The 288358-nt window shown below is 44.9% G+C and overlaps 1 protein-coding gene across 1 annotated transcript; it reads left to right on the forward strand.

Moving 5' to 3' along the window:
* The first annotated feature begins 31825 nt into the window (after positions 1-31825).
* Positions 31826-229351, forward strand: MAN2A1 (mannosidase alpha class 2A member 1). The gene is made up of 22 exons (XM_068979768.1): positions 31826-32047; positions 71030-71287; positions 78581-78725; positions 97511-97682; positions 114493-114620; positions 124739-124912; positions 127512-127698; positions 132548-132725; positions 140067-140269; positions 143014-143196; positions 147524-147638; positions 148753-148820; positions 177099-177264; positions 178676-178894; positions 179583-179705; positions 182703-182817; positions 200827-200960; positions 203766-203907; positions 206380-206513; positions 215620-215814; positions 226462-226572; positions 228341-229351. The coding sequence occupies exons 1-22, from the start codon at positions 31913-31915 to the stop codon at positions 228491-228493; spliced, it is 3438 nt and encodes a 1145-aa protein (XP_068835869.1). The 5' UTR covers positions 31826-31912; the 3' UTR covers positions 228494-229351.
* Positions 229352-288358: the final 59007 nt, after the last annotated feature.

Here is a 288358-nt window from a genome sequence, read left to right on the forward strand (position 1 = left end):
GTATAATTTTTTAGATTTCACAAATAAGAGACATCATATTTGTCTTTCTCTGTCTGACTTACTTTACTTAGTATGATAATCTCCAGGTCTATCCATGTTGCTACAAATGGCATTATTTCATTCTTTATTTCTGAGTAGCAGACATCTTCTTTGTCCATTCATCTGTTGGTAGACATCTAGATTGCTTCCATATCTTGGCTATTGTAAACAGTGCTGCTATGGACACTGGAGTACACGTATCTTTTCAAATTAATTTTCTCCAGATATATGCCCAGGAGTGGGATTGTTAGATCATATGGTAACTCTATTTTTTAAGTTTTAAAAATGTTTTTATTTTTTTGAGGAACCCCCAAACTATTTCCCATAGTGGCTACACCAATTTATATTCCCACCCACAGTGTAGGAGGGGTTGCCTTTTCTCCACACTCTCTCCAGCATTTATTATTTGGAGACTTTTTGATAACAGCCATTCTGACTGCTGTGAGGTGGTACCTCACTGTAGTTTTGATCTGCATTTCTCTAATGCTGAGCATCCTTTCACATATCTGTTGGCCATCTGCATACTTTCTTTGAAGGAATGTCAATTTAGGTCTCCTGACCACTTTTTGACTGGGTTTGTTTTTGTTATTGAGTTGTATGAGCTGTTTGTATATGTTGGAAATTAAGCCCCCGTTGGTTGCATCATTTGCAAATATATTCTCCTAGTCTGTAGGTTTCCCTTTCATTTTGTTTATTGTTTCCTTTGCTATGCAAAAGGTTATAAGTTTGATTAGATTCCATTTTCTTATTTTTTCAACTGCCTTGGGAGATGGACCTAAGAAAATACTCCTGCAACATACGTCAGAGAATGTTCTGCTAGTGTTCTCTTCTATGGCATCATAGTTAAGTCTCTAAGCCACTTGAGTTTGTTTTTGTGTATGATATGAGGGAGTGTTCTAACTTCATCCATTTATATGTGGCTGTCCAGCTTTCCCAACACCACTTGCTAACAATATTTGTCTTTTCTCTATTGTATGTTCTTGCCTCCTTTGTCAAAGATTAATTGATGTTAGGTGTGTGGATTTATTTCTGGGCCATCTATTCTGTGCCATTGATCCATAAGTCTGATTTTGTGCCAATATCATGCTGCTTTGATTACTGTAGCTTTGTAATCTTGTCTGAAGTCTGGGAGGGTTATGCCCCCAGGGTTGTTCTTTTTCCTCAGGATTGGCTTGATGGTTCTGAGTCTTTCATGATTCCATATAAATTTTGCAATCATTTGTTCTAACTCTGTGAAAAATGTCATGGATAATTTGATAGGGATCGTATTAAATTCATAGATTGCTTTGAGAGTCTGGCTATTTTAACAATATTAATTCTTCCAATCCAAAGCATGGGATATGCTAGATTACTTCTAATAAAATGATGGATATCAATTAAACTATCCATCCTGGATGGCGTAATGGAGTAATTGAGTAATGGTTATCAATTGACCAGAGGAGAGACTTGAAATTCACCAATATCCAACCCACGCCAGCCTCTGTCCCAATAACAATCCATACTCTGCTTCTCTGGCAGTGCTTGGTAAGCCAGTTAACTAAAACAACAGCCTTCTGAGCACCACTACTCTTGTCAGTGAAACGTACTTATGCTTTTGTTTCTAGGTGAGAGTTTGCTATGATTCAGGAAAACTGATTATTTTGATGGCCATTAGATAATTTTCTTTTTGATGACAATGAATGCTTACCAGAAAGGCCGTGGCTCAGTAAGATCTCAGCTTAGCCTGTGTACATTGCATAACTGTCTGTGTGATTCCCATACGAAATGCAATAATAGCAGCGAGATAATTCAAAGTGAAAAAGAGGATTCAAAAAATCTCCAACAAAATGCTCCAAATGCCTCCCACTTATCTCATTTATTTTTGTAGAGTTTTTGGGTTTTGTTGCTTTTGAGTGTTATACAATTTTTTAAAATGGTAATTGACTTCTTACCTTTCTATTAATGGATAGATTTCTCATTTTTGGTTGGCATTCCCTTATTTTGTGGTATTTACTAGCATAAAACTAATAGTGAATAGGAACAATTTTATCTTTAGGTTTTCATCTCTTTCATTTTGTTAGTGGTGTCGATCTCATAAACAGTCTCTTTTCATTCTTTTATTGACTGCTTTATTTCTTGAGTCATCCCTATTGCAGATACCCCAAGATACATGTGTTACATGAACTTATTTTCACCTTTTCTGTTACGTAAATAATTCCCAGTGCAGGACATTCCTGTGCCTCTTAGAATGGACTCAGCTGTCACACAGCGATGGAGCAGGCCATTCTGCAGCCACTTCTCTATTTTACTACCAGCTCTGAGATCAGCATTATCTTCAGCTTCTTGACTTTTCCTCCATTCCTCTGTGGCAATACGTGAGAACTATTATGCTTCAGAAAAAATACAAACCAGAATAAAAACCAATATTTTAATTAGATTGGCTATCAATTTTCAAGGTGTATTCTTCTTCGTGTTCTCAGCACCTTAGAACAGTGGCACTTTGTAGGTGGTTGGTAACTGCCTGTCAGGGGATTTATTTGCTTTTTTGAATGGATCCCAGCTGCTATATGTGCAACTGCAAAATTGTGCTTGATGACGGACAAATTTGAAAAAGAACGTAGAAAAATAATGACTGATTTGTTAGGGTGAGGAGGAGCAGCAGGTACTTTGCTACCCTTTTTCACTAGGCATGACTGTACTACTGACCGAATGGTAAAAGTTCTGTCAGAGTTCAACTGGCACAGGCCTGTGCCCAAACTCAGAACTGCCTCTTCTTATACCAACAGCCTACTCCTTGGAAGACGCTTACTCCCTGGAAGAAAAGTTATGACCAACCTAGACAGCATATTAAAAAGCAGAGACATTACTTTGCCAACAAAGGTCCATCTAGTCAAGGCTATGGTTTTTCTGGTAGTCATGTATGGATATGAGAGTTGGACTATAAAGAAAGCTGAGCGCCGAAGAATTGATGCTTTTGAACTGTGGAGAAGACCCTTGAGAGTCCCTTGGACTGCAAGGAGATCCAACCAGTCCATCCTAAAGGAAATCAGTCCTGAATATTCATTGGAAGGACTGATGTTGAAGCTGAAGCTCCAGTACTTTGGACACCTGATGTGAAGAACTGACTCATTGGAAAAGACCCCGATGCTGGGAAAGATTGAAGGTGGGAGGAGAAGGGGACGACAGAGGATGAGATGGCTGGATGGCATCACCGACTCAATGGACATGAGTTTGAGTGATCTCCGGGAGTTGGCGACAGACAGGGAGGCCTGGTTGCTGCAGTCCATGGGGTCGCAGAGTCGGACACAACTGAGCAGCTGCACCGCACCGCACTGCACTAACAGCAGAGTGTTTTGTGGTCTTCCTCCGACTTACCTCAAACACTTTTTGACACAGTAAAATTCAACTGAAAAGAGCATTAAGATCAGCATGAAGGAAAATGATTAAAAATTAAAGCCCAGGTTGCTCATCCACAGTATTTAGCACCTTGCTGTAGCACCACATTTAACCCTCCTGACATCATCAGGAGGTAGGATTACTATTGTTTCCATTTAGAGATGAGGAATCAAACACTCTGAGAAGTTAAATAACTTATTTGGGAAGGCCCACTAGCTGGAGTGTGCCTCCCAAGTCCTTACAGTAACCATACCGGAGCCTGGATACGCAGTTCAGAATGGGGAGCTGGCAGGTACATCTGTTTTGTTCCAACAGGATTAATGAGCGGATTGACTATTATTCTTTGTTCAAGGGTTGTCACTGTTGCCTCAGCTTTGTTTACCCAAGACTTAGATAAATCAGAATATAACTGAAGAACAAATAGGGTGGATCCATCAGGGGAATTATTTGTATGAAAGATAAAGACATAGGCTGTGGAAGGGAAAAAAAATAGGGACAGCAACAATAAAAACCATGTTCTCATTCTTCATAATGAAACAGTCAAGACTGCAGGTCTGATCTAAGGCTAATCACTCAGGACCAGAGAAGGCATCTATTCAGACCCATAACAATCCCTGGGTCTGGGGCCAAAGGTGTTTAAGCAAGATAACCAAGGGGCTGTTTCTTACTGTCTCTCTGAGGCTTTGGGACCACCGCTTTCTAAGCCACACACGGACCAAGGGGTAGCGTGTGGGATGAGACACTTTACAGTGCAGCCTCAAGAGCCTTGGGTGCAGGAAGCCGCAGCAAACAAATAAACAAACAAAAACCCCAGAAGCGACTCTCCTCATGAGCTCACGTGAAACAGCCCTCACGTCTGTCTTTGGCTCATCGGAACCTTCTTTCATCCCTGGCCTTTGGACTGCTCCCACAAGTCAAGCCCCACTGGCTAAAGGTCATCAGTACCAGAATTTACTAGGAGAGTTTACCAGGGAGAACAATCTTGTGTCATTTTTGTTATCAAATACTGTTGTTCCAAGAAGGTAGTGAGCCCTTCAAGGGCAAAGATGACACTGTTTTTGCCACTCTAGTAGGACTCAGGACGATGCTGGGCATAGCACAGGCCAAGTGGATAATTCCTCATCAGCCTGACACGACTTTATTTAACGAGTTTGATCTTACTGTTAGCAACTCAGAAGACGGTACAAAGGTTGCTGAAAGGTATCAGTGAGAAGCACCCCTCCTTCCTGGCTATCACCCAGGACAGCACTGCGTGGAGAGGATTGAAATGCTTTCTGTCTCTACCTACCAACTCCCTGGGAAGCCAAGCCGAGCCTGGAACGCTGCTTAACAATGTTAATGTGCGTCTGTAGGCGGACAGGCAACTCGGCGGCTTGCTTTCCACCTTCCCCCACTTCCTTAGATAGAACTCTTCTGATTTTCAGACAGCGAGGGAGACTCAGGGCTGGGGGCTGGAGAACAGAGAGACGTATTTACAGTGACGCAGACTCCACTTGGTGTACACATATCCTACAGGACTGTAGAAAGCACTGAACTTTGTAACAAGACAAAGTTCTTTGCTTAACCCTGTCCACCACATCAGAGTAAACTTGGAGCCAAGAACCGAGAAGAGACGGGACGCTGTAGGCAATTTAAAGGCCTTCTCACTGAAGCCAGTAAGGTTTCATTATCAAAAATAGCCACAGCCTCTAGCTCTCAGTGACTATGGGAAAAATAAAATACCTCAACATGCCTGACAGATTAGTCTTTCAGCTCTGCTGCTTATTTATACTTCACCACATACTTTCTTGACTAATAGACCCTGTTTCTCTAAGAAAAATTTTATTTCCAGACTTTACCCACTGCCAGATTTTTCTGGTGATGACTAGGTGTTTATGAATTTGCTTGCCCTCTGACAGAAATTAAGTGGTGGGATGCCTTGTGGTTACAACTAAGTCTGATAAAGCATACTTATCCAATGCAGTCAAGAACCAACACTGGTGCAGGAATCAATAACTTTTAGCTTAATTCCTTACTGAACCTCCGCGAGAATCTCATCTCTTTGAGCCCCATTTTATTCTTATAAATGAGCAGGTTGGACTAGCTGCTTTAAAGGATCCTCCGCCACCCTCATGTTTTATGCTCTCATCTAGGAGAGAGCGCTGTACGACAGAGAGGTCCAACTGCAAACCAGAGACACGGCTTAAGGTCTCCACCTCACCATTTAACTACTCATCAAACTTTTCTGAGCCTTGACTTCTTTCATCTATAAGATCCATTCAAGTTCTAAATTCTATATTTTATGACATTACTTACTGAGTCTGAAAATATCACAAACATAAGGTCTCAGAAATTACCTTTATGATTGTCATACTACACAGATTGCATCCCATAAACAATCCAATTTGATAACCAACCACCAGCATTTATTGTGCAAGCAAATCACTTATCTGCACAACTGTGCAGGGATGGGAGGATGCATATTTTGCAAACATCACTCAGCAGTGATGATTTTATTTGCCTGATCTTAACTGAATTTTAGGTCACTTAATATTCAGCACTAACGACCACCCATGATTGGAGGCTCCTCCAGTATTCGTGCCTGGAGGAGCCTGTGGACAGTGGAGCCTGGTAGGCTATACAGTTCATAGTGTTGCAAGGAGTCAGACACAACTGAAGCGACTTAGCATGCACGCGTGCACCACCCATGATGCGTGGTTTTCATGAGGTTAAGCACGGTGTCAAATCTGAATTCTATATTTTCAACAGCCTAGGTTGTCTGCTTTCTACAGAATGGTGCCACTGGAACATGGCTGAACAAGCCCTGACTGGAACCCTCACCCAATTGGCCACTGGGAAACTGCATTCTGAGGTGCTCATGTGGCCTGCTTCCTATAGTAGCTTCCACTTCATGGTTTGGCCAGTCAACTCCTTCCTTGCTTAGGGAATAAAGTGCCGCTTTTGTACCAGCTTGATTGGGAGTAGGCTGTTGTCTAAGCTCTGGGAGGGCACGGAGCAAAGAGTGGTTGTTTCTGAAGACAGAACCTGTCAGGCGTGGAGGCAGCGTGCACTACTCTGGGGGGCTGACTGTGTGCTCATCATTGTCTGGTCTGTCTGGCTGGCTTTCCTCTAAATGAAAGAACAGAAGTGCTGGCTGCCGTGGATGGTCTCAATCCTTGTCTGGCAGCTGCCACAGAGGGAAGAAAGAGGCGGGAAATAGCATTCACTGAGCACCTCTTGGGTTGGCAGACACGGCTTACCTCATGCAATGCTCACGAGCTGGCATCAGACGTGAAGCAGCCCTGGGGCCCCACAGTGAGGGCAGGCCTCGGTCTCCGTGCCCCAGCTCTGCTTTTCTTCCCTGACTGTCCCCATAGAGGCTCTTCTCACTCGGCAGCAAGATGATACCAGCACCACCCTCACGTCCTCCTGGCTTAGTGAGCCCACGGAGGGAAGACTTCTCCTTCCCATGTGTACATAGCAATCCCAAGGAAGGTTCAGTTTGGGACACACTCCATATGTCACATGTTTATGACTGAACCAGCTTCCCACTCCCCTTACCCAGGCACGGCGAGCGTGTGCAAGAGTCAGGGTGGCACAGTCCCAGTATGGAGGGGGCGGGAAAGTTTCTTTAAAAAACCAAAGAAGGGGGCCACCCTTGCTAGAGAGACAAAACCTCTGTCTGTCCAAATGGCCACCTCAGTTCAATGCAATGAGCTCCTTAAAAATAACGCTGATTTGAGATGTCAGTTTGGATGTTTCCTCAAGCAGAATGGAATTGAGAATGTGAAAGGGAAAGTTAAGGGCAGTTTACCAAATATTAATGGACATATATATTAACATACATTTATCAGACAAGCAACAACATAAATCTGTCTTCTTTCTTCTTTTGATGAGTCTTGTGCAGAAATGGCAGCTAGCTTTCTCTTGGATACATATGCAGTCATCTAGATTTAAAGGCATATGGTCTATCTTGGATCGCTTACAGATTGCAAGATGGCTCTGAAGCCAAACTTGCTGCTTATTTCATGCCCTGCACATTTAATTACTGCTTGATGTGAATGAAGCATTTTATCCGAAGACATGCGCTGCTGAAATTTTAGCTGGGTTGAGTCATAATACAGTTTTCAACAGATTGAGGCAATCTTAGAGGGAAGTTTGTGAAGAAAGTTGGCTTGAACTATCTCACTGTAAGTCATAAATGTTTTGAGTCAGTCTGAAGATTGCTGGATAAGACTACAAATACAAGTGTTCCTAGTTTAAGGCTTTTCTGGAATATTTTAAAAACCACAACTCTTCTATTGGGGTTAATCAGTATTGGTAACTGGCTAATCATTATTAGGAGTTAGTTCTGAAAGAGAGAGGGAGTTTCCCCTAGTCACGTGTTTCTTTCCGGGTTTGGTAGGGAGGGGTTGTTCTTTACTTTTAGTTTGGTGCAAACTAATTTCTCTGCAGCAGAGGTTTTCTTGCTTTCACCTTGGCTCAGCCTCCGTGCCTTCACGTCAGTTCAATCCTTCCTCTAGCTGGTCATCTCAGGGGTGTACCAGCCTGGGGCAGGGAAGAGGCAGGAACTGGGGAGCCTGTGCAGCCTGGTATCTCAGCAAATAAATAAACAGCTTATGAGTCCTGCTGTTCTGTCTCATGGGTTGCTCTACCAATTTCAAATTATGTAAATGAAGTAAACAGTTCGGCTTAGGATGAGGAGTGAGGAAACAATGCTAGCGAACTGCCCGGCGTGGTGCCTGGCACATGGCCCTCACCGAGAGCGCCCGGCTGTGGTTCTCATCGCCAGGCTCCGCCCACACCTGCTTCTCACACGGGGAGCGCCTCAGCCCTGGTGGAGGTGGGAGAGCTCCTCCTCACCCCTGGCCCTGCAAGGCTGCTCTAAGCTGCCCCTTGCCTTTTCTTTCTTTGCTGCCCTCCTTTGTGCCAAACAACTGACTCTGCGAAAAGACATTTTTTTTCTTCTTTCTTTAATTCAAGCTCTGATCCTGAGAGACAGAATAGAGAAAGCAATTTTACCGACTTGTTTAAACTCCTCCAGAGCATGGCACCCTCTCTCCCCGTCAAGAGTCTTCACACAGGCTGTTCCTTTGGTCTTTTCCTCTTGTATTTGTGCCTTCAGCTTGCTCACAATCAAGGCCTTAGTTTCGACTCCTGTCTCCTCCAGAAAGCCTTCCCTGACCCTTGACCCCACATCTCCTGGGTTTTCTATGTCTCCTGGCACATCAGACCTTCCCTCTCACCGCAGGGCTCATCCCGGTGCCTGGCTCAGACAGACTGTGAGTTCCAGACGGGGCAGAGACCGTGTTTGCCTCATCGGTCTGTATGGATCATTGCGCCCTCAGCATCTAGCACGCAGCAGGCACTTGATAAATGTGCTTCCTTGGAAACACACGTCAGTTCCTTTTCTAGAAGGGCCCCAAGGATCATTTACTCTTTTGTGTCTCCTCAATTATCTGTCTCCTGGGGCAGTACTGCTCTGATGGTGGAAACGTCCCAGAGCTGCGCTGGCTCGCAGAGCAGACACTAGACGTGTGCCGCTATTGAGCCTTTGAAATGAGGCTGGTGCAACTAGGGGCCTTACGTTAATCTGAATTCAATGTTAATAGCCACTTGCTATCACATTGGCTGGCACAGTCCAAGAGTGTGAGGTTTAGAAGTTTGTTTCGAGGAGCTGTGCTTCTCAGAAATTTCACTTTTCCTGGGGATAGAATTATCACAAAATTTGTAAGTCTGGCAGTAACACCCAAGTTTAGTTAACGTTTGGAAGTGAGTTCCCAAAGAACACACACAGTGCATCATTTTGGGGGGCTGTGTGGAGCGTCTCAGTTTTAGGCAACGGAGCACTGTGTTTGGGTAGTGTGCCTGCGCTGATACCTTCTGCTGTGTGACCCTGAGCAAGTCACTTAGCTTCTCTGTGTCTCAGCCTCCTTACCGAGAAAATGGAGCCAACAGTATCTACCTCAAATTGTGTTAAATGAGAATGTGCTGCTGCTGCTGCTGCTGTTGCTGCTGCTAAGTCGCTTCAGTTGTGTCCAACTCTTCGCGACCCCATAGACGGCAGCCCACCAGGCTCCCCATCCCTGGGATTCTCCAGGCAAGAACGCTGGAGTGGGTTGCCATTTCCTTCTCCAATGCCTGAAAGTGAAATGTGAAAGTGAAGTCGCTCAGTCCTGTCTGACTCTTAGCTACCCCATGAACTGCAGCCCGCCAGGCTCCTCCATCCATAGGATTTTCCAGGCAAGAGTACTGGAGTGGGGTGCCACTGCCTTCTTCGAATGAGAATGTGAGTGTGTGTTTATGTGTGTGTGTGTGAATGAGAGAGAACAGTCCCTGGCTCATATCATATTCTCAGAAATGCTAATCACTATAGTTATTTCATTCTTCCATGTTTCTGAATCAACATGGCATTTGGATATATATGTGTGTGTGTGTGTGTGTGTGTGTGTGTGTGTGTGTGTGTGTGTGTGTGTGTGTGTGTGTGTGTGTATACACACACATCCCAACAGATCCGCTAAACCTGCTTCACAATTTTTGGTCAGGCAGAACAAGAATGTGAGTGGAAAGTGCTATGTGAGGGTTAGAGGACAGATATATCAGAATGTTACACTGGATCATTATTAGGAAAGGCAACTCATTTTGGAAGGGTAAAATATCTTCAAATGTTATTTTAAAAGAGCAATAGTATTCCAAGTAGGGAGGAGAATTTTGGCTCACAGGAAGATTTCTGCAAACATTTCTATTTTCTTCTCCACTGCTGTCACCTGACAGGTTGCCCTTTTGCCATCCTCTCAACAGGCAAATTGTTCAGCGGGTGGCTGCCATGTACCATGTGCCAAGAGGACGGAAATGAGCTGATGCAGTGAGTCGAACATCCACCCATTCAAGTTTTACTATTCGAATCAGTGTGCTCTACAAAGTCTGTATATCCTCTGTGGCCCCGAAGCCCCATTAGAAACTGTGTGAGCAAGGGCAGGAGACAGGGAGATGGTTCCCGGGGTCAGTAGCTGATTTGCAAGCCTTAGGAGTCTGCATGAGAGGCAGCAGTAAAAGTCAGTCATCGGCCCTGATATTTACAGTGAGAGGGGAGAAAGGAAGACGAGAAAGCCACGACATGTCATTAGGAAGTCAGGCAAGTAGAGAGAGCCACTCAGTATAACTCGTACCTTATTACCAGTTCTTTGTTTTTTATGTAAAGTTTTTTATGTGTGACGCATGTGTGGGGTCTTTTTTAAGAAACAGAAACAAGAATCTTCCTCCCTCTGGTCAATGCTGTATGATAAGCTACTATGTTCTTTCACACAAGAAATGGAAATGAACTAACTACAAATGCAGGAAGATAAGGTCTAAAAAAGCAATATAAAGTTTTCTTTATTTCCTCTGCTTTTCTTTATGTTAGATACTGGGGAATCATTCTGAATTTCAAATAATCTGCCTGGTCCCAATACCAAACTGTTGCATATTTTTGCAAACTTAGATGCATTTAAAAAACGTTTTGTAAAATAAATCTTATATAGGGAAAAAAAACATATAAGAAGTAATTCTCACATGGTATTAGAATATCCAGTGAATTGTAAATAAGGAAGCATTAATTTTATTGTCAATACAAATAAATACAGAGCAATAATAGGGAGTCTCAGATGCTTTGAACACTGCTGGAACGACTGAAATGACGCAAATTAGAGTTTTAACATGCCCTTATGAACTGTCACTATTTTAAGTGCAGAAATATCTGGACTCATTGCTTGTTTTTGTATCTTTGATTTATTATTATCCTGGGGAGATTAGACTATGGTGCTTGGAATTCTAATTGACCCTCCATACTTGAAATTATTCCCTTCTACTACCTAGCAACTAGAAAATAGGCAAGCATTTAAGGGGAAAATATGCTCAAATATACAGTAAACTGAAAAACACACGTGTAGGAGTGAGACACGACTTAGTGAGTGAACAACAGCAACCCTTTCTTTAAATGTCTTCCTGGGCCTTTGAAAAGCATTCATTTTAGCACAAAATTGCTTCTTGGATTAGAATTAGGACCCTTTGGGAAGGCTCATAAAAGCACTCACTTTTGGAAGGCTACTGGGTTTCCAGGGTGATGAGTGAACCAGATCAGCAGTAACCATAAAATGTTAGGTTCTGAGGTCAGAGAAGCTCTGTCTGCCCCTTATTTTGTATGTGAGAAGGCTGAAATCACAGAGGCTGATGGCCTTGCCCAGGCCACACATGTCAGGGTAAGGCTATTTCTAGAATGGCACCTCTTGACCTCATCTGGTTGCTCCTTTGACCACAGCACGCACCCTGGAATTCAATAGCACCCAGCATCCCCTCCAATGCCTGGCAGTTAGTGGACTCACAGTAAATGTGTACTGACTGGGAGGCCTAAGAGCCTCAATAATTTAAAATGCCATTTAAAATTAGTTACAAACACTGAAATTTTCAGACAGGCTAGCCAACTGCAACAAGATCATTTTGAACAAGAAGAGGGACTGCTGAATCATATAAACGGGAGGACAGAATCCAACCATAGCTCGTGGTAACCAGCTAAAATGTCCCGTAACGAGGGGCTGGAAGAGCTGGTCACCTGCGACCGTATGAGCAGCATGAGGGCACCCTTGGCGATAATGCGCTAAACACAGACTGAGACTCCTTTGCTCCCTGCAGCTGTCCAAGCAGCAGGCCAATGTGCAGAACGGTTCCTTTGGAGAAAACAGGGTGAAATTTTGACATCCAGAGGTCTCGAGATAAGCACAGTAATGAGAATGACCACTGAGGGAAGACCATCCTTCTCTTACACTGAGTTAGAATATAGCTATTTTGAGCATTTTTATTCAAAAAAATGGAAATTTTGCTTAATTTCCATTTATCCTATTCTAAGTCTACCAACCTTGCAAAGCAGAGGCATGATTGATCTTAAAATGTCAATCTTGCACCTAAGGAGAGGAAGAAAAGATTTATTTAAAGAATAAAATGTCATAGGGGTTCTTGAGAGAAAAGCTCCTGGGTTTGGGTTTTCTTTGACAGCCAAGCTTCCAAATGAGTAATTTCCCCCCTCTATACATTTCGTAGCAGATCCCCAGATGGCTATGAGTGAAGACCTGTGGACTGGCAAAGGCTTCCATGTTTTAAAGTCCTGTTTGGCAATTAATCTACTGGGGTGCTGACTTTCAGTAAAGAGTTCTTGGGACTGAAAGAAAATCTCTTCAGGACTTTGGGGTGATGATAAAATTCTATGCCTGGACACACTCATCCCAATGAAAATGCATCCACCAGGCTGGGGTTGGCAGTGAAACAGCTGGTATTTAATGCTTTTGGTTTAGTCCTAGGGGTTCAGGGAGGCAAGTGAAACCCACAATTTGGATAGCTCACCTGACTCCATTTTAAAGTATGAGTGGGTACAGAAAAATGTGAATGGATTCATCAGAGAGCCTGAAGAATTCTCAGCACCTATACACAGTCTTCACACTGAAGATTCAATATGCACATTATTCTATATTTCCAGCACCTATAACAGTGTCTGCCTAGCACGAAGTAGGCATTTGATGATTATTTGTGAAAATGTTTCAGTGTTAAAATTAGAGGAAATCCCCCACTGTTTAGATGCAGACAGAAATTTATATTATTTATGAAAATTATTTATGAAAATTATTTTATGACCTTTTCAGTTAAAAAAAATGAGTTTAAAGACACCTCGGATTTTACCTAAATTGGCCTCATGTTTCAGAAAGAATCCTCCTCAAATCACGCTGGACTAATGAATTCTATTCCTAAAGACATTTAGGTGGAGAATGGCTACATATAAAGCCCAGGGACTGCCATACTGGCTTTCTTTGTGTGAGGATGAATACTTCCTCTTCTCCAGGTATTCTTTACTTTCCAGAGGGTGGGCAAGATTAACGGTGCCTGCTGCCACTGCTCTGAGCTAGCTGGAAAGACCCCTAGCCATCCTGACAGTCTGGAAAGCCAGGCCCCTCTTTTTACCCTTGCAGTCGTTACAGAGGGGCAGAAGGACAAGAGGAGAACCACTGTCGCTGCCGAGCGCTGGACCAAGGAAGAACCACTCCAGAGGCAGGGGTGTGCGACCCGCTCTCACTCCTGGGGAGCCCGAGCAGGGAGCCCGTCTCTCCTTGGACCAGCAGGCCGCCAGTGCTGAAGAACCTGCCCTGTCTTCCTAGTGGAGGGACAGGGCAGAGGTGTGAACACAGCTGTAGCTGGCCTCAGCGACTGCTTCAGAGCATGGCCCCAGAGAGAGAAGGGAGGGGCTGTAATGGCCTGAGCATGTCACTGCAACACAATTTATATTTTTATATCCTAACCCTTATGGCAGAAAATGAAGAACTGAAGAGCCTCTTGATGAAAGTGAAAGAGGAAAGTGAAAAAGTTAGCTTAAAGCTCAACATTCAGAAAACTAAGATCATGGCATCCAGTCCCATCACTTCATGGGAAATAGATGGGAAAACAATGGAAAAAGTGGCTGACTTTATTTTATTTGGCTCCAAAATCACTGCAGATGGTGAGTGCAGCCATGAAATTAAAAGTCGCTTACTCCTTGGAAGGAAAGTTATGACCAAGCTAGACAGCATATTCAAAAGCAGAGACATTACTTTGCCAACAAAAGTCCATCTAGTCAAGGTTATGGTTTTTCCAGTGGTCATGTATGGATCTGAGAGTTGGACTACAAAGAAAGCTGAGTGCCAAAGAATTGATGCTTTTGAACTGTAGTATTGGAGAAGACTCTTGAGAGTCCCTTGGACTGAGAGGAGAGCCAACCAGTCCATCCTAAAGGAGATCAGTCCTGGGTGTTCATTGGAAGGACTGATGTTGAGGCTGAAACTCCAATACTTTGGCCACTTGATGTGGAGAGCTGACTCATTTGAAAAGACCCTGATGCTCGGAAAGATTGAAGGTAGGAGGAAAAGGGGACAACAGAGGAAGAGATGGTTGGATGGCATCACGGACTCTTGATGTTGGATGGACATCATGGACACGGGTGGACTCTGGGAGTTGGTGATGGACAGGGAGGCCTGGTGTGCTGTGGTTCATGGGGTCACAGAGAGTTGGACAAAACTGAGTGACTGAACTGAACTGAACCCCCCAAAGGTGACGGACTAGGAACTGGGCCTTTGGAAGGTGCTTGAGTTATGAGGTTTGAGCCTTCAAGAACAGGAATAGGGCTCCAAGGAAAGAGATCTCACAGAGTTCCCTAGCCTCTTCTGACACTCAGGGCCTCAGAGAGAAGCTTGCCTCCTGGACAAAGGCCCTCACCCGATCATGCTGAGCTCAGATCTCCAGCCTCCAAATCTGTGAGCGATAGATTCTGCTGTTTATAAGCTACCTAGTCTCTATTGTTATAGACACTTGAACTGACTAGGACAAGACCAAACCGAGAATGTCATTATTGTTGCTTAGTCGCTCAGTCGTGTCTGACTCTTTGTGACCCCATGGACTGTACCCCGCCAGGCTCCTCTGTCCATGGGATTCTCCAGGCCAGAATACCGCAGTTTTTGGGTAGCCGTTCCCTTCTCCAAGGGATCTTCCCAACCCAGGGATTGAACCTGGGTCTCTCGCACTGCAGGCAGATTCTTTACCATCTGAGCCACCAGGGAAGCCAAACTAAGAATGTTCCCAGTAAATTTTCTAAAAAAATGAATCCACCAGGAAGCTACCTAGTCCTGGTTTCCAGATAATACAAAGTTTGTTCATTTATTTATTCATTCAACAAATAGAGCATCTCAGACCAATATTATGGATTGGCTTAGTAAATATCTCTGCTTTTTGGCAGAGAATCAAGCAAGAAACTTACATGTGACTTTGGAGTATCCTTCTAAATAATTTCTATAGGTTACATAGTTACATGCATATGGTCAAACATACCAAGGATAAAGGGAATATTATCAAAATAAGATCACCCTTCAAAAATTGCTTTAAAGGTCTGAAAAATTTTAAATTGAAGAGATAGCCACATGAAGTCAGGGTCTGAACGTTCAGACCCTGTTGAACCAGCAGCACCAGAACTGCTATATCTTAGCAAATTTCACCCTGAGGGGTAGTATAATATATGAAACCAAAAATGCACAGGTATTTGGTTTCCCAGTGGCTGTAGGGTAATATTCTCATTTATTTGGAATCTGTCAAGGAAACAGTTTACCCTCTCATTTATGTCTCAATTTATGTTTTTGAATTTTTAATAAGTTTTATTGATTTTTCTTGACCATTTTTCTATGACACACTGAGGAAAGTAAATGAAGTGTTTTAGAATATTCTCTCTAAATGCCTTCCATAAAACATAATCATATTGCTTTTTGTTTGAAGAGATCTTGGATTTTCTCCCCCGCCTTGTGTCAATGATAACATCATGGGAAGAAAAGCGTTCCTACCCGTTCCTGACTTGGTATCTACATGGCTATGAGTGAAGACATGGGCTTTACCCACAAACTGCTAGGGTCAGATTGCTGCCGACATGAATTAATAACTGCAGAACCAATATACGGCTGTTACCAGGAACCAGAGAGTTAAATCCAGGATCCAAGACAATACCTTGAACCAAAAGTGGCAGGGATTTGTATTTGAGTCATGGTGGGGTTCTGAGGTGTAAGAGGGCGGGTGAGATGGAGAGATGCAGAAAGCCTCATCACAGCACGCAGTGGTTTCTCGTTAGGAGAGCCTGGTGGCTCATTGTGCCTGTCAAGTAGGCTAATGTGCCTGTAAATTTCCTCTGACAAAAAACACATCACAGCAGCAGCAGTACCAGAAAACAACACAACCAAACTGTGGAAGACTGAAAGCCCAGCGCTTTCCAGGCTGATCAGAATGTAGCAGAGTTAAAAAAACACAAGGCCCTGAAAATAAACAAAGAAAGGCTGGGAAGAAATGAGGTCACTTTCTAAGAAAAAAGCATTTATCATTGATAGGCCAAAGGAAATGCTTCTTCCACAGCCATTTTCTTTTTAGATATACTTGGCAGTCTCAGTTCAAGGTCAAAAAATATCAGAGGGCAAAAGGAATATGACTCAAGATTTAAGATTTGTCGTGACTGGCTTTGTAATTGCATAAATATTAAATATGTAGAAATAATTGTATGCACATTATCTCCACATTTCCACACGTTGCTTTAATTTTTAATGTAATCTTTTATCCGCCTTTTCCTGAGCTGGCTGTGGGTCTGTGATTTGCATAGCTAGAATGATCTGGTGCCATCAATTTAGTAATGAAGTTACTCATTGAACAGAAGAGGCTTCTAAAGGATTACATAAAGCTGCAGGAAAGAAGACTGTGGAAATGGAATTTTATATTTCAGGTAAATGGGAAGTTTATTTTACAGCACATTTTCCCATTATAAATTTAATATGGCTACTTTAGAGTAAAATTGGAAAACAGAGAAGAGAGGCAAACACCTGCATTTTTGTCATCCTAACAGTGTCATATGCTCTGGTCTTTCTGCGTATTTTTAACACGGATGCAATTGTGTTCTGTGTGTGTGTGCATGCGTGTGTACAATTCTGCACCTATATTTTTTCTCTTATCAATATGATTTTCATAACTGTAACTTTTATGCCTGTAAAATAATAACAATAAAGGGGTCCATAATTAGACTCGCCCATCAGATTTCTATGGCTAGCAGTAGCAGAGTAGTGGAGTGTCTGAGACTGGGGCCTGGTGAGTCAAGCACCAGCTCTGCCCCCAACTTTGTGGGTTTGGACACATTAGGAAGGACTGGACTCAGTTTCCTCAGATATAAAATGGGCATAATGATAGTGCCTCTACTAGAGTGTTCTTGTGAGAGGTAAATGAAATAATCTGTGGAAAGCACTTAGACTGCCTCTTTCATACAGTAAGTAGTAAAACTAAGTGTTATTAAAGGCAAAAAAGTCAAAAAACATTACACTGGGGTTTAAAAAAACTTAAATTCTACAAAACTGAGTTTCCTGAGACATTGTCAACACCCTAGAAATCTCCACGTGCGTTTTTCCAGTAACAACTCCCCACCTGCACCACTAATCAGACACGATGATTGACGCTTGCTTTGCCTCATATTTAAACATCTAAGTATACTTCCCTAAGAGTACAGCTTCATTTTGCCTGTATCAAACTTGATATAAATGGAATCCCTCTCTCTTTCTACCTGCACCGTCCCCTTAAATACCATTGTATTTAAGAAGCACACAGAGACTGCCCTGGTGCTCAAGTGGCTAAGAGTCTGGGCTCCCAATGCAGAGGGCCGGGTTCCATCCCACCCACATCAGGGAGCCCCATCCCACATGCCACAGCTACGAGCTTGCATGCCGCAACTAAAGATCCCGCATGCTGCAAATGAGATCTGGCAGAGTCAAATAAATAAACAGTAAAAAAAAAAAAAAAAAAGGCACACCATCTAAGGCTTGGTTAGATTGTGATTAAAAAAAAGCTTTGGACAGGGAGCCAGAGAACTTGGCTTCTGGTCTAGTTTCCATAAGATCCTGGGCACATTTTTTTGCTTCTCTGGGGCCTCCATGTAAAAATGTTTGGATGTGCTAAGAGTCTTTGAAGATTTAGAGTACTAAACTGCTAAGCCCTTCCTCTTTGAGTATTGTGTTGGCATATGAGAAGTCAGAGCCAGGAAGAATCCAGAGAAAGGCCTGGGGCTTGCTGGAAATAAGCCTCCTCTTCTCAAAATTCAAACCAATAACAGTGCCAGCAAACAAAGGGCTATAGAAAAATGAAAGTGATGATCCCACATCGCAAATAATTTTCTCATCTCTGATACGTGTACATTTGGATATGTAATTGGCCTTAACGGGCACAGGGACTATTTTCCCAGGATAAATCATAGTCACTAAGAGCGCGTTAGGAGTTTGGAGTTCAAATAAATAATCCCGTCATATAAGCTTTCCAGGCCAGAGACAGCTTTGAAGATTTTTAACCCATTCTCCCTGTGGAAGTATTCTCACTTCTCCAGATGCTGCCTGGGGTAAGGACTGCAGGCTGGCTCAGTCAGAATCTGGTCGACTGTCCTCCTACGGCGGCTTTCGTAATGCAGAGACTGGAAGCTTAAAACACATCCTAGACTTTTGTACCAAGAGCTATGGATATGAATTAGGTCTGTCAGTTAAATATACTTATGCAAGATTTAGAAAACACAAGGGAAGTTGAGGTAAGACTCCTGACCACTTATGACTGTATTCCTCTGATAATTAGGTTAATGGAAACATTCTTCTAGAGCAATGTTCCATAGTTCATCACTCAACCTCCCAGCCTCCTGGAAGGTAAGAAGCAGTTTACGGCAGCTATGAGGGCAGTAGCTTTTTGACTCCACTTCTATCACAGGGTGACGCTCTTGAACCCCATGCCCCAATCCTTCTCAGCAGTAATAGCTCCACTGACAGGTCAGCTCTGTATGTGCTGGAGTTGTTTATTCTTACAGGCCTCGCCTGTTAACTCCCTTTTCCAACCCTGGCATGGATGTTTGTGAGCACCCTTTATTAAATACCTCCCTGCTTAAAACATTTAGCATTGTATCTGCTTGCACCAAACCCTGACTGATACACATCCTAGACATCATTCTGGAAAATCTACTCACTGTAATACAAGATGCAAAGTGGTATAACTTTATATAATACTACAGCAAATAGGGGAGGGGTTTTGAAACCAGAAAAAAGAAAAGCTATACCATTTAGTAGCTAACTATCCTAAAGGAAGTTATATAACTTTTTTTGTATCTAAGTTCCTATATATTCATATATACACACACACATATACATATATATATATATCAGAATACTAACCTTGTAGAGTTATGAGAATTAAATGAAGCAACAGAAGCAAAGTCTCTATGACCTTAGTACCTAGCATGGAATTGTCACTCACCTTGTAGAGTTCATTTCTTTTTTTCCCCATGTTGGATGTCCTTTAGTGATTGAGGTGATTATAAAATAATTTGAGGGGCAATTCCTTTTAAAGGACTTTTTAGAAAACCTTGTAGGAACAGAGATTTGGCACTGATTCACAGAGGCAAGATGAATAGGTTTAAACTTAGCTCAAGAGCACACTTCTATTATGAGTACTACTGATTCACCCCTACTGGTGGCTCAGGGCTCAGATAACTGGCTAATTATTTCAACAAATACTAGTCAAGCCTCAACATTCCAAGACATCACCCATTAAGGTACAGTGGTAAATCAAAAGATTCCTGAATCTCAAGAGCTTGCATTCTACTGGGAGAGATGGACACAAAACAACTCAATATATAATTTCAAGCAATGAGAAGGACTATGAAAAACAGGCATTCTTTCTTTAACTCTCTTTCCCTTACCTTCTCAGAAGTTTATCGTTACTTGACTCATCCCTTCTTTCAGCTCCCTTCCGTGAGAGGGAAGGCACAGGGAGGCGGAGTTATGCCAATAACGCTGAGATTCTTGGATAGGTGAGTAGGGTCAGGACACGTGAAGGGACTGGAGCCTGTCCCTCTTTCACGGACGCCAACAGAGAATAGAATATGCCTGTGTGAGAGACAAAGGAGCGCGTCAAAGCGGCCTCAGCACGCTGACCCAAACCCCGCGCGGTCTAAGGGGAGGAGCCAGCTGGGTGCTGCAGATACCGCGGTTTTCTGTCACAACCAAGAAGATTGAACTGCTTTCATAGTGTCTGGTAAGCAATCCAGCTCCTTGTTTGGGAGATGTTCCTCGGTTGCTCAGTGCTGCTCGCTGCAAATCCAGCTCTGAAATTGACCCAAGTGAAGGCTGGTTTGGCCCCACACCCTTGGTGTGCCCAGGAACAGTGTGTAGAGACGCTCAGGACTCTCTGCAGGTTGCTTTTCTCAATAGGCAGAGGGAGTACAATAGTGGGTTCCTGCATGCTTTACACTTTTGTGCAATCATTAATATTTTCTAAGGTTCTAGAACTTTGTTCATGGGAGGGCAGAAGGAGAAGAGGGTGTCATTGGGTAAGATGACTGGATGGCATCACCGATGCAATGGACGTGAACTTAGGCAAGCTTTGGGAGATGGTGGGGGACAGGAAGGCCTGGCGTCCTGCAGTCCAGGGGTTGTGAACAGTCGGACACGATGGGGCAACTGAACAAAGGCAAAGAAGTTGGTTTCTACTCGCTTCCAAACTTTCTCCCCAGATGTGATGTATTTAGGCAACTGAAGACCTCAGACAGATTACAGAAGCAGTTGACAGAGTGCGAAAGATACTTTCCAGTCACTACCGAAAGTAGCCTGAGGCTTCTGTTCGGATATACAGCCTCTCGCTTCCAGAAGCACGGTGTTAGACCTTCTTGAAACCTCACCCGGTATCTTTTCCTATTCAAGATGCCATTGAGTGTTCGTTTTAACAAACCTCCACTGCAAACATATATAAGGGCAGAACATATGTTCACAGCCCCAGGCAACAGCCTTCATGACCATTGTGCTTGAATCCCGGGAGAAAGGGTCATTTGCATATCCTTCTCAGGGTCCACTTTCTTTCAGCATCAAGCCAGGGGGAGAAAATTGTAGACTTGCTCCACAACAAACCAATGTTGTCCACTGATCTACGTGGACTCCACTCTCCACCTCCCATGGTGGTGAATTCAGACATTCTCTACCCTATTCACCCCTTATGGAATCCATTTTCCCCTTTCCCAGAGAAGGCAAAGCCATCTGGGGAATGTTCTCCTAACACGTCATGTGCTCTCTCTTGAGTCCTGCAGCAAACACTGAAAAATAGCTATTATTATCTCAATGTGATACATTAGAAAATGGTGTTTTGGAGAATTTATGTAACTTTCTCCAAGTGACGAAAGCTGTGTGTCCTGGAGAAGGAATCAGAAGAAGCCTCTGTGACATGGGACCTTCCTCATGTAGGCTTCTGGAAACAGGAGAAGCTCAGTTGGTAAAGAATCTGCCTGCAGTGCAGGAGACCCGGGTTTGATCCCTGGGTCATGAAGATCCCCTGGAGAAGGAAATGGCAACCCACTCCAGTATCCTTGCCTGGAAAATCCCATGGACGGAGGAGCCTGGTGGGCTCCAGTCCATGGGATAGCAAAGATTTGGGCACGACTGAACGACTAACACACACACATTTTAAATTTTTTTGTTTTCCTATGAGGTTCCAGCCTCCTAAGCCATAGAAATGTATGCAGTATAGAGACTATTTTCTTTCTTTCACTTTTTCTAGATACATTCTCATACTATAAGGGTTAGATCTGTAGCTGCCTCTTTTTCTAATGATAGACTAACTGCTATAATCCAAGGGTTAATAAAACCTCTCTTATCTTCCCCAAAGCAAAAAATTATATCCTGGGAAAGGACCCTAGCCTGGTTCTGAAGGTGCTGGGGAGCCTGGAGGGTCATCTCTCTAGTTATTTAAATGTCAGTTAGAATGAGGCCCTGGGGCTGAAGACATCTGGACTAAGAAGGAGACCCTCTCAGGAAAAGGAGGGGGACAGCTAAGCCCCTTACCTTCATAAGCAGATAAAAACGACTTTTCCCTGTCTCTTGTCTACAGAGTATCTGGCCACTTACGAAAGAAAATCTCCATTGGCTTCCTTCCCTTTGTCCCTGGGCAAGGCCCAGAGCAAGCTGGGAAAGGGCAGCATGCAGCTCTTCCTCACTGTGTGGTAATAAGGAATCTGCCTCTGGTCCAGAACACCTCGTGTGCTCACTCGGGGTCAAATGAATAAAGATGGATATGAAAAACCCACCACTAGAGAACTCAGAGGGGGGATAAGAATGCACATATTTCCAGACCATGAGATGAGTAGCTACTAAAAAATACCTGGCCATAGTTGAAGAGATAGAGAGATAGTGTTTGAGTTTCCTTACATAGCATGAGTAGGAATTTGCCGGTGGACAAGACGGCTGAAAGACGTTCTAAACAAAAAGAATTAAGACAAGGATTTGAGGCACACCTTTGTTCAAGTTTTTATAAAACCGACCCTTTCTTCAAGGTGGTGCTTAACTTCTGTTTGTCACAAAATTGTCATATTAACTTTAATAGAATAAGACAGCTTACTGCCATCTTCCAGAAAACAGTTCTAATAACTATACATGTTGACAATATTAGTCGTATGGATGGCACTTCTTGGAAATGTTAAATGTGTGGTATGTACAGCCATACATAGTAGACCATTTGCCTGGCCCATTAGAGACAAGTTGTTCAACATAACTCGAGTGAAGACTGTATGTGAAAGTATGATAGGAGATAAGCTGGATGGAAAGGCAGAGGTCAGACTCCTGGGCTTATATCCAAAAAACCCCAAAACACTAATTCTAAAAGAAATGCGCATAGCAGCATTATTTACAATAGCCAAGGCATGGAAGTAACCTAAATGTCTACCAACAGATGAATGGATAAAGAAGATGTCTTACGCACGCACACACACACACACACACACAGACACACACAGTGAAACAGTACTCAGCCATAAAAAAGAATGAAAATTTGCCATTTGCAGCAACATGCATGGATTTGGAGGGCACTGTGCTAAGTGAAATAAATCAGACAGAGAAAGACAATTACCATATGACATCATTCATATGTGGAATCTAAAAAATACAACATACTAGTGAGAAAAACAGAAAAGAGGATACAGAGAACAAACTAATGGTTATCCATGGGTGCGGGGGAGTAAGAGGTGTAAGATGAGCTCCAGGAGGCAGTGCACAACACCGAGAATACACGCAGTATTTTGAAGTAACTGTAAATGGAAAGCAACCTTTTAAAATAGCATTCATTAAAAAAAAAAATAAACAAAGGCACAGGTCAGAACTTGAAGGAACCTAGGGTCCATACTACTGTGATCAGCATCAACTGTGATGGTACTGGGAAACTACTGATGGATTTTAGGAAATAGTATGAGATTGGAATTTTAAAAGTTTCACAAACAGGGGATATTGGAAAAGTCATGCTAGTAAGAGAAGGCAGGAGACCTGGTAAGAGATGGGCGGGAAGACAGCAGGGGTGCATGATAGAAAAGGACGGGGAGGAGGCTTCCTGGGTGGCTTCCTGTTGGGAGTGAGCCTCTCAACCAGCCCTACCAGTGATCCCCATCCCTGTATCTTCTTCTCTATTATCTCGATATTTTACTTAACTCTTCTTTTTCCTGTGTCTTCAGTCTCTATCCACTTCACCCCTACTGCTTTCAGTTGCCCCAATGTATCAAAGACTTGCTTCTGCTCACTCCTACTTTTTCACATGAGTATTTTCCCCAGTCATAGTGGCTTAATTCCCTCTTCGGACTGGGGAAATCCTACCCTTCTAAGTAACAGTGGCTGAGCCACTCCTAAGTAACACTGCGATAGCTAACAGAGCCACGAGGGTCACAACCGAAGCTTCTAGGTTGGCTTACCACACTTTGAGAGATGCAGCCATTAATGTGACCACAGGCTAAACTGGATTCAGACAATTTATTACTTGCACAGCAAAAACAATGTCAATGTGGCGCCATCTCCGCACATCTCTAGTCCCACTGAAGGACACTGGACTGGAGGGACCCAGTGATGGAGACAGGAGCGGTGGTTGATCTGCTACTGAGAAGCCATCTCAACCATAGCTGGGCAGTTTCTAGACCTACACAGCTTAGAGCTGTATTTGCAGGAAGGTGCAATTAAATGGAATCAAAGTAATCAACTGAAATGAGGGAGATGGACGAGAAACGGTTTAACGGCAGCTCCTCACAAGAAGCTTAACCACCCTGGCCGAGAAGGAACTGCAGGGCGTTCCACCAAGACTCTGGTCAGACTCGGCTGTCTGGTCTACGTAAAGCTATGTAACGTCAAGTGGTAGCAGAGCTGTCTTTTAGTAACTACAACCCTGACTTTTCATGCATCCAAGAAAGAATTATTTATTATTTTCAGGAATTTAGGCCACCCATTAGATTACCTAACTAACTCTACTGATTAACTGTAGGGGCTTGAACCAAACATTTTCTATTTGTCTTAGACTACTTCAGATGAGAGTGACCAAGACTTTGACTCCTGGCAGGATAAGCAGACCAACTTGAAAGCTAAATGGCAAACAGACTCCCAACCAGAGCTAAGCCAGCTAAGCCCATCTCAGTACTACTGAGACAGACCTTGCGTGCATGCTCAGTCACTTCGGTCGTGTCTGACGCTCTGTGACCTTATGGACCGGCTCCTCTGTCCACGAATACTGGAGTGGGTTGCTATTCTCTCTCCTCCGGGGAATCTTCCTGATCCAGGGATCAAACTTGTGCCTGTGTCTCCTGCATTAGCAGACAGAATCTTTGCTCACTGAGTCACCTGGGAAGCCCCAGACAGACCTTAGAGAGCCACTATAATGCAGAAGATACATCGCTCCACCTGCCCTGACTTATTCATCTCAGCGCAGCAACGGTGCTGGCATTTGAATGTACTTCACTCTGATTGGTCAGGAGTGATGTGATTGTCTATAAGCAGTTGCATTACATAGTTCATACTGGTTCTTGTCAGGCAAGTATAAGTCTGATGTCCACATTGAGAAGTAGTGCCCTGAGTGCATGCGTGCTAAGTCACTTCAGTCATGCCCGACTCTTTGTGACTCTACGGACTGCAGCCTGCCACGCTCCTCGTCCTTGGGATACTCCAGTCAAGAACACTGGAGTGGGCTGCCATGCCTCCCCTACTAGGGGCATAAACTGTATTAGGAGTGTTTTCTAGTCATTTATCAGGGCAAGCCAATTTTGTGTCCCTTGTGATGGACAAACCCCTTGGTTAAACCTAAATTATTCCTGCAGAGCAGGGTGCAGTGCTTCTGAGGAGAACAATCTGCCTATCACAGCCAGCCAGCCTAGCCTTTACAGTAAGAACTGCTCCAGGTAAACTAGATTCTGCTAATAGGTTTGTAGTCCAGCAACAAGGTTTTGTTGACATGGAGGTCAAGGTTTGATTTTTCAGTGTCCAGAGGAACATCTGTTGTTTTTGGCAGTAGGGTCAGGAGACAGTGATAGATATAACAGTCAAATTCAGAGCAGTAGCTACAGTCTGGGGAAGTATAGAGAGAATTTTCTCTTAGCTAGTAACAGAGAGCACATGGGACTGAATAATCTCAGGCTGGGGCAACCATATTAATGTCCAGAAAATTAATCTTGTTCTGTCATCGTTGGTGGAAGTCATCCATCCAAAAGGTCAACAGTCTTGAGTGTAAGATCTAAAGACCAAGAAGCCGTGTCCTAAGGTCTAAGGGTCTAGGATCTAAGTTAAGAATGGGTATCCAGCTGCCAAAGCATCCTGAGACACCAGGCCAGGTATTCTGCAGGTAAGAGTTGGGAGGTCAACGAGGCTTCCCCCAGTCCTCAACTTCCTGGGGCTCCAGGCGCTCCTCCCCTCCCAGCTGTGCTGTTGCCTTCCTTCCACGGCCACATCAGCGGCACAATCCGAGTCTGCGGCACCCACTTCCCTGGTTTTTCCAATCCTATAATTTCTAACCAACATCATCTGCTTGAATTTATCTCTCAATGTCTTTTTCCTAGTATAGCTTATACCATCCTAGAAGCTATCCCACCCCTGAAGTGTGGGTCTTGGCAGGAACATTTTGGAGTTGCTCTCTCTTGTTCTGAACTATCCGATGCCCTCTAGTTCAAATAGATCTTATGAAGGTGTGTTAAATACTTGCTGCTTCCTGCTTATTATCTCCAATCAGCCTACTGTTGTCATTATGAACAACCAAAACGAACCTGTGTGATATTCCGTGGAATGTCAAGATGATCAACGTTTCTGTAGGCTATCGTAAGGAGAATGGAGAGGTATACTTGTAATAGGGAAGAAGCAATCTGGCTCATAGTTCATCTGTTTCTTTTACTTTAACCTTTGTATTCTATTGCTTTTGCTATGAGAATGATGCCCATAGCCTGAAATAAACAAGACAGTCCATTCTCAAAACTCTCATCTTTAACAGTGTAACACTTTTCCATTCACATAGAAATAAAAAGTTGCAGAACAAAGAATAACATTTTCTTCTTGGGTGTTTATAAGAATATTGTGATAGGATCCACATGGACAGCTGTAAGAACAAAGGATTCTAGCAACAAGAAGTCTGCCTAACCAACCACACCTCCCTTTTAGTATGAAAGAAGCCTGAATTCTAGAGAAAGATGGTTCTTTGGAACGCTAATCCACCATCTTCTAAATCTGCTGGCTTTTTCTAATAATTTATCTCTTGATTTATTGGCCTATTGCAGTGAGCAGTTCAAGCCTGGACTCAGTAAAACGCTGTTGGCCTTGACTGGTAAAAGCCAGCTTTTGGTGGTTTTTACAAATAAGTATAGAGAAGACAGCTTTAGTCACATCAGTAGCTATACCAAGTGCCAGGTCCTGTGCTGATTTGCTCCAGTGAAAATACTGCACCTGAGGATAGCAGCCACAGTTAGAATTACCTCCTGGCTAAGTTTATAATAGTCCACAGTTGATTTTTAAGATCTGCTCCTGCACTGGCCAAACTGCTGAGGTAAATGAGAATAAGATAGGTATCAGCACTTGTGCTTTTTTTCAAGTCTTTTATGGTGACACTGAACAGGGAAGAACAAAGCTGACTCTATACTGGGTCCATTTCTTTTACTTTAACCCTTGTATTCTATTACTTTCGCTGTAGGTTAACTACTTAAGGGATGTTGCCTATAGCTTAAAGTATACATAATGGCCCATCTCAGGGAGCCCAGCCTCCCTTGACTGATCTTAAGCTAAAACACCTTTTTTAGCTCATAAGAAACATCCTGACCAGGCTCACCTGTAAAGATCTGCAGGAAAGAAGAAATTAAAATATCTCCTCCAGAGTCTGGCCAGAACTCAGAAATATTTGCAAAAACGTATCCTCCATTTTTACTCTATCTCCTCATCTCCTCCTCTTGCTCTGTCAAAGAGACTAGCATCCAAATCCAGGCAAGACAGTTCACTGGGACACTAATCCACCATTCTCTAGGTCTGCTGGCTTTCTGATAAAGTCACTATTCCTTGTCCCAACACACTGTCTCTTGATTTATTGGCTTGTCGTGAAGCAAGCAGCATGAACTTGGGCCTGGTTAACAATATTAATTGCTTTAGTGTCTTGGAAGAGAGTGAAATTTCCAGGGGCATCCACTTAGCTCTTCCTACTCTAATGGCCCTCATCCCAGGGATAAGAAAGCCAAAATGGGGATATGATCTGTTCTAGACCTCAGAAAATAATTACACAGTTGGTTGGTGTGTGGATCAAGTGACCTAATGACCAACTGTGAGCTGGACGTGAGCTAAGGCTTCATCCGTCAACGGACCAAGATAAATTCCAGCTTTAGTTGAAGTGTCACAGTGGTGTTGTGTGTCCCCAGGAATTAGCATCAATTCAGATCCAAGATCCAGAAAACCTCAGAAGATCTATTTCCTTTTTTCCATTGTACAACCACTCTAGCATATGGCCACACATTTTGGGGGGACAAGGTTGAGGGATCATTTACAACATGCATTGTGGCAATGAAAGTGAAGTCCCGTTCAACTCTTTGCGACCCCTTGGACTATAGCCCACCAGGCTCCACCATCCATGTGATTTTCCAGGCAAGGATACTGGAGTGTGTTGCTATTTCCTTCTCCAAGAGATTTTCCCAACACAGGGATTGAACCCCGGTCTCCCGCATTGCAGGCAGACTCTTTACCGTCTGAGCCACCGTGGCAATGGTGCAAGGTAATTCCTAAAGAGTACACAGACTCTCCTTCAATCAAGGGGTTCTGGGTCTGTGAATTGATACAGGTCTAAAAACTGAGAGAATCCACTGTGGTGAATCAGATTGGATTTTGGCCACCTGCTTTAGAGCTTTTCTTGTTAATAAATATCAAGTAGTATTCTCTTAGGGGGTTTCCCTGAGGACTCAGGTGGTAAAGAATCCAAATGCGCAATGCAGAAGGTTCAATCCCTGGATTGGGAAGGTCCCCTGGAGGAGGGTATGGAAACCCACTCCAGTATTCTTGCCTGGGAAATTCCACGGACAGAGGAGCCTGGTGGGCTACAATCGATGGGGTTGCAGAGTCGGACACCACTGAAGCAACTGAGCACACAGCGTTCTATTAGGTTGCCTTTCTTTTTCCAAGGGCCTCTCTGTGGGCAAAGGCATTCTGATTGCCTGCACACACCTGCTGCCCTTTCATAAGGCAGATGTAGTCACATCATCGGTATAGTCTGCAATTTGGGGTTTTGTTAACCCCATCATTATCAATGAGTCCATTATCATCAATGAGCCATTATCAATGAGCCATTATTAATAGTGGCATCATCGACAGTCATACATGGCCTACAGAGGGAAACATCCACAGAAAATTTCAGAGATGCATGTCTTCCTCTCACGAATGTATTTCTCAATTCTTCAGTGAGGGGAGTGTCTTCTGGGCCTTTGGAAGATGGGTATGGAGATTACATGCAGTAAGTCTAGGGTAACATTTCCCTCAACTTTGGATTCCCCACTGCACATTATGCCAGGGAAGCTCAGCATTTCAACCTCACAAACTTCAGGCAACCAATGAGTCTAAGTTTCCATCAATCAACCAAGTAAAGTACTAGAACATCTTTAGCTACATGAGTTAACACATATAATAAAAAGCATATTAATAAACTTGGCTCAGTACACGATTATATTCCATCATCCATGGTCTAACACCTCAGAATCCATACAAACACATGTTCTCCAGGTTTCTGCCTATGTATTAGAAAAGTCTTATCATTCCTTTGCATGTAAGTTACTTCTTCCTCCATCACAGTGTGCACCTATATCCCCAGGAACTTGCTGTAAATTGATTTTAGTTGTGACAACACTGGTAGGAGAAGGAGATTATCATGGTTTTTGAGGAGAATGAGAATTTCCTCTCAAGGCATCTGCCCCAGGTGAATTTTCAAGCCTACCTCTGAAGAGGAAGCGTACCTCCTCAGAAACTGGAGGGCAACCTACTTCCACTAGTGAGAGGGGCTCAGAGTGACACGTGGGTGCAAGATTGTCCGTTTTCTCTGGGTCTAACACACTCCAAGTTTGGGGATCCTGTTATTTAATAGCACTCTAACTTTTACATTAGAAACTTAGCATATCTGTGAATTTGACAGAAGTTGTAATGCAGCAACATGAAAACAAAAATGTGTTTGATTTTCAGCAATATCGTTTTGCCACTACAATCAATGAGCTTCCTTTAGAATTGTACACAATCTCTCTGGTTCTGTTACCGTAATTTGGAACTGTGCTTATTATTTCTCTTTTTCAGCATTCAAAGGAACTCAAAAGAATACATCTTACACCACAGTCCTTACAGTTACTTCACAGCCATAACAGTCCAGTGTAACTGCCACTTGGGGCCCCAAGGAACTTGGTAGTCCGTCACATTCAGCCACAGGTGGCTGGTTAATCAAGGTGCCCCCGGCACCACAAAGTCCTAGCCTCTTAATTCTGTAAAGGAACTCAGCACCCAACTCAAGCCCACGTGTCCAATCAAACTGAACTATCTCTTGGGACTATAAAAAAAGCTTAATAAAAAGAATTATTAACCACCACAGGGTTTTGGACTAATGAGAGATTCACTACTAAGATGAGTGAAGATACAGAAATAGCCGCTATACGGAGTCAGTCTTATCAATAGCCCTGGGGTTAGGAGACGGAGTTGTTAAAGACGAGCTCCCCCTGTCCTTCCCAGGGCTAAGACAGAGGGCACGGCCAGGCCCACTGAATGGCAGAGACACCACTGTGGCGGCATTCCTCGTGAAAAATCCGCCCTCTGGAGCTTGCTATGAATCTTGCCTCCAGGGTGCTCAGAAAGTTATTCAGGAGGTCGAGTCTGTTTTTAGCCCCTCTACTACGAAAATGGGTGGAAGGCGTCACTGACTAGATAGATAGACATGAGTTTGAGTAAACTCTCGGAGTTGGTGATGGAGAGGGAGGCCTGGCGAGCTGCAGTCCATGGGGTCGCAGAGTCGGACACGAGTGAGCGACTGAACTGCCTTAACTACAAAAACAGAGTTGTTGAAGCGCGCGCATACTGTTGGCCCCTGAGCAACACCGGAGCGCGGCACGGGGGGAGCCAGGAATGCCGCCGGAGCCTGCCTGCCCATATACCAAACCCGGCAGAAAACGCAATTCAGCCTTCTCCACGGACAAGGCTTCCGCCTCTGCCGTCAGAGGAACGCTCACTTCACAAGGCCCAGATCCATTTCCCAGTGCAGCCAAAAAGGGTGAGCTGGGCCGAGCCGCAATGGAGACACCGCCGGCAGGCCGGTTTCCCTCAGGTTTTGTGGCCTGGTGCCTATACCTGTCGGGGGGCTCCTGCCCTCAGGTTTGACCAGAAGTCAGGTAGGCAACGGAGGCAAGGGTGAGTCTGAGCACAACGCGCAGCCCCTTTCTCCTCACGAGTTTCTGCCCACGGCCCCTCAGGCCTGGGCCTCGAGGTCAGGAGACCCGGGCGACGAAAGGAAGGCGGGGAGAGAGCGCGGCGGAGCCGGGGCCTCGGCGTCGGCACTCCCGCGCGGCCGCCCTCCCGCCGCGGCGCTCCCGAGGCCGGCGCGGGGCGGGCCCTGCGGGCGGCGCTCGCTGATTGGCCGCCGGGGCGCCCGCCCCCCGCCCGCGCGTCGGGGGGCGGGGCCTGACGCCGCCTCGGTGCCGGGGCCGCGGGCGCCCACTGACCGCGCGGCGCTGCTCCGCCGCTGTCTCCGCGGGCTCGCGGCGGCCGGCGCGCGGGCGCCGAGGGGCGCTGCAGAGCCGGCGTTGCCTTTCGCGGCCGCCGCCGCCATCGCCGTGCGTGCGGGGCGGGCGGGCGGAGACTCGCGGCTGCGGCTGGAGCGGGCTTCTCCAGGGGAGGCTCCCCTCCTGGCCCCGTCGTCCTCCCCCGCGCGCCGCCGCCGCCCGCCCCCTGCGCCCCCGGCGCTGCCCTGTCCCCGAGAGCCCGGAGCCCGGAGGCCGGGGCGGCGGGGACGGGAGGCCGGCCGGCGGGCGCGCACTCTGAGGAAAGTCCTGTCAGAGCCGGGCGCGCCCCGGCCCGGCGGCGGCGGCGGCGGCGGCGGCGGCGGCAGGAAGGGGCTCCGCCGGCGGGCGGGGGCGGCGCCTCGGGGCGGGCCCGGCCGTCCCGGCGCTAAGTTGTGGGGCCCGGCCCCTCCCGCCTGATTTCCTTCCCCGCGGCTCCGCGGACCTGGTCTCTCGGCGCGGAGCTGCCGCGCCCGCACTCCTGGGCGGAGAGAACGCGCCGGCCCGGCTCGAGAAAACTTTTCCTGCCGACCCGGTGCTCGCGACGGCGGCAGCAAGTCCGCGCGGCGACCCTGCCTGCGCCTGCCCCGCGCGCCCCGCCGGCGGCCGGCGCGGAGATCCGCGGCCAGCGCGAGCGGGCCCCTTCCGGGCGTGAGGCGTCCCGCCCCGGGGAGGGCGGCGGGCCGGGCCGAGGGCCGAGGGCGCGTGGGGGCGCCGGAGACGAGGTGAGGAGCGCCGCCCGGACCCGCGCCCGCGGCGGAGAGGAGCGCGCACAGGGCGAAAGCCCAGGAGCCGGGAGCCTCCGGCCGCCGCTTCCTGGAGTCCGCGCTCCGCCGGCTCCGAGCGGGCAGCGTGCTCGGGAGCCGGGTCTATCGAGGAAACATGAAGTTGAGCCGGCAGTTCACCGTTTTCGGCAGCGCTGTCTTCTGCGTGGTGATCTTCTCGCTCTACCTGATGCTGGACCGGGGTCACTTGGACTACCCGAAGAGCCCGCGCCGCGAGGGCTCCTTCCCGCAGGTGAGCCCCGGGGAGTGGGTCGCGGGGCTCCGGGAGGGTGCGGGCGGAGCCGGTAGTTACCCGCTGCTCCGCCGAGGCTCCGCGCTCGGGCAGGGCGAGGCCCAACTGGACGGGGGAGGCTCGGATCCTCCTCCCACCCGGGCGCCGCGGCGTTCGGACGGCGGTGGCCGCGGCCGGGGGAGCCGCCGCCTCCCGGGGCGCGCGGAGTTAGCAAAGTGCCGGGCGGCCTGCGGTGGCGGGATCACGCCCCGGGGCCCGGGCCTGCGGGGGCGCTCACCTGCTGGCCGGGGCGCCGGCGCGTTGTGCGGCTCGCTCGCGCGCAGCGCCCCCTGACAGCTGTTTGGGGAGTCCCCGGCCCGCACAGGGTTAAGCCGCCGCAGACCCCCTGCGCGACCTCGGTCGCGGAAACCGATCGAGCAGACCCCATCTGGGTGTTTTATTTGTTTTCTAACTCCACTGTCTCCGGAGACGTAGAAGTTTATGTGGTGTTGCAGACCTCCAGGACGGAAATCTGTAGGGTTGATTTTGGTGTCGTCATTCTTCAGCTGTTACCTCGGGTTTGTTGGGCGCAGTCGGGAGAACCTGGGGAATCGCGTGTCATTCTCCAGCCGGAAGCTGTGGGGCGCTCCGTCCCGGGCCACGGTCACACTGTCAAAGGAACTGGGAAAACGACCCATCTTCAGTCTTTTATTTAAAGTTACTAAAAATAAGCGAACGGAACAATCGGTTCCTATTTGGGAAGATACCGCGCCGCCTGTGCGATTTGTTTCGTTATTTGCCAATGATCTGTAAGATCTAGAAATTTTAGTAAAACTGGGTAACGTGTAGTATCCCCTGCAATGAATGAACCTGAAGAACCCCAAACCCCGACAAGCTGATAAATCAGCTCCTTAACAGCAGAGAAACGTAGGACGTGAACAAGTTGGCGTTTTTTGTTTTGTTTTTTATCTTTTGGGTGACAGTGTAAATAACCAAAGAATATTTTTTGCCTTTTGTTCCGGTGATACACTGGGACAAAAAGCTTAAATTTAATGAAATTAGAGTGATTTTACCTGATTTATGAAAGTGAAGACCACGTGACACCATTGTGAATGGTGCCATCAGTACAGTGCACTCAAAATGATTTGCAGATGAAAGATATTAATAATCTGATGGTAAACAGATCTATCAAAAAATTTAAAAGCTTTTGCTTTTGTTATTGAAAATGCAGGTTGTGTGTCTGATGCACAGTGAGGCCAAACAACACTAAAATATTGGGGTTTGGAACAGAGGCAGGTTTATTGAGGGTCATACAAGGAAATGGGTGGCTCATGTCTTAAGAGCCGCAAATTTACTCAAAGCTTTCACGAAAGCCCTTTTAAAAGCAAAAGGTGAGGGAGGGGCATGGTTAGTTGTTGCAGACTTCTTGGTGTCAAACCCTTTATTCTTGACGTCAAGCCATGGTAAGGTAAGGATGTTCCTGTAAATCTCTATGTAATGAATCTTATTCTCTGTCCTGACAAAAAAAGGGCGAGATCCCAAGGCACAACTTTCCCCACCGAGGTGCAGGTCCCGGCTAAGAAGTGGCAGTCTCAGCTGCGGCTCCCTCAGGGCCAGGGCCCCAGACCCTGCCCCGGCCATCGCTGAGGAGCCTGGCCCGGAACCCAGCTGGCCGGCAGGCTCCTCAGGCTCTGGCCGGCGGGCCCAGGGGCCCAGGCTGTGTCGGCGCAGATGGCTACTGCCATCAGGTCGCAGAGGCAGGGATGGAGGAGAGGGTCACCGGCAACTCCAGGCCTGGGCCAAGGGTCGCTGTGCTGGGCTTAGTCGCTCAGTCATGTCCAACACCCTGTGACCGACTGGGCTGTAGCCCGCCAGGCTCCTGTGTCCGTGGGGATTCCCCAGGCAGGAACACTGGTTGCCAGGCCCTCCTCCAGGGGATCTTCCCCACCCAGGGATCAAACCCAGGGCTCCTGCATTGCAGGCGGATTCTTGACTGCCAGAGCCACCAGAGAAGCCCAAGAATACGAAAGCGGGTACCTGTCCCATCTCCAGGGGGACTTCCCCACTCAGGAACCGAACCGGGGTCTCCTGCACTGCAGGCGGGTTCTTTACCAGCTGAGCTGCCCGGGAAGCCCTGGCCAAGGCTAGCGGTGACTTTGGGGAGGGCTCTGGAGCCCGGCAGGACACGGCCCTCAGCCTGTTCCCTGCAACCCGCAGCTCATCCACTTGCCCAAGGCCAGAGAACAGGCTGGAGGGGTGGGGGGAGGTCAGGATCCGCCTCTTGCCTCACTCTCCACCTGGTGACCTCCACCCTATAACTCTAGGCCGAAACCCCCATTGACCTTTGGTTGCCAGTGGGCGGGGCCCACTGCGGTGCCATCCAATGGCTGAGCAGGACCACTAACGGTCTCTTATTGATTGTTGGTTGCCAGTGGGCGGTGCTGACCAATGGCTGAGCAGGACCTGTTACCTGGTAATGGTGTAGTGATGCGCAGCAATGGCTCTGTTCTGAGGGCTGCAAGTCGCCTTGCTCTCCTCACTTTAAGGTCGTATTATAGAGAAAATACGGTGGGATGAGCACTATGGGGTATCGTTAAATATGGAGTTGAGAGTGTGTCCAGTGCTTGTTGATGAGATTGGATAAAACAGTTTAAAAAAAGTGGGGGGAGGGGTGACACCCTGGGGTTTTAAGCCTTTCTAAAATATGATGTGTAATTTGGGGGCTTTAACTTGTGATTTTCCTCCCAGTAGTCCCACTTTCAGAATTTTCTCCATTACAGGAAAAACCATAAAAACTGATCTTACTCAGAATGTTATCTTGAGTAATATCCTTTGGGTTTGACTTGACGATCACTTGGAAATGATTTATGCAAACATCTGAGGTTGGGTTCTCTGGCAACCTTGACATTTGACTATTTCTAAAGAATAGTGAGTGACTCATTTGGTCTCTGGAAAGTCTTAGGTGAAGTTAATTCCAATATTTTAGCATCCAGCCCTAGTTCTCATCAAGGGACTGAAGTTCTGCTTAGAACATAAAGCATTTAATGGAAAGTGACAGTAGCTGCTGGAAGAGAAGGCCTTCTGTGTATTTTGTTTTAGGACACGACTAAGCAATTTCACTTTCACTTTCATGCATTGGAGGAGGAAATGGCAACCCATTCCAGTATTCTTGCCTGGAGAATCCCAGAGACGGTGGAGCCTGGTGGACTGCCGTCTATGGGGACGCACAGAGTTGGACACGATTGAAGCTACTTAGCAGCAGCAAGGGGAGAGGGTTTGGAAAGTGGAACTTTTTATACTTAAGTTTGTCTTTCTGAGATTTTCATACTGGATTTTCAGTGCAAAAGACACCTTTGCTGATTTAGTTTTGAAGAGCCACTGAATCCCCAGGCAGATGGACTGGATAAATATTCTTACACCCTTGTATGTCTGATACTAGCCGATGTGTTTTAGTCTTGATAAGCTGCGTTCACCCAGTCACCACCTAGTAGGTGAGGAAGCTCAGGCATGAAGAGAGTAACTTGCCCAAAGTCACACAGCTAAAAGCTGAGATTTCAACAGGCAGCCTTTGGAGTCTAAGCTCTCAGCCACTATGCTGTACTGCCCCTAGTGATCCTTTGCCTACTGTTTAGGCCCCAGCTTCCTTGTAGGAAAAAAGAGCACGTTGCTCTGTGGCTTCTTAGCGTGTGACTTTTTTTAAAGGAATTTTTAATATGAAGCCCTAATGAACATGCTTCTTCTTTTTTTTTCTCCTTTGATGCTTTTAAAAAACGTCAGTTTGGAAATAATTAGGGGGTCACATGCAAGTATAAGTAATAATACAAAGAGATAACATGTATCCTTTAACAGTTTCCCCCAGTGGTAACATCTTCCCAACTGTAGGGTAACATCTTGAGATAATGAAGATACAGAATATTCCCATTGCCAGGAGTACCCCTTACATTGCCCTTTTATAGCCATGACCACTTCCTTCCTATCCCTTCCCCTTCTAGCCCCTGGCAACTACTCATCTGTTCCTCAATTTCAATAATTTTGTCATTTCAAGAATGACAAGTGAAATCACATAGTGTGCAACCTTTGGGGATTGGCTTTTTCCACTCAGTGTAAATCTCTGGAGAGACATCCAGGTTGTTACAAGTTTGTTCCTTATTATTTTTCATTGATGTTGTTATCTTTTCATTTTTATTTTGTTCCTTATTTTCAGTGAGTATTCCATAGACAGAGCATAGTTTGTTTAACCATTCACCCAGTTGAAAGACATCTGGATTGTTTCCAGTTTGGGATAGTTTATTTTGGATAAAGCTGCTATGGACATTACAGTCATTCACATACAGTTTTTCTGTGAACACATGTCCTGATTTCTCTGTGAAAAATGCCCAGAAATACAATTGCTGTGCATACAATACAATGCCTGTGCATAGAGTTTCCCAGATAGTTCAATGGGTAAGAATCCGCCTGCCAGTGCAGGAGCTGCAGGTTCAATCCCTGGGTCAGAAAGAGCCCCTGGAAGAGGAAATGGCAACCCACTCCAGTATTCTTGCCCGGAGAATCCCCATGGGAGGAGGAGCCTGGCGGGCTACAGTCCACTCGCAAAGAGCTGGACTCGACTGAGCACGCACACGCATGCTGCACACAGGAACACATGCGTGCTGTGCAGGCATACCTCAGGGACCCCTGCGTGTGCTCCTTTTTAGGAACCGTTTCATGCTGGAGATTGTATCTCTACCACAGCATCTTCCAGCTCACTGGAGAGCTAAGTGTTACAGTGGAAACCATTGTGCAGCATAGCATCCCAGCATTTGAGTTGATTTTTATTTTTTTCACTCCTTCTAACGCCTGTGTAAACCTTAATCTGATGAGAACACCAAACAGTGAAACTAGGTGGCACTAAATTATATTTCTTTATGAGTTTGGGTATTAAATTCTTTAAGGTAGTCAGTCAGTCACTGTAAACCACTTTTGGTGTCTAGTGAAATGGTTTTTCTAGAAAGGGGTTGATTTGCTCTGAATTGTCCATTTTAGTTTCTTCCAGTTAACATGGAACCTTACATGGTCCATCATGTAAACAAGATATGTTTAAAACTGTCTTCAGTTGAGAGCAGTCTATTTGCTTTCGTTCTTTTTCCCTCCCCCCATCAGGTCTGTGTTTTCCATGGCCTGGCCAGACTCGGGTGGAAGTAAGCCCAACTCTGGGTGCTCCACTTTCTCCACCCTGCATATAGTCCTTAGAAGGCTTTCCTCTCTGTTTCTTGGAGGAATTCCTTTGAAGCCTTGAGGCAACAGTGGCTTTTGTGTGTCTATTTCAGGGTTAATAAATCTCAGCTAGAAAAATTAATAGAAATTCCACTCTGAATGAGAGGTTGACCAGGGCCTAATGCCCTGAAGATGCTTTGAGGTAATGTAAGAATTCAAGCAAATGGAAAGGAGAGACATTGTTAAGGTGTTCCCGAAATTCTTCATCACTTTCCACAAGCAGATTTCACACGTTGCTTACTGTCTACATTGTGTTTAAGCAGATGGCGTGTTAATGTCTTATGTTTGGATCTGGAGAATTAATGACTCAGGTTGTGTATAACAAATTATCGATCTTTAGTATAGCATGTGATATAGGGATTAATTTTAGTTCTTGAAAGTTCAGAGATTGAGATTGATGGCAAATGTAAAATTGAAGTTCAGATTTTATCTTTGTGCCCAGATAACATTTATCAAGTGGCAGAGTGTGAATGTCTGTAAGTGGCTGATGGAAAGCCGCTGGTAGAGGGAGACGTTTCTGCCCTTTTGTTTTTTTGTCTTTGACTGTGAAAATTAATACACCTATAAAAATATGCTAGAACACTTTGCATCTCTACTATTTTCTTAAGAGTTAACATAGTATATGTTTAATAAAAGTTGACCTTAGTTCCCCACTTGTGTTTTCTTGGTTTTAAAATCTGTGACTCTTAAGAGTAATAAATAGAAAAATGTGGTCTTTTCTGCTTCCCCACACTTCAGTGCACTCCATTTATAAATTGGAGCACTTGTTGCTGGGGTTTGTGCAGGTGTGTATCAGAGAGTTTGTTTCATTTCTTGAGGTCTGCTGTTGGAGATCTGTGACTTCTGAGAAGTGATGGAACTTTGACCATGGTGGCGTCCAGGGATTTCAGAGAAATGAGTAACACAGCAGGAAAGTCCTGAAGAGAGTTTGTTTCCTCTTCCTCCTCCCGAGTCCAGCAGTCTTTTGGCACTCCTTGTACCTGCATGTTCCACTAAGACTCAAGGGGCTTCCTAGAGGCAGACACTCAGGATTGCACCTGGTTTGAAGGTTTAAATTGATTAATTTTTAAGTTGAATTCAATGTTTTATTTCCAGATCAGCGCTGCTATTAGGACTTAACCAAATACTTTTGCTTGGGAGATGTTCCAATCCTGTTTATCTAAAGGAGATTTTCTCTGTGACTCATTAATTAGCATTAAGGGATATCTGGGCTGTGGATAAAACACATTAAAATTACCACTTTTACTTGTTTTTTTAAGTCAGCTATTGCTGTTGGTGATAGCTGTTAAAAGTTTGGCTTTTTTTTTTTTTTTTTTAGCAGACTGGACTAAGTGTTGAGACTTCCTAAAAGGAGTAGTCCAGCAGCTGCAGCTGACTCCCTGCTTTGCTTAGTTTTCCGTGTCCCCTCGTTTCCGTGGCGGTCTTTAAGAAAACAGGAGGATATTCAGCAACTAGGATACAGTCTCCAGCTGCTGGATTGGATCTTCTGTCCCGGTAGCATCATCTCTTACAGTGAATGGAAAGCTCAGGAGAGGAGGAGGAACTCTAAAGAGCAAATTTTGCTTCTGTCCATAGTTGTGATTAGTAGGTTGATCAGGAGAGGAGGTAGACCATTTTAGCTAAAACGGGTTTCTGTTTCAGTAATAGGTGTTAATAGCAAAACTGCTATTTTTAAGGTCGAAACCATGCTTAGGTTCAAACAGGTTTGAGGGTCGATTGTACTGGAATGGAATTCAGACCTACTGCTGGTATTGCTAAGCTTGCTTTATGATAGGGAAGAATTAAATAATTTGAACTGAGTAAATTCAGTCTCTTGAGGTTACAATGTCGTTTTTCTGTGAGACAGTGTATTTAAGTTTAAGGTAATGTTATTTATACTTGTATGCCAACCAGTGCATAGTTGGTAGCCGGTAAATATTTTATGTTAAATTAACTATTTCTAAAGAAGGAGACCCCCCGGCGCACCCTGGTTTAGACATGTGCGCGCTCCTCCTCTGGCGCCTCGCTGCCTTTGCTGATGGCGTCTGTGGCTGCGGTCTGCAGGGTGGGGAGCTGTCCCAGGATCCGTACGCACCCTAGGATGTGTGGCAGCATCCCTGGTCTTTACCACGGGATGCCAGAAATGCCTTTGTCTGACTGGGAGCTACCAAAAATGTCTCTAGACATCGCTTAATGGCCTCCTGAGGAAAAATCAACCCTTTGAAAACCTCTTTGACTTCACTCTTGCCAAAGATGTGTTCTTTATGCTGATCACACTATGTTGGAATTTTGCATTTTAGGAAAAAATGATTAAAAGGCCCAATTCTTCTCTATTTTTTAATTAGAGTTGATCTACAACGTTACGCTAGTTTCTGGGCAAGAGCAAAGTCTGTCTGGTTACACATGCGTGTGTGTGTGCTTTCACGCATTCTCTTCCATTGCAGTTTATTACAGGATATCGAGTATAGTTCCCTGGGCTGTGCACTAGGACTCTGTTGTTTATCCATTCTCTATGCATAGCTTGCGTCTGCTGGTCCCAGTCCACCCCTGCCCCCTGGCCCCTTGGAAGCGACAGGCCTCCTCTGTGTCTGTGAGTCCGTTTCTGTCTCACGGTGAGCTTATGTGTGTCGTGCTTTAGACCGCACGTACGCGTGATATCATACAGTGTTTGCTTTCTGTTTCTGACTCACTCTGTCTAGTATGACAGTCTCTAGGTCTGTCCATGTAGCTTCGGATGGCATTATCCCGTTCTGTTCTTTTATTTCTGAGTAATACTCCGTTACGTGTGTGTGTGTGAGTATGGCACGTCTTCTTTACCTGTTCGTCTGTGGAGGGACATTTAGATTTTCCCTCTGTCTTAGCTATTGTAAATAGTGCTGCTGTGAACATAGGGGGCTACCCTGGTGGCTCAGTGGTAAAGAATCTGCCTGCAGTGCAGGAGACCCAGGTTGGATCCCTGGGTCAGGAAGATCCCCTGGAGAAGGGAATGGCAACCCAGTCCAGTATTCTTGCTTGGAGAATTTCATGCACAGAGGAGCCTGGCAGGCTACCCTCCATGGCGTTGCAAAGAGTTGGACGTGACTGAGCAACTCACTTAGTATGAAGATAGGGGTACATGTATCTTTTCGGATTATAGTTTTGACTGAATATATACCCAGGAATGGGATTTCAGGATCACATGGCCACTCTGTTTTTAGTTGTTTGAGACCCTACCTCCTGTTCTCCATCGGGGGTGCATCAATTTTCATTTCCAACAGCAGTGTAGAAGGGTTCGCTTCTTTTCACACTCCGTCCGGCATTTCTCGTTTGGAGACTTTTTGACGATGGCCATTTTGGCCGGTGTGAGGTGCTGCCTCTTGCGGTCCTGCTTGGCATTTCTCTGGCATTAGAGGAGCTGAGCGGCCCTCCTCAGGTGCCTGTTGGCCGGCTGGGTGTCTTCTTGGAAGAAATTTTCTGACTGTGTTGTTTGTGGTGTGAACTGTCTGTATATTTTGGAAGTCCAGCCCTGTCGGCCTCATTGTTTGGGAATCATCTCTCCCAGTCTGTCGGTTGTCTTTTTGTGTATGGTTTTCTTTGTTGTGCAAAAGCTTGTAAGTTTGAGTAGGTCCATTTGTGCGTTTTTGCTTGTATTTCTACTGCCTTGGGAAACTAAGAAAACACTGGTGCAGTTTATGTCACAGTATGTTTTGCCTGTGTTCTCTTCTGGGAGTTTTATGGTGTCCTGTCGTATATTTAAATCAAAAGGCTTAATTCTAATACTCAGGGATAACTAGCTTTTTTTTGTTTTTCATGACTGAAATGTGTCCTTTAACTAGATGCCCAAAATTCACTTACATTTTTAGGATTCCTCATTACAATATGTTACAGAAAATACAAGAGTAGATTATGTTCATATGGAAGTTAAAAATGGAATATTATTATAATGAGACAAAAAAAAATTGGGCGAGCGTGAGAAAAGCATTTGATCAAATGATAGTAAATAAGCCACCTTTTCGTTTATGCAACTTAGGTAAAGGTTTAGATTTATTCCCCTTGCCTTTTAGCACAGGAAGGCATGTTGGATAGTAAGAAGGAAGTACGAAAGGCATATGCCAACACAACTTGAGAGATCTGAAACTTTCTCAGGCAAGCTGTTTACTTTCTTCAGAGTATTACTTGTTTTATTTCTTCTAATTCTGATGACTTTGGTTACTGCATTTTTTATTCCTTCTTGAGGTCAGAAAAATCTGGGAAGGAAACTAGAAAGTCGCTGATGGAGACTTCCTTCCTGTTCATTTCATTCTGTCCTAACTAGGCCTTTTCAAGAAGGGGGTGGAGACGGGTGGGACAAGAGTGCCAAAAGCTCCAGGCAAGTGCTCTCCTTCCTTGCATTCTTTCAGGCCTCTGGGCTTGAACTCTGAAGTCAGGTAACTCAGCCGGGTCGGGCCTGCCGCCTGTTGTTGGAGGACCACAGTGGGAGACTGGAGGTTACATTTTTAAATGGTTAAATAGTTCACGATGTGGTCACGCTTGTTCCTTTGTGAATCGAATGTCTCTGACTGTTTTTGTGTTATAAGAGCAGAGATGAGTAGTTGGGACAAAAGCAGCATGGCCCTCAAAGCCTAAGTTACTGTCTGGCCCTTTGCAGAAGTTCGCCAACCCTTGCTTTAAACTGTATTTCTCTGTTATTAACATTGGAAGCAAACAGTGGGGTTAGATCTGTTGAAGCAGACGTGGGCTAATTAAAAACAAACAAAATTCTTCTAAGCTGGTCATTAGGTTAGCATTACTCAGACTCAGTTTGTGTTTTAAGCGTATTGTTTAAAACTCCTGTTGTCTGCATGTTTCATAGATTTTTTCAGCTGTCCTTGGGGAACTTCTGGGTTATAGCACTGATATATGCTTGACGTGCTTAATTTGTTTCTCTTCTCCCACCTAAAGATTTCTTACTGTGGGACTGCTCTGGGATGGAGGGTTCTGGGGCATGAACTATGCAAAGTTGATCCATAGTCTTGAGATGCAAACTGTGACTTTGCTGCATTTTAGATTTGTTGTAATTCTCAGGCGGGCTGAATCCTGAGTCTGATCTGACTGCTTGGATTGCCCAAGCCCAGGTATCTTCTTCATAAGCCAGAGATCCAGGCCAGAACTCAGCAGTCATCTCTGGGACCCCGAGGACTGGTCAGCTTGGAGGTGAAGAACTGACTTCTAGGGCGTCGGCAGGGCCCTGTGCTAGTCTGTCTATCTAGGAGTAATTAATTCCCGTTAGTTTCCAACCTTCTTCATGCTTCTTGAAGATGATGTGTGATTTTCATCGTTCCTTGTGGCACAGGCCACTCTCCCGTTTGCATCCTCAGAGACTTCGCTGTCACCATTAAAATGGAGTACATTTCACATGAACAAAACGGGTGTAATGCATCTCTTTGAGTGATGCAACTTTAAAGTTTTTTTCCCTCATTTTAAAATACATTCATATTTCATATGTAAACAGATTTCCACACTTGCTTCCTTTGCGTGTCGTCGCCTTCAGAAGTCTGCTGCTAAGTCACTTCAGTCGTGTCCGACTCTGTGCGACCCCATAGACGGCAGCCCACCAGGCTCCCCCGTCCCTGGGATTCTCCAGGCAAGAACACTGAAGTGGGTTGCCATTTCCTTCTCCAGTGCATGAAAGTGAAACGTGAAAGTGAAGTCGCTCAGTTGTGTCCAACCCTCAGCGACCCCATGGACTGCAGCCCACCAGGCTCCCCCGTCCATGGGATTTTCAAGGCAAGAGGACTGGAGTGGGGTGCCATTGCCTTCTCCGCTTCAGAAGTCTAGAGAAATGAAATGCCTTTTGGAGAGTCAGAGCAGGTCTCAAGTGAGGCCTGATCCTACCAGTGAACCTCACTGTCCTGAATCAGGGGTCTGGAGAGCCAGAGGACCTGCCGATGGTCGTTTTCTTCTAAATACATGTTTTGTCCAGATCTGCCGGTGTTTAGTTTTGTGGTGGGAGGCGGGGAGCTCTTTCTCCCCAGGGTGAAGCTGTGCTTTGGGCTGATGGTGTACTTTGCAGCGTTTGCGCTCTCTTCCCTGCTACAGGTGAGGAGGAACATGGACTCTATGGTCTTGGCCTTTGTGGCAACATTTTTACCCTTGGAGCATTAGAGGATAGAAACCTGACAGTATGAATCATTCTCAGAATTCTTTTCTGCATAAAATAATCCTGAATGTGCATTTTTTAAAATCCATTGAGGTGGTCATTCTCTTAGCAGTCATCAGAATCCCAGAAAAGTCATATGAAAACTTCACGGAAGTTTTGGAGCTGGGCAGGCCCTTCCAGGGTTGGTAATTTAATGTTTGATTTTTCAGGTAAGGACGCAGACGTGAACTGGGCCTCAGCGGTCATTTTTTTGGTCTGCGTCCCGTTCCTTGTCGCGGCCTTCTTGGGGCATGCTCGCTGTCCCGTAACTCAGGGAGCTTCCTGTTGCACCGTCGCCAGCATCATTTGCTGACGCACCGTGTGCTGGGTCCTGTGCAAATTGTGACCGACATACCACAAATGAGCCTTGCTTTGGTAGAGCTTCTTGGTTGTGGAGACACAGCTGCCATTTGTGAGACAGCTAGAGACAGTTGAGCATTTAGTTATTCTTTAAAAGAGTTAATTTTGAGAAGTTAGAAGACTTCCTGGCACATAGCAAATGCTCAGTAAATGCTGGCTGTTACTGATGAACAGCTTTAAATAGTACATGCCAGGTGCCAGGCACTGTTGTAGGTTCTGGGAGCATAGGAACTAAGAGTGAAACAGGAGTCCAAGGTCTTAATGTGTATTTTTAGTATAAGGGCAAGGGCCTTAGGATTTAGAACTAAGTTCATGTAGTGGCCTAGCGCAAACAGCATTAGACACAGGACAGGGCCAGGCTTCCTGGTCGGGTGGGACTTTGAAGGGAGAAAGAACATTCCTGTGTGAAGCAGGACACCCCGACGGCTTGGAGTCCCTGGCCGCGTGACGAGGGGTGAGGGATTGGTTTCATTTATGACCTTTGAACTTGTAGAGTGGCTGGGGAAAACACAGTCGGTCGTTTGGGACCTATTTGTGAATTGCCCTGCAAGGCAGTGCGGGGAATTATGGGGGCGAACCATTCAGAATTGTTGAGTGTGTCAGGAAGCTGCTTGAGAGAACCAGTGTTGGAGAATTAATTTCATAGAAAATTTTAGACCTGGAAGGGAGCTAAGAGAATATTCAGTCTGAATTATTCTGGTAACAGTGTGTAGGAAGACTCAGAAGCAGGAAGGCAGCTGAGAATCTGTTTGAGGTAATACAGACATAAGGGAGTAAATCCCTGTACCAGTATTGAATTGGCTGGAATCAAGAGGCAGAGGGGCAATGTGGAGACGTTTTGTGAAAAGAAGTATCCGGGCTTCCTCACAGATTTGATAAAGGGTAAGGATAGGTGGCTTGAGCTAAAACAAGTTCTCCCACCTTTGTCCTTTGGGGTGTTTGGAGACTGCTTGCTGTGCTGTTTGCAGAAGGGGGGAGTTGGAAGGATAAGCTGGTTTGGGAAGCCAAGTTCAGTTTGCTTTGTGATGAGGTGGTTGTGCGTGGAAATAGCCAAGTGTGCTGGCTTGCCAGAGGGAGAGAAGGGGAGGGAGACGCGGGTAAGGAGCCTCGCACGGGCGGATGGGGCGCGCACTTGGGACTTGGCTTTGTGAACGGAGAGCCATGCGCCAAGCAACGTTCCTTATGGCCAGAACCCACGCGTCTTAGGTTGAGAGTACTGTGTAGCAGATGTTAATAAAAGGCAGCAGCTTGTATTCAAATTTTCAGAAACCAGCTTATTGATGAGCGTATCTCAGAACAGATAATGCTATCATAAAGAAGGATTTCAAAGAAGCATTTTGGTAGGAAATGAAAAAAGACCCATCTCATCTTTGGCCCAAATTCTGGTCCGGAATTATTTCTTCTAGGTTATAAGAACGAAAATAGATTACGTGTGCAGGTTTGTGTTGGAGGCTGGAGGAGGGAGAGGGAGAGAGAGAGGAGATTAAAGGGCCTCACAGCTCAAGGTCGGTCTGAAGATCTCAGACGTCTGCGAACACCCCCAACTACCTTTTGTTCATAATAAAGGAGAGCCTCTCCTATCTGACTGGTGACTGGCCCCCACACCACTCTCACCCCAAACTGAAGAACTGTTTTGGTCCTTAGGGCAATTCTTGATAATTTTTAGGGCCAAATGATAGCACTCAAGATGCAAGATACTTCTTGTGACTTTCCGGGGAGATTAAACTAGTAATTGTTAAAAAAAAAAAAGAAGAACCCAAGAATGTACATCTCTAGCTCTTTGGTAGCCGACAGTATGGTATTTAGCAGGCTGCTGTGTTGTGTTTCTGCGTGTGAAATGCCGCACTCCTCACTGTCACACTTGTTGCACCCACGCGGGCACCATGCCCCTCTGCACCCTGTAGAGCAGCTGGTTCAGACCCTTTTTTAAAAAACAATTATCTTATTGGGGTATAGTTGATATACAGTGTTGTGTTAATTGCTGCTGTACAGCTAAGTGCTTCAGTTATACATATCTATAATATCTGCACATTATTTTTCATGTGTTTTCCGTGATGGCTTGTCTCAGGATGTTGAGTATAGTTCTCTACACTATGCAGTGGACCTTTTTGTTTATGTGTAATAATTTGCATCTGCTAATCCCAAACTCCTCATCCATCCTCCACCCCTTGGCAGCCACAAGTCTGTTCACTATCATACTGATTTTTACAGTCACGAGGAAAGGATCAGTGGCCCCCGCTCAAGTGCTCTTGCCTGAGAAATCCCACGGACGGAGGAGCCTGGTGGGCTGCAGTCCATGGGGTCGCAAAGAGCCAGACACGACTGGGCGACTTCGCTTTCCCTTTTCACTTTCATGCGTTGGAGAAGGAAGTGGCCACCCACTCCAGTGTTCTTGCCTGGAGAATCCCAGGGACGGGGGAGCCTGTGGGCTGCCGTCTGTGGGGTCGCACAGAGTCCGACGTGACTGAAGCGACGCAGCAGCACCAGCAGCAGGAGAGGACTGGTGAACTCTAGAATATTTGACGCTTGTAAATAAAAGTAAGGGAATTCGGAATTTATAATAATCAAGGTGGGGTTTGTCTAAACACCTGACTTTTGTGAGTAGGGAATAGAGGGGCTAATTCAGGAAGTGGTTAGCATAAATGAGACTGAAGGTAGGCTGATTACCTGCCCACTACAGTCCTGCCTTCAGGAGGTTCCTCTGAACAATTTCTCTGTGAAAAACTGTCTTAGATATGACAGTTGCCTTTATTTTAATAGGCTAATGCTGTTTAGGTTGATTTGCTTTTTCCATTATTGGCGGTTACTCTCTTTTTACATTAAAATCGTGTTTCTCAAGACTACTTGTGTAAAATTATGTCGATAGAACTTTTATTAGGAGAACCTAAAATATAATATATGCCTTTCCTTCGTGGAAAATGAGTTTAGGTAGTATAAATAGATCATGCATAATAACCCTGTGTACAAAGACAGGCATATGTCAAAAAATACGAGACATAGACCAGAAGTCTTTGATGAGATAAACATATGACGTATAACCCTGGTTCTCTGGGAATTTTTGCATTCTGAAAGTTTGTCTCATGAACTTTTATGCAGGTTCTTGGGTGGGATACAATGTTGACATATTATTTCAGAGTGCTATATTTAAGAATAGAAATTCCATTAAAATATGAAATGTTTTAGAAGAAAAATCAGTGTGTTTTTTTTTTTTAAATGTTGCAAAATATAAAGAAAAGTAATGTTCCTTAGAACAGTTTGCAAAGCGTGGAATTAAAGAATTCTGTTAGTCAACACCTAATATGCTAGTGTCGATTGTAGTTATTAAATGTATTTGAAAGTAATAAAATTGCACTGTATGAAAATATTTGACAGCTGAAACATTTTGTGCTGTCTACAAGTCCCCGTTCTCATCATCATTGTTAAACAGAGGCCCGTTTTGCAGGGCTTCACTCTGTGCGGCGCCTGTGTGCCAGTAGGTTGCCCCACCAGGAGGTGGCTTCCGAGGAGCTGCACTGGGTCAGTGCGGTGGGCACGGCTGGGCTCTGGCCTCAGGGAGCGCTGGGCGCCCGCAGCGGGGCAGGCAGGGGCCGCTGGCGTTCTCATCGTCATTGTTAAACGGAGGCCCGTTCTGCAGGGCTTCACTCCGTGCGGCGCCTGTGTGCCTGTAGGCTGCCCTACCACGGAGCTGCGCTGGGTCGGTGCGGTGGGCGCGGCTGGGTTCTGGCCTCAATGAGCGCTGGGCGCCCACAGCTGTAGGTTGCCCCACCAGGAGGTGGCTTCCGAGGAGCTGTGCTGGGTCAGTGCGGTGGGCACAGCTGGGCTCTGACCTCAGTGAGCGCTGGGCGCCCACAGCGGGGCAGGGGAGCCAGCAGGGGCTGCTGGCAGCGGCAGTGCTGGCCGCGCTTCGGGATGTGGGCAGGATGCGATCACGAGGATGGGGCCTGCTGGTTTTCTGGGTCTGGGTTGGACCCTTTGCGGGGATTCCAGCAGCTGCAGGGTGGTTGTCCATGTGTGGCCGTGGCTCTTTTGGGCCTCCTGCAGGAAGTAAGGGTGGATGTGGAGTCCCAGATCGCCCCTCCAGAGCGACTTGGCTCTCCGCCACGCTGCCTTTGTGACTGTCGCGCCTCGCGGGTGCGTGATCTATGAGGGACGATTTCTGGGGCCGAGAGTGCCTTGGCCCCTGTGTTCTGACAGGGTGGTATGTAACCGTTAAAAAGAATTCATTTGAATCAGTTCTGATGAGATGGATGAAACTGGAGCCGATTATACAGAGTGAAGTAAGCCAGAAAGAAAAACACTAATACAGTATACTAACACATATATATGGAATTTAGAAAGATGGCAATGACAACCCTGTATGCAAGACAGGAAAAAAGATACAGCTGTGTATAGCGGACTTTTGGACTCAGAGGGAGAGGGAGAGGGTGGGATGATTTGGGAGAATGGCATTCTATCATGTATACTATCATGTAAGAATTGAATCGCCAGTCTATGTCTGACGCAGGATACAGCATGCTTGGGGCTGGTGCATGGGGATGACCCACAGAGATGTTATGGGGAGGGAGGTGGGAGGGGGGTTCGTGTTTGGGAACACATGTAAGAATTAAAGATTTTAAAATTTAAAAAAAAATAAATTAATTAAAAAAATAAATAAATTTAATTTTAAAGAAAAAAAAAAAAAAAGAATTCTTGGTGCTCACATCATGAGGGCCTTTATTTCCTTGGATGGACAGTAGGAGCACAAAGACAGTACCCTGGAAGAGCTTCAGGCACGATAAGCACAGGTTTGGGAGATCATGCAGCGTTCCTTAGTAATGGGTTTGTGGCTCGTTGATGGAGTTACATGCATAACTGTGGCCACAGCCTTAGTTCACATGCTTTATGGCCTCAGCAGTGCACATCTTAAGGGGTGCGTGGTCACTTGGGTGACTTGTCATTCAATCAGACCAAAATGCTTCCTGTTAAGAGCCTGAGAGCTGACTAAATAGGAGGGTTTCTCTGAATGGTTGAACAGCAGCTGACTGCCGGGGCTGCGGTGGTACCGGTGACGCCCCTGCTGGAAGCGCAGACTCGCTTTACCAAATCAGTGCTCCCACACTGAGCTTTAATGCAGTGGCTCTTAGCTGGGGATGAGTGAGAACCGCCTGGGGAGCCCTTTAAAACATGACACAAGGCAGGTGATCCCGTTTGTCCCCACTGCCTCAAGTCCCCAGTGGTACTGACCACTCGAGTTTGCGCGTTCTCCTGCCGTTCAGACGTGCCCGTCTGTGTGACCCCACCGCTGAGCTGTCTGATGGCCCCAGGACAGAACCTTTGCCCCTCTCGGTTCCTCCCCACGTGTCCTGTTATCTCAGGATGCCACCCCACCCTCTCAGTTCCCCAGCGACCTGAGCAAAACTCAGGGGCCGCTTTTCTCTCTTTCCTGGTGCCCCCCCACTGCCCCGGCTCTTTTGTCCTGGCAGAGCCTCTCACATTCCTCCCCCTTGGCCTCCTTGGCCCTGGTTACCCTGGTATTTACCTGGCAAACTGCAGCCACCTCTTAGGCCACTGCTGCGCTCCAGTTCCAGAGGAGCTTTAAAATGCTCCTTGTTCTTTGATCCCAAAGCGTCCACGGTGATGATATGGGTGTTTCTTTCCTGGTAAAATATGTGTAACCATGTCTTTTCCCGCCTCCTTTATGTAAAGATAATAGACAATCTTGTTAGGTCACAGCACCCCTGGGAAAGTAGCGGATAGAGTCACATGGTCTAACCTTCCTTGCTCCACGGTATGAGCTCCCAGCTCCTCAGGCTCGCAGCCCCCCACCCCTTCTGCGCACATTTGGACAGACTTCCTTCCGCTGCAAGGGTGAGGGTGCTGGCTGAGCTCCATGTAGGTCGGCTCTGCCCGCTGTCTTGTTGTTCAGTCGCTCAGTTGTGTCTGACTCTTTGTGACCCCATGGACTGCAGCACGCCAGGCCTCCCTGTCCATCACCCACTCCCCGAGTTTACTCAAACTCTTGTCCATTGAGTCGGTGATGCCATCCAACCATCTCAAACTCTATTGTCCCCTTCTCCTCCTGCCCCCAATCCCTCCCAGCATCAGGGTCTTTTCAAATGAGTCAGCTCTTCGCATCAGGTGGCCAAAGTATTGGAGTTTCAGCTTCAACATCAGTCTCTCCAATGAACACCCAGGACTAACCTCCATTAGGATGGATTGGTTGTATCTCCTTGCAGTCCAAGGGACCCTCGAGAGTCTTCTTGAGCACCACATTTCAAAAGCATCAGTTCTTTGGTCCTCAGCCTTTATAGTCCACCTCTCATATCTGTACATGACTACTGGAAAAGCCATAGCTTTGACTATATGAAAGCTTTGACTATATAGACTTTTGTAGGCAAAGTAATGTCTCTGCTTTTTAATTTGCTGTCTAGGTTTGTCATTGCTTTTCTTCTAAGGAGAAAATGTCTTTTAGTTTCATGGCTGCAGTCACCATCTGCAGTGATTTTGGAGCCCAAGAAAATAAAGTCTGTCACTGGTTTCCATTGTTTCCCCATCTATTTCCCATGAAGTGATGGAACCGGATGCCATGATCTTAGTTTTCTGAATGTTGAGATTTAAGCCAACTTTTTCACTCTCCTCTTTCACTTTCATCAGGAGGCTCTTTAGTTCCTCTTCACTTTCTGCCATAAATGTGGTGTCATCTGCATATCCAAGGTTATTGATATTTCTTCCGGCAGTCTTGATTCCAGCTTCTGGTTCCTCCAGCCCAGCGTTTCTCATGATGTACTCTGCATATAAGTTAAATAAGCAGGGTGACAATATACAGCCTTGACGTACTCCTTTTCCCATTTGGAACCAGTCTGTTGTTCCGTGTCCAGTTCTAACTGTTGCTTCCTGACCTGCACACAGGTTTCTTGGGAGGCAGCTATGGGTCTGGTATTCCCATCTCTTTCAGAATTTTCCACATTTTTTTTGTGATCCTCAGTCAAAGGCTTTAGTGTAGTCAATGAAGGTGTATTCGTTTCCTAATAAATCACAATAAACAGTGGCTTATACAAGAAAAAATGTATTATCCTATAGTTCTTCAGGTCAGAAGTTTGAAATAGGTCTTACTTGACTAAAATCAAGATGATGGCAGGGCTGCCTCTTTCTGGAGGCTTCATGAGTGGGTATTTCCTCCCCTCTCAGCCTCTGGAGCCTGCGAGTGTTCCCTGGCTCTGAGGCCCGCTTGCAGCTCCGCGTCACTCAGGCTTCCTGCTCTGTCTCTGTGTCTCCTCTGATTCTGATGCATCTGCCACCTTCTTTTCCATTATATGTGATTATGTTTGGACTTCCTGAATATTCTAGGAAGTCTCCCCATCTCAGAAATCTTCGTTAATCACATGAGCAAAGTCCTTTTTGCCATGTAAAGTAATAGACTCACAGATGTCAGGGGTTAGGGCGTGGACATCTTTGAGGGCCATTCTGCTGCCACACCTGGCGCTGTCTAACCTGGTTTGCGTGTGAAAGCTGACTTAACACTCATAAGTGTCCTATGAATTAGTTCTTACCTGTGATCCCTGCTTTACAGATGAGGAGACTCAAGCAGAGAAGTTATGTAATTTACACGAGGTTATAGAGCCATTTATAGTGGAACCATAATTCAAATTTGGCTTGGCTTTATTTTTATCCTGTTTTATTTTCCAGCTTTATTGAGAAATAATTGACATATAGCACATAAGGTGTACAGGTGATCATTTGATCCAGATACAGTGAAATAATGTTAGTTGACATATCTGTCACCTCACATACTCACTGTTTCTTTTTTATGGTGCGAAAACATACATATACAGTGTCTTTAACTGTGATCACCGTGCTATACGTTAGATCCCCAGAGTGTGCTCATCTTACAGCTGGTAGTGTATGCCCTCTAATTAGCATCTCCCTATTTTCTCCTCTGCCAGGCCCCAAGCGCCTACCACTCTATTCTGTGTTTCTGTGACTTTTTAGATTCCACATACACATGATACTGCATATCGCGTGTATTTCTTTGACCTACTTCCCTTAGCGCAACGCCCTCAGAGCTCATCTGTACTGTGGATAGGGGCGTTCCTTCCGGCTTCTGTGACTGAGGGGTGTGTGCACCACGTTCTCTGCATCTGCTGATGGACACTTGGGTGGCCGTGTTGTCCCGGCGGCTGTCAGTAGCGCTGCGGTGAGCGTGAGGGTGCGGACGTCTCCTTGGGACCGCGTTTTCATTCCCTTCTTGTGCTCGCCCAGAAGTGGCGCTGTTGGACCCTGTAGTGGTTCTGTGTTTGATCTCTCCAGGAAACGCCATGCTGTTTTCCATAACGACCATACAGTTTGCATTCCCATGGAGAGTGCACAAAGGCGCTCTTTTCTCTACACCCTCACCAGCACTTGTTACCGCGTGTCTTTTTGTCAACAACATTTTACCCACGATGAGGTGATATTGTTGTTTTGATGTGTGTCTCCCTGATCATTAGTGGGGCTGAGCACCTTTTTATGTACTTCTCGGCCATCTCTCTGTCATCTTCGGAAAAATCTGTTCCTCTGCCCAGTTTTCAATCAGATTTTTTTTAAGCTGCTGAATTGTATGAGCTCTTCATGTCTTGGGTATCTACCCCACACTGGATGTGTGTGTGTGCGTTTCACTTTCATTCCACGGGTGCCTTTTGGTTCTGCTGTTTGCTGCTTTTGCTGTGCAGAGACTCCTAGTTTGATGCGTCCAGTTTACTGATTTTGCTTTCGCTGCTTGTGCTTTTGGGGTCATATCCAAAAAATTGTTGCCCAGATCCTTGTCAAACATTTTCCTTGTGTTTTCTTCTAGGGGTTTTATAGTTGCAATTCTTATGTTGAGTCCATTTCAGTGGTATAGTTTGGGTTCTAATTCAGTTATTCTCCTTGTGGTTTTTCATTATTCTCAACATCATTTATGGAAGAGAATGTCTTTTCCTCATTGAATATTTTTGCCTCTCTTATTAAATATTAGCTGACCATATATGGGAGGATTTATTTCTGAGCTTCTGATTCTGTTCCATTGCCTGTGGGTCACTTTTTATGCCACTACCATACTGTTTTGATTGCTGTAACTTTTTAGTACAGCTTGAAGTCAGGAAATGCCAGCTTTATTCTTTCTCAAGATTGCTTTGACTTTTTGAGGTCTTTTATCATTCTATACAGATTGCAAGATTGTTCTTTCTATTTCTGTCAAAAATGCCTTTGGAATTTTGATAGAGATTGCATTCAGTTTTGATAGGGGTGGCATTGGGTAATATGGACATTTTAATAATAATTGTTCTTTCAACTTATGAACAAGGAAGATCTTTCCATTTGTTTCTGCTCTGCTGCTGCTACTGCAAAGTCACTTCAGTCGTGTCCGACTCTGTGCGACCCCATAGACGGCAGCCCACCAGGCTCCCCCGTTCCTGGGATTCTCCAGGCAAGAACACTGGAGTGGGCTGCCATTTCCTTCTCCAATGCATGAAAGTGAAAAGTGAAAGTGAAGTCGCTCAGTCGTGCCCGACTCTTAGTGACCCCATGGACTGCAGCCCACCAGGCTCCTCCGTCCGTGGGATTTTCCAGCTGGCGTGGGCTGCCATTGCCCCATTTCTGCTCTAATATATGTTGATTCCTTCTGCTAGCTTTGGGCTTCGTTCATTTCTATTTCTCTGTTCCTTGAGTTGTAAAGTTGAGTTGTGTGAGGCCTTCCTCTTTCTTGCTGTGGGCGTTCATCACTATAAGTCCCCTTCAGCCCGGCTTTCTGCCGCATTTCCTGAGTTTTGCATGCCGTGTTTCCATTTTCATTTGTGTAAAGGTAGTTTTAGATTCCCCTTTGGTTTCTTCTTTGACCCATCAGGTATTCAGAAGTGTATTATATAATTTCCACATATTTTTGAATATTCCACCATCCTTCCAGTCAGTTTCTAGTTAGAGTCCACTCTGGAGGGAAGGATCCTCGGTGCGCTCTCAGTGTTCTCACATGGCGGCCCTGCTTTGTGGCCCGCCATATCATCTTGTCGTATCATCTGTGCTGGAGAGTGCTCCCTGTGTGCGCAGAGAGAACGTGTGTGCTGCTGCTGTTGATGAAATGTTTTCTGTGTGTCTGTTAGATCGTTTGTTGTAAAGTGTGGCTCAAGACCAGTGTCTCCCTGTCGATCTTCTGTCTGGATGATCTCAGTTGTTGGAAGTGGGGCCGTGAAGTCCTGTCAGTGTAGTGCAGTTCAGTCGCTCAGTCGTGTCCGACTTTGCGGCCCCAAGGACTGTAGTATGCCAGGCTTCCCTGTGCATCACCAACTCCCAGAGCTCACTCAAACTTGCGTCCATCATGTTGGAGATCCCATCCAACCGTCTCATCCTCTGTCGTCCCCTTCTCCTCCCACCCTCAATCTTTCCCAGCATCGGGGTCTTTTCCAATGAGTCGGCTCTTTGCATCAGGTGGCCAAAGTATTGGAGTTTCAGCTTCATCATCAGTCCTTCCAATGAATATTCAGGACTGATTTCCTTTAGGATGGGCTGGTTGGATCTCCTTTCTGTCCAAGGGACTCTCAAGAGTCTTCTCCAACACCACACTTCAAAAGCATCAATTCTTTGGCGCTCAGCTTTCTTTATGGTCCAACACTCACATCCATACGTTACTACCGGAAGAACCATAACCTTGACTAGACGGATCTTTGTTGGCAAAGTAATTAATGTCTCTACTTTTTACTATGCTGTCTAGGTTGATCATAGCTTTCCTTCCAAGGACCAAGCGTCTTTTAATTTCATGGCTGCAGTGACCATCTGCAGTGATTTTGGAGCCCCCCAAAATATAAACTCTGTCACTGCTTCCATTGTTTCCCCATCTATCTGCCATGAAGTGATGGGACCAGATGCCATGATCTTCGTTTTCTGAATGTTGAGCTTTAAGCCAGCTTTTTCACTCTCCTCTTCCACTTTCATCAAGAGGCTTTTTAGTTCCTCTTCACTTTCTGCCATAAGGGTGGTATTGTCTGCATATCTGAGGTTATTGATATTTCTCCCAGAAATCTTGATTCCAGCTTGTACTTCTTCCAGCCCAGCATTTCTCATGATGTACTCTGCATAGAAACTAAATAAACAGGGTGACAATATACAGCCTTGATGTACTCCTTTCCCTATTTGGAACCAGTCTGTTGTTCCATGTCCAGTTCTAACTGCTGCTTCTTGATCTGCATACAGATTTCTCAGGAGGCAGGTCAGGTGGTCTGGTATTCCCATCTCTTTAAGATTTTTCCACAGTTTGTTGTGATCCACACAGTCAAAGGCTTAGATGTAGTCAGTAAAGCAGAAGTAGATGGTTTTCTGGAACTCGCTTGCTTTTTTGATGATCCAGTGGAGGTTGGGATCAAGCTTAAGCAGTAAAGTCTCCTGTTGTTACTGTAGTGTCTGTTTTCCCTCGAGTCTGTTAATGATTGCCTGATATACTTTGGCGCTCCAGTGTTGGGCACATACATGTTTAAGATTGTTTTATCTTATTGATCAATTGATTATTCTGTCGATATATAGTGACTTTTTTGTTTCTTTTTGCCATTTTTGGCTTAAAGTCTTGTTTTGTCCGATAGAATTATACTTCAGTTTTGGTTTTTATTTGCACAGACTACCTTTTTTTCAAAAATATTGCTAGTTTATTTATTTATTTGACCCAGTTGCACAGCTTGTCAGAGAAGGCAATGGCACCCCACTCCAATACTCTTGCCTGGAAAATCCCATGGATGGAGGAGCCTGGTGGGCTGCCGTCTATGGGGTTGCTCAGAGTTGGACATGACTGAGCAACTTCACTTTCACTTTTCCCTTTCACGCATTGGAGAAGGAAATGGCAACCCACTCCAGTCTTCTTGCCTGGAGAATCCCAGGGACGGGGGAGCCTGGTGGGCTGCCGTCTGTGGGGTCGCACAGAGCTGGACACGACTGAGTGACTCAGCAGCAGCAGCAGCACAGCTTATGGGATCATACTTCCCCAGCCACGGATCCAGCCTGGGTCCTGGCAGTGAAATCACTGAGTCCCAACCACAGGACCACCAGAGAATTCTCTGGAATGTCTTTTTTCTACTCCTTCACTTTAAATCTTTGTGCCTCCTTAAAGCAGAAGTGAGTGTTGTGTGGGCAGTATATAGTTAGTCTTGCTTTTTGTCCATCCAGCCACTCTTTTTTCATTGGCACATTAAATCCGTATCCATTAGAGTAATTGCTAGTTGGTAAGAGCTTACTGATGTCATTTTGTTACCTGGCTGTTTTGCGGTTCCCTTGTTCTCGATCCCTCTCCTGCTGCCTTCCTTTGTAACTTGACTTTCTGTAGCATTATGCTTTGATTCTCTTTATCTTTTGTGAATCTGCTGTAACATTTTGCTTTGTGGTTAACATGAAGATGAAGCTCACATGAAACATTCTGTAGTTCAGTCAGTCAGTTCAGTCAGTCAGTCGTGTCCGACTCTTTGCGACCCCATGAACCGCAGCACGCCAGGCCTCCCTGTCCATCACCAGCTCCCAGAGCTCACTCAGACTCATGTCAGTCGAGTCGGTGATACCATCCAGCCATCTCATCCTCTGTCGTCCTCTTCTCCTTCTGCCCTCAATTTTCCCAGCATCAAGATCTTTTCTAATGAGTCAGCTCTTCATATCAGGTGGCCACAGTATTGAAGTTTCAGCTTCAACATCAGTCCTTCCAATGAACACCCAGGACTGGTCTCCTTTAGAATGGACTGGTTGGATCTCTTTGCAGTCCAGGGGACTCTCAAGAGTCTTCTCCAACACCACAGCTCAAAAGCATCAATTCTTCAGCACTCAGCTCTCTCTATAGTCCAACTCTCACATCCGTACATGACCACTGGAAAAACCATAGCCTTGACTAGACGGACCTTTGTTGACAAAGTAATGTCTCTGCTTTTTAATATGCTCTCATAGGTTGGTCATAACTTTCCTTCCAAGAAATAAGTGTCTTTTAATTTTGTGGCTGTAATCACCATCTGCAGTGATTTTGGAGCCCAGAAAAATAAAGTCAGCCACTGTTTCCACTGTTTCCCCATCTATTTGCCATGAAGTGATGGGACCAGATGCCATGGTCTTAATTTTCTGAATGTTGAGCTTTAAGCCAACTTTTTCACTCTCCTCTTTCCCTTTCATCAAGAGGCTCTTTAGTTCCTCTTCACTTTCTGCCATAAGGGTGGTGACATCTGCATATCCAAGGTTATTGATATTTCTCCCGGCAATCTTGATTCCAGCTTCTGCTTCCTCCAGCCCAGCGTTTCTCATGATGTACTCTGCATAAAAGGTAAATAAGCAGGGTGACAATATACAGCCTTGATGTACTTCTTTTCCTATTTGGAACCAGTCTATTGTTCCATGTCCAGTTTTAACTGTTGCTTCCTGACCTGCATATAGGTTTCTCAAGAGGCAGGTCAGGTGGTCTGGTATTCCCATCTCTTTCAGAATTTTCCACAGTTTACTGTGATCCACACAGTCAAAGGCTTTGGCATAGTCAGTAAAGCAGAAGCAGATGTTTTTCTGGAACTCTCTTGCTTTTTCGATGATCCAGCGGATGTTGGCAATTTGATCTTTGGTTCCTCTGCATTTTCTAAAACCAGCTTGAACATCAGGAAGTTCACAGTTCATGTGTTGCTGAAGCCTGGCTTGGAGAATTTTGAGCATTACTTTACTAGCATGTGAGATGAGTGCAATTGTGCAGTAGTTTGAGCATTCTTTGGCATTGCCTTTCTTTGGAATTGGAATGAAAACTGACCTTTTCCAGTCCTGTGGCCACTGCTGAGTTTTCCCAATTTGCTGGCATATTGAGTGCAGCACTTTCACAGCATCATCTTTCAGGATTTGAAACAGCTCACCTGGAATTCCATCACCTCCACTAGCTTTGTTCGTAGTGATGCTTCCTAAGGCCCACTTGACTTCACATTCCAGGATGTCTGGCTCTAGGTGAGTGATCAAACCATTGTGATTATCTTGGTCGTGAAGCTCTTATTTGTACAGTTCTTCTGTGTATTCTTGCCACCTCTTCTTAATATCTTCTGCTTCTGTTAGGTCCATACCATTTCTGTCCTTTATCGAGCCCATCTTTCCATGAAATGTTCCCTTATCTCTAATCTTCTTGAAGAGATCTCTAGTGTTTCCCATTCTGTTGTTTTCCTCTATTTCTTTGCACTGATCGCTGAGGAAGGCTTTCTTATCTCTCCTTTCTATTCTGTAGTTATAACAGTCTATTTTACCATGATAACAAGTTACCCTTGATCATAGACAAAAAACTTACCTTTTACTCTCCCTTTTGATGTTTTGATGTCATGATTTACTTCTTTTGTATTGTATATCCACTGACAAGTTACTTTAGCTAATACTTATTTTAATGCTCTTGTTAACTTTTTTTTAGTTAGAAGTAACACTACAGGCTACCATATTACAGTATTAGAGTATTGTGAATTTGACTACATACTTACCTTTAGCAGTGTGGTTTGCATTTTCTGTTTTTGTTTTACTAATAAGTATGTTTTCAGCTTGCAGATTTTTTTACAGAATTTCTTGTAAGACAGGTGTTGTGGTAGTAAGTTCTCTTGACTTTTGTTTGTCTAGGAGAGTCTTTATCTCCTCTTCATTTCTTAGAGAGAGTTCTGCCAGGTGAGGTATCCTTGGTTGGCATTATTCTTCTTTCAGCACTTTAAATTTATCATCCCACTCTCTCCTGCCCTGCAAGGTATCTACGATTCCTGCTTAGAAGTCCACCAGTAGCCTAATGGGGGGTTCCCCTAAAATTTACGGGCCTTTTTTCCTCTTCTTGCTGTTTAGCTTTTCCTTTGTCTTTAACTCTTGTCAGTCTTATTATGCTGTGTCTTGGTGTGGATCTCTGTAAGTTTATTTGGTGACCTGTTAGCTTCATGAACCTGATGTTCAAATCTCCCCTTAGTTTGGGAACGTTCTCTGCTGTTATTTCATTCAAGAAGCTTTCTGCATCCTGCTCCTTCTCAAAGTCCAGTCGCTTGCAGACTGGGCCTTTTACTGGTACACCACAGAACATGCAGGCTTGTAAATTCTCTCATTCCTTTTCCTTGTTTCTCCTCTGGTGGGATGGCTTCGATTGGTCTGTCTTTGAGCTCACACGTCCTTTCTTCTGCTTGGTCACGTCTGATGTTAGCACTTCTGTTGGTCACTGTGTTCTTCAGCTCACAATTTCCTGTTTGGGTCTTGCATGTAGTTTCCTTCTCTTCATTGGGCGTCTCATTTTGTTGTTATATTGTGTTTCTGATATTCGTGTATTCCTTATCTGTGTTCTCTTGTATCTCTGAGCACCTTTTCAACAAGTATTTTGAATGATTTGTTGGGCAATCCTGTATCTTCTTTGTTTGGGACTAGTTACTGGGGGTTTACTGTATTCCTTTGGTGGAGTCATGCTTCCCTGATTCCTTGTGTCCCCTGTAGCCTAGTAAAGGTACCTGAATTTAAGAAGCAGTGTCCCCTCCCAGGCTTCGTGGCTGCAGCCTCTCCCCGTGCGTGCGGCATGCCGAGCACGCTGTGACACCAGGTCTGGTGGGTCAGGCTGCAGTGAGCCACGTGTGGCTGCATCAGCTTTGGGGGCAGTGTGATGTCTTTTGGCTCAGGCCCCTGCATTCCGTCGCATTGGTGTGTGCGGTTGCTGGCGAGTGCTGCAGCTGTTTGCAGAGGGCTCCAGGGCTGTTTGAGTCCTAAGGGGCCCTCCTGGGTTCAGCAGCTCCGCATCAGACCGTATGGCACGATGGCCAGCGTGGGGGTGCGCATGCATCTGGCTGTGGTGCCGGCTGCAGGGCCCAGGGCGGTGGCCGGGCTGGTTGCAGACACGCATGTAGCTGTGGGGCTCCAAGTCGGGCAGCAAAGCTGGGGCCACTGTGGCTGCGCAGGTGGTGGCAGGCGTCCTGCTGGTTGTGTCTTCCGGTGGCGGCTCAGTCCCATGGTGGGCATGCAGTGGAGCCCTGGGGGCAGGCGGTCAGGTGTCACGCAGATGACAGCTAGCGGGCCTGTGCCTGCGGGCATAGTGGTGCCTGCAGTGACCGCAGACGGGGCCTCGTCCTGGCCGACACGCCGCTGCGGGGCCTGTCTGCTGGCCTGCCTTCCCAGGCTGCACAGTGTTGTGTGCGGAGGAAACGGAGGCTGCTGACGGGCATCAGGTTGGCAGCACCTTGCAATGCCTGGCTGACCGCCCCAGAGTCCTGAAGCGGCTGCTGGTGTGGCTGCCGGGCTCCAGAGAGGCTGGGTGGGGAGAGCAGGACGGGGCTTGGGGGCTGGTGTCGGGGAGCGTGCCCGCCTCTGGGCGGGAGCTGGTGGGGCCTGCGGGGCTCCTCCAGGGGCGGCAGCTGAGTCTTTCTCCGGGAGACAGGCCTCAGAGCCTCTCCCTCCCCGGCTCTGAGACTGCTCCCCGGAGCCCGCTCTCCCATGCCTCCCGGTCTCTGTGTGTCTCTGCGCGCAGTGCTCCAGAGCGCCGAGGACCTTGGCCCCTTACTCTGCTTCCCTTTCCCAGAAAGAGGGACTCTCTCCAGCTGTGGAGTTCCCTCTCGGCATTGAGCAACGCCAGCTTGGGGGATGGGGTGAGGCAGGCACAGTGAAGCTGCCGTCTTTCTTTCTGTGTGTGGTATTCTCGAGGGTTTTTTGTTCCACTGTGTTGCTGAAATTCTGTAAGTAGCCTCCAGAGCTCTCCCAGAACAATTTTGTTTGTGGATAACTGTCTGATTGTTGATCTTTGTAGGAAGATGGAGGTGAGGGTCTTCCATGCCGCTGTTTTGGTGACGCCACTCGTTTGACTTGGTTTAGAGTCTGCTCTTAATCACAGTTGCTGTTCCCTTCAATGTAATTTTAGAAAGCCAAACCTTGGCTACAGCAGTAGCAGCAGTGATGTCTTCTTGAGTGTTTACTTGGTGGCAAAGGTGAAAGTGTTAGTCGCTCAGTCGTGTCTGTCTCTTTGCGGCCCCATGGACTGTAGCCCGCCAGACCCCTCTGTCCATGGCATTCTCCCGGCCAGTATACTGGAGTGGGTGGCCGTTCCCTTCTCCAGGGGGTCTTCCCGACCCAGGGATCGAACCCGGTCTCTGTGTCTCCTGCATTGCAGGCAGATTCTTGACTGTCTGAGCCACCAGGGAAGCCCGTCCCATGGGTGGCAGACTCAGTACTAATTCATTTATAACCATTGCAAGCAGTGGGTATGAGCACCACATTTTGCCGAGAATGAAACTGAGGCTTCCAAAAGTTAAGCTACTTTCTCAAGGTCACAGTGCTGGTAAGTGCTGAAACTAGGATTAGAACCCACATAGTGTGATCCAGAACCCATGTACTTTTAACTTTTTAGCTAAACTGGTTGTACCTTTATTTGGTAAAAGGAATCATTAAAAATAAAAGTAACCATTATTTGCTGCTATTAAAAATAAAAACGTGACCTCCTGCCGCAAGGACCTGAGATGGGTGAAAGCCACTGCCTGGCTTAAACAGAGTATCCGGTGGTGCGGCTGTGAGTTCACGCCCCCTGTGGGAGCCGGGGGATGCTTTGCCGATGGCTGGCTGACTGCTGCATCCTCTTAGGCGGCAGCCTCCAATGTTTTTGGCACCAGGGGTTGGTTTTGTGGAAGTTTTCCACTGACCGAGGTTGGGGGTGAGGTTCGGGAAGATTGGGGCACCTCACGTATCTTGTGCCCTTTTTATTGCTGCGTCAGCTCCACCTCAGACCATCAGGCATTAGGTTCTGGAGGCTGGGGCCCCCGCTGCCTCACTGAGATGCGTGCCTTCAGAGCCACAGGTCCCAAACCTGAATGATCGCCAGAGTGACCTGTGGAGCATGAGCATTCCAGTTCCTGGGGCCCTACGTGGCATTCCAGGGTGGATCCCAGGGATTTGTACTTTTGAGCAGCCTTTACAGTGAGTCTTGATGGTCACTGTTGGAGCCTGTTCACCCAGCTACACTCACTACATGAAGGGCACTTTAGTGACAGAATCCAAATGCAGAAAAATCCTGATGTGCTAGAGTGATAGCTGACTAACAAAATTAGATTCAAAGGGGAAGAAGCATCAGGGGTCAAGCTCTCTTCTTTAGAACGCTGCCTCTTCAGAATGCTGGTTATATACATGTGATATTGTTTCCTCTAGAGTTCCCTTGATTATAAGTTTGACTTGGTTGCATGAAGATTTCATATCACTAACGTTGTAGGAAGGATTCTAGAATTGTCTCAGGGTTCAAACGCCCTCAGTCACCCTCGTCAGCTGAAAATCATAGCTCATTGAGCCACAGTTACTGACGGTTGTGAGGCCTGAAAACATTTGATTGGACTGTACAGAATCCATAATCTTTGCTTTAGAAAGGAAACCACATTTTTTGCTCTACTCACGAGGTCATAATGGTCACCCTGTGGCTGAATAGGATCACTTTCTCTCTCATTTCCCAGACGGTCCATAAAGAGCACCCTGTTTATTTAGGGCTCCTCTTTTCTTACGTGCGTTTTGGGTTACAGTGAAGATTTTATCTTTCTTCAAAAATTGCTAGTTTCATTTTTATTTGTATTTTTACTATAGGTGTATGTGCCACAAAATGACGGTTCCTGCTTCTTTGTCTTAGAAAAAAATGTTACACACTTGTTTTTTTAAAGTAAATATTTTCAGTTCTGCTTTGTGCCAGGCATTGTGCTCGGCATCAGCATACCGTGGGTACAGTGGTGAGTAAGCAGCTGTAGTGCCTGTTGTAACTATAGTGATTCATTTAGTGACGAAGATGGGGAAAGAACACATGAATAAAATAGGCAGAAATACAGTGGAAGAAGCAAAACAGTAAGCTGACCTGAAGTGTGACACGAGGAGGCCTACTGTGGAGCGGACGCCTGGAGAAGACTGTGCCGAGCGGGCATCTGGGAAGCGGCGGAGCGCGGCTTAGAGGGGCCCGCGCAGGCCTGGGCGAGGCAGGGGGCAGGCTGGGGGCGGAGGGAGGCAGGGGGCAGGCTGCCCTGGCGGCGCAGACAGGAGGAACCCGTCTGCAGCGTGGGAGACCTGGGTTCAGTCCCTGCAGCAGGGAGATCCCCTGCAGGAGGGCATGGCGACTCCAGTGTTCTTGCTGGAGAATCCCGTGGACGGAGGAGCCTGGAGGCTACAGCCCTTGGGGTCGGAAAGAGTCGGACACGCCTGAGGGCCTAAGAGCAGCACAGGAGAAGGGCGTGGCTGCGTAGAAAGCGAAGAACTGAAGAGCCTCTTGATGGAAGCGGAAGAGGAGACTGAAAAAGTTGGCTTAAAGCTCAACATTCAGAAAACTAAGATCGTGGCACCTGGTCCCATCACTTCATGGCAGATAGATGGGGAAACAGTGGAAACAGTGGCTGTAATGGAGGGCAGCCAGGGCAGCCCGTAGCGCAGCCACTGCCCTGCGCCCTTAGCCTCCGCTCCCGAGCAGGCAGGAGTCGCTGGCCCCTCGGAGGTCCTGCTCCGCCGTTGGTCCGGGTGGGCCCCTCCCCCTCCCGCATGCCAGCAGTCCCTGAGTGAGCTCAGTGCTTCCGCTGCCCAGAGGGTGGTCCCTGGGCAGAGAGCGAGGTCAGAGGTCACAGGCACCCCACTTTCTCCCCGGAGCACCCGGCTCTTTGGCCTCCGAGCAGCCGCTGGGCTGTAGGCCCGGGAGCAGGCGGGTAGGCCCCCGAGGGCTCCGTCTCCCCACAGCCCAGGCCTGGGGTGGCGGGGACCCTCCCCCGCGCACCTCTGCCCCCCAGCGGCAGCGGCCACGTGCAGGGACGCAGCCTGGGCCCCTGGGGCCGCCCTCGCAGCGCCTGCGGAGCCCGCGGGCCAGCTGGGTCCGGACCGGCTCCTCAGATGACCAGGGCAGGGTCTGGGCCCTGGCCCTGAGGGGGCCGTCGCTGAGACCGCCTCCTCTTGGCTGGCACCTGGACTTGCCCTTTCTTGTGAGGACAGAGAAAAACATCCCTTCGAGAGAGATTGCAAGACCATGGTTACCTGACCGTGGTGACCTCTGGGACAAAGGGTCTGACACCATGAAGCCTGCATCAGCTCACCGCGTCCCTCCTGCCCCATTCTAGCAGAGCGCGTGCTGAAGCTTTCAGTAACCCGGGGCTCTCGGGGCCTGAGCGCCCCACCTCCCCCCATAGCCCTGTAATGAGCCTGTCTCTGTTCCAAACGCCAGTGTTCACTATTGTGTGGCCTTGCTCTGCAGGTGTTTTTGGTAATGGGTAGGGCCCTTGAAGGGAATGGCGGGACTGAGGGAAACACCAGAGGTTTTTTGGATGGGTTGTAGTATTAAGTTGAACCCTGAGAAACTGGTGACATTTGACTATTTCTAGCTTAAGAGAATGGTAATTTCATATTCTTTGACCTAATATAATCACGATGGTGTGATCACTCACCTAGAGCCAGACAGCTTGGAATGTGAAGTCAAGTGGTCCTTAGGAAGCATCACTACGAACAAAGCTAGTGGAGGTGATGGGATTCCAGTTGAGCTATTTCAAATCCTGAAGGATGATGCTGTGAAAGTGCTGCACTCAATATGCCAGCAAATTGGGAAAACTCAGCAGTGGCCACAGGACTGGAAAAGGTCAGTTTTCATTCCAATCTCAAAGAAAGGCAATGCAAAGAATGCTCAAACTACTGCACAATTGCACTCATCTCACATGCTAGTAAAGTAATGCTCAAAATTCTCCAAGCCAGGCTTCAGCAATACATGAACCATGAACTCCCTGATGTTCAAGCTGGTTTAGAAAAGGCAGAGGAACCAGAGATCAAATTGCCAACATCCGCTGGATCATCGAAAAAGCAAGAGAATTCCAGAAAAACATCTGCTTCTGCTTTACTGACTATGCCAAAGCCTTTGACTGTGTGGATCACAATAAACTGTGGAAAATCCTGAAAGAGATGGGCATACCAGACCACCTGACCTGCCTCTTGAGAAATCTGTGTGCAGGTCAGGAAGCAACAGTTAAAACTGGACATGGAACAACAGACTGGTTACAAGTAGGAAAAGGAGTATGTCAAGGCTGTATATTGTCACCCTGCTTATTTAACTTTTATGCAGAGTACATCATGAGAAACGCTGGGCTGGAAGAAGCGCAAGCTGGAATCAAGATTGCTGGGAGAAATATCAATAACCTTGGATATGCAGATGACACCACCCTTATGGCAGAAAGTGAAGAGGAACTAAAAAGCCTCTTGATGAAAGTGAAAGAGGAGGGTGAAAAAGTTGGCTTAAAGCTCAACATTCAGAAAATTAAGATCATGGCATCCGGTCCCATCACTTCATGGGAAATAGATGGGGAAGCAGTGGAACAGTGGCTGACTTCATTTTTCTGGGCTCCAAAATCACTGCAGATGGTGACTGCAGCCATGAAATTAAAAGATGCTTACTCCTTGGAAGGAAAGCAGAGACATTACTTTGCCCACAAAGGTCCGTCTAGTCAAGGCTGTGGTTTTTCCAGTGGTCATGTATGGATGTGAGAGTTGAACTGTGAAGAAAGCTGAGCGCCGAAGAATTGATGCGTTTGCACTGTGGTGTTGGAGAAGACTCTTTTGAGTCCCTTGGACTGCAAGGAGATCCAGCCAGTCCATCCTAAGGAGATCAGTCCTGGCTGTTCATTGGAAGGACTGATGCTGAAGCTGAAACTCCAATACTTTGGCCGCCTGACGTGAAGAGTTGACTCAATTTAAAAGACCCTGATGCTGGGAGGGATTGAGGGCAGGAGGAGAAGGGTACGGCAGAGGATGAGATGGCTGGATGGCGTCACCGACTCAAATAAGGACCAGTACTCACAATGCCCTGTGAGCAGAATCAATCTATGTACACCTACTGCTAAATTAAAAAGTCATCATGCAATTATCTGCCCATATAAGGCACTCGCTCCTGGGTTTGGCCTCACTGTGATCACATGAGTTTGGGTGAACTCCGGGAGTTGGTGATGGTCAGGGAGGCCTGGCGTGCTGCGGTTCATGGGGTCGCAAAGAGTTGGACAGGGCTGAGCGACTGAACTGAAGTGAACTGAATGTTATACTATTGAGGCGGCGTTACCTTTCGAAGGGGAATTTGATGAAGCAGTGTTGAGGGAATTGAGCCATTGATGGGTGTAGAGATCAGCAGTGGAGTGTTGGCCTTTGAAGCAGAGAGAGAGGAGGGCACATACTCTTTTCAGCTGTAACAGGAAGGAAGAGTGATGTGCAGATGGAGCCGTGCTCGGGTGATCACAGTGAGGCCAACCCCAGGAGCGAGTGCCTTATATGGGCAGATAATTGCATGATGACTTTTTAATTTAGCAGTAGATGTGCATAGATTGATTCTGCTCACAGGGCATTGTGAGTACTGGTCCTGATTTGCTGGTAGTGGGCTCTGAATTTTCTCTTAGAAGTCTTTGCTATCAGTGATGATTTTTTTTTTCCTTTACTCAGTTATTCTCTTTCACCAAAAGCAGAATAAATCAAGTATTGCGACCTTCTTTCCCACTCTGTGGCAGTCAACACTGTGGCCTTCCTTTAGAGCTGATTAGCAAATCAAAGAGTAAAGTGGTTTTCTCACAAGTGATTTTCTTGCCCTGCAGAAAATTGTCTTTTTCAGTATTACTATCAGTGTTCTTTGACTTGTCAGCATAATTGAAACATTATCTATGATTTCTGTTACTTTAATGCAGACTGCAAGTGTATCTTTTTAAAGTCATATCACTCTTCTGTGACATGTGTACAGATTTTGCTTATGGAAGTATGTGTATTTCAGGAATTTTAGCTGTTTGGAGCAAGACTTTATTCTACCGCATAATATAGTTTAAAAAATGATTCTCACTAGACCATTATGCTAACGTATCCCCAGGCCATGATTTTCTCTATGGACTTATTATTCAGCACAGAATCCAGGTACTGATCATTCATTGTTTCTTTAAAGCTACAGTGAACTTAAAAGCCATCTTAAGTGCCAGCCGGATCCTTTTCTGTGGAACACCGATCACCTGTAATGTTTATTTTGCATAGTACTATCATCCATGGGTTATGGGACTGGGGTCACAGTGAGAACATTCCCAAAAGGAACTTAATTAACTTTTTCAGTGTGTTCTTTTAAGCTGCAAGTAACTTTGCACTGTGCATGGCTCCAAAATTATCTTTTCCTCAAAGTACAGAAAGGTCTGGAGAAACTTAGCACCCATGAATTAATTTATACATTGTAAGTGTCTGGTAAAATACGTGGCATCTTTAAAAGCTCTGGAATGGTGGTATTTTAGACTAAGGTTTTATTTTATGGGTGTGTAGCTTTTACTGCAGGCCAGACAAGTCAACACGCTCTAATTCTGCTTGGAATCAGAGGAACTTGATTTACTGTTGTTATCTGCCATGGTAGAAATTGTAAGTATCACTGAAGTAGGCTTGTGTCTGGTGCTGGAAATATTCAACAGAACTCATCAGAAGTGATTTCAGAAAGCCTCAGTCTGGGGTATTGTGATGATGAGTGAAGAAAAATTTTCCCTTATTTCAGACAACCTTTGATAGTGCATTTCAGTTCAGTTCAGTCGCTCAGTTGTGTACGACTCTTTTCGACCTCATGGACCACAGAAGTCCAGGCCTCCCTGTCCAGAGTTTACTCAAACTCATGCCCATTGAGTTGGTGATGCCACCCAACCATCTCTTCCTCTGTTGTCCCCTTCTCCTCCCGCCTTCAACCTTTCCCAGCATCAGGGTCTTTTACAATGAGTCACCTCTTCACATCAGGTGGCCAAAGTATTGGAATTTCAGCTTCAGCATCAGTCCTTCCTATGAGTATTCAGGACTGATCTCCTTTATGATGGACTGGTTGGATCTCCTTGCAGTCCAAGGGACTCTCAAGAGTCTTCTCCAACACCAGAATTCAGAAGCATCAATTCTTCAGTGCTAAGCTTTCTTTATAGTCCAACTCTCACATCCATACATGACTACTGGAAAAATCAGAGCCTTGACTAGACAGACCTTTGTTGGTCCATTTAGGAAAATGTATATAGATTTGACAACTATATACCTAACTCTGAAATATTTTTAGCTTCCCCGGGTGGACTTTGGGTTATGCCAAGGCTTTGCCTTTCACCTTTCCTTAGAGAACCAGTCAGCCAATATGGATGTGTGTCTATAAAGATTTGTTCTGTAATGTCGCTGAACTGCTGACCTGCAGCCTCCACGGTTCAACTAGCTTCTCTTTGGACCCTGAGCTAGTGCTGCACCGGCCCATCAGGTTTCCTTTGCTTTGTCGTTTCTAGTCAAGGATTGGTCCATAGTCTCTCTCTCTTTTCAGGAGAAGTGGGCTTGTCCTGCAGGGTGAGTTCTTTGCTAAGACCTTGCGCTTCCTGCTTCTCTCGCCACTGATGAACAGGCCTGAGCTCTCCCTTGTGGAGACGTGGCACCCCACCTGCTGCCTTAAAGGGCTGCCGTTCTGACCTGTAGGGGCTACTTCTGTCCGACGTGTCTAAGTAGGGGCTCCCCTGGCGGCTCAGTCCGTGAAGGACCGAGGGCAGTGCGGGAGACTGCATGCAGCGTGATAGACCAGCGCTCAGTCCCTGGGCCAGGAAGACCCCCCAAGGTGGAGATGGCAGCCCACTGCAGTGCCCTTGCCTGGGGAGCCCCATGGGCGGAGGAGCCTGTGGGGTACAGCGCGGGGGTCGCAAGGGTTGGCCCGGCGGAGCAGCCCTGCCGCCCGCCCCGGCGTGCGTCTGCCTGGGGAGGCCGTGCGGGCGCCTCTCAGGCGCGGGGCTCTCCTGCCATCGCGAGCTCCTCTCTCTCCGCAGGCAGAGCTCCGGACACCCCTCCCCAGCGTTGTCTCTGCCCTGCCTATGAAGGTCCTTGCCTGCTGGATTGCTTCTCCTTTTGTTTACTTTTTTCTTATTCTGAAACATTTCCCCTAGTCCCTTCAGACTTCTGTGAGCTCTCACACAGTTTGCTGAAGTGGCCTTCTCTTGGCAGATAGCACTGTTGATCTTTTTTCCCTCCTCTTGTTGAACTGGCCAGTACCTGGGACTAGAATTTTTCTTTCTCTTGGCTTTCCCATTATAAAATCCACAACCACTCATAACAGACTAAAGAAAGTATAAATACCTGTAACCAGTTTTTACCGCCTTGATTACAGCTTTCTGTACGTCAGTTCAGTTCAGTCGCTCAGTCGTGTCCGACTCTTTGCGAGCCCATGGACTGCAGCACGCCAGGCCTCCCTGTCCATCACCAACTCGCGGAGTTTACTCAAACTCATGTCCATTGAGTCGGTGATGCCATCCAGCCATCTCATCCTCTGTCGTCCCCTTCTCCTCCTGCCTTCAATCTCTCCCAGCATCAGCGTCTTTTCCCATGAGTCAGCTGTTTGCATCAGGTGTCCAAATTATTGGAGTTTCAGCTTCAGCATTAGTCTTTCCAGTGAACACTCAGGTCTGATTTCCTTTAGGATGGACTGGTTGGCTCACCTCTCAGTCCAAGGGACTCTCAAGGGTCTTCTCCAACACCACAGTTCAAAAGCATCAACTCTTTGGCGCTCAGCTTTCTTTATAGTCCAACTCTCACATCCATACATGACTATTGGAAAAACTATAAGCTTTGACTAGACAGACCTTTTTGGCCAAGTAATGTCTTTGCTTTTTAATATGCTGTCTAGGTTGGTCATAACTTTCCTTCCAAGGAGTAAGCGTCTTTTTATTTCATCGCTGCAGTCACCATCTGCAGACCAGACCACCTGATCTGCCTCTTGAGAAACCTGTATGCAGGTCAGTTAGAACTGGACATGGAACAACAGACTGGTTCCAAATAGGAAAAGGAGTGCGTCAAGGCTGTATATTGTCACCCTGCTTATTTATTTCTGTATGTATCTTTTATTAAAAAAGTGAGTAATCCTGTCATACATACAGTTTTAAAACTGTGTTTTCATCACTTTATCTTCTGAAAATGGCTTCTCAATTTTTAAAAGAAGTTGTATTTCTAAGTTTTTAGTGAGTAAAAACTACTCGTGATGTTAGTTATTGTTTGACCAGCCCTTCACTTTGGGACATGTAGATGTTTTTCCTTTTCTCCTTTCTGTCTTTGTGTTATTTACTGGTGAGAGGAATTTTGTTTCTGGGTGTCCAGATTCGTTCTGCTTTCTATGCGTTTATTTTGTTAAACCTTAATGTGGCCTTTTTTGCAGCCGTGGGGCAGGCTGCTGCTGTGCGTTTATTCTGTTAACCCTTCATGTGGCTTTTGCATCTGTTAACTCTTCATTTGGCTTTTGCAGCCGTGGGGCAGGCTGCTGCTGTGGCACGGACACGGGGTCGCCTTGTTTGCTCGATGTAGGGAACCATATCTCATGCCCATCTGCCTTTCTAGCATGCAGCACTGTGCCTGCACAGAGGGTGTTCACTAAAGCAGTCTTGTTGCGTGGAGGAAGTGTAGAGAGCTCTGTGACATGCATTTAAGTACTGTGTCTTGGGACCCAGGATATCGGAGTGAACAAGATGCAGATGGCGACGGAAGTCGATCGCCGCTTCCTCCTCCCAGGCATCCTCCCGACCCTGGGGTTGAGCCCTGGCCTGTCTGTCACGTGGCAGGCAGTCTCCCGCACTGGATGGATTCTTGACTGACTGACCCACCAGAGAAGCCCCTTTACTCGGACATGCGTGACAGAAATAGCAGCCTCCTATAGATCAGAGGTTGCAGGCCTATTCTATGAAGGAGAGTGTTTGTTTAGAGGCGGCAGGCCCCTGCGTGCGAGGATCAGTTAACAGGAACAGAGGCACACAGTAGGGCAGCAGCAGTCTAAATGGCTTCCAGGGCAGCTGCCGGGGAGGCCTGTGCCAGGCTTCTCTTAGCACAGCTCATTGAAAGAGCTGACGAGATGCTTCTGTTGATGGCAGCTCTTGTTTAGGATTGTTCACTGGTGTTACTGGTTGAAATCGGACAGCCATTTTCCAGTTCATACCTTTTTGTTCTTTTAAGTAACTGGACTCATTTGTACCTCAATTTAAAATTTCGTACCTGAATATAAAATGGCATTGCACTTAGTGATTTTAGAGGCCTGAAGGTCTTTTAGGACTGGGTTTGGGGCAATAGGAACTATAGGCCCAAATATTCTTGGTCTGTGCTTTGCACATTTTAAAATGGGACTAAACAAGGGCTTTCTGCCGTTCACTGGCGTTTAACCCTGCCAGCTGCTCATGCTGTCAGTGACGCCGCTGAGAAAAGAGAAGAGTGGGGGGTGAGTGGCTACCCTCTTGTTCAGGCACACAGTTTAAAGAAAAACATTGTCTGTCTCAGTAGAGCTATCTTAGAGTTTCATGTAGCTGTCTTTTTTTTTTTTATTATAGGGCCAGCTTTCAATGTTGCAAGAAAAAATAGACCATTTGGAACGTTTGCTAGCTGAGAATAATGAAATCATCTCAAATATTAGAGACTCGGTCATCAATTTGAGTGAATCTGTGGAGGATGGTACGAAAAACTCGAAAGGCAACTTCAGCCATGGTGCTGGCTCGCCTATTCTGCCGGCGAAACATCCGTCCCTCGCAGTTGACCCTGGAGACTGCCTGTTTGCTTCACAGAGTGGAAGCCACAGTCCAGATGTGCAGGTAATGTACGCATTCATCAGTAAGCACTGGGATTTGATTTGTTTTTGTCTTTTTAGATTTGATTTGGTACCTGTTTATAGTTGCTAAATTCTTTGGATTACAGTTTCTATTTTTGTGAAATCATTTAATTGGTCACATGATCATTGATGTTCTTTTTAGTGATAAAATTCTGTAATTCTGTGTTTCTCCTAGTTTTTCTTTCTTTTATACTATGTGACTATGGCTTTTTCTGTGTGCTTCTTGGGTTTTATTTTCTATATTACTTGAAGACCTTTAGAGGTTTAAATCTTGGCAAAGAGAATTTTTCCCCCTTCCTTTAGAGAATACAAGAAAAGCCCTGCTTTTTCTGTATATCTGTTATACATAACAAGTCTCACACGTGTACCGTTGCCTTCTTTTCACTGCATATGCCTGTGTGCGAGGGGAAGGGAAGAGCTCTGGAGCTGTCCCGGATGGAGGTTGCTGGCCACCTGTGGTTGTGCAGCACGCCAAGTGTGGCGAGTCTGAGTTGAGATATGCACTGAGATCCACACAAAGTGTTGAAGATTTAGTGTGGACAGAAGAATGTAAAATATCTTGCTTATTTTATTTTGATTATGTATTGGGATGGTAATATTTTGAATATATTGGGTTAAAATATATCATCAAAATTAATTTCAACAATTTTCCTTTTTTTGGTTTAGTCAGAGCTGTATTTTAAAAATTAGTTATGCAGTTATTTAAAAGGAAGTTGATATATATTTCCCTAAACATAATCAATTTAGGGAAATATATATTTATATACATAAATATATATAAACATATATACATATATCAAATATATGTATATATATGATACATGCACACATGTACAGATACATGTGTATACATGTGTGTACACATACATGTGTGTATGTATACGTGTGTGTGTGTAATGTTTAGGGATATATATTGCCCTAAACATGAGAAGTTTTACCATTTTCATGAGATATTCTCATTCTCTTTATGATCTATAAGGCTATTCGTTTTTTTGATTGATTTCCTTTCTTATAAAGGGTTTATTTATGAATTTTAGTTTGATCCTGTTTTTATTTCTACTATTTTTAGTTTGCTGCCCAGTAATATTTAAGGCTACTTTCAGATAATAATTATTGGATTTTAATTTTGAGATATTGCGTTTTGGATTTCAAATAACTTCTATCTTTCATTTATCTATTTGTTTATTTTTTCCTATCTAGGTAGTATGATTTTATTTTCTTTACACTTTTGCATTTATTTACAGAGACTTTCCTCTACCCTGGATTCTTTTTTTTTTTAAATGAAACAAAGATGAATATTTTTAATGATAGAAGGTACAATTCACAAAGAAGATAGATGACATTAATCATTAGACACCTTAACAATAAAGAAGCAAAGATACGTAAAGGAGAAATCAGAAGAAATATGAGGGAAAAGAAAAATATAAAATCATAATGAGATGTATTGACATTTCTCTGAGAATATCAAGTGCAGAAAAAATAAGAATAGGAGCATCTTGAATGATGTCATTAATAATTTAAATATAATTGATTTATGTTTAATTCAATTCAGTTCTGTCACTTAGTCGTGTCCAACTCTTTGTGACCCCATGGACCACAGCACGCCAGGCCTCCCTGTCCATCACCAACTCCTGGAGTTCACTCAAATTCATGTCCATCAAGTCAGTGACAGCATCCAACCATCTCATCCTCTGTCGTCCCCTTCTCCTGCCTTCAGTCTTTTCCAGTATCACAGTCTTTTCAAATGAGTCATTTCTGCGCATGAGGTGGCCAAAGTATTGGAGTTTCAGCTTCAGCATCAGTCCTTCCAATGAACATCCAGGACTGATCTCCTTTAGGATGGACTGGTTGGATCTCCGTGCAGTCCAAGGGGCTCTCAAGAGTCTTCTACAACACCACAGTTCAAAAGCATCAATTCTTCGGTGCTCAGCTTTCTTCATAGTCCAACTCTCACTCCATACATGACCACTGCAAGAACCATAGCCTTGACTAGATGGACCTTTGCTGGCAAAGTAATGTCTCTGCTTTTCAATATGCTGTCTAGGTTGGTCATAACTTTCCTTCCAAGGAGTCTTTTAATTTCATGGCTACAATCACCATCTGCAGTGATTTTATTAGCTTATACTAATCATATGCTGCACAAGCATATTTAATGTGCTGTATTTCACACATTGTTTTTAGATGTGCATGGGACATTTAGAAAAGCTGGCAAAAAGGTAGACGTAACTGAATTTCAGAAAGTAGAATTCTTTTTTTGTGTGTGTGTGATTCAGTTATATGTTATTTGTGAAATTATTTTCCATTATAGGTTATTAGAAGATACTATCGTTACCTGTGTTATACAGAAAACCTTTGTTGCTTGTTGCATATCTATTTTTTAAAATTAGAAATCTAGCATTCTATTCATACTGTCAAACAAGTGGAATCAAAATGTCATAAACTTTTTAGTTAGGCAAAGATTCATAAGTTTTCTAAAATATATACATGTTATTTGTGTATATATATATATATATATATATATATATGTATACAAAAGCTTTTCCAATATGCTTGAAAAAGGCTTGAGAAAGAACATTAAAGAAAAACAAAATTGATGGAGAAATTGGAAAACATGAACTAAATGAAGTAGGAACACGGAATATGATATAGAAAAAGTGAAACAAGCTATATAAAAGTAAAAGATTCTCATACAGTCTGGTTGCTTTTAAACATGACTGCTCATTAGAAACATATCTGGACCTCTGGCAAAAAGCAATACCTGGACATTTGTATTTGAAAAAAATACCGAAATAATTCTGCTGTGCATCTAGATTTTAAAAAGTGATTACAGGTTTTTCTGTTAAATGGTAGTTTTGCTGATACAGAATCCTATCTATGATTTTTCTTTTGACCAATCATGATACAGTGATATTAAGTGAGTAATAGTTACATCATCACAATAGTAAAAGATGTTTATTAGTTTTCACCATCAATTGCCAGACAAAAAAATAAAATCTGTACAAAAAATTGGGTAGATTACAGTTGCGAGGTATAATGGGAACTTGATCTTGATGACTCTAGCAATATAGAATGGTCACATGCAGTTTAGGGGTCAGGCAGAGTGATGTGTTCAGTGGAAATGCACACACACACACGTGTTTTCGTCTGCTAAGCCAGGCTGTGTCTTTTGGTTGATGCATTTATTCTGTTTGCGTTTAAGGTAATTCTTGATATGTAGACCAGAGTTCAATCCCTGGGTTGGGAAGATCCCCTGGAGGAGGGCATGGCAACCCACTCCAGTATTCTTGCCTGGAGAATCCTGTTGACAGAGGAGCCTGGTGAGTCACAGTCCATAGGGTCACAGAGGTGGACACAGTGGAAGCCACTTAGCATGCCTGCACACATGACCCTATTACCTTTTTCTTAACTGTTGTGCGTTCATTTTCTGTAGGTAGGGCTTTTCCTTGTTTTCTGCCTAGAGAAGCTCCTTTAGCATTTGTTGTAAAGTTGATTTGAGGATGCTGAATTCTCTTAACGTTGCTTGTCTAGAATGCTTTTGATTTCTCCGTTAAATCTGAGGGAGAGTCTTGCTGGGTAGAGTATTCTTGACTGTAGGGTCTTCCCTTTCATTACTTTTAATACATCATGCCATTCCCTTCTGGCTTGTAGAGCTTCTGTTGAGAAATCAGCTGGTATCCTGATGGGAGTTCCCTTGCGTGTTATTTGTCATTTTTCCCTTGTTGCTTTTAATATTTTATCTCTGTCTTTAGTTTTTGTCAGTTTGATTACTATGTATCTTGTTGTGTTCTTCCTTGGGTTTATCCTGCCTGAGACTCTGTGCTTCCTGGACTTGGTTGATTCCTGTATGAGGGAAATTTTCAACTATTATCTCTTCAGATATTTTCTCAGGCCCTTTCTCTCTCTCTCCTCCTTCTGGGATCCCTACACTGTGAATTTTGGTGCGTTAAATGTTGTGCAGAGGTCTCTTAGGCTGTCCTCGCTTCCTTCCGTCCTTTTTTCTGTATCCTGTTCTGCAGTAGCGGTTCCCACCGTTCTGCCCTCCAGGTCATTGATCTGTGCTGCTGCCTCAGGTACTCTTCTCTGTTTGTTCCTTAGTTCTTGTAGTCGCTCAGTCGCGCCCGACTCTTTGCAGCCCCATGAGCCGCAGCACGCCAGGCCTCCCTCCCCAATTCCCAGCGTCCACCCAAAACACGTCCACTCTAGGTCTTTGGTATACACTGTTCGCATCTTCTCAGTCTTTGCCTCCATTCTTTTCCCGAGATCCTGAGTTATCTTCACTATCATTATTCTGAATTCTTTTTCTGGAAGCTTGCCTATTTCCACTTCATTTAGTTATTTTTCTGGGGTTTCTGTCTTGTCCCTTCATCTGGGACATAACTTTCTGCCTTTTTATGGTGATTTTGGTTTAGTCGCTGTGGGATTGTGGTTCTTCTTGCTTCTTCTGTCTGCCTTCTGATGGAGGAGGCTAAGAGCCTTGTGTAAGCTTCCTGATGGGAGGGACTGGTGGTGGAAAAATCTGGGTCTTGCTCTGGTGGGCAATGCCTTGCTCAGTAAAGCTTTAATCCACTTATCTGCTGGATTTGCACTCCTTCCCTGGTAGTCTTTTGGCCTGAGGCCAGCCAGCCCTTGGGTCTGCTGGCTCTGTGATTGGGTTATTGGGGACCTCCGAGCGAGTTTATGCCAAAGGGGACCTTCCCAGACAGCTGCTGCCAGTCCCCTGGTGCCTGTAGCGAGCCCTTGCTGACCCACGCCTCCGCGGGAGACCCTCCAACACTAGCAGGTAGCTCTGGCTCAGTTTCCTGTGGAGTCGCTGCTCTTTTCCTCTGAGTCTCGGTGTGCACAAGGTTTTGTTTGTGTCCTCCAAGACTGAAATCTTTGCTTCCCTCAATCCTGTGGAAGTCTTGTAATCAAATCCTGCTGGCCTTCAAGGTCAGATACCCTGGGGGTTCCCGTCCCTTTGTAGGGTCCCCAGCCTAGGAAGCGTGAAGCGTGACGTGGGGTTCTGAACCTTCCCAAGAGTGGGAAAGCTTCTTTAGTGTTACTGCTTTCCAGTATGTGGGTCACCCACCCTGATAACTTCCCTGGTGGCTCAGATGGTAAAGCGTCTGCCTGCAATGCGGGAGACCCAGGTTTGATCCCTGGGTTGGGAAGATCCCCTGGAGAAGGAAATGGCAACCCACTCCAGTATTCTTGCCTGGAGAATCCCATGGATGGAGGAGCCTGGTGAGACACAGTCCATAGGGTCACAAAGAGTTGGATGCAACTGAGCGACTCCACGTTTCACCCCGATAGGTATGGGATCTGACTTTATCGTGACCGTGCCCTGCTGCATCTTGCTGCGTCTTCTTCTCTGTCTTTGGACACGGAGTGTCTCTTTTTGTTAGGTTCCGGTGTCCTAGCGAAGGCTGCTCAGCAGCTAGTCGTGATTTTGGTGCTTTGGCAGGAGATGAGTGCATCTTCTGCTCCACCGTCTTGAACTCAGGTTGCCGATTTCATTTTATTAGAGAAATTTAAATCATGTATTTAGCTTGCATTATATTGGTTTGCCAATGTTTGTTTGGGTGTTTTGTAATAGCTTAGAAAACACTCGAACAAGCTTTTTGCCCAATGCAGTTTTTTCCCCCAGTAGCGCTGTTCTCAGAGGGTGGTGGTGTTGAGAACCAAGGTGAGAAAGGACTCTGCCTTCCCTAAACTTTGGATGTGTCGCTCATATTTACTCTGTTCTACAAATTGACAAAGAGCTATTTCAACATTGTACCTTGGACCAGAAACTGGATCTTGGTGCAGGACCCCAAGGAGTGAATATTTTAAAGTTGGGCGAAAGGAGCTGGCTCAGGCCTTGCTTCAGTGTGGAAGTGTTCACTGACTCTTGGGGCCAGAGAGCATGATATGCTCTCGAGGCCATGGCCCACTTGTGAAGCCAGAAGCTGGTGGGGTTGGCTCTGTGCTCCGGCCTCATCAGCTAGAGTGGGGCCAGGATCAGATGGGATGCGGATCCTGGGCTTGGCCGTGTTTAGGTTTTAATTAAGTACCTTTAAAGGAAAACAATAAAATCTTTTCTGGAGGTAGTCCTGAATCTGGGCCGGCCAGAAAGGAGCTGCAGAGCAGTCGCGGAGCTCAGGCAGAGCGAGGCCGCAGGGCGCTGGGGGCTACAGGGCCTGAGAGGGACCCGCAGGGCTGCGGGACTGTCTCTCCTTCCTGCTGCTTCACAGACAGCCCTTCTTATCTTTGGGGGCATTGTATTCACGTCGTAAGTTTCCAAGTGAAAGGTATGTTATTTTCTTAAAATATTTTGTGTTCACTTTTGTGTAATTTGCTTGCTATCTTAAAACATTGTTTCGTAACCCATTTGTGTATTAATTAGGGTGTAATTTCTCAAGTAGTTTAAATTTTACCAGAGGGCTGTGTTCTTTGTCACACTTAGAATCACAAAGAGTATGAAAAATAAGCCTTTAGGTTTGTTTGGCTTTGTTTTCTTGTAATATTTTTTTCCCAAATGGATTATTATTTAGAAGAAATACTACGTTAGAACTTAGCAAACATTTGAACACTTAAAAGCTGAATCTCAATTAAAAAAAATTATTTTAAACCTAGCTGACCCTGTTATAGTTTTATTTTTAGTATAAAAAAGGTAAACATACATAAGCTAAATTAAAGAATATCTATAGATCCATTTCCATTCAGATATAGAATTTAAAATATAGGAGATTGGTTGCAAAATAAAGACAAATTGTAAAATAATTTTCAGTACTTTGAAAATGCTAAAATATTTGATCATAATGAAATTTTTTGTTAGCTCTTCAGTTCCCATCCTTTTCTATTAAATTGTATTGGAAGTAAAGTAGGGGAAGAGGAATTGAATGAAGCTATTTTATATTAGGAACGGAGGAGGAATGGGGTTATTTATCTGGTTTATCATGTAGCAGAATTTTAACCTTTATTTTAACCCTTTGAGTGATGGTAAAATGTGTTCTGCCTTAGCCTCTTTAGTTAAGGTCTACAGAAGTAGCTTCATTTTTTGAATATATATATACAGAGTACAGCAACAAGTAGTTTTGAGCAAATATTCCCAACATTAAGTTTAAATTAATAATGGTTATACATGATTAACTGGAGAAGGGAACAGCAACCCACTCCAGCATTCTTGCCTGGAGAATTCCATGGACAGAGGAGCCTGCCAGACTACAGTCCATGGGGTCACAAACAGCTGGACATGACTTACCAACACACTTGCACGCATGATTAGACTTAACTTTTTTTGTCTTTCTATTTTTAGATGTTGGATGTTTACAGTCTAATTCCTTTTGACAATCCAGATGGTGGAGTTTGGAAGCAAGGATTTGACATCACTTATAAGCCTGATGAACGGGACACTAAGCCCCTTCAAGTGTTTGTGGTGCCTCACTCCCATAATGACCCAGGTAAAAGTTGCACTTCAGAAATCTGGAAGTTATTAAGTCCTTGTAGGCCCAAAGTATTTTAATGAGAATCAGGTAAACCTACTTTTCAAATATTTGGGATGTTATTCTCTGACTTTTAACATATTCTGCATGTCACAGTGTTGTCATCTTATCAGTTTTTGGGCCATTCAAGGATAATACTTGTGCACTGTGAAATAGGACTAAACACAAGAAGGTCTTAGCTTTGGGAGATGAAAAGTTCCATGCATTTAAGGTAGTGATAGTTCATTTTGGTTACTTGTTAAATATTGTGTGAGAGAATTATTTCATGTCCATAAACTCTGCATTAGAAAATGCAGAATGCTCATGGTAAGGTTTGTATCTTTAAAATATAGAAACAGCATAAAAGTGGTTAAGAGCCTTGATTTCAAGCAGGCATGAGTGTGAGTCCCAACCCCAACAGTGTTAGACAGCTTTAGGCCAGAGTCAGGTTTTTCCCAGGTGGAGACAGGATAAAGTGTTCACTTCACAGAGTGAAAGAGTAAAGGCATGGGGCAGAGTCCAAGGGTAACTGCTGTCAGCGCCATGAATGTTGATATTCGTTCACGTGACACCTTTTGGTGTTTATTGGGGCCAGAGATTTCTCCACCCAGGGTAGAGGAAAGTTGCTAAAATGATAATGGCAAGTGTACTTCAGTGCTTATTAGTGTGAGGACTGGTAATGAGTAAGTGACCCATGCATTAAGTTGCAGGGTTTTTGAGATGTGCTTTGAGACTTCCTCTGAAGGGCCGGCTGACTTGTGCTTCCGCCTGTCCTTTGTCTCAGTCTCACTGCCACTGCCAGAGGCACAGTATTCAGTTACTGCTTTGCACGCGTTTGCTCTCAGCATTCAGTTTTGTCACATTCGTTTCCACTAGTTTACTTCTGTGTGTTTCTTTCTACGACAGTAGAGCTTGTTACTTTACGTCTGGACGTGTGCTCTGGTGAAGACTTGCACGTGTGTGTTTGCCCACGCACACTGCTTTCAGATGTGAAAGATGGTCTGCAAGATAGAGCTTGGGTGCTGAAACGTGTGACTCTCTAGGATACTGCAGTAGTATTACAGTATGACATAGACCTACGTGAAATCAGCATTCTGAAGCTTTGTGATGAGCAGTCACTGCACACCAGCCTCTGATTTGGTTTCCTTGTCTTTGGTCTTAATGTCTTCATCTAGCTCTGTTTGTCTCAGTCACATTTCCTCTTAGGTGTTTTAAGTCGTCACCTCAACAGGTAAAGAATCTGCCTGTAATGCAGGAGACACAGGTTCTATCCCTCAGTTGGGAAGATCCCCTGGAGAAGGAAATGGCAACCCACTCCAGTGTTCTTGCCTGAAAAGTCCCGTGGACAGAGGAGCCTGGCTGACTACAGTACAAAGGGCCACAGAGAGTCAGACACGACTGAGCGACTAAGCATGCAAAAAAGCCCCACCATGTAGAGGCTGGAGGTTTGGGGCCAGCCTGAATGAGGCAGCCCTCCAGGTGTCCTCGGGCTTGTTTATTTGTGTATCTATGAAATGGAGGTCGTGTAGGTGGAGCAGCATCTTAAGTGAGATTGAGTTATAAAGTAGATGCAGAAGGTGATGAAAATCACACCTAATGGAAATTCCTTTTACTGTTTATTCGCCCTCTTGAGCACCAGATTAAATAGTACGTTTGCATTTAGGGGACACTTATGGAAGACATACTATCTTCATTTATATTTGGAGTCACTCACTGAGGTGAGGCGCTCACACTTCACGTATGGGACCTGAGACCGTAGGACTGCAGATTTTTTTTTTTTCCTATAAATCTCACTCTGAAATATCCCTTCATTGAGTGAGATAGTGGCCAAGCGGGTTTTTTTATTTAAATTGTTCTCTCCTCTTTTCTCTGCCAATCATGTATAGTTTAATTCTTATCACTTAATTGGGTTTGTGATGTGATTCCATTATGTTTCCATAATTCCAAATCCATAATAGGAGTTCCAAGGAATTCCTTATAGGTTTATAAATACACTTACCAGTGTGTTTCACAAGACCTCCTCATGTGAACACAACTCTCCTTTCTTTTTTATTTTTTAGAGACCTTTATTGTCCTTTCCGGAGAAGGGAATGACACCCCACTCCAGTACTCTTGCCTGGAAAATCAATGGGTGGAGGAGCCTGGTGGGCTGCAGTCCATGGGGTCGCAAAGAGTCGGACACGACTGAGCGACTTCACTTTGACTTTTCACTTTCATGCATTGGAGAAGGAAATGGCAACCCACTCCAGTGTTCTTGCCTAGAGAATCCCAGGGACGGGGGAGCCTGGTGGGCTGCCGTCTGTGGGGTCGCAAGAGTTGGACACGACTGAAGCGACTTAGCAGCAGCAACATTATCCTTTCCTCTTTTCTGCCATCCTCAATTTCCACTGATCTCATTTCTTGTGATTCTATAATGTGGGCTCTTAACTGAAATGATAAAATCTGTAGTTACCAGGCAGTGTGCCAGATGTTTTATAAACAGGTAATGCTGACAATAACTTTTGAAGGTTAGTGCCACTGTTCATGATGAAGGTGTTCCCAACTTGCCGAGGTTACACAGGCAGTAAGTGGCACCAGAGTACTTCCCTGTCGGTTTACCTGGATTGGCGGAGCGGCCGAGAACATGGGTCTCTTGTCACGTGTGCGCTGTCCCCGTTGCCTAGCCCGATAGTCGGCCTAGAGTCTTCGCTGAGTATGTGTAAAGCCTTCACTGACTTGCCTCCGTGCCCCTCCACAACTTTTTCACACTGTGTGCACACACACACACTTCATGCTTGCATATCAGCACAGATACAGACTTTTGATTGGTCTTCTTACTGGAGTGTAAGCTCAGTGAGGGCTTGAACTTTGTCTTATCAACCACTGGGTTGTGAATACCTCCAGCAGCAACCAGCACACAGTACAGACCCATTCAGTTAAATAAGCTAATGAACAAAGGAATCTGACTCTGCGGACTCAGATGGAACAGTTGGCTTATTCTTTGGCCTATACTTTTAACTGCCCTCCTTCTTGTTGTCTACTTATTTCCATTCCTTTAAACAATGGCTTCTTTAAAGTGCACTGCATAATTTTGAATACCAATAACAAAGGATATTAAGCTCTTAAAGGGCAGGGACTGTCTCTGCCTTTTAAGCTTTGTTTGCGTTAAGCTTCCTGTTGCAGTTAGTGTGGTGTTCTGTGAGAAGGCATTCTGAATAATTGTTTCTGACTAATAAATGAATCTGTCTGTTGGTATCCTAGCAACCACAGTTGAATCTTTTTGTCTTAGTGAAAGATGTTAATGACCTTTACCCTTAGGCCCTTCTCCACTTGAGTCAAAAGTAATGGTCAGAAACAGACCTTTTAAAACTAAAGCAATTTTTGCTATCAAGCAAAATGCTAGAGAAAAGAACCTGCTGACTTAATTTTCATTGCTCCTTAACAAAAATAGAATTTAGAGAACTAAATTATTCTGTAAAAAACTGAATCATTGAGATCATGAAAAACCACTCTTCAGTAGAGGAAAAGAGATGAGCATGTGCACGTACATTGCGAGTCCATGTGTGGCTCTGTGATGGGAAGTATCGGTGTAATACTCCTAAATGAATGTGCAGCTTACTTGTGAATGGAATCTATAGGGAGCTTTTCCTTTTCTGCAGCAACAATTTAAAACAAACTTTAGCCCAGTAGTTGATTTCATCAGTGGAGTTGTGTCTGTTGGGGCTAGAAGTATTTGAAATAAATTTTTAGGAAATCCCTATATGAAGTCACCATACTTAAAAAACTATGTTCCTGCATTGTTGTGTATGGAGATATTTTTCTTTGTGGATTGAACTGAAAAGGTACATTTCAAATTATATTTATATATTAATAAAATTTCTAACTATGTCTTCTTCCAGTACATAAGGACATGTAACAATTATCATGTAATATTTTATATGGTTTACATGAGTTAAAACAGACTTGGAAAGGAATTAAGTAAATGCTGATAATTGTGTACCATTATGCTTTTGAAGTTTTGAATCATAGACCATGAAATTAAATGTTAGTTGACTGATACATGTTCATGTTCTATTTAATAGGCTGATTAAAACACCATCACAGCACCTTCATATCTACAATCTTAATTCTTTGCTTCCTGCTAGTTAACTGTGGAAATAGTTAATTTTCCTTCCAAGGAAAAAAGTGTGTAGAGAGAAGATAAGGTGTACTAAATGAAAAATTGGACAGCATATTGCTAGTTAAGCAATTTGTAAAATGAACATTAGAAAATAATCCCCCCATGTGGTGGGACTCCAAAACAGAAGGAAGAGTCACACTGGGAAATAATTTACTTTCCTAAGTTTTTAGTTCTTTTGCAGAATTTTTGACTGAAATGAGTGTTTAGGATTTTCAGCCTTTTTTTGAAAATTAAGAGAACAATTTTTTCATTTTGTGTTATAATTTGAAATGAATTTGCTTACGTATCCTTATTCTTAAAAAGTCTGTGGAAAAGAGAAACGTGAGGACGTCACAGGGTAATATTATTCCCCAGCTCTTCCGTTCGAATACTGTTAAGTACAGTCTGGAGAGAACATTTCTGGTTCTCTGTGGGTGAGTGAACGTCCATGCAGGCGAAAGGCCGTGGGGACTGAGCTCAGGCTGCTGGAGGAGACCGCCGGGGGAAGGAGGTGGTCGGGAGAAGGCGAGCTGTGTCTGTGGCAGCAGTGGGGACCGCGTATGTTTCCCTGTGTAGTTATTGTGGGGTGCAGTGAGTTCTTTGGTTTTGGCTGCTGTACGGGAACTCTGCGTTTCTGGGGCTGAGACACTGTGGCCCTCACTGCCGTCTTGCCTCAGGGAGTGCTGGTGTGCGTCGTCCAGTGTAGCCTGTCCTGCAGCCCTGACGAGCGGTGCCTGCAAACCCCGTCTCCCAGGCGGGGATAGTGGGGCTGGGGCCAGTGTAGCTGCTTTCAACGTTGAACAGTTAAAAGTGGCCGAGGATGGGAAGTGGGCTCAGATTTGCCTGATTCTAAGCCCCATGTCCTTTCCATTTACTGTACTGCCTCTTAAGATGCTTTTAGTTCAGAGGACGCTGCTATTCCTCTTCTTCTTGCTCTGTGGGCATTGCCTAATTCAGCACGTTTATCTGAACTTTGGTTTGTTAATAGAGTTGCCAGATTTAGCTGGGCAAAAAAGAAAACAACAGGCTGCTCATTTACATTTTAACTTCCTGTAAACAATGCATAAATTTTTACATGTGCTGCAATATCATATGGTAGACACTTAATCTAAACATTTATTATTTCTCTGAAGCTCAAATTTAACCTGTCATCCTGTATTTCATCTGGCACTCTTAAATGTTAAGAAATTTTGGCATTTGTTTTTACGAGATCTCTACAATTGGTATATTGATATTCCTTTTTAGAGGGAAAAAAGTCCGATTGTTTGGGCTCTCACTAGACTGTATTCTTTAGGAACACAAATGTCAGGTAGCGCCTGAAATGTGGGTAATCATTAAACACCTTCCAGTTCCCCTTTTTGATTACTTTTGTCTGTCTTCATTCCTGGGTGCTTCAGAGCTCACCACCATGCTGGCTATACAACTAACTGCTGGAACAACGGAAATTTATCATGTTCAGGCACTGTTCTTGGTATTGTGTGTGTGTGTGAGGTGCTCAGTCGTGTCTGACTCTTGTGACCCCATGGACTGTAGCCCTCTAGGCTTCTCTGTCCATGGGGTTCTCCAGGCAAGTCTGCTGGAGGGGGTTGCCATTTCCTGCTCCCGGAGTCTTCCCGACCGAGGGATGAACCCGGATCTCTCCCTGCATTGCAGGCAGATGCTTTACTGCCTGAGCTATGTTTTGAATCCATCAATCCTGGCAGTGACTTTATGATAAAAATCGTGTTTTCACCCTCATTTCACAGATGAAAAAGCAATGAGACAGAACAGAGGGTAAGCAATGTGTCTGTGGCAGGGCTGGGTCTGAACCCAAGTCACCTGGGTCTGGAATCAGAATTCATAACTATTTTAATATGGCCTCTTGCAGGTAATACTTGTGAAACCACAAAAAGAGCTTCTAGAAGAATGTCTTTAAGTTTTTCTAAGCCAAATGTCAGCTACTTTAGTATTAATCCTATAAAACATCTTAGTGGCTGTTGCTGAAGCAGACACCTCACTACACTGTACGCTACCCTTTCTTTCCTTCTGTCCTTATCGAAACAGATGGCTTAGTCCTTAAATACGACATTAGTGCATGGAATGGTGAGTGGTTTTTCTCCTTGAGACATACTGTACAATTGGAAAGCGATTGAGAAGCAGTATTTTCCAGCTTTTAAGTGATTTCTTCTAGAGACTTTGATAATTTGCCCAGTATTGGCTTGCTCATAACATATCCTAAGAGTGATGCCCCCGAAGGAATATACATGTCTCTCATAGATACTTTTCATTATTTCAAATGACCAAACTTTGATTGGACACCACTTAATAGTCCAGAAGTGTCCTCATTTGGTTCAGATAAATACTCATGGATGAAATTCTTAACACAGGAGGGAAGTAACACACGGAAGCACAGATGTAGAAAACACTTTGGAGGGTGATCTCACAATTGCAGGTGTCAGATATTAAGGTATGCAGGCCTTCTAAAGGGCATTTAGAAAAACAGTACAGAAGGAGGTTGCGTCTGGTCAGTGCCCGGCTGCATGTGAACCAGACCCAGCTGTCCTGACAGCCATGCAAATGGGTCCCTGTGGTGTTGGGTAGGGTTTCCAGTGACAGCAACTTACACAGGTTAGAAAAATGCTGTATCTCAAACAGGTTAATGGCGAAGCGATATGTTTTTAAAAACTATTAAATGATACTGAATAGGCTGGCAGAAAGGTTGGCTTATCTTGGATATCTGAGTGGAAAAGCATTTGGAGAATCAGCAGATTTGTAAGTTTTCAAAGACTCATCTTCATTTTTGACACGGCTTTTACTCTCTTCTGAAAATTTAATTACTCAGTTCCCTTCACTGTGCTTTCTTGGCCTCTATTTCCCTGTATTTGTTTCCACTGAGATCCATCACCATATTTAGAAGAATGATTGCAGTGGCCTCATGTCTTGTTTTTCTCCTATTTTACCTTGTTCAGTTCAGTTCAGTTGCTCAGTCGTGTCCAACTCTTGGCGACCCCATGAATCGCAGCACACCAGGCCTCCCTGTCCATCACCAACTTCCGGAGTTCGCTCAGACTCGTGTCCATTGAGTCGGTGATGCCATCCAGCCATCTCATCCTCGGTCGTCCCCTTCTCCTCCTGCCCCCGATCCCTCCCAGCATCAGAGTCTTTTCCAATGAGTCAGCTCTTCTCATGAGGTGGCCAAAATACTGGAGTTTCAGCTTTAGCATCATTCCTTCCAAAGAAATCCCAGGGCTGATCTCCTTTAGAATGGACTGGTTGGATCTCCTTGCAGTCCAAGGGACTCAAAAGAGTCTTCTCCAACACCACAGTTCAAAGGCATCAATTCTTCGGTGCTCAGCTTTCTTCACAGTTCAACTCTCACATCCATACATTACCACTGGAAAAACCATAGCCTTGACTAGATGGACCTTTGTGGGCAAAGTAATGTCTCTGCTTTTGAATGTGCTGTCTAGGTTGGTCATAACTTTTCTTCCAAGGAGTAAGCGTCTTTTAATTTCATGGCTGCAGTCACCATCTGCAGTGAATTTGGAGTCCAGAAAAATAAAGTCTGACACTGTTTCCACTGTTTCCCCATCTATTTCCCATGAAGTGATGGGACCAGATGCCATGATCTTAATTTTCTGAATGTTGAGCTTTAAGCCAACTTTTTCATTCTTCTCTTTCACCTTCATCAAGAGGCTCTTTAGCTCCTCTTCACTTTCTGCCATAAGGATGGTGTCATCTGCATATCTGAGGTTATTGATATTTCTCCTGACAATCTTGATTCCAGCTGTGCTTCTTCCAGCCCAGCATTTCTCATGATATACTCTGCATATAAGTTAAATAAGCAGGGTGACAATATACCGCCTTGACGTACTCCTTTTCCTGTTTGGAACCAGTGTGTTGTTCCATGTCCAGTTTTAACTGTTGCTTCCTAACCTGCATATAGGTTTCTCAAGAGGCAGGTCAGGTGGTCTGGTATGCTCTTCTCTTTCAGGATTTTCCAGTTTATTGTGATCCACACAGTCAAAGGCTTTGGCATAGTCAATAAAGCAGAAATACTTGTTTTTCTGGAACTCTCTTGCTTTTTCGATGATCCAGCGGATGTTGGCAATTTGATCTCTGGTTCCTTTGTCTTTTCTAAAACCAGCTTGAACATCTGGAAGTTCACGGTTCACGTATTGCTGAAGCCTGGCTTGGAGAATTTTGAGCATTACTTTACTAAGATGTGAGATGAGTGCAGTTGTGTGGTAGTTTAAGCATTCTTTGGCATTGCCTTTCTTTGGGATTAGAATGAAAACTGACCTTTTCCAGTCCTGTGGCCACTGCTGACTTTTCCAAATCTGCTGGCATATTGAGTGCAGCACTTTCACAGCATCATCCTTCAGGATTTGAAATAGCTCAACTGGAATTCCATCACCTCCACTAGCTTTGTTCGTAGTGATGCTTCCTAAGGCCCACTTGACTTCACATTCCAGGCTGTCTGGCTCTAGGTGAGTGATCACACCATCATGGTTATCTGGGTTGTGAAGATCTTTTTTGTGCAGTTCTTCTGTGTATTCTTGCCACCTCTTCTTAATATCTTCTGCTTCTGTTAGGTCCATACCATTTCTGTCCTTTATTGAGCCCATCTTTGCATGAAATGTTTCCTTGGTATCTCTAATCTTCCTGAAGAGATCTCTAGTGTTTCCCATTCTGTTGTTTTCCTCTATTTCTTTGCATTGATCGCTGAGGAAGGGTTTCTTATCTCTCCTTTCTATTCTTTGAAACTATTTCTATTCAAATGGGAATATCTTTCCTTTTCTCCTTTGCTTTTCACTTCTCTTCTTTTCACAGATATTTGTAAGCCTACCCTGACAGCCATTTTTCTTTTTTGCATTTCTTTCCCATGGGGATGGTCTTGATCCCTGTCTCCTGTACAGTGTCATGAACCTCATTCCATAGTTCATCAGGCACTCTGTCTATCAGATCTAGTCCCTTAAATCTATTTCTCACTTCCACTGTATAGTCATAAGGGAGTTGATTTAGGTCATACCTGAATGGTCTAATGATTTCCCCCACTTTCTTCAATTTAAGTGTGAATTTGGCAATAAGGAGTCCATGATCTGAGCCACAGTCAGCTCTCAGTCTTGTTTTTGCTGACTGTATAGAGCTTCTCCATCTTTGGCTGCAAAGAATATAATCAGTCTGATTTCGGTATTGATCATCTGGTGATGTCCATGTGTAGAGTGTTCACTCGTGTTGGTGGAAGAGGGTGTTTGCTGTGACCAGTGGGTTCTCTTGGCAAAAGTCTATTAGCCTTTGCCCTTCTTCATTCCGCATTCCAAAGCCAAATTTGCCTGTTACTCCAGGTGTTTCTTGACTTCCTACTTTTGCATTCCAGTCCCCTATAATGAAAAGGACATCTTTTTTGGGTGTTTCTAAAAGGTCTTGTAGGTCTTCATAGAACTGTTCAACCTCAGCTTCTTCAGCGTTACTGGTTGGGACATAGACTTGTATTAGTGTGATATTGAATGGTTTGCCTTGGAAATGAACAGAGATCATTCTGTCATTTTTGAGATTGCATCCAAGTACTGCATTTCAGACTCTTTTGTTGACCATGATGGCTACTCCATTTCTTCTAAGGGATTCCTGCCCACAGTAGTAGATATAACGGTCATCTGAGTTAAATTCGCCCATTCCAGTCCATTTTAGTTCGCTGATTCCTAGGGTGAATGTTGACGTTCACCCTTGCCATCTCTTGTTTGACCACTTCCAATTTGCCTTGATTCATGGACCTGACATTCCAGGTTCCTATGCAATATTGCTCTTTACAGCATCGGACCTTGTTTCTATCACCAGTCACATCCACAACTGGGTATTGTTTTTGCTTTGGCTCCATCCCTTCATTCTTTCTGGAGTTATTTCTCCACTGATCTCCAGTAGCATATTGGGAACCTACTGACCTGGGGAGTTCCTCTTTCAGTATTGTATCATTTTGCCTTTTCATAGTGTTCACAGGGTTCTCACGGCAAGAATACTGAAGTGGCTTGCCATTCCCTTCTCCAGTGGACCACATTCTCTCATACCTGTCCACCATGACCCGCCCGTCTTGGGTGGCCCCACAGGGCATGGCTTAGTTTCATTGAGTTAGACAAGGCTGTGTGTGGTCCGTGTGATCAGATTGGCTAGTTTTCTGTGATTATGGTTTCCGTGTTGTCTGCCCTCTGATGCCGTCTCGCAACACCTACCGTCTCCTTTGGGCTTCTCTTACCTTGATCATGGGGTATCTCTTCATGGCTGCATCAGCAGAATGCAGCCAGTCCTTCTTACCTTGGACGAAGTCGTCCCTCCTGACATTGAATGTGGATTAAGTCCTCTCGGCCCTCCTGCAACCACGCGGCTGCAGCTCCTTGGACGTGAGGTTGTTCCTCTTGGCAGCCACCCCTGACCTTGGATGTGGTATAGCTCCTCTCGGCGGCCTCCCCTGACCTCAGACGTGGGGTAGCTCCTCTCGGCCGCACTTCTGCGCAGTCCATCGCAGCCGGCGCACTTCTCCGCGGTCTGTTTTACCTTGTTAGTTAATCTGTTATCTGTGGCTCAGACGGTAAAGCATTTGTCTGCAGTGCAGGAGACCCGGGTTCAATCCCTGGGTTGGGAAGATCCCCTGGAGGAGGAAATGGCAGCCCACTCCAGCACTCTTGCCTGGAGAACCCCGTGGACGGCAGAGCCTGGTGGGCCACTGTCCCTGGGGTCGCAAAGAGCCGGGCACGGCTGGGCGACTGCGCTTTCCTTCACCTTGCACTCACAGTGCAGATGGTCTTGAAAACCCAGCTCAGGAACCTTAACTCACTTCCTTCTAAGCTTTTGGTGAGAAACAAGGATGGTTTAGATGGTTTTCAGTGTCTGATCTCACTTCTGTTTATTCAGTATCTTACTGTATTCCCACTGTGTAAGGTGCAGTGAGGGCATGCCCAGCTGCCTTCTGCTCCCTGAAATTGATACATCATTTCACGGCTCAATGTCTTTTCCGTCTCCTCTTGCCCCTTTTCTCTCTAACCAAATGACGTCTAATCTAAGAATCTCTCTTCTATTCTTCTAATAGGAACTTAGCATTTCTTTATTCCCACAGTGGTTTTTTATATTTTCACTGTAAAATGTTTTCATCCAACTTAGCTTTATTGCTTTATCATTATTAGATGCTTGGATTGTGTTTGAATGAATAAACCAGAACAGAAAGTTAATTAAAACTCTTTCACAGTTTATCAGGGGGAAAAGTAAGGTTATTCTATACTAGAAATATTGGAATTAAAATTAATCAGCCTGTGAGTTATGGTAACATCAGTTAAAGTTGTTTGTAACCTCTTAAGTGTAGGATTGGATGTTGAAGTTGAACATTGAAAGGTTTGACAAGTGATGGAAGAAACTTGTTGATCATTTGTTAATATAGAATAACTTAATTACTAAAATAAAGGAGCTTTTTTTATGACCTCTACTACTATTTTTCAATTTGAAAATATTATGTTAAAATGGAAATAACTTGAAGCATGTTGGATTTTTTTTCAGTGTCTATTATCTGGGTATATCTCAGAATCTGTTTATGTTTTCTTAACAGTTGGTACCTATTTTAGTGGAATGAATGTGCTCATTAAAAAGTCATTATTGTAGCAATTAAAACGATAACAGTGGAACAATGATTTGAGGGGCATGCCTTCTTCCGGATGTGTGTGTTTTAAATCATCTTAGGGCTGACAGAGCCTTTATAAATAGAAAACAGAAACTTGGAGATGTTGTTGAAGATTATCAGGTTAGTATCAGGACCGTGAACATGATAGAGCTGATAGTATGTGGTGTCTTTGACCTTTGGTTTCATTTTCAGCTGAAGTAGTACATTTGCATTTTTTTCCCCAGTCCTTTTGGCCATACAGTTCATTCATCTGTCAAGCACTTCCTGTCCTTTTGCTGTTGTGGACTGTACCAGGTGCTAGAGTCGCGAGAACTGACTTGTTTGAAGTTCAGCTTGTAGTGTTTATCTAGGCTTGCTTCTAAAACTTACATGACCTGGAGCAAAAGTACATGGAGGCCCTCAAACACTATGTCTAAACATTTAAATGTTTATATCAAATGAATACATTGCTAAATAAAATAAATCTTTTCCTGTTGCCTTAGGGTATAACAGCTCAGTGATCTGGAAGGCCAAGTGAGAGTTGAGAGCGCTTGGGCTCCGATTTTGCATTGGCTGTGCTGCTGCTGCGGGGGGCGCTGGCCTCTGGGCACCCCGGCCCGGTCTGGACCCAGGAGGGTGCTTCTTGCGGACACCGCAGCCCGCTTCCCACACCCTTGCAGACTGTACCTCCTGGCTACTGCCGGGCTCGCGGCCACCTGCACGTCCACCAGCCCTGGCAGGGCTGGCCTAGCAGAAGGCCCTGGGGGGCTCGCGAAGCTGGCTGCGGGTGACCAGGCGCGGACCAAGCCCTGGGGATGTAGAAGGGCAGGGCTGTGTGCTGCAGAGCTGGCTGCGGGGCGACCAGGCATGGGCCAAGCCCCAGGGACGCGGAAGGGCAGGGCTGTGTGGTAAGGACAGTGGCTGGGCATGGCCTTTGCCTGGTGGGTTTGTCATGTGGAAAGGGTGGGCTCAGAGGAGGAGCTGGGAGACCACTGGGGTCCAGTGCGCAGGGCAGGCGCTCCTGCCCAGGGCCCTGGCTGGTCCTGTATGTGCCCTCTACCAGACAGACAAAGCGCTCCTCAGACGCTCAGATCCCACAAAGTGTGCAGACTGTAAGCTAGATCAGAAGTCCACAATTCAAAAAATAAATTGCGTTTTGTTAGTGAACAGTTATTAGATGTGTATTTGCTTATGATTAAGAATAAGCAATAGTTTTCAACTGTGTTATTTTTATATTTTAGAAATTAAAATTTTTTCTGATAAAAATGATAGTGACTTTGAAATTACGATGGCTGAATAAAACTTCTAATTGTGTACTCTTTGTTTTTAACATTCCCCCACTTATTTAAAATAGTGATTAGCTGTTTTATGGGTGTTGGTGTTGTTAGAATGAAAAAGGATAAATTGAAAGGTATTCTTAATGCTGTTCTAGCTCTGTTTCAGTTTCTAAGTATATTCAAGGGAAAGAAAAAGGCTGTGAATTGACCATTAAGTAAATCAGTTTGCATCTGAATGTCCCAAGATTATTAAATCTCGACATAGGAATGTAATTTTATATCACAAAAATTCATCCCATACAATTTTTTATAAAATGCTATCTTTGTGACTGGTCTCATGTTAATATACAGTTGGAGTTTTACAGTAATTTAGAGAAGAAAGAGTCAATTCAGTGTAAAAGGGAATACTTGATTACCCTATTGTATAAGAGCAATAAAAGCTAATTTGCTGTTATATTACTCAGTATTGAAAACTGCAAGAGGCTATCTTTCTGTTCATTCTACATTAATTGTGCTGTATTGTAGTGATACTCATATCTATTATAGATGAGTTTTATGGAAGCCTTTTAAGTTGACATCTCTGAGCTTGTCTTTTGGCTCACGTAAATATCTTTGACATATTGTCTGCATGATTGTTGAAGGGCGAATGAAGTGTTGAAGGCAAAATGGATTAATCAGTCGCTGTGATTCCTCTGTGAACACTCCCCTGATAAACTATTCTTTGAAATGGGCTGAGTTCATCACAAAGTATAACTGATGAAAATAAGTAGTTGTATTTTTAAAAAGTCTTTAACTTATTAAACTTCATAAAGACTGTTTCTTCTAAATTTGCCTCTTATGCTGGTATTTTATTATTAAATTAATTTCAGAGTCATTTCACTGTTCATAGTTCTTTTCTTTAATTGCGTTTATAAGCCAAACAATGGGGATTAATTTTGACTTCTGTTGAAACTTAGGTAGAAATTGGTAGATGTGACGTCTTTGTTGTTCAGTCGCTCAGTTGTGTCTGACGCCTTGCGACCCCAGGGACTGCAGCAGGCCAGGCTTCCCTGTCCTTCACCATCTCCCAGGGTTTGCTCAAATTCATGTCCATTTAGTTGGTGAGAAAATCCAACTGTCTCGTCCTCTGTCGTCGCCTTCTCCTCCTGCCTTCGGTCTTTCCCAGCATCAGGGTCTTTTCCAGTGAGTTGGCTGTTCGCATCAGGCGGCCACAGTATGGGAGCTGCAGCTTCAGCACCAGTCCTTCCAGGGACTGCTCGGGGCTGTCTCCTTTAGGATGGACGGGTTGGGTCTCCTTGCAGCCCAGGGGCTCTCCAGGGTCTTCTGGAGCCCTCGCCCCTGGCCTGCCGGGGAAGCTCCCTTCGGGCTCCACTGCTAGTTCTACGCGTTTACAGCGACTGCCTCTGCTAAAGTCTTGAACCCCTGAAATTATCCGTGAAGACTGGAGTCAGTACGCCCCCAAATCCTGTTGCATTGATATTTTGGCCTCTTCCCATGAATTGCAGATGTTCCTGCTGCTGCTAAGTCGCTTCAGTCGTGTCCGACTCTGTGCGACCCCATAGACGGCAGCCCACCAGGCTCCCCCGTCCCTGGGATTCTACAGGCAAGAACACTGGAGTGGGTTGCCGTTTCCTTCTCGCAGATGTTAATAATGGCATCTAAAATGGTCAGTTTTTTCCAGAAGTTTTTCAATTGACTTGGCTCTGACCCATCAGAGAAATCACCATCTACGACAGCTGTATAGTCTTACGGAAGGTGTTTCTCAAAGCAGAAGACTTGAAAGTCAAAGTTAGTGCTTGGTCCACGAGCTGCCGAATGGATGTTGTATGAGTGGGCATGAAACCACTGTGAATGAGGTTGTGTATCTTCATCAGAGATCTGTGTGACCAGCTGACCATTGCGAATAAGCAGGACTGTTTTGAAAGGAATCTTATTTTCCGAGTAGAAGATTTCAGTAATGGGCTTAAAATATTCAGTACATCCTGTGGTAAACATAAGTGCTGTTATCTAAGCTTGCTCTTCCGTTTATAGAGCACAGACAGAATAGATTTGCATAATTCTTAAGGCCCTCGGACTTTCGGAATGGTATATGAGCACTGGCTTTGCCTTCAAGTCACCAGCTACATTATCCCCTAACAGGTCGGTCAGCCTGTCCTGTGGGGCTTTGCAGCCAGGCATTGATTTCTCTTTTCTAGCTAAGAAAGCCTGAGATGGCATCTCCCTGCAATAGAATGCTCTTTCATCTGCACTGCAAGTGTCTTGTTTAATGTAGCCGCCTTCATGCGTGATCTTAGCTAGCTTTTTCCGGATAACTTGTTGCAGCTTCTACATTCGCATGGGCCGTTTCCCTTGCTGTTGCACTTGTATGTTACGGAGATGGCTTCTTTCTTTGAACCTCATGAACCAGCCTCTACCAGCTTCAGACTTTTCTTCTTTATCTTCCTCAACTCTCTCAGCATAGAACTGGGGAGAGTTAGGCCTTGGTCTAGGTTTGGCTTTGACTTAAGAGAATGTGTTACCGGTTTGATCTTCTATCCAGACCACCAACACCTTCTCCATATCAGCAGTAAGGCTGTTTAGCTTTTTATCGTTCCTGTGTTCTTCGGAGTAGCAGTTTCCATCTCCTGTAAGAACTTTGCCTTTGCATTCACCGCTTGGCTGTTGCAGGGCAATTCATCTAGCTTTTGGCCATCTTGGCTTTCAACAAACCTTTCTTACTAAGGTTAATCATTTCTAGCTTCTGATTAAAAGTGAGGGACTTGGGAATATTCCTTTCACTTGAATACTTAAGAGGACATTGTAGGGCTATTAATTGGTCTACTTTCAATTTTATTCTGTCTCAGGGAATAGGGAGGCTGGAGGAGAGAGGGAGATGAAGAATGGCCTTTAGAGCAGTCAGAACATTCAATTCACTGTCTTATACAGGTGTGGTTCGTGGAACCCGAGAACAATTGCAGGTGTAACATCAAGACCATTGCTTACAGTTCATGGTAACAAATGTGATTACAGTTAAAAATTTTAAAATAGAATTACTGAAGTGTGACAGACACATAAAGTGAGCAAATGCTGTTGGAATGATGGCACTGATCTATTTGTTTGACAGAAGGTTGCCACAAACCTTCTATTTGTAAAAAAATGCAACATCTGTGAAGCAAAATAAAGCAAAGTGCGATGAAGCAAGTTATGCCAGGACTGGATTAGCTCCATTCTCATGACATCATTTTGTCTTCATCATCTCTTTAGAGACAAGGGAAGTCGCTCAGTCATGTGAGACTCTTTGCTGTCCCATGGACTGTAGCCTACCGGGCTCCTCCGTCCATGGAATTTTCCTGGCAAGAGTACTAGACTGGGTTGCCATTTCCTTCTCCAGGAAATCTTCCTGACCCGGGGATCGAACCAAGGTCTCCTGCATTGCAGGCAGACGCTTTACCTTCTGAGCCACCAGGGAAGCCCCTCTTTGGCGAAATTATGTCCATAATGCAGTCGTATTCTGAAGTGACTGGCTGTTAGGACTTCAACGTATGCATTTCAAGAGGACAAATCCAGCCCATTAAAGGGACGTAGAATGAGTTCTGTGCTAACGTATTGGGTAACCAGTATGGTTAAGATGTGGAGCAGTTTATTTAACTTGTAAATAAATTGTATACTTTTCAAAATTGGATGTTAGGAATATCTTTTATTTCTCCTTTGACCTGGTTTGATTATACAGTTGTGAAAAGGGTAATTAAAGGGTAATTAAAGGCTGATGATGATTATAATAATAACAGCAGCGGCAGCTGCGCCATCAAGTGCTGTAGCGCGTCCTGGGCTTGGGTAGTTAGAGGCTGATGATGGTTATAGCAGCAGCAGCGGCAGCCGCGCCGGCAAGTGCTGTAGCGCGTCCTGGGCTCGGGTCTGAGCACTGGAGAGTTTTGTGTCTCGGGGTGCTGCATCGTGAGCAGGGAATTAGGGCATCTCCATTTCAGGATAGGGTGAAGTTTCTTTGCTTGTCCTTGGGAATCTGAGTGTAGATCCTGGCCTCAGTGCTCTGGGGCAGGGTCCGGGTTCATTCGTTTGTTAAGCAAGACGGAATTCTGTGTAAACCACTAATTCCTGAGGTATTTTTGAGTTTTCTGTATGTACAGGCTTTTTACTCAATATGGAAAAGTTGAATTATTCAGGTGACAAGTTGAATTATTCTTTGGTGACAAACTAGCTTAAAAATGTCCCAGATCAAGAAAGTTCTTTAAAGAATATTCTGAACTATATCCTATCTGGCTCATAGGTCCAATACCCATCACTTTGTGGGTGCTCAGTAAGTAATTGCAGAATGGATAGATTTCAGTTAGAGCAAAAGGGAGAGAGGCGGCCCCAGCGGCAGTGCCCAGTGGCGGTGCCCAGCAGAGCCTCGCGCTTGCACTGTCCAAAGCACATTGCCGGCTCAGCCCTGGCGAGCTTCTGCCATTTGTTTTGTCAGCAAATACGGGATGCATTGAGTGTTCACTTGATTGTAGACAGACAAAAGAAGTAACTAGTTGGACCCTTTGTATTTTAGACCTCCCACATGTTTGAGACTTGGAAACAATAGAAGAGCAGTTTCGCCTGTCTGTGTAGAGACGCCCCTTCCTGTAAGATGTCCCGGATGAGAGGTGATTCTCACACAGTACATTTTATCTTCCACCCGTAGGTGGGATTGACGGCTGTGTGTGTTTTGCCTCAGCTGCTTGTCGTGTTGCTTTATTACTTCGCTGGATGGGGCTGCATTTGGAACTATAGATCTTGTTAAAAATGTTTCTTAATAGTCAAATTGTAAATGTCTTTAGATAAAATTTCCAGGATATTTGAGAAGTAGTAGGAAAAGGCAAAGAACTGAGTTGTCACAATTCTTGTTTGAAGACAACTTTATATGGATGTGTATACATTTGTTGTTTGATTATTGTCAATTTGTTCTTCAAAAAAATGGAATGATGAGCAGTCTTTTGGGAACGCATGGCTATTTTTGGCAGAATTCTTGTTAGTATTCATGATATTTCTGTAATTACCTCATTGCTCTGTAGGCTTTTGATGTAGTTTGTACTTGTGATTTTCTTTCTCTTAGTTTTGGGTGCTTAATGAAGAAGAAGCTTTAGATGAGATGTGAGAGAGTAAACAGACTTCCCTGCTGGCTCAGTGGCCAAGAATCCGCCTGCAGTGCAGGAGACCAGAGTTCAAGCCCTGGGTCGGGAAGATCCCCTGGAGGAGGGCTGGCAGCCCACGCCAGTGTTCTTGCCTGGAGGATCCCACGGACAGAGGAGCCTGGTGGGCTGCAGTCCCTGGGTCACAGAGGTGGATGGGCCTGAGCAGCAGCAGCAGAGAGAATAAAATTTTGATTCCGTATTAAAAGAAGATTACGTCCAACTTGCTAATGCTGTTTGGGTTTTTTAAATTAAAAAAAAATTCCTTAAATTCAAGATAAATTATAAGTAGTTGAATTAGATACTGTAATTGTTAAAGATGAATAAATGTTTTTCGGCTTTCTCATTTTTCTCATTGATATCTGAATTTGTACAGTTTTCAGAGTCTTTTTATCATTTCAATATTAGTGACTTTTTGAGTCTCATGTCCATTCAGTGGAATTTCACTAACTGAAAATATTTGGTAAATTTTTAGTTGTCTTTGTATGAATGAAACCCCTAAGGTTATACAAAATGCAATTGAGTATGACTGAGTTTAAATCAGACCTTTGTGATATATTTGTGTCTTAATTTAGGTTGGTTGAAGACCTTTGATGACTACTTTAGAGAGAAGACCCAGTATATTTTTAATAATATGGTTGTCAAGTTGAAAGAAGACCCCCGGAGAAAATTTATATGGTCTGAGATCTCTTACCTTTCGAAGTGGTGGGAAACTATAGATGTTCAGAAGAAGGATGCTGTTAAAAGGTTTGTTGTTTAAAATTATTGCTTTTTGAAATTAGGTAATATTAAATACATTAATTTTGCAATGAAATGTGTGGACTTTTCAGAAGGTGAAAATTCTTAGCTTTATAAATGAAGCTTAAAATATTTCTCCATATCCTTTTATTACCTTGATTCTGGTTCATTTCTGAAAAAGTGACCTGAAACTTCTCCATTGAAATTCTTATGTTCCAGCTTTGTCCTTGCAATGGAATTACTACATCAGAGGGGCTTACTGTTTTAAAGATTTTTTTGTGAAGCATATAAATCAGAGTGATCCGCTAAGGGTGGTTTCAGTGTATTCTTCGTTTAGAAATGCACCAGTTTCTCTGCATATTAGCAGATGAAATTCTCTGCGTATTTGCAGTGTAGTTCTTTCTAAAACATGTCAATTCAAGCATGGGAAAGTTTGCATTTTTGGTTGGTGATGGTGGTGCGTGTTTGCATTTTTGGTTGGTGATGGTTTTGCGTGTTTTCTTGTATGTGCAGGCGGAGCTTTTTGCGAGCTGCTTGATCATGTGTTTTCCTTACTGATTTCTGAGAGTGTTACGCACACATGTGAACCCTTATTTTTTCTGAAGCTTTAAATTTCTTCTTAATTGTTAGTGTTTGACAAATAGACTTCGAAAGTTTTTATGTAGTCTAATGTGTTAATCTGTTTTCTTGATACTGGCTTTTCTGTCACACCCAAGTCTTACCCAGCCTAGGAGCGGATCTTTGCCCACCTCGAGTGTTTTTACTGCTCCCTTTTATAATTCTCCGGTTCATTCTTGACTGTGGTGTGATGGGGCTTTTGCTCTGCTGTCTCCCTCCTCTCGCCACCCGCCCGGCTTCCGGGAGTTTGAGGTCTGTCCTAGCATAAGCTACTTTTTTCACTTGCTTAGTGTCCAGTGTGCACCACTTGCGGCATCACTTCGTGTGTTAAGTACCTTACAGGTGATAACTGATCATCTTTGCAGTAATCCTGTGTAGTGAGTCCAGTGAGTGTCCTGATTGTACAGTTGGGGTCACCCAGCTAGACGTGCCACACTGCTTACCATCCAGGCCAGCCTCAGCCCCATAAGCTATCGCCTTACACATTCATTCTTTCCACTGACTTGAAGTGCCATCTTTATTGTATTTAAATAAGCATTGATTTCTGGGCTTTCTGACCTCTTTCATAGACTTTTCCGTGTAACTGTAATTGTTGCAAGCTTATGAGGTGTTTCAGTAACAGAAAGTTTAAATCTTCCCTTATTTTTCTTTATTGAAAAGTTCTTTTAATGAGTGACTGCTTAATTTTCCCAGAGAGCTTTGGAATTAATTTTTCCTACTCTGTCCCCCAAAAAAGGGGGGAAGATTTTGAGAGGTATTGACCTAAATGTTTAAAGGTATTTACGGGAGAATTGGCTTTCCATTATTATCTATCTATCAGACATTTTTTCTTCCCTGATAGCATCCTTAAAATGCTCACAAGAGTGGTCAGAAGATGTCAGGAGTGAGGGCTGTAGGCTCTGAGAGGCCTGCACGCACCAGGAGTCACTGTGGCACCCAGAGCTTGAGCTCTTCCTTGCTTGCAGTGTGTGGCCACAGGAGGCGGTTGTCAGCACAGCCTTCCAGTCAGTCACGGCAAGCTGGGATTCCAAGACACTTCATAAGATGCATTGACTTTTTAAGGTGAAATGTTAGCAGCCAGTTTAGATTACCATGCACACATACACATCCTTAGTTAAAATCAAGCTGCCCACTGGTTTGCAACTTTTCAAAAATTAAGAACTGCCCTGTAACACTCTATGGAATTGGTGCTTGTCAGATATGTAATTTTTTTTTTTAACTAAGTTTAAAGACAAATTTTCTGTCTGTCTAGGTCTTATGTTGCTTCTTGAATATAAATAATGCTTTATAGTTTCTTAAATTATTATTTATAGCGTTTTACTTAGATTGTGCAGATTTTAAGGCTTTATTCCATCTGTAGGTTCCTTTCCTTATTATTTGGTGGGACCTGATTATTTTTTATCTTGATTAGATTGGCTGAAGCTCTTACTAGCTTCATTTGTTTTGCGCCCCCACTTGTTTGCTAAAACCTTTTTTGCACTTTACTGATACTTGCTCTTGACTTTTCTGTTTTTATTTAATTCCTTCTGCCTGTTTTCTAACTAATGCTAAGTGGCCCAGTTGATTTACTTGAACAAGAAATATTTCTCTCTGTGTTTGCCTTTTAGCACTGCTCTTAACTAGCATTCACATTTTTATGTGTTATTTTGTTAATATGATATTTTTCCTAAATCATCTGTAACTGTATTATTGTTTGCGTTTGCCATATATCTGGGTGTGTATAACTTATTGTTAAATTTTTCATCTATCAATTCAAATACTTTTCATCTTCTCTATTCTGCTCTTACTAATTAGTTTTTATTTCATTTCCTTATAATTCAGCTATCTAGTTGCCTCTGGTCTCTCTTTGGCATATGCTTTTAGTTTTTTTGTTACATTTGCTGCATTTTATGCGATTTTTTTCAAGGTTTTTTCTTCCCACTTCACATTCGGTTATCGGTCATGTAGAGCCTATTATTTTTGGCTTCAAGTGCATGGTTTTAACTATGCTTTTTAATTACCCTTTAGCTCTGGATTCTTTATATTGTTGTTTATGTGTCCAAACGTCTTCTCTTCTTTTTTTTAAACCCATCCCATGAGGAATAACGTATCCACACCTGGAATCTGTTTCGAAACAGAGAGTGTGCCTTGAATCGCATCCCTTCCTTTTCTGACCGGACACTGCTGCCATCGCATTTCCCTGGTTTCCGTTTAGGAAACGGTCTCCAAACACAGAAGTCACACCTTTCATTTTCCTGCCCCAGGTCAGACAGGTCAGCTGTTATCTGAGCGCAGCTGGTCAGTCTATTATTTCCCAGGGTTTTCAGTCCTTGGACAGTGACGTGAAGGTAGGCAGGTGAAAGGAAGGGAACGGATGGAGGGAAGCTTGGGGCCACCCCTTGTAGCACGGGTTGTTCGCAAGAGGCTTCCTGCCCTGGGGCAGCCCCTGTGTGCCTGTGGCGTGCCTCCTCAGTGTTCCCAGGCCTCTGTTGAGCCTGGGCTTGTAGCTGGCCCTCAGTCCTGGGTGCCCACGGCAGCCCCCGGTACATTTCCCGTTCAGAGTCAGTCAGTGCTGCTTGTGGGCAAGGAGCTGGCTGACGTGCTGCTGTGTTCAGTCACTCAGCTGTGCCCTGCTCTTCATGACCCATAAGCTGCAGCACACCAGGCTTCCCTGGCCTTCACCATCTCTCTGAGATTTCTCAAACTCATGTCCACTGAGTCAGTGACGCTATCTGACCATCTCACTCTCTGTTACTCTTTTCTCCTCTTGTCCTCACACTTTCCCAGCATGAGAGTCTTTTCCAAAGAGTTGGCTTTTTCAATCAGGTGACCAAAGTATTGGAGCTTCAGCTTCAGAACCAGTCCTTTCAGTGAATATTCAGGGTTGATTTCCTTTAGGATTGACTGGTTTCATCTCTTTGCAGTCCAAGGGACTCTCGAGTCCTTTCCAGCACCAAAGTTTGAAAGCATCAATTCTTTGGTGCTCAGCTTTCTTTATGTCCAACTCTTACATCCATACATGACCACTGGAAAACCATAGCCTTGACTAGACGGACCTTTGTTGGCAAAGTGATGTTTCTGCTTTTTAGTACACTGTTGAGATTTGTCGTAGCTATTCTTCCAAGAAGCAAGCATCTTTTGATTTTGTGGCTGCACTCACCGTCTGCAGTGATTTTAGAGTCCAAGAAAATGAAATCTGACACTGTTTCCACATTTTCTCCATCTGTTTGCCAAGAAGTGATGGAACCGGATGCCATTATCTTTGTTTTTTGAACGTTGAGTTTTAAGCCAGCTTTTTCACTCTCCTCTTTCACCTTAATCAAGAGATCTTTAGTTCTTTACTTTCTGCCATAAATAAGGGTGGTGTCATCTGCATATCTGAGGTTATTGGTATTTCTCCTGGCAATCTTGATTCCAGCTTGTGCCTCCTCCAGCCCAGCGTTTCACTTGATGTACTCTGCATAGAAGTTAAATAAGCAGGGTGACAAAATGCAGCCTTGACATACTCCTTTCCCAGTTTTGAACTAGTCCGTTGTTCCATGTCCATTTCTAACTGTTGCTTCTTGACCTTTATACAGGTTTCTCAGGAAGCAGGTCAGGTGGTCTGGTATTCCCATCTTGTTAAGAATTTTCCACAGTTTGTGGTGATCTACACAGTCAAAGGCTTTATCAGAGTCAATGAAGCAGAAGTAGATGTTTTAGCTGATATATTTCTCCTCAAATCCTTTGTTGGAGAGCAGAGTTCCAGAAAGAAAAAAAAAAAAGACGCATAGTTTTGCTCCCATTATTTTAAATTCTGAGCTTATACTAAGTGGCATTACTGATAGAATTTTTTTTTGACTGCTAGTGTAATGGTTATGCAATGGTTTATTTTTCCCTTTTTGAAGATGAATCTATGGATTAAATATCTGTAGCTCAATTTGCAAGCTAGCTGTTGCAGAGAAGAACCTGTTAATTCTAGCAGAGTTCTCTGTGAGCTTTATTGTCCCTGAAGAATACCAATTGATGATGGGAATTTAACAGAAATACAGCTCAAGTGATCTTCATAATACGTGCTGGCAACGACTTGTTTGAGTCTTCCCCCTGTGGTAGCAGGATTCAGCTCTATAAGCTTTTTAAAGTGAGAAATCCAGTTAACCACAAGGAGACTCATGCAGACAACATCTACCTTCTTTATTCACGTGACTCACTTTAATCAAGCAGAGTCATGGTTCCTACCTGTAACACAGATACAGTGGGTTTAAAAGAAGCTGCCTTGTTACAATCAGCCCATTTTCTGTCTACTCTTGTTTTATTTTGAAAATAACTGGTATGTTAACATTCTTTTCGCTTTCTAAACTTCGTATTTGAATATTTTTTACCTAAATTCAGTTTAAATACTGTGTGGTATTTATAACACATAGAAGTGTGGACCCTTATTCAAATAGCTGAAACGTTAGCCTTAGCATTTCCTTTGACTGTCACCCAGCATGTTCCATATTCATTTCCCCTCTGGGCTCTGAGATAGTGAAAGGGTTTTTACATAGCATTTGCTTCTGCTATTGAGACCAGTGTTCAAGTGAGAAGCCCATTGAACTGTTGGAACCTAGAATAGTTTCTGTGTTTGCCGGTATCTTGACCAACTTCTCTATGTGGACCTCTGATATGAAATAAGGCTCCAAATGTATGTATTAGATATTGTCTTGACCACGTTTCTGGATTGCATTGCTTTGCCAAGCCTGCAGTCTTTCATCTTTCTACCATTCCCTTACATCTTTTTTCCCTAGGTTTATAGTTAAGTAAACCTTCTACCCTGTCCTAGTAACTCTCTCTGCTTATTGAAATCAGAGAAATGTTTGAGGTTGCTTTCTTAAATAATACAACTGCAAACATATTGCAAACTTACATACATTCTTTATCTTGAGCTCACTTGGAAAAATAACCTTTAAAGTTCTTACACTAGCTAGTTTATTATACATTTTATACAGGTCAGATTTTATGGTGTTTAACCAAAGGCTGCTATAAAATTTGCAGAGCAGTGAGAAGTTACAATGTGTCTTGTGATGTTCAGAGTAAACTGCAGGTTTGGATCGAATTTGGAGCCTAAAGATACATAGCGTTTCATCAGAGGAGTCAAAGCAGCGCCTGCTGTCCCAGATGACTTTGGTTCTAGTAGGGAAGCGGAGGTGTAGGCTTATTTCAGGAAGTACCTACTCCATCCCGGCACCGCCCTCCAGTCCCGGCTCCTCCCTGCCCCCTCTTTCAGTTCATGGTTGGCTTCCGCTGCAGAGACGGCAGAAGCCTGGGGCAGAAGCCTGGGGCGCTGACGAGTGCTCGTCTGTGGGTGCTTTCCAGCCCTCCGGGGGGTTTCTTGGCAGCGCTGATGCTGTGCGCCTTGTTTTGTCTTCTGAGGCCCCGAGCTCTTCTCCAGCCCCAGGTGTGTGTGGCTGAATGGAGCTTTCTCCTCCCCCTGGGGACTCCCTCCTCTGCCCCTTATTACACATTCCAGCTCTCACCTGTGGGCAACGGCTGCTTCTCCTCTTCAGTCTGCGGGCGACGCCACAGTGTGCAGGCTGCTTCCACATCTAAAGTTCCAACCTCACTTTCTCTTCTTCCCTAGTTGAGGGTAGGAGTAACAGCTAACACTTACTGAGCGGTCACTCTACGCAGTGTGGAAGGCGTATTCTCAGCAGCACTATGGACTCGTTCAGCTGGTCCTAGATCGTTCCTGTGTGCTGAGATCCTGCATTATCCTCATTCTCCTGCTGAGGAAACCAGGGCAGAGGGGGTCAGGAGTGTGCCTCGGGTCCCAGCGTATGAGCCTGCCCGTGTCTCTCCTTGGCTTCAGATGCCTCAGTGACATCCAGCGTCCAAAGGCCCAGCGCGGCCCCTCCGCTGGGCACGCCCTTGCTCTGGCCCGGTTCCTGCTCGCCTGTCTGCCCTTCCCTCCGTCACTTCTCCCCTCACACCCCGCTCTGAGCCCTGCTGAACCGCGTGGATGTCCTCAGTCACGGTTACTCTCTCCTTCTTAGAAATTTGCTCATGAGTTGAGCTGAGAATTTTTTTTTCCCGTTTGTGTATTGGATAATCTCAATGCTGTTTATTCTTTAAGATTCAACTGAAATATTACCTCACCTCCAAAGCCTTCCCTTATTTTCTCCATCATCTATTCAGCAAGTATTTACTGTGCCAGATTCCAGGGATACAAGAAATGAATTAGATTTACCTGGTCCCAGCCCTCAGGGCAGGGGAGGGAAGACAATGTAATTAACACAGTATGGCAATAAAGTCTTTCCTTCTGTGGAAACAAGGGGGTCTTGGAAAGCTTCCTGAAGCAAGTGATATTCAGGTTAAAACTGGAAAGGCTATTAGAATAGCCAGTAGCAGAGGGTGGGGAAAGGATTCCAGGTTATGGGAGGAGAATTGTGATTATGGGACAGGATTAGCAAGAACAAGGCCTGTTCAGACGCCTGAAAGAAGAGAGCAGGGGAGGGTATGTGTGCAGGGGCTGAGCAGGTGTAGTCTTCAGGGAGATGCAGATTAAAATTGCTACAAGGTGCTATCCAAAACCCCTGAAAGGGCTACAGTCAAAAGGGCTGACAGCACCAAGGCTTGGGGAGAGTGTGCGGCGACTGTAACTCTCTTACACTGCTAGTGGGAATATAAAACAAGAAGTCCACTTTCTGAAAGGCTGCCTGAGTTTCCCAAAGGTAAATATTCATCAGCTTTCCAAGACCTGCTTGTTTCCATAGAAGGAACCGCTTGCTGCGATGCAGTTCTCACTCCACTGTCGTGCCTGCCCTGCTCTCAGGGCTGAGACCAGGTAAGTCTAACTCCTGGGGCTCCCTCCTAGAAATTTATCGGAGAAAAGTAGAGACATGTTCACAAAAAAGACTTACATAGACATTTTCATAGCAGAATCTCTTACAATGACTTCAGACTGGAAACAGTCCAAATATCCATCAACAGAATAATGAATTAAAATTTTGTGCCATATTTAAACAATGAATTACCACTCAGCAATGAAAAATAATGGTACTGAAATATACAGAAATATGGATGAATCTAACAAACATGTTAGCAAAAGGATCCTGACAGCCAAGCATGTTGTGTAACTCTGTTTTATGAAGTCTGAGAATAGCTAAGCTAATCTGTTGGGATATAAGTCACAAGGTAAGAATGTCCTTTTTTGGTTGTTATTGTTGGGGGGAATTGATTGGAAAGGGTAGAAGGGACATCTCTGAATAGCTTATGTCTTATTTTTGGTAGTAACGGGTACAATTTTGGGCAGTAACGGGTATAAACAGTTGTCAAAATACATCAAACTACGCACATGTATATTATGTGTTGCTCTGTCTCAATTATAAATACTTTAGCAAAAATGATCAGCCATAACATAATGATATATGTCTATGTATTGACATAGAAAGATGTTTATGGTATATAGTATTAAGTAAAATAAACTGGTTAAAAACTATTCTACCATAACCTTTTATGTCTTTATAGAAGGACATTAAGAGTGAGTTTTTCAATTTTATTCTTCAGCCTCATGTATTTTCTGATTTATTTGAATGAAAATTTTATTGTTTTTATTTTTTAAAAATGAGAAAATGAAATACTATTTATTATACAATGAAATATTTAAAGTATATCTTACTGAAATTTTACAGAAACTATTAGTTAAACCATCTAATATGATAAATATTCTTAAATGAAATTTCATGACTATTTTATGCTATAGTTTTGTTTGTTTTTAGTGCTTAAATCAGGGTAGTATGGCATTTGTAGTTTAGAAAAAAGTTTAATTCATATTTTAACATAAGTCTGAACATATCAAGGGTACACAGTGGAAGGTAAGGTGCTGGCTGCTGTTTCTTTGTCATCTGACTCTTCCCAGGAGGCAGCTATTGTGATCAGGCATGTATGATTTATGGAGAAATAGGAAAAGATACGTTCCTGTACATATGTGCAGACACATCCATGTGTGTCATGCGGATGCTAGCCTGCCACGCACACTGTGCTCTGTTTTGAGTGCACCTTTTTTATTGTAGTCTAATGTATATGACCTAAAGTTTATCACTTGGTATTTCTGTGTGTGGCGTTTGCTGGCATTACATACGCTCACATAGCTTTGCAGCACACCCATCGCCCGTCTCCAGAACTCTCTCCTCGCCCTGGATTGAAGCGCTGCGCCTGGTGCACAGTCGCTCCCCAGCCCCTTCACGCTGGCCTGGCAGTCACCGTTCTGCCTCTGTCTCTGCCAGGCTCACTCTGTAGGTGGAATCAGACAACGCTTGTCTTTCTGTGTCTGCCTATTGCACTCACCATAATGTGTTTGAGGTCCGTCCGTGTTGAAGCATGTGTCGGTTGCCTTCTTTTCCAGGGCTGAATAGCATTCCATGGCATGAATATGCTGTGTTTTGCTTATTCATTAATCCGTCAGTGGACATTTGGATTGTTTCTACCTTTGGGCTGTTGCAAAAATGCTGCTATGAACATGAGTATATAAACACCAGTTTGAGGCCTTACTTTCAGGTCTTCTGTGTGTATACCCAGAAGTGGAATTGCTAGATCCTATAACAGTTCTGTGTTTAATTTTTCGCAGAACTCCCACACTGTTCTCCATACTAGCTGCATCATCTCACATTGCCACTAGTAGTGCTTGAGGTTTCCAGCTTCTCTGCATTTCTTACCAACACCTGTTTCCTGTTTCTCTTTTCTTTCTTCCTTTCTTTTTTATAATAGCCATCCTAATGAGTTTTGTACCATGCTTTTTAAACTTGATGTGTCTCAGAGAATCTTTCAGGAAACTTTCTTTTTTAAAGACTGTATAAAAGTCTTTGTTATGAGTGGGCCTTAATTTAACTTCTCCTGATTAATGGCCCTGTGTTTTCTTTTCCGGTCTTTCGTGAATGCATGGAGTATATCTTTATCTTTAGTGTATACAGTCGACCCTTGATAGTCCTCAGAGGATTGGTTGCAGAGCCTGCCCCGGATACCAAAATCCTTATATGAAATTGAGTAATATTTGCATTTAACGTATACACATTTCTCCTGCATACTTGAAACCATCTCCAGATTACTTATAATATTTAATACAGTGTCAATGTTATGTTAATCAGTTCAGTTCAGTTCAGTTGCTCAGTCATGTCTGACTCTTCAGGACCATGTGAACCACAGCACGCCAGGCCTCCCTGTCCATCACCAACTCCCGGAGTCCACCCAAACCCATGTCCATCGAGTCAGTGATGCCATCCAACCATCTCATCCTCTGTTGTCCCCTTCTCCTCCTGCCCTCAGTTTTCCCCAGCATCAGGGTCTTTTCCAGTGAGTCAGCTCTTTGCATCAGGTGGCCAAAGTTTTGGAATTTCAGCTTCAGCATCAGTCCTTCCAATGAACACCCAGGACTGATCTCCTTTAGAATGGACTGGTTGGATCTCCTTGCAGTCCAAGGGACTCTCAAGAGTCTTCTCCAGCACCACAGTTCAAACACATCAATTCTTTGGCACTCAGCTTTCTTCACAGTCCAGCTCTCATATCCATACATGACTACTGGAAAAACCATAGCCTTGACTAGATGGATCTTTCTTGGCAAAGTAATGTCTCTGCTTTTGAATATGCTATCTAGGTTGGTCATAACTTTCCTTCCAAGGAGTAAACGTCTTTTAATTTCATGGCTGCAGTCACCATCTGCAGTGAATTTGGAGTCCAGAAAAATAAAGTCTGACACTGTTTCCACTGTTTGCCCATCTGTTTGCCATGAAGTGTTAATAGTTGTCCATATAATGTCAGTGCTATGTAAGTAGTTGCTAGTGTGTGACAAATTCAATTTTTGCTTTTGGGACTTTTTGGAAACCTTTTCTTTTTAAAATTTTCCTTCAGAAGTTGGTTCAATTTGTGGACACAGAACCTGCGGATATGTAGGGCTGACTGTACAGTGCTTTTGTTTGTTTTTATCTATTTTCTGACTTCATTTTAATGAGCATAGATAAAAGTATATATGCATTCTAAAATTTGATAGTTATTGCTAGTCTTAAGTAACAATATCTTTTTCTAAACATCCTTGACATCACAGTGTGTTGTACAACTTTTTGATCTCATTGAAGTTTTAATTTGCATTTCCTCATGAGTGACGTTAAACTTCTTTTCATTTTTAGCAGCTTGTTATTTCTGAAATATCTGCTTCATATCTTTTGTTTGCATTTCTTTGGGGTTGTTGGTAGTCTTTTCTCATAGGAACACCGAGATTTAAATGGTTAGCAAAACAGGTATGCTTCCTGCCTTCGTGAGCCTGTAGCCTACTGGGGGACGAAGACCGTGAACATGAAAACGTGTTATTGAACTTTGTGAGAAGTGCCATGAAGGGAACTTTGTGAAAAGTGCCATGAAGGAAACTTTTGGATTTTATGCAAGATAACAATTTAGGTGGGGTTTGGGTGGAGTGTGTTGGCCAGAGAGGGCTCCTAATGGATGCATCATGAGCCAGTGAGGCAAATACTGGGAGAGGGTCCTCCAGACAGAGAGAGCATAGACTGCAAACTCAGAGACAGGATGCGGCTGGAGTGAAGTGAGGAGGAGATGAGGACAGATGACTCTCTGGCCGTTTGCCCCTCATATGTCCTCTAAAGATACTCAGAAGAATACGGTAAGTTTCCCGAATTATTCTCTGAGGAGTTTTAAGACAAAATTTATTTTTACTCTCCTATTAGTTACTCCTCATGAAAGGCATATGGATCAGATCATCTGATGAGCAAATGTTTTAAAATTATTAATTGATTCATTGGGAGCCTCCATCTTTTTAAATTTCCCTTTAACTAGTTTTTTATTTGAGAATGAATCCCTGTGTATCATCATGTGTAATTTCATATTTCCCTGGATGTATGATTACAAATTCTACCTGTTTTGTCTTGTGACATTAATTTGTGATTCTTTGATGCCGGCAGAATGATGCATTGTTTGCTACTAAGTTATCTGTAACAGTTTCCCCCTTAGGGGAAGAAAGCTCTGTGCGTCTGTCCTTCTGTGTGTGACCAGAGTCTGAATGTGCGGTGTGTCTACGTGGGGAGAGGGACCCTCAGAGAAGAGGGCTTGCCGCTCTTCGCAGCACAGTGAGCTGTGACAGAGATGCTCAGCTTACTTTTGATCAGTATCTTCTATAGCCTCTTATATCAAGCTTTCAAGCAGAGAAATTGTAGAGAGAAGTGCATAGTGGCTTACAGATCAGCTATTTCAAACCGTGAAATAAGGGTGTTGTTAGTTGTGACAGTTAGTGCCTGGTTTCCTATTTTCTGGACTTGCTGCATGTACATACGCCTTTCTCTCCGTCTCTTTCCTTGTCTTTCCATTTGTTTCTAGATCTGTTTATTAGGAAATGTTAGGAAGGGCATTCATGCAAAACATTAACCAGCAACCAGAGACTGTCTTGGCAGAAATTAAACAATGAGACCCTCTGAGGTGGGCATGGCATTTTCGATTTTTCATTTCCTTTTTTTTTTTCCCCCAAAGTGATAATAGTGGTTGTTATTGGGGAATTAGATCTGGTGATTCTGTTTACAGTTTTCTTCATCCTTTAAGTGTTATCATTAGAACAGTAGGCATTGCTCTCCTAAAAGTAGTGGAAGGAGTATGCTTGTCTGCTTGTTTTTCAGAAAGAACCTTTTATTGGAGCACAGTTGATTCCAGTGACGTGTTAGTTCCAGGTATACAGCAGAGTGACTCAGTCACGCGTGTATCTGTGTATGACTACGTGTATGCGCTTTCAGATTCTTTTCCGTCGCAGGTTATTGTGAGATGTGTGTTTCCCTGTCCGTACACTAGGTCCTTGTTGCTGTACTGCCCTGACAGTGGCAGGGGCGTGGCTCAGTTCACGCTTGCTGAGTGCTAAGTGAATGGAAATACCACCTGGGAGCACCTGTATTTGCTCTAAGTAGCGTCTTCTCTGTTTTCCGTTACTTGATTTTAAAAAATTATGAAAGTGTCAAATGTACAGCTTGCAGTCTGTCTTAACTTTGTTTGGTTCTGTAACAATGGCAGTTTTAAATATGGTGCTTTTTGTAGGATAGCATGGCCTTTCTGCTATTGCCTATGAAGATTTTTCCTAGTTAGTTCCTGGAGTGTTATTTCTACACGACTGTCAGGACTGCGGTTTGTCCCCGTCACTGCACGGTGCTGGTGGCTGCTGCGCTTCGTCGGGCCATTGGTTCCGTGTTTATGTGGCCCGTCTTGTTCTGTCATCCCCAGATGCTTCTGGGGTGCTTGTTGCGTGTGCCCCAGGAGTCAGGGGTGTGCTGGCACGTTTGTGTACTGCCGCAACTTTTATGTGTGTGGGGGTCTTTTTTTTTAACTGGTCAAGGGGCAGTTTTGTTTAACACAGTGAGTATATTATATTAAGCCTGACCTTCCTGCCGGTAAGACTGTCTGGTTTATAATCCGGTTTTCAGCATTCACATGTATGGACTAGAGAGGGAACTAGTGCTCACTAACCTGGGAACTAGTGCTCACTAACCTGGGAATCTGGCCAGGCGTCCACTGATTGTCACATTGCTTTCTGTCTTAAATCATGCTGTCTGTCCTCTCCCATTCTGTCCTGTGGGTTAGAGAAACTGTGCTAAGAAGAGCTAAAACCTGTGTTCTTCCTGGCTTGCTGTCACGACGCGACTTAGGCCTCTTGTGGCCGCCTCCTGTAGCTTTGTTAAAAATCTGTCTGAGCCACTGCACATTCAGCTCTTTGTCCTCCGTGACAGAGCATCTTGACTCTCTTATGAGCTTGTTTCAAATCGCTCTGAAGATTCGAAAAACTAACTGTAATCCATGCTTCCCCAGTAATTTAATAACTATTTTAATAATATTTGTAAAATTTATTTCTCAACTTTATATTCTGACCCACTGATGTGTCTGTCTCTTAAGTTGCAGTTATATGGTAGCTTTTTAAGCTGTAAAAATGCCTTTTACCAAGCAGAGGCACGGTTGCTCTTCATCACTCTTTCCTAGGTTGTTTCAGGATATAGTCACAGATTTATTTTTATCTTTAACATTTCTTATTGCCTCAGTTTCCTCTTACATTTTCCTTCCACTTGTTCCTTAACTCCTTTGACTGTTTTCTGCAAGCTTCCTGCCCTTTTCTGTTTCCTCTTTGCGACGTTTCTTCAAGGTGTAGTCTGTGTTTCAGCCTTTTCCCCTGAGCTTAGTTCTCTTTCTCGTTAGTTTCCTTTGACTGCCTCATTGTTGCATCTAATAGCCTTATCCAGATTTATCCGTATTACATTGTAAATTGTAAAGTGCTGCCCTCCTCAGCTGAACTGCCCTGTGTGTGAACAGCGCCTCTGCTAGCCACCTAGGGTCCGAGCCCCACACCGCATGTGCTCTCTCTTGCTTCAGGCACTTCTTGATTCCCGCTGCTGCTTCCTGAAGCGCCTCCTCGCTCTCCTTCCTTGTTCATTTTTCATATGTGAACCACATTCCAGATCACGTCACTTCATGCCTACGTTATTCACACCCCGTTTTAGCTGGCCCTTCCCTGTCCAATTTATTCGCCTATGTCTGTGCGCTTCAGCTAATCAAAGACTTCATGTTAATACTGGTTTTAAACTAAGAATGTCATTCACGCATTCCCTGTTCATCTAGCAACAGAGTGCCCATTACATGCCAAGTAAGTTTCTCGGTGCTGGGCCTGGAAAAGTGAACAAAGCAGCAGGTCCTGGTCCCTGCTGTCCTGGGGCTTATATTGGAGCGGTTGGTAGGACAAGGAAGAATGGGTATCCTGGAGACTTCTGGGGGTGGGTTTATTTGAGCTGAGAAAGGAAAGACAGGAGATAATAGGTAAGAAAATTATGAAAAGCAGGTAAATGAGCAGCGGCCTTCATGCCTCCCCTGTATTACAGATGGGATAGTCTTTAAAATAATCCCTGTGTACAGATGAGGATTCAGTCTCTAATCTCAGCAGCATCTCAGGCATCATGGGGAGGGGAAGGGGTAAAGTATTCATAAATGGAGTTGAAGAAATTCAATATCATGATTATTTGCTGGGTTGGCTGTTTCTTGGAGCCCATTTATGCCTATGGGACAGGAAATATGTAGCAAAATAAAACTGGCAGAAATAGGTGAAAAATTCCATTGTCTGAGTGTTTGGGTTTTTTTTTCCCATTTAACCTTAATAGTATTTGAAAGGTCAGGGCAAGCTCAGGATGAAGGGTCAGGGCAAGGTCAGGATGAAAGGTCAGGGAAAGGTCAGGCGTGCTGAGGCATGCCCGGGCATGTCGGGACATGCCCCGGCAGAGGGCGCTGCAGACACACCCCGGAGACGGGCCGGCAACCAAGCCGGCCAATCAGGAGCCGACAGGAAGCCCTCGCCGTCCAATCAGGAACCGACACGGAGCCCTTGAACACCAATCACCGCTGAGCCCGCGTTTTCTTCCTTATATGGGAGCCCCCGCCCGGGCTATAAAACCCCTTCCCCACCCTTCACACCTCGCAGACTCCACAGACTCCTTTTACCCCGCTGACTCCCTTTGCTTCGCAGACCCCCCCCTCGCTCCCCTGCTTATCCGCCCCCGGGAGTTCTGCCCGAGAGCGACCGCCCAAAAAAAGGCCCTGTTCAACGGTCCATAGGGGTGGTTCCTTCTTCCCGCGGCGTTTCTTACAGTATTCAGATTAGTTCCTTTATAGTTTCTATTCTCTGTTCAGGAGAAGCACAGAATTTGTTTTGGCAGTTTCTTTGTGATATTTTCCAAAAGATGTGTTTACTGAAATACTGAGCTAAGGAGGTCAAGTTTTTGCATTTGATGGCTAGAGATGAAACTCTCAATCTTTCCTGACATCTCAGGCTTCCAAGCACCAGCCATAGGTATGAGGGGCTGGGGCTGGCCACGGCCTCTGGAGTGTGGCTACAGCAGGCGGTCAACAGAAAGAGAAGAGGAAGAGCGAGCCTTTAATGAAGTCCTGTTGGCAGGAAGACTGGGACAGAATCGCCTTGGGTTCCACTGTGTTCTTAAAGAGATACAGGTGTTAGGAATTCCCATCTTCTTTCTTGTAAGTTCTGATGTGGGCCTGTGAGAAGCGGAGAATCTGAGGTTTGACTGGATGTTTGGATTTCTTTAGATACAGTAATGAGCCATCATATTCTCCATGTGAGATTGCATTAGTGGGTGATCCCCATGGTAACACAGATGTAATTAATACCTTTTCATTTTACACAAGGAAATCATTCATTCACTCACTTTTGGAAATTGTGTCCTTATTCATTCTGTCATTGGTTCTGTGTTTGAAAAAATCAGATGTTTTGTTAATGCTGTAGCTTCTGTTACATGCTTTGTATAAAATTATTCATTCTTTATGCTTCTGGTCTGTCTTAGTTAAATTTGGCTTCATACTTGGCTGTTAAGTTATAGGTGTTCAGTGATGTTTATCCTTATTAAACCTGCTTTTCCTGCTGAAATTTTACAGCATTTTCAAAACCACCTGTCACACACTCAGAAGCCTGTGGCCCTTAAGATGTTTGCTGAAGTCCTTGACGTTTACACTTCCTGTTTAGTTTCCAGGTTTTTATTAGTGGATGATTTTTTCTTTCTCTGAGGAAGATCTCTTGTAACACTTTAGTTGTCTAGTTGCTTTGTGTGGTGAGAACCCAGTGAACAGATGATGAAAGTGTCAGAGCTTCTCACTCAGTAATGAACGGCGAGCCTCATCGCCTGTGTTATGACTGACTCTGGAGCAGGCGCTCCATAATGCCTCTGAGTCCCCAGAAGCTTTACCTCTATTATCATTCCTTTTGTAGTTACATGATTAACTCATTAATGCCAGAAGTGCTAAAGTAAATTCTGATTTTTCAGCATGAGGATGATGGAACAAATACTGTGCTTAAAATGACTGTACACCACTAAACACTCATCAAGCATACGCTCTGAGTAAAGCACTCTGCTTGGCGCTCAGCAAGACCCAGAAACGAATGAGACGTGGCTGCTGACTTCAGGAAGTGCTGTGGGAGATTATATCCTTCATGAAACAGAACTCCCAGAGTTGCCTGTGTGGCTCTGTCTTTAGGATGGGCTCCCTCAGCTGCCTCACCATGCGTGCTTCATCACCAGTGTCCCAGAGTTGAAATTCATTCACTGTTGGTTTTTTTTTTTAATTAGTGTAAATACCGGTTACATTTAAAGGCTATACCTAATGTTTATGATGTCTTACTTTTTTATTTCAACTTGTCTTAAATATGTTAATGTAAATTCTTTTGTTATTTTCTCCCTAGTTTGCTAGAAAATGGTCAGTTTGAAATTGTGACAGGTGGCTGGGTAATGCCTGATGAAGCTGGTGCACATTACTTTGCCATAATCGACCAACTAATCGAAGGACATCAGTGGCTGGAGACAAACCTAGGTAAGTAGCGGCGCCTTCCTCTGCCGTGCGCACTCTGCTAGGCGCTCTGCTTAGCTGCTCAGCCGTGTCCGGCTCTTCCCGACCCCGTGGACTGCGGCCCGCCAGGCTCCTCTGCCCATGGGGGTTCTCCAGGCAAGAACGCTGGAGTGGGTTGCCGTGCCCCTTTTCAGGGGATCTTCCTAAACCAGGGGTCGAACCCAGGTCTCCCACATTGCAGGCAGACTTTTTACGATCTGAGCCACCAGGGAAGCCCAAGAATCCTGGAGTGGGTAGCCTGTGCCCTCTCCAGGGCGTCTTCTGACCCAGGAATGGAATCAGGGTCTCTTGCATTGCAGGCAGATTCTTTATCACCTGAGCTCTCAGGCAAGCCCTGGTCGCTCACGTGGACTGCTTTGGGCTGTTCATTTTGGGGAAGGTGAGATGGGGTCTTTTATTTTTTTAATAATTCATTTTTCTAGGACTGATTATTACTGAATAATTTATTTTTCATTGAATTGTGTTTTTTGGATCATAAACTCAGTTATATAGGTATAACATGGTCACTTTAGGATCATCTACCTTGTTTTACCTGTTATTTTATCAATTTTGTTTATTAATTTTAGTATTTTCTCCTAAAAATATCCCACTGGAATTTTAATCATATATTAGTTAAGACTCTTGATTATAAAAGGCAAAAGCCTAATTGCCAGAGATGGGGCAGCTCCAGGGCAGACTGGACCCAGAGGACTTGGTCTGTGCTGCCTGGGTGCTGTCTGTCAGGCCTGCTCACCCTTGCCTCTCCTCCTGAGGAGCGCGATGGCCGGAGGCAGCCAGGACTCTGGTCTTCCTCGCCCAACAGAAGGAGCCTGCAAGTAATACCTTGCCTCACTGGCCCACACTGGGTTCTATGCTTATTTCCGAGTCAGTTTTTTGTGGCCATAGCTATAGGAGCTGAAATCACTGAGAACTGGTTAGTTTGATGGAAATGGTCTCAAGGAAAGAGAGATTTGAGGCAGGGCCAGCCTCACTTGAACCAGGTGACTGGGTCCTATAAGGGGAAGAGGATCCTGAACTGATGAAATCAGTTCACACAACTCGTAAGAACGTGGGACTAATTGAAACCTTCGTGATGTGTGGTGTTTGCACTGTGCATCACGGTATGTGGGGCTTCCCTGGTGGCTCAGTAGTAAAAAATCTGCCTGCCAGCACAGGAGATGTGGGTTCTATCCCTGGGTCAGGAAGATCCCCTGAAGCAGGAAACGGCAACCGACTCCAGTATTCTTGGCCGGGAAATCCCATGGACAGAGGAGTCTGGCAGGCTACAGGCCATGGGCTCACAAAAGACTTAATGACTAAAACAACAGCAAACAGCGTGTGTGTAATTGTGTTCAAATACTTCTCAGTACAATTTTGTAGTTTATAGTAAATATACATTTGCAGTTGAAATTATTTCTAGATATTTTATTATTTTAAAATATTTTTAAAATATTGTGTTAGAAATGACACCCTCCTACCCCATTAATATTGACTTTTTATTTTGGAATAATTTCAAATATAAGCATTCTAAGAGTACTACAAAGAACTCCCATAAAGCCCCCAATCACACTCACCAGGTATTAACATTTTGACACATTTACTTAATTTTTTTCTCTTTCCATGTTGTTATTGTTGTGATTCTTGTAGAGTAAGTTGTGGAGACCATACCTGTTCTGAAAAGAGTTAACGTGGCAGGTCAGATGTTGCTGTCCTTAGAAAGGTCTTGGTTGCAGGGTTGGTCTTTGGTGGGTGTCTGCAGAGTTGAATTCTTCAATGATGAGTAACTCGCTGCGTTTAAACTGCTTGTAAGCCCGGTGTAGTGTACGATAAACGCTTGTTTTCCTTCTGGGAGTCAAATCATATGAACTAGACAGGGAGTACCCACATGACCAGACTCCAGTGAAAGGCTTGGGTACAGTCTCTAGTGAGCGGCTTTGGCGGCCCGCCTTTCTGGTGTTGTCAGCATTCACTGGTGCAGTAACTGACTCTGTCTGGGTAATCCGTCAGAGAGGGCGCTCTTAGGAGCCTGGGCCTGGTGCCTGTGGGCTCTGCCCTGTGTGCCTTTTGTTTCTGCTATTTTTCTTTGTATCTTTTCACTATAATAAATCATAGCAGTGAGTATGACTTCATGTTGGGTGCTGTAAGTTTTCTTAAAGAAGTCTGGGGTGGACTTAGGGACCCCCTACTTAGTGTCACTTTTCTTAAATATTGAGTTGGCCAAAAATTTCCTTCAGTTTTTAAGTAAAAATAAAAGACACTTTTTTTTTTTCATCAGGAACTTTATTGAACAAAGTATTCACCATTTTGTTCCATTACCTTCTGCCATTTTTCAGGCAACTTTATAATTCCATTTTCCCAAAACTTTTTGTCTTTTTGAGCAAAGAACTGTTCCAGGTGCCTTTTTATAGTCTTCCAAGGAATTGAAACTTTTTCCATTAAGAGAATTTTGTGAAGACTTCAGTAAGTGGATCTTGTATATTTCTTCTTTATGTTCAGCTTTTATGGATGTGTAACTTACATGCAGTGCAGCATAGAAGTCTTAACTGTGGAGTTCTGACAGCTGTATATACCCATGTCACCCCGTTTTCATCATTCTAGAAAGTTCCCTCCTTCCCCCACCCCCTGAATTTCTCCCTGCAGCCAAGTGCTCTGCGTTGCTATCACTGTAGATTACTTCCACTGACTTAGGGGTACCACTTTTGGGTCTGCCTTCTCTTGCTCAGCATAGACTTTTTTCTTACTGTATTGTAGGTAACTACCGCTTTGCATACCGTGGGATCCTCTCAGTCACCGTGTGCAGCAGTTTGTGGTGTTGTCACAGAGTTGTGTAGCCGTAACTACCACCTGCTTTAGAACTTTATCAGCATCCCCAAAAGGAACCTCTTGTTCGTTGCTAGTCACACCCCTCTCTGGCTCCTTCCTTCTCTGCCCTAGGCGCAGGGACCACTCATCTCCTTAGTGGAACACTCACGCACACGCAGATTTGGCTGCTCTGGACATTTCACGTAAACAGCATCGTACAACATGGGCTTTTGTGACTAGCTTTTTTACTTGGCGTAATGTTTTCCTGGTTTATCCACAGTGTGTCTCAGGGGTTTGTCCCTTTTTAATGACTGGATAATGTCCTGTTGTGTGGATATACCGTGTTTGTTTCTCCGTTGTTTTTCCTCCTTCAGCGAGTGGGCATTTGCATCGCTCTCCTTTTCAGCTGCTCTGGGCACTGCTGCTGCGCACGCTTGTGTAAGTTCCGTGAGGACAGAAGTTCCCTTTTTCTGGATGCATACCTAGGAGCAGAGTTTATGGGCACATTCGAGGACGTGAACTTCCTGACTGTGGCCCTGCCTGTAGTGAGGACTGCAGTGGGGACACCTGCACTGCTCTCAGTTTTGTTTGCTGAACAGTTTGGAGCAGCTTGTTTTGGATACTTTTTACATTTGATTTGGAGATACTTTTTAAAATTATCTAAAACAATAGTTAAAATAATTATTAAACAATTAATTTATTATATTATATATTAATATATACTATTTATATTAATAATAATATATTACAATATATTAATAATAGTTATAATAAATAATTATTTAAATAATTTAAAATAACTATTCAATTATAGTTCCCTGGTGGCTCAGATGGTAAAGCATCTGCCTGCAATGCGGGAGACCCAGGTTCGATCCCTGGGTTGGGAAGAGCCTCTGGAGAAGGAAATGGCAACCCCTCCAGTGCTCTTGCCTGGAGAATCCCATGGACAGAGGACGGAGGAGCATCGTAGGCTACAGTCCATGGGGTCACAAAGAGTCGGACACGACTGAGTGACTTCATTTCACTTCACTTTAAAATTATTTAGTCTTTGGTTGTTAATTTCTGTTTTTATATGTTTTGTTATAGAAAACTGACCATTGGAACTTTAAGTTTGAGCTTTAAGGTTGTGTTTTGCCTAAAGCTGCATTGTCTGACTGTTCTCTGGCCCCTCTTAAGGTCTAATGTTAGGTGTATCTGGAATGGCCCAGGTCTGTTGACTGTGTTATCCGTGTTGCTCGTGGTCTGATTTTAGGACTGTTAGATTTGCCATCACTTACGTGGTATGTTTTACTCTTTTTAATGATTATTTCCTGTAACTTTTCTTGCTTTTACTTTTATATATTTTAACAATCTTATTCTAGCATGAAAACACAAAATCTTTCCTAGTTTTATTGACACATGTGCCCTCTTTTTAAATTTTGGATTTTTCTCATACTGAATTTTCCCTTAAATTTGTCACTTAACCCCCTTTTAAAAATATTTACTTATACCAAGAAAAACCCTGGCAGCATACTGGGTTTCCCTCTAAGTCTCTCCCTAGCTTTCACCTCCTTTCATATCAGGTTTTAAAAATTCTCTCTTTTCTGTGTCATTACACCCCAGGGATTCTTGAATCTGTTGCAGCTAGGTTGCTCTATCCTGTGTATCAGGTGATTTTGATTGGAAAAGATCACTGGTAATGATAAAATCTCAGACATCGCTGTAACTTTTCATGTTGGATTTTACTCTTGTTTGTAAGCTTATTCTGCCCTTGTTATTCTGGACAGTATATGAAGAAGTGAAGTCAGTCAGTCGTGTCTGACTCTTTGCAATCCCATGGACTCTAGCCCGCCAGGCTCCTCTGTCCCTGGGATTTCCCAGGCAAGAATACTGGAGTGGGTAGCCATTTCCTTCTCCAGGGTATCTTCCTGAACCAGGGATTGAACCCTCATCTCTTGCACTGCTAGGCGAGTTCTTTACAGCTGAGCCACAAGGGAAGCCGACTCATTGGGAAAGACCTGATCCTGGGAAAGACGGAAGGCAAAAGGAAAGGGGCAGCAGAGATGAGATGATCAGGCAGCATCTCTGACTCGGGCGCGAACTTGAGCAAACGCCGGGAGAGTGCAGGACAGAGGCGCCTGGCGCACAGCACAGCGGCCCCTCGGGCTGCGGCTGCGAAGAGCCGGGCGTGACTGACCAGCAGCATCACATTCCTAGTGCTTGTTTATCTTGTAACTGGAAGCTCGCACCTTCTGACTGCCTGCATCCGACTCCTCCCGCTCTCGCCCTTGGTGGCCGCAGATCTGATCGCTTCTGAGTTTGCTGCCTTTGAAGTATAATTGATCTACAACTTATGTTCCTGACATACAACATTGTGACTCCGTATTTCCATACATTTCAAATGTGGAATCGCATGACTTATTTTGCAGCTGGGAGTTTGTGCCTCTTAGTCTCCCTCACCTGTTTCCTTCTTCTTGCCAGTCTCCCCCTTCTGGAAGCCACCGGTTCACTCTCCGTGTCTGTGACTCTGTTTCTGCTTTGCTGTTCATTTGGTTTTAGCTTACATGTGCCAGTGAGCTCTCACCTTGTCTGTCTCTTTCTGTCTGGCTTACTTCATAGGACACATTGCCTCAAGCCTGATAAACGCTGTCAAAACTGACATGATTGTGTTCTTTCATATGCCTGGATGGGGTTCTGTTGTACATGTGTATGTATGCATTTGCGTGTACATCTGTGTGTATATGCGCATGTGTGGGTATGTATATGTGTCCACCGATCCACTTGTGGACACTTGGGCTGCTTCTGTATCTTGGCTACTGTAAATAATGCTGCTGTGAATGTGGGGGTCCATGTATCTTCAAATTAGTGTTTTTGTTTTCTTTAGATTAATGCCCAGGTGTGGCATTGCTGGGTCATATGGTAGTTCTCTGTAATTTTTTGAGAATTTTCTGTGCTGTTTACTGTGGTAACTATACCAACTTAGATTCCCACCAGCAGTGCAAGGGTTCTCTTCTCTGTACGTATAGTTTCTTTTAACTGAAGTCTGTACACTTTTTTAGACATAATTCTCTTGTACACTTAATAGACTATGTAAACATAACTTTTTTATGTACTGGGTAACATTTTACTGTGATACTCTCTTTGTTGCAGTGGTCTGGAAGTAAACCCTCAATATCTCTGGGGTATGCCTGTATGCAATAGGGTGTGTGTAGGTTATGTGCACATATAATACCATTTTAGATAAGGAACTTAGCATCCAGGGATTTTGGTTTTTTCAGGTGTCCTGGAGCCAATCTCCCTCGGATACCAAGATATGACTGCAGTTAGACTCACATGCATGTTTTTTTGAACCGTTTGAGAGTAAGCTGGAGACATCTTGTCCCTTTACCTCTCAGCATTTCATTGTGTTATTTCCCAAGAAACAGAGATGTTTTCTTAGATAAGCAGAAGATAGTTGTCAAATCAGGAGTTTTAACGATACCACAGTCTAATTCACAGTGTATTCAGATCTTGTCAGTTGTCCTAGCAATGTTCTGCAATAAAAGCTGCTATTTTTTCTCTCCCAGTCCAGAGTCACGTATGACATCTAGTTGTCATGTCTTTTTGTCTCCTTCACCTGGAACACTCTCTCAGCCTTTCTCTCAGTTTCTTAACCTGGATATTTTTGAGGTCAGACTTCTGCTGTAAGCCATCTCTCAGTTTGAGTTTCCCCTCATCATTAGCTTCAGGTGGCCCTGTCTGGCCTGTTATTTTCCTGGGGTGTCGCCACAGTTGTTTGCTGTGGGCTCAGTGCGTCTCATCAGGAAGTGCGTGTCGCCTCCTGTTCCATGTGAGAGGTGCTGTCCGTGATCAGTTATGTCTTATGCTTCTTCTCTGTACTTTACGTTTCCCCGCTTTGTGGGAGATACATTGAGAACAGGTAAAATTCCTCATCAGACTTCAGTATTTTAGTTTTAGAATCTGCTGAAGGCTTTCTACTTCCACGGTCCCTTCTGTAACTGTTGGTTTTGTTGCTGTTTAGTCGCTACGTCTGACTCTTTTGTGACCCTGTGGACTGGAGTCTGCCAGGCTCCTCTGTCCGTGGGATTGCCCAGCAGAGAATACTGCCTTGGGGTGCCTTTTCCTTCTCCAAGGGATCTTCCTGACCCAGGGATCAAACCCACATCTCCTGCATTAGCAGGCGATTCTGTACTGGCGAGCCACCAGGGAAGACCTGATTATTTGTTTGCATTTTACTAAAAGGAAGAGCTTTCTTTATTTGTGAGCTTGTGGGTTTATTTTATTCAGTGGGTTCCAGTCCAGTACGACTATTCTTTATCTTGATGCCCCAGTTGTCCCACATTTGGCCAATGGAAGCCCCTTCAAGCTGTCTCCTGATGTATTTCTATATGTTTCCATGACTCTGGCCATTTCTTTACTTTATGCCCCAAATGATCTGTTCTAGGGTTACCTTGTACTTTCCCAGTCTCAGGCCTGAAATAAGCTGTTTCTCTGAGGTTATTATAGAGCATAGCATTTAGAGGTCAAAATCCAGGAGCAAAGTTCTGCTAATTGATGCTACAGTGCCGCGGCATCTAGGCCTTTGTAGTGCAGAGAGCTAGGAAATGTGTGTACACACACACACACACACACACACACACAGACACACACAGACACAGACACACACACAGACACAGACACACACACAGACACACAGACACAGACACACACAGACACACACACAGACACAGACACAGACACACATAGACACACACAGACACATACATATACACACAGACACACATACATATACACACAGACACACATAGACACACACACAGACACAGACACATACATATACACACACGGACACACATACATACACAGACACACAGACATACACACACACACAGACACACAGACACAGACACATGCAGACACACAGACACACACACGCAGACATACAGACGCACACACATATTGATGTAGTTTCTTTAAATATAGATGTATGTTTGTGTGTTTATTTGTATATTTATTCATAAGTTAGTACTGCTGTCTCCTATTTCAGCTCAGTATCATAGGGTCCATTCTATTCGCACATTTATAGGAACTGTTTTGCAGTTCTTTCTCTCAAAATAGAGAACCTGGCTACTTTACCTTACTAGTTTGCTCAGTCTTGGCATTCATGAAAGTTTCAGAATTGCTAAACCTAGAACAACAGAAAGGTTCCAAATAGGAAAAGGAGTGCGTCAAGGCTGTATATTGTCACCCTGCTTATTTAACTTATATGCAGAGTACATCATGAGGAACGCTGGGCTGGAAGAAACACAAGCTGGAGTCAAGATTGCCGGGAGAAATATCAGTAACCTCAGATATGCAGATGACACCACCCTTATGGCAGAAAGTGAAGAGGAACTAAAAAGCCTCTTGATGAAAGTGAAAGAGGAGAGCGAAAAAATTGGCTTCAAGCTCAACATTCAGAAAACGGAAGATCATGGCATCCGGTCCCATCACTTCATGGGAAATAGATGGGGAAACAATGGAAACAGTGTCAGACTTAATTTTTTTTTTGGGGGGGGGGCTCCAAAATCACTGCAGATGGTGACTTCAGCCAGGAAATTAAAAGACGCTTACTCCTTGCAAGGAAAGTTATGACCAACCTAGATAGCATATTCAAAAGCAGAGACATTACTTTGCCGACTAAGGTTCGTCTAGTCAAGGCTATGGTTTTTCCTGTGGTCATGTATGGATGTGAGAGCTGGACTGTGAAGAAAGCTGAGTGCTGAAGAATTGATGCTTTTGAACTGTGGTGTTGGAGAAGACTCTTGAAAGTCCCTTGGACTGCAAGGAGATCCAACCAGTCCATTCTGAAGGAGAGCAGCCCTGGGATTTTGGAAGGATCAGCCCTTCTTTGGAAGGAATGATGCTAAAGCTGAAGCTCCAGTACTTTGGCCACCTCATGCAAAGAGTTGACTCATTGGAAAAGACTCTGATGCTGGGAGGGATTGAGGGCAGGAGGAGAAGGCGACAACAGAGGATGAGATGGCTGGATGGCATCACGGACTTGATGGATGTGAGTCTGAGTGAACTCCGGGAGATGGTGATGGACAGGGAGGCCTGGCGTGCTGCGATTCATGGGGTCGGAAAGAGTCAGACACGACTGAGCAACTGAACTGAACTGAACTGATGCCACCACAAAAAAAAAAAACAAAATAGTAAATAGGTTCACGATTTCTTTATAATTTTTTGGAGGTAAATCCCATATGGGAAACGGGCAGGCTCTGTGTGGCAGCTTCTTTGAGATCTGGCATGTGCTGCTGGTTCTCTGACGTTCAGCTTCCCCTCTCAGTCTCCTTTGCTGGCTTCACCTTCAGTGTTCTGCAGCGTTCTCTCTGTTTTCTTCTCTGTTATTCTATGTGAACACCTTGCATGATAATCTTTACAGCTATAATCAGGATCAAGATTAACTCATTTGTGTAATCCTAGGCCAGTGTCATCCTTTCTTAGCCTTCGGTATATGGAAAGTGCTAAATAGATGTTTGCATGAAAAAAATGTGCAGTTAGATTACTTATGTCTGTGTATACGTAGCATATAGAAGCCTTCTTTGAGAATCCTGAATAAATAAAATATTTGCATACTTCCCAATGAATAATCTTATTTTATTCATTCTAACCTGTGTGTTTATTATGTTGGTTTTTTATGTGTTATCCTCTGTGAAATTGAGGTGTGTCTTTAGTCCTTTACCAGGATTGGTGTGAGTCAGGTGTGAAAAATTCTATTGATTCCTTCTCGATAGCAAGTACCAGCATCAGAACGTCTGAAGATTTATGATGACATAACAGCACAGTTGTTTGGGCCAGTTCTGCTACCATGTTATATGATGACCTGGCGTTGTACGGCATGAAAGAGAGCCTAAAATCCCTATTGCTGGGATTGGAGAGTGCAAGTTGAAATGACTTGGATTCGTTTTCTGTGTTGTATGAGAGCAAGCTGCAGGCTTATGCAGCTCCGCAGAAGACAGGACTGTTAGCTCCTGGAGGGCAGCGGCCTCGTCCTGTGTCTCCACATCAGGGCTCCGCTGCCTGCAGAAGCTTTCCAGCGTCTGTCAGATGACAGGTGCTCACTTGAGCTCCAGCCAGCTCACTGCCAGTGTGAGTCACCCTGCCTGGGCGGACGGCCGGGGCAGGAGCCTCCTCTCGGGGTCTTGCAGGGAGTCTCACTAAGGGTGCTCTGGGCCGCCCTTTGTCTTGGAATCCAGGAGACCAGGGAGCTCGGGTGGGTCTGAATGTGTTGTGACTTCTTTTTCATTTAAAAAAATAACACTTATTCTCTTTATCAACAGGAGTGAAACCTCGGTCTGGTTGGGCTGTCGACCCGTTTGGACATTCACCAACAATGGCTTATCTTCTAAAACGTGCTGGATTTTCTCACATGCTTATTCAGAGAGTTCATTATGCAGTTAAAAAACATTTTGCATTGCATAAAACACTGGAGTTTTTTTGGAGACAGAATTGGGGTATGTAGAGTTAGATGAAAGTGGAAGCTCTTACTTGACCTAGGTATTATTTCACAGGGGTTATGACCTCTTGCTGTTATGAGTTTTATTCAACATGTCAGTCTTGAGAATCAGGTTGCTTAAAGATATGCATAATTATTTTTTCAATATAATTGTGTCAGGAGTCTTTTAAGCATTGGTAAAAATATTTATCTGTAGAACATGGTAGATTCTTCTAAGCCTAAAGGAAGTAAACAAAATAAGAAATTAGTCTTTTGCAAGTAATGCTTTCATTTGATTCTATTTTAAAATGTACCCATTTTACCACAAAGTTGATTGCATTAGAACTGATGTTTATTTAGTTGCTGAGTCACGTCCGACTTTTTTGCGACTCCATGGACTGTAGCCCTTTGGATTCCTCTGTCCATGGAATTTTCCAGGCAAGAGTCCTGGAGTGCATTGCCATTTCCTTCTCCGGAGGATCTTCCCGACCCAGGGATGGAACCCGGAGCTCTGCTGCGTCTCCTGCGCAGCCGGCTGACGCTTTACCACTGAGTCCCTGGGGAATCCCGCCAGTGTTCCTTCTGCCTCTCCTGTCTCTGTAGCTAGTTAGAATTGCCCTTTAAAACCTTCCTCTTGCCCTCCTGGAACAGCTGTCCTGCCTCCCGTGTCGCTTGTTTTCCCACTGTCTTGGTACCGTGGGGCGTCCGCGGATGTGCGCCTCCAGCTCTGTGCTGGAGGAGGGGTGATGAGGTGGGGGCCTGCTGTGGCCTCTGCCTGCCGCGCCCCCGGGCCGTGGTCGGCCTGCCTATGCTCATTTAGCGAGCCCTTATTGCGAGACGTGCGCTGTGCCACGTGCTTCACAGTCACCCTCTCCCTGAGCCTGCGTAGCCATTGCTAAGCTAGGGTCTGTTATTATAGGACCTTTTTAATGTGAAAAGTGGAGGCCATTTGCCAGAACTCAACAGGTGACAGGTATGAAGCCTCGATCTATACCCAGCTCTGTGCTCTTCCGAGGCCTAGGCCCCCTGGCCTCTAGCATCTGCGGCCAGCTGTGTCAAGTTGTCAGTAAAATTTCATCTGAAAAAAGGATTTCATTATTAAGACTGTTCAGCCATTACTGCATTACATCATACTTGTTCTCTGTGTAATCTAGACCCTCATTAAGTGTTTCAGTAGCATCATTTGTAAATTTAGACAGTATCTTTCTCATGGGCACTGTTGTTTTTTCAAAAGGAAACAAATTAACTGTATAACTTGTTATCCTGGAAAACTGAACCTGTAGGGCAGACAGGAGCTTCTGGGGGCTTGCATCCTATATAATTTTATCAGATGCTTAGGAGCATATTTATTTTTGTAGAAAAAGGATCATTTATTTGAGGAAGCCCTACTTAAATTATGGCTTACATTCAAATTGCTTATAAATAGCAGTTGGCATAAAATTAATAGTTTTATGCACCTAATACTATGCTAAGAAGAAATATAGAAAACATCGTTGCCTGTAAAATTATAGTCTTAATTTGATAGAAGGCTAACACCAGCAAATGCAGCAGCTAAACCGAGATGTGTAAGTGAGCTGCTAAATAGTATGGTGGACCTACCCGGTGTCTCTGGACATGTTGCTTGAAAATGATGTTTTGGAATTAAGGTGAGCTTCTTTGTTTGTTGTGGTTGTTAATGAAGCAGTTGTTTTCAAATTTTTTAAATGTATATGGTGCTTGTTTGTTTTTTCTTGTTGTCTGTATTACAAAAGCAATACATTGCTGAGAATTGGAGATCTGTATGTAGAGACGAAGAGGTATTTACAGGTCAGAATTAAAAAACAAAAAATAGCCATTTTTAACTCTTATTAAAGCCCTCCAATCTTACTTTGTGGGAGGCTTCTTACCTCTCAAGGGCAGTGATGCCAACACATACTGGCATTGAGGTTTCAATTAAAAACAATTCTGTGTCGGGAACCAGTACTTGTTTTCTGTAACTTTTTTGTTGGCTTTGTTTTGATTCTTCTCTTTGCGTTTGAAAATTATTTTTACTTTTCCTCTGCCTCTAAGGACAACAGTCAGACTGGCCCTTCATTGGTAAGGGGCCCTCTACAAACTCTGTTGAGTGCACTTATTTCTCGTCACTGCAAGACGAGTATTTCCCCGGTATTTCCACAAGCCCTTCCCTCTCCTTCCCTTATTCTCCCAGTTCCCCGTTTTGCTGTCTTCTTGTCTTCACACCCGGCCTCTGCAGCTACTGGTCCCTCTCAGAGTCCCTGCTCCCCGAGGCAGGCGCAGATGTAGCAGGCGCTGGCAGCCAGGGGTGGCTGTAACTTTGGATGAGCTGATTGTAACTTCTGCTCATTTATATCCTTCCAGGTCAGCGGATGCTGTTTTAGGATGGGGCCTTTCTGTTTCAGTTAAGTTTGGACAGAAGATGTAGGTAGACACTGAGATAAAAGTGTCGTCCTTCCGGCCGGTAGCCATTGAATGCTGCTGGGGTGTGTGTATTAATAGTTAGAGGGGTTGTTGCTTTAGGATGGAGCTTACACTGTGTACGTGTAAAGCAGTGGCGTTCTGAAAGTTTGGGGATGAAATCTGTAAGTCTACTCAGGTCTGTGTGTTGCTCTTTGTTGCAGATCTGGGATCTGTCACAGACATTTTTTGCCATATGATGCCCTTCTACAGCTACGACATCCCCCACACTTGTGGACCCGATCCTAAGATATGCTGCCAGTTTGATTTTAAACGGCTTCCTGGAGGCAGATACGGTTGTCCCTGGGGAGTCCCCCCAGAAACAATATATCCTGGAAATCTCCAGAACAGGTATGGAAATATGCATTTTATAAGTCAGCATCTTGAACAAGTAAGCATTAGTGGCTTGTTGCTGAAGAGTTATATAAATGGGCTTTGGTAGCCAATACTATCCTTTCTCAAGGCATTCATTCAAACGAGATTTAAAGCAGCTGAAAAATGCCAGAGCCTTGCCTGTTTGCCTTCTGTGTTACAACTTAATGGAAAGTGAACAATAGCAGGTCAGTGTACGGTGGATAACCTGTTACACACTCTTTCTATGATCTTCTTTGCCTTTATTATAAAAGCCTCCTGTTGTGTTTGATTGATTTCATATATTGTTGATAATAAAACTTATGGTCTCTATGGTATAAATTGGTAAGAAAAGCAACCCAATTGCAAAAACACGTTCATTGAAATGGATCACATAAACAGCGTAATTATCTGTTCTCTTAATAACAATCTCAGTAATAGTGAATGCTACCCAGCTCTGATGAATACATATCTTTGCATCTTTCTGAAGTTTTTGACTTACTGAAAACTTTAATTAGGAATACTTATTCTCAAAATTTTTTAACTAAAAATCAGGAAATGAATTACTTGTTTTTTCTTAGAAGAAAACTGTCCTAAAGATGGAAGCATCTCATTAAGCCAAGCTACCTATACTTCTAATTCTGGTGCTTTTAAAAGTTTAATTTCTTCACTGTAACATTAATGGTATGTAATACACTAAAATAAAACAGTGTGTTGTAATATAAGACACTCAACTCTGCTAGAAAAGTAATATAGGCTTTTAAATAAAGTAAAATTGTTGCTCTGTGCTCAATAAAATCTGGTTTTAAAAAGAGTGTGTGAGGATGAAGGCATGGCCTGGGTCTCCTTGCACTGGCTGAGTCCTTGTGGCGGTAAAGAAAATACTGCAGCGTGAGCCCCGCGCTGTGGCAGACGCAGAAGCATCTCAGCCGGGAGGCTTCTTAAAGGCATGGATCCGCTACGTATGTCAAAGTCTTCTTTTACAGTTGTTTTGGAGAAAAGTTTCCCAAGATTTGGGATCTGTTTGGTTTCTTTTTTCGGTTCTTGGAGCGGTGAAGAACCTGAACAGCCTGTTAGGGTCAGGCTACTTAGACATAAGAGGATAATTCAGTAGATTATGTCACAAAGGTGCAGTGGAAAGGGGATGGTGGTGGGTTGGTCAGGGTTGGGGGATCCTTGCCTGCCTTCTCGGGAGATCAGCTATTTGCCGCTAAGTGGGGTTTGCACGCCTCCTCTTAGTCCAGTGGTCAGGGGCACCGGGAGACTTCTTGCAGGCTAGCTCGGGGAATCCCCACGCACCCATAGATGGTGCGAGGCCCCTCTTTTTCTTTCTCGGGTGCTGCTGAGAGTGCCTGAGACCCATTCTGTGCAATCCTGTTGATGGTCATGGAACCCTTCAAAGACCACCGGCCCCCTCCCCAACCCCCCTCAGAACACACCTTGTGTTCAGTCAGTTCCAGCGATTCTGAAAGGGGCTTCCAGGCACCAGGGACCTGCAGATGAGTGACTCTATGATGCTCACATGGATTCGTTGCTGCTGTTGTTCGGCTCACAAGCCTCGGAGTCTTAGTTCTGCTGCTTGTTTCCCATGCAGATGGCACCTTCCTCGTGAGGTTCAGAGATCAGACATTGGCATTCCAGTTTAGTGGCACTGGGTTTTTTAACACCTAAAGAAAGTGATTTCCAACTGTCATGTGCAGGTGATACACGCAGCATGTGTAGTTTATCAGGTTTCTCTACTTTGAGGATAAAGAAGCTCCATTCTTCATCAAGATCGGTTTTAGGTCTGCTGCTGCTGCTGCTGCTGCTGAGTCGCTTCAGTTGTGTCCGACTCTGTGCGACCCCAAAGACGGCAGCCCGCCAGGCTCCCCCGTCCCTGGGATTCTCCAGGCAAGAACACTGGAGTGGGTTGCCACTTCCTTCTCCAATGCAGGAAAGTGAAAAGTGAAAGTGAAGTCGCTCAGTCGTGTCCGACTCTTAGCGACCCCATGGACTGCAGCCTACCAGGGTCCTCCGTCCATGGATTTTCCAGGCAAGAGTACTGGAGTGGGTGCCATTGCCTTCTCGTACCATATAATTTGGGATTGTCTGGTGGCTCAGATGGTCAAGAATCTGCCTGCAATGCAGGAGACTGGAGTTCAGTCCTTAGGTCAGGAAGATCCCCTGGAGAAGGGAATGGCTATCTACTCCAATATTCTTGCCTGGAGAATGCCATGGACAGAGGAGCCTGGTGGGCTACAGTCCAGGGGGTCACAAAGAGGTGGACACGGCTGAGCAGCCGCTGCTCACTCGCCGTCTGTTTTACATATGGTGGTGGTTTGCCTCTCGGGTGATCTGATGTGCCTTCCAGTCAGGTGCCCGCCCTGCCGGGTAGAGTGAGTGCAGAGCCGTCGCAGCTGCGCGTCTTTCCCTGTGGCGTTGATGGATGCGCTTGCTGTGAGCTTGCCGTGTGTGCAGCGAGCGTCCACTCCCCCCAGCTGGGCAGTGTGGCCCTTGGCTTCCCAGCACTGACACTCGCTGAGCAGCAGCCTGGGAGTCGGGACGGGTGCTGTGTGGAAGAGGCACTTCCTCCGAGTCTGTGCCTGCTTCCCTCTTCTGTGTCTCACACGTACGCGTGCCACGCATGGCGCATCTAGAGGAGCCTTGGGACGCACTTCTGTGCCGATTGCCTGGAGGGTCTAGCTGGATGCTCATTTATCCTTCATCTTATATCTGTGATTTATGTACTCATTTTTCCTCTTATTTCTTTAGGTCTTAGACATCTTCCTATGTGATTAATCTCATTGTATGTGTGCTTTTTAATTATAAGTAATAATTTAAAATTGTTTTTGGGAAATATGGAATATTAGTAAATTACTAGTAAAAATTAAGTTCTATATTGAATGGTAATCTCAAAAAACTAAGTATTATGTGTTAAGTAAGAATATTATGGTTATATTTTATTCTCCAAGTTAATAAATTTTTGCTAATTTAATATTTGCAGAACAATTTCAGAGACCATCAGTATAAAAAGAGCATATGAGATTCTACGTTTAGTTCAGTGTTTTTTCATAGTTTCTATAAAATGCCTCTTTCCATCATTGATGTTCTTTGAGATTTCTTCATAAATTTTTATATCGTGAATTAGACTCTACTTCTGGATAATCCTTGAAGTGAAAATTGGAATACTGAGTAAAAAATCATGTTTGTCATCTATCACTGTTTTTAAGCTTTGGCACTAGAAATACGGAGAACTCCTCAGGGCTCATCTGCTTGTTTAATTTCACTTTCAGAAGCTCTTCCTCTTACTTTGTGTTCCCAGACTTTCTCAAATGGGGCCCCCATTCAGCGTCTCCCAAAAGGTTTTCTAGAGAGTATAAGTGGAATATAGAAACTTATCAGCACACTGCAGTTAGCTGCCCTTTTGAGTCGGGGGTTGGGGCTCAACACACTGCAGTTGGCTGCCCTTTTGAGTCAGGGTTGGGGCTCAGCACACTGCAGTTAGCTGCCCTTTTGAGTCGGGGTTGGGGCTCAGCACACTGCAGTTAGCTGCCCTTTTGAGTCGTGGGTTGGGGCTCAGCACACTGCAGTTAGCTGCCCTTTTGAGTCATGGGTTGGGGCTCAGCACACTGCAGTTAGCTGCCCTTTCGAGTTGGGGGTTGGGGCTCAGCACACTGCAGTTAGCTGCCCTTTGAGTCGGGGGTTGGGGCTCAGCACACTGCAGTTAGCTGCCCTTTTGAGTCGGGGTTGGGGCTCAGCACACTGCAGTTAGCTGCCCTTTCGAGTCGGGGTTGGGGCCCAGCACACTGCAGTTAGCTGCCCTTTCGAGTCGGGGTTGGGGCTCAGCACACTGCAGTTAGCTGCCCTTTTGAGTCGGGGGTTGGGGCTCAGCACACTGTAGTTAGCTGCCCTTTGAGTCGGGGGTTGGGGCCCAGCACACTGCAGTTAGCTGCCCTTTTGAGTCGGGGTTGGGGCTCAGCACACTGCAGTTAGCTGCCTTTTTGAGTCATGGGTTGGGGCTCAGCACACTGCAGTTAGCTGCCCTTTTGAGTCGGGGGTTGGGGCTCAGCACACTGCAGTTAGCTGCCCTTATGAGTCATGGGTTGGGGCTCAGCACACTGCAGTTAGCTGCCCTTTTGAGTCGGGGTTGAGGGTCAGCACACTGCAGTTAGCTGCCTTTTTGAGTCAGGGGTTGGGGCTCAGCACACTGCAGTTATCTGCCCTTTCGAGTCGTGGGTTGGGGCCCAGAGAGAGAGAGGCCAGAATAGCTCATGCAGTTGCTCAGCTGTGTCTGCTGATCAGTATGGAGGACACCGACAGATACTCAGAGTATTGATGGGAGAAGTTGAGTGAGTTGGTTTCTTCCTTTAGAAGAGGAAAACGGTTCTATAATTGGCTTCATTCAAAATAACTTTATGTTTAACTAGGCAATTTTATTTATTTTTTTTAATTAGGCAATTTTAGATTAACTTAGAGGAAGGGATATTAATTCAAAGCAAGCAGAGTTCATGTAGATGAGAAATCTATCTTGTTGGACTGAATTATTTTATGGCACAGGCTATCTGGCAGTCAGTCTCCGTGGCTGACCTTTGGAAGGGCACTGATGCCCTCAGCAATTTATGCCAAAGCTGCCATGTGCCTTTATTTCTCTAAGGACGTTCCATGGAAAAGCTGTGGGGTTTTTCCCTCTGATAAGAATTTATCAATATTTTAGAGGGATAGTAAAAATTAGTGTAGTAGTTTACAACAGTCTGCCTGGTAAATTATGCTAAACTAGAACACAGGCAGAATACACGCTCCTCTGTTTGAGTGTGGCTCACTTTGTCATGAGTGGCCCCACGGTGTTAGCAGTCCTCTTTCCCTTTTGCAGGGCTGAGATGCTTCTGGACCAGTACCGAAAGAAGTCAAAGCTTTTCCGCACCACAGTTGTCCTGGCCCCGCTGGGAGACGATTTCCGCTACACTGAACGCACCGAATGGGATCATCAGTTCAAGAATTACCAGCTGCTTTTTGATTATATGAATTCTCACCCTCAGTATAATGTTAAGGTAATGAGAAATACTTTATCATGATGCTGTAGTTGAAGGTGAACCTTCATTATTAAAGGAGGCGGAAACACAATAGCCTTAGTTTGTTTGTCCCACATCCTGGTATTTCTTAGAACATGTAGTTCTTCTGTAAAAGTATAATTTATGAAGGGGAAAATTAGTGTACATTTCAGTTCCATTTCTAAAGCTGTCCCTCTCTTACCACTCATTGAGGATTAAAGAGGTGTTCCTCTGTGTGGCTGAAAACACGTACCTCCTAAGCTGGGGTGCTCATTTTCCGTGTGTCCTCTTCTCCTGCTAGCGCGGGAGTTCTCTGTTGCTCTCGGCTGCTTCCTGTGATCTAGCAGTGTGCCTGGCAGATGCAGACACGCATGTCAGGAATTTTGCAAACAAACGTCTTGTATCCAGAGACTACACTTGCATTTTTCTTAGATGAGAAGTCTTCTAAAATTCATCACTCGTCTGTCATTCCTGCTCTTTTTCTCCCCCTCTGGGAAGTTTAAAATGCACCCTAAAGGTTTGGGAGTGGCATGAGTTCCGCCCCGACCACTGCTCCCCAGTGCCCATGACCCGGCACAGCACTCGGCAGCTCAAGGCCACCCTTGTTTCCGCTGTGCTCCACCGCCATCTCACTCCTCTAGAATTGGGAGCAAATCTCGGACAGCGTGTACTTTTGTCTATAACCATTTCATTATGTTTCTAAATGATAAGGACACTGTGGAAAAATATGATCGTAATACCACTATCACATCTGAAAGACTAGCAGTGATATCATATATCCAGACACCTTCCAATTTTACTCATCTCATAAAAGCATTTTAACAGATGGGTTGCTTGAGTGAGGACTTGAGCAAGAGTCCTGTGGACCCCAGGTGAGAAGCTAATTGCCCAGCAGTGTATTACGCTCGCACACAGAGCTGTTAGACAGCGAAACACTGTGAGGATGCAGTGGAGGGAAGCGGGATCACCCGTGGGAAGCGAATCCGAGCTTATGAAGGAGAACCACACGATACTGAACAGGCGAGTAAGCCTAAAGAGAGCGTCACGGGGTTCGAGAGACTTAACTTGAATCTCAGCCAAGGCATAAACTGTGAGTGCTGAACCCGTGTGTAAGTTGTCTCTGTGCTTCCCTCCAAGAGAAAGCGCACACAGGGACAGCTGATCGGAGGGGCGCACGCATACACCTCGAAATGCACCTTCTTGGGGAATGGAGCCGCTGCATGACTCTGAAAAATTTAATCCTGTCTTTAACATTTCACCTGTTTCTTCCTTTGCCCACTAGAAAAATCTTTAAAGTAATTTGAAAAGTTAATGTATCACGTACATAGGAGTGCACAGACCATTAAGTACACAGAGAATATTTTCAAGTTTTAGAACACCCATGTAATATTAAAAAGGATATATATATATGTATGTATGTATGTATAACTGAGTCACTTTGCTGTATAGCAGAGATTGGCATAACATTGTAAACCAAATATACTTCATTTGAAAGAAGAAAAAAACACCATGTAAGCACTATCCAATATATAGAACATCTCTAGCCTCCCAAGTCGTTACCAGTTCCTGCAAGAGTAGCCATCGCTTTCGTCTATGTTTTTTAATTTATATTCATCTATTTTTAATTGGAGGATAATTGCTTTACAGCTTTGTGTTGGTTCCTGCCGTGTATCAGCATGAATTAGCCAGGAGTGTGTGTCCGTCCCCTTCTTGCGGAGCCTGCCTCCTACCTCCCACCCCGTCCCGCTCTTCTGGGTTGCATCTTTGTGATCTCTGGTGCCTGTTTCTGAATTTTATGAGAAGGGACTTTTAAGTACGTGTTATTTTGTGTCTCACTTTTTTTTTGCTGCACATTATGTTTTGAAATTCATCTCCTGTCACGTGTTCCATGTTACCTGTGTCGTGTGACATTGATGAGCATGCCACCATCTATCCGCTCTGTTGTTGGTGGACACATGGATTGTTTTCAGCGTTGGTTCATTACAGGTGACACTGCATTGACCGTTCTGTGCAGTGTATGTGCATGAGTTTATGGGGGTATAAAGTGGGACGGCATTTTGGGGTTATTGGGCATGCGCACATCCGACTTCAGTAGATATTGTCAAATAAAACTCCAAAGAAGGTCCACTGGGCGTCGCAGCCTAGGACAGCTTGAGTTGTTCCACTTCCTCACTCAGACTCGCATGATCAGAACACTTTTTTCCTTTTATGATGGATGTGATCGTTTCATTTTGTATTTCCAGTAGTTAATGAGGTTGAATCTCTTCTCATAAGTTTATTGCCATTTGGGTATCCTCTTTTGAGCAGTGCTAAGTCTTTTGATGATTATTTTATTAAATTGGATCGTCTGTCTTTTTCCTAACCACTTATATTTCTCTTACGTATTTTGGATTGAGTCTTTTTCCAGATAAAAGTTATGCAAATGTTATCTCCCACTATGTAGCCTGTGTTTCCTCTCTCTTAATGCTCTTTTGAGGAACAGAAATTGTGAATTTTAATGGAATCTTATGGTTAGTGCTTGTTATGTTTTGCTTAAGAAACTTTTGTTTACCCATGGTCATGAAAATCTGTTTCTTATGAAGCTGCACTCTAGAAGTGCTGTTGTTCTGCCTTCAACATTTAGGTCGATAGTATGGCTGGAATTAGTCAGTTCAGTTCAGTCACTCAGTCGTGTCTGACTCTTTGCGACCCCATGAACCGCAGCACGCCAGGCCTCCCTGTCCATCACCAACTCCCGGAGCTTACTCAAACTCATATCCACCCACCCATCCAACCATCTCATCCTCTGGCGTCCCCTTCTCTTCCTGCCCTCAATCTTTCCCAGCATCAGGGTCTTTTCAAATGAGTCAGCTCTTTGCATGAGGTGGCCAAAGTATTGGAGTTTTAGCTTCAACATCAGTCCGTTCAATGAATATTCAGGATTGATCTCCTTTAGGATGAACTGGTTGGATCTCCTTGCAGTCCAAGGGACTCTCAAGAGTCTTCTCCAACACCACAGTTCAAAAGCATCAATTCTTTGGTGCTCAGCTTTCTTTATAGTCCAACTCTCACATCCATACATGACTGTTGGAAAAACCACAGCCTTGACAAGACGGACCTTTGTTGACAAAGTAATGTCTCTGCTTTTTAATAATGTTTGGAATAGATTGTTGTATATTGTCTGAGGGGAGGGATCAAGATACTTTTTGCCCATGTGAATATCAAGCACCATTTACTGAAAAGACCATAGTTTGCCCATTTCTATGCAGTGTCATCCCTGTTATTAATCATGAGTGGAGATGCATTTCCGTGTGGGTCTGTGTCTAGACTGTCTGCTCACTTTTGTCTGTTGGACTAGTTTCATACTTTCAGCTTCATAGGAGATCTTACCGTCTGATCGTGAGTCTCCTCCTCAGCACTCTGCCTTCCTTATGGTCCAACCCTCACTTCCATACACTAACTATTGGAAAAACTGCAGCTTCGAGTATATGGGCCTTGGTCAGCAGAGTGTTCCCTCTGCTGTTTAAGATGCTGTCTAGGTTTGTAATAGCTTTTCCTCCAAGGAGCAAGCGTCTTTTAATTTCATGGCTGCAGTGACTTTGGAGCCCAAGAAAATACAGTCTCTTACTGTTCCATTTTTGCCCCTTCTGTTTGCCTTGAAGATGGGACTGGATGCCATGACCTTCACTTTTTGAATGTGAGTTTTAAGGCAGCTTCTTCACTCTCCTCTTTCACCTTCATCAAGAGGCTCTTCAGTTGATCTTCACTTTCTGCTATAAGGGTGGTGTCATCTGCATGTCTGAGGTTATTGATTTCCTTTATTTCAAGAATTTTTGTCCTTCAAATCCTGGCTGCTTTGAGGGCCCTTAGATATCTTCAAACATTTTTTTCTGTGTATTAAAACTTGTCTGTCTAGTTGTATTTGTTCTCTGTGAGATGTTTAAAGTTGCTTAAGCAAGCTGAAAGTGTAAGCTTATTTTCTTCTCATGAAAGGACAAACAAAAATAAGCAATTGGATTTAGGTGACTGAGAAACTGACGTTGGACTAGCTCAGTCAGCCAGTTTGCCATTGATCATGACTTATTTAGCAATCTATGTAGCCTGTCCTTTTATGTTGTCCTGGTAGAGGAGTTTAATATTACATTTAAGATTAAGGTTATGTTTAAGATTATTTGTTGCTTTTTAGTGTAAAACATTTAAATATTTTTGTTTGGTTATTTTTTGGTATCCCAAATACTTTATTTGAGCTACCAAGAGACTATAGAAAAATTTACTTTAAATTATTATTTTTTAGCATTGCTAGAGGATTATATGTCAGTCCTTTAAGTTTATGAGAAAGCTCATCAGGTCACTTACATCAACTTTGCTCTGAGATTTTGCCAAGAAGAAAATATTTTCATTCTGGGTAGTACCAAAAATTAACTGAAATATTTTCAAAAGGGTGTACTCTCGTTTTGATATTAACTTTCTAGCATGTCACAGATCCCTAAAATTTGAAACTGAAAGTGATTTTTGTTATCTGATAGTAACCCCTTATTACATAGATGAGGAAGTGGACGTGAAAGTCCCTCAGTTGTGTCCAGCTCTTTGCGGCCCCATGGACTGTACAATCCACAGAATTCTCCAGGCCAGAATACTGGAGTGGGTGACCTTTCCCTTCACCAGGGGATCTTCCCAACCCAGGGGTCGAACCCAGATCTCCTGCATTGCAGGTGGATTCTTGACCAGCTGAGCCCCCAGGGAAGCCCGTGTGGGAGGAAAGTGAGGCTCAGCAACGTCTGGGTCAGTGAGGACTTTGCCACTGTCCTCACGCACACTCCTCTGACCTCATCTCTACCTACTGGTCTGCAGTTAATGCCGTGTCCTTGTGTTTGTGACCCTCATTTCTTGTATGTTCACACATAATCTACTTCCTAGTAAGTGTATTCCGCTTCCTAGTAGTGAGATTGGGGAGTAAGACTTAATATTAGATAAACTAAAGTATATTGAGAGATTGATTTGCTGTTAACTCTCTTAAGTGCTTTACTTTTTAATTTGTTTATAATTTTATTGAAATATGATTAATATATATCACTGTTTATGTTTAAAGTGTATATTAATAGCATACTGTTTTGACTTACCTATACTGTGGAATGATTACCACAATAAGTTTGGTTGGCAGCCATCATCTTGTATCGATACAATAAAAAAAGAAGAAAAAATCTTTACCTTGCAATGAGAGCTGTTAGGATCTGCTCTCCATGGTTTCACACGTTTCACTCGGCAGTGTTCACTGTAGACGCCGTGTGGTGTATGTTACAGTCCTGGTGCTTACTGCTCTTATACCTGGAAGTGTGTACCTTTCGGCCACCTTTGGCCAGTTTCCTTCCCTGCCCCCCACCTCTACTCTCTTTTTCTGAGTTGTTCATTTTTGTTATATTTCACATGTAAGTAAGGTCATATAGTATTTTTCCTTCTCTTTATCTACTTGGCATAATGTCCTCTAGTAAAGTGCTTTGCTTTAACAGTTATTTAATTCTCTGAGCATTTTCTGGTAAGCACATAATTATTCCTATTATATTTTAGGAGACAGGCACAAATAGATTCGCTTGCCCAAGAAAAACTGTACTTGGTGAAGCCAAGATTAGAGTAGATAATATAGTTTAAATCTGCTTTTCTTAATGGTACCGGTGAGTGTATTTGCAGGGCAGGAGTAGAGAGAAAGACGTGGAGAACAGGCTTGCGGACGCGGCGCGGGAAGGAGCGGGTGGGGCAGCTCGAGAGGCGCGTTGACGGAGTGCATTGCCGTGTGCAAAGTAGACAGCTGCTGGGGAGCTGCTGTCGCCGGGGGGCCCAGCCCAGCTCTGGGATGAGCTGGGGGTGGCGCGAGGGGGGTGAGGGTGCCGGGGACACGTGTGTGCCCACAGGGTTTCACCTCACTGTGCCGCAGAAACCAGCACAACATGTAAGACGGTTATCCTCCAAGTAAAAATGAATGTAGAAAGTGAACTTTTAGAAAGCTGCTTTTCTTTAATGTAAGCATAAGGACTTGGAATAATCATCCATTTTGCTGTTACAAAATTTATTATATCACAGATGATGAAAACTTACATTTGTCTCGCTAATACCACTGTGGTGTTTCCAGTTGATATTTTGCCTTTGCAGTGGTGGAGTAACAGCCAAACCTGATGCCTCTATTTGGCAGTCGTGTTTCTAAGCATTTTACTTAGAATCCTGTTAGCTGCACCGTGGAGACGTGAAGAAGCATTGTATAATATGCTCAAAACCGCCTGTTAGATAAGTGGTGGAGAGAGCATCCAAACCCACATCGTCAGACCCAGCTTCTGTGCTGCTCCTAGTAACTGCTGGAGGGCCACTAACTGGTTTTTACTACGTTAATTATTTTCCTGCAACATTGAATCAAAATGGCTCTCAGTATCTGTGTGTGTATATATGTATTGGGTTGGCCAGAAAGGTCTCCTGGGTTTCATTACATCTTATGGAAAAACTCAAACTAACTCATTGACCACGTACATATGTGTGTGTGTGTATGTATAAGATCAGAAACAAAAAAATCAGCATCTTTTTTAAAAGAACTCATTCCCTGTTTAATTGTCTGTTTACTTCTAGCAACACTACCTTTCAATATATGTTTATGAGGTCTTGTATAATATTTCTTTTTTCCTCTGATTTATAGACTAGTTTGAGATCATAAAAATGGATTTATGTACTGGTAATTTGGGTCATTAGTCAGAAAAACTTTTTCATTTGAGCAGTCAGCCTTGCAATTCTCATCCCCTTTTCTGTTTTACTTCTATTGTTCACTGTTACCTACTGGTAGAGAAAGTCCTTTTTTTTTTTAATGACCTGCTGTTCTTAAAGTCTCTCTTCTCTCCTTTGTAAGAATACAGACAGGAGAGCAGAGGCCAGAGGAGAATATGTGCATATGATGTGTGGAAATGCTTACCAGCTAACAAAGCTGTTCCTCCAGACTGCTGGAACATGTACTTAAAATACATGCCTTTTATTTTTGCTGTTTCCCCTACTTGCCATTCATCTCTGGATTATGCCATAGCCCGATCCTTGCACGCTTAGAGATTCTAGAAATATATAGGGAGTTTTAGACCCACATGTTTGTAGCTCTGATTAACTCTTCTAACTGCATCCATGTGCCTGTTCTCTTAGTGTTTGGGACTTGGTGTAAGTAAATGACAGTCACGGAGTGCTTTTCCCTGCGTTTCCGTAAATGGGAGCTATATGTTTGTCCTAATTTGGAAGCATGCCTTAAGTATTTATTAGGAGCTTTCCTTTCAGCACTAAAAGTAATTTTAAGGTACAGATGAATGTGTGAATAAATGAAGTGTAACTTTTTTTCCCCACTAGATACAGTTTGGGACTTTATCAGACTATTTTGATGCACTAGAAAAAGAAGCTTCAGCCAGTAGTAGGAATAGCCAATCAATATTCCCTGTTCTAAGTGGAGATTTTTTCACTTACGCTGACCGAGATGATCATTACTGGAGTGGCTATTTTACATCCAGACCCTTTTACAAGCGAATGGACAGGACATTGGAATCCCATTTAAGGTACATTTGCCTTCATAGAGCTGCATTTGCTGTCTCACTTCTTTTATGGCGTCACAACCTGTCTGTAGAGTTCTGCACGGTATACAGCATTTATGTTGTATGTGTTACGATGTGTTTAACATAATTGTGAAATTTTAATGCGATCAGAGCTATATCTTCAGAAATAAGCAGATTTTTACAAGGGTTTTGCTCTTGAAGGAAAAACAGTTTCTGTAGTTAGGTTTTCTGGGAGTTGTCCTCAGTATTTTCTGTTTTCCTTGCGACTCCCTGTGTTTTCTGCACACCGTCATACCATTCAGTGGCATCGCTGTGAGCCTATAGGCCGGAGCCCGGTCAGCCGGGTTACAGAGCGGCAGCAGGGGTCAGAAGGAACAGCCAGGCTCTCAGCACCGGGGGCAGGCCTCAAAGTTCATCCTCTGAGACCGCTGCATTCATATTTGGAGTCCCCAGTAGCAGCTCTTATTTTAAAACACATTTCTATAGATACGGTTTTCTGCTTAAAGAAGAAAATTAAGAGATGGGAACTGATGGAGGCAAAGTGACTGGTTGAAAAGCTAAGCTGATGTGGAGAAGACAGAGAGAGTCAGTAGGAAAGCATGGAAGCACTGTCCGCAGCCGTATCATCCAGTCCTCCTGATGACCAGCCAGTGCCCTTTCCGTAGCGAGAAACGCTCAGCTCTCTGCTGTTTGTGCGGCATCGGGGCCGCCAGCCACGTGCGACCAGTGTGACTAAGGAAATGAAGTCTCAGGTCTACTTAAGTTTAATGTACGTGGCCACACGTGGCGAGTGGCTGTCACAGTGGAGAGCGCTGCTCTGAACAGCTGAGTCTCACTGTTTTCAGATGCTCAGAAACCTTCCCAAGGCAGTCCTGTGGCTTTTTCTGTATGCGAAGCCCAGGAGAGGAGCTTTCATGAAGAATTCATTGTCCGTTGAGTTCAAAATAGGAAATCATGATGAGTAATTTCCATGATGACTCTTGGTATTAAAGATAATAAATTATATGAAACCTACCCTCTTCTAGGTACTAGTGGATATTAAGTATGTATTGGACAGTGTTTTTCTAAAAATCATTAATTTCTTTCAGTGTTGTACTTTGGTATAGTGGTGTGTGTGTATTATTTTTACTGTTTCTGTGATACTGTTTCCACAAACTAGCGGTAACTTACTAAAAACAACCCTAACCTTTGACTGTTTGAGGGGATAGTCATTAACGTGCCAGGTGTATGTATATTATTATATTTATAACAAAAAAGTGTATAGTATAGAGATTTCTGCATCCTTAACCAATAGAATATTAGTTATCTGACATGTTATTCTAAACGCTCTATGGCAAGAACAGAGCGAGTGCTAAATGATGCAGGAATCCTCTGGGGCTGCTGCATAATTTTTACCTGTCAAGTATTTTTTGGTGGTGAAAAGTTATGAGTATTGGTTCAGTCTTATTTTATTGAACTTATTTAAGGTGCTACTTGAATATATTACTACTGGTAATGTATTTTGAAAATTCTCCTGCTTTAAAATAAAACAATAAACCATACAGTAATTTGAATTTCAAAATTAATTAATTAATTTGAAACTAAGTTTATTGTGTGAAAAATTATATTTGATCCTCAACTCATTTGTAAAAATAGGTGTATAAATTAGAAAAGTACAAAAAAGAAAATTTTCTTAAAATCCACTTGTTTAATATTTTGGAATATTTATATGTATATGTATTCTTCAGTGCGTTTGCTCTGGATATGTCTGCCTACATACATATAGTCTTCTTAATTCCAAGAGAGGGATTCTCATGCCATCAAGAAGGCTTATAATTTTAAAAAGTGGATATTAAATTTTTATCTGTTTATGAAAAGTAGAGATTATTTAGTGTCTTCAAAAATTCAAAGGAATTTTTAAAAAGAGCAGTTTGAATCTCTTCTTTTTTCCTGATATCTTGCTGCATTTTCATGCTGCCTTGATTTTTCTCTCCATCATCCTAACGTTTGTCAGAAAGATCCTTCTTACATTTTTTACTCCATCAAGCTGTCTCTTTTTAAAGAACCTTTCAGAAACCTACCTGAACCATATCCTTGGATGGAGAAATTTAAAGGTGAAAGTTATAAACTCCCATATTCTTGCTCAGAAATATTCTGAAGCTACAGTGTTTTGATTCTTTTTAAAGTAAGTGAGGAGTGCCAGTGCCTGAGGTGCCGCCCTTTGGGTGATGTTGCTCAACTCTCTGTGGCTGGTGTGTGCAGCCACTCAGCTGTGAGCCTGGCTCCTGCCCTTGAGCCATCAGGCCGCCGCCTCCTTCCTCTCCCCTGCTGTTAGCCTCACGCTCAGGGGCCACACGTTTCCCCACCGTCTCCTGCACTGTACGTGTGAGAGTCAGTGGCCTTCTGGTGAAGCTCACGGTATATGTCTACACTGTGGAGATGGAAGGACAGAGACACTTACCCAGTTCCTGCTGCTGTCATAGGTTACATGGAAGCGGACATGTCTTGCTGCCAACAGACACTCACTTCTTCCCCTTGCATCACTGAGACATGTTGTTCTTTGATGCTTAAGAATTTAGATGTATTAGGTGTATACCTTGGTGGTTTTATAGAAAAGTTTATTATCAATATTTGTCTTATAAATTGATCATACTGAAATCATGAATTTCTTTTTTTTTTTTAAGTTTGAGAATGTATCATTGATACCTCTTTTAGGTAATAAAATGTTAGCTTTGAAATAAAAATTAATGACTGTTTTATGCAATTAGGGCTGCTGAAATCCTTTACTATTTCGCCCTGAAACAAGCTAAGCAGTACAAGATAAGTAAATTTCTTTCATCATCCCATTATGTGATGCTGACAGAAGCAAGACGAAATCTGGGACTGTTCCAACATCATGATGCGATCACAGGAACTGCGAAAGACTGGGTGGTTGTGGACTATGGCACCAGGTAACGTAATTACTGAAAAGTGAACTTAAAATCTTTTAAAATTTGGGGTCATAAGCGTTTATCTTTTGATGAACTTTTTTTATTGTAATACTGAATTTTTATTGAAGGAAAGCACACTAAATCAAACCAATTTCAAAGATACATATGTCATGCCAAGAAAACATTTTCAGTTATGCTGACAACCCAAAATGCTTATCTTTGATGAAGTTTTTAATAATCACATCTTTTATAAGTGTTGCTATAGAAAAACCATCAGTAGTCACAGCCATCATTTTTTAAGAAATCTCTTGACAAGAAGTGCTGGCCGTCCCAGCTTTGCTTGGTAGTGCCTTTCTGTTAATGGAGTAGTAAAACATTGTGACAAAACTGACCCCACTTTTCCCCAAGTAGAGAGTGGTAATTGACGCTGCCTTCTTGCCCAAGGATTTGGTATCAAGTAAATCATAGCTATAATCCAGGGCCCTGCAGAGCTCCATTTCATTATATAGCTATTTAATTCCATCCTATCATGTCCATTTGTTCTTGGATACCTCATTTTTTAACAGGGGCACTGACCAAAAGCACTACATTTAGGAGAATAGCCAGGAAGTAGAAGAGCTGAGAAACCTTGTCATATATAGATGGTATAAAGAATTGGGGTGATGAGGGGTGGTCTGAATATTGATATCAAAGCTGTCTTCAGCTCTTAGATGGTCTGTTAGATGAGTGAGGGAGTAGAAGTCCATTATTTTCATACTGCAGGTCAGAAACAACGACTGCTGGCCTTGCCTCAGAATAGCGGGGCACTTTGTAAACTGTGCGTCCCAATAAGCTTAACCTTTTGTAATAGTGGGATTTCCATCATCACACCAGAGTTGAGGCTGTCATTCATTAGGATTGGTGCCGGTGAGAGCCTGACATTGGAGGAGGAGTTTTGCCTATTGTTTCACCGTAGTGTTAGATTAGTACTTCTTCAGATTACTCTTTGATAATATTTTAAAATCATTAAAAATCTGACTTTCTTAGAGTTAAAAAGTGAATCTCTTTGTATAGATGTTCTCATAGGTAGAAAACGTACATAGCACATAAAGTCAATCTTAAAACCTGACCTACAGCTGACGCTACTAATTGTAATGGTGTTAACTAAGTTTGTAGTTATGATATTTTGACTGCCTTTCAGGAAAATTGGTAACAAATATTCTGGAGGTTCCATGAGTTGCCTTGAGTCTTAAAAAAATACGTCCAAGGTAGTACCTTAAATATCTTCTCAGTCTTCTTGTGGCAGATATATCTGGCATTGGTCCGAGTTTAAGCTGAGCTTAAAGTGGAAGATACGTACTAGATGATAATGATGTTAATCGCTCGCACAGAAAGTGGTTTTGAGAGTCAGGTCAGACACTCCATTTTCCTTTTCACCTGCTCCTGTTTTCTTTGTTTCTCAAGAGTGTGAAAGTGCGGCTGCTGGGAGTCAGGCCAGAGCAGAGCTCCTAGGAGGGCACGGAGAGTCCTCCTCCTCCACTGACTGCTCTCTCCCTGGCTGCCTTACTGAAGGGGGTTAGGGTGCAGGTCACGGGGCTTTTGTACAGAATATTTTCTGTCTCGTGACCTCTCCAGAAGGCCTGCCATTAGTTCCTCCATGTATTTGGTGTTGCTTTTAAGTTATGAAAGCATTCCAATAGAAAACTGCATCTTAGAGGAAAAAGACATAGTAATTCTCATTGTACTTGACATTTGTAAATCTGCTTTGTCAGCCCTTCATGCTTCATTGAAAAGCCATAAACAGTTATCAAGTCATTAGCACACACATTTTTAAACAGGAAATTTCAAAACAGAAGTCAGAGAATTATAACTAGAGGAGCAGCTAGTCTAGGGCGATTTCTCGTTCTTGGATTGCTGACTCCTGTTTATTCGGATGTTGGCAGAGATGTTCCTGTGAACCAGTGTGTGCGTTAGGAGCCGACTTTGGCTGCTAGTGATAGTACCTGGAAATTGAATGCATCCCGCCTCCACGTTTCCAGGCTGTGCTCAGGTGTGACAGCCGCACAGGCCGTCAGAGCTCCAGGCCCTGTGAGCCCTCTCTTCTGCCTCCTCAGGGTGATTCTTCCGTCATGTTCTCAGCAGTAGACTGAGTGTTTATGTAATTATAAATCGGAGAGCACGTGTACATCATGGCATATTTGGAGGGTGATTCTAATTATGGCATAAGAATCATGGCATCAAAACTGAATTAGATAGGCAGTGTTTTGCTGGATGTTTAGCGTAAAAGTGAATCCCTGGGACTGTGTGAAGAAGGGATGGTAATGAGGTCAGTTACAGAGAGATTAAGAATTCTGCCAATGGCTAAATTGTAATAAAGGTAGGTAGGAGAAAAGAATGAACAGAGGGTGAGAATGAGGCTCCTAACGTGTAGTCTAAATTATTGAATGACAATCATGAGAACAGCAGCAGTGGTAACAAACTAAAAACTGACTCCTCAGCAATGTTTGCTAAACTTGTTCCATAGTATGATAAGGGTAGATTAGGAAATTAGAGGAGATTTTAATCCCACATTGATGAAGTGTTGAAATGTATAAAATTTTGTTTGTCCCAGTTTTCCCCAAACTTATTTACTGGGTTTAGCTTTATTTTGTTTTAAGCAAAATAGCTTTATGCATCTTGAGAAAGTGTTTGGGAAATGCACTGTCTTCAGTGCTCATCTCAGAAGAAGACTACGTATGTGCCTTCAGGACACAGACATTGATTCATGGCACTTATTCAGTTTAACTAGGACTCTTTAAAACACTAATAGTAAGATTTCAGCAGGTGCGGAACATGACTTTTATTCTGCAGGTTCAGATAACCTCATAAAGATAGCCATGTAGATAATAAAAATAAACTTAGATTGAAGGAGTTGTTTTCATAACTGAATTGTGTTCTTTCATATATATGGTCTTAGTCTTATGAAAACACTTACTATTATTTAGTAAAATATTTGAATAGAAATGAGAAATTTAGCTGGATGATTGAACTCCAGTCCATCAGATTTTAATATTTTGGTTACAGATTTACTATGTAAATGTACTTAATTAATAACTTACTGATTATGATCACTTACATCTTTGAAGTTATCTAATTCTTGTACAATTATTTAGTTGCTGAATATCAACAAAAATATTTTAACACATAGATCCAAAATTGCTTTCTGTGTTGGGGAAAATAATATAATCCCTCTATAAGCATCCGAGGGTTGATTGAAAGAATGACTATAAAAGTTTCTCTACCAATTTCTCCATTATGAGTTTACTTAGGGACACCTGCTCTCTAAATCTTTAAAGAAATAAGATGGGACTTTGGGGGGAAAAAAAAAAAAAGGCAAGTCTTTTTTCTTATGTATAGTGCTTCACCAATAGCTGGTAATGTTCCAAGATTATATTTTAGATTGGAACTTGAATCAGTCAATTCATAAGCATCTCTTTTGTTCCTCAGACAGAAACGCACAGTTTGAATACAGTTAAGAATTTCAGTGACAAAGAAATAGAACAAGGACAAAGACAATTTTGTTATCTGGATCTGAGAGAAACTTTTTTCTAATTCTTTTGAACAAGAACATGAAACTAAATTCAACAAAATATCTATTCGAATTCTTTAGGAATTTGAACTCTTTGAAGTGTGTGTACTGATTGAATCTTCTTGTGAATGAGAGTTAATCTCATGTCTTCTTTTGCTGTTATTTCAGTGCTTGTTAAAGGTTTTTCTAAAGTGAAACATCAACTCGTTTCTGTTGGTAGAATGCTTTAGAGCTATTGGGGTCATCGTGCTGGCTATTGTTATTATTTAGTATGATATTCATGGAGAACATAAGTAGTGCGGATAAGTTTATGTGTTTCAACTGTGTCCAGAAAGTTTACTACTTAAATGAATCGTTACCAGTGATACCTTCTGGTTAACTTTTTTCCCTAAGTACTTCATTCAGGGTAGAGATTCATCATAGGTTTATGATAGGCTTTAGTTTGAATATAGGATGAAGATGATGGTGGTTTGGCCATAAATAAAACAACTGAAAATATTGTGTACAGATTAGTTGATGTACAGTGTGTTAATTTCTACTGCATAGCAGTGACTCAGTTCTACACGTATTTTTTAATCTTCCTTTCCGTGTGGCGTATCACAGGATAGTACGTCTATTTCCCTGTGCTATGCAGTAGGGCCTTGTTGTTTACCTATTCTATGCGCGATAGTTTGCGTCTGCTAATGCCAGACTCCCAATCCGCCCCTCCTCTCTCCCTTGGCAACAAGTCTGATCGCTATGAAAATACTGTATACTGATGTTTGAATCACTTCTCAGATGAGTAACATTTTTGGTTCACAGACTCTTTCATTCACTGATGAATTTAAAGAAGATAATTGGACATTCTGCACTGCTGCTTATTTTGAAGGACAAACACTTATACGACTCTTACTCTTCGGATACCTTCCTAGAAATGGTTAGTTAATATCTTCTATTTTCATAATAAAAATGAGTGATTCTTTTCTTCTTGGATTGGGAAAGGGAGTGAGAAGCGTAATAAAAAGAGACATTGAAATATAATTATTTCTTTGTAAATGATTTGAAATAATTTGTATCACTTTATACAGACTAGTTGTGCTTCTTCTTTCCTGTAAGTGTGTCTCTATTTGATTTTTGGTGTGTATTTTCCCACAAAATCTAAGCATGAAAAATAAAATAATGAACTTATTTCAAGGTGTGCAAAACATTCAGACTTCTAGAACACTTGAGATGATATTGTAAGGTAACTAGACTTTATACTAGTCATTTTCCTTCGCCTTAATGAACAGCTCCTCGATGCGTGAACTGCCGTAAGTCCTGAACCTGTTCTTGCTGCACTTCCACTTGAATGATCCTAAATTTTCTTCCGGTTTGAGGATGAGTCCAGGCAGTGCTCTGGGCAGTGTTGCCACAGGAGAGCAGAGCAGTGGCTGAGGATCCGGGAGGTTAGCTGTTGGTCTCACCTCTGCTCCTTGCAGGGCGGAGGGAGCTCCTCTGCATCTGTGGGCCCTCCTTCCTCTGTGGAGCTGAGCGATGTCTGCCTTAGCTCGCTGGGCTCGGATGAGTTAGTGGGACAGACCGTGCCCTGAGAGGAAGAGCTTGGTGTCTACAGCAAGGACGAACGGTTCAAAATTGGTTTTATTGCAGTCCTCTTTACACTTCTGCTTAGAAACTCAGATATTTAAAAATTGTTTTTATTTATCAAGCTTATGTTTCTAAAGATACGAAGCATGTGACACAAAAGAAACATAGTGAAACTTTCTGCAGAATCGTCTCTAGAAATTTGATTTGTTCGGTTACTAATTAGAACTACCCGTTATAGACTCTCGTCCCTTTTAGCATATGCTGTGCTTAAAATCTAAATGCACGATACACATTCATAGACACAAGGTTTGTTTACTTTGAACTTGGATGGACTTTATGTAGCTGGGAAGAGGGTTGTTTTTTCTTTTCTACTGTGCCCTTTTCATGTTTTCTTCAAGGTATTATTACACAGCTAATTTTGAAACTTGTTTTAAAAGTAAAATAAAAACTTCTGTTCATTTTTCTAGGATTTGAAACAAAGAACGCAAAGTTCTCTGCCACAAAAACATGTAATAAGTCTGAGTGCAGAGCCAAGGTAAATAGCATTATTTCTCATAAACTTTGACCACTTCTGTGACTTGACTTTTTGGATTTTCATGGTTTTGCTCTGGATCCAGCGTATATTTTAAGACAGTATTTCATTTAATCAGCTTATTAATTTAAAACACCTGTTTTGAAGAGTGGATTCTTCTCCCATGGCTGTGTCATGCATGTGTGTGTGTGCTAAGTTGCTTCAGTAATGACCAACCTTTGCGACCCCATAAACTGCAGCCCACCGGGCCCTTCTGTCTGTGAGATTCCCCAGGAAAGAGTCCTGGAGTGGGTTGCCATGCCCTGCTCCAGGGGTCCTCCCCACCCGGGCTGGAGCCTGAGTCTCCTGCGTTGCAGGTGAACCTTTGCCCTTGGACCACCGCGGAAGCCTCGGCGGGGTCATGCTGAGTGCTAGCAGCTAACGCAGCGCTGGCTGGGACGCGGACAGCCACGTAACTGTGTGAGGATAGTTCTTAGCAGAGACTTAACGTGGGGTGGTGAATATGTAGTTTATTATAAAAATTACCTTACATTTAAATAATGTTGATTAGTTTTTAGAGTGTATTCTTTCTTAATTAACTTTCTATTTACTTACCTTATTTTCATTCATCTCTGATCATGTATTTTAAAATGGAAGAAGATACGTAATTACTATTAGAAGATAAGTGTTCCTACTGTAAATTGTTTACTAGATAACTATCATTGTGCTTGTAAAACTGCCTCATTTTCACACTGTAGATTTATCTTTAAATGGGAAAGGTGCTCAGTCAACCTAAAAATGGGACATTTAATTTAGATTTACAAAAAACATTTTATGTTTTTATTGAGAATTATTTAACCAAGTTATCTTTTTAAAGTGATCCCAAGTATCAATCAGTCAGTACCCAGATACACAGTATCATTTCAGTTCAGTTGCTCAGTTGTGTCCGACTCTTTGTAACCCCTTGAGCTGCAGCCTGCCAGACCTCCCTGTCCATCACCAACTCCCGGAGTTTACCCAAACTCACGTCCATTGAGTTGGTGATGCCATCCAACCATCTGCTCCTGGCTTCAATCTTTCCGAGCATCAGGGTCTTTTCAAATGAGTCAGCTCTTCACATCAGGTGGCCAAAGTATTGGAGTTTCAGCTTCAACATCAGTCCTTCCAGTGAAGATTCAGGACTGATTTCCTTTAGGATGGACTGGTTGGATCTCCTTGCAGTCTCCTCCAACACCACAGTTCAGAAGCATCAGTTTTTCGGTGTTCAGCTTTCTTTATGGTCCAACTCTCACATCCATACATGACCACTGGAAAAACCATAGCCTTGACTAGACAGACTTTTGTTGGCAAAGTAATGTCTCTGCTTTTTAATGTGCTATCTAGGTTGGTCATAACTTTCCTTCCAAGGAGTAAGCGTCTTTTAATTTCATGGCTGCAGTCACCATCTGCAGTGATTTTGGAGCCCCCCAAAATAAAGTCTGACACTGTTTCCATTGTTTCCCCATCTATTTGCCATGAGGTGATGCGACCGGATGCCATGATCTTCGTTTTCTGAATGTTGAGCTTTAAGCCAACTTTTTCTGTTTCTTCTTTCACTTTCATCAAGAGGCTCTTTAGTTCCTCTTCACTTTCTGCCATAAGGGTGGTGTCATCTGCATATCTGAGGTTATTGAGATTTCTCCCGGCAGTCTTGATTCCAGCTTGTGCTTCATCCAGCCCAGCGTTTCTCATGATGTACTCTGCATATACGTTAATAAGCAGGGTGACAATATACAGCCTTGACGTACTCCTTTTCCTATTTGGAACCAGTCTGTTGTTCCATGTCCAGTTCTAACTGTTGCTTCCTGACCTGCATCCAGGTTTCTCAAGAGGCAGGTCAGGTGGTCTGGTGTGCCCATCTCTTTCAGGATTTTCCACAGTTTATTGTGATCCACACAGTCAAAGGCTTTAGCATAGTCAGTAAAGCAGAAGCAGATGTTTTTCTGGAACTCTCTTGCTTTTTCGATGATCCAGCGGGTGTTGGCAATTTGATCTCTGGTTCCTCTGCCTTTTCTAAACCAGCTTGAACATCAGGGAATTCACGGTTCATGTATTGCTGAAGCCTGGCTTGGAGAATTTTGAGCATTACTTTACTAGCATGTGAGATGAGTGCAATTGTGCGGTAGTTTGAGCATTCTTTGGCATTGCCTTTCTTAGGGATTGGAATGAAAACTGACCTTTTCCAGTCCTGTGGCCACTGCTGAGTTTTCCAAATTTGCTGGCATATTGAGTGCAGCACTTTCACAGCATCATCTTTTAGGATCTGAAATAGCTCAATTGAAATTCCATCACCTCCACTAGCTTTGCTGGTAGTGATCCTTCCTAAGGCCCACTTGACTTCACATTCCAGGATGTCTGGCTCTAGGTGAGTGATCATACCATCGTGATTATTTAGGTCATGAAGATCTCTTTTGTACAGTTCTTCTGTGTATTCTTGCCACCTTATAGTTTGGTAATATAAGTTTTTATTTTCTAAATTGAGAAATTGAATATCACCTCTCATAAATTTTAGAATAAAAGACTAATTGTGAAGTGTAATGCATTATTTTCACTAGGTACACTTTAATAAGGGTATTTTAAAATAAATGGGATCAGAGTGATTGCAGAAGTTCCGCAGTTGCTAGGCGAGCTGAGCTTGGTTACACACAGACTGCAGCCTTCGCTGACTACACGTCTTCCCTGCGAAGGGACTCGCAGCAGGTTCAGGCCACACCTTAGAGCAAGGGTATATTTCCGTAATACTTGGGCGTCACTAAAGTAATACTAAAGAAACTTAGCATCTCTTTTGGCTGACAGAAAAAGAAGGGATTAATTTGAAAAGAAAATTTAAGTATTAAGTTTAGTCTTGCTAAAGTCTTGAAAGCTTTCATATAGCCAAGCCATAGTTCGGATGAAAGGATAATGATACTGAAAGAAGAATCAGTTATAAAACATTTGCTTTGTCTTAAGTAATGTCTTGATGAATTTGGGATTGTATGGCAATTCTTAATATATTGTGTCCCTAATAAACTGTGGTGTCAGTAAATCTACTTGGCTTTAGGCGTAATCCTCTTATCTATTACCTTTTTTATCTTTTCCTATTCTGGTGGCAGCAGATCTCCTTTTTTGCTGACTGAGAATGACCTATGTGCTCTTAGGAAGCCGGGCTCCACCCCCGCCCCTCGTCTCCCTGGGCGCGTGTCAGGGCGGGTGGGCTGTGCTGGGACGGGGGGACAGCCGCGCTCCACCCGTGCCCCTTGTCTCCCTGGGCGCCTGTCAGGGCAGGTGGGCTGTGCCGGGATCGGGGGGACAGCCACGCTCTGTGGTGTCTCTTCTCTGTGCAGCCCTTGCCTTGGCCAGCTGTGAGTGAGACTCAAGCTTTCCTGATGCTAGAGAGAGAAAGAAGACAGAAGCCTATTAATTGAGGATAAATATATTTTTGAGCTTTAATAATGAACAAAAATAAGCATAGACTTTTTGAGTCTATTAGGAAAACAGGCACTTCTTGATATTTCATTTTAAATAGTTTCTGTTTAAATAGTGTTCTTCATTTTAATATTATATCTTTAGAGTTCTTTTGTACCAAATGTCAGTGCTACTGTTTCCATAGTTAAGTGTGTTGGAAATTACTTAGGATTGTCAGATTCTTTTTTTATCTTTACTGTACTTTTTGAACTCTAGAACCTCATGAATAAAACCACTTACATTTTTGGTTTTAAATCCACTTTTTACTTGTTAGCCACAAATTACATGAGCTGCTGCTCTTTTGGTAAAGTCGGTCAAGACTGAGGCCTGTTGGCGCCCTTGAAAGCGGGAGAGCCTCTGGATCTGTTTTGCAGGTGCTGGGAGTCAGCGCTCTCGTCTGTGCTGCTCAGGCTTTAAGTCGGCAGTTCTGACAAAAGATTCAGAAACATTGGTCTAAACCCATGCAGTTTAAATAATACATGTAAAATGAATTCGATCATGCTTTTGGCAGCATTAGTTATAGCTATAACCTGATATGATTTCATTTGTGAGTATGTAAAGTAGTCCATGATTTGCTGAAAGTGACATAGCACTTGCCCGTGTGCCTAATTTAGTTCACAAGGTTATGTGAGCTGTATAGTAAATACATTCTTAGCTTTTGTACAGAAAGCATATGAAATTGCAAATTAAAAGTTAGGGTACCCTGAACAAGTCATAAATGGTCTAGCCTTAATTCTTAAATACACAGAGATGTTGCTGTTTCTCTTTATGTTCACAGCTGCCTAAGGAAGCCAATTGTGAGAACATTTAATACAAAGACTTAACAAGATTAGGGACTGAGGCTGCAAGCTGAAAGTCTGAGACACACAAGGAGATTTCAGTCTCCTCTCAGTATTCCGTCTGCTCAGGCAGGACAGCGTGAACACAGCACAGGTCTGCAAGCCGTGTGGCCTGGCAGGGCATAAAGGAACTTTCTTTAATGGTGGATACTGTGAAATGCCACCAAGTATGTAATAAAAGGGCTTCCCTGGTGGCTCAGTAGTAAAGAATCCACAGGTAGACGCAGATTTGATCCCTGGGTCAGGGAGATCCCCCTGAAGGAGGAAGTGGCCACCCGTTACAGTATTCTTGCCTGGGAGATCCATGAACAGAGGAGCCTGGCGGGCTACAGTTCCTGGGTTCACCAAGAGTCAGACAAGACTGAGCGACTGAACACCGAAGGCACAAGTATAGTCAAAACAGTACGAGCTGGCGTCTGTGAATCCGAAAGTTTACCTTTTTCAAGTAGATAAGTTTTTAGTTTGAAATCACTATTACGAACTTACCTTTATATGCTTCCAATTATTAGAAAAGTATTCATTAGTTAGGAGTCCTGAACTCCAGTACTTTGGCCACCTCATGTGAAGAGTTGACTCATTGGGAAAGACTGATGCTGGGAGGGATTGGGGGCAGGAGGAGAAGGGGACGACCGAGGATGAGATGGCTGGATAGCATCACTGACTCGATGGACGTGAGTCTGAGTGAACTCCGGGAGTTGGTGATGGACAGGGAGGCCTGGTGTGCTGTGATTCATGGGGTCGCAAAGAGTCAGACACGACTGAGCTACTGAACTAAACTGAACATCATTTTTGGCCAGGAAAAAAAAAATGAATTAAGTAGAAAAGATAGCATTAACCATGTGGAGACAAAAAGGAAATCAGTGTTTTCTAGGCTTAGGTTACTTCAGAATATCAGCCAGATTAAAAAGGACAGAATTCCAGAACAGGCACTCAATACCCCGCTCACTTGAAGTGTTGCCATTCATTTGTTGGAGGACCTTGATTGACAGCATCATTTTCTTTTCCGCTGTCTAGGTTCTGAAGCGCCAGAACCCACATTGACTTTTATTTTTTCTTAATCCTGAATTGTCATCAATCAGAGAGTCTTTTGGATTTTAGCTTTACTCATCTCTGACATCCATCCTCTTCTCTTTCTATTGCTTTTGGTTTTGACCAATCCTTTATGTTTTGCATGAACTACAGTAATAGCTTACTGTCCCTAGGCCTTTCTCTGTACCTAGATCATTAACTATAATTCAGCTCTCTGACGAGTCTATCCAAAGCCACTCTGAAAAAGTTACTTGGATAGAAATGGCAAGGCTTCAGACCTAGACTCGAAAGTCGAGAAGTCAGGGAGGCCACCTGGGGGGTGAGGGGGGGTGGTGGTTACTCTCCACTGCCTGATGGGAGGCACATGTAGGGACACAGAGGAAAGAATGGCAGCGGCTTGGGAGAGGACCTCCCACAGCTCACACTGGCCTCAGAGTTCACGTGTTTCCCATGGGCAAAACCAAACAAACGCCCCCTCCTCCCAAGACACCCGGGGCCTCATCCCGTCATGGTGCTGGCCCGGTGCTGGCCCCAGCGTCTCGTCCAGGCGGGTCCGGCGCAGCTCAGTCGTGTGACTGGGGGTTGATGCTGGCTTTTTTCTGCCGGTGTAACTGAAGTGTGTCCCACAAGACTAAACTCCTGGAGGGTTCCTTTATGTCCACCGCTGTGCCTGTGGTGTGATAGCATGGTGAGAATTTAACAAAGATGTGTTACAACACATTGTATTATTGCTTGAAGAAAAGATTAAACTTCAGATACCACAGATGCATAGAATATGGTTCACATTCTATGTGAAGATGTGGTATCCTGGTATTTTTCTCCTCAATAGAATCTTTCATCTGACATTTGGAGGCTGAGTGGCAGAAGACTCCCAAACCACTAAATACTAATATAAATAAAAATAAGCAGTAATTCAATATACTTTAAATTTGTTCAGCATTTAGACAGCTGTTCATTTGAGATTTCAGAGTATAATACCATGAGACTTGACAAATTTGGCATCGCATCTTAGCACCACTGCATTCTTCAGAGTTGACTTTGTTGGGATTGCATTCTTGGGGTCTCTAAAGAATGAATGGATTCAAAAGATACACCCATATACCTGAAAGAGTTTACTTTGTCATAAGAGTTTTGCTATTGTTGTTGACATAGACTATTGGCCTAATTCTGCATTTTGTATTTTTTAATTGGAGGAAAATTGATTTATAATGTTGTGATATAATGTCATGGTTTTTGCCATTGTATGTTTAATATTGTCATCAGACACGGTTATTCTGATAGTAGTTTTCCACTAGTGGGATGAGGTTCAAGGCTTTGGAGCATTTTTTGATGGATTTTGGAGCATAAAATCAGAATATATCTAAGGAAGTACCTAACATCTCTACCAGTTATTTAAACATAAGTTTTAAGTGAAGAAACCAAGTTCAGAGCCTAATTGTTTTGTTTGGAATGTTGGCTTTTTCTTTGGGGGAGATGAAGCAGTGTTAACAGTGATAATTAGTGTGAGGGTTGTGCTTGCTGCTCATGGTTTATGAGGTTCGAGCTCAAGTCTTGTCGTGTACTAGAAAGCTAGTGTGGAAATGTCTTCACATTAGTGAGCAGAAAAATAAATGGATACAATCAAGAAGGTTTTTTTTTGTTTCTTATTTTTCCCTTGGAAATGGCTACATTTTATAATTATCACAAGGGAATTCAAGGTGATAATAGAATACACGATTCTCTAGGCTCTGACACTGAACCCTTGCTTAGAAAACTAGTTTATAACTTGTCTTTAATGGAGGAATTGTTAATGACAGTTGTATGGTCGTGTCCGACTCATTCGCAACTCCATAGACTGAAGCTTCCTCAGGCTTCTGTGTCTCTGGGATTTCCCAGCAAGAAGACTGGAGTGGGTTGCCATTTCCTTCCCAAGGGTATCTTCCTGACCCAGGGATCGAACCCACGTCTTCTGCATTGGCAGGTGGATGCTTTACTCCTGAGCCCCAGGGGGGCCCTGACCAACAGTCCTGGAGACGAATGAGCTGGCCTAGTCCAAGTCTGTCTGGGTGCTAAGTGCATAGTCTGTGAGTGAGTGAGTGAAGTCGCTCGGTCGTATCCGACTCTCTGCGACCCCGTGGACTGTAGCCCGCAAGGCTCCTCTGTCCATGGGATTCTCCAGGCGAGAATACTGGAGTGGGTTGCCATTTCCTTCTCCAGTAGTCTGTTTGCAAATTAGTGTTCACTACTGGACTTGAAGGAGGAGTTCCCAGACTCTCCTCTGAGATACTATTCTGTTTAAGTATTAATTACTTTTGAATGGTATTTGTGTATTTTTATCTGCGTTCCATCTGAGTTGTGTTTTGTTGACGTTGACTGTTTTTAAGATGTAGCTTGACCAGTTCTCTGATTATCCAGAAACACTTTTCAGCCTGTTTGTTATCTGGACTATTTTAGAGAGGATGTTTTAACCAGATGACTGAGTGGAATATAGTACATTATTTAAACAACCAAAGTTTCTTAGGGGATTGGAAGAAATGTACCACCTTCCACATGGTACATTTTGTGTTAAAACTTCTTTGCCTAGTAGTCGGAACGGTTTGGGAACAATCATGTCTGATAAGCAAAATAAAATAACCTTGTCTAGAGTTTGCCGTTCTAAATCAGTCATTTACTGGCCTGCTGTTTCCCTGACTTTTAAGGAAAACAGATCTTTGAGGAGAGAAGAGGAGGAAAGACTCCGCCTTTCTCACATTGTTCTCCCTACTTCTAATATTTCTATTTAGTTTATCAGGAATGATGTGTATTAGCTCCTAAAATACTCTTCCAATCTCACATTGACCTATATTGACACTTTGATTTTATATGGTGACTGACTAGGAACCCTGAAATTGACTCTGGGTTTTTATTAAAGTTCAGATGTTGGACAATCAAAGGAGCACCGAAGCCTTGACCTGACGGGCACCCTTGCGGCAGTCTAAGATGACTGCAGACTGCAGTGCTGGTCACACTGGACTGAAAAATGCACCTGCTCACCAGCCAGTGATAAACAGAAATAAAAATGGCGTGCAGGCTCCTAAAAGCAGGCGTGGAGATTGATTCCTTTAGGTCCACCCACAAGGCTTTGAAGGGGCTCCCCTGTGGCTCAGATGGTAAAGAATCCACCCGCAGTGTGGAAGACCCAGGTTTGATCCCTGGTTTGGGAAGATCCCCGGGAAAAGGGAATGGCAACCCACTGCAGTGTTCTTTCTTGCCTGGAGAATCCCATGGGCAGAGGAGCCTGGCGGGCTACAGTCCACGGGGTCGCACAGTCGGACGTGGCTGAGCACAGAGCACAAGGCTTTGAGATTCTGGTACAGGAGAAACGGACGAAAGAGTGCTGCCTTCTGTAGCTCAAGAGGCAGCTGTCCTTCCCTTTCATCCTCCGTGCCTCAGGTCTCTGTTTACAAATCCCGCTTAACTGGCCAGCTAGACCAACGGGTGCTCTGTGCCCACGGCACCTGCCCTTGCTGCCAACAGACCGCTGGCTAGCCGGCTGGGGCTTCTCCCCCGCCAGGAGTTCAGCTGAACCGTGGGATCACCTGAAAGCAGTTACTTACTCCCCAGTCAGTTTTTCCTGTTACTGTTCTCTCACGATCTGATTTTTATTAAACTGATGAATTAAGTGTAAAGTTGGTTTAATCATAAAGTTGAGTGATTTGGAAATTTTCAGTAACGGTAAGTCACCGATAAATACGGACAAGACGCCTACAGAAGGTTTGGGAAGAAATTGTAAAGATGTAGAAGCGCTCTGTGCTCAGATTGCCGAATATTTTTGAGTATTTAAATTCCTGGTCTTCTTTAGAAAAACTAGGCTAGAAACTCAGACGGTAAAGCGTCTGTCTACGATGTGGGAGACCCGAGTTCGATCCCTGGGTTGGGAAGATCCCTTGGAGAAGGAAATGGCAATCCACTCCAGTACTCTTGCCTGGAAAATCCCACGGACAGAGGAGCCTGGTAGGCTACAGTCCATGGGGTCGTGAAGAGTCGGACACGACTGAGTGACTTCACGTTCCGTGGTTATGCAGAAAATATGACATAGAATGCCAATTAGTGATCCCATAATCAAAGCAGAAGCTTTGCTTTTGCATCAGTAGACTGGGGCATGAGACATATTTGTATGGTTTATGATGAAGTCTTTTATGGTGAAGGTCTGCAGAATGATGACTGATGGAAGATGTCCTTAAAGATATACCTATGGCTGATTCATGTTGACAGAAAACAACAAACTTCTGTAAAGCCGTTATCCTTCAATTAAAAATAAATAGTTGTTTTTTTTTTTTTTAAGACGTTCTACTTTTCAAGTCAGGTTTAACCCTTTCAGTTAACAGAGCTATAGCCAGCCTTAATCACATTGACGGGTTTCACTGTGCCTGTACTTTACAGCCGATTTGGGGACTGAATCTGCCAGAAATAAAGTGGGCAGGAGCAAATAGGGGAGCCGGTGATAGAGCGTTGACCTAGCACAGGGTCTGCTCGGGGGAAGCGCTGTCGGTGGCGTGGGCCAGGAGAATACCTGACGTTGCGTGCTGAAGGAAGAAGCCCTGTGCTTTTCCAGAGCAGCAGAGCTGGTATAGAAGACCCGTCGCTGCAGACGGCGGCCCCCTGCGCAGCAGCCTTCCGGGAGCGTCAGTCAGGCCGCCCCTGTGCCTGAGAGCGTACCTTTCACTCATTCTTTCCTCTGTCGCTGCATCTTCTTTGCATCCTTCAGGCCTTAAGAACAAACTGATTATTTCCTTTATTTCTGGTTTTCCATCTCTCTTGCTAAAATGTTAGCTTCATGAGTGCAGGGAACTTTTATTTTTGAATGCCCTGGCAAATAACAGGTGATCAACAAATATTTGTGAAGTAACTAACTCTAGACAAGAGAGGAACTTGAGCCAGTACTGCCCTGAAGACCGTGAGGCACCTTTCTCACACACAGGATCTAGGTGGATGTCTGTTTCTATAAGAAGTAAATGGGAAATTACCATAGGAGAGCTTGTGAAAAAGCTCTACAGAATTCTGAAAATTGGGGTAACATGAAGACTGAGAAGAACAATTTATGTTAAAATAGTTTATTACAGAGACCAGGAAAAAAAAATTTAAACTCTTTGTAATTCTCAGTTTGAGTCATAATCCCTAAGGAAAAAGTAACAGTGGAAGACAAAAATGGCAAGATGCTATAGAAAGGGGGAGCGGGGGTGTCAGATGAGGAGACTGTTAGGATGAGAGGGACAGAATCTTCATTAGTGCTATTTAGGAGTGAAGCTGACATGGTGAAAGGGTGTGTCAGCGACATGAAGAAAGAGATGCTCTTCAGGAATGCAGGGGAAGGAGGACAGTGACAGGGATGAGGGACAAGAGTTCAGCAGAAGAATCGTGGGTTTTCTGTAGGAAAAATGTTAGCAGATGCAGTAATCAAAGATACAATGAAAAGTGTTCTGAGCTGAGGAGGCCTTGCTTTGTAGATGAAAAGGGCTGAGTTCTTGGTAATGTAAATGAAAGGAGAGTCACCCCTAGTGCATCTTGGTACCTTATTTCAATTAAAAGGAAAAGGACATTTTGTAAAAGTACCCAGGCAGAAAGACAGATATTGTGTAATATGGCACAGAAGCTAGACTGACTTAGATTTCTGCGCTATAACAGGTCTGTGGAGTTTTGAAATCATTTTTTACTCAAAGTTATCTTTCATATGTGAAAGTAACAAAGAGGCATTTTCAAATATGAAAACATTTATAAAGCATACCACAGATATTCTTTTCTTCTTTTAAAAAGGAAATTTAAAAAATGTTCCTGCTAAACTTAACTCACCTGACTGATAAGTGCATCAAAATTAAGAAGGCATTGGAAATAATTAGACATAGTGAAAATCCAAATCACTATTGTAAATTTGATCACTGAACTGGATCAGAATTTCCCACCTAGTTTTGGCAGAATTTCTGTAATGTGAAGGCAGTTTGCTAATGGTGTATTGAGCTACAGCTTCGAATTATGGTGACACCTGGAAGAGGCAGAGAAGCGGAGCATGTGGAGACCTTAGAAACGGCCGTGTTGCCTTGGGAAGCTTTCAAAGTCAGGAGCTTGTGGTGAGAGTGGTATTTCCTCCCCATTGCCGTCACTCATTGCCACTGCCCCACTGCCTCAAAAAACGCACAGCAGCTCTGCTGAGAAGTGCCGGGCCGCCTAGACCCACACGCCCGCAGGCCTTGCGGGCGGCTCCACTCCTCTGCCTCAGTGTGTTTACCTGGAATTCCCCTCTGCCTGAACTTGGTTTGTGGTCCCGAGCTCTGTGATAAAATTTTCGCATCCTCATCCAGTTCCCCAGGCCAGGAACCTGGGCCTCAGCTTGGAAGTGATCGTGTGCTCTAGGTTTTCATCTAGTGTCCCCTTTCACGCTTAAAAGTCTGTTTGTTTGCACAGGAAATCACGGGCTTACTGTGATTATTTTTGTCTCTTCTCTTTCACTTTCAACTTGGATCCAGACAAACATGGTGTCTTCTTGTGTTGTTTATTAAATGTATCTCAATTTTGTCCGTATTTATTCAGTGCCAGCTCTTTCTCCCTTGGGTGTGTCCCTGCTGCATACATTTGTTTGAGGAATTAAGTAAGATTATGTATATGAACTTAATTATATGGGATCTAGTGCTTAGTAGGCACTCAGCAAGTGTTAGCTCTCCTGCTCAAAACCCTTCTTTTTCCCATTGCCCTAAAGAAAAATTCCCAGAGTCTTTAACTTGGCTTTTCTGTCTGCATTTTGACTTCTCTTGTATCATCTTCCATAGGATACTCTAGCCTACACCATGAGCTCTAACCTTTCAAAACCTATCAGTTTTTTTGACTGGCTATGTTTTGTCTTACTTACAGGTCTTTGCTCCCTGGAAAAAAATAAACAAAAACCCTTTCCACCTTGCCCCCAAACACACGCATATGCACACACACCCCCCACCCCCACCCCCGGCTCGATCCGTTCCTGATTGTCTTTGAGAACTCAGCATTGGTGCTGCGCCCTCTGGGGCCTTTCCTGATGCCCTTGGGTCAGGGCTGGGTGTCGCGCGCTCTCACAGGAGCATGTCCTTACTCACCGTTGCTTCTCTCGCTACGTGTGCGATGTGGCGAGACTCGCTATAAGCCTCCTGAAGGCAGAGGCTGAGCCTGGCTCATCATCCTAAACATGGCGCCTCACGGTCTCGGGAAAGGCACTTAGTAGTGTGTGCCAGGAGCGTTTGGACCAGACAGTGTGCTGGGAGAGGGCCACCCTGCAGAAATAGTCATGTATAGATGTGAAGAGAGTGTTAAAGATGTCAGTGTTCATCAGCGCTATCAGTGACTTTGTCAGATGTTCTATGCTGGGACTTCCCTGATGGCTCAGACAGTAAAGAATATGCCTGGAATACAGGAGACCTAGGTTCGATCCCTGGGTTGGGAAGATACCCAGGAGTAGGGAATGGCTACCCGCTCCAGGATTCTTGCCTGGAAAATTGCATAGACTACAGTCCATGGGGTCATGAAGAGTCGGACATGAAAGCGACTAACGCTTTCACTTTTCTACATTTACTTCTGTGTTCATAAAGAAGTTTTACAAAGATGCCAAACTTGCTTTTATTTTTTTTAATAAAAGCAGAATGGGATTGGTGAATCCTGAGATTTTCATTTTATGTTTTTATGAAATCTCTCTTCCGAGTCCCATGGAGGAAAGGAAGATGACTTGTTTGAATGGAAGAAGTTGTGATCAGTTGAGTCAAATAAGGAAAAGTGCTTGGCTTGTAGGACATGTTTACTGAATTGAAAACTAAAAATTGAAATGGAGGAGGTGACAGTTATGAGGAAGGAGTTATGTGGATTATTTGACAGGCAGTTAAGGACTTGTTTAAAAAATAAACAACCCTTTAAGGAGAAGCATGTCTATAGTGATGAATCTTTATGGGGAATTTTCTACTTTAGGAGAATTATCTCTTACATTCAGTGTTACTTTAAGTTTTTGGTACTAGTTGGCTTCCCTATGTTACCCAGTATTATTTTTTATGTGTTTAATGAATCACTTTGGGTTGCATTCAACTGCCTACAACAAAAATCGAAGGCAGGTAAATTTTTTGATGTGCAAGTTTCGAGGTGGGCAGTCCGGGACTTGCGATGTATCTCATGGGGTCATTAAAGAATCAGGCGTTTTTTTTACCTTTCAGCTCTCTGCCTTCCTGAGCCTATAGCTGTTGTTCTTATGGTCTTAAGATTGTTGCTGCTTTTTCAGACATTGCATCTGTGTTCCAGCCAGGAGTGGGGAGGAGCAAAGGATGAAAGTTATGCCAAATGAGCCTGCTGATCTTTATTAAATTGGTGATATAGTAAATTTCTGGGCTTCCCAGGTGGCACAGTGGTAAAGAATCCACCTGTCACTGCAGAAGTCCAAGAGACAGAGGTTTGATCCCTGGGTCGGGAAGATCCGCTGGAGGAGGGCATGGCAACCTGCTCCAGCATTCTTGCCTGGAGAATTCCATAGACAGGAGCCTGGTGGGGTACAGTCCATGGGGTCACGAAGAGTTGAACATGACTGAACCACTGAGCATGTGCGTGCGCACGAGCACACACACACACGCACACACACACACACACACACACGCGCACACACATGCAGAATAACTTTCTAGGAAGCTCCACCCTTGTGGCTCAGCTGGTAAAGAATCCACCTGCAATGCAGGAGACCCAAGTTCGATCCCTGGGTTGGGAAGATCCCCTGGAGAAGGGCAAGGCTACCCACTCCAGTATTCTGGCCTGGAGAATTCCATGGACTAAACAGTCCATGGGATCACAAAGAGTCAGACACGACTGATTGACTTTCACTTTCACTACTTATTGAATTCCAATTAGATTTTTTGTTGGCCAGAACTATATCACGTGGCCTACCCCAAGCGTGGGAGATCAAATGTTTTGATTTTTTTTTTAAGCTAGGATTGTTGTGATCCGAAGTAAAATTGGGTTTCTTTAGGCAAAGTAGAAAGTGAGAATGGCTATGGAGTAGCCAACTGGTAGTGTGTGCTCACTGAGCTTATTAACTAGGCCACAGGGCAGCTGCCATATTTTCTGATCATTGGCTTACCCTTTCCTTTTCCCTTCAGCTCAGAGTGGATTTGTGTTTTGTGTATTATAGAAACAGATCTGTGCTGAATACATCAGTCCTGAGTATTAAAAGCATCTTTAAAATATGTCCCCAAGACTATCTTAGCAGTCAGATAGAAAAATCCTATCAGGGACTTCCTGGTGTTTCAGTGGTTAAGAGTCTGCCTTCCCAGGCAGGGGACATGGGTCAGCCCCTGGTGGTGGACCAAGACCCACATTCGTGGGGCAGCTGAGTCCCTGCACCTCAGCTCTGGAGCTCACGTGCTTAGGAGTCCAGGAGCTGCATCTCAGACCAGACACAGCCAGAAGTAAACATTAGGAAAGGAGAAGTCACATCAATCACAGCTATTAAAGAAGCGGAGTTTTCTGTATATTCCAAAACCGAAACGTCATTGAATGTGACACAGTTACACATAGAGAAAGAGCGGAAGGGGTGTCTCACAGAAGCAGACGTGTGTCCTGTTGGGGCCTGGGGGTTCCATGTGTGGAGGACACAGAGCTCTTCATCACGTGCGGAGGACACAGAGCTCTTCATCAGCCGCTGTTCCTCAGTGGCCTGCTCACGGCCGTGCCGAAGCACACGTGTTCCGTGGTTCAGTCGGTTGGCCGTTCCGTGCCAGATTCGGTAGCACTGTGTGGGATGAGTGCCTCTTCCCCCCTCTTTTACTCGTTGGTTCTTTCTTGCTCAGAATATGGACAGAATCGACAAGTAGTATGTAACTCACATTACGGTATAGCCTGTAAATACGAGTCCTTAAGCCTTTACCTGAAACCGTCAGGGCTGGATGTTTATATGTGGACTCAGAATTTCTAAACTTGCAGGAACCTGATAGGAACACACATATGGCGTACTATATAATACTTCAGAGTCCAGGGCAAAACTCATCAAATACTTTAAAAATTCTGAATATTCAGATTAAAAGGAATAAGTAGTTATATATAGCTTCATATCAGTTCAGTTAAGTTTTGCCACCAAAAGAACTTTGAAAAATCTTGTACAACTGTAGATTAGTGGTTTGAAGAGGGATGAAATTGTTTGACATAATTAGTGAGTTCCCCCCGAAAGGTATAGAAGCCACCGTGATTCTTCCGGCTGGCATCAGATTATTACCAAGATGTTAGAGTGCCTCGACTCTTCTCTGTCTGACTTTATCCCTTTCAAAGATCTCTAGGAAAATGTTGCCTCTCAGGAAGTCTGTGCAGTTTGAGCAGTGCCATCTGTCCACATCGCTGTATCCCGTCTCCTGCTCACAGACACAGTTAGCTGCTGACTTTTCGAAACAAACAGCATTGCTTATTCCATTCTTGTACCTCCTGAAGTAATAATTTTTATAACTCTTCATTAACCAGTTTAAAGTTTATGGTGGAACGATTTAAGTAATATAATTATCGACTACATATACATTTTGGCTGTCCTTTATATGTCTGCAGACAGTGTTTGTCAGTAGGCTACTCCCAGACTCACATGTTGTTTCCTAAACGATTCTCCTTAGTGCTTTCAGAGCGTAGTATCTTAAATCATTCCTTTATCAATTTTACTTAAACTTGAAACGCTCAGACTCTTCCCAGGTCGTTATGATTAGTCTGCTTTCATTTTTCCTCAGTACAAAACTATTTTAGATTTATTAGGTTTAGATTTTATTTTGAAAAGTGATTGAACAGACTATTTTAAATATTTAAAGTTTATTTGTTTAAGAGCAATGGCGAAGTAGTTGTGAGTTCAGAGAACATTTGCTAAGGTGCTATGTTTTAATTGCCTTTTTATTGTTTATACTTTAAATCAAACTTTATAACTAGCTGTGTGGTACTAGTTTATTGATGTCAGATTATCATACAGAGAATTAAGTTTACACTCAAGTTTTAGTTGTGTGATTTGTCTAATGAAATTAAGGTGATTTTGCACACTGAATACCGCATCTTATAATTACTCCGAGGACCACAGTCAAGAAAGTGCTGAAGATGGAGAGAAGTAACGTGTGCCTCTGTCTGTGTAGAAGGATGGTATTATTTTGATGCCTTACAATACGAAGGCAGAGTTAGCTTGGGGACTGTCACCTATATCTAAGGAGTATAATAATTTCCAGTTATGGTATTTGAAAGTAATTTGTAGAATCTAAGAAAAATTTGTAAAGGAGATAAAACTGTCAAAGAAGAGCTGGCACTGGCTTTGGTGTGCCCGCGGGCAGTGCCGATTGTGAGCGGCTCTGTTCTGTTCCTGCTTGCGGACCCCGAGCTCCCTCCCGCCGTTAGCTGGAGCTGCGCAATCTGGAAGTGCGGAAGCGAGTCCCCTGAGTGTCTGTGTCGGGAGGGTCTGGGAGGGCCGCGCGTGTGCGGGTGTGGCTCCCCGGCTGCGCATTTCTCGTGGCTCTGCACTCTTACCCTCTGTCCTCTCGCCCTTCTCCCAGCGTCCGCTGCGCCTTCTGAAACCGCTAACACAGAGCAGTGCCAAGCACAGACGGAGAAGACGCGGCTCCTTCCAGTCTTCCATTCCTCTGAACCAGATTTCTTTCTCCTTCTAAATGCAGATTAGTAAATCGTGCACTACCAGAGCAGCAAGGAGGAGGATGCTAGTGAAGGTGGCCCACCCTGACAAGTCGGGGAGGGCTTCAAGCCCATCCTGGACTTCAGAACACTTCACAGCCTTGTGATAAAAGAGGCGTGTTAAATGGGGCCTTTGGACTTACTTCACCCTTATTTGGAGAGCAGCTTTATTTTATTTTTTAGGCAAGAAAACAAAATGTGAAATTGGGGTACTTTTTGAACTGAAACGTACTTGGTTTTAGATGTTGGTATTTTGTAGGTGCTTCACATGTACTCAGAGTACTGTAGGCGTTTGGATGGCGTGTGTGTTTTCTTAGAAACGTGCTCTTTATCCCTTGTGACTTGGTGTCTCCTTCACTGTGAGTGGCGTTTTCTCTAGTGTTTTGTTTCTTCTTCCGTCCGTTCCTGGGAGTGTAAAGTTTCTGTCCTAGAACCGATATTGTGTATAAGTGTTGTGAAAAGAGAGAGTGCTTTTGTTTTGTTGTTTTCATGTTTTTACCTCTTACAAGATGGCTCACTAGCTTGGGGAGACATAGCACCAGTACACAGCGGTTTGCTCTTCACCAGAAAACCTCACACAAGATAGATTTTCATTTGTCAACAGGGAGATACAAAGTGAATACAAACATTTGCCATTTTTGTCTTTGGCAACAAAACAACCTTATTTTACTGCGTTAACTTCTAAGATCTTTTTATTTGTGAAAATCAGCCTGTTTATGTACTGTGCGTCCCTCCAAAGTTACGGCGTTATAGTCACTGGAGAAATGAAGTTTTCTTCTAGTAGATGAAAATTACATTTTGATTGAACATCATTCCTTATGCAGTCACCCATAAACATAATGTCTTTGCTGTCTTTTCAGAAAATGGCTACAGATGTGATTTCTGAATTGACAAGAAAATAGAGCATCTTAAAGTTTTAGGTAAAACAGATGGTATCTTTGTTTTAGGCAAAGCTGTCTCCGAGTGAAGGCAACTTAATTGGTGACAAGGCTCTTGGGGTCAGCCAAGTTATGTACAGTTTTTGTGTCTGTTTCTTTTTATTGCTTTAGTATCAAAAATTTTAAAATAGTTGGATAGGAATATTTATCCTTTTCATTGATTTGCTATTTCCTGTTATACAGTGGGAATAGTTGCAAGATTTTTCAACCTTATTTTGTTTTAAAAAGTTATAAAATGACGTGTTGATTCTACTTTGGTTGTGGTTTTGTTTCTGCTTTTAGAAATGCTTTTCTCCGTGTAGGAAAGACTGAAATATGTAGTTGTACTTGTGACGGTTAAAGCTTTATAGTACTGAGTTGCATTTGCAGCTGTGAATCCTGGTAACATTTATGACACTAACTCTGCTCCTGTCCTGCTGGGCTCCGGGCGGGGCTTGCTGTCGGATGCCTGGAAAGAGCAGAGCTGTGAAGGGAGCGGGGGCTGAGAGTTGGAGGCTCCTTCCGGTCCCGCCTCTGTCACCAGCCCGCTCTATGTGTTTAAACGTTAGTTCTGTTTGCAGTATGTCTTGAGAAAGAGAGGGCTGTGGATAATCCCCAGGGTGATGTCCAACTGACATTTAGTTGTCTGTTATATACAAATCATTTATAAAGCATTCACTTGCATAATCACTGGGAAAGGAAGTTGGGAGGTAGAAAACTCTAGAAAGTAACCAAGTTGGTTCAATAACTGGGACACAGGAGAAAGAAACTTTTCCAAAATATCAATGTTGCAAAATGAAGACCTGTGATATAGCTTGGGCTCCCCTGGTAGCTCAGCTGGTAAAGAATCCAGCTGCAATGCGGGAGACCCCGGCTTGACTCCTGGGCCTGGAAGATCCCCTGCAGAAGGGGTAGGCTACCCACTTTCATATTCTTGAGCTTCCCTGGTGGCTCAGACAGTAAAGAATCTGCCTGCCGTGTGGGAGACCTGGGTTCAATCCCTGGGTTGGGACAGTCCCCTGGAGGAGGGCCTGGCAACCCACTCCAGTATCCTTGCCTGGAGAATCCCCATGGACAGAGGAGCTGGGCAGGCTCCAGTCCATGGGGTCACGGAGAGCCAGACATGACGGGGCGACTAGGCACGCACACATCCCCACTGCCTCCTACAGAAAGTAAAATCCTGAGGGAGTAGCTTGTGTGTTATTCGAGTCATCTAGAGAAGTAGCCTTTGTTTCACCCCCTCAAAGAAAGCCCGTCCACCCCAGTCCTCCCCCTGCAGCTGGGTGGGGACCATCAGAGTGAGGGCTCTTGGCTGAGGTGGAGTGGCGTGGAGCACTCTGATCAAGGAGCGTTCTGAGAGCCTTGGAGAGCTGGAGCTGGGGTAGACCTCTGCTTCCACCGCGTGCACCCCAAGGCCTTCACCTGCTGGAGAAGGGCGGGCCACCTGCTCTGCCTCCGAAAGGCCTTAGGCCCTGGCTAGTTAAGTGTGATTGCTGGCTCTTCATGGTTTTAGGATTTCATAAGCTGGCTGTAAAGCTTCACAGAGTTAAGGAAAGCACATCCCGTATGCTTTAGGCCCTGTTCTAAAGGCTCATTAGTGGTAGCTGTTTGGTGGTGTTCTTATTGTTGTTAACATCTGAAAGGTGGGAGGAGAAGGGGATGACTGAGGATGCCATGGTTGGATGGTATCACCGACTCAATGGACAAGAGTTTGGGTAAGCTTCGGGAGTTGGTGATGGACAGGGAGGCTTGGTGTGCTGCAGTTCATGGGGTCGCAGAGAGTTGGACACGACTGAGCGACTGAACTGAAGTGACCTGACTAACATCTGAAAAACTCTGTCACTTAACAAGTCAGTTTCACTTTGAATTAAAAGGAGTAAAAATATTCCCTTAAGATACAGGGGTTGTTTTTACAATTTTATTTTTGATTTACTGCTTTGCCTATTAGTATTATACGCAAACGTAATTCTCTCCACAAACTAATATCTTCTAATGTAGAACTTTCTGGAATCTTTACTTAGTAGTTGCCTGTTACTGGTCTCAAGGGAGAGCTCTCGTTAGCAGTGTCTTGTGGAGTTCTGGATTTCGTATAAGGCATCTTCAGAGATCGGGTGCTTGGCTGGCACCGGCAGTGGCAGCCGCTGCCGTCATCTTGCTGCTCCATGAAGGGCGTCTTCACACTGGCAGTGCCTTTGCTTACTTGCCTTTTGAATCTTGTCCTTGGGTGAATGACTTCCATGAGATTAGGTTTATAACATTTTTGTCCATGAATTTTAATTTATTTCTCCTGAATATAGAAAAATCGCTGAAATAAACTTTCACGTGTTAAGAAATTCAGGCTACATTTATGTGCTACTGTATTCAAGTAAAATCCTAATTTTGATTGCTGAGATGAAAGTGTTCTATTCCTAAGTGTTGAATTATTTTTCTTCTTAAATGAGGCCAAATAATATTTGTTACTGAATCAACTGGAAGCTTCCAGAAAACATTGTGTTTTATTTTTCCTCTTGCAAGTATAAATTCTATATCTGGTTATGGAAGAGAAGTGTGATTGTTATTATATAGTTTCTAAGAAAGCTTTTATGGAAAAACCGTTAAATGTCTAGTTAAGAAGGCCTGTTTTATAGAAATAGAAGGAGTTTTAAACTGAGAGGCCTTGAGACTTATATGAAAAAGTCTTGGGCATATTTCAAAGGTTAAAAAGTAAGTAGAATTTTAAAAGGTTAAGAATAACCACCTTGTTCAGTGTAAGGGACTGTTAATTATTTCCTTTTTACGAAATACAGGTCTGGGAGCTTTCTCCTCGCTTCTTGGTTTTTGTTAGCTGTGTGCACTTGCTCAGGGTCAGTGTGGATCTGGGCTCCTCAGACCTCGTAGCTGGCGCATGAGAAAGCAGGAGGGAGTCCTCCGTGGGAGAGGGGTCAGAGGCGACACCCTTCAGTCTTTGCTGGGCCCAGCTCCAGGAGCCCTGAGCTCTGCCCACTGCCCTTTGCCCTCCCCGCCTCCTGCCCCCATTTCCAGCACTCGGGATCTTCTCTTCTGTGTGCAGTGTGGTCTCTGTGCTGGGAAACCGGAGCTTGGCCCTCGTTTTCAGGAGGAGCAGTATGACCCGGTGTGTTCGTTCCCTAGTGCTGTTTTGACAAATACCCACACACTCAGTGTCTTGAAAAACCACAAATGTATTATCTTAAACGTTTAGAAGCCAGAAGTTCAAAATCAGTTTCACTTGGGTGACGAGTGTTCGCAGGGCTTGTCCCTTGTGGAGGCTCTGAGGGACAACTCTGGTCCCTGCCTGTTGTGTCTTCTTGCTGTCGTCGTGTCCCTAAGGCGAGTCCGAGTCTTTGCGGCCCGTGGACCGCAGCGTGCCCCGTTTCCCGGTTGCATCAGTGTCTCGTGGCCCCCTGCAGTGCTTGGCCTGCGGTCCCTTCCACACACTGTCCTATCGCTGGCAAATTCTAAAATCTCATGTCTTGCTCTACTCTTCAAAAGCAAAAGAAATGTTTAGATTTCTGGGCAGTTCCCAATGTTTGGTATGTGTGCTAATGGGAAAGCCAAGTGTATACATGAAGCTTCCTGCGTATCCTGCAAGTACTCTTTAGCCTCTTTGCCCACACAGTGAAGCTCCTCTAGGGTTTGTACTGGGCTCTGCATGGAACTCAGCCTTTCCTGTGCTGAGAATTGGCACAACCCAGAGTAGAAAATGGCTCGAGAAGGCAGCTCTCTCCTCTGAAATTCTCTTTTCAGCAATTCTCTGTTGCCTTCAAGCAAATGATTACTATGTTTTATCTGGTTTCCTAGTTGGCCCACAGAAGCGAGAGCTCTTGTCATCAACTATTTTATCTCTGCTGGAAGTGGAAGCACCATTTAGTGTTCAGCTTCAATTTGGTGAAAGAAAAATGCTCATTTTCTCCACTTGAGTGTTTATATTTCTATTGATTTTTAAGAACACTTTACAGATTTCCTGAATTTGATCTCCTTTTATTTTTTCATTCTTTAATCTTTTTAATATAGAAAATGTTCTAAGCATTTTGTTATCAAATCTGTCCGCCTTTTACTTTATTGCTATATTTTCTATTATGGTTAAAAAGATGTTTTGTACCACAAACTTTACATTTATTTTTCCTACTTGTTTTCCATCATTTTTTTCTGTCTTTAAATTTTTTAATTCATTGAGAATCAATGTTGGCATTGTGTTTAAGTGCATTTATTTAACCATATGTCTTGCCCATCTACTTGTAGAAATATCATAAGATTGTTTTGTTCCCTTTCTCCCAATAAGAGGATTTCAGTGGGATTTTGGTTGGCGGGACATAAAATTCATAAATTAATTTTTGGGAGAATTGTATATTTTACAGTAGTTCAGTTTTCTCACCTACAAAAGTATATTTCTCTTCATTTTTTATGTCCCTCAATAAAGCTCTGTCAGCCTCTTTGTATATATTTTGCTTATTTTTAGTAAAGTTAATTTGTAGTTTGAATCCTCTCCTGGTTGATTCTCGACCATTCTGCTACTGCTGCTGCTGCTGCTGCTAAGTTGCTTCATTTGTGTCTGACTGCGACCCCATAGACAGCAGCCCACCAGGCTTCCCCATCCCTGGGACTCTCCAGGCAAGAACACTGGAGTGGGTTGCCATTGCCTTCTCCATGCATGAAAGTGAAACGTGAAAGTGAAGTCGCTCAGCCGTGTCCAACTCCTAGAGACCCCATTGCAGCCCACCAGGCTCCTCCGTCTGTGGGATTTTCCAGGCAAGAGTGCTGGAGTGGGGTGCCACTGCCTTCTCCGTCCTGACTGCCATCTCTGTGTGCATCACAACACGCTCTGTAATAGGGTGTACAGAGCCCTCACTCCCTCCCCTGTTGTGTTGAACTCAGCAGCAGTCAGCACAGGGGCTGTGCGGTCACAGGTGTCGGTCTGTACCCGCGCGCGGCAGGAGGAGCCTGCGCGGCCCGTTCCGTGCTGCTCCTTAGCGTGGCCGGGCGCCGTGTGGTGGCTGCGCGCCTGCGTTCTGTGCACCTGTTCACCCCACTGCCTCCCCACGTCGTACCTGAACTCTTGTTTAAGGTGTCTGGGACATGTGTGGTCTTGCTGATTTCTCTCATTTAGATTTACATATGCCTTACCTAGAAAAGCAAGTGAGGTGGCTCAGAGACCTGGGTTGATTAAAACATTGATCCCACCATCCATGTGATTTGTATACCAGGGTCCTTGGTCAGGAGGGTCTTGCAAGAGAAAGGAGAGATCTAATTGCAGTTGATATTCTTCTTTGTGCCAGGTCTCAGCCCTGGGATTTTCCAAACATTTTATTATATAACCCTAACTGCAAGCCCGTCTCCTGATTTTATAGATAAGGATCTTAAGGCTTGGAGAAATGAAATCACTTGTCCAAAGCCTCTCAAATTATACGTATGATTGTCGGCTTTTGAACTTGAGTGTATCTGACTCCAGAGCTTAGGAGTCACAGAGCTGGTTGTGATTTTTGAAGGTCTAATGTATCTCAGAAAGGCTTCTTTTTGGTTTTTAATATCTTGATTTTTATTCTGATGGCTATTATTGTGAGCATTATGTTTTAAAACTAGGGAACTAGGTGGACTAGATGAATTAAGTTCCCATCTAGAAATTGTAGCTTTTGTAAACAGGTAAAACTACATATTTTCGTATTCAGAATAACTTAATGTAAAGGTTACTACTCCTCTTTGTATTATGCCCACTAATGAGGCTATTTAGAGAGGTTGCATGTATTGTTTGAGGTGAATTTTTTAATGTGCTGTCGTTGATCAGTAATCAGACAGACTGAACTCCAGTTTTTGCTTTTATTGTTAACTTTCTCTTTGATCATGAATCTGCCATTTCTCTCATCTTTGCAGAGGGGTTAATTACATAGTTTCTCAACCATATCTTTTGAGGAATTAAAATAATCAAAATGAAAATGATTTGATAAAACCATTAGACTCCACACTAGTAGGCATTATTCACAAATGATAAAGTCCCCGCCCCGAGATTCTTGCTTTAGTCATTCGTCAGCTATTTATTGAATGTTGTTTCATGCAAGGCACTACACTAGGCACATGAAGTTACAGTAACTTTTCGTATGACCTGGTGTTTGTTTAATTGGTTTTAAACTTTACTTACAGGTGGCATTTTTCGTTTGTATCTTCCTTTCACCTCCGTAAATGCATGTCGTATTTTTTAATGTTTTTTAAAACTGTAGTTTAGTTTTCTAATATTTTTTAATATTGTTTGAATGATGTTTTTGACTGTTGTTTGAGTATGCACTAAGGTCATAAGATAAATGGCCTTAAATACTTTTATATACTACATGTAAGTATATACTCTTATAGACTCTTCGCTGTATAAGATTTTTTCTATTCCACTGTTCTAGTTTGTAAGTTTTCTTTCACAAATGTACTGAAATGTAAACAGCTTTTTGTTCATCCTGAGCTTTCTGAAGAGAGAGTGTCTGTGGGGATCTTTGGCATCAGTGAAGAATCTGTCTTCACATCTGTGGAGTTTTTCCCAAGTAAACTTGGAGCTAAGGGAATCTCCACAGGAAACCCCATTTGTCAGAATGGTTGTTATGAGCATGTCCTGTGAGTCAAGTGGTTAGGATGGTGAGGGGTGCGGCTGAGTGCTGAGCCCATTCTGGCCCCTGTAACTGGTGGAATCTTGCAGCATACCTGACCTCGTGAACCTTAGCTCTCCTGACTGTCCAGTAACGGGTGAAACGCTATGTTTGGTAGGTTACAAGCCTTCGGACTGAGCTTGGCATACAGGAAACGCTCTGTGAGTGGTGCCTCCTGCGCCACTCTTGCCAAGGGCCCTCTTCCCTTCATGCTGCCCTGGGTCCAGCCCTGGCAGGAGGTCCGCCTGGGCCTAGTCATTTGTTTATAGTAGGTGTTGGTTAAATTGCCTCAAAAATAGGACCCAGAGGAGCACTGTTGCCTTAACGTGACTCATGCCTTAACGTGACTCAGATCATTTCTACAAAAGAAGTTAGGGAATTTTAAATAGACTCCTCTCCATTAGAATCTGCAAGGACAGAACCACATTTCCAGTGGAATTCTAGTTCTTCATGAAACGATGCCCAGTTTGACATGAACAAGCAGATGTTCCCCTTCCCGTTTTCTCTCGGCCGCGATAGAGCGCCGTCTCTCACTTGATTGGCAGCTGGCATGTGAGTGCTCCATCCTCATGAGGTGAAGGCTGTTCTCTGTATATAGAGACATGGGCTAAGTACCTGTAGCCCCAAGTCGTGGGGGCTGAGGGTCAGAATGAGGACTAGGAAGCGGGCTTGGTGACAGGCAGATGTAGGAGAGATTGGGGGGAGGTAGTTCTGAGCTTGCTATGCCGTTTCTTCCAAGGTAACATAGAAATGAACTATTCCCCCTTTTCAGAAATGTTACTCTTTTCTTTTGTTAGTGTGGATGAAACATTATTATTTTTTAATAAGTGAGTATGATAGTTTAATATGAAACCTGTTGGTTCCACTCATAGTTGAAAGGTTGAAAAAGGCTCATGTTTGGAGATCCTGACAGTGTAACCGGTGTCTTACCACTGAACACAGTAGTGCCGATGAAAACCTGCTTCGTGTGTGGTAGTGCGCTTCCTTCCGCGGAAGTGTGCCTCATGGGTGCTCATGCTCTCTCTGTGCTCTGCTTGCCGTGTGCGTAGATGGGAGTCTGTGCGTCAGGCGCCTGCGCGCTGTGGCGCCCCTAAGCGCGCTGCGGGCCCTGAGCGCGCTGCGGGCCCTGTAACCGTGTGAGAGAGTTGTCCTCCTAGTGCAGCATGCTCGGCTACTCCGCACACTTAGCTTGTGAACAGACTCCTGGCACGGCAATTACACAGTCGTTTAGTACAGAAGAAACGTCATTCTGGTCAAGTACTGATTAGCTACTAACACGAAACAAAACAGAACCTAGTTCACAGCGTGTTATAAAAATCTGTTTAATACTGCACAAAATGAAATATATGGTTAAAGTTAGTATTTGCTTTAAATGTGAATCACTCTCTTTCTTATCAGAAGGAATCAGCGTTTTGGGTGCTTGCTGCCTGAGTTCATTTCTTGGATGTGTTGTATTCCATTATCGGAGCCTTTATGACCAGCTCTGCGTAGTGGGGCATCCAGAGATTCGCAGTGGAGATTCTGGACTCCATCCCTGGCTCTTCCTCAGGGCTTCCACAGAACTAGGAGGCTGGCCTAAGCCTTCACCTGCAGAAACAGGCTACAGAGAGCGCTTCTCATACTGGCGCTAAGCCTCTGGATGTGTGGGGTTCAGTAGTAAGCCACTCGTTTCTGGGACGCTGGCTTGCACATCTGATGCTGGACGTGAGTGGTCCTCGACTGCCTCCTGCTCTCGCGCGGCTGAGGGAGGCAGTGCTGTCTAGTGGGCGGCGCTGAGCCCTGGCATTTTTGGCTTTCCAGGTGTGAGTGTGTTTGGAGAGCGGTCGGGGGAGCCAGGCTCCAGTGGAGGGTGGTGGGCGAGCGGGTGCACATGGGTCGGCAGGCGCCTTCAGGGGAGCCTGCCCAGCACGCCTCTCGGGGGCGGTGCGCCCCCTCTCCTTGCTTCATGGACACAGTGGGGTTTGGTCTAGGACTTCGGGGCCTCGGGGCCTTTCGTAGATTCTTGCTTTTTTTGTCTTGTTTTTGACTGCGTGCTTCCAATGCTCTTTTCTCAAATATACGTGGGATCTCAGTGAACGTAAATGACGTTAGAGCTCGTCACCCTGAGGTGTAAGCCTAATAGGAGCTAATAGGAGCTAAAGGCGCTCTTACGTTGTTGCCTTTGGTATGCTACAGCAGTGTCTCAATCCAAAGGGCTTCTCCTGATAATGCGTGAGTCAACGTCTTGTGGGTTTCCTGCCGCACCCTCTTTTTCCTTTGCCCTTCGCTTTCGTTTTGGTCACTGTATTCATCTTATCTCCTAATGAACCATTTTCAGTGCAGCTGGAGTGTGCAGGACGCGCGCTGCTCGACTCTGAGGCGCACTGAGCACACGGCGGCAGCTGGGACCCTGTCTGCTAGAGTCACGGGTGAGAGGGAGGCGTGGTGGGCTGCCTGGCCCTGTGCTCCTGAAGTCGTGGGAGTGTACAGGAATGTACATGAAGGGATAGGAGCTGCCCTGAAAGGGTTCACTGATGAATCGGTTGTGTTGTTAGTCAGGTTTCCTCTCTGAAATGCTGTTTCTTTTATTTGAAGATATGTTGTAAACGTATTATAAAGTAAAATCATAGGTCTTACAAAGAATGCATAATTCCTGAAGTCTATGACGTGATCTAGAATGTTTCTACTCACAGGCAAAGCCATGAGGCGGTGAGGACCTAATGCTATTGAAGAAACCAAGGCTGTTAAGGGCCTCAACTGACAGTTATTTAAATATCAAAGAATTGAGAGAGAACTTTAGGAAAAATAAGTAAAACCTTGAATATTCTTAACAAATATAGTTATGTTTAAAACCATCATGTAAAAATTAAATGTTACGTGATGGATGTGTGCTAATATAAAGTATTGCTGGAAAAAGTTTGCCAAAACCTCATTTCATTCTAAGAACTGCACTTATTTGCAAATGTTGCCTAAACTTGTTTTAATAGTCTCTATTTCCCTTTTCTAGCTAAGTTCCAATCAGTTTTTTACCACTGTTTATTATAAGGTTTCAGCCTCTTATTTTAAATGAATTTGCTTCAAATGATCTTTCTTCTGGGACCGACTTCCTGGGATAATAAGGACGCTGTTTATAAAATACATGTGTGGCTGCATGCACAGCCATATATCTCACTGTGTTAGTCATCTAAGACGAGTGTCAGAATTTTAATTGAAATTAATTGTGACTAAAATGCAAACGTTAAGGGATTCCCTTGTGGCTCAGCTGGTAAAGAGTCCACCTGCAATGCGGGAAACCTGGGTTTGATCCCCGGTTGGAGAAGGGAAAGGATACCCACTCCACTGTTCTGGCCTGGAGAATTCCATGGACTGCATGTATAGTCCATGGGGTCACAAAGAGTTGGACACAAAATGCAAACAGGCAATGTATGTGTTTTCTTATTCAGATTAGGCAAGGATCAGGGTATTGTATAGGGCTGCTTATTTTAGATTAATAAATGCACAAATGTCATTTTATAGGGCTTGGAAATAACGATAATAGTTCTGTTGCTGTCTTCCATGTGTATAACATTTATTCTTAGAAGTGAGTCCTTGTTTCGTTACCCTTTGTGCAATGTGGTATTTGTTACGATGAAAATTGCCTGTTCTCTGAAAGTTTTACTGGGATGTTTCTGAAAATTCTTCTCCTTTTGTTGGCTTTGTGCTTATCTGTGAGTTGAAATCTTACGAATAATGTGGAAAAAGGACAAATATTTTGAGACCCCACTAGTAAAACAACTGTTTTTACAGGTACCTCGTGGTCTATAACCCCTTGGAACAAGCTCGAAGCTCTGTGGTCTCCGTCTGTGTGAGCTCACCCGCAGCGCAGGTGTCCTCTGCTTCAGGAGAGCCTGTGGAAATCCAGATTAGTGCAGTGTGGGACACGGCAAATACTGCCTCACAGACAGTCTACGAGGTATGCCCGCGCCATGGGGCGGAAGGAGGCACGGCCAGTGTGTAGTTGGTAATGCTGCTGTTGTTAAGTTACAGTCATGCCTGACGCTTTTGGGACCCCATGGACAGTAGCCTGCCATTCTCCTCTGTCCATGGGACTGTCCAGGCAAGAACACTGGAGTTGGTTGTCATTTCCTTCTCCCGGGGATCTTCCTGACCCGGGAATCGAACCCGGGTCTCCTGCACTGGCAAGTGGACACTTTACCGCTGAGCCACCAGGGAATCCCCACTGGCCAGTGAATGACTCTAAAGGAAAATGGACCCTTTGTTTTCCAAAATGGTAACATCTTTGTTAGTATGTAGATTGATGTTATTTTTAGTACATTATGAGTATGTATATTGTTCGTTTTTTGTAAGTGTGTATATTCTAACTCTCCTGATGTCCTGAAGTAATCATTCCTTGTAAAATTTTGAACTTTTTTGCCTAACTCAATTTAATGAGTTGTAAGTATTGAAATGAAGATAAATACCTCCTTCTAAATAACTGAATACTTTCAACTTTTCATTGCAAAGATGACAGTAATATCCCAAGAAAGACTTTTTAAATAAATAAGATGCTTCTTTTCTGAGATATAATGGTGAAAAAAATGTCTGGGTTCAAGTCCTAGGTGTTTTGGGAAAATGTCTTGAAGTACGCAGTGTTAAATTGTGCCCCCCATCACTGGAAATGTTGGACTGCTAGAATTCAGAGTACGACTTAAACTGTATTTCTGAAGACACAGACAGGGAATCTAAAAGAGAATTAAAAGCCATTGCTGGCTGCTTTTATGAATTTATTATCCTTAAGGAAGAAAAGAAACTATGATTCAGGTTTGGATCAGGTTTTACAGGAAACCGCTCACCTCGAGATTGGAGCAGAAGCTCCTGAGAGGTTGGCTCCTGTCCCTTGGTGGTGCCTCCTCCGTGCCTGTTCAGCGTCTGCTGGACCCCCAGGCACTGATGTCTGGTATTGACTGAGCTAATATGCTTGATGTTTACATTGTTACATTTATTAGTTTTTTACTTTTAATGTACTGAATTACCATAGTATTATAAAATGATTCCTGAAATCACTGTCACAGTAAACCCTTACCGTCAGGGGGAATTTCCCCATCTGAGCCTCCGTTAAGAGCACTGTAGGAGAATTGAGGGTGGTCACGTGATTTCACATATTGAATAAAAGCCTTAATGTCTTTGATAGTCCTACCCCCTTGATTTTACTAGGTTCTCTAGATAAACAGAAATGCAAATACTCCACCCATGTTATAAAAACATTGAATAGTATTATATTCTTTCTTAAATACAGTAGTTTCTTATTTTTACTAGAAATGTAAATAGTTTCCTTTCAGTAGATTGCGTTTCTCTTTAATAACTTCTCTCCTTTATCTTTAAAGATATCTTTTCTAGCAGAGATGCCACCATTGGGACTGAAAGTGTATAAGATTTTGGAAACATCAAGTTCAAGTCCACATTTAGCCAAATATGACCTATATAATGGTAATATAGCAAATGAAGGAATTTTCAACATGAATAATATAAAAAGTGCTCAAGAAGCTATAACTCTAGAGAACTCCTTTATTAAGCTGCGCTTTGGTCAATCTGGGCTTTTGGAGGTATGTTCCAAGTAGGTGTGAAATTTACAGAAGGCGTGTCACTTTTATTATAACATACACAGACTACCTACGTAAAGTGGGAAAAGGGGACCCCGATATTCTGGAGGAGAGCATGGGGAGGTAAGCGTGCCTTCTCCTCGTGGTCCGCAGTGCCCACTCCTGCTCACGAGTGTGGTCTGTGATGGTGCTACCCCATGGACTGGTTACTAGTCCACAAGGCAAGTATGCAGTTGGCGGCTATTTAGAAATGTTTATGGAAACTTTGAAAGTAATTAGAGTAGATTTATGCCTATTAAATCTAATAATAAAAAATGAGTTTATATTTGGCATATCGCTTTAATTTTTTTAAATTAATTTACTTTCATTGTACTTCACCAAAATGCTGCTCCATGCATAGTGGAAATAAAAATAAATTCACTCCTTTATACAGAAAGTTTGAGAAGTACTGGTGTAATGTCTTAATTTGTATATCTCTTTCTTTGGTGAAATGTGTTCTTTTTGTGGAGGTTTTAAGTATAAAATTTGGAGTGCTCATCCAAGAATTGTGAATATTACAGGCTGGATGCTAATCACTTATAAATCTATCACAGGGTAATTTTTGAAAATAGACATATGCATGTAGCTAGATACAGTAAGTTTGTGTCTTAATACTGACTCACACTAAAACAAATTTATTTTTTATCCTTAGGAAATGATAAATAAAGGAGATGGTAAAAGTCTTGAAGTGAAAGTACAGTTTTCATGGTATGGAACCACAAGTAAAAAGGATAAAAGTGGTGCCTACCTCTTCTTACCCGACGGGGAAGCCAAGGTAAGAGCTGATGCCCGGAGCAGTGGGTAAGCGCTTACCGGAAGAATGGTGAGGAGCACACTAAATGCATCTCAGTGCTGTGGTCGTCTGTTAGGGATAGCTCAATTAGCTCCACTCTTACGTAGCATTATCGACACTTAGCAATTTCTAGTTGAGTGTTAGGTGAACAATAATTTCTCAGTGTTGGAATTCAGTAAGGATGCTAGAGTGGACAAGGGCTCTGTTTGGAAAGAAGCTAGATTTGAGTGAGGATTAGTGCTGCTGAGCTGTTCCGTACCTATGTGGCATGGCATAGATACAGACACAGAATGCCTAGCCATGTGGGGAAGATAGACTGACCACTGAGCCGTTTTTCTCCTTAACATTTAGCACTTCAGAAAACAAACAAAAAAGGTGTTCTCCTACCCTGGCTGCACACTTAATGCAGAAAACTGAAGAAAACAATATTTGCCGGCTATTCTACAAGCCCTTGAAAACCTTTGCCAATGTTGTATTTTTACCACATTTTATTCTGTGTGTATCATTTTCCCCCATTTTAAAGGTTTACCTTCCTATGTGAATATATTTTGTTTTTCATTGTGACAATGCTCACAGTCTGATATGCTCTTGGAAAACACATTTTAATGCACACTTTTGTGATTTAAAACTTTAAGATGAACGAGGTCTGAGAGTCTGATGCGTTATATGGTAACTGTAGTTGATAGCACTGTGTTGGATTATTGATATTTGCTAAAAGAGTAGAACTTAAGTTTCTCACATTAAAAAAGTGTGTGTGAGTATTCTATATATGTGGAAGTAAAGAATTTCCTGTTGCTGCATATGTACATTTTACATTTTCTCCCAATACTTTATTACTGTAATATTGGGATGAGCTTTCTTTGTACAGTGCTAATTATTTCCTGAGAATAATTTCCTAGAAGAGTCATTTTGTGTGTCTGGAGCCTTTTAAGGCTTTTGATGTATAGATACTACTTATCTTCCTTATCTCTCTAGAAAGATACATATTCATTCGCAGCAGTGTGTTTTTGAAAGTAGCTGTCTGGCATACTACTCTAAACTCTGAGAATTAGCCATATTAAATACTTAACCTGTACTCTAAACTCTGAGAATTAGCCATATTAAATACTTAACCTGTAATAATAGTAAATGAAAAATATTTCACTGTTATGATTTTTGTGATTATTCGTAAGGTTGAACTTTATAGTGCTTTTATTTATCTTTCATATTTCTTTTGTGAGTGTCCTGTTTAAGTTCTTGGCCATTCTTCTATTGATATGACTTGTGGATCTATAAAGATTTTTCATATATTATAAAATTAATCCTTTTTCCTACTTATTGAAAAATATCCCCTCAGTGCATCACTGAGTTTGTTATTTTCTTTTTCTGTTATAGTAGTTTTTAATTTTTGTGTAGTCCATTTTGTATTTGTTTCTTTAGAGTTTCTTCCTTTGCTTTTACATTTATACCAACTTTCTCCACTTTAAGAGAAATTAAATATTCTTTGTGTTTTGTTGCCTAGGGTCCTGTCTCCTGAAAAAGTTACTTTTGCTCTAGAAAAGCCTGCTAACCAAAATCAAATATAGATGTTAAGGGATTGTTTAGGTCATGCTCAGAATTCTAGTCATTTGTTGTTTCTGTTTTTTAAATCATTGAGGAATTAAAGGTAAGCTATAGATCATAGTAGACATTTCAGGATGAGCAGTTGATCCTAATTATAAGCTACATCAGTGTTTTCTCACTTAACAGCTTTTGTCATTACACAGGCATTTTGTTTTGACTGACTTAAAAAAAAATAGCTGTGCTATAGAATATGATACACAGACAATTGCAATTATTTTATTTTTAAAAATTATTTTATGTTTAAATAACTCTAATATTAGACAGTAGGAAAAAGAGAATCATCACATGTTCACAAAGAAGAAATAAAAGAACTCCAGGGAAAGAGACAGCTGGGTGTACCAGGAAAAGGTGGGGGTCCAGGCATCACGCTTCTACCAGGGAAAGAGACAGCTGGGTGTGCCAGAGAAAGTGGGGGTCCAGGCATCACCCTCCTACCAGGGAAAGAGATGGCTGGGTGTGCCAGAGAAAGTGGGGGCCCAGGCATCACCCTCCTAGGTTTCATCCTGCTCTGTGACTGTCTAGCTATGTGGTAATTAGGTACAAGAACTTTGTTAGCTGTAGAGCATTATATTAAATTCAGAATACTTTTCTCTAACCAAGGAGGCAAATGTGGAAGAAAATTACACAGTACCGACAATCTCGTGCTACACTGCAGACTAGCTTTGTATGCTGTTGTTGAGCCTTCTAAGATGTGTAATACTTAAAATTCTTCATAAGTGCTTTAGATTTCATTTCTTTACCATACAAGTTATATGTTTTATTCCCATAGTTTTTTGATTCTAGATTCTAAATAATGAAAACTAAACCAGTAGTTGCCATAGTTTTTCCAAGTTTGTAAGCTGGCTTCATATCTGCTTAGTTCTTTCAAGTAGCAGGGCAGTGTGCTTTATAGAGCAGTGAACCTGGCTGGGATTGGGCCGTGTTCTGAAGCCTGCTTCCAGGTTGTTTGAGATGAGTCCCTGTGGTCATTCCAGCCACATGCTCCAAACCCTGATCATTAGGGGGCCGTGGTTATAATGTTTGCCTGGGAAACGTCACTGCTGTAAAAGTATTGCTCTTTCTCATAGATAACATAGGGACCATGTAGAAAAATTTTAATTAGAAATTTTTATGGCAGGGAGAAATGTTTGTAGATCTTCTAAACCAATCAAGTTGTAACATTTTTGTTTTCTGTTTTCAGCAGTTTTTGTCTAATGTAAAACCATATATTCAATTCCTATAGCATGTGCTTCGTCTGATACCTTATAAGGTTTGATTTTCTCTTACTGTTACAAACATCACATGATATGTATTTGCCAATTTGGAAACTATAATAAACATTCCTTGGAAAAATTGAAAGCCAAAACATTTTTCTTAAAAATGTGATTTCCTCCTCAGCCTTATGTTTACACAACACCACCCTTTGTCAGAGTGCAACGTGGAAGGTTTTATTCGGACGTGACTTGCTTTTTTGAACATGTTACCCACAGAGTTCGACTGTACAACATACACGGTAAGAAAACAGAGAAATGCAGTTGTGAAGCAGATGTGTACTGGCTCTTGAATTCTTGCTTTTCCTGTGTCAGTTTTAATCATTTAGCAGTTGGTTTTTGAAGATGACATAATCATCTGTCTGAACTTGACATCATACTCATCATATGACTTTAAATGGTGGTATTTACCCTTCGATAATCAAAAACGGGAACACTTAGCTCCCGCATAGACATGTTTTTTCTTCTGTACATCTTCTCTTTCTTGGGCTCCCCTGGTGGCACAGAGGGTAAAGCGTCTGCCCGCAGTGCGGGAGACTCAGGTTCGATCCCTGGGTCAGGAAGGTACCCTGGAGAAGGAAATGGCAGCCCACTCCAGTACTCTTGCCTGGAGAATCCCATGGACAGAGGAGCCTGGCAGGGTACAGTCTACAGGGTCACAAAGAGTCAGACACGACTGAGCGACTTCACTTTAACTTTCTCTTTCTTATTGCAGTGTTTGTCATAAGTCGTGAGCTCTTTTCTCAGATCTAAAAACAATATAGTATTTTTTTATTTTAGGAAGTAGAAATTATATCAAATGTGGCTTTCAATGAATGGATCACTGACTACCTTTTTCTCTCTCACATACACACAACCTGCCTCAAATATAGAATTTATTGCCATAGTGAACATTATTAGAATTTAGCTTTAGAAGAGACATATTCTGTGCTCATTCTGTTTGTTCACAACTCATTAGCTTGTAGCATATAAAGTCAGGCAGTTTATCACTTTTAGCACAGTACTGAAGGAGCTTCTTTATTAATCAAGCGGTAAGAATAGGTCTTTGATCTGTTTGGAAACTGAACTGTAACCAGTAGCACTGGTTTTTCCATACGATTTAAATGGACCTATGGTTCCCAGTCTCAGAATTGTATAGTTAGGTTGGTTGATTTTTAATTCACTGTTTTTAGCATGGAGTACCTTTCCAACCACACTTTTAATCCTAGTAACCAGACCATTTACTATTGTATCAAATTTCTTAGTAAAGAACCTCATAAAAAATGCCACTTTAAATGTTTTGTTGCTGTAAGCTAAGATCAAAAAATTAGAAGAGGAAAATATTCTTTTCCTGAATCTGTAGACAGGTAGACAAAAAGCGTTTCAAAGCAAGTAATGAAATACAAGGACAGGCACTGATTACTTTGTGGGTATTGTGGGGAAGCAGAGGCTGCTCTGGGCTTCTGTAGTGGCCCGGGAGTAAAGAACCTGCCTGTCAATGCAGGAGATGCAGGATCCATCCCAGAACTGGGAAGATCCTCTAAAGAAAATGGCAACCCCATCCAGCATTCTTGCCTGGGAAATCCCATGGACAGAGGAGCCTGGCAGCCTACAGTCCACGGGGTTGCCAAAGAGTCAGACACAAATTCACAGCTAAACAATAACAAAAGCCTGCTGTGTCCAGGGAATTTCTTATTTAGCTAAGTTCAGTTTTCAGATTTCAGTGTCTAAATTTGACTTTGTTTTTAACTTTTTTTTAACTTCAAATCTCATTGATGCAAAAATCTAACAGCAGCTCAAGTTTATCCCACGCACTGAGACATCTAGAGGCAATCTAAGGTCTGGGTATTTATTTTTTAATTATTATTTTTGTTTTGGTAATACTCCAAGTACCCAGTTAGAATTTCAGGTATGAACAGACTTCATGATGTGATGATGTCTTATGTGATATATTTTCAGGGTAACCCATGATTCATATGTTGAGTTGAAAAGTAAAAGTTCTTCTAGATGGCAGGGGAAATCGTACTAGACACTAACTTGGTGTCTTTAGCAATTATCTGCAAACATTTTGAAAACTACAAGAAAGTCTGTAGTTTTGAAATAATGTTTCAAAGCTTTTAAGTCAGAAACACTTTTTGGCCTTTGTTTTGTACCCTTTGTACCCATAGGCCATTGTTTAGCATTAGTGAGAGCCCTAAAATTCCATCTTCAGCTATGGCCAAAGGTTTCATCTTACAGATATAAAGCAGCATGATCACACAGAAGGTGTGCCTGTCTACTTTTAAATTTTGCTTACAACGATTGTTTTTTGATGGGGAGGTTCTGTCTTGAATTCAGCACGGTGCAACCTTGGTCCAGACCTGCGTGGTCAAGCTTGGTTTACTGTTGCTTGTCATCAGTTATTTTGAGAAATAGGCAGTGTCTCAGAGTGGGCTTCCATGCTGGCTCAGTAGTATATACAGGAGTGCAGGTTTGATCCCTGGGCTGGGAAGATCCCCTGGGGAAGGAAATGGCAGCCCACTGTGGTACTCTTGCCTGGGAAATCCCACGGGCAGAGGAGCCTGGCGTGCTGCAGTCCACGGGGTCGCAGAGTCGGAGAGACTGAGCAACTAAATGACAACCTGTCTCGGAGTAAAGCCCGAAGCAGCGTGTCAGATTCCCACAGGCGTGTCTGCGTAACTGCTGCTGCTTTTGTTTAATTGCATTTGTTCATCAGTGCCGCTTCTGAGTTTTCTTCGTTGTCCACAGGATCTGGGTCTCATATCAAAGGGTGGTTTCTGTGAACTCAGGGGCCCTCGTCCACCTCTGTGGCTGTAGCTTAGCTTGCTGTCTTGCTTCAGCTGCCAGCTTGGAAGTTGTTATGCTCCGCCTCGGCCTGTTTGCTTAGCCCAACAGATAGGCACTTCTCAGAACTAAGTAGCTTGTCTTTCCTCCTCTCCTCCCCTCCTGTCCCCCACTGAGCGGTCAGAAAGGGGCCTGAGGCAGGAGCAGGGCAAGAGATATCACTAGCTCCCCCCTGCTCTCCAAGGTGGCAAGGCTGGCTCTGATTAGTCAGTTAAGAAATAGAGGTGGTTTTGAACTGGGCGCTTAGAGTATTAGCATAACAAAAATAATAATTTTAAAAAAGAGTTCAGATTGCCCCTAGATGTCTCAGCGGGTGGGATAAATTGAGCTGATACTAGACTTTTGGCAGCCTGAAAGCAGGAAGCTTCAGAAGTTGGTGTGAAATGACAGATAGTTAGATAAAATGTGATTTTAAAGTGATTCTCCAGATGAGCTTTACTGTACCTGCTTGGACTGAACCTGAAGCCAGCGTATGTAACTACTCACAGTGACAGACCCGTCTTCCCTTTTACTCCTTCAAGCCTAGAGTGCGTTTCGAGACTGTGCAGGAAGTGGAGACGCTGGGCCACCTGAAGCGCTTTCTTCCACACTGTGCACCCTCCATGTGTGTCGCTGAGACCCTCTCAACGTGTCTCTGTCCTGGGGGAAAAAAAAAAAAAGCCCAGCTGTGGAGATGGAGCCTTTTCCCGGTGGCCTCTGTCACCTGTTTGCGTCTATCCTGTCTCACACGCTGCTGCATGAGGGCACAGCTTGTCTGGATCCTGTCTCCCTGGGTTCTAATTGAATCACTCAGCCAGGCCTGGGACGGAGATGCGAAACCTTCAGGGTGCTTGCCTCTCTAGGTGTTCCCGATACCTGAAGAGCAGTCTGTGGCGCTCGGGTGTCTGTACTGGGAAGCGCTTCTAAACTTCGGCCTCGTGTAGGACTCTTGTAAGCTAAGCTGAGTAAGCGATCAGAACGCATAGGCAGACGGACCTGATGTTTGATGCTGCGAATATTTCAGCCAACTTCCATGCTTTTGTAAATTGACTCTGGCTTAAAATTTCTTGAGATAACAGAAATATCTGTTCTTGAATGTAACTTATGGATCTCTTTTCTGACATAGACGAATTTTCCCCTTTTAAATTGAGAATACAGTTATTTAAATGAGTATTAACGACTAGAGCCTGTTGTTAGTACTAAGTTCAGGATCCTAGGACAAACGGGGACTGAAGGGAAGGAAACTGTTGATATTTTATGATTACATCTTGTAACAGTTTACTAAACCATTTAATCGAACGAAAGATTGTCTTCTCTCTCAGCAACAAGAGTATAGAAACAGAAAGTGAGTTAATATTATGGATTGTCTTACTGAATTTCTGTTATATTAAACCTTTCAAATTCTGTTTACTTGAAACATTCTTTTAAAAACCTAAGGTAATGCAAATGTGAAAAAAATATATTTAAATTCCTCAGAATCTTTTTTAGTTACTCTTTGATTCTTCTCTCCACAAAGTAACTTTTGCCCAAATTAAGCTTTATCAGAAAAAGTCAAGGACAAAAGTCAAGCAACACTTCCCAAATTATATAAACTGTGTGTTCATTATTGATTTTGAAACAAACTGATATGGGAGGCCTGGGTTCAGCCTGGCTTCTGGTTTGTTCTTGATTTGGTATTTAACTTCAGTTTCTTTATTTGTGTTCTTTCCAGATTCTGAAAATAATAAGCAGTACAGTTTAAAGTCTCTCCTTAACATCATTTAAGCTATTAAAAACACTGTGGTTTTATTTTCATTATCGTTCAGACATTATATTCAAAAAGGTTCCTAGAAATATTGAACTAAAGGAAATCTTGTGCTCATGAGCTTTAAAACCTCCAAAAGATCAGAGAAATTTCAGAGATTTCTAATGAAACATCATGCTTTGCCTCATAAAAGGTTCAATAAGAAACCCTTTTCATGGTGACCATAATTTAATGAAATGCCCTTTTAGAGCATTTCATGATTTCTAAAAGATTCTTTTGTTTGTAGAAAATAACATTTTTCTGGAGGAACAGGTGAAAGAGGTAGGGATTAATTTTTTATTGTAGTGTAATCATCTTTCATTAAACGGAAACTTTAAGTGTTACCAGATATGCTACGTTAGCTTTTATCATTAAGCTTGGATTAGAAGATAGACTACAATACAAGCCAAAAGCCCTAACCCCCCTGTGTTAAGTAGTTCGATACTTTACCGGCACCAGAGAATGCCTGTCTTGCAGCGATGATCAGCGAGTGGCATTTGCTAGCTCAGTCTCACTTGTCTTCAGAGTTGTAACTACAGACTCGGGTGCCTCGTTGTCTGACGTCAGCTGCTGCTTTGAAGACTTAGATTGGTTGGTTGCCAGTATGTCGTGCACGTCGTCACTGGCTCGCCGTTCGGGTCTCAGATCTGTCATAATATACACCCGCAAGGCCCTTTCCCTCCTTCAGAACTGTGTTCTCCTAGGCAGCTATTTGTGAGTGAGTGAGTATGTCAGTGTGAACCATGTTTAAGCCCTTAGGCGAAGTATCTTAAATGCAGTACTTTCACCTGTTTCCCACCAGTCGTGTTATGAAAGTGTAGCATGTAATGGATTTTGGCAGAGAGCACAGAGCAGCCTGGCGTGAAATGTGATGGACTGCCATCAGAAGTGGGGAGACAAGGCTTTCCTTTGGCTGAAGTGACTGATGATTTTCTTCCATGGGCATATTTGGTAATCAAAGAGAGCTTGCTCAGTTTTCCTTCTGTTTTGAATATATAATCTAAATGGATTCATAACATGACCCTTAACTTTTGGAGAATCGAAATGAACTTTATCCAGTTAAACATGTTAAGAGAGTTCACACTGGGAATGAGAGATCTGAACCTTTAGTTTTGCCTCTAAGCAAACTAGAATGACTTTGAGTTTGTTCTGTAAGTTCTTAAGAGAGAAAGACTAGGTGGTCAATTAGGCATCACCATCAAAGTGTCTTCACAAAACTTACTTTCACATGAAGTTTCTTTGGTGCTTGGCTTCTTGCTTCTAAATTCATTTTCTAAGAATGCTTGAATCTGGGGCTTCATCCCTGGAGTCCTTTCACTTACAAACAAGGTCTCAGAGCTTCTTTGAAATTGTTTTTATTTCCATAAAAAGATTCATGAGGATATTAAAATGGTTTGCAATCAATCTCTCATTTTTCCCAGGACTACATTCCATATTTAGCTTGATTGAAGAGTAAAAAGCATTAAGTAAGTTATGACTAGACAGACGGGTAATTAAAACGTTTTTGGAATATCAGAATATGCAATTGACTGCTAAGGATTTTTTTTTTCTGTTAATTGGAACTTAAAAAAAAAATGAAATAAGTGGCTATGTGTTGAATGTGATTATTCCCTAGAGCCATGAAAGGGAAAGTTGTTCTAAGGGACTGTGCACACGTTCTGGTTGCACAGATTCAGAACTCAAAGGTCATCTTGGGGGCTGTTTGAGAGCAGCTGCTGCACCAAAGGCACAGCTTCCTAGTAGGAAATCGCATCGTCCTCCACAAGTGTGTGCCGAGCTCAGCTGAGACGCAGGGGCCAGGGTAGGGCGCGCAGGGGATCGTGATGGTCCAGAGCCCAGGCCGCAGAGACAGCCAGGCTGTCAGGCCAGCCCTCACACCAGCTTCGTTTGACCTTGTGACAGTTACGACCTGCACCGTCTCGGTTTCATTATCCTGCGAACAGTGACAATAGTCTTGGAGTGCTGGAGGATGAACTGAGCTCATGTGCTTAAAGCCTGGCACATCCTAAGTGGCGGATCTCCTTAACGGGCGCAGGCCCAGTTACGCAGTGAGTCCTTGGAGAGTTGGGGAAGTTGGGGAAGATTTGATTTTAAAAAGTGAGCTTTTGAGAGGCTTGGTCTTGGAGAAATGTCATTTGAATGGACAGAAAGGAGGAAAAGTAGATCACAAAGTGTAAAGTGGATTTGTTGAGATCAAATTCCCTTGTTCTTACAAGAATTTGAAGAATCTGTGTCCTTGACATTTTTGTAAGTTGACATCTAGTTTTTCTTTATACATTTAAATTTTTGCAAAGGATGTTATATTTGGCACATTGTAAATATTGCCATTTTAAAATAAGCATAACCAGTCCATAGCAGTTTGATACTAAATCATGCATTTTTGAAAAGCCTGAAAAAGCCCTTCTTAACAGTTAATTTCATATCATTATTTTCTCCTTGAATTCATGTTTCCATTCAACTTCCCCCACCAAATTTTACCTCAATATAATACTTTATACTTAAGAGTCTTATTATTGGTCAACTTTTCATTATTCTTCTGACACATATATGTTTTAAGATTCTGTCATCCTAAAACTCAAAAGTATTAAATTTCTTCTAGATTGAGTTATAAAATTGTTACTAATAGTATGTAATTGATCAAAACATAATTAATATATATATTACCATATTGATAATTTATTTTATAAACTTTAATAGAAATATTTTTCGTATTGAAATGAATTGTACCTTTTGTATCCTAAATGTTTATGCCTTCACTGGTGAATGTACTTACTGCTAGAGTGAGATAAGTTTCAGCATTTGTTTTATTCTTATTTTTAGTTCTTATAAATTTAAGGCAAAGGAATGTTGCAAACATAAATAAGTAGGTGGGAATAGAAGGAGTTTAGTTATGGGCATGTCATCTAATTCCTTGAATTCCTTCTGAGTTATGTTCCATAAATCACAGTGATCCATTGCCAAACATTAATCAATTATTTTTAATGATCTACTATCTGACAACATTATTAGGTAACCTTCAATTTTGTTGAAAACCAACAATTGGAAACCGTGTGTTTTGCAAAAATCTTTGTTCCTACTCATTAAAGTTCAGTCAGACACCAGTACTTTAATTGTTCAGTTCCACAGGAGTTAGGGAGGATAAGAGGAATGTGGCTGCCTTTGTTGTGTGTGTTCTTGTTTTTTTTCTTTGGTGGGTGGGGAAAGTTAGAAGAAGGAATAGTCAAAGTGTGGTTAAAAAGGAAGAATCACGTGCCTGCATGGCAGGTTTGTTTCAATGAAATCTGATTTTCCTCTCTAAAGGCAGCTTGGGAAAGAGCATGTTTGCGAGGACGGGAAGCAGGTGACTCCAGAGTGACTTTCGGTGTGGAGGCAGCCAGACCGTGAGACTCCTCCAGCATTCCTCCCTGCCTGCGCTAGACCAGCCGAAACCTGTCATGCAGGTCATGAGCTGTTTATTCGCCTTCTGGGAGGAAGCCAGGGTTAGTGAGACCGATTGTTTGGGATCTGAAAGAATGTTAGTGATGTAGGTGTTATGTTCCTCCAAAATGAGACTTCCAAGAAAGCGTGCTGTTTTTTTAAAATCAGTGTGTATTAGAGGGAAAAGAGGGAAAGGACAGCTTCCTGTTGCTGTTGTCTGTGCTTCAGTTATCAGGGCTTTTTCACCCACGGTGTACTCGATTGGTATTACCTTTAACCAGAACTTGCAGTCTGTGTGATCAGAATTCACCCACAGTGTACTCGATTGGTATAACCTTTAACCAGAACTTGCAAAATGTTGTACCTTTCCTAGTATGCACTTACTTTTTGCGTCATTTTGAGAGTACGTGACGTGAAAAGCATAAAACCTGTTGACTAGTGCCTAGCCATGGCAAGTTGATCAGTAAGTAGCGGTAGTTAGTTATCTAGTGCTTTATGAGTGAAACACAGTGATGCGCTATCACTTTCTTAAATTTGAGTCTTGGAATGAAATTTACTAAACTTTATATTCATGAAAGCAGATGTTAAAATTTTCACTTGTGGAGAAATAATGTGAACATTTACAGACCTGGAAATCACCAAGTACCTTAGAGGATAAATTAGATCGTGTAATGGATGCTAAGCTGAGTTAGTCAACATGAAGAAAAAGGTCATCTGGTTGTGGGAATTACTACCATTTCTATTCTTGGTACATTCAGATAGGAGTACATTTTTTTAAAATATAGTAATGATAATATTTGCTTTAAAGAAACATCATCTCCATGCTGACCTACTAAATTTATCATCGTTGTGAGAACTGTCATTTAAATGTATGTGCCTACCTAAGCAGTATGTATTAATTATTAGTAATGACCACGTGTCAGTCCCCAGTTAAGTTGGATACATACATTTACAAAAACAATGTCACAAAGTAAACACACACCAGGAACATTATTTTTCAATTTTTGATCACTTAAGTATGAAACAAAATATTCCCCAGATTGAAGGGGAGCTGTTCCAAATGAGAAGCCCTAGTTTTTCACGACAGCTTTTTCTGTCCTGCTTCTGTTCTGACGCGAGGGCCCAGTCCTCTGTGTTGACGCACAGATTTGAGAGAAGGGCTGAGGACAGCAGATTGATCGCAAAGTTCCATTTCTGCCCCAGAGCCAACGTTTTGAGGACAGTCACTGAAGACCTTGCTTTAAATCTTGGATGGGTTTCTTTTAGGATTTACTCTGCATGATATCCTATCTGTGCCAAATTTCAGTTAAACTTGTGTTTGGTGGCTTAGACACCTCTCTTGGGGCCCCCATCATCACTTTTTGTTTTTCCAGGTGCGGGTGGGCCAGGTGCTGTTTCTCCATCTGCTCTGGTGACTTGTCCTCAGCGCATACTGAGTGCCACTGAATAAGATACTGAATCCTTGCTGGGCCGCGAGTGGGGCTGTCTTTGCTCTTTCTCCCACGCTGCTGCCTCTCGTTGCTGTAACTCTTTCACTGTCGTGAGCCAGCTGCCTGACTATCAGGCATGTTCCTTGGAAGAGTGTATTGTGTGTTTCAGAACTGCTAGAGTCAGGTGACCTAGACAGGTGGAGAGGGCTGAACTCGGCTGCTCTGGGTGGATTTAGAACGATCTGATGAAGAGAGTGTATGTGCTGAGGAGGTATGCCTGGGATGCTCACAGGTTGCTATCAGAGCCACAGCCTCGGGCTTTCTGTCTGCAGCACCCAGCCATGAGCCCTTCCAGGCTGCTTGTCCCACCTCTTCTTTAAGGCCCAGGGGACACATTGGAAGTGCCATCCAGTCTCTCTCCCCATGCACAAAGGACTGCTCTTCTTGATTTCCTTAAAACCAGTGCTGAGCAACAGAGTCCAGAGGGTGCTGCTTTCTGACCCTTACCTCTTGCCTACTTAGTTTCATTTTTCTCCCTGCCTCAGAAAATGTTCTTTAAAAAAAAAAGTGCTTAAAATTACTTGTATGTATAAAATGCCCAATACATAGTATTTATGTCTGTGTGTGCGCACATATTCTTTTGAGAAAAATTTCACATGCTATAAAAAAGCTGGCTTAAAACTCAGCATTCAAAAAACTAAGATCATGGCATCCGGTCCCATCACTTCTTGGCAAATAGATGGGGAAACTATGGAAACAGTGACAGACTTTACTTTCTTGGGCTTCAAAATCACTGCTGATGGTGACTGCAACCATGAAAGTAATAGATGCTTACTCCTTGGAAGAAAAGCTAAGACCAACCAGGACACCTCATTAAAATGCACAGACATGCTTTGCCAACAAAGGTCCGTCTAGTCAAGGCTATGGTTTTTCCAGTGGTCATGTATGGATGTGAGAGTTGGACAATAAAGAAAGCTGAGCACCGAAGAATTGATGCTTTCGAACTGTGGTGTTGGAGAAGACTCTTGAGAGTCCCTTGGACTGCAAGGAAATCCAGCCAGTCCATCCTAAAGGAGATCAGTCCTGAATACTCTTTGGAAGGACTGATGTTGAAGCTGAAACTCCAATACTTTGGCCCCCTGATGGAAAGAGCTGACTCATTGGAAAGGACCCTGACGCTGGGAAAGATTGAGGGTGGGAGGGGAAGGGGACGACAGAGGATGAGATGGCTGGATGGCATCACCAACTCGATGGACATGGGTTTGGGTGGACTCCGGGAGTTGGTGATGGACAGGGAAGCCTGGTGAGCTGCGGTCCGTGGGGTCACAGAGAGTCGGACATGACTGAGCAGCAACAACAGCATAGATACAACATAAAATCTCCCTGAAAATGTTCCTGTCCTCTGTGTACACACGCACACGCACACGCACACACATGCATGAAGTCTTTCAGGCTGCACAGGTGCTCTGTGTGCTTTCTCTGTCAGCCCCTTCGCTGCCAGCACAGAGCGCTGCCTCATCCTTTTCATTTGCTGCAGAGCCTTCCATAGCACGGATGTACCTACCTGGTTTGATTATTCATCTGCCTGTTGGGGGACATCAAGTGTGTTTCCCCATATTTCTACTCTTGGCCCCAGTGCACTGTACATATACTTGTGCTCATGATCACTGTTCATTTAAGGTAGATAAGAGGTAATTAGGGTATGTGACTTTAATATTTAATGTATATTACTTTATTGGCTTCTAAAGTGTCTGTGACACTTCAGAAGAGATTCTGAGATTGTTATAATGGAATTTTAGGTTCCAGCAAGCCTTGTCCTTTAATTTTATTTTTATTTTATTCAGTAGCTCTTGTAGAATATCAGATCGCAGATCAGTGCCTTCTCTCCTTGTTTAAAAATAATCTGGAGCTCTCTTCTCTGCTTAGAGTTCCCAAAAAATATTTCTCAATCCTTGGTCTGAAGGTATTTTCAACATTTTCTAGTAGTTGGTCTGCCATTGAGACATGATGCCTGAGAGGTTTAGTCCTGATTCTGCCAGACCTTGTGATGTGGGGCAGATAATTTCCTCCTAGGCTTGGGGTCAGAATTGAATGGGTCATTAGGTATACGCAATGGTCCATACTAAGCACTTGGTACCTGCTGGTTATGTTTCTCCCACACAGCTGCCTCTCTTCACTCAACTCTTCAGTACCTCTTATGTGCTGGGAGCGTAAAGATAAATAAGACATGGTCCCTTTACACGAGGAGCTGAGATTGTAACAGGCGTGTGTTTGCTCAAAACGAAAGGATTCCCTCCTCATCTTTCCATGTGAGCCTCATCTATCGCCTGTCTGCTCTCTCCCCTGCCACCCCACTGCTGCATGGAAAGGGACAGCCTCTCACGTATTCATTCTTTCTAACCGTCATTCAGCCCCAAGCATGTGCCCAAAACGTGGCTAAAAACTGAAGTGTGAAGGTGTGTGTGAGACAGTCTGTGTCTGTGAGACGCTCACAGGCTGTAGGGAGGAGAAATGAAAGAGAACCAGGGTTCTGAAAGACTCCTTTGGCTTCTCTGCTACAGCTTTCCACCTGTGAACTGGCTGAATTTCACTTTGCATTGCGTGTATTAATAAGGATGAAGAGTCTCCATCTTCTCTTCTGCAAGAGCACAGAATATGAGGTGCTTAATAGCTAAAGGGCACTTAGTTCTCTATTGAACCTGGAACGTCCTCACACCAACTCTCACTTCCCCGTGGATTACTTTTGTAAAGTCAGAGGTTTTCTTTACCAGGATTGAGCTAAAACTAGAGGGCCTTTAAAACCCCTGGCCATCAAGAGCCATTGCTCAGGTAGCACCATTTTAAAAAGTAAAAGTATCTTTTGCTGCCACATCCTGCAAAGAGGCAGCAGGTCACTGGGACCAGTGGGCTTGTACCCCTGCTTCCTGAGGACTTCTCCCCTCAGTGCAGTGAGCTTTGCTGGGAAAGGCGCATCTTCAGACTCTTGACACAGAGCAGGAAATGCTCAGTCGCTCAGTCATGTCCAACTCTTTGCAACCCCGTGGACTGCAGCACACCAGGCCTCCCCGTCCTTCACTGTCTCCTGGAGTGTCCTCAAACTCATGTCCATTGAGTCGATGATACCATCTGACCATCTCATCCTCTGCCATGCCCTTCCCCTACCCTCCATCTTTCTCAGGAATAGGTCTTTTCCGGTGAGTTGGCTCTTCCCATCAGGTGGCCAAGTATTGTAGCTTCAGTGTTAGTCCTACCAATGAATATTCAAGGTTAATTTCCTTGAAGATTGACTGGTTGGATCTCCTTGCTGTCCAGGGGACTCTCAAGAGTCTTCTCCAACATCACAGTTCAAAAGCATCAATTCTTCTGCACTCAGCTTTCCTTATAGTCCAACTCTCACATCCATACATGGCCACTGGAAAAACCATAGCTTTGACTAGACGGACCTTTGTAGGCAAAGTGATGTCTCTGCTTTTTAATATGCTGTCTAGACTGCAAGGAGATCCAACCAGTCCATCCTAAAGGAGATCAGTCCTGGGTGTTCATTGGAGGGACTGATGCTGAAGCTGAAACTCCAATAGTTTGGCCACCTGATGCGAAGAGCTGTCTCATTTGAAAAGACCCTGATGCTGGGGAAGATTGAGGGCAAGAGGAGAAGGGGACAACAGAGGATGAGATGGTTGGATGGCATCACCGACTCAATGGACATGAGTTTGGGTGGACTCTGGGAGTTGGTGATGGACAGGGAGACCTGGCATGCTGTGGTTCATGGGGTTGTAAAGAGTTGGACATGACTGAGAGACTGAACAGAACTGAACTAGGTTTTTCATAGCTTTTCTTCCAAAAAGCAAGCATCTTTTAATTTCATGGCTGCAGTCACCATTTTCAGTGATTTTGGAGCCCAAGAAGTAAAGTCTATCGCTGTTTCCATTGTTTTCCCATCTATTTGCCATGAAATGATGGAACCGGATACCATGATCTTCGTTTTTTTTAATGTTGAGCTTTAAGCCCGGAGAAGGCAATGGCATCCCACTCCAGCACTCTTGCCTGGAGAATCCCATGGACAGAAGAGCCTGGTGGGCTGCAGTCCATGGGGTCGCTAAGAGTCGGACAGGACTGAGTGACTTCCCTTTCACTTTTCACTTTCATGCATTCGAGAAGGAAATGGCAACCCACTCCAGTGTTCTTGCCTGGAGAATCCCAGGGACGGGGGAGCCTGGTGGGCTTTTAAGAATTTTCCACAATGTGTTTTGTCCAGCAAGTCAAAGGCTTTAGTGTAGTCAGTAAAGCAGAAATAGATGTTTTTCTGGAATTCTCTTGCTTTTTCTGTGATCCAGCGGGTATTGGCAATTTGATCTCTGGTTCCTCTGCTTTTTCTAAATCCAGCTTGAACACCTGGAAGTTCTCAGTTCACATACTGTTGAAGCCTAACTTGAAGGATTTTGAACATTACCTTGCCAGCATATGAAATAAGCACAATTGTGCAGTAGTTTGAGCATTCTTTGGCATTGCCTTTTTTGGGATTGGAATGAAAAACTGGCCTTTTCCAGTCCTGTGGCCACTGCTGAGTTTTCCAAATTTGCTGGCATATTGAGTGCAGCACTTTCACAGCATTATCTTTCAGGATTTGAAATAGCTCAGCTGGAATTCCATCACCTCCACTAGCTTTGTTCGTAGTGATGCTTCCTAAGGCCCACTTGACTTCCCACCACAAGATGCCTGGCTCTGGGTGAGTGGCCACACCATCGTGACTGTCTGGGTCAGTAAGGCCTTTTGTTTTGTACAGTTCTTCGGTGTATTCTTGCCAGTCTTCTTAATCTCTTCTGCTTCTGATAGGCCCTTACTGTTTCTGTCCTTTATTGAGCCCATCTTGCATGAAGTGTTCCTTGGTAGCTCTGATTTTCTTGAGGATATTTCTAGTCTTTCCTGTTCTGTTCTTTTGCTCTATTTCTTTGCACTGATCCCTGAGGAAGGCTTTCTTATCTCTCCTTGCTGTTCTTTGGAACTCTGCATTCAGATGGGTATATTTTTCCTTTTCTCCTTTTCCTTTCACTTCTTTTCTCAGCTATTTGTAAGGCCTCCTCAGACAACTGTTTCGCCCTGTTGCATTTCTTTTTTGGGGGAGTGGTTTTGGTCACCACCTGCTGCACACTGTCACAAAGCTTCACCCATAGTTCTTCAGGCACTCTGTCTATCAGAGCTAATCCCTTGAATCTATCTGTCGCTTCTACTCTATAATCATAAGGGGTTTGATTTAGGTCATAACTGAATGATCTCCTGGTGTTCCCTACTTTCTCCTAGTGAAGTCTGAATTTGGCAGTAAGGAGTTCATGATCTGAGCCACAGTCAGCTCCTGGTCTTGTTTTGCTGACTGTATAGAGCTTCTCCATCTTGGCTGCAAAGAATGTAATCAGTCTGATTTCAGTGTTGGCCATCTGGTGATGTCCATGTGTAGAGTCATCTCTTGTTTTGTTGGAAGAAGATGCTTACTATGACCAGAGCGTTCTCTTGCCTAGACTCTGTTAGCCTTTGCCCTGCTTCATTTTTCACTCCAAGGTCATGTCAGCCTGTTACTCCCGATTTCTCTGACTTCTGGCTTTTGCTTTTCAGTCCTCTGTGATGAAAAGGACATCTTTTTTTTGGTGCTGTTTCTAAAGGTCTTACTGGTTTTCATAGGACCGTTTAACTTCTGCTTCTTCGATGTTGTTGGTTGGGTCACAGACTTCGATTACTATGATGTTGAATGGTCTTCCTTGGAAATGAACTGAGATGATTCTGTCGTTTTTGAGATTGCACCGAAGTATTGCATTTTGGAGTCTTTTGTGGAGGAGGAGGGCCACTCCATTTCTTCTAAGGGATTTTTGCCCACAGTGGTAGATGCAATGGTCGTCTGAGTTAAACTCATCCATTCCCGTCCATTTTAGTCCTCTTTCTCCTTCAAACATTTTCTTCTTTGAAAAATAATAATTTTTCTTGGAAAACTCAAGGATACCTTCTTGCTTTTGTTACCATTACAGGTCTCATTTATTTGGTTTGTTTGTCATTAGTATATTAAGTCTGACTTTATTTTAAAACTCTGTCCTGGCACAGAATTTAAATTAGTGTCTTGGATGGACATGAGTCTGAGTGAACTCTGGGAGATGGTGATGGACAGGGAGGCCTGGCTTGCTGCGATTCATGGGGTCGCAAAGAGTCAGACACGACTGAGCGACTGAACTGAACTGAACCGAACTGAACTGAACTGAACTGAAGTGTGAATGGACGTGGAAGCTCCTTTTAAAGGAGCGTTAAGCATTTGTTGCCCCAATAGGATCTGAGCATAATAGTATTGAGCTTGAGAAAGATGATTTTCTCAATAGAAGTAATTTATCATTGCTAGAAGTAGTGAGAAATTATTAATTTTTTTCTCAGAGCATTTTTTTTGGGTCAGTGTGTTCGGGAGATACATGACACCCTCCTTGATGAAGACTACTTCATTTTATGTATTTTGTTGGCCCCTGAGATAATGTTCCGTCTAGAGAGGAAAAAACAGAAAGCAGTACTGAAAACCCTGCAAACACTCCCGGTAACGCAGAGTCACTTGCTATCTGCCGTTTTTCCTAACGCCCCATTCACACTAGCATCCCTAGTGCTACATTTTGGGTTTGGGGCTTCTTTGGTTCATTTGTGAATACTTGTCTATTAAATTTTTTATAGAATTCATTTGGTTGTAGAAAAATAATCTGGTTACTGTAAGTATACTAGAGGGAAACTTTACTTTAAAAGTAATGCATTTCTAGTTCAAAGAATTTACTATTGCTGTGTTACCAGCATATGTGTTTGCTTGCGCCCATCCCAGACTTCCTGGTGGTGGTGAAGTTTCCATCAGCTGTGTTGGTAGGTTGATCTGGTAATCCTCAGAAGAAAATGCATGTAGGTGCATGACTCGTAGAGGTTAGTGGCTCACACTGTGGCTGTGTGTGCTAAGTCACTTCAGTCCCGTCTGTCTCTCTGCAACCCCAGGGACTGTAGCCTGCCAGGCTCCTCCGTCCATGGGATTCCCAGGCAGGAATACTGGAGTGAGTGGCCATTTCCTCCTCCAGGGGATCTTCCCGACCCAGGGATCGAACCTGTACCCCTGTGTCTCCTGCGATGGCAGGTGGGTTCTTTACCACTAGCGCCGCTTGGGAAGCCTAGAAAGCAGGGGGGGGATGGCATTTCCTTCCTCCACCCGTGAAGATGTGCTCGTCACCGTGAGACAGTGAGGCGGGGTCTGGTGAGGTTGTTCAATCAGAAGAGCAACATCTACCGGAAGAGAATCTCTGTGAGCATCCTGAGCACTATATTAATGGAAGCTGTGGCCCGTTCAGTATTGTTACCATGTTATTATTTATGGTGTACACTTTCCAGTGCATTTTTCACACAAACCTGTAATGCTTAAGCCAGCTGCATGTATGTTTTCTTCCTCAAATCCTGCATATTCAGACTTGGCTTTCTGCTTGCTGCCACCTTCTATAAGCTCTGGGGTTTCTTCTTAGCTCCTGGAAAAAAGTCTTCCTCACTTTATTTCTCCCCTCGCTGTGTTTCTGTAGACAGCCCTCTGTGTCTAAAGAGGTGCTGGTTATCAGCGGGGTGACAGGTTGTGTGTGAGGAAGGGGAGAGCTGAGTCACGAGTCACAGCTGTGGGAAAGTGTCCCGGGCTCCAGGAGCCTCAGAAAGCTTTAGCTGTATGTGGCCAGTCTTTCTACTTTGACCACTTTGCTAACTGCTGTCTTTCTTAGAAGATCCTGCGATATCTTTTCTACCCACTTAACTGTATTAAGTGTTCCATTTATTTATAACTCCCCTCCAGCTCTGAAATAAACCCAAGGGTTTACCATGGACCTGAAGGTATACTTAGGGTAGCATGACAGATAGAAATTAGTAAATACTTTAGGCTTATCCAAAATAAAAATTAAAATGTCCTACATCTGGGACTTTTTGAAGCTCTCCTCTCTCTGCTTTATATAGCAAAGGGCAAAATGAATCGCTCCATAACAAGGGATCCTAAGAGATATCAGACTCAATTAAAATTGACTGAAGTTCTGGGGAGCTCTCCAGATTATACTCCACAAATACTTACACGGTAGTATCGGTTTCAGCCATAAAGCATCTCGCTGGATCTCCTGTCTCTTTTCCTGGAGAGAGATCATCGACAGTAATATACTGTCTCTTGAACCACCAGAGTGTAAATTTCCCTGCTCATAATTCCCGGTGTGTGAAGATGGCCTGGTGAAGAAGCAGCCCTGGGTGGCCCTGCTGGGGGTGGCAGCTCAGCTGAGTGCTGGATGCGCCTGCAGTGGGCTGACCTGCTGTCCTTCAGTGTCATCTTCCCCCTCGGTGCCTCCCTGCAGAGTCATTTGCATGCTTTATTTCATGTACGTGTATCTCATTCCAGCCTCTTAATCCTTCTGTTGAGTTAGATGTGATCTGAGTAAATGTTTTCTATGGTCTGACTTTTAAAAAAGATGAATTGTGACACCGTTCAGTGTATGAGGGATGGTAAAGATAGAAAGTCGGAAACAGGGAAATGCATGTAACTTTGGAAGGCGTTCTGTATAGTATATTTAAGACAAGGGGGGCCATTTTTTTTAATCAATGTATTGTTTAGGCACTAAGACATGTCTGACTCTTTGCGGCCCCATGGACTGCAACGCGCCAGAATTCCCTGTCCTTCACTGTCTCTTGGAGTTTGCTCAAACTCATATTCATTGAGTCAGTGATGTTATCCAACCGTCTCTTCCTCTGGCACCCTGCCCTCATTCTTTCCCAACATCTTAATGTAAATATCCTTTTGAATTTAGGAGTAGAAGGACAGTCTGTGGAGATTTCCAATATTGTAGACATCCGAAAAGAGCATAACTATGAGATTGCAATGAGAATTTCTTCTGGCATCAACAGCCAAAACAGATTTTATACTGACCTAAATGGATACCAGGTAATTTTCCATTAAAATGTTTAAATGATGGTTATAGTATATACCTTTTATATATGATAACAGGCAAGTTAATTTTGGATCCTTTGAAAAAATATACTTAAGGTTGCAAATTATTTCTAAAATAAAACTGAATTTTAACAGACACTTTTAGGTTCTGTATCTAACCAGGTTTTCAAGGATAGAACAAAATATTTGCAAGACTATTTTGTAAAACATCTATTTGTAAGGATTTGTTTTCTCAAAGGAAAATTTGGGGACCACTATGCATATTAAATACCTTGATGCTAAAATATATATGAATTTTTCTAGTAAAAGGAAATATTAATATTAATTATGGATTGATAGAGTATACCTTTTATTTCCTCATAAGGAATTGGTCTATCCGTATTTAGTTTGTTCCACATATGTTTCTAAATTTATGATTTAACAATGGGCTCTTTTCAATTCCAGGAAATTCTTCTCTGCTGATGTATGTGTGTGTGTACATTTATGCACACACATATGTGTACATAGACACATACAGATAAAAACACCTATCTGTTTAGAAATGTGAACAGCTATATTTAATCAAAGTGTTTGTGAAACAGTTTGAAATAGTAATGGGAAAATTGATTCATAAAATTTTTTTCAGATTTTCATTTCTCTAATTTACTAGAGCTCTTTTGATTGCTACCTAAATCTGTATGCACAGTATATGTGTGTAACAACATATATTTGAAATAATACTATTAAAAACATAAGCATATCTCTGAGACATTATTTTCGAAATTTCTGACTACAAATAGAAATAATTTCACAAATGCTATTACTCTGATTTTCAACTGGGATGAGTGGAAAGGATTGTGATAATTTTCTCTTCTACAGTTTCCTGCAAAAGTTAAATTTAAACCTTTGCAAAGCATAAAAATTGCAGCATGCATTTTAAATTAACTTGTTAATTCTACTACAGCTGTTTGGCTTTCAGATGAAGCCCTGGCTTTATGGTGATTCATTTTCCTTGTGTACAAAAGAAAGGCTTTTCTAAGTCCTACAGAAGCAATAATTTGTATATGTGGGTGTATACATGAATGAAAAAACAGTAAAAATGAAAATGTGAATTTTCTTTACAAAGATAGAGCACAGTAATAAATAGGAAAACATTATTTTTAAGACTGTAAGCTAAACGTTGCTTCTTTTTTAGAACAGGCCATTTCTTATGCTTTGAAAATAATAGTTGCTTGGGCCAAACTAGAAATCTAGACCCACAAATGAGGAGGGTAACAGCTACACAGTTGTGACAGTTTTAGATGTCTGTTTTTTTTTAAGTATAAACTTAGTTGGAGTAGAAAGATCAGGATCGGCGATTTCTTGCTAGCTAGCTTTCCTTCCTTCCTTTTTAAAAAACATTTTACAGGGTTTTTTTGTTTTTTTGGTTTTTTTTCCCCCTACCAGGTTGTTAATTTCCTAGGGCTATGATATAAACTGCCACAAACTGGGTGACTTAAAACAACAAAAATGTATTCCCTCACAGTTTTGGACTTCAGAAGCCAAAATGAAGGTGTAGCCAGGGCCTGCCCCCTCGGTCCGCTCCAGGAAAGGGTGGCCTTGCCTCTTCTGGCTCCTGGTGGTCGCTGGCAGTCCTTGGCACTCCGTGCATTGCACACTGCACAGAGTGCATCGCCGCGGTTCCTGCCTCTGCTCTCACGCGATCTCCTCGTGACTCTGCATGTCTGTATGTCCAGGTTCCCCGTTCCTCGTGAGGATACCGTTCTTCAGATTATCACCCACCCCAACCCAGTGTAACTTAGTTATATCTGCAGAGGCCACATTTCAAAATAAAATCACATTCACAGGTTCTGAGTGAACATGAATTTGGGGAGACTCTATTGAGAACCAGTAAATTGAATGACCTACTGCAAGGTTGTTGTGAAGATTAAAGATCTTATTTGTGAAATACCCAGTACTCTGCCCGGTGTTAATGGACACTCAGTGCGTGTTATCTATTATGCTTACATTGTACTTCTCCTGTTCTGAGTTCCATGTTAAAGTTTCATGAGTTTAAAAGAAGACATGACATTTTTATGTGCTATGAGTAAGATTTCTGATAATAGAGTCTCTGTTTGACATCTCTTCCTGAGGTTTGAGTGAGTCTCCTTGACCCAGCCAGCTTAGTTCATTATCAGTCTCTCTCAAAAACTAAAGGTATAGTTGTATTTCATGCACTCAGATACTAAACCAAGAAAAACTGGAATTTGGAGCTGCCTACATTGAAACTAAACAAGAAGAGTAAGCATTGAATAGTTTTTAAATATAAAAATGCATTTGATTATTACAACATAGTATGTTAGAGGATATGGTGGCGAGATGTGTGGTATTTATTAAAACTGATTCAAGAATTATGAGAGATATTTCTTGAAAGGGGATAGGGAGCTCTTAGGCTTTGCATTCATTACAAAAGCAGTATGTTAGAATTAGATGAGAAATGAATACTTAATACCTTTATAACTTGCTTTATGCAGGTATGGAGAGCTAGAAGACTTCTGTTAAGGATTTTTATTCTGAATTTAAATAGCAATGCCTATTTAAAAAAATCTAGATAAGTTCTACCTTTCTCACTTAAAAATTTTCTAAGATGCTCATGATTTTTCTTCATCTTGAAGAATGTTTTAATTTCTCAGTTAGCTGCTCTGTTAGACAAGAAAGGTGCTGTACCTTTTTCCATTTGGGAAAAAAGCCATCTGTAGTCAATAGTTAATGTTTTTAAGTACATGTGTAAGTATCACTGAATTTTCTTTTTTTCTTAACAATAATTGTTTGGTCTTGCAGATTCAACCTAGGGTGACAATGAGCAAATTGCCTCTTCAAGCGAACGTCTATCCCATGACTACAATGGCGTATATCCAGGATGCCGAGCGCCGCTTGACTCTGCTCTCTGCTCAGTCTTTGGGCGTTTCGAGTCTGAAAAGTGGTGTGTACTCTGTAGATTCTCTGGCCTTTACTAGTCTCACTTTCGGTTAGTCATGTGTTAGTTGTCTTCCTCAGTCACAAGCTTTTTTCTTTTTAGAACCAGACTGTCAGTTAATTTTGAGCTTTGTGAGACTGACATAAAATCATAAACTTCCTCAATCTTCAGATGAAAACAGACCCAAAAGTTCACAAAACTGATGATTTTTAAAGATAATTTACTTTCCCCAATAGCCCATTGTTTGCAAAATTCTGTCATTGTTGTGACTGAGTGCATATGGAAATTCAGACTCTGACTAAACTAAGTTTAGATAATTTGAAGTTTAGATATTAATAAATTAACCAGGGTTGCAAAAGGGGAAAGTTGCACTTCAAACTTAGGTCCTTTTCTGAGTCACATCCTCCTAGGATGCTGCCAACTGAAAGGAGAAAGGGAGCAGAGATGATACGGACATGGCGATAAAGAGGCGGCAGGCCCGACTGCACAGACGCCAGACAGACCGAAACGGGGGGAAGGAGGAAAGAGATAGCAGACGCCGGCTGTTTCCTGTGAAACTTGTCCTTCATAGTACCTGTTTTTAACTATTTACATGTCAGTTGCTCCTCTTGGCTTACATACTAAGGGTTGCTAAGACAAGTGTGTCATAGAGCTGGGCAGGTAATAAATGAGTGTACTTGCCTGGCATCTCCATTTCATGTTGGGCACACGCATGCCTTCTGTACTTCCACACACAGAAAACTCTGCTGTTTATCATTTTTCCTTGTGGCCTTCATTACACAAAGTCCTGAGATCGTGTCATGAAGACATGAATGCAGTTATAAAAATAAAAATGGCCTCACCTCGGGGATCCGGTAAGGAGTGCTGAGATGTGGGTGAATTGCAGAGCGCACCCCCCGGTGTACAGACCTTGTTGCCGTGGGGAACTGGCCCAGTGTTGCCACCTTCTTCAGTTTTTTACAAAAAGCCCATCTGGAATTTTACAGGAAGTCTCCCATTCTGTAAGTGTTGACATAATTTTTTAATAATCAGAATGGAAAACCTGTTGGTGTCAGATACGACTCCTGAGCTACCCATTTTTAAACCCTGCCTAAAATTCCCCAGTTTGGGCTCTCCATAGGGGACTAGACCTTAGGGTTCAAGCAGTCATGCACCTAACAGTGTTGTCTCACTTCTCTGATGAAGAGCCCACGATAGACACCCAGGTGCCCTCGAGTTTGCATGACAACAGACATAAAAGCAGTTTGCGTATAGGCGAGGAGCTTACTCTGTGTCTCATGGTGTGTGGCTGATATCTGAAGTCAGGGAGAAGACTTAGGAAGGACCGGGAGGTTGATAGACTGCTTTGGATGTGAAGTGATAGAACTCGAGACAAGCATGGGGACAGTTAGCCCCAGGGCCTGAGGAGCGCCTTCCAGACAACTGTCTTACAAAGTGTGGAGAAAGTGACAACGGAAACTCTAACCCTCCATGATAACTGTATGTACTGGTTACCCAAACTGGAAGGACGGAACCAGAGTTGGTTTACCTATGTGAGCATACTAGTTACTAACACATTCTATAAATTTTCCTTTTACTCCAAGTGATTGCTCAGTACAGTAGCAAATATTAATGGATGGATAGGTGAATATATATATTTAAGTGTGTGTGTGTGTGTGTTAGTCGTGTCCGACTCTTTGTGATCCCATGGACTGTAGCCCACCAGGCTCCTCTGCTCATTGAGTTCTCCAGGCAAGAACACTGGAGTGGGTTGCCATTTCCTTCTCCAATATATTTAAAGTAGTATAACTTTAATGGGTTTTTTTTGGTATAATCATAGACATATAAATATGTCTCTGGTGATTTTCTTTTAGTTTTGTAATTTCATAACCTAACTGTTAGAGTTATAGCTGAAACTAGAGGAGTTGTAGAATTACTGCATAGCAAATAGAGGAACCAAATATAACAACTTTTTGAGCTAAAGGAGAAAACACAGCTAGGAAAGCACTGATGCAGTATCAGAGAGGGAAGGGGTTACACAGTGGGTGTCCCCAAATCCTTGGGCTTCAGAGATCTCCACACATCAAGTAACCTAAAATGTTACTTCAGACCCTTTTTAGATCTGTTCTCTGTATTTTTCTTATTACTCCATGTGTGATATATATATTTCTTAATGAACCTCATAAACATTTTTCAATTCCAAATGCTGTTGCTAAAAATTTTGGAGGACTTTACTCTTTCGATCAATATTTTGAAGTTTTACTTTCATTTTGATCTCTTCTGTCCCATTTAAATTTCTTACTAGATTTTACAAAATGCTGATGAAGACAAGGAGAAATACAATCCTGTTTCGTGAATTTATGCTAAATGTGCTGAGCTGTTATCAGAAGGAACCCCGTGGCTTCCCCGGCTGGAGGGGAAGCGTGGACCTAGACTCTGCTTTGTGTCTGTGAGATGTGCAGTGAATAACCCTGGCCTGTCTGTTTCCTTGTTTGCTAGGTCAGATTGAAGTTATCATGGATCGAAGACTCATGCAAGATGATAATCGTGGCCTTGAACAAGGCGTCCATGATAACAAGATTACAGCTAATTTATTTCGAATACTTCTAGAAAAAAGAAGTGTCATGAATATGGTAGGAAAGACGCTCTCATGTTCCAATGTTGACTGTTCTTTGCCATCCAAAAATGTGAACTTATACTTTTATTATTTTTTGCATTTTCTGATATTGAGATGTCTTTATATTAGACTTAGCCTATATTCACAAGAAAGAGAACTTCAGTTATGTGTATCATGTAAGATTTATATTTAAGCATTTTATTTTTTGTTTTGCTTATTATGTAGATATAAAAGAATGTTAAGCCATCAGTTTGGATGAAATTTCCTGAAATTACTTTGACAGAAACAAGAGTTCAGTTTAAAGACTGGAGCTTCGCCACATGCTCAGGAGGTTAGGCTTGGTCAGTGGGGTGTGCTTGAAGCCTCAGTGCCCTCGTGCTAGTCTAGGCTCCTCTACTGAAAGTGGGCTTACTTCTCTGCTTTCTTCTTCAGCTTTCACTTCTCAAAGCAGAAATCCAGCATTCTGTGCAGAGTTTGGCAAAGACTCTGTTGGGCCTGAACTCACCTGACAGTATACTCCTGAGAAGGCAACACCAGTTCCCCGCAGAGCCCTCAGCTGCAGGCCCCCACTTCAGGGCCCCGACGCGGCCCTCCTCCTTGCTCTGCTCTCTGGCTCTCTGCACCAACCGCCAGGCCTCGCTGCTCTGCAGCCGGTGGCCTCCCGTCCGCCTTGCAGAGGAGCGGCGCTCTAGGGCTCCCTGGGCTGCACCCCGGGCGTCTGCTGCCCGCCTCCCTCCCCCGGTGCTGGCCTCCTCTCGTTGGCGGTCCTCCACCGTCCCGGAGCCAACCCGTCGCCCTCCCCAGGACCCTTCGGTAGTCACCCTCCCTGCGTCCCCGGCCCTGCCCCTGCAGCCTTTGTGCTGGCTTGTAAGCACCATTCATGTTCTGTTAAACGCACACCTGCACGCAGCTGACGCTCAGCCCCTCATCCGCGTCTTCCTGCACCGGCCCCTCGGCGCTGAGGCTGGGCTGCGGGCTGCCTTGGTGCCGTCACTCCCCTCGTGCGGGTGCCGCTGTGCTCCGGGCAGGCTTGGGCTTCCAGTGCTCGCCTCAGCAGGCGTGGTCGGTCGTCATCTTACCTCCTCCCGCAATAGCATCTGACTCTGGCCGGTGTCCGGTCCTGAAACACTGCTGCGCCAGGGCTCCCGGGGGCCCAGCGCACTTGGTTTTTCTCCTGCCTCTGGACGGTTCTTTCTCTGTCTCTCCGATAGCTCTGTATTCAGCTTTAAATATTGGAGCCCTCCAGGCTCAGCCCCCGGCCTTTCCCTTTCCTCACTCTGTGTGTGATTCCTCCCCGTCAGCTGGAACTGACAGATAGAAACCCTCCGCTTCAGTTTCACCCCTCGCCTTGAGACCCACCCGTCTGGTTGCTTCCTGGCATTTCTTTGTGCATTTGTAAGGGCATCTCAAGCCTGACACACTGAGAGCCACGGTCCTGATCGCCCCCTTCCAAGCGCCCCCTCTCTTGATAACCAGCACTGCTTTCCGAGCAGCGCAGACCCCTGCGGGTCGTCCTTGGTGGACATTCCCCCCACCTGCTCTCTTCGCACAGCAGCCTTCACCTTCGTTTAGGCTGCCTAAATACTTCAGATCTACACACTCGATTGCTAATTCTCACTAGCCCCTTGTGTTCTCTGGAGGGCGGCTGTGCGCGCCCACCCTGCCGCTTTCTTTCTGCCCGTCTGCTCTGAACCCACTGAGCAGTAGCTTTGTTTTCGATGCCCTGCTTCCCGCCTCTGCCTTCGCGTTGCTCCCGACAGTGGCTCACGGAGCCTGGGGCTCGCGGCCCTACCTGGCCCGCCTTCTCCTCTGCTGATGCGCGGTCTCCCTGCTCCTGCTCTGCGCCAGCTGCTTTCCCTCAGTCCTCAGGGGCTCCTGGGCACCCGGCCCTCCCCGCAGCTTCACACACGCCTTTCAGTCTCTACCCAGCGGTTCTTCGTAATTAGGCGTTCAGATCTGAGTCTCCTTCAGCAGCTTCTGCGGCTTGACCAGATTCTAACCGCCCTCAGAATCATGCACGTGTTCTGTGTGGTGTGTGTGTGGTCATTGTCCTCCTCCTGTGCGCTTGAGAGTCGCATCTCCGTCCGCTTCTAGGATGGTTCTGGCACAGCAGACACCCAGTGTGTGTGTTGCGTGCGTGAGCACACGAGTGCTGCAGGGCCTGAGCTGGGAGAGCAAGCTGCCTCACCGCAGTCACTGCTCGTTGCCTGTCGCCACGCGTGCGTCCTGCCCCCTGGATTCCAGGGGCGCATCTGCTCTGCTGCGTGTGCCCTGCTGCGTGTGCCCTGCCCGGCTCCATGCCGGCGGTAGGCATCTTATAAATAAAATACTGGTTGCTTCAGTGAAATGGCAGCAGCTAATTAAGGCAAACAATTCTCTCCGTATTTAGAATCTTTTAGGAAAAAGGTTTTAATATCCATTTTAGATGTCAAGATTTATACCAGTTCTTGGGACTCATGGTTTAAATCAATTACTGACAAGATAGCTTAGTTTTAGGACTAAAATGACATAGAAAAATCATTGTCTGGGTGCTGGCAGCTACTATCTTTTGCTTCTCCTGAAATGTTTCTGGCTTTGATGATTTTTCTCTCCACAGATACTGACTTCCTGACAAACTTCTGTTAACTATGGCAGTAAGAACTTTTTCATGTCAGCTCTATAACGCTTTCACTTAGAAGTTACATAATTTGTTCATTCTCATTCAAAACTCTTTGCATAGTGATTGATTTCAGTTTGATTCAAAGTTTTTATAATCCTATCTTGGTTAAATTCTTCTTTTGCTCAACTATAGATTCTTGGGCTTAAGTCAATAGTTTCTTTTAAATAAAAAATGAACCAGAGAAGAGAAGATAGCATTTTAATTTCTAGTGAAATTTATTAAAATGACATTCGATTAAGAAATGTTACATATCACGTAACTTAAGTTTTCTTGAAAGTGTTTTTATTTTCAACCAGACTAATGACTAAAATGTTGATGGTAGAAATTGACATGGGGAGACATTCCCTGGAAAGGAAGGCTTTTTAGTGGAAAGCTTTGAACCTGCTGGAGCCTCATGGTGATAATCCTGGATGACTAAATGGAAGCATCCTGTTCTCAAGTCCTTTGCAGAGGCAGTGAGAACAAGGTTGGAACGGTCAACATCACGGGGAGAGGAGGAGATGCCCAGCGGGGACTGCGACTGTGGGGTCTTTCACAGTCATGATGCCCAAGGCTCAGCAGAAGAACAAGACAGAAACTGTCTCCTTAGCATTGGCTTTTTAGGATCTATTTCTCTGACCCCTACTGCCTACCCTCTTCCTCCTGGCAACTAGAATAATAGTAAAGGGGAACTAGGAATCTGCTCGGGAGGCGCTCGTGTGTTGCAGCTGGGCCTTTTGCTCCTGGCTACCAGCCCTTTACATACAAGGAGAGGAATTCTGGAGCTATCAGGTAACAGTCACACGTGCTGAGTGCGCTCCGGAAAATGATACCAAGAAGGAGGCTGGTCAGGTTTAAGGGAGATGCTTACGTTAGGTGACCAGAGGGTCTGCTGAACATGAGGATTGCTGCCTGGCCCACGTCAGAGCCACAGCGCAGCCCCAGATGGCTGTTTCCACTCGAGGTGGGGGCCCACTGGGACTTTATTTCCCAGTGCTTGGGGTAAAAAATAAAGTATCCAGATAAGTTTTCATTACTGTAGTCATTTTGATGATTTTAAATATGAAATCTCTTGGGTCTGTTTGTTTGTTTTTCTTGAGAGGACTGAAAAACAGACACTGTTTTAATACCATTTGGAGCTGCCAGGACATGTCTGGTGCAGTCAGTCAGGTCAGTCGCTCAGTCGTGTCTAACTCTTTGTAACCCCATGGAGTGCAGCACACTAGGCCTCCCCTGTCCAGCTCCCAGAGTCCACCCAAACCCCTGTCCATCGAGTCGGTGATGCCATCCAGCCATCTCCTCCTCTGTCGTCCCCTTCTCCTCCAGCCTTCAGTCTTTCCCAGCGTCAGGCTTTTCCAGTGAGTCCGTTCTTCGCATCAGGTGGCCAAACTGTTGTAGCTTCAGCTTAAGCATCAGTTCATCCATTGAGTATTCAGGACTGATTTCCTTTCAGATTGACTGGTTTCATCTCCTTGCAGTCCAAGGGACTCTCAAGAGTCTTCTCCAACACCACAGTTCAAAAGCATCAGTTCTTTGGCGCTCAGCCTTCTTTATGGTCCAGCTGTCACATACATACGTGACCATTGGAAAAACCAAAGCTTTGACTAGATGGACCTTGTCGGGAAAGTAATATCTCTGCTTTTTTAATATGCTGTCTAGGTTAGTCATAGATTTTCTTCCAAGGAGCAAGGGTCTTTTAATTTCATGGCTGTAGTCACCATCTGCAGTGATTTTGGAGCCCAAGAAAATAAACTCTGTCACTATTTCCATTGCTTCCCATCTGTTTGTCATGAAGTGATGGGATCGGATGCCATGATCTTAGTCTTAACTCAGCTTTTTCACTTTCCTCTTTCACTTTCATCAAGAGGCTCTTTAGCTCCTCTTCACTTTCTGCCATAAGGGTGGTGTCATCTGCATATCTGAGGTTATTGATATTTCTCCCAGCAATCTTGACTCCAGCTTGTGCTTCATCCAGCCCAGCGTTTTGAATGATGTACTCAGCATATAAGTTAAATAAGCAGGGTGACAATATACAGCCTTGACGTGCTCCTTTCCCAATTTGGAAGCAGTCCATTGTTTCATGTCCAGCTGTAACTGTTGCTTCTTTACCTGTGTACAGATTTCTGAGGAGGCAGGTCAGGTGGTCTGGTATTCCCATCTCTTGAAGAATTTTCCACAGTTTATTGTGACCCACACAGTCAAAGGCTTTGGCATAGTCAATAAAGCAGAAATAGATGTTTTTTGGAACTCTCTCACTTTTCTGATGATCCAGCGGATGTTGGCAATTTGATCTCTGGATCCCCTGCCTTTACGAAATCCAGCTTGAACATCTGGAAGTTCTCAGTTCACATACTGTTGAAGCCTCACTTGGAGAATTTTGCGCATTACTTTACTAGCATGTGAAATGAGTGCAATTGTGTGGTAGTTTGAGCATTCTTTGGCATTGCTTTTCTTTGGAATTGGAATGAAAACTGACCTTTTCCAGTCCTGTGGCCACTACTGAGTTTTCCAAATTTGCTGGCACATTGAGTGCAGCACTTTCACAGCATCATCTTTCAGGATTTGAAACAGCTTAACTGGAATTCCGTCCCCTCCACTAGCTTTGTTCGTAGTGATGCTTCCTAAGGCCCGCTTGACTTTGGACTCCAGGATGTCTGGCTCTAGGTGAGTATTCACACCATTGTGATTATCTGAGTCATGAAGATCTTTCTTGTCTAGTTCTTCTGTGTATTCTTGCCACCTCTTCTTAATATCTTCTGCTTCTGTTAGGCCCCTACCATTTCTGTCCTTTATCAAGCCTGTCTCTGCATGAAATGTTCCCTTGGCATCTCTAATTTTCTTGAAGAGATCTCTAGGCTTCCCATTCTATTTCTCTCTCTCTGCACTGATCGCTGAGGAAGCCTTTCTGATCTCCTTGCTACTCTCGGCAGCTCTGCATTCGGATCTTTCCCTTCCTTCTTTGCCCCCCGCGTCTCTTCTTTTCTCCGCTGCCTGTGTGGCCTCCCCACACAGCCACTGTGCCTTTGCGTTTCTCTTTCTGGGGATGGTCTTGATCACCGCCTCCTGTACAATGTCACGAACCTCCGTCCATAGTTCTTCAGGCACTCTGTCTATCAGATCTGATCCCTTGAATCTGTTGGTCACTTCCACTGTATAATCGTAAAGGATTTTATTTAGGTAATATCTGAATTGTCTAATGGTTTTCCCTATTTTCTTCAATTTAAGTCAGAATTTGGCAAGAAGGAGTTCATGATGTGAGCCACAGTCAGCTCCTGGTCTTGTTTTTGCTGATTGTATAGAGTTTCTCCATCTTCGACTGCAAAGAATATACTCAGTGTGATTTCGGTGTGGACCATCTGGTGATGTCTGTGTGTAGAGTCATCTCTTGTGTTGTGGGAGAGGGTGTTTTCTATGTCTAACAGGGTAACTTGGCCCGTATATTGCTAGGCTTCAGCTCTACACGAAATCTTACCACTCTGTATATTTTCATTCTTTCTCTCTCCTTCTCCCTGTTTGTCTTTTTACCCCATTCTTTCTCCTACAGTAATTTTCTCTCATTCATTTATACTGCATCACTTATTAATATAATAATTAATTAATTAATCATCAACATCTGGTTCTCATTATGTCAGGTCATTGTGAATAAACAAGGGTGACTAAAAATGATCTCTTTCTTAATAATTTAGCAGGTTTTTATGTAGATGAAATGGAAAGCTTTGATGTTTAGGCAGTGGATAACTCAAGTGGGCTTAATGAGGGGCACCAAGGAGCCTGGCAAGAAGTTCTGACTAATGAAATAAGGGCATAAACCCAGTGGAGAAGATAACTTAATGTGGTTTGCATCAGAATGTGCTAGAAATTCTCTTTAATCTCGGATAGGCTGCAGAGAGAAAGCCAGACATAGATAGTCTGAAACCTCCCAACCTGCAAGAAACCAAGTAATGTTTGTAGTAGTAGTATATCATTTATTGTGACATTGGTTTATAGGTTACACAAACATGTAGAATTTCCTATAGCAAGTTTATTTTATAAATTTTATCATCAGGGTTATGGTTGAAAGGTTACCTTTCTAGGAGGTTAATCAAAGTAGTGAGAGCTTCACAGTTAGATATATTGTCGAGCCCTTATTGCTATAGAGCTGTTACGAAGGCGTGTGAATCGTGGTGCTTTGCCTGAGTCTTTGCCTCATCCAGCCTGGCCAGCGTCCAGAAGTGTTTGTGTTCTCGGAGCTCTTCTGACACTGAGCCACAACTCTTACATAAACTTCCCTTCCTTTCCTGCTTAGGAGAACATAAATAGCACAGTTCTTGCATGCCCAAAGTACTTACATTCACGACAGTGTATTGTTTGACAAGACTTTTCCTTAACTTGCTCCTGAGTCTGCATCTTTTTTTTTTTTCATCCTAAACTAGTTAAACAGTAACTTATACTTTTAATTCCAGAGTGAGCTCTGTTTGCTCTGAAAGGTTGGGAGGATGCTGCGGTAGCAGTTGCTGTATCATACAGGCCAGTAGAGCAGAGTGGGCCTGACTGTGACAGTCACTTGGGGGCTTTTAATTTGACCTTCCCAGGCCCCTCTCCTTAGAATTCTGACTCAGTAGATTTCGGTTCAGGTCCAAGGATCTAGGTTGCATAAAAGCTTCCCAGGCCATTCTGATGTCTGGTCAATCTGGGGGAAACACTGGAGGCCAGGAGACCTGACTTGGGTTTGCAGGAGTGCTGGTTTGCACATGATTGCTTCTGAGGCATGGATAATCTATCAGTCAGTATCCGACCATCTCACTGAAGTGTCCAAGGGTTCCTCCAAGAGTGTAGAACAAAGCCAGAGAGCTGTTTCTGAACGTATCTTGACCTAGAAGAGACTTACTGCCTCTGAATCTGATAAGGCAGGTGTTTTCCTTTCTGTAAGAAGCTTTTATCTTTTATTACTCAAAAGTGGTTTTGTCAGCAGTCCTGACCTAGATTATGAAGCCCTTTGATCTTGGAGTCCATTTAAAGCTTCTTGTTGAAAATGTTCCCTCTCTCTTCATGTTACTCTACAGGCTGCATTAAATTTCATTGCTGTTGAAGAATATTATTGTATATACTTTATTTAATCTTTGCTTAAAAAAGAATGTGGGATGGATAAATTTTTAAGTTAATATTTTTTACCTAATGTTTTTTGTCAGTCTCTTAATATTGTAGTGTCCCTCTGTTGCCTTAATTTTTTTTTTCTCTATTCATAGTCTGAATTGTAATGACATCTGCAGTTTGCTGCTGGCAAGATGCTCACCACTCTTTGCTAACACCCTCTGTTCAGTGCTGATCTGACATTCTGAATTTTAAGCTCTTTGTCTTCTATCAATCTTGTCTTTTCACACAGATAGGTTGTCAAACCTTTTATTTGAGCCATCTATTAAAAAATATGCAAAATCAGAAGATATCAGTGAAATGGTCATTTCCAAAAATACGATACAAAATGGAAATGTCCCCAGGTGTTGTTGGTGATCACAACGCCTTTCTACATAAATTACGTTTTCTTCTTAGTGCTTTTCTGGGTCTGCTTTTACACCTTAGACATTATTGGTTAAGATTCAACTTAGTCACTGATTTTATTAATTGTGTATGTCATCTACCATATGTATAGTCCCCAGTCCTGGTAGATTTACTTAATGTTTGAACGTGCTGAAATGCGTATCAGTAACCACACACCATAGCAAAGACTAAAGTATTTTGAAATTATACTGAGTAATTGTAAACCGTGTAAACGTGTGATAACTATTCTATAGCAGATGCAGCAGTTCCAGCTTTTGGAATAAAGTAAAGCGAAACATCTGCAGTGATTTTACCAAATTCAAAGAAAATAGGTGGTAGAGATATGCTACCTGTGTTATTCTAAAGCCTTATTTATTTTGATTTTTTTAAAAAATCCTATCATTGGGTAGAATGTAACTATATATTTTATATATATAATATATATATAAAGAATTTTCATATAAAGTTCTATATATAGAACTTAGAGAACAGAATTTTGGATTGGTACATAACTTCACAGTCTAGTCAAATGTATAAATGAAACCATGAGAATATGATAGATAAAACCTGAGGGAAAAGAGATAACATTTGATGATGGGTGCAAGATATATGAACATCCTAATCTGTCCACTTTAAGAGTTTTGTGGTAGATTGAGAAAGAATCTTCATATAAAGTAATTCCTTGTCCTAGAATGTGGAAAATGTCCTCGAGACTTGTAGTTTTAAAGCCGTGGAGAGGAGATGTTTCTAAACATGGAAGTTAATGTTAAGTGGACACTGTTTTCTTCTGTTGCTTAGAACTGAACTTGGTAATCTGCTGTGCATTGTCAACTTATTTATAAAATATAGTGAAACCAAAGTATCAATATACTTTTCTATTTCTTTCCTGTCTGAACCCTGCCTGCTGATGCAGTTAATACTGAGGCTTGCAGAGATCTAACTGTCCCGCATTCTTGTTTTATCTTGACAGGAAGAAGACCAGAAGGCGGTCAGTTACCCTTCGCTCCTTAGCCACATAACATCTTCTTTCCTGAATCACCCTGTCTTCCCAATGACAGAAAAGGTCCCTGTGCCCACCCTTCAGCTGCTGGGTGGATTCTCTCCCTTAATGTCACCTTTGCCCTGTGACATTCACCTGGTTAATCTGAGGACAATGCAGTCGAAGGTATATCCCCAAGTATATCTATGAAAAACTGACTTTTTATATTATACTTGGTATAAGGGGGTGGGAGTAAGAAAACTGTTAGTTTTACTCTGCTTCAGGGAATGATTAGGAGCACTTCACCTTTAGGCAGCATCATTATACCTTCTGTCTGACTGTTGCTGTAGAGTTTAGAGAATGTCCTTAGACTTATTTTATTCTCATGACAGTCCTGTGTGGTGAGCAGATCGGGAAGAATCAGCTTCTATTTACAGATAAAGAAGCTGAAGCTGGCCTGAGGTCACATAACTAGTAGGTGTGAGAACAAGGAGAACGAGGCCTGAAGATCAGCTCTGCTGGTGTTTGCCATTTGTTTCTGCCTATTAGCCAGTGTTTCTCAGGAGTTAGAGAGACAGAAAGCACAGTGTTTAATTATTTCTGTACCAGAGGCTTTGTACGTTTGTATCTGTTCTCCTAAAAAATATAAAAAATCCTAAAATACTCCTAAAACTTAGCATTGAGAAACCAGCTATGTAGGAGAGGTATAAAGATATGTTAGAGGAAGTAACAAGGGAAGATTTTGTTAGGTACGGAATGTTAACTCAGATTGCTCGGGTTTACCTATATGCCCAATTTTAAAGTCAGATTGCGTTGAAAAAAAAAAAAGATGAGAGGTTTGGCATTTTTATGTTTTGTAGAGCTGTTTTGATCTTGTGGATTGACATACACTTAGCTGGAAATAGTAAGTGGTTATGGATTCTGTGGGAAATATAAAAAAATTACCTGAGTGTGAAAAGAAGAGAGAGTTCATGTTCAAAGACAGCATAAGAGGGAAAAAGTGTTTAGCTTAAGAATAAAAAACTAAAGCGTATCAAATAAGGGAAGGGTGAGCACACACAAGTTTGGACATTTAGGCTTTAAAACTGGTGTCACAATAGGGACCTTGCGCCTGGGCGTGTAGGGGAATCCATGGACGAGTAATGATGAGTGCAAGTGGATGGTAGAGGCCTGTGCGTGTGCCTCTGTGTCACGGGTACACAGAGGATCACGTGAGTGAGCTTTAGGGTTTGTTCCGCACCTGCTGTGTGCCAGTTATCACTAAAGGCACTAAGGGGCGCAGCCATGACCCAAGCAGGCAAGAGCCCCTGCCTTTCTGAAGCTTAGATTCTAGTAAGGGGAGAAAAATGAAGATCAAAACTCAGAGAACACATGTTAGATGGTAATAAGCATGGTTTTGAAGGGGAAAAGGAGGGAAGAGCACCTTCAGGAGGTGGTTTGAATAGGACGGTTGGAGAAGGCATTGCAGAAAAGGTGATGAGGGAGTGGGAATCTGAAGGAAGTCGGGGAATAGGAGACTGTAGATTTCTGGGGGCAGAGTCGTCGGGAAGGGCTACCAGCACACAGGACGGAAGGCAGGAGGTGCGGGTCGGGATGGAGGCGCCCTGAGAGCTGGCGCGGGTCGGGATGGAGGTGCCCTGAGACCTGGCGTGGGTCGGGATGGAGGCGCCCTGAGACCTGGCGCGGGTCGGGATGGAGGCGCCCTGAGACCTGGCGCGGGTCGGGATGGAGGCGCCCTGAGACCTGGCGCGGGTCGGGATGGAGGCGCCCTGAGACCTGCACTTTCCTTTGGCTCCTTGCTGTGTCCCCCCACTGAGTGCAGAATCTGCACCCAGTAGGTGCTGTGTAGCCCTTTGTTGAACAAGTGCGTCCTGAGAGCGCTCCCTCTAGGGTTTTGCTGAGGTCTTTGCGGGCCTACTCTGACTCAGGGAAAGAACACGCTCGAGCCGGGCACCTCCCTGAGGTGATTCCTGGGCTCGAGAGAAAGATAGGAGAGAGTGGAGACGCCAGGCCCCTGGCGCGCCCTCTGGGTGGGGATGGTGGAGGGCACTGGCCAGCGGAAGGCGCCCGGGGCTTTCGGGTCCACAGTCCGCTGCTCCTTAGCCTCCCTTCTCGGGCAGCCTTTCCTGTGATGGTGTTCTGGAAGCAGCGCCGGCTGATTCCGTGGAGGCTTGTCCCTCTACAGGGTAGAGGCGGGGTGTCAAGTGCAGGGTCTTTCCCTCCAGGGTTTTCGCTTGTTTTCCAGATTACCTCTTTGTCGTGGTGACCTGTTTCGTTCATTTTCCCTGCTGTCGGCTGTCTTCCTGTGATACAGATCTAATCACTTTTGTGGTTGAAAATCCCATTGCCGGGACTTTGCCTGTGTTCCAGTGGTTCAGACTCTGCACTCCAGTGCAGTGGGCGGCTTCAGTCCCTGGTCAGAGCGCTGCATCCTGCACGTTGCGCCTGAGAGCCTGCGTGTGGCCACCAAGATCCCCCAGGCCGCAGCCAGCACCCAGGCTGCCAACATAAGCACAGCCTCCCAGGGCCGGCTTCCCTGGTGGCTCAGGCAGGAGAGAAGCTGCCTACAGTGTGGGAGACCTGGGTTTGAGCCCTGGGTTGGGAAGATCCCTTGCAGAAGGGAATGGCTGCTCACTCCAGTATTCTGGCCTGGAGAATCCCATGAACAGAAGAGCCTGGAGGGCTACAGCCCATGGGGTCGCAAAGAGTAAGACATGACTGAGCAACTAACATTTTCACTTTCCCCAGCTGGTTCATAGCCGTGGACCCTGCAGGCTGGCCCCCACTGGCTGCAGTCACGTGGTGTCCCATTGCCCCTCTCACCTCTGGGCAGACCCCCCACTGCATGCCCGCTGACTCCGCTGCCACGTATGAAATGGGCCACATGGCAGATAGGCCTGCTTCAGGTCTGGTGTGAGAAACGGGTGAGATAATGCTGTGAGAGCTTTTGGAAACAGAAAGGTCTCACAGCTTTGTAGACACGCATTGTTGTCCTGATGATACTTAGAGTACAGGCCAACACAGGTGCAGACCGGGGCTTTAGCAGAGGAGATAAGCGGTTTAACAGTCTGACCAGGAAGAGCAAAGATGGAAATGCCATAGGCATAAGCTAATGCCTGACCACGTGGTCAGAACTAAGCATCTGGGGCTGTTTCGCATTAGATATCTGGAGAAGGAAATGGCAACCCACTCCAGTATTCTTGCCTGGAGAATCCCATGGACGGAGGAGCCTGGTGGGCTGCAGTCCGTGGGGTGGCAGAGTCGGACACGACTGAGCGACGTCACTCACTCTATGTTAGACATCAGTTGGTTCTGATTTCTGTTAGTCTTTGACGCTTAGCGCACATTTCTAACAGTTTAAAACCTTGCCAGGAACCCGAAGGGATTCTTTAAAGAACTGCTCTCTATCCCCTAATCTCTGATAATGGGAAAGTAATCATTGAAGGACGCTGATGTACATATTCATTCAAAGACAACTTAGTACTTAAAAGGTATCCAGAGTAATTCCACGGTTATACTAGAAGAAAGACAAAAGTAACTCAATCCAGAAGCCAGAGCTGGACATTTTGGATTGTGTTCTTGTTTTTGGTGTGTTGGCATCTCCCAGCATAAAAGAATGCGTGCTCTGTTTAGAGACTGCAGTGCATTTTCCCCACTAAAATAATGTCGAGAGAGATTGGCCTCCAGGCAGGACTGGAGATCTGCCTTGGCCCATCACCTCACTGTAATCCCATGAGAAAAGTGTCTGCAGACCTCCGAAACAGAACAGGGGCGCATGGCCCTTGCTACCTGACCCCTCCTTCCGTAGCATGATGGGGGGCCCTCTGTGGCCTGCGCTCCAGGCCACTCTCTGCAGGCAGGCTCCCCTTCCAGCCTGGGCTCCCCGCTCCAGGCCACTCTCTGCAGGCAGGCTCCCCTTCCAGCCCTGGGCTCCCTGCTCCAGGCCGCTCTCTGCAGGCTCCCCTTCCAGCCCTGGGCTCCCCGCTCCAGGCCGCTGTCTGCAGGCAGGCTCCCCGCTCCAGGCCGCTGTCTGCAGGCTCCCCTTCCAGCCCTGGGCTCCCCGCTCCAGGCCGCTCTCTGCAGGCTCCCCTTCCAGCTCTGGGCTCCCACTCCTGGTGGAGGAAGGCACTATGTACTCAAAGCTCAAAGAGCATGTGGAGCCTGGGGAGTCTGCTAACCCCCTGAGGTTAGCAGCTTTTCCAGCTAAAGTCCTCAAACTCATTGTGTCCAGGTGACACCAGGGAGATTATAGAAAAGACTTCGATGTCTTCATCTCTGAGATTCTGATTCTGTACATTTGGGGTGGAGAGCTTAGGAATTAGTAACTTTTAAAAACTCTCCTAGTGATTCTAGAAATTGCTGTTATCTGCATTTACTGAATTGGGAAAATAAGGTAGTTTAAATAATTAAAATTAAGTTACCTACCTGTGAATGGCAGAATCAGGAGCCACAACCAACTCTTCTGAACCTGGGTGCTGACTGTGATCTCAGAGGGTCACATTAAGATTTCAAGATTTACCAGATCTGTTCTCAAAGTCCAGCTTTGCAGAAAAACAAACAAAACAGCAACAAAAAAGGTCCAGTTTTTAAAAATTATTCTGTATTGATAGATGAGCTTGTTTTTACACAGACATCTCTTGCTTTTCTAGTTTACAGTTTTGTTTTTTTTTAATTATGTCATGTATTTGTAGTCAGATGAAGAGGCGAATAAACATCTCTTAAAACCCTGCCCCACAGCTGTATGGCCCAGCGTGCTCCAGCCACTGTTAAGGAATGTAAATGTTAGCCTGCTCAGCCTGTATATCTGGTGTCCAACTCTCTCCTCTTCATCACTCCCGTTTCTTGCACTATCAACAGTCTGAGTTATAAAAAGCTTCTATGAAGGTTTGAAAACTGGGGAATAAGAGTACCACTCAAGTGCACTAACTGGGAAAACCGCACCCTCAGGAGAGGGAAGTGACTTAGGGAGAGGAGAGCCTTGGGAGAGAGGATGCTGGGAGAATCTCACGGGAGGATGAGCCATGGATCAAGCTAGAGTGAAAAGTTCCGTCTGGAATGCTGACTTTCCAGGGATGAGGAGGAACTTAAGCTGTTTAGCCAAGCATCACGGAGCCATTGTGCCTGATGCTGTGAGCAGTGATACCTACTTCCACTCTTGTTGCAGATTGTTTTCCCTGCTTTTATATTCAAATATGTTTTTATTTCATTTATCCGTAGATGTGACGTGAAAAGTGTTAGTCACTCAGTCGTGTCCAACTCTTTGTGGGCCAGTGCACTGTAGGCCCCCAGGCTCCCCTGTCCATGGAATTCTCCAGATGAGAATCCTGGTGTGGGTGGGCATCTCACCATCCGAGCCCCAGGGAAGCCCTCATCCCTAGACACCTGTGTGTATACCTCCCCTCTCTATCTGCACGTGTTAAATGTGACTCTCTGTTCTGTGTGGGATTTATTTTGGTTTGTGCTTCACTCTTTCTTACGGAGAATTAACCAGCCATTTCAATGTCAGCACCACTTACTGAATAAGGTCTTCTCTCAACTTTCTTTCACCACCCCCTCCTTCTCTTGTAAGAGGCAGTTTAAGGTTTATACTTTATTTTGCCATTCTTAAAAGAATTGATTGGTGCTTTATTGATCTCCCTAGTTTCTGGACAGGTGAAAATTGTTGGGAAAAAAATGTTCTTTGTTGTACATATCTGAGGACAACCATCCACCTTCCCCTTTCTTTCTGTCATGCTACCTTGTTGATTAAAACAGGATAACTGTTACTGACATTTTTACAAGTGCCCTGGAAAATGCATTTCTACTGGTTATTTCCTGTCTCAGGACTTGTAACACAGTGTGAGATTTTCTAGCCTTGCCACCTGCCAGAATGCACTGAAATATGAGAGGTGTTTGGCATCGCCAAAGATTCTGAGCAGCTTGGAGCCGTGGCATCGTCTGTGTGTGCCTTGCGCGTCCTCCGAGGAGGGCGGGCTCACACCCTGCTTGGAGAGTCCGGCCACAGTCGCGGCCCCTGTCTTCCTCAGGGGACAGTGTATCCACAGGCACCGTGGATGGTTTGCAGCAGTTATGGGTGGTGAGCCCCGCAGGAGCGGCTCCGCTCTCACATTTGCAGAGCTCCATCCTCCATAGGGGAGGAGCATCTGCCTGTTCCTTGGCTTAGAAGAGACCGTCTTCAGGTCTCTTAAATCTTTTAAAATGAGATGAGTGGATGGCTGGGCAGGTTGTAAATGGGTAGAAATGATAACTTCTAAACCTTTCTGAATGTTTTAGTAAATCATGATTTTAGCTCTATTGGAACCATTGATTAAATACTCCCATTTTCCAGCCTGAGATCAGAAGCTGGAAAGTCTCCTTAAGTGATCTCCTTAAGTTGATAACCTTTTGTTGTATTAAGTCAAAAGCGACCCTCCTGCTTCCCCTCAAGCCGGTGTCCATCTGCACCGATGCGCAGCAGAGCGGAGGCAGAGAATGCAGCTGCGCCGGTGCAGGCTTGGGGGCCGGGCCCGCGGGGCCGAGGGCACTGCCGCCGCTCGCTGCCCGCTGTCCCAGAGCAGGCCCTGCATCCTCCGACGCCAGTGCCCCCCCCCCCCCCCCAGTGGCCAGGCAGCGGCGAGAGTGCCACCTGAGAGAGGCCCCGTCAGGCTCCAGTAGATTGATAGTTGTCAAGCATGTAGAGTGGCATCCGGCACGTGGTAAGCACAAAGTTTTAACAAGGTTCTCAGCTGTGATCATTCAGTCATCAGCAGTTTCACTGTTACTAATACTGAAATAAAAATATTAGCACTTTCTTTTTAATTGGAGAAAGCTGAAGTTTATTGCCACAGTAAATTTTGATGTGACTTTGATGTGTATTCCTTATATAGTTTATTGCTGATTTCTCAGATCGCTCCAACACGACGTACCTAAGGCTGCCTCCATCCCCAGCATTGCACTGAGTGCTTTCTGTGAGCTTGATTTAGCTCTCAGGGCAGCGCAAGGAGAGGAGGCGGTGCCCGGGCCCCTTGTGTAGAAGAGGAAGGGGCACCACTCCCTGGGGGTGGTGGGAAACCTTCCGGGTCACACAGCCAGGGAGTGGTGACGCTCGGAGCCGCGCCGCGGGAGTCTGACTCCAGACGCCTGCTCACTGCCTTGTACTGCCCTCTGCCTGGGACAGTGCGGACAACGCTGGGCAGTACCCGGCTTGCTCTCTTCCTGTCAGCTCAGTAATAGTGGAATACTCATGGAAGGACGCAGCACCCGTTGGTGAGGAAAGATCATGAAAAGCCAAAGTGGCGTTGCTAGTGTAACTGCTGTTTGCGTGCGAGAGGGAGTGTTTTGTGATCAGTGTCCTGTGCCTTTAAATATAGCCGTGCGTCTTTATGCTGCCTGGCTACTTCAGAGGGGCTGTGAGGGGAGATGAGTTCATCCCTGCAAAGCATTCTGCACAGCCTTGGCGCACAGTAAGTGCCCAGCAAGTGTTAGCTGCAGGTACTGTTCCTGTTGCTGTGCTTGGCCCTTGACCATTGAAGGGACTCTTCCCAAGTCTCACCTGGTTCCCTGAATTTTCAGAGGTAAATGACAGCTTCAATCCCTTAAGCTGGTTCCTGCTGGAGCCAGACCATGCCTCCAGGCTAGCCTTCTCTGAGCCTGCCGACATCACTTGTAGCCAGATCTTGTTGCCCAGCCTTCCCTCAGTCACTGGAGAAGTTTTATGAGCCCTGCTTAGTCTAGAAACTCGGTGTTGGTTTTTCCTGTGAGATAAGTTCTACAGTGGATTTTCCTGGTACAGCTTGGGAACATCCACACAGTGATTCAGCCTCAACAGTGATCTGTTCTACAAAGACAGTGTGACACTCACCCAGCACAGCGATGACGCAGTTTCAGATTTATAAGTTTTCTTCCCCATGCCCCTGCTTTTTGAGGTCTGTGTTTTATTAACGTGTTAATGAATATAAAAAGAGGTCTTTCAAACTTTGTTTACTCTCCGAGAGTGTATGCTGTGACTACTTGAGGGTAACTGGTTTTCCTGCATACGTATTCAAGTTAAAATCACAGTTTCCCTACTTTGAAAAACAGTTTTCTTGGAAATAAAATGTCTAGACAGACTTTGAAACTGAAAAACTGCTGCTTTGCCTCAGGTATTTTTGCTTGAAAACTGATCCTTTCATGAATATTTGATTCTTAAAAACTTACCCAAGATGAACGCCATTTTATTAGTCTTTTAGTCCTTGTGAAAATGATGCAGTTTTAGTTTTTAGAGAAAGTAAAACTTTTTTCCCGTAAGTGTAAATTAATTTGTATGACTTTAATCTCCACTTCTGCACAGTTTGTTAAAGTTAAATCTCGATGGCAGAGTCCTGAGTGTCTCCCTTCCCATTTTTCTGGGTCATCGTCAGTCTGCTAAAGACCTCGGACGGTCGTTATTCCAGGACAAATGTTTTGCAGGAATTTTCACAACACCTGCTTATCAGTGTTTTTTTTAAGGATGGTCTAGATCCCATGGACGGAGGAGCCTGGTGGGCTGTTGTCCATGGAGTCGCTAAGAGTCGGACACGACTGAGCGACTTCACTTTCACTTTTCCTTTCATGCATTGGAGAAGAAAACGGCAACCCACTCCAGTACTCTTCCCTGGAAAATCCCATGGATGGAGGAGCCTGGTGGGCTGCAGTCCATGGGGTTGCACAGAGTCAGACACGACTGAAGCGACTTAGCAGCAGCAGCAATGAGCTAAAATGGCCAGATGCCAAGGATAATAGTGATAAGTGCTTTGGGGGTTTAATTAAGAGGCTGTCTAGTTTGTGAATTTGAATCAGAACTCTTAGGACTTTGATGTATGGTTGTGGACATATAATTTAGGGCTATCCTGACTCCTTAGTTACAAAGCTGTGATGCCAATAAAATAAATTTGTGAATAAGAAGTTAAAAGAGAATATTGTTTAACTTGTAACTGTTCCGAAAATAACCACTGTTTATTTGATGGATGATGTTGATATAAATAATAATATATTAAGGTCTTTCTCTGCTCCAGACCCTGGGCTAAGTCCTTACTATGCTGCCTCTTTTTATCTTTTTTTTTGATGTCAGTTTTGCTGGCATCAGCAGCTAGTAAATTGCAGAAGTAGGCTACAGATCTTAGGCTGTCTGACTCCCAGCCCAGACGGGGGCCTTCTCATCTCTCCAGTCTCTGCGCAAGCGCAGCCTGCCCTAGGAGCTGGGCTGTTGTGGTGCTGTCAGAGGGCTAGCTCTCAGCAGGACTGGAGGAGAGGGGGCACGCGGTAGCTCCACCGTACAGACGAGGAGGCCGGCACTCAGGAAGAATAGGAGAGTGTTCCAGGGTTTCAGAATTGGCATAACTGCTATCCTTCTGTACACACTGAATACAGGGCTTTTTAATGTGCTATTTTCATGCTATTTAGGGACTATGAAATTGTTTGAAATTTCATTAGGAATCTTTATTATATTACTTCAACTTGCTATGTGTGTTATGTGGTCCTGTGATGACTCAGAATCCCTAAATGACGTTTTTCTCTTCCTTCAAAAAAAATTTTTAGCAGTACCACTGCAAAATACCAGTGTAAAATGTCATAAAACAGGTTATTCCAGCCAAGAGTCTGAGGTGAGGACAGATTTAAATTGTTCAGTCACATTAAACTCAAATCAGTGTTGGGAATGCTGGCAGCTGTTCAGAAAAGATGTCTCTGTAGCACATTAAAAAAGCTTTATGCCCTAGTAAGGCTGACCAAGGCTTCCCTGGTGGCTCAGACAGTAAAGAACCCACCTGCAATGCAGGAGACCTGGGTATGGTCCCTCGGTTGGGAAGATCCCCTGGAGAACGGAATGGCTACCCACTCCAGTATTCTGGCCTGGAAAATTCCACGGACTGTATATAGTCCATGGGATTGCAAAGAGTCAGACACAGCTGAGCCACTTTCACTTTCAGCGTTGATCAAGAACCTCGGCATATTCATATCTGTGGTCACATTTTTAAAAAAAGAGTAAATGTGTCTATACAGTAAGTGTGCATTGCTTAACTTTTCCAAAGATTTTATTTATCCATTTTATTTACCATAAACATTGCCTGGTTTAGAAAATGTAAAACTTATTAAATAGTTATAATTTTAAATGTTCAAGGACTTGAAGCATTCAAGGCATTGTTACTTGAATTGGGTGCAAGAAAGTGTATACTGATCGCTGTAGCTGACTTGTCATTTTTAGTGTTTTCCTTTTTTCTTGAGCAAGAAGAATAGCTTCTGTAATGTGAATTTAAATGATACATCAAGCCAATAAATGTGGCTGGCTTAGCAAGTGATAAGCATAACTAATTCGATTTAAATGTCTCTTATATAAAAATCATGAACCAATACATTGAAGATTAAAAATGTTAATGCAATTAACAAAAATTAGCATTCAGTGAAGAAGCACATTTCGGTTTTAAGATGGATGATACATCATTCAGTGGCCAGATAAGGACCAAATTCAGGTATACTTTATTTAGTTGATGGATTTATTAAAAGTAAGTGAAAATGAAACACTTTATTTGAAGAAACTTTGACAAACTGGTATGTAACATGTGGACAAAAGATAGCCCGTGTCCTTAGGAACCGTGGAGGAAACCGAGGCTTGAGTGACTTGCCAAGGACTCTCAGCACGTCAGCTGAGCGCCTGGGGAAGGCGATGTCGCCCGGGAGTGGGCAGGCTCCGCACGGAGCCTGAATGGGAGTGGGCGGGCCTGAGGTCACTTTCAGATACGGGAGCATTCGTGGTTGGGGACAGGGACGTTGCGGGTGTGCAGTGGGGTCAGGATTCGCTCTCAGCGTCCCCGTGGCGTCTTGCTCTCTGCTCACTTATAGGTGGACGGCAAGCACTCCAGCGAGGCCGCCTTGATCCTCCACAGGAAGGGGTTTGACTGCCGCTTCTCTAGCAGAGACACCGGGCTGCTGTGTTCCACAACCCAGGGGAAGGTGAGCCGAGAGCCTGTTCTCCCTGTTGATTTGGTGTGCTTTGAAAGGCTTACTTTCTGCAGATAATCCTGAGAAGGAGCGGTCTCATTGCCTCTCTGTGGACTCCTCACCCCAGCTTCCGGTTTGCTCGTTCTCCCTTCTTAAGGGAGCCCTGTCCCAGTGCCCAGTCTCCCCTCCTTGTTGACAGCAGACTGCCCCGGCAGGCAGGTCGTGCTTGGAGACAGGGCCTCGCCGAGTCTTAGCCTTTCCGCTTCCCACCCGCAACGCGGCTTCTGCCCACCCCTCTATTCCCACCTCTCTCAGACGCTCGGGTGTGACCCAGTTCAGCGATGGCAACCCCAGGTCCTGCGGGGGCCAGGTGACTGCAGGTGGCTCAGTCAGTAAAGAGCCCGCCTGCAGTGCAGGAGACCCGGCTCTGATCCCTGGGTGGGGAAGACCCCTGGAGGAGGGCATGGCAACCCCCTCCAGAATGCTTGCCTGGAAAATTCCATGAACAGAGGAGCCCGACAGGCTATAGTCTGTGGGGTCACAAAGAGTCGGACATGACTGAGCGACTGGCACACACACAAAGCAGGTGCAGGCTTGCAGCAGGGGTGGTGGGGACGTGAGACTGGCCGACGGGGTGACTCGGCGGAGGCCCTGGGGGCAGCTGGACTCCCCCCCTGCCCGTTGTCTCCCACGGCTGGATCTTCTGATTAAGCGGGTGTGCGTGAGTCCACCCTGTGCAGCCCAGCGGGTCCTCAGGCTGAGTGCTGACCGCCAGCTGCACCTTCTGATTTCTCTTCAAGCTGGCCTTGCTGGCGGTCCTCGTCAGCCACTCTCGGAGGGAAGGGAACCTCCAGCCTTACGCCTCTGGCTCTGACAGGCTGGGGCTGTCTGCAGCATGCTGGCAGACCTCCCACACCAAGTCAGCTAGCTGATCCACTCTTGAAGACCTCGTAGACGTCGTGTCAGACAGACTCAAGGGAGTCCGTTCTGTCCTACGCAGTTGTCACGTGCATAGCCGAGGTTGCAGAAAGAGGGGAGAGTGAGGCGGTGGGGAGGCCGGAAGCTGCTTGGGGCGACAGGTGTCCATTCCTCCTGCCCATGCTGCATGTCATTGGCGCTCGGAGGAGCGCTGATCTTTGTTGCTGGTTTCACGGTTCTTACTCTCTCCCTTCTTGGTGACGATCTGAGACATTTGAGTGTGAGCGTTTGCACTCAAACACTAAGGTGTTGAGTCTTAAGGGGGTTATATGGTCCAGAGAGACACACTAGAAGAGCCTGCCGGAAGTGAGAGTAGGTTTTTCCAAACGACCTTCCTACCCCGTCAGTGGCTCGCTTACATGAGGGCCTTCCCGGGGGGCCTGGGGCCTGTCTCCCGGCTTTTCTGGCTCAGGAAGATGGTGGAGAAGCACCCCTGTTGGGGTAAATGCTGATTGAAAGAGGGAGTAGCTGTGTTTCACGCTCTTGGTCTGTGTAGCCCTTTCTTTCATGGAGAAGGGCCCTCGCATACGATGCATTGTTAAGCAGCTGAGGGGCCCAGAAGACAGTGCTCTCCTTCCTGTTCCTGGGCTCCGGTCTCCCGCCAGAGTTCGTCTCGGTGCTCAGGTGTATGGAGGTGGACTCAATCTCCTCCCCTTCCCCTGTTTTTTCACCCCTGCTTTTTCACTAAACGACAGTATTCGAAACATACTTCTCACTGTGTCTCACGCTGAGCGTATATGTGCGCTACTTACCTTGCTCCAGAGTTATCCTGAACATGTACTTGTTTATCATTTACTTTTAGATATTGGTCCAGAAACTTTTTAGCAAGTTCACTGTTGTAAGCATCATACCTTCGTCATTATCCTTGATGCATTCTCCTCCAGACGCCCGAAATATAAGTGAAATCAACTTGAGTCCCATGGAAATCAGCGCGTTCCGAATCCACCTGAGGTGAGCCTGGCTTCCCGACCTGGATCTTGCAGTCCACTTCCAGCATTGGCTTTCATGCACTTCTGGGTTTTACGTGCAATAGCGAAGCACATCATTTTAGCTCCTGGCTACTGTGAGGACATGAATTCTGCGATCCTTTTTCTTAAACCAGTACAGTAGGAGAGAAAAAAAAGCCATGCTACAAACTAGTTTTTTTTTTAAGTTCCTTCCATGAACTTCTATCATCGGTGTGAATTGACGCAACAAACGAAGGAATGTCTGGAGACAGCCTCTCAGCAGATCGCATCTCAGGTTCAATGCTAACTAATCATATCTGTGTCGGGGGTTGTGAAGAGATTGTTCTAAGTATTCCTGTTGCTGGCCCTTTGTTAGTTTTACAAAAATACCCATTTTTACCAAAATGGAATGAGAAGCTGGTGGGTAATAGCTAATGGCCAAAATGGTTGCAGTCGTTCATACATGTTAGAAGAACTTTATGTGTTGAAATACGTGGAAAAGTGCAATCCATCAACCCTGATAATATATATTGTTGCTTTTACATGTGTTTCTACCACCTGACCCCTCCCTTCCTATCCTTTGTAAGTATTTCCAGAAATGCCAGGTTTTGAATCATTCGGTAGTAGACAAAGAGGCATATTTTCGTGACTTGACAATGTGGGGCAGGTGCAATTCATTCCATTGTCCCTGAGCTAGGAGAAGCAATTCTACAGGCACCGTGACCTCTTCTGGTACCACAAGGTGTCTTTTTACACAGCTCATTTGAATACAGATGTTCTGAGAAGGGGTTTTCTATTTTAAAATTATCATATCAGAATAAATGTGCCTTATTTTTTTATAAGTCTTGTTAAATCTTTTGGTGTCCATATTACTGTTGGGGGAAGGTGGGGAGTGGCTGGGGGGAGGGGTGGGTACTTTCTATGACACATAAATTGTATAATTTTTGCCTGACAATGCTGGCCACGTTCTGATCTGTTTCATTAAATTGGTGGTGATGTTACTCTAAACATTTTGACTATTTGAATGTACTGAGTTGTTAGAAAACAAAACAAGGAAGAAAAATATTGTTAATTAAAATATGCTGCTGCCAAGGAGACTGCAACTTGAAGCTAGGATTTTGTAACAACCAGAATCCACATACTGTTTTCATTTCACAAGAGCTCACCATTTTGAAGAGAGAATGCTTTAAAATAGACCATTTTGAAACCCACTTATGTGTAACTCATCATAATTTATCATATTAAAGAATATGTTTGTTCAGTGAATTTCCAACTTTTGTACGTGCTAACCTCAAAATGAAGTTCTAAACCTATGTGCCATTACAATACTTTTGATAAAATTTATTTGGGATCATTGTTAACTTAACATTAAAGTAAAGCCAACATTTAGAGTATTCCATTTTAGCATAGAAAGGATTCTTGACTATGTGCACTGCTGAAAATTCTCTGTGCTAACTAATAGATTTAGTATTACCTGACTTTAAACTTCCATTTTACCTCCTGCCATTCCAGCACCTTCATATAGAAATAAAAACATCATCTCTGTTTTATGTAGCCTGGTTATCATCTGTATTTTCAGTCAAGATGCAGCTCCTTAGATTATCGTTCCATTAAGTTCATAAACTTCTTTTGCCTTTAATAATTAAGGAAATAATACTAGTGTTGATGAAGATATTACAAGAGAGTAATTTCTTGCAATAAACATGTACTGTAAGTTTCCTTCCTTGTTTTGGGGGGATAAACAACTAAAACAAAAAACAACCTTATTTTCTGTGAACATCTACAGACGTTAGGATTGCCAGACACAAATCCCAGGAATAAGATCAGTATTTTCATCGCATCTTAAGTGTAAAACCTTCCTATAGGAGTTCACTGTGTTCTCGGGTGCAAGTGGCTGTACTTAATCGTTCTGGAATCTCTGATCAGTTGAAATAAAAAATCTTGATGCAATAACAGTGGTCTTGCCACTCCAGGCTGTTTGAGATGGGTCTGTCCTGCGCTCCGTCGGGGTCTTCTTCAGTGTGTGTAGTCACCAGCTGCTCACAGGTAAAGCAGAAATTCCCTTTCACCAGCAAGTTTCTGCTTTTTATTTTTAGAATAAATCATCAGGGAAATGAGGAGAGGATGCTTTTGCTTTGGGTTGTGGTCAAGAACTGATTAAATGATCTAGTGTCCCTGGCGCACACTAATCGTACACTTCAGTGGCAATCTCAGTGGCATATTCGTTTGCTTAGGTTTTATTACGTTCATTATCACAGATGTTCAGTTGACCAAGTAGTTGATGACTTTCTCTCCTTTTTTTTTTTTTAAATGTAATTTGGGGTTATAACTGCAGTGTTTGAGAACTCAGCATCTTTGTTTTCTGCAAATACTGATTAAAACAAAATGCTGTAAAACGTGTTGTAAAACATTGTAATTACCTTCCCACGTCTTTGTTGTATTTGTGCTGAAAGGTTTTCACATTCCTTTGTTTGGAAGAAAATCTTTGCTTTTATTTTGATTATGTTGCTTTCCTTGAAATCAATAGGTTTTGATATTTTCTCTTGGAAGATTTTATATCTCTTTGGGAATATGTAATGTAAGATATCTAATAAAAGATAAATCTTACCATGTGCGTGGTCCTCTAGAGCAGTTCTTAAATCCGATTTTGTAAACAAGGTATCTTAACTGTCTCGGTGGGCAGAGTGGAGGAGTAAGGGCTTGTTTTGTCTTCCGTCATGAGTGAACTGCTCCTTCTTCGGTCCATTTCTGTGGGGTTGGCCAAAAGGTTTATTCAGTTTTTTCCTCTACGATGGATGGTTCTAGTAGCACTTTATCTAGTTGTCTTTATCTTCAGAACAGTTTTGTTAGATTGTGTTGTGACTATTGTCATATCAGCGTGTATTTTTTAAAAAATCAATTGGCCATTTTAGTAATGAAGATGGAAGAAAAAGCAACATTTTGGACATATTATGCTTTACTCAAGAAAGGTAAAAATACAACTGAAACACACACACAGAATATCTGTGCAGTGTATGAAGAAGGTGTTGGGACTGATCTAACTTTTCAAAGTGGTTTGCAGAGTTTCATGCTGGTTGTTTCCTGCTGGACAGTATTGCACAGTCATGTGCACCAGTTGATGCTGATCGCAATCAAAGGGAGACATTGAGAGCAATCAGCGTATGCCACAGGGAGGTCGCTGCAGCTCTCAGAATGCCCAAACCAAGCGCTGAGAACCGCTTGCGCCAGCCTTGGTTATGTCAGTCGCTGTGACGTGTGAGTTCCTCGTAAATGAAGAGAAAAACCTTGACCATCTTTCCACGTGCAGTTCTCCAGTGAAAGGTAATGAAAATGTTCTGTTTTTAAAACAAATCGTATTGGTGATGAAAAATAGATACTGTACAGTGATGTGGGAGGGAAGAGATTGTGAGGCAAGCAAAACGAACCACCACCAATCACGACAAAGGCCAGTCTTCATCCAAAGAAGGCGACGTTTCATATGTGGTGGGATTGGAAGGGAGACCACCACCAATCACACCAAAGGCCAGTCTTCATCCAAAGAAGGCGATGTTTCATATGTGGTGGGATTGGAAGGGAGTCCTCTTTATGAGCTCTTGCTGAAAAATGATTAATTCCAATAGGCACTGCGCCCAGTTAGACCAGCTGAAAGCAACACTCAAGGAAAAGCATCCAGAACTGGTCAGCAGAAAAGGCATCATCTCCTCCCAGGCTTGCACAAGACCACATGTTTCTCTGATGACCAGACAAAAGTTGTTACAGCTTGGCTGGGAAGTTCTGATTCATCCAGGTATTTCTCCAGACCTTTGGATTTCCATTTATCTTTGTCTTTACAGAATTCTCCTAATGGAAAAAATTTCAGTTCCCTGGAAGACCATAAACACACTTGAAACAGTTCTTTGCTCAAAAAGATGAAAGGTTTTGGGAAGATGAGATTATGAAGTTGCCTGGAAAATGGCAGAACATAGTAGGGGAAAAAGGCGGTGAATATGTTGTTCAATAAAGTTCTTGGTGAAAATGAAAAATGTGTCTCTTACTTGTACTTTAAAGCCAAAGGAACTTTCTGGCCAACCTAATAGCAGGCAGATGGTAGGCAGGGGTGGTAGTGAATTTCACGTCTGGGTTTGGGGTCAGCTTTGAGTTTGGGTTCAGAAGCCTTCCCAGCAACACTGTGCCTGTGGAATCTTCTGGTCCAGTAAGGAGGGGGAGGTTGTGGTCACAGTCCAGTAATTCCAGGATAAGACGAGAGTGAGCCAAGATGTGAGACAGAAGGTCCGTGTGAGCAGATGGGGAAGGTAAGGTGTGTTGGAAGGGTAGGGGTCTGAAGACACCCTCCAGCCTGCCCGCCAGGCCAGCACGCAGCTTAGTGGCTTTAGAGGAATTTCCTCAAAGCCAGGAGTTGGGGGAGGGAAAGGGAGACATATTCCAGAGATACGTATGTGTTAGCCAGGCAAAGAATACTTGCTAACTAGGAAGTTTATGCTTGTTTTGGGTGACTTACAACATGCAGAGACTAATCAATTTGTAATATATATACACTGAGCTGTAAAACCCTAGAGAAATATGAATAAAAATACTAATTTCATCATCAGATGATGAAAATTTTTTGGCTCCATATTATTTGATTATCAACATGCCAGAATCATTTGAAAGTTAAAACGGGTAAGGAAAAATTTAGTTTAGATGGGCATACACTTAAGTTGCTCCTACGAAGCTGTGATGTGAAGCCAACTAAGGGCGATTGTGGCTGTAAATGGTCCCAGGGGTGGCTGAAGAGCTGCTGGAGTGAATGAGGCCCCTGCAATGTACATTGGCCTGAGCAAAAATAAGTGATTTACTGTCCCCAGTAGCAACACCAAGGGCAGATGGAACTCCAAGTACAGCTGTACCCACCTATAGGGTCATGTCATCCAGGATGTGGTTTCTTCTCTTTTTTGCTTCCCTCTGAGTTCTCAGGCAGGGGCTGCACATGGAGTGGCAAGATGGCTCCCAGCAGAGCCAGACCTGCACCCAGCCGGCTTCATGACCTCGCTGGTGAGAGCATCTTCATTCGGATCTTCAGCAAATGTCCCGGCATTGACAGTACTGGCGGTCATCTTGCTCATATCCTGGTGAGGATGACTAGGGGTAGAGTTAGGCCCAACTGAATGACATGGGAAAAACACATGAGAAGTAGCCTGCCCCTTACCCCTACCCCATAGAAACGAGGAAAGGGGGTTGCATGCTAGGGTACTTTGGACCCTAAGGAAGCAAAAGAGTAAGAAATAACGCTGCTGAGAAGAAGCAAACTTGCAGAGTTTAAGGTGCAGAAAGCACATTTGGCTTTAATCTCAGGAGAGGCTCCATGGAAGTAGGGCCTAAAAGATACATTCGACCTCAGCAGGTAGAAATAATATGCATGTTCTCCGTAAAAACCAGAATGAGGGAAGGCGCAACAGCAAGCCTGAGGAACTGGAAATGGTTCCTTCCGTTTGGGGCAGCACTGCCCAGTAAAGCGTTTCTGTGGTGATGGCAAGGTTCTTTCTACGTGTGCCGTCCAGTATGGCGGCCACTAGCCACGTGTGGCCCACCAACATTTAGATGAGCTGCGTGTAAGTGAGGAACTGAATAGCTCCTTCTAGTTGAATAGCAACGTGCGTCTACAGTATTAACACTGGTCTGCAGCACGTGGCATGTATAAGATACCGGTAGGAAAAACAACTAAAAATCCACGCTGTTGGCGTTTTTCGTTGATTGGGCCCCTTGGGCTACAGTCCTGCCACGCAGTGAGGCCCTCAAACCGGGAGCATGGGCACACCTGGGAACTTGTCAGGATGCAGAGTCTCAGGCCCACCCCCAGGCCCGCTGAATCACAGACTCCGTTTCCGCAAGACCCCTCCCCAGAGGGTTAGCATGCATTAAAGCACTGGCCTAGAACATTTTTCAAGAAGGAAAATCTCATGCCTTTCAGAAGGTCTGTTACCAAAAAGGTAGGAAGGAAGTGTTGGCAAGGGAGTGGAGAGAAGGGCAGCTTCCCACGCTGCCACTGCTGCCCTTCGGGCTTTGCCCTTGCCCCTTCTGCCCCAGTGTTTCTGTCTTCGCGCCTTCCTGTAGCAGGCTCCTTGTTCTGCTCCGATCCACTGCCACTTTCTCAAGGATCCCCCTGGAACAGCCAGTTCACACTAGTTCCCCTTCTTCCTCACTGAGTATTTATTACCCCGCTTCTCTTCTTAACAGAGCCAAGTGTGGAATGTCAGTTAGCCTTCCCCAGTGGAAAGTAAGCGCTGCTGAGGGCAGGGACCCCAGCTGTTTGTTCAACTTTGTATTTCCACACTTGGAACAGCAGGTGTTCAGAAAATGTGTGTTCAATAAATTGGTGAAAATGTTTATCACCATTGAATGTTGAGAGACAATTGCAGTTTTCAGAACAGAAGACTGAGAAGTCCTTTACATCTTAATTGTATCGAAAAATATTTGTTCATGGTATTTTCCTGCTCAAGAAACCCTCAATAAGTTCCCATTACCCGAAATTAGCATAAATGCTTCAAGCTGCATTCCTAATTCCCTCAAGGATGTGACCTTATGGAAGGTATTATGCTTGCCTCACAACCAGCCACTGGCCCTCTGGCTTCTTTGCTAATAAATCCTGATTTTCTTTACGTATCAGATTGTCATGAGCCTCAGGAGGTGGGTTGTAATTGGTCTAAATCAGTCACGATTTCTTTCTATAGCCTTGATGACTGATTTAATAATTAGCTTGTGACAGTTTTGGCCAGTGATCTGTCAGGAGGAGTCAGTAGGGGACTTGCAGGGAGGGTTCCCCCATCTTCAAAAGGGGAGAGCACCTCATCCTCATGCAGCCATGTTCAAAGGCAGTTTTGTGGAGTGTTGATGCTGGAGCGGCTGCAGCCATTTTGCAGCCCTGCAGAGACAAGCCTGAGGACCCAATAAAAAGGAGCAGAGCCTGGTGGGTCCCTGTCGGTGCTGAGCTGCTGCGTGAGCCGACTCCCACCTTTTCGTTACATGAAGTCATGACACGGCAGTATTTCAGCCCCTCGGAGTTCAGTGTTAGGTCACTAAGAACCGAAGGCATCTAAACGGATGCTCTTCACGGCTGCCTCGGCACCCCACACTGTCTAGAGTGGTGTGCGTGTGCCCACCTGGCTCAGGTTGTCAGGGCGGTTTCTCAGAACACAGCCTCTTACTCTGTCGCTATTGCTCCCGCCGCCTTGCACATTTGCTCAAAATATTTAATGAAACTGTTCTGAAGGATATTGCGTAGGCACTTTTTTCAAGTATAAGATGAAAAGATAACAAAGGCAAGATGAACGCAGGATGTGTGTCCCAGCAACATGCCGAGGGGCGCAGAGCCCCTCTGGCCCAGCCCTGAGCACCAGCCCGGTGGGCTCAGCCTCTGCTCGGGGAGGTGAGCCGACGGGTGGGCATGGGCTGCCCCGGGGGCAAGGCAGGCACAGGGCCGGGCCTCTGTGAAGCGCTCAGCTACCTCTTCGCTGCTGTAAGAGTTTTTCCAGGAGATTTCTCTCTTTGGAGGACCGTAAGTGAGTTTCTGAATCTCCAAACCAGGTGAAGAAAGGCAGTTGTGACTGTGCGGTTTTAAGCACCGACTTTAAGGGTCTCCGTGGAGCCGAGCGTTCTTGGCCCCCATGCCCCGTGTAGCTTTCCAAATCTTGAGTCATCAGTGTAGTCTTGGAGCTCATTTTCTGATCCCAAATCTAAATGGCAATGCTAGCAAGCAAGATGAGTCTCTAGGGTCTGGATGTATGAAACACTTTCACTAAACCAAATGGAACCTTCATTGGTTGGCTTTCAAAGCATGATCTGAAGTTGCAGGGAGGTCTTTGTGTTGATCCAAAACACCCCCTAACCCCAGATCAGATCAGAGCACTTGCCTTCCTTGGGATGGATGTCCTTGTCAAATGCAGGATTTAAATCATCTCGGGATGGCTGTGTGGAAGGGAGTTTTCAAAAAAAGCAATTTGACTCATTTGTTTATTTTGTCTTCCTAAATGGATTTTTAAAGCGCAGTTAATATGATTAGTTTGAAGTTTAAATCTATTAAGGAAAATCTACAGATTCCTCTTCACTGAATGCCGGGACGCCTTTTAATAGAGCCTGCTGGCAATTGGTTTTAAATTTTGCATTGAGTTCCAATAAACGTTAGTGGGAGTCGGCATTTGAGCGGGATGCCTACTCTGCACTCTGGTGGAGTGGGGTTTTAATCGTCTTGCTCTCCTGTCTGGTGAGGGAGACAGTTCCTGCCTGGAGTTACGGTGCCATAAAGTCAGAGGCCGAGAGGCCCCTTGGTGCTGGCGGCACAGGCATGAGGTATGCAGAGCCCAGGGGAAGGGGAAGTGGCTTCAGTCTGGAGTGCTGAGGGGAGGGCGGGTATGAGCTGAGTGGGAGGATGGAAGTGTATCACCAGCTAGATGTGGAGGGCGGTGACCCCAGCACACAAAACAGGAAAGCTCGTGTCTGGGGCAAGTGTGGTGAGGGGAAGTCATTGGAAGTTAGGCTGGACATGATTTTGTATAATTTAAAGGCTCCCCCTGCTCTGTATTTAGACTTTGAACCCACAGAAGGAAACAGAGAGCCGGGGGTATCCACGTGCATATTGGCTGGTGAGCACAGCTAAGAAGGTGGAAGGAAAGAAGTGTGAGTGCCATTTTCAGGAAACCTTAATAATTGTCAATCATTGTGAAGAAAAGGAAATGTGTATCCAAATTAATGTTTCTCAGTGTAGCCATGTGATGTTTGATCAAGGCAGTTATGAAATGTAACTTTCTTGTGTGTGAGAACCCTGCAGCGGTTCTATCTGTGAAACAGCAGCCTCACCCGCAAGCTTGGGCAGAACCATGGTCCAGGGGACCGAGTCACCGGCCCCTCCTGTTGGTCCACCGTCAGTCTGCTCCGGGGCTCTCTCTCGGGTCAGCTTGTCAGCTATACACTCAGGAGTACCTGTCACCCAGCTAAGAATCAAAGAACTCGTGAGACACGTCCCTGCAGTACTGTGAACTCTGAAAGGGTCTGATATTTTCAGGGTGAGCAGAACGGTGTTGTATGCGGCGTTCTTGGGCCTGCACCACTGCAGTCTCGCGACGAAGGTGTGAACGTCAGCAAACCTATGTACGGTGAAGACTAGTCCGTCCTAGCCTGAGCCCCACCCTTTTGGAGATGAGAGGTGAGTGAGGTTCCAACAGTTGTAGCCCCAGTTCTTTCAGCTTCAACAATATGACCAAAGTGGAGCCCTTTGGGGACATTTCGGCTTAGAAGGGAACACAAGGGTCAAGAGGCCACAGGCACAGATGCCTGGCCTTTAAAACCGTGCACCTGGCTTCATTACAGTCTCTGGAAGTAGACCATGAAATGAAAGCCTTTCAGTATTTAAACAGAAAGCCCCTATCCGAGCACCTGGCATCACAGAGCCAGGGGGCTGCAGGAGCTCCAGACTCGCCCAAGCTCCAGGTGGAAGGCAGGCGTGTGTCTTGGGCCTGTAGAGTGCGGTGTGGCCCCCTGCGGGGCTGACAGCCAGCTACCTGGCAACGCACGCAGGGCTACAGAGGCTCCTGGCAGCCGGTGGATAATGTCAGGGGCGAGGGGAAATAGAGCCGCGCTAAGTGTTGACTCCTTTTTCTCTCCCCTTTTCAGAAGGCATGACCAAAAGGAAAACGAGATGATGAGAAAAATGATTGCCAACACTTAACGAGCGTTATGTGCCGGGCACTGTGAACCCATGGCGTCTCCAGGAACGCCTTACAGCCACTGTATAAAGGCTATGCTGTTATTGTACCCATTTTACAGAAAAGGAAAGTGAGTTCCACTCTTGGTCTCTTGAGGATCTGAGAACTGTGATCCACAGGTCAAAGCTCACATACTGCCTGTTTGTACAAATGAGGTCTTAATGGGACACAGTCACACCACTTGTTACATACTTTTTATGGCTACTGTATGGCGGGGGTGACAGAGACCACATGGCCCACAAAGCTGAAAATATTCACTACTGGTCCATAAGAGAAAACAGTAGACCTTTTATCTGTCTGACCATAGAGTCCAGTTGATGTAGAATCCCCACTTTAGTGAATGTTGAGAATGTGCTAATCGTAAAAGAATGGAAAATGCGGCAGAAGTGCAAGGCGCTCTAGGCTAGGGAGGCTGACAATCTAGATTCTGGTCTCAATTCTGCAAAAAGTAACATTAGGTCCTTGGAAAAGTCACTCTAACTCCTAAAAAATCTTTTTCTCCCCTGATCTGCTCATTAAAGCTACACTGCCAAGCTTCCAAATTAAAAGGTTCCCCAAACACTTTTTCTGGTTTACAAAAAGCTATTTTAACTGATCAAATAAAATGCATTTTTTACCAGTTCTCCATGGCAACGCTCACAGCTCTCGCCAAATAACCTTCTGAAGTCTCATTTCTGCATGTTAGGGCTACAGCACCTTTGGGTGGAAGGATGTTTCAGAATGGGGATATAATGTCTGTTCAACTTATCTTTGTTCTGTTTTTGTGAATGCCAGTGTTTCCTTCTACCAAAACCACCTGAGCCTGAAGCTTTCTCTGGGAAGACGGAAGGCTGAATGTGAAGAGTAACATAAAAATCCCAAAAGGAGTGTATGAATGCCGTTGAGTTTCAAGCTGTGAATCAGCACTAACAGCTCCTACACGTTGTGGGCCTGTGGTCAGGTGGGGACCTGTGGAACAAGAGAGTCTTCCATTGTAGGACGAAGATGAGAAATCACTTTAAATCTCAGGGAGTCTTGGCCTTTGGCCATCTGTGGTTAAAATCAGTCCTGGTGCAGCTTTACCCAAAGATTAAGGGAAAGATTGCTTGGGAAAACTACAGGCTGCCTTGTGATAAGTGCCTGAGATCCTGTCTTATGAGAAGAGGATTTGTTGAGAAGGTTGGCGATAGGACTTATATCTTGTTCCAGTAACGCAGGGCCTCCCTGGTGGCTCAGCTGGTAAAGAACCCACCTGGGTTGGGAAGAGGCCCTGGAGGAGCGCATGGCAGCCCACTCCAGTGTTCTTGCCCAGAGAATCCCATGGACAGAGGAGCTTGGCGGGCTTCAGTCCATGGGGTCACAAAGAGTCGGACAAGATTGAGCAACCAAGCGTGCACGTGCACGCACACACACACTCCAGCATTCTGGCCTGGAGAACTCCGTGGACTGTATAGTCCCTGGGGTCGCAGAGAGACACACATGACTGAGTGACTTTCACTTTCCCATAATGCATCATGGTCCTTTGAAGCAAGGAATGTGTTAATCTGGTGATACCCTTGTGACTCTTTTGTATCAAAAGTATAAAGATTTGGAGTGGGAAGGAGATAATTAAATGTGTATCTTTGAATTCGACCTCAGTCAAGCTTGAATCTGAAAGACGCTCTATGAATATTTTAGAAAGAGAAAGATGTCAGAACTTGAGGTCCACTGTTTAGTAATGAACTTCCATTCGGCTAACATCAGCTATGGCCCGTTACATCTCAAAGTGGTAAAGCACTGCATCCGCTGAGACTGATCTCTTCTGAAGATACAGGCTTCTGTAGTGGGATGAAGAGGGTGTGTGGGGGTGGGGGGACAGGGCGGGGGGGTGTGGTTTCCAAAAGATTTGTCCATATCCTAACCCCTGGAGCCTGCTAACACTATCTAAATGGGAAAAGGGTCTTTGAAGATGTAATTCAACAACTCAAGATGAAGTGGATTATCTGGATGGGCCCTAAATCCAATGCAATTATACTCATAAGCGACAAAATGGAAAACATAGCCAGCAGGAAGCAAAGTGACCTCGGAGCAGAGACTGGAGTGACGCGGCCCCAGGCTCAGGAGTCCCAGGGGTCCTCCTCCAGGTCCTCCAGAAGCAGCGTGCCCCCGCTGATGCCTATTTCAGCCTTCGGCCTCTGCCGCTGTGAGAGGACACCCTTCTGTTGTGTTAAGCCCACAGTTCCGGTACTTGGCTACAGCTGCCTCAGAAAAGAATGGGGGATTCGCGACACACCCCTCCGAGCCGTCCTAATCCAGCCCGTCTGTGGACGCCCACAGGGCTTCCCCAGTCTCCCTGGGATCCTGTTCGAGAAGGAAAGGCTGTGGGATTATGCTGATCTGCGGCAGACACGGTGCTTTGCCAAAAAGAGAGGAGCACCAGACTAGACCGGAGCCCCTTCGGCGTTTGATTCACTCTGTGGGATTCCTCATCCGCGGGCAGTGCAGAGGAGGACCGGGAGTAGAAGCAGGAGAGCGTGTGCAGCGATTTGCCCCCATTCACCACAGAAGGCTCTCTCTCTATTTCCAGTCAATGTAAGTAAATCTTCACAAGGTGAAGGGGTGGGATACTTGTCAATAATAAACAGTACGACTGATTTTTACTTCCCAGAAGCTTCATTTGCAAAGCACTTTTAATATGCAAGTTAATTTGCACTCTCTTGTCTCACAATACCTCTGTGAAGAAGGTCAGATAGGTATGATTATGGATCTTTCAAAGCTATGCATCTTAAAGCTGGAAAAGCATCTTAAAGCTGGGAAGGCAGCATGATTGGAAGGTAGCTTTTTCTGATCCAATGCCCTGCTCATTGGCTTACTTGCTAGGGATTGATTGGACTCAAAAGGGACTTGATAAATTCACACCATATTTACCTGGCTGTGTCCCTGAATAAGACCAGGAAAAAAAGTTTCAAAGAAGAAAAATATAGATCTGCCTTATCACGTACTAAAACATACAGACATAACATCTTATATAGAGTACAATAAGGATTCCAGTTCACGTTGGTGGCAATTTCAGTTCGGTTTAGTCGCTCAGTCGTGTCCAACTCTTTGCGACCCCATAAATCGCAGCACGCCAGGCCTCCCTGTCCATCACCAACTCCCGGAGTTCACTCAGACTCACGTCCATCGAGTCCGTGATGCCATCCAGCCATCTCACCCTCTGTCGTCCCCTTCTCCTCCTGCCCCCAATCCCTCCCAGCATCAGAGTCTTTTCTAATGAGTCAGCTCTTCACATGAGGTGGCCAAAATACTGGAGCTTCAGCTTTAGCATCATTCCTTCCAAAGAAATCCCAGGGTTGATCTCCTTCAGAATGGACTGGTTGGATCTCCTTGCAGTCCAAGGGACTCTCAAGAGTCTTCTCCAACACCACAGTTCAAAAGCATCAATTCTTCGGTGCTCAGCTTTCTTCACAGTCCAACTCTCACATCCATACATGACCACAGGAAAAACCATAGCCTTGACTAGACGGACCTTAGTCGGCAAAGTAATGTCTCTGCTTTTGAATATGCTATCTAGGTTGGTCGTAACTTTTCTTCCAAGGAGTAAGCGTCTTTTAATTTCATGGCTGCAGTCACCATCTGCAGCAAAGAGGTAGATTATTCAATAAATAGCATGGTCTTTATTTAGAGGGAAATAAAATTGTCTATCTTCTCAAACACAGAAAAATAATTGTCAGGTCAAAAAGTTAATTGCAAAAGTTAAGACAATACATAAAATACAGATTTTGGATTGAAGAAGGCATTTCTATGCACGGTGAGAACTTGAGAGTTGTGAAGACAATTAGACAAATCTGATGATACAAATTAAAAATGGTGTGGCCAAGATGTCAGAAATAGTTAAAAGAAAAATAATATACACTGGTAAATATTTGCAATATATACGTTATTAATTAATATACTCAGTAGCTCTGGAGCAGTAACTCTGGGCCAGACACTGCAGTTGGTGCCGAGAACCAAACAGTGGATAAGGGAAGAACAGACCACACCTTTTAACGCGTGTGACTGTGTGAGCAAGGAGCCACACCGCACAGTGTAGAGGAGGAAATGGCCCCCCACTGCAGCGCTCTTACCTGGAGAATCCCATGGACGGAGGAGCCTGGTGGGCTACAGTCCATGGGGTCGCAAAGAGTTGGAGACAACTGAGCGACTTCACTTTCTTTCACTTTCTTTAAGCATTATAAAGGTCAAGTCTGGATGCCACAGGAAAATATGGTATGGAGGGGTATTGACAGATAAGAGTTAATATTTACAGTGTGTAAATAACTCATGGAAATCAATGAGAAAAACATTAACATAGAAAAATCAACAGATATATACTGGAAATTCACAAATGGAGAAATATGGTTCACCAATAAATTAAGAATGTCTATCCTCAGGCCTAATCAAATATATATAAACCAAAATTAGTTGTGGTGCTTTATGAGATTATCAAAGAATGAGATGAGTAGTGATGAAAACTGCTAATGATAAGAGGTAGAGAGATGGGAACTCTCACCTATTGTGGTAGGAGTGTAAATTGCAGAAACTCTGACGATGCATATTAACACACAATTTAAAACCCGGTCTCTTTGCTCAGTGTAGTATGAACCAAATGTTTGCATCTCCCCAAAATTTACAACTGAAACCCTGACCCCCAGTGTGATGATGTTTGGGCATTTGAGAGGTAATCAGTGTTAGGTCATGGGGATGGGGCCTCCATGATGGGGTTAGTGCCCTTGGAAACAGACAGCGGAGAGCTTGCTTTTTCTCCTCCACAGACACACACGGAGGACACATTGTCTTACAGAGTATTACTCAGCAAATGATAGAGTGAATCCTTGCATATAGCCATGGGTATATGTCTTAAGATGTTTTAAGTGAGAATTATAGTTTGATATATATAACATGATTCATTTCTGTAAATAATACATACATATTTATATATGCATATACTTATAAACTGCTATGACACCACCCTTATGGCAGAAAGTGAAGAGGAACTAAAAAGCCTCTTGATGAAAGTGAAAGAGGTGAGTGAAAAAGTTGGCTTAAAGCTCAACATTCAGAAAACGAAGATCATGGCATCCGGTCCTATCACTTCATGGGAAATAGATGGGGAAACAGTGGAAATAGTGTCAGACTTTGTTTTTTTGAGCTCCAAAATCACTGCAGATGGTGATTGCAGCCATGAAATTAAAAGATGCTTAATCCTTGGAAGAAAATTTATAATCAACCTAGATAGCATATTGAAAAGCAGAGACATTACTTTGCCGACTAAGGTCCGTCTAGTCAAGGCTATGGTTTTTCCAGTGGTCATGTATGGATGTGAGAGTTGGACTGTGAAGAAAGCTGAGCGCCGAAGAATTGATGCTTTTGAACTGTGGTGTTGGAGAAGACTCTTGAGAGTCCCTTGGACTGCAAGGAGATCCAACCAGTCCATTCGGAAGGAGATCAGTCCTGGGGTTTCTTTGGAAGGAATGATGCTAAAGCTGAAACTCCAGTACTTTGGCCACCTCATGTGAAGAGTTGACTTATTGGAAAAGACTCTGATGCTGGGAGGGATTGAGGGCAGGAGGAGAAGGGGACGACAGAGGATGAGATGGCTGGATGGCATCACCTACTCGATGGACATGGGTTTGGGTGGACTCCAGGTGTTGGTGATGGGCAGGGAGGCCTGGCATGCTGCAATTCATGTGGTCGCAAAGAGTTGGACACGACTGAGCGACTGACCTGACTGACTGCCAGTGTGCCCAGTACTGTGCTATGCATTTGGCATAATTTATCTCAAAAATAAATTTCGTTTTTACCCCATACAACAGTCACATGTGTTTAGGTAGTATTATTATCCCTATTTTACAGATAAATAATCAAGGTCTAAGAGGTTGATCTGCCTAGCCACACAGCTTATAAGTGGTAAGACTGAAGTGTCAGTTTGCACTCTGAATCACTACATGGTCCATAAATGTTCAAAAAGGACAAGTGCCAACTTCTTATTTTAGATAAGGGGTGGGAATCAGAACAAAACCATTAGGGCCTTTAGTGTCTTGATATTATTTATTTTACTGGCAATAAGTGACTATTGTTAAAATTTCAAAGGTTTCTCCTATTTGGGAAGAAAAAGAACAAGTGAGGTAATTCCATGACTTTTGGATTATCTATAAAATGATGTTTACAGTGAATAAATCATTGATACTGTCACCATCAATGCAAAATACACTGAAAGCTGTCATATAGGATAATTTCTTAATTTATTTGTTATCAGAAAACCAATTCAGTTTTAAATGAAGGAAAGAAAGCTTTAACGTCAATTATTTTCCTAGAAAACTTGCAAGAGAAGGAAACTATATGATGTCCAGGCTTGGGTTAGCCGTGGACTTCCTGAGCTTGCCTTATTCAGATGGACATGATTTTCCTGCCTTGTCCCTTGATGAGCATCATTGCAGCTTAGTAGAAATAGGTTTACATTGAAAATAAATTCAGTTGAATTAAAGACCTGGATTTAAACCCTAGCCCTGCCTTTTTAACTAGGTAATTGACAAATTCTTTACCCACTTCAAACTTACTTTCTTCACATTTAAAATAGGGATGTTAGTCCCTACTTTTTGGGTTTACACACATTAAATCTTCTAATGTATCCAGCACATTGCCAACCACTTCGCTGATGCTTAATAAACATTGGCTGTATCTGTAGAAATACAGTTTAAGCTCTCAACTGGAGAGTTAAATTGGTCAACTCGGATTTTTCTGTCCTCAGCTCCACCAGTCCAGAAGGAAGGAGGTTTTCTCCCACTCAGTAACACAAGCCGGCAACAGCACCATCCGGACTGGGTGTTCATCGCCATGGCAACAACCATCGTCTCCCTGCCTCCTGCTCAGTGTTTCTGCTCCCATTTCCCCTCCTCAGAGCCAGACTCAGCCTCACGGCTCCCGTCAGATGTCCTTTTAAAAAGAATAGACAAACTGTAGCAAGGATAAATTGGATCTTTTTTTCCCTCAAAGTAAGATACCACTGTGGTCCAATTTTAAAGCAATGGAACGAAATATTGTGTTTCCATTCTGATAACAACACAAGATTCTCTTAATCGGTGGAAATGTATGAGAAGTCGGCAAGACTTTTGGTACTTAGCTCTGGTGGACTTTCGCTCTTTAAAGCCCTAAACGGGGCAGTCCGATTAAAGTGACTGTAAGAGCAGAGACACAGATGTAGGAGAGCTGTCAGTGAGTCTGGGGGTCGGTGGGGCGGCTGGCTTTGTTGGAAGAGAAGGTTGACACAGGTGAGGGATGGAAAACATGGCTGCAGTGCTAGACTGCAATCTAATGGGCACTACTGATCTCACTGGCTCCCAGGAGACGTCATCTCTCATTGTACCAAATTTCTCTGTAATAATCTCTATAGCGTCCTATACTCCCTGTGTCTCTGTGATTCTAGCACCTTCAAGTGATCCAAACGTGTAGAAACTCAACAGCATTTGGTCTTAAGCAGTTTATCATCTATGATCCTACATGCAATGGTAACGCTTGCATAAATCATTCTTTTAGCTGACAATTTCCAACAAGCAGATAAGTCTAAATTTTAATTTTTACAGGAATAATATTTTTGCAAACATTAACCTGACATTTTTTTTTTTCATTCTCAGAAATCATGTAGCTATGTAGCTCTGTATTTAACAGATCAATGGACTTCACTTCAAACTCAGGGAAATTTGAAATGGAGAAGTCATTTCTTGGCAGTGAGTAGAAAACCATATTTTAAAAAATTCGCAGTGAGATCATAGTGTTGAAATCCAGGCTCTGTTGGGGGAGATGGAGCGGGGGAAGGTGGTTTAAATTTGCCAAAATTCCCATTACAAATCAAATGCTAATGCTAAGCCTACAGAATCTGGATGACTGTATTTTAGCTTAAGCCCCACTGTAGCGAGGACTGATATTTGCTCTAAGGGACATTTCCCCCTTAGAGAGACAGGGAAAGCCCTTCCTTTTTTGAGAGGAGGTTGCTAAGAGAAGAAAGCAGAAGAAATGCAAGTCATCAGATGTGACTATCCCAGCTGCCTGGCCCCTTGGGGTTTCCTTGTTGAAGTATGGAGCACAAACATGTTCCGGAAGAGTGGCTTATCCTGGGATGTATTTCAGAGCGTCTCCACAGTTGGCACGACATTACACGTAGCGTGGTGCCAGGCTGGATTTTAGAAAAGGCTGAGGAAGGTGTCTAGAGGGCTGAGCTTTGGACATCACCCCATTTCTTCACATCCTGCCATGTGCTGTATCGCTGGCAGGGACGGAGGATAAGACACAGTGGACCAGAGGAAGCCTGGGAAGAGAAAGAAGATGTCACAGGCGTGACGTTACAACTAGAGCTAAGAGCGCACGGGGGAAAGCACACTTCAATGAGGAGGTTCTGGGGGAACAGACCCGCGGGCGGCTACTTTGTCTTAGGAAGTTGATTTCCTGAATTATATGGGAGGCACAGGGCCCCAAAACAGACCAGTCATCAAATCACAAATGTCACTTCCTTCTGATATAAGGGTTGACCGAGAAATGCTTGCACATGAGTTCAGTTCAGTGCAGTCGCTCAGTCGTGTCCAACTCTCTGCGACCCCATGAATCGCAGCACGCCAGGCCTCCCTGTCCATCACCAACTCCTGGAGTTTACTCAAACTCATGCCCATCGAGTTGGTGATGCCATCCAACCATCTCATCCTCTGTCATCCCCTTCTCCTCCTGCCTTCCATCTTTCCCAGCATCAGGGTCTTTTCCAGCGAGTCAGCTCTTCGTATCAGCTGGCCAAAGGATTGGAGCTTCAGCTTCAGCATCAGCCCTTCCAGTGCACACCCAGGACTGATGTCCTTTAGCACGGGCTGGCTGCTGGTCCATAGGCGTAGACAGTTCTTATTTCATCTTCCTATAAAAGAGGAAGTTAGGCTTTCAGTCCAGAGGTAGTTTCTCTTTTCATCGTTTCTGCTGTCATATTTTACTAAAATGTTTTTAAAGCTTTTAGTGGAGTATAGTTGATTTGCAACGCCGTGTCAGTTTTTGCTGTGCAGCAGGATGGATCAGTTCTTCATGAATACATATCTGCTCCTCTATAGATTCTTTCCCCGCCCAGGTCATTATGGAGCGCTGAGAAGTGTCCCCTGCACCGTATGGTGGGTCTGTCTTAGTTGTGTATTTTGTGTGGCGTGACGTGTGTACGTCAGCCCCAAGCTTCCAGCCTATCCCTCCCCCACTCCCCGCTCTGGTAACCACTGGCTTGCTTCCTATCTCTGTGACTCCTCTTCGGTGTTGTAAGTAAGTTCGTTTGTACCTTTTTTTTTTTTTGTATTCCACGTATAAGCGATGCCAGAGTGTAATTGCCTTTGAGCTGCTTCACTCAGTGTGACAGGCTCTGGACTCACCCATGTGGCTGCAAGTGGCCTGACTCCATGCTTTTTACAGCTGAGCGACACCCGCTGCGTATGCGCACCACCTTCTTCACCCGTTCCCTCTGCTGACGGACATTTGGGTTGCTGCCACGTTCTGGCTTTTGCGAACTGTGTCGCAGTGGTCACTGGGGTGCACGCATCATTTCAAAGTATGGTTTTCTCCAGATATATGTCCAAGACTGGGACTGCTGGACTATGTGGTAGCTCCAGTTTTAGTTTCTTGAGGAACCCCACACTGTTCTCCATAATGATTGTGCCAATTTATATCCCCACCAACAGTTTCTTTTGAAAGACAGTTTCTGTATTCAGGGCCCCATTAGTTCCATTCCCATGTTTTCCTAAATGCACTGCAGATTTTTCTTTGTATCTCCAGCAGATTTTCAGTCTTTCCTAATTCTACATCTCTTCCATGGAATGTTTTCTCATTTTTAGAGTTATTCTAAAGTCATTGCTTTCACCTACCTGTTTAACTGTTTAGGTACATTTCTATGTTACCATTACAATGAAAAAACAGGTCTTTTAAGGAACAATCATATAGTAATTTCAAATTTATTTTGTCTTATAGCTGGTAAAGCAAACCCACTCCAAGGGTTGGTTCTCTTCTGTCCCCAGATAAAATTGGAGAAATGTTCCATTAACCTTTCTGGTCATAGCTAGAAAAAAATAATCTGTAGAGTAGCCTCAATGCAAACACCTGGATTTCTAGTCAAAACTCCGAATTGTATTCACACTTACAATCTCTCCTTCCTCCAGCTCTGGCGATGTGGGAAAGGGAAGGCGCGGGACTAGCTCCATCAGGGCCCCAGCCAGCTCCGCCCTCAGCTCCTTGACGGGAGGGAGGGAGGAGAGGCAAGGTGGCAGGGAGGCGGCGGGGGATCTTCCTTGACTGGCCTTGATCAGTGGTGGACGTCCCAAGCTAGCTTTGCCACAGAACATTTTCCTGGGTTTCCTGGAAGCCTCCCTTTGCTGGCAGTCTCTCGCTGATCTTTCCTTTGATGTGGGTGCAAGTTTGTCCGAATCACGGGCTTCCTCTCACCGTCCCTGGATATCTTGCGGTGTGTTTCCATCTTTGAATGCAACATCTTGCCCAAACACAGCCCATTTGCCCTTTAACCACCTGGTAGGAATCCTTTTCGACCATAGAAAGAAGAAAGGTCGCTCAGGCATGTCCGACTCTGCGACCCCATGGACTGTAGCCCACCAGGCTCCTCCGCCCATGGGATTCTCCAGGCAAGAGTACTGGAGTGGGGTGCCATTGTCTTCTCCAGGGGATCTTCCTGACCCAGGGATCGAACTCAGGTCTCCCGCAATGCAGGCAGACGCTTTACCATGTGAGCCACCAGGGAATCCACCATTCCCTACCCTTACTTTGAGAAAGTCAAAACTGGGTTTGGACCATGTGTGTGACAAGCCTCGCAGACGTCGTCGTGTGCATCGTTTTGGATGCGGTTCCCACCTACCGTCCAGAGCTTCAGCCTGAGATCCCCGAGGCTCCTGCAGACAGGCCGCGGCAGGGCGGCGCGTCGGTGTGTGCATGAGGCGTGTCGGTGTGTGCGTGAGGCGCGTCGGTGTGTGCGTGAGGCGCGTCCGTGTGTGCGTGAGGCGCATCCGTGTGTGCGTGGCGGCAGGTCGGTGTGTGCGTGAGGCGGGTGCTCCTGCCTGCTCGCTCCCTCGTCTCCGGGACTCCGACCTCCTCTTCCACCTCCCAAGTGCCTCCTTTCGTGGAGGCAATCCTGGAGCACCTGTTTCCCCCGTTTTCACTCTTCGGTTTTGTCACTCTCCCAGCCTATTATTTGCTTTGGTGGACACTTCCTACCTCCTCACCTGAAGCTTTCTAGTTGCGGTTCCCACTTTCTAGTCAGCTCAAGGGTCCTGTAGGAAAGGTGAGGACTGTGTTTCTTAGAAAAGTGTGGAAATTTTCTTCGACAGCCTGGGCTCTCTGCCACAGATCCCTGTTTGCACCAAGGGAGCTCTGTCTGCTCGAAGAACAGGAGAGACCCTATTGTGCGCTGGCCACAAAGGTGAGGCCTCGAGCATGGAGAAGAGTCATGTCGTGAACTCTCTGTTTGTAGGTTTCAGCTTGTGTGTATCATTTTGTTCCACGTCTTTACTTGTAGTAGGAGGGCAAATTAAAACAAACTTTAAAAAATGACCTTGGGAAAACAACAAGTATGGTTTTTTCAGATTAATATTTAAAAGACAATAATAGAAATGGGTAAAATGATGTTAAGGCATAGCTGGGAAGATGTTAAAATCAACACACGGCATTTTACTGTGATCAGTGATTTATTTGGCCACATGATAAAGGCTATAAATGCTTCCCAGTTTCCTCTGGATCCTAAAAAGAATGTTTCTTGTTCACATTAGACTAATATTTTTTAGAAAATAATTTGAATTTTTTAGAAAATAATTTGAATTTAAGAAGCTAAATATTTAGAAAATTTTTGGTTAGATTGCCTATTAAAGAGGGTTTATATATTCACCATTAGTAATTGCCAATGAGGAAACTGAACAGCTGCCATCTAGAATTCTAAAATATCACTCCTTGCTAAATGTGCGACACAAGCGCCATAGCTCCACAAAATGAAGTGCAATTTTCTCTCCAGTCAGAGAAAAGAGCAAGTTCAAGATTAGTTATGCATTAAACAGTCCATCTGGGGAGGCTAATTAGAGAGAGAAGACCTTGAAATAGAAGTCACCAGGTAAAGCTGGCAGATGAGTCTTTTCGGAGGCTTGATTTGTCCTTTGTCACAAACAGGAACACCTGTGCCTGGTGCATGCTCCCCCCCCCCCCCGCCCCGCCCTGTGCACAGTCTGGGTATGAGCTTCACACGCTTTGCTGATCCTGAGGGGGAGAACGCTGCTGGCTCAGGAGACTGTCTTTAGGGGCCCTGGAGCCTCTGAGTCTCAGGTTTCCAAATGAGCAGAGCAGGTGTGAAGAATTAAGTGCCAAATAAATGGACACGGGCACGCAAGAATTTGGATTGTTCTGTTTTCCCCAGGACTTTATCAGGACCAAGAGTGAGCAGAACAGACAGTGCTAAGATAGCCACATTTTTAACAGGAAACCTAATATGTGAAAAAAGTATCTGAATTCTATCCCACTTACATAGACTAGGATTAGCGTAATTCTCACTCCAGCCAAATAACAATGCCCCTGGAAACTGGCCTAGTTTAACATCATGTTATTTTTGGTAACATTTTCATCAAGAATAAGAAAGAAGTAATTCTGTATAAGTTGTATTCACTGTGGTATCAGTAATGTGCATATTTCTAGAATATTAGACAATACATTTAGACAAGGTCACTATCAGTATCCAGATTTCTCAATATTATCTCATAAAAGGGCAAGCGAAATGCTTTGGAGAAAAGTATGTGTGAATTGTTCTTTATGAGTGCTGTCTACCTTATTTATTGACCACTCTTATGAAATATCTCTGGGAAGACTGCTCTGGGCCTTCTTTGTAAAGAATGGACAAAATGCCTCTGGAGAGAAGTCCACAATCATAAAATCACAAATTAAGAATTTTCCTCTTAAAGCCTCTGTTTTCTGAGGGGTTGGCCGCCCAGCCCTGAAACCAGATAGATGGTAAGTTCAACACTTAAACTTTATCAGTGTCTGAAACTCTCGGGTCATCTATGAAAATCTACGGCCTTGTAGAGAAACTATTTCTATTGTGAAAAAGCTAGTTCTGTTCTTCACATACAGAATAACAAGACTGAGGAAGGTCACTTCTGGTGATTACAGAATGAGGTTTAATGAAACGTCGAAGCTGCCCACGCCTCTGACTTGGGATTGGCAGTGATTAAGGCCGAGAGGGTTGCTTTTAGGTCTTACTATTCATCGGTCTTTCCCTTTCAAGTATTCCTCGCCTTTTCAGAGGAGGTATCTTGTTCCTCTTGACCTGGGTCAGTTACTGCAAGTATATACAAAAAAGTATATATATAAAAAATCTGCGAATCTCTGTAGTCTAAAACCTCATGGATGTGGACCACCTCAGCCATATCTAATTCCCACAACAACAGGTGGTATTCAAAACATTTAACAAACCAATAAGATGATTCACAGATGATTCAAAGGGCACCCTCGAACAGACCCGGAAGTCCTTAGCTGGAGGATTATGGAGACGTGTGACCGGTCTGTGGGGAACCCTGCAGACACTCGGGAAGTGACTGTTTAGCTATTTGCACTGAAAGGTTTTCATATTTTCTCAATCAATACAGCCAAACCGGTGAGTGTTGCCTGGTTGGCCGCCCAGCTCCTGACCCCGGGAGGAAGAGACGAGCATTTCTCCTTTACAGTCGAGGAAGTTGAGCTCAAGGAGGGTAGGCAGTGTTGCTGCTGCCCCTCAGCTAGCAGGGCAGAGAGGAGGGAAGCCTAGCGCTCACCCGCTCGGGAGACGCCGAAGCACAGGCTCTTGCCCCGCAGGCTCCAGGCGGCATCTCTGCCGGCCAGGCCCAGGTTCACCAAGCTCCTCGGCATCTAGTCTGATATGGCATGCTTAGACATGACTGCTGAGCCTCCCTTACTCTGTGAGGTTGGCCCTGCTGCCGAAGGCTGTCCAAAGACCCGGGAGCGGAAGCCCTGCCGCGGAGCGGTGTTGCCACCCGCCCCCAGCACAGCAGCTGCAGGGGCCCTCGGTGCAGGCTGACCGTGGAAGACCCAGGAAGACGGCACTCAGTGACTGTCCTTCTGAGTGAGTGGTAGGAGCTTGAGGGACCACGTTTTCTGGGGTTGCTTTGCGAAAAGAAAGAAAGAAAAGAAAGTGAAGTCGCTCACTTGTATCTGACTCCCGTGGACTGTAGCCCACCAGGCTCCTCTGTCCATGAGATCCTCCAGGCAAGAACACTGGAGTGTATTACCATTTCCTCCTCCAGAGGATCTTCCCAAGCCAGGGATCGAACCCCGGTCTCCAGCATTGCAGGCAGATGCTGTGCCCTCTGAGCCGCCAGGAAAGCTTTGGGAATGGGAGACTTAAATGCACTCCTCTTAAATGTATAACTTTTTCTGTTCTTCCTCGCTGAAAGTCAGTCAAGTATACAAAAGAAATGAATTTTCTTTTCTCTGGAAAATTCCTCAACACTTAAAAATGTTGCTGTTGTCTTTAAAGTTAACATGCATTCACTGTAGATGACTGAGAAAAAAATTTCCTTTAAAAATTACTTACATTCTTGCTGCATGGTATTTTTTTATATTTATTTACATAGTCTTAGAATCATAGTTTTTAGCACTTTAAAGTTATTTTAACATCATTAGTTTTTAAAAAGTTATCAATATATTTGAAAGTTTTATGAGTTTTTTCCCTATTTGACTGCATTATATTTGAAATCAATGGGATTATTCCTTTATGGGTGGACACTTAGGGTATTTTCCAGTTTTTCAGCATTCTACACAATGCTCCATCCAAATCCTGATAACATGAAGCTGACTCACCGCAGGCTGTTTTTTTTTCTCAGGGAAAATCCTAAAGACTGAGATGACAGAGACTCGATGTGCGTGTCTGTTCATTACCTGAAACAGCTGCTGCTCGCGGACTCCACGGATGCCTGGCGCAGGAGGAGACCCCTCGGAGGAGACCCCCAGGAGGTGCCGCCGGGACCGCGGAGCCCCTGCGCGCTCTGGGCTGAGGGACCGTGTGCTTCTCTCTCGGCAGCCCTCGGGGGTCTGGGGTGCCGGGTCCTGTTGGCACAGCCGGGCACAAGAGAAGACAGGCCCTTGGGCGGCTGCCCAGAGAGCTGGGACGTTAGATGAGTGCCCGACCTGTCTGTCCTCCTCGGGGGACACCGGAAGCTGGGCCTGGCGGCCGTCACTGCGCGCGGAGCTGCAGGGACGAGCCTCGCGGGGGCCTGAGCCGGTCAGGCCGCCTTGTCCTCGGGAGCTACAGGGGCCCGCGGTGCCAGGCCCTCAGCCTGCTGAGACGCGCCGGGGGCGATCAGACTCTCGGGCAGCGCTCAGAAGGCGGGGACTCTGGGCTGCGCCAACTGCTTTGCCCGTTAGGAGCAGCCTGGAGCGGGGGTCCCTCCTGATCGCAGGGTCCTGAGCCGGGAGGGGTAGCGGTACCAGGGCGTTCTCTCTGTTTTTTGGTCTTGGCATCGCTGGGCTTGCACTCGCTCAGGGTGCAGGAACCGCGCATTCATTTTCCGGCCTGGATCAGGGCCTCTCATTTCACCCTCCTGGGGACATCAGGGAGCCTCAGCCAGCACTGCTAACCTTTCCCCGCAGCCATCCAGAGCCCCACACTTAGCGCCAATAGGAATTGGAATTTTAAGCTTTACGTTCACTCTCCCAATCCCAGCCCTGACGGTACACTGCTCCCGCGAGTATCAAATTACACCAGGTGACTTTCATGGTCAAAGTGAGGGATGGAATTGCAGGAACAGCGTGATTTCCAGTTAACGGCATGACGTAAGCAGTTCATCGGAGAAGGCAATGGCACCCACTCCAGTACTCTTGCCTGGAAAGTCCCATGGACAGAAGAGCCTGGAAGGCTGCAGTCCATGGGGTCCCTAAGAGTCGGACACAACGGAGCGACTTCACTTTCACTTTCCACTTTCATGCATTGGAGAAGGAAATGGCAACCCACTCCAGCACTCTTGCCTGGAGAATCCCAGGGATGGGGGAGCCTGGTGGGCTGCCATCTATAGGGTCGCACAGAGTCAGACACGACTGAAGTGACTTAGCAGCAGCAAGTAGTTCATAGACTTCGCTGCAGCCTTCAGCGCTAAGTCCAGCTCACTCACCCTCTTCAGCGACCCTGTAACTTCTTCAAAGGGAAAGTTTGGGCGGCAGAGGCGGCCAGCCCACTGCTCCTCCGATAAGGGAGCCCACTCCCTTGGCTTGCTCTTTGAGCATAATTTGCCCACAGCACATGTCAGGGCTGATTGCATGTAGAAGAGAAAACCTTAAGGGAGCTTAAGCATGAGACGAAGCGCAGGCAGTGAGACTCTTAACTCATGCCACTAAAGCACTGGAGCAAAGCTGAGTCGGAGCCTCAGACCACGTCCCCAGCACTCAGCTCCTCCCTGCCCTCACCACTCAGCTCCGCTCTCCTATGCTGACAGCATTCCTAGGTGCGTCCTTTCCACACAGCTGTCCCCAGCGGTTCCCACCTCGCGCTTTCCCGGGTCTTGAGCCTGCTGGCCTTATTGGATTGTCTGGCTCTTCAGTGTGCCAGCTCACCCTGTAGATTTGACACCTGTCAGTCTCCACAGAAACATGAGCCATGATCCGCCTGGTCCCTCTCCGTGGGTGTGGGCAGGTCGGTAGAGCCTACGGGGTCTGTTTCCTTGCAGAGTGCTGACTAGCAGAGTGGGATAAACTGCAGAAACTCTTGCTGTCTTCTCCCTAAGCCTGCCCGTTTCAGGAGGTCTGTTCCGGAGCTCTTTCGTATCCTTCTCCTTGACGGCCTCCCTGAGTTTATTCTTGGAGAGCCAGTCATCACCACTTTAGAGTTTCACCGGGCACTGGAATCGTATTTCATTGCTCATCCTGTTTCCACACTAACTGCTTCAGTCTCCCTGCCTTTACTGGAGGAAAAGCTCTTTCTTTCTCGGGTCCCTGCTGTGTATAAAATACTGTGTCACATGTTTTATGGAAAATGGATAGGAAATATTTCTTTCTCACAAACAGAGGGAGAGTCGGATAACATGGTCTTCTTCTCCACCCTGCTAGCCTGGTTTTCTTACTCATCTCTAGTTAGACAGTCCACAGTACCTCTATAAACCGGGTTCTGCCCCCACACTGCTGTTAGAGTGGTAACTAGGCTCTCTGACCAGCTGCAGTAAGCCAGGGTGACGACTAGAGAGAGCGGGCAGCTTGGCTTGAGTAGCAAATTGGAGCAAGCTGTGCAGGGGCTGGTCCTTCACGGGGGTAGGGGGCCTGCCAAGTGGGTCAAGGCCAGAGACGGCGCGGCTGTTCCCAGCTCAGGAGTGAGGTCCCTTACGACGGAGCAGGGAGAGCTGCCTCTCAGGGGATCGGCCTCGTCTTGCAGAAGCCCGCCTGCATCCCGTAAGCAATCACATGGCCCGGGGTGCAGACCCAGGGCCCCCTCTGGCCTTACGTGAGATCCCGGGGGAGGCCGCTTTGCTGCTCTGGGTTGGTCCCTCCTCCTCGGCTGGAAGATGACGCGCCTCCAGAAGGCTGGCTTCACAGTGTCCTGGGGCTTTGCCGTCCCTCAGAGCCCCGTGGCTTGGCTGTTTTCTGCTTGGCTGTTTCAATATGTATTTACTTGGCCGCCCTGGGTCTTAGTTGCAGCCGTAGCTTTTCCGTCTTGGCTGTGGCGTGTGTGATCTGGTTCCCGATCAGGCAGAGAACCTGGCACCCTGCGTTGGGAGCTCAGAGTCTCAGCCCCAGACCAGCAGGGAAGTCCTGGAGCCCACGTTTAAATGGTCCCACACTTGGGTTGGTGTTCTGTTCTCACTGGCTTGGAAAATTCTTGATGATATTTGAATAAAGAGCCCGGCATTTTCACTTCGCACTGAGCCCTGCAAATTATTCAGCTGGTCCTGTGGGCCAGGTCAGTGGCTCCCCAGGATCCCTGGGGCTGTTCTATGGACTAAGGGACCCAAAGCCTATAGGTATGGAAACAGTGGGTTCACTGTTAACAGTAGGGAAACAGCTGTGTTAGAAGAAAACCCCCAAGTCTTTAGTGTGCCGATGTGCTTTGTTGTCATCCAGGAAAGGGGTGTGAGAGTCATTTCCAATCTTACTTGGCCACAAAACCTCTTTCTTTGTACAAGAAGCGTGTAGTGTAGCAAGTATCGCATAGACTGCGCGCTGGGGAACGCTGGCCTTGCCGTTTGCTTAGGTGTCTGTGAACTCTGCAAACTTTACCTTCTGTTACAGTGAGTTTATGTGGAGGCTGGAGTTGGGGGTGGGAAGGACAGCTGCAGCTGGGAGTGAGGACAGTGCTCTTCGCTGACCCAGGGCTCCTCCAGTCTCGAGGAGGCCCTCGTGGACCCACCGCTTTCCTCTGAATCTTTGCTTACGTGGTTTTCTCTCCTCATATGCTCTGTGCTACTTCAGTCCAGTGACTCTTGTCGTTTCTTCTAAAATGTATTTCAAGTTTATCTACCCACCTCCCAGCTTCACCCTGGTCTAAAGCACACTGCCCCAAAGGGACCACCGCTGCCGTCTGCTTACCCCCCGAGCTCCAGCCCGTTCTCCACACGGTGCTCTTCCCCGACTTTCTTTTCAAAATGTAAACTGGCTTCACACCACCGCTCAGCCTGAAGCCCTTCGAAAGTCTTTCTACAGCTGGGAGAAAATCCAGACTCCGTCTCCTGATGGGCGCCTTGGAAGCCGCCTGCTCCTCCAGCTCCTCCAGCTGCCTGGCCCTGGAGTCCTTCTTGACAATCCCCAGTTCTTCTTCTTTTTAAGAACTTTTCACCTGGGCTCACAGGCTGTTGTTCATTCCCATCCCCGCTTTTCAAATGGCTGGTTCTTCCTCGTGCCTCAGATCTCCACTGAAGCTCACGAAGACGTCCCCTGCCCCCTTTGCCAAAGCAGGACCCTGCCCCGCCCCCAGCGCCACCCAGCCCGGGCGGTGCAGCCAGCGCCTCTTGTTCTTCAGTCCTCACATCCGTAGCAAGCTGGAAGAGACCTGCTTACTGGCCTGTGGCCTGCTTACTCGCTAGAACGCAGGTAGCCTGAGGCCCGGATTGCGTTCCTCTTGTGTCTCCAGTTCTCGCACGTGCCTGGCGCATGATGTGCGTCCAGTAAATACTTTTTGACCGAGTAATTCCTGAAGGTCTGTATCAAATGCTAGCTCCTCGTCCGCGGAGTCTTCGTCTCCCAAGCAGGGGGCGCGTCTCCTCTGTCTGCGCTCCTGTAGCTCTTTGTCTGTGCTCCAGTACAGCTCTCATCTTTGCCTCTCAGCAGTATTTGCAGGGTGACTGCACCCCCCAGTTCCTCAGGCGCCTGACGCGGTGTCTTAGCGATCTTCTTATACACCCATTGTGTCTGGCACAGAATAGGTGCTCAATGAATTCTGATTGAATTGATTTGAAGAACTGAAAGAACTTTCAACAGAAAAGGCAACTAAAGAAAATGTTAGAGAGGTTTATTTAAAAACAAAACCGCAGTAAGCACTGGACTCCTTGCCGACAGCGGTCGCGTTTCCAGGCCATCCTGAGGTCTTGGAGAGCAGCCTGAACACCAATCTCCACTGGTCCGAATCGGCCCCATTAAATGCTCCCCACCCTGTGAGATGGTGGATCTGGAGCCAGTCTGGACGGCTGGGCTTCCCCACCTCCAGGCACTCCTGGCCCCAGTAACGGCCTCGCCATGGAGGGTTTCACGGAGGAGACTCTGCCGCGGCCATGGGGGCCGGCCCGTGCTGCTTCTTCCAGACCTTTCAGAAGTTTCTTCTGACCGAGGAGGAAGCCTGGACATAATGCATGGGTGGGACTGCAGTGAAGATTTAGGGCAAAAGAAAGGTTTGTGTCCCAGCTGGGACCCTGAACGTGAGCGACCTTGCCACTCTGAGTTCCTTTTGTTTTTATCTGTAAAACAGCACATATCTCACAGTATCGCTGCAACAGTTAATTAGGCTAATGTATGCCTTAAGTTTATATACTAAAAGTAGGTGGTTAATGCAGCTTAAGCTCCTTCCTCCCATCCCTCCCATTCCAGGTGCGAGCTCCACCTGGACTCTAGGATAGGCCAGCTCTTGGTGCACAGCAAGACTCTGTAGAAAGCAGGGTGGGTGATAAGTGTGTGTGTGTGTGTGTGCCCACGTGGCTCATGAATGTACGTACGTCATATGAAGGAACATACATTTACTATGCGTTCAGATGTAGTAGGTGAACAAAGAAATGAGGCGTGATTACCATCTGTTACTTCTGCCCCAGAAGAGAATGTGGTGGGAATCTTGGTCTCAGTGTGGAGACCGATGACCTGCAAGGCTAGTGTCAGTTTGGGGGAAGAAAGTTCAGTTCAGTTCAGTTCAGTTGCTCAGTCGTGTCCGACTCTTTGTGACCCCATGAATCACAGCACGCCAGGCCTCCCTGTCCATCACCAACTCCAAGAGTCTACCCAAACTCATGTCCATCGAGTCCATCATGCCATCCAGCCATCTTCCTCGGTCGTCCCCTTCTCCTCCTGCCCCCAATCCCTCCCAGCATCAGAGTCTTTCCCAATGAGTCAACTCTTCACATGAGGTGGCCAAAGTACTGGAGTTTCAGCTTTAGCACCATACCTTCCAAAGTAATCCAAGGCTGATCTCCTTCAGAATGGACTGGTTGGATCTCCTTGCAGTCCAAGGGACTCTCAAGAGTCTTCTCCAACACCACAGTTCAAAAGCATCAATTCTTAAGTGCTCAGCTTTCTTCACAGTCCAACTCTCACATCCATACATGACCACAGGAAAAACCATAGCCTTGATTAGTCAGCAAAGTAATGTCTCTGGTTTTGAATATGCTATCTAGGTTGGTCATAACTTTTCTTCCAAGGAGTAAGCGTCTTTTAATTTCATGGTTGCAGTCACCATCTGCAGTGATTTTGGAGCCCCAAACAATAAAGTCTGACACTGTTTCCACTGTTTCCCCATCTATTTCCCATGAAGTGATGGGACCGGATAAAAAGTTCTGCGCTTTAGTGGGGCAAACAAGAGTGACATTTTCATACACAAGCCGGTAGGTGTAAGAATGAATTTAATCAGAGGCAGACTGACAAACAGCACAAAACCTTTTGTGTTTAAGTGCACAGAGTGGGGGATTTCTGTTGGTAGACGTGGAAGCCTCTCCAGGTCAGCCTTGGTTCTTATGAGCAAGGGGCGTGGCTACTAAACGACTATCCGTCTTGGTTTTCCAGGGCTTCCACAACAAGGCGCTACAGACTGGGTGGTGTGAGTCGCAGAGCTGTGTTTGCTTGTGGCTCTGGAGGCTGTTGGGATGGGTTCCTCCAGGGCCGTGAATGGATGGTCTGTCCCGGCTTTCCTCTTTGCCTTGTAGCTGGCCGTCCTCCCCTGTGTCTTTACTGCACCCCCATCTCTGTGGCCCTGTCTCCAGGACCCCCGTCACATTGGAATAGGGCCCACGCTGTGTCCTCAGTTTAGCTTGATTTCTCCTGTAAACATCCAGTCTCCAAATATGGTCCGCTTCTGAGGCACCGGTGGTTAGGACTTCAACATGAGAATCTGCGGTGGGGCTGGGGGATGTAACTGAATTCCATGACAGCTCTGAAATTTGAAAGTGTCTGCCAAATGCTATGCTCCTACCTCAGCAAAAGAGGGGCCAGATTATATTAAGACGGTGACGTGTTCATCCCTGACAGTTCTGGACCAAGGTTTGGGAAATGGGTTACTTGGATACAAAATGCTTCTAGTAGGAGCTCACCCAAGGTCCAGGATGTATTGGAAACGGTATGATTCATTGCTCCGTGTAACTGTGATGCGACCATTCACCTGTGGGCCAGGTGAAGCCAGTGGATGGAGACCCATCAAGTCATGCACTTGCTGGAGAATTAGCCCCAGGACAACCTGACTTCAGTTTTCAGGGAGGGTAGCTTCTGGGTCATAATCTGTGTGCCTTTTGTATCTGACCCAATACCCATGTTCTTTCATTATGAATGGGCAGGAGAGCTAAAAAGGAAAGTGGAACTGAAGAACAAACAGACAAACCCGAGGCCCTCGGAGGCTTGTGTGTGTGCACAGGAATACTGGCTGATGGCGAGGCATCTTTGTCACGGGCACAGCCGACATGTAAAATAGCTTGTCTCTAAGGTTTCCTTTAACCGACTTATTTTAAACTGAGTTTTATAAGCATGATGTCTTTTTGCATTTCTTTTCTAATTATAAGCTGTAGAAAATAATAAATACATTGGTTTTGCTGTTGATGAAAACTTATTTTTAAAAGACAGTAATGAAGAGGAGATTCATAGGGCGAAATGGCCATCTGCCCTGACATTCAGCACTATCCAAGCAAACACAGAAGAAGGCTAGAAATCAAATGCAACAAGTTCCAGGAGGTTAGTGTTTCAGAGACTGCTCCCCAGCTGCTTGTCTCCTCGCTGCTCTAAGCCCCTGCTAGTCGCTTTAGTGGCACGGTAGCACTAGGGCCATTTATGCAATGAAACGGTGGAGCTCCATTGGAACGGAGACACACTCAGTCCTCGAGTGGAGACGCAAGTTGATAATGGGGAGAGCACACTTTTCCACTGGCTGGGTGTGGGTACAGCAGAAATTCAGAATGTCTTTAGTGGAGGGTTTTAGTCCTCTTTCAGCGCTTGAGAGCTCGCTTCATGTAAAGACAGGACCGGGCCCTTTAAGATCTTCCCTGAGCCTAACGAATAGATTTGAACAGGCTTATAAAAATGGCTGCAAATATTTTTCTTTGCTTGTTTCAGAGCATGCTAATCAGAAAGGCTCTTTGAAAACAATATTTTTATCTGTAGCTCAAATTCATCCATACCCATTAGCTGCTCAATTAGGCGAAACAGACTTTTAGTTGCATGCCAGGGGCTTAATTTAATTTGCCTGGGATAAGCAGTTGGCCATAACTGTGAAACCCTGTGTTTTTTTAAGAAATTAAACCAGAGTAGTGAAGCAAAAGCTCTTGACATGCCATGTGGAAACTGAAGTCCGCATCGTTTAGACTGTGTGGAAATTCACAGCGATTTAGTAGGCAGCATGCAGGTGTGCTAGTCACATCTTCCTGCTCCTGTCCGCTTTCCATTTCTGCTTGTTTTGCTTTTGTTTTCCGCTCTAGTCCTGTAGGTTCTAAAGCAGAACAACGCACGTGACATCTGTTCGGGAAGACAAAAGCAGCTTTTTGTTTGGCTGTGGCAGGATGGGTGTTTAGTTCAAGCAAGAGCAAAATAAAAGTTGTCTTTATAAATCCGTAGCCTAATGGAATTTTCTCAGATTCAAAATGTAGATTCTGTGAAATCCCTTTTCAGTCATCATCTAATGTACCGAAGCATTTCTAGATAGTGAAACACATTTAGTCTTAATGCTAAAAGAAAACAAAAAAAAACTGTTTCTTTGTTTTTAATCATTTAAAGCATCCAAACTACCCAATCTTATAAAAAGGAAAGTTAGAAGGCTGATTCCTTCTGGCATTAAAATAAGTATATTTAGGTGTGAAGTACATCCTGGAAAAACAGGGGAATCCATAGCGCCGAAGTCCCTTGCATTGTGTGTCGCCAAGCACACTCCGCGGGGGGAGCCGGGAGGCCCGGCGTGGGGCCGCGGGTGCCCAGGCGGGCTCCTCCTGTGGGCCCGATCCCGATACTGGACTTGGATCTGATGCTGATAACACAGCTTGACTTCAGACAGGTCACCTGACCACCTATCTCAGTTTCCCGGTATGTGAAAAGTGGAGTATATATATGAACATATGTGTATATCCCCCAGGATTGTCATTTTCAAAGGAAAGATAAAAGTGATTGATAGTATTTCAGAGCAGGAGTCCAAGTAAGGGCTGTAAGGCGAAGAAGAAAGAGAAGCAGGTTCAGAGAGGTGAAAGCAGGGCCGTGTGTGGAGACTAGACCTAGGATGAGCGGGAGGAAGGGCCTGGGGATCTGAGCTCGGGGGCGGCGTGGGGGCGGCAAGCAGGGAGGGCCCCGGACCCTGACCCCCGCGCGGGGCGCGCCGCCACCGCTGACAGTGCAGACGGTGCAGAAGCCTGTGTGGTCGGGGCCAGGACGGGGTCGCGGCCGGTAACCACCTGTGTGGATGACCGCGTCCCCGGCCGAGCCTGCTGGGCGGGCCGGTTCCGGGCAGGGGCTGAGTGCCGAGGGCTAGTTGAAGAGACAGAGTAGAGGCCGCAGCCACACCAGGTGTCCAGTGCCCAGCGCCGCTCGGCGAGCTGCGTGTGCCCGACAGGGAGGAGGACCTGGGGGACGCCCACCCCGGGAGGGAAGCCTCCCGGTGAGTCTCAGTTGATGGTTTACTCGCTTAGTTGCCGTCCAGGGACAGAGGCTGCTCACAGGTGAATTGCCAAACTGAGGAAACCTGAGTTATGCCAAGAAATGAACCAAAGATGGATTTCAGGCAACTTTCTGGAGAAACACAGCCTGGTGATCAGATCCGCTGGGCTGTGAAATAGCCTTTCATTTGGGAAGGGGAGGGGTGCACTCATTGAGGACACTTAAAGCAAGAGTCTGGAAAGCATCTGCTAGAATCTCATCCACAAGGGAAAATTCCAGACCTGGCAAGAGCCGAGTGAGCTGCTTTCTGAGAGCTCTCACACCTCTCGTTCCTAATGCTGAAAAGTTGTGGTCAAATCCCTGAACATTTTCACAAGCACATCTACAGCTGGGACCCGTGTGGCTTGACAGTCATTCCCGTGATCTCTGGGATTCAGTGCCAGCTGCGGGATTCCCAGCAGATGTGGCAAAACAGCAAAGAGCACCTTTCAGATTCATGTCCTCTTTACCTCTCACTCTGCTCTTATCCTTGAGAGAATCTGAGCAGATTTTTTTTAAAAGGACAGATTAGGTGGTGGTAGAGACTTGGAAAAAGGAAGTAATCTGTTTAAAAGAGAAAGCTACCAACCTTCTAATTTATACTGAGGCGAGAAGAATCGCAGACACCCAGGTTTCGGTACTACAGGTGGTCTGACCGTTACGGGACTATGCCCGACCCACAACAGCTGTGTGCTGCTAATTATGCATTTGAGCTTTGGTCCCAGCCAATGTGTAACTACAGACCATCTTCCCGCTGCTGTCTGGTGTGATTCTGGTCCATCCCCTGTCTATTGGCTAGCGGAACAGCCTGTATCCTTGATAAGCCTGCCATTTGAGAAGAAATACACCTGGAGGAACTGGCAGAAGAGAAGGGGGAGGGAAGCTCCCTTGACAGGTCCTAACAGCCACCTGTCAGCTCTGAGTCTCTGGGCCGGGCTGGTTGCGGAACAGAAGGGTGCAGATCAAAGCTAAGAAACACGTGTCTCGAATTCGTTAAAAGACGACCTTACGTGATTTCCGCAAGATGCTAAGCCAGTGACTTTGACTCACCCTCCCAAGAGTGGCATTTCCACTGTGTCACTGACGCAGGTGCTGTGGGAAAAGCAAGAAGAACCGGGGATGGGCCCTCAGAGCTCAGAGCCCGAGACCCGCTCTGATACTGAGAGTCGCTGCTTGGCTTCAGACACGTGGCTTAACTATGTTGTCTCAGTTTCCCAGTGAAAGAGGAAATAAATAATCCTTATCTTTCATATGTATCTCACAGGGTTGCTTTTATTAAAGGAGAAAAAATGGAAGCAATTAGTGTATTTATTTGGAGAAAAAAGCACTTAGATTAGAAAAATTTGTCCCGTCAAAGCTGACTCCTCAATCCATCTAGAAACCGGAGCTGATCCTCTGTTAATTAAACTCCAGCAGGTCTTCGTTTTCCATCCTGTATTGTCTTAGTTTAGGTTGTTACAAGCAAAATACCATAGACTGGGTGACCTTTTAAAAGATCATTTATTTTTAATTGAAGGATAATGGCTTTACAGTGTTATGTTGGTTTTTACCAAACGGCGACATGGGTCAGCCGAAGGTTTCCCCATGGCCCTCCCACTTGAAATCCCTCCCACCTCCCACCCCGTCCCACCCCGCTGGGCTGTTACCAACCTCTGGGTTGAGTTCCCTGATAGACTGGGTGACTTTTAACAACAGGAATTTGCTTCTCACAGTGTGAGCGCTGACCCAGGTGTGGCAGACTTATCTCTTGGAGAGAGCCCTCCTCCCGGTTTGCAGATAGACGCCTTTCTGTATCTCACATGGTGGAGCGACATCAGTACTCTGCGTCTCTTATTCAGTTCAGTCCAGCCGCTCAGTCGTGTCCGTTTCTTTGCGACCCCATGGACTGCAGCACGCCAGGCCTCCCTGTATATCACCGTCTCCCGGAGTTTACTCATAGTGTCTCTTATTATAAGGGCCCTAATCCTCTTCATGAGTGTTCTGCCCTTATAATTAATCCCATCTCAGAGGGCCCACCTCCAAATACCATCACACTAGGGATTAGGGCTTCAGCTTACGACGTTGGGGAGACAGAAGCCTTCAGCTCCTATGGTGTATAATCCATTTTCTTTTCTCTACTGGATAGTATAAAAATACTCTTAATAATTCCGATCTTAAAACAAGCCGCGAGGAAAGAAGCTCGACGCCAGGTCTCAGGGCTTGCTCGCCCACAGCCTGCTCTCCCGGCTCCTCTCGGGGAGGAAGCTCGGATGCCGCTGGCGGTCCTGGCCCGCCGCAGCTCCCTGGCCCCCTTTCCAGTCCATCTCCCTGTGATTGCTCTCGTTGCTCCTGGCCAGGCCCCCAGTCCCTGCCCTGGTGCCGACTCTAGTGACCGCCTTACACTTCTCCGCTTTTGTGACCTCTCAGCATCATCTGACACGAATTTTTACTCCTTATCTTTTGAAACACACTTCACTTCTAGACAGTTTTCTGATCTTCATTCTGTGTCCTCACGTACTTCTCAGCCTTCCCTGCTGGACCCACCTCTTCTTTCTGACCGTATTTGTGGTGTACTGGAGCTCCTGGCCCAGGGCTTCTCTATATCCTAAGGTGATTCCCTAGTTTCATGTCTTCAGATGCCATGTACATCCTACATCTCCAGCCTCATCCCCTCCTCTGAACTGCAAAATCACAGCCTTGTTGAAATCTCCAGTGTCCAATAAATTTCTCAGACTTAGCATGTACCAAAAACTACTCAGTTGTTGAGGTCCAATGATAGGAGCCATCTTTTAATCCTTTGTTGACTTGATATCCTAGACTGTACCCATCAAAAAGTCCTCTCTGTTTTTCAAATTGTATCTCAAATCTAACTACTCTTCAGTTTCGAGAGTACCATTCTATTGCGTCATTCTCATCTGTCATTTGGACTCACACAAAAGCATCCTTACGAATCATCTTGCTTCTGCCTGAAACTGCCTCAGATCTAATCACCCAGCAGCCTCAATGGTATTTTTAAAACCTAAGTCAGATTGTATCACTTTTCATCTGAAATTCTCCACCATGTTCCTATCATAGTCGTGTCGTGCCTGACTCTGTGCGACCCCTTGGACTACAGCCCGCCAGGCTCCTCTGTCATGGGATTCTCCAGACAAGAATACTGGAGTGCGTTGCCATTTTCTCCTCCAGGACTCTTCCCAACCCAGGGATCGCACCTGCATCTCCTGCACTGATAGGCGGATTCTTTACCACTGGGCCACCTGGAAAGTCCTATGTTCTATCACACCTATGATTAAAATAAAACCTTTTATCATGTCCAACAAGTCCCACAGGCTTCGACCTGTTTCTCTAATCTAATTTTCTATTTTTGTCCTTGTTATGTACTCTGTTGGGATCACGGGATCTTTCTTAGGTTCTGTGAACATGCCAGGTTTATCTGCTCCTCAGGGTTCTTGCAGTCACTCTTTCCTGTCTGAGGAGTCTCCTGCAGATCTTTGGAAGAGTCTGCATAAGGACCCCTTCCCCACCCATCCAACCTAAAATAGTCCTTGCCCCACCGCTGTTTCACCACGATCCCTCAGTCTGGTTATATTCTCTTCGGAGCATTTATTATTAGACGAATGTTCCTCAAAAACCCTAGTCTATTCACCCCCACCGGTTCCCTTGGGAATCCATAAGTTTCCTTCTGGAGGCTATGAGCCTATTTGTGTTTTGTGAATAAATTCATTTGCATTCGATTTTAGATTCTACCTACAAGTGGCGTCATGTGACGTTTGTCTTTCTGTCTGACTCACTTCACTTAGTATCACCTGGGTCCATCCGTGCTGTTGCTACTGGTCTCACTCCATCTCTGTGCGTCTGAGTAGCGTTCCGTTGTGTACGGTGCGCCACACCTCCTTTCCCATTCCTCCGCTGACGGACGTACAGGTTGCTTCCCCGTCTTGGCTCTTGTAAACAGTGCTGCAGTGAACAGCAGGCTGCATGTGTCCTTTCAAACCATCATTTTCTCTGGATATATGCCCAGGAGTGGAATTGCAGGATTGCGTGGTAATTCTGGTTTTAGTTTTTAAAGGAGCATCTGTACTGTTCTTGGAGAAGGCAGTGGCAATCCGCTCCAGGCTTCTTGCCCGGAGAATCCCGTGGACAGAGGAGCCTGTCACAGGTGGGCTACAGTCCATGGGTCGCAGAGTTGGACACGACTGAGAGACTGAGCGTGCACACACGCCTCACTGTTCTCCACAGTGGTTGTACCAGTTTACACCGGGAGAGTAGTGTTCTTGTAAAAGAGGTCCCGGGGGCTCCCTCACTCTGGGTCAGGACATCAGCTGGAGGAGCTGGCTGTGAACCAGGAAGGGGGCCTAACCGGCAGGCGACCATGCCAGCTCCCCATCTTGGTCCTCCCAGCCTCCAGAACGATCAGCCATAAATTCCTAGTGTTTGTATAGGCGGCCTAGCCTGGGATCTTCTTTACAGAAGCTTGAATAGATTAAGACCTGGCAGACAGTGATTTTTTTGCATCTAATTAATTCACTACACCTTTTAAATTTCTTTCAACATTGCTTTGCTCTGTTTAACTCTTGGTGCATCAAGAGACCAGGTCTTGTTTATGGGATCAGAAGAGGTCTGCTGCAGTGGCTGACTGCTGTGTGCTCCTCTTGATTCTCATCGTTATGGTGGGTGGCAGTTTATTTAGTGACTGACTCTTTAACCGTCTGTGTTTTTTTCCTCCCTAAGCAGGAAGAAAATGGCAACCCACTCCAGTACTCTTGCCTGGAGAGTCCCATGGATGGAGGAGCCTGGGGGGCTAAAATCCACGGGGTCGTAAAGAGTCAGACATGCCTGAGTGACTTCCCTCCCTTTCCCTTTGAGCAGTCCTATATACGCCAGTGCATCATGGATCACAAGGGAAATGTACCAGTTGGATCTGCTTTGAAATTGGCTTTTTGGTGAAGCTATAAAATAACCCAACTGGGTCCTTCTTATTTGGTTGCTTTCCTGAAGCCCAGATGCGTCAGCTTGAAGACGGTGGTTTGAAGCAATTGGTCTTGAGAATGGAGGAGAATGAGCTGGCAAGATAGGAAGCCAGGTCAGGGTGGTTCTGGCACAATGAAGAGAGAACGGATCCCACGGGCACAGACCCAGGTGCCACCTCCAGGCACAGCAGAGGGGCCGGGGCCTGGGAGGCGGGCGGCTACTGACGGCCTGGGGCAAGGCGAGGGGGGTTAGTGTAGGGCTGAGTCGTATGAGCAGATGCTTATGTGCAGGATAGAGGGCGTAATGATAAAGGAGAGACAAACTCCCACTCGGCGAGTCCTTCAGATAATTCTTTCTTGAGCGCTGACCAACTCTTCATTCAGCTGGATTGATTTTTTAGGAATTTATTAAGTGCCCACGTTTGGCAGTCTTTCTGATAGCCGAAATATCTGTTCTGTATCCTCAGAGTGCTCACAGTGTGATGTGTTATTGGTCCTCAGTAACCCTGTGAACAGAAGTCTTTGTTAAACCAAACAGATTTGGTTTCACTTTGGAAAGATAAAGCTGATGAGAAGGTCAGGGGCCTCAAGCAAGGCTCGAGTGGCTGAGGTCAGGGGATGAAAGGAAGGGCAGCAGAGAGAAGGCTTGGGGAGGTGAGCTCCCTCCTTGAGGATAAGGGACTGTCGCTTTGCTCATGACGCTTTCAGTATTTATCAGAGGCTTCCTCGTGTAACCGGCGCTTCACTGTCAAAAGACATTTCTCCCTTCCCTCTTTGGCTCACGTAGGCATGGGAGTCTGCGTGATGGGAGAGGAAACCTTGAAGTCAGACAGAGAGGCGCAGTATTTCCCGGGGGGTCTAGAATGTAGGCTAACATTTATGAAAGCCGTCCTTACCTTCTTTATGCATCTCGTTTCCACTAGAATTCCGCAGAGAAGTGTGCGTGGCGTTCTGTTTGACATAAAACCAGCATGTGTCCCAAGGAAATCAGCAGCAGCCGTTTGAAACAGCAGACTGTATCCCAAATATTGTGGTGAACCCAGGGAGGAGTTGTGGGCACGCCTGCGTCCCAGAGCACCCCGACGGGGACCAGCATCTGACGCCGGGGCCGCAGCCGGCGGGGCTCACGTCAGCCGAGGGCCGGGGGCCTGTTCAACAGGGCAGCTGAGCTCCGTGGGGAACTGGGTGTCGCCTCGACCGTGGCACCACCTCTCCGTCTGAGATGGGTCCGTCTGCATCAGAGACTCTTATTTCTGTGGTTGAAGCTTTCACCCAGAATCCCAGGGCCTTCTCTACACGGGCCAGAGATGCGGTTTAATTCCAGTTTGTCCCCTTCAACAACACTCACTCCAGTGTCCTAAAAAACACCCTGTACCTCCCTCCCTCTGAGAGTCCATGCTATAATGTGGTGGGCTAATCATATCATCTGGCGTCACTAAGAAGGTTCAGTTCCGAGAAATATAGATTGTTTTAATCTTAGCACAGACCTAGACACACTTTTAGTCTCCTGAGCCGCCTGCTGCTGGCTGGGGCTCCTTCGGCAACTCTTGGGGTGCTGCTTGGGGCTTGCATATCAGGCCTCAGAGAACAGGGTGGGCATTCCACCTCCAGCGCCTCACCCTGCTCCTCTGAGCAAGGTCCCCTGCCGCAAGGCTGCAACCCAGACCTCACCGGGCGGAACTGCTCCCGCGGCTTCAGAGGGCGCCTCTTGGGCCTTCGGGCCGGGCCTGACTCAGGCAGGCGACTCCTCCCGGGAGCCGCTCTCGCCTGTTCTGTGGGCATGCCGAGAGGCTCGCTCTTCTGCGTGACTGAAGCTGCCCCGGTCTCTAGCCTAGTGGCTCCCTCCCTGCGGACAGGCCAGGAAAAATGCACCTGGCCTGCTGGCCTCGGGCTTCCTGGTTCCCTGCACACGCTCCCATACACCCACTCAGTGCCGTCATAAGTCTCTGTGACCTGCCTGCCCAACTGGCTGGGACCTTCAGAAAACCAGAAAATAATGAGGGTTGGCACGATGCAGAGAAGCTGGAACCTGTGCACTGTCGGCAGCCGTGTCAGACGGGGTGGTTCTGGGTGGAGCAGGATGGCCATTCCTCAGGTATCAAGAGGAGAATCACTTTGTGATCTAATAACCTCACTTCTGGAAATATATACCCCAAGAATCGAAAGTAGGATCTGGAAGAGATACCTGTATGCCCATACTCACTGCAGTATTATTCTATTATAATTGAGTATTACATTATACTATTATAATAATAATATAGATATAAAATTATAGCTACATTATACTATTTAGCTATTATACAATAGCTGAAAGTGGAAAAATCCAAGTGCCCATCAACAAATGAATGAATATACAAAATGTGGTGTGTGTATGCAATGTAATATGCTACAGCATGGATCAATCAATAACGTCAGATACGCAGATGACGACACCCTTAGGGCAGAAAGAGAAGAGGAACTAAAGAGGCGCTTTTGATGAAAGTGAAAGAGAGAGTGAAAAAGTTGGATTAAAACTCAACATTCAAAAACAAGGCACACGGCATCCGGTCCCATCACTTTATGGCAAATAGATGGGGAATCAGTGGCTGACTTTATTTTTCTGGGCTCCAAAATGACTGCAGATGGTGACTGCAGCCATGAAATTAAAAGACGCTTGCTCCTTCAAAGAAAAGATATGACCAAACTAGATAGCGTATTAAAAAGCAGACATTACTTTGTCAACAAAGGTCCGTCTAGTCAAAGCTACGGTTTTTCCCAGTAGTCATGTATGGATGTGAGAGTTGGACTATAAAGAAAGCTGAGCACTGAAGAATTAAGGATTCTGAACTGTGGTGTTGGAGAAGACCCTTGAGAGTCCCTTGGACTGCAAGGAGATCCAACCAGTCCATTCTAAAGGAGATCAGTCCTGAATATTCATTGGAAAGACTGATGCTGAAGCTGAAACTCCAATACTCTGGCCACCTGATGTGAAGAGCTGGCATATTGGAAAAGACACTGATGCTGGGAAAGATTGAACGCTAGAGAAGAAGGGGATGACAGAGGATGGGATGGTTGGATGGCATCATGGACTCAATGGACATGAGTTTGGGTAAACTCCGGGAGTTGGTGATGGACAGGGAGGCCTGGCGTGCTGTAGTCCATGGGGTTGCAGAGAGTCGGACACGACTGAGTGACTGAGCTGAACTGGCAGCCTGCATGAAACTTGAGGGTATTGACTAAGTGGAACAAGCCAGCCACATGGAGGACAAGTACTGTTGGATTCTACTCACAAGGGGTATTTAGAATAGTTGAATTTACAGAAACAGAAAGAATGGCAGTTGCCAGGGGCTGGAGGAAGGCAAAATGTTGACTGGGTATAAAGTTTCAGGTTTACAAGGTGAGTGGAGCTCTGGAGATTGGATGCGCAACAAGGTGAATGAGCTTAATGCTACTGAAAAATGGTTAAGATGGTGAATTTTATGTTATGTATATTTTGTCATAACTAGAATTTTAAAAGATTTTTTACAAAGACCCTTATGACCAATCTGAGTATCTCAGGGAGCTGCTAGAATTGAACCGATGCCCCGCCTTCTCAGAGCGTCACCTGCTGACCTTGGCCTGGTCGCGGCTGGCCCACTGCCCCTACGTGCAGCTCCAGGCTGAGGACAGAGCCTCCTCGAGCTCCCTCGCGCCACCACTGATGGGCCTGGGGGCCCTGCCACTCTGGGCCAGGGCTTTGCACATCCCTCCACCGGCCGCATGTCCCCCAGAGGAGTTACTGGCGGGCGTCGGTCTCTGTCACTTGTACCAGAGTTCTCCCTGCTGCAGGGAAGAGTAAAGTGTTCAGTGATCAGCTGCTCTGGTGGCTGTTCTCTGCCGTGCTGGTGTGGTACCAGATGAAACGCTCACGAAGCTCAAACCTCTCACGCCACAGACAGAATTTGAAGAAGAAAGTCACATATTTATTTTAGAATACTTACTGTTAAAAAGACAGGAGGAAAGCTCACCAATTTCATTGCCTCTTGAAAGCCTTGCAGATAGGTGTAAACCATACCCACCTTCAGGGCACAGCTCAAATGCCAAACCATCCTCTGAGTCTGAAATGATCAATAACTTCCCCTTTTGAATTCCCAAAGCATTTTATCTGAAGCTCTCTCAAGACATTTTTACTTTTATTCTAGAAGACGGTTGTCGACGCTTACCAATCTTCTGTATGGACTCTGTGCTACAAGCTATCGTACTGCGGAGTGTCCCACAGTGCTTGTGCACGCGTGATGCGTATTTGCGGAATAGAAAACACGGAACTCTTTGAAAGAGTTATGCTAACTCTGCAAAAAAAAGAAAAAAGAATTGAAAATGGCAAAGTTTCTAGCCCTGTAGCTTCTGGTTGGTGCAGATGTCTTTGGACAAGGGCTCTTTCTGGTTCTTCCAGCTCAGCCTCCCTGGGCAGCTGTGGCTTGCGGGAAGCCTGACTCCAAGTGTGAAGCTGTTAATGAGACAAAAGCTGATTTTGCCCACTCACCCAGGCCACCGTGGAATCTAATTAACAAGCGTGGTCTCGACCAACATGTGAGAATTAGGGTTCACGTGCATGCTAACATTGCCAGGGAGACCTTCCGAAGGAGAAAGAAGCTGCTCTGAGCGGTAAAACGATGGTTTTGGTGGCGCGGGCAGGGAGCTGCAGCCGGCCTAGGAGAATGAGACTGAACTCCATCGTGTGGACAGCAAAGGACGCGCCGGCTTTCAGAACACGCTCTGTCTGCGCTGCGCTCTGGCTGACTCCTGCTGAAGGTCAGAGAAAGGATGGACTGTAAATGAAGGGAAAAGAAATTGTTACCAATGCTGCTACGTGACCCTGGGAAGCTCATTTCTATTCAGAATCGTCTTCACAGAAGAACTTAGAACACACAATAAGGTCAACGGGAAGCCTCATCCAGAGTGCTCTTTCTCTGAGAAAGTGGTCTCGACAAACCCTTCATGGAACAATCCGCCGAGCAGAGCGTTCTTGGTCTTCTCTCCTCATAACTAATGGGTCCTGCTCCCCCTGAACTCTTAGAATCAGCCGCCTTAGCCCCCTTTTACCTAGATTCTCAAGTTATTTTTTGGTGCCTACCAAAACAAGTGAGCATGGAAACATGGTGTTTACGCCTTCTGGTTTACTGTGTAATCTGGGGGCTTCCCAGGTGGCCCTAGTGGTCAAAAACACTGATGCCAATGTAGGAGGTGTAAGAGCTGCGAGTTCGATCCCTGGGTCAGGAAGATCCCCTGGAGAAGGCCATGGCAACCTACTCCAGCATCCTTGGCTGGAGAATCCCATGGACAGAGGAGCCTGGTGGGCTAGAGTCCATCAGGTTGCAAAGAGTCAGATGCGACTGAGCTGACTCAGCAGCAGGGACTGTGTAATCCTGAACAACTGAGGAGTGTATGGGTGAGCCCCTAAAGCTGGCCGCTCTGAAGACCCCTTCTCTGTGGCCTCTGTGTTCCCCCTTTATGAGCTAATGGGTGGGACTTACATAGGCACAGTTTTCATTATTGTTCGGTATTTACTTGGGTGGCAATAATAAGCAAAGTACAGAACATACATTTAAGTAAATTTCTGCCCGTCGGGATGTGCGGGGTAAACGCCAAGCACCCCAAAACGGTTAATGAGGAAAGGCCGGGCTTAGTGGAGGAGGACCAGCCCTGGTACCCCTGGTGCCCTCTCTGCAGAGGACCCAGGAGACGCCAGCTTCCTTCCTGTGGTCTCCTCCATGCCCCCACTCACCAACCCAGCCCCTCTTTCACTCCCACGTTAGAAGCGCGTGTGGACTCGAGGGCTGGCTCTGGCTCTGCGGAATTCCCGAGCCCTCTGTTTTGAAAGGTTCTTGGGCTTTCCTACCAGAGATACTGCCTTACCCTACAGTAAGCGCCCCCGGTTGAGGGTGGAAACACTGATGTTTGAATGCGGTGTCACCTGAGTAGAAACTGCTTCTGTGCTAGTTCAGAGCTAGAGAAGTGTGCCCACGTATATCCTGGATCTCACGTGTGACGCCTTGCTTTCTCTGTGCAAAAATACAGAGGCTTTGGACCTGACTTATGCGGGAGGTTCCATTTCCTCCTTTTTAATCCCTTCCCTCTCAAAATTTGATCTGATTCCTGCAAGTGAGATGGTAATCCTGGGATGCTCTACTCATTAATTTGTCTTTTGAGTAGCATTTAAAGAGCATTACTATGTGCGGATGGGTTTCTCCAGAGAACCAGAATAGGGGAAATAGATACCAATATCAATATTGACATAAGTATCGATAAAGGCACAGATGAGCGTGATTCGGAGGCTGAGAAGTCCCGTGGCCTGCTGTCTGCAAGCTGTCGCCCAGGAAAGCCAGTGTGAGTGAAGTTCTGGGTGCCAGGACTGCCTGGTGGTGCAAGTGCCGTGGTGCGGACCAGCGTCTCGCCTTGCACGTTTGGGCAGAAGACTGAACGCAGTGTTCTCCGCCTCTTTGCTCTGCTTGGGCTCTCAGAGGGTGAGCTGATGCTCACCCACTTTGGGGAGACCGTCTGCTTTCCTCCAATTCACCAGTTAAAGTGCTAATTTATTCTGGAAATCCTCTCACAGACACACCCAGAAATAATATTGAACCCAAGATCCGGGCACGCTGTGCCCATTTTAGGTTGACACGTAAAATGAAGCGTCTCAGCATGTCTCTGGGCTGGGTACGTTCATCTATACGAGCTGGGCTCTAGCCTCCAAGTCCAAAGCTGCTGAAACACTTTCCCTTCCGGGGAGCCTGCGCTGGCCCTTTATTATCCAGCCCTTGCTTGCACCTTCAGCTTTGCTTCTACCGCTCCTCACCAGGCAGACCGGCCCAGCTTGGGGTTACAGGGTGAGCTGGACTCCCAAGCCCCCAGGGCTCAGCATGAGCTATTTCCTCTGGAGGGGATGGCCTCCCCGCATTTGTGCTTCTCACGCACGCTTACCGTTCTGTTTTGAGCTAAGAGCCACCCCTTCTACTTATAAAGCCTCCCTGGATTTCCTCAGTCAATTTGGAAAGCTTCTTCTCTGATATCTTCACAGCACTTTGTGTACAGACTCAGACGCCTGCTGAGAAGTGTGTCCCACCTCAAAACTGTCAGCTCTTTGATTGTGCTTTTTCTGCATGTAGCCCCCTTCTGTCACCTATAAAAGTTTTGCCCACCAGTTGCCAGTGAAGGGTGGTTGGCCTTTGGGCAGGAGGTCACCCCCTCCATTGTTGTTCAGTGGCTGAGTTGTGTCCTGCTCTTTACAGCCCATGGATTGTACCATACCAGGCTCCCCATCTGCAAACTTTCCTTAAAATAAAAACAAAAAAACTTTAAGCCCTTTGAGGATTCAGTTCAGCTCAGTTCAGTCGCTCAGTCATCTCCGACTCTTTGCAACCCCATGGACTGCAGCACGCCAGTCCTGCGGCATGCCTCTCTGTCCATTACCAACTCCCAGAGTCCACCCAAACCCATGTCCACTGAGTCAGTGATGCCGTCCAACCATCTCATCCTCTGTCATCCCCTTCTCCTCCCGCCTTCAATCTTTCCCAGCATCAGGGTCTTTTCCAATGAGTCAACTCTTCGCATCAGGTGGCCAAAGTATTGGCATTTCAGCTTCAACATCAGTCCTACCAATGAATACCCAGGACTGGTCTTCTTTAGGATGGACTGGTTGGATCTCCTTGCAGTCCAAGGGACTCTCAAGAGTCTTCTCCAACACCACAGTTCAAAAGCATCAATTCTTTGGCACTCAGCTTTCTTTATAGTCCAACTCTCACATCCATACATGACCACAGGAAAAACCACAGCCTTGACTAGACGGACCTTTGTTGGCAAAGTAATGACTCTGCTTTTCAGTATGCTGTCTAGGTTGGTCATAGAGACCACATATTTTTATTTCTCTATCTCTTTTACTTTTCCTGATGGGTTGAAGGTTCTCAACACATGTTTGTTGACTGAATAAATGTATAATCAAAAGTAGAAAATGGTTAAAACCCTAAGAGGGCTTCTGATGGATGGCAGTCGTCGTTCACTGAATACTCACGCTGTATTAGGCACCGTGCCACGCATCTGTGTTCACCGTCTTGTTGTTATTTCCTGGGCTGCAGATGAGGAGCCTGAATGTGGAGAGGCTAACTGATGGGCCTGGTGTGACAGGGCTGAACGCGACGGCGTGAGGTTGGGACTCAGGTCTGCCTGCTTGCTCCCAACTGCCACACGTTATTGTCCTCGCTGAGAATGAGCTGACCCAGGAAAGGGAGCCTGTGACTTAGAATGCTACAGCTCTTTTTAAAAGCAGCAGTCACCCGTGTGTGTTACTGTAAACGTCTTGCCCATTACTTCCGAGTCTGCCCTGCAACCTCAGATGATGGTTTTAGGAAGAACAGAACCTTAGAGCTGAGAGAGCCCGGGGCAGGGAGTGCGTCTTCTTCTGAAGCTAGGTCCCTGCGCAGTACACAGTGCTTAATTGATGCCCGACCAAACTCAACTCTCATGTGAATGTGGAAATTAAAGTTCTCCACAGCGAACTCTGAGCGACTTTGTCAACAGGAGATAACTCTCTTCCAAGATAATGACCGAATTTAATTTCACAGAAGCCCGATAACAGGCGAACTTCCTGCCGGCCAGGAGGTGCCGCGCTGATGTGTGATGCTGAGGGCTGGGGTGAGCTCGGGGGTCCTGGCATGCGGGCTGTGGGGGGAGTTCAGGGTGGAGAGCAGGCCATTCCGGGAAGGGGCATCCAGGCCTCTGAGAGCAGACACAGCTCCGTAAAAGGTACAGCAGCGTGATATTTGCAGTCTCACAGGCGTTTCTGAATGTATTCATTTAATTTTTTTCATATGCCTAATTGGCATTTTTAAAAATTAGTTCATTTTTAATTGGAGGATGCTTGCTTTACCATGCTGCGCTGGTTTCTGCCGAACGTCAGCATGAACGAGCTGTGGGTGTGCACAGTCCCTCCTTCTGGAGCTTCTCCCACCTCCCCCCCCGCCCCACCCCACCCCCCGGGTGGTCGCAGAGTGCTGGGCTGAGCTCCCTGGTCGTGCAGCGGATGCCCGCTGGCTCTCTGTTTTCCATATGGTGATGGATACGTTTCAATGCTACTCTCCCAATTCATCCCATTCCGATTTTTTAACCTCCTTTTTTTTTTATTTTTTATAAAATGCTTATGTTCCTCTTTCTCAACTCCTGAGAATTCGTTTCTCCTCCTGGGCAAGATAAAAGATATAACATTTCTCTTCATACCCCAGTCAAGAAACACTTGAGCCAAAACATTTATTGTCTACAATAGGTTGAGTGCAGAGAAATCCGCTAATGACTGAGTTCCTGGATCCTTCTGAATTGACTTCCATTTTTTTTGTTTTAATCTTACACGGACTCTGCTACAAGCTGACTTTGGACAAATTTTCTTTCTTGCTCCTGCTCTCTACCACTGAGAGCGACCAGGAGTTCCAAGGCCCACGAGGGCCCTGTTCGTGGCCCAGGGGCTGTGGAAGTGAGGGAGGACGCTTGGTTGGCTGCAGCCGCGGGCCGTCTTTGCGGGTCCTCGAGAGCAGTGCCGATGGGGTTGCTGGCTGCTGTTACGTAGGCCTTTTTACCAGGGAGTGCCGAGAAAGGGCACACGAGCCAAGACGCCGTGGGCAGGCACTCTTGCCCCACGTTCTGTAAATAATGCTTCTGTTGCAGCCGAGGTCACTTGGAGCTCTGTGCGTGCGTGTCATGGGCTTGGTCATGGGCTGCTGTGCGTGGTGCCCCTGTGTGAGCTCCCCCTGGAAAGCCCTGGCTGCATTGGGGCGACACCGTGGTTCCGTGCCATGAGGTCATGCTGTGGCCTCCGTTACGGTTATGTTATGAGAGGTCATGTTATGGCTGCCGTCCCAGCCAGCAGAGAACACACGTGTCTGCGGTTCCTACGGCTCCTCGCGTCTCCTTCCAGCCTCTTCGCTTGCACTTGCCTGCCCTGGGCTCAGCAAGCAGTGTGGACGGCAAGACAGTTGGCACCAAGAACAGGGGCAGCGAGACAGAGGGTCGATAGGAGCCTGCCCTTTAGACGGCTTCATTGCGAAGTCTCGTTTCTAATTTTCCCGACTCCTCTCTCAGCTGGGCCTGGCCTTCTAAGGGCGCCCAAGTTGAAGCCAGCAGGCTGGGCTCTCTGTCTCATTTCCGGCGCTTGCAGTCCTCTGTGGTCATCCCTGCAGCTGTAGGAGGCTTACAGTCCCGTCGCTATTCTTGAAGTTGACGGCAGCTGGGTCAGGCCTTTGGCTGCCAAGGCAGGGGCTCAGGGCTGACCCCCCCTGGTTCTAAAGGAAGGGAGCTGTAATTACGGATGGGAAGCGAGCTCCAATGGCCCTGCAGACACCCTCGCTGTGGGGAGGATGCGCAGAAACAGACAGTAGGGACGCCCAGGTGCTCAGGCTCACCAGACCTCTGTCGCCAACCCCAATCACCCTGATCTGACCTTTGGAAATTACACAGTGCTGCGTGCTCTTGATTCAGGGTACAGATTCCGAGGGAAGACGGCTGAGAAACCGTGGCTTGAGATTTGCGTTGTCACCGTTTTATTAGCGTCTTTCCTTCTAATCAGTCGTGCAATCCAAGAGTGCATTCAAACGATTTGGGCTGGAGGAGCCCATGACATCAAAGGACGCAATACGAACACAGACACGATGGCCGAGAACAGCAGAGAGGTATCCAGGACTGCAGAACGGCGTGCAGCCATCTGAGAGGGCTGTCGGGGGAGACTGGAGGCTGTGGTACGCGGCCAAGACAGGCTCCAAGGAAAAGTCGCTAAAGCTGGGTCTTAGAAAACGTGCCAGATTTGAGCTGGGGAAGGGAAGGACATCCCAGGAGCCAAGAACAAAGGGAAGGCTGCAGGAAGTTTTGATTCAGTGCTAAAGAGGCTGGTACAGATCGAAGCCTTGGAAAGACAGGCGGTGAGCGTCTTTAATCATAGACTGATTTCCCAAGGGCACCCTTGTTCAAGGCAAACCAGCTGCGACTTTCTCATGTCTGGGGTCCCCCAGGTGACCCTTCGAGGTCACCACACGGCTGGCATGCTGGGGTGCGTCCCTGCAGACACAGGCTCACAGCGTGCCTGTCTTAACTACGTGGCATTCCCGCCCCGCTCGCAACCCCTTTGAAGCTGCCAAAACACAGGTGTGCTTTTGTTTTGATTACAAACTCAGAGAGAGCTGCTGGTGGGACCTTTTGAATCCTGAGACCTGGCGCTTCTGCAGCTGCTTGGATCCTTCCAAGAGCTGAAGCTCGAGCCGCAGGCAGAGGGGAGGCTTTGACTTCAGAGGTTCAGGTGGGGGTGCCTTCTCCACTCTTGCCACCGCCCCCCCCCCCCCACTTTGGAAGCAGAGGCTTCTGGTCTCTTGCAGAGGATCGCCAACAGCCCTGTTGTGCCAAGAGCCGACAGGAGGCTGCTTTCAGCTGAGCATTACCCCCAGTAGGCTAGGCAGGATTTTACAACAATCAAAACAAAGCAGGTTAAAAGGTTCCGTGGGGGTGGGATGGGGTGACTGCCTGAGCCCAGATCACAGGATGCACCGTGCAGCTTAGGCCTGGAACCATCCACGGCCAGACGCCTGGAGTCTGAGCCAGATAGAAATTGGGACTGGCTCTATCAGAGAAAGCAGCCTGCGAGGTGGGCTGAGAAGAGTCTGAACTTGCACGCAGCACCTCGAGGATGAGGTGTCTTGTGTGGTGCTGAGTTCCTCCCTCTGGCTCTGCAGGCTCCGGGGGGAACCTCTCATGGGAGGGTGGTGGGGAGATGGGCGTGGGGTGGTGCCTTGGTGCGACTGTGTAGATACGCTTCTCTCTGGGGGACTGAGATTTTTCTTTTTAAAAAGTAATTTATTTAACATTTTAGAGATTGAAAAGAAGTCAACAAAATAAAAGAGAACAGATACGATTGCTGGCAGGGAAGGAGGCTTCCGTGATTGTTGTTTGGTTGGTTACACCTCTGCTGCCGTCGGCTGATTATGGCTGTTGTGGATGGCGGGGGGCTCACCACACACGCACGTGTCCGTTCTCCTTCAGACGCCCCTCCTTCTTTTGGCACCCATTTGGCTCCAGCATTCAGATACCCAAGAACATGTATTAGAGGTCAGGAAAGACAGAACTTTGACCAGGTTGGGTATAGAGTTTTTAATGGAACTGGAATCACATATAATGTATCTTTCTCCTTTTTTTTTTTTTTCAGATTTTTAAAAACCTCTTTTATTTTGAGATAATTTTCAACTCAGAAGAGTTGGGAAAACAGTACAGAGAATTCCCACCCACCCAGCTTCTCCTTCTGTTAACGTGTTACGTAACCATGGAACAGTTATCAAAGCTAAGACGCTGGCCCTGGCGCAGGGCTGTTAACTACAGACCTGACTCAGGTTCACCCGCTTTCCCATTAGCCATCTTTGTGCTCTGGGACCCGCTCTGGGTCCCACGTGTTCCGTCCTCCGCCTCCCTTTGGCTTCTCGGTCCTTGACAAGACTTTGCTTTCTCTTGTGTTTCCTGGTTTGACACCTGGGGGAAGAGCTGGTCCTGGATTTGCTGGGAAGCCCCTGAGTTAGTCTTTGGCTCATGTGTCCTCAGGGTCAGTAAGAGGTGGTGCCTTCTGTGGCAGGCACACTGTGGGGGCGACGTGAGCGTCTCGGTGATCATATTAGGGGCATGCATGTCAGAACATCTCTTGTACTGTTTATACAATCTTGTGGGCATTTTCCCTCTGCAACTATCAGCAAGTACTAGCTAGCTTCCCTGTGTTGGGCGGCACCCCCTTGAGCCTGCCAGAGCACCTCCAGGAAAGGACCGCAGCCATCACTGCGTGGGCACCGGGCCCTGCCCACCTCTCCTTGGGGGAGGACTGTGCCCCGGCTGCTCGGGACCCCCAGCCACGGGCTGCAGATGCCGCAGCGAGGCAGTCGCTGCGTCCCTGACCCCGGCAGGCTGCGGGCGCCCCAGGACCCCGCCTGGTCCCAGCTGGAGACGCTGCTGTCGAGGTGATGGGATTCACTCTCCTTTCTGCCAGAGGCCCCCTGTGCAACCCCGATGTCTCTGCCTCCGGCTCCATGTGCTCCTGGCAAAGACGGAGCATCGCAGAGTCTTCCCAGAGGGCTGGGGGGGCTGCTTCTGCAAGAAGCAGCCGCTCCCGGGCGTGGGGCCTCGCTGGGGGCCTGGATTCGAGCCCCCTTCCTCATCCAGGGCCTTCCTCGGAGCTCTCTGATTGTCCCGGACTGAACAGAGAGGAACACCGAGGTTACAAAATGGGGCTGCTGCCTGGAGCTCAAGGGAAGGCTGGCCCGGGCCGGCACCGGGAAGGACCAGCAAGCCGCACCTGTCTGTCCGTCGCCCTCCGGACTGGCAGGCCTCGCCCCGCTCGGCACCACCTACCTGATTTGTTCCTCTTCCTCTGCCGCACCAGCCTTGCCTGTTTCTCTCAGCACATGGCGGAAGATGCCACCCCTGCCACCCCCAACTTTACAAGGATGTTTCTCAGTCAAACGTCTGAGTTGGTCCTCTCTGTGTCCATTCCAAAGTCACAGAAAAATATCTGAGCAGTTGAGATTGTCAGAGCAGATTAAAAGGGTTCAGACGGAGGATATGGTGATGGCCTGAGTTCTGATCGCAGCGGACGCCTCTCAGCCTGGGCCAATAGCTTCTCCAAGGATGTATGGACACGGGGCACCAGGGAAGGTGGCCCCAGGGAGAGGGTCACGGGATATAATGATGTAGCTGCCTGGACCCACACCTGTTAGGGCTCAGGGATGTGTGTGTGTGGTCCTGTGGTTGGACAGAGACATCCCTAAGTGTCTACCACGACAGAGAGATAACCAGAAAGAGGAAAATTGGAGACACTCTCCATCCAGAAATTTCCTTTCTTGAGGGTACCTGCCTGCTGTTCACTTCAGCAAAGTTCCTCATTAACATAGCCCTGCTGAATCCAGAGATTTGGTCCCAGATCATCTGATCGTCCTCTGTCTTCCTGGAGTGGATAAACCTATACATGCTGGGGAAGCTCGGGTGAATTTACATTTCTTTTAATATGCATTGGGCACAGATGGCCAGCAGGTTGTCTGCGATCTGTAACTCTTCTTTCATCAAGGGCTGATCAAAATTTAGTGCAAGCAGGTTTAAAGGGAGAAGCTTCTAGGCTTGGAAATGTGCGTATAAATACGCATGTTGCTGTGGGGGCTCCATTTTAATGAAAGAAAAATGATCTGTGTCCTCTTCTGGGATAATGGAGTCTCTGAATATATTTATTTCAAGATTTAGGGGCTGGGAGGAACTAGCCACAAATCACAGGGCAACCATTTGCAAGCCTCTGTCCCTACCTGTTAGGCTTATTAACTGCCTCTTCCCTGCAGTGCTATCTCCCACCTGGGGCAACACAATGGCTGCTTCGGCGACGCAGCGGCTGAAAAACACCGAAGTTCATCAAAGGCCCGGGAGGACCTGGAAATGCAGTCCGGAGACGTGTGCCAGCTGAGATTACTGGGGCAGTGGCAGGTGGCCGAGGGGAAGGATCTGGTGCTGTCTGAGCTGAGATTTAGTTAATTAAATCCGGCTGTCCTTTACTCTGTCTTCTTACTTTGTGCAAGCCGAGGGAGTGAAAGGTACCGTTCCTGCCCTCAAGGAGCCCGCATGCTCTTCAGATGGGCAAGCTCCACGGAACTGAACCCATGGATTCTTTCTGGGAGGCGGGTTGGCGGCAGCGATGCCGCGGCTGCACAAGTAAGTGCTAAAGTCACGAAAAGAGTGGAAATGGCCCTTAGCCGGGGCAGAGGACACTTCAGCTTTGCTCCCATTCTGCCCTGTGACAGGGGCCGTGCTGTTCATTTCCTTCATCTCAGTTTTCTTCGGAAAAAAGCAAGCTTTTTTTTTTTTTTTTTCGGATCCTATCAGGGATCTTCCCCTGGTGGCTCAGAGGGTAAAGCGTCTGCCTACAATGCCGAGTTCAATCCTTGGGTTGCGAAGATCCCCTGGAGAAGGAGATGGCACCCCACTCCAGAGTTTGAAGTTGGTCGTTGCTAAAAAATATATTCATGAGATGCACTTTTATGCATGCATGAGACAGGAGCAGGGATGGACAGTTGCTTAGAGGGAGGGGCCTTCATCGGAGCATTTAGCAAAGTGGAGAGGGGGCAGGAGGCCTGGGCTTGGGGGCGGGTGTGCATCTGCAGGGGGCTTGGCCCGCCCTGGGCCTCGAGCCGAGCGCGAGGAGTGGCGCCGGCCAGAGGCAGGGAGGAGGGCAGACTCAGCTCGGGGGTGGGTGGCGCAGAGAGCCCTGCTGGGCCTAGCGCTGTGCCCCTCAGCCCCCGTGTCTCAGGGGCCTTCTCAAAGGTGACTTTCCCACTTTAAGGCAAGGTTCTTTCCACCAAGAGCAGCGGCAGTCTTTTTAATATAATTTGAAGGTAAAGATAAACACCGAAAACAAAGAAGCCTTGGCTCTATGATTAATTAACGGAATCATCTCAAATTTAGAAAATTGCTTCAGCAAAGCAGACACGAAATTGCATCAGCGGGCCTCAATATGTTAATTGTGGCTATTTTCCCTTGTTTTCCTGCTGCCGCCGCAGCCAGGCCCCATCTATCACTTGGCTTCCGGCGTCATGATCAATCGACTGCACCGTAAACAGCATGTTGTACACGTGGCAAATGATAACATCATTTAACTCGATACAGGGTAAAGCGTTCCCTCGTTTTCATGCTTCCAGCTCCTCAGAAGAGAAAAAGGACAGCCTTGAATTAATTCTTTGCTTATTGAATCAAGCAAGCATTTTTTTGTTTTTTTTCGGATCCCACCAGGGATCTTCCCCTGGTGGCTCAGAGGGTAAAGCGTCTGCCTACAATGCCGAGTTCAATCCCTGGGTTGCGAAGATCCCCTGGAGAAGGAAATGGCACCCCACGCCAGTACTCTTGCCTGGGAAATGCCATGGATGGAGGACCTGGTAGGCTGCAGTCCATGGGGTCACAAAGAGTCAAATATGACTGAGCAACTTCACTTTCACCAGGGTAGAGAAACAGGCCCAGCAGTTCCACCACAGAACCTGATCCGTGAGGATGGGACTCCACAAAGGACCATCTGTACCCTAGAACGCAGCACAGCGCTGGGCACTTGGTGGGCACTCAACTTTCTGCATGTAACCAAATCACTGCTTCTATTTTTAGTGTCTCTGAAAGGTGATAAATTTCACATGTGTATGCTCAATTGTGTCCAACTTGTTTGTGACCCCATGGACTGTAGCCCGCCAGGCTCCTCTGTCCATGGGAGCTCCCAGGCATGGACACTGGAGTGGGTGCTATTTCCTCCTCCAGGGGATCTTCCTGACTCAGGGATCGAACCCCTGCCTCCTGAGTCTCCTGCACTTCGGGCAGGTTCTGTATTACTGTGCCACCTGGGAAGTCCCAGTATATTTTATAGAGAATTAACATGCATCGACATGCTGGGGCTTTTTCCAGTGGGGCAGCTCTTTGCATCAGGTGGCCAAAGTATTGGAGTTTCAGTTTCAGCATCAGTCCTTCCAGCAAATATTCAGGGTTGATTTCCTTTAGAACTGACTGGTGTTTGATCTCCTTGCTGTCCAAGGGACTCTCAAGCATCTTCTCCAACACCCCAGTCCAAAAACATCAATTCTTTAGCACTCAGCCTTCTTTATGGTCCAACTCTCACATCCCAACATGACTACTGGAAAAACCAGAGCTTTGACTATAGCCTGTGTGCTTACCAAGACTCAACTGTGTTTACTTCCAAATCCCATCCATCTAGTTATGCTTCAGATTATAATTATAGAATTTAAATATGTATTACAAAACTGATGATACATGTAAGGAAAGAGGGTTTTTATTTTCCTATGAAAAAAATGAATGTTCTGGAGAAGCTCGGTAAAGTCAAGTGCTTAAATAGTCTTTGTAAAATCAGGGGGTGAGAAACCTGCGAATGATTGAGAAGAAGTAAACATCTAGAACGAAAGCCCTTTCAACTGTAAACAATCTGGAAATAATTGGTGATGGATGAGTCGTATGAATGTGCTTGATTCAAGGAAAACAACCTGTAACTCCAATTGGCAAACACCCACTTGCAGAAAGTACACACAGTTTCAAGGGAAAAGAAGTGTTTAAGCCACGCATGTGTCATTTTTGAAGATGGTTTGCTGCTTCCACTGACTTTTTACACTTACCCAGTTACCTATTATTCCTGATTGGTAGGCAGCATAAGAAAGTGAAAGTCAAAGTCTCTCAGTCCTGTCCGGTCTTTGCGAACCCCATCCAGGCCAGAACACTGGAGTGGGTAGCCGTTCCCTTCTCCAGTGAATCCTCCCAGCCCAGGAATCGAACTGAGGTCTCCTGCACTGCAGGCGAATTCTTTACCAACTGAGCTATCAGGCAAGCCCCAGATAGCATAGCGGGAGTTTTGTTTTGTTTTGTTTTTTCTTTAAATTAGTAAATTCAGGAAGAATTAAGGCCATGTAAAATCGGCAGTCTGTCTTTGCCGTGGAAGCGTGATTGGTGGTCACATCTTGGGGCCTGTGGTAATACAGGAACCCAGCCTAGCACTGCAGGTGGAGGGCGTCGAGGTCAGCCTGCGCCCTGCGGAAGGGGGTGACGCCTCCGCAGCAAATCCATCCTGCCGTCAGCCTGTCGCCTCATACACATCTCTTCTTTTTCTTTTTTGCTCATGTTTTACAAAATGTTTTATTTTGAAAAAGCTCAAAATTTGTAGAAAGATGCAAGTATAAGGTAATGAAATCTCCTTATGCCATTGACCTGGATTCACCAGTGTTAACATTTTGCCGTCTTCTCTTTGTTTTTTCCTTCTATCTGCCCCACCACTCCATGAGGGCTTCCCTCATAGCTCAGCTTAGTAAAGAGTCCACCTGCAGCGCAGGAGGCCCCGGTGAGATTCCTGGGTTGGGAGGACCCGCTGGAGAAGGGACAGGCTGCCTACTCCAGGATTCTTGGCTCCCTGGTGGCTCAGCTGGTAAAGAGTCTGCCTGCAGTGTGGGAGAGCTGGGTTTCCCACAGGAAAGATCCCCTGGAGAAAGGAAAGGATGCCCACTCCAGTATTCTGGCCGGGAGAATCCCATGGAGTCCATGGGGTCGCAAAGAGTTGGACATGGCTAAGTGATTCTTACTTCCCCTTTCACCACCATTACACACGTCTTTTCCTCCTCTTCCTTCTTATTAAACTTGTTAAATGATTTGAAATCCTGTGACTTTTACCCCTAAATAATTCTGTGTGTATTCCTTAAAAACAAGAAAACTTTTTACATATCTGTGATGGAATGAGCCAGTTCAGGAAACTTAACACTGACACAATAGTATTCTTTAATGCGGAGCTCATGTTTAGGTCTCATCTCAGTAATACCTCTCGCACATGTTTTTCTGTTCGCTCAGGATCAGATCTTGGCTCGCCTGTTGTGCCCTTTGATCTCTTTTGCCCTGGAACGGTTCCTCATCCTCAGCTGTCCTTCGCGGCACTGGCAGTTTGAAAGAGCACCGGGCCGGCTTGTTTTGTGAATGCCCGCTGATACGCGTTTGGCTCTTTCCTCACGATTACTTTCAGGTTATGTGTGTCTGGAAGGAACTCTACCGAAGACGCTGTGTCCTCCTTGATGACTCGTATCAGGAGGCGTCCGTTTACAAAGGTAACGTCCGTTTGTCTCTTTGTTGACGATGTGAGCTTGGATTGAGTGGTTATCAGGCATCGGTTATCAAGTTACCACTTTCTTCTTTGTAATTAGTATCTGGAAACTATGGCAACACCCTGGTTTTCATCAAACTTTTGCCCAGTGATTCTATCATCCCTTGATGGGTCTGAGTCGGCTGTTACTATGAGGGGTGCTAAATGCGGTCCCTGGCTCTCTCTGCCTCCCGAACTCTAAATGGAGGGGCCAGTGGTTTCCTGGAAGCTGGGGCAGGGGCGGGGAAGAGCCCCGTGTGCCCCCTTCCAGCCCTGGTTCGCCTGCGGAGGGAACACAGGCCCCTTGCTCTGCCCGGTTTGCCCACAGTCGCCGTCCAGGGGCTTGGGGACCCTGGGCGCGTGGCTGGCCTCCCCCTCCCGCCTTAAGGCGCTCCCTGCAGTTTCTCAGCGCTTCTAACCCCTTTGCTCCCCATCCTCCCTGTTTCTGCCACGTCCTGTGTCCAGCCTCAAAACACGGAGGCCCGCCACTGCGTGCTCAGTCCACTCTTGCTTGCTGAGCGGAACGTGTGTGTTTGGGGGGTGGGGGCGGGGGAGCTGCGACAGCGTCGGGTCGTGGGGGTCAAGGCGGCGGGCAGCAAGGCCCCTCAGAGGTCTGCGCAGAGTGAGTATGGAAAGCAGCCCCGTCAGAGGCCTTGCGCGGTAAAGGCGGAGTCTCGGCAGCCTGGTGTCTCTCTTCCTCACCTTCGGGGCTAGACGAGTGTCTCCTCCCGGGCTTGAGCTAGCGCTCTGGCTTTGTTTATCGCCTGCGTGTACCAGCGCCTTCCTCGGTTTATCTTGTCCGCATCTGGCAGTGGCCGTGTGTCACAGGCGCCGTTGTTAGGGTCTCAGGTCCCACAGGAGGAAGCTGACGCCTAGGAGAGGTTGGCCCCCGACCCCACGGCTGGTCACCAAGGCGGTCCATTGCCGTGGCCACCGTGTTTGTGAGATGTCAGGAAAATAGGTGGCAGAAAGCTCACGCGCACGCGCACACGCGCAGAGCTTCCTTCCGGCTCTCCAGCCAGAGTGACTGATGAAATTCTGAACGAGAGCACGCTTCCCCACGCAGTCACTCGCGGATGCGGCTTCCCCCGACGGGCGGCCCCTCGTCTCAGGTCGTGGGTGATTCTCGTGAGAAATGACGGCGGCGGAGCTGACAGACGGCGGGGCAGCCAGGAAGAATCGACAGCGGCTCCTGAGTGAGTGCAGCGCCCGGCGCGTCTCGCACCCGGGAGGGAAGGTGCCCGACACTGAGGCCTGAGAAAATCCTGCAAGGTGTTCCAGCAAGCTCACTCGACAAAAAGTTTACTTTCGTGAATCTGCCCTTTCTCCAAGGTCAGGGTGAGGTGGTGGTCTGGGCTCCCCAGGTGGCACTTGTGGTAAAGAACCCGCCCACCAGTGCAGGGGACGCAAGAGACACAGGCTCGAGCCCGGGGCCGGGGCCAGAAATTCCTCTGGAGGAGGGCATGGCGACCGCCTCCAGTGTCATTGCCTGGAGGGTCCCCTGGACAGAGGAGCCTGGCGGGCTGCGACCCTAACCCTGGAGGGTTGCACAGAGCCAGGCAAGACTGAAGTGACTTAACACGCACACACGGTGGTCCTGGGAAAGCCACTTCACCTCAGGCCGCAAAATGAGGAAGCAGAATGCAGTGATCTCTCAAAGGTCCCCTCTGGTTTCATGAACCTAAGCATGAGTTGTTATTGTGATCATCCAAGTTCTAGAATACCAATAACAGTGCTCTTTCTGTGACACGTAAACATGACCTACACTGAAGTTAATTCTGATGTTCAGACCGCAGTAAGATTCTTTAAGGCAGGGTTCTCCTAATTGGTTCCTGAAGCAGAGCCTTTCGGTGCATAAATTCTCCCAGGACAGGGAAGAGCTCAGATCATTACCATATTCAGAAGACAAATGCCTCACCTCATGGAAATGTTAATGGGCAGCATTAATTGGAAGCAGAGGTTGGGCTGGGAGGTCCCTGCAGATCCTGGGAGCCTGCAGGATTCGGTAGATAGAGCTCATCTTCCTAGGGCTGGGTGCCGCGCCCACGGGTGCCCGACGCCCCGGCCTGTGCCCCGCCGGCCCTTGTTCTCAGCCCACTGCCCCCTCCCTCTGGGAGTGCCCTCTGTATCCCTTCTACGTGTTTCTAGTGTGAGCATCCCAGGGACGGGGGCCCTGGTGCAAAGAGTCGGACACGACTAAGCAAGTAA

The sequence above is a fragment of the Capricornis sumatraensis genome, chromosome 9, assembly GCF_032405125.1.
Source record: "Capricornis sumatraensis isolate serow.1 chromosome 9, serow.2, whole genome shotgun sequence".
NCBI classification, from domain to species: Eukaryota; Metazoa; Chordata; class Mammalia; order Artiodactyla; family Bovidae; genus Capricornis; species Capricornis sumatraensis.

Bases quoted from the DNA above. Each gene is read 5' to 3' on its own strand.
- MAN2A1 (XM_068979768.1), top strand. From the start codon at position 31,913: ATGAAGTTGAGCCGGCAGTTCACCGTTTTCGGCAGCGCTGTCTTCTGC. The intron at 71,288-78,580 runs GTAATGTACGCA...TTCTATTTTTAG, and splicing joins GCCACAGTCCAGATGTGCAG to ATGTTGGATGTTTACAGTCT. The intron at 132,726-140,066 runs GTAATGAGAAAT...TTTCCCCACTAG, and splicing joins ACCCTCAGTATAATGTTAAG to ATACAGTTTGGGACTTTATC.